This window comes from Triturus cristatus, chromosome 9, assembly GCF_964204655.1.
Source record: "Triturus cristatus chromosome 9, aTriCri1.1, whole genome shotgun sequence".
Classification (NCBI taxonomy): domain Eukaryota; kingdom Metazoa; phylum Chordata; class Amphibia; order Caudata; family Salamandridae; genus Triturus; species Triturus cristatus.
Genome location: NC_140592.1, coordinates 46,200,163 through 46,488,520, shown reverse-complemented (window position 1 = coordinate 46,488,520; position 288,358 = coordinate 46,200,163).

Sequence of the window (288,358 nt, the reverse complement as noted above, 5' to 3'; positions counted from 1 at the left end):
AGGCTAAGAGGCACTCTTACTGATAGTGTATTGTAATGGTATTTTTATAGCTCCTTCCTATCTCCTGTGATGTCAAAAGCGCTAAAAAGAAGGTCCCTTCATGAAATGGTAAAGCCACCCAGGAAATTATGCACCCTTTCCCCTGAATGGAACAAACTTTGAGGCCTATTAGTTTGAAGCTTAAGAAAAACAATAAATTAAAGACAATTGCAACAAATGGGAAAATGGAGGAAACACGAGGAAGTAAAGCGGCGAGGGGAGGTCTTTAAAAGATAAAACATATACATATATACATATGCTATGTGCACGCCGAACGTGGGGAGGAAGCCGAGATCACCTCCTCACATATGAAGGAGCCGCCGCTGCCGCCATTGTTAAACACGAAGCATGTCGCACTGCTTTGAAAACAAGCCCGGGAGTAAGTGAAAGCAGCTGCAGCGTCCCGAATTAAAGACAATTGCAATAAATGGGAAAATGGGCGAAACACGAGGAAGACATTAGCTTTGCTGCAAAGTGCAGGCTGCAAGATGGAAACAAAAATCAAACCTTAGGATCGAATCCCAGCAAGCGCTGCATGCTACGTGGCAGTAAAGCGGGAAGGGGAGGTCTTTAAAAGATAAAACATATACATATATACATATGCTATGTACATGCCGGACGTGGGGAGGGAGCCGCGCTCACCTCCTCACATATGAAGGAGCTGCCGCTGCCGCCATTGTTAAACACGAAGCATGTCGCACTGCTTTGAAAACAAGCCCGGAAGTTGTGCGCGCGGTGGCAAAGGTGAAAGCAGCTGCAGCGTCCTGTGAGTGTAAGGGTGCCCGTGAGCGATGCAAGAGAGGAAAGCCAGATTGCGCCTGTGCGCGTGACCGTGCACGTAACCGCATGCTTTAGGCCACACAAAAAGCGTGTGGTCGGATTTTTGAAGCCCAGTTACTAAAAGTCTTGCCAGTGCATCGCATGCACTGGCTCAGGCGAGACCTAAAAAAAGATAGTTTCCGGTCAAAAAAAGATCGTTTCCGGCCTTTTCCACTCTTGATTCTGCCACCAGGTGGTGCCCTAAAGCTTACCTTACCTTACCTAATGGAAGCATATTAAGAACCCTATACAAAAGGCGTGGCCTATGTCACAAAAGGTGTGGCCTGGGTCATGTGAACTGCTAGAGAAAAATGTAAATGGGCCTTCTATAGCAAAACAATAACTGACAATTAGATGTAACAAGATATTTATTTAACATTTCCATACACCACACGAATTTTGAATAACAAGCATTCTAGGATTTGACAAGATTCCAAGTTTCCCATTTACAACCATGAGTGGCTGATCTAGGCTGGAGGCAGCTTTGCATTCTGGTACTTGTAGTCCTATAAATTCCATTATACATTCAGGATTGCAAGCGCAGAAACCCCACGGAACGAAGAATCCTGGACCTTAGGCAAACTGTGAAGCAGAGATCTGTTGAACTGCCACAACTTGCATCTGCATACTACGTATCAAGTGCAACTAATTATTTTTGTGGACAGGAAGTCTGAATTCCTTGTGATTTGCTTCGGGCAAATTGTCAATGCAACAGAGGAAATGGCAGTTTGCTGTTTCCTATTTTTCCATAACTCTATGTCAGACAATATCCCAACTTTAATGTGTGGCATGAATGGGTTCTATGCATGGTTTTGTGAAAATAAAGCTGGAAGCATAGGGTGACTTACCGCAGCAGGGCCAGCTTTAGGGCAGTGCGACTGGTGCGGCCGCACAGGGCGCTGACCTGGGGAGGGGTCGCTGACCTCGGTGGGAGGCGGGGAGGCGCTGTGTTTAGTAATAACTTACAATTTAAAAGCACCTTTAGCAGAGTTCCTTGCATATCCAGTTTTCATATGGCTGGGTCCAAACTGGAATGGCATGGTGAGCAAAAAAACCAATGAATTTAGGCCCAGATCTCTGTACTGGGGTGAATGTATGACATTGTTCTGCATTTTGTCCATCAATTGTACTTTTTGCATTTGTCACCCCGAGTGGAACGGGTATGCCCAGACGTGAGTCTCATGCTCTCCATGCCACTGGAGTCAAGCTATCCTGGCTGATGAGGGGTGAAACCCTGAAACCGGTCCTAGGATGCTTGTTTCCAGTCCAGGGAGTACCTGGTCTGGCAGTTCGGGTTGGACTCTTCCCATTGGGCGCAGGGTCACAACTGATTTGCAAATGGCTGGGCCCAAAATGGAATGGTATGGTGATAAAAAAAACCGATGAATTTAGGCCCATATCTCTGTACTGGGATGAATGTATGACATTGTTCTGCATTCTGTCCATCAATTTTTCTTTGTGCAGTTTTCAGGCAGGATTAAAAATGGCAAGATAACTCTTGTGGTTAATGTTCCTGCTAGAGAGAGAGATCAGAGTTTTGTCTAGTGGCAGTTTTGACTCGCCATAAAGTAGTGCAGAGGGTTAATATGCCTGCTGCAAAGAACGTGTACAGTGCAGATCACAGATCTGTATTTTATGTGGATAGCTGAGTTGATTACTGCATTTGTCACAGAGATACTTTTATCACCGCAGTTCATAAGATACAACCCTACTATAGAACAATCACTGTTACAAACTGTCATCGACGAGCTGCATGCAAACTGTATAAAATAGGTTAGGACGTTCTGTTTTTTCCCCCTAGTCTTTCGTCATCTATTCCTAACGTTGCTGAAAAGTGTTTGTTTGGTAGATATACTTTCTTATTAGTAAAGCCAGACTTTACCAGTGCTGCAAAACAAATGAAATGTATGTGAAAAGGCTATGGAGAGATAAGGGGCACTTTTGCCTGGTGGTCGTGAGGGAATCTGAGGAGGTGGTCAATTGGGGTGGAGGGGTGCCAAAAATGATTGTCGCATCGGACGCCAACAGCTCTAAAGCCGGCCCTGTACCGCACCTAGTACTGACTCCAAGCACGCTCCTGGCCCCCTCCCACTTTCGTCTCCAGAATGAGATGTAAACAGTTTGGTCATGCACAGTAAACAGTTTACTCAAGCACAGTGGGAGTGGCAGCAGGGCCTGGCCTCTTGTCAATCCCTAATCCCATCCTCCCACAGACACACAATCTTGCTAAACTGCACAGTCACGCATAGTCAGAGACGCTTTAAAACATGGACAACGTGGGCAACTGGCCGGGACCCCCACCTTCCTAGGGGCACCTGTGAAAGTGGACTTTCTCTATCTCACCTCAGTCTATTTCTCTGTCTCCACCTTTAAAGTATTATTCTATCTCATTTGCATCATGGAGCTTGAATTAGAAGAAAATAGGTAATAAAATTAAAAGTTGTTTCCAACAGGGGCCCCTAAAGTATGTCTTGCCGGGGTCCCCAAAATGCTTAAGATGACACTGCACATAGTCGACTCTGGATGCAAGCCATACTCCTGCCCCTGTACCACTGCCTCAACTTTGTATGGCCTTCAGCAGTGTGCAGCGGGCTCTGTGCGCTTCTGTGTCACTGATCCAGCCGTGCATGGCTTCACCCAAGTGCATTGTGGGAGCATGACCCGGTCTGAAGCCAGCCTTGCATTGGCTCACTTACAGCTGAACCAGGACCAGCCCCTCTTGGCTTCCCCAAACCCCACACATTTTCTTGGGGATCAGGTGATCCTTCTCCAGCCCCTTACACATCATCTTTCAATAGATGAGCGATTCTTGGGATCCTTTGATGGCTGCCGCGACATACATCACTTGGCGCCGCCTTCCAAACACATCACCCAGATACTCACATGTTCTGAGATCCCACATTGGACAAAGGGGGAAATAAAGCATTCACATTTGTTTTTAATTCCAATGTATTTTCCTCAGAGGATTCGAAACTCCAAATTTGGAAGTAACCAGACCAATATATCTCAAATATATCCTCCTTAGTCCACCGCCTTTTTATGACACAAATATCTCAAGAAACTTCTGAACAGATTTATAACAAAAAAACGAAAAGTCACCCCTCTGAGTAAAGTTCTAGCCTTATGTCAAGATTAGTGTAATTTGGTTAAGCAAAGTTTCCTCAGGGAGTTAAAATTGAAAACACAGAGGACCTCATTTATGAAAAGCGTCGCATCGCTGGTTGAAAACAGCGATCCAACACTTTTAATTGAGCCCTCCTTGTGACACCTTGGATGCGCCGTATTTACAGAACGGAGCTCCATGTCGCAAGGATTGACCAGATACGTCACGAATCCTGACGTATCTGGTGGTGCAGTAACGACACATTGCTGGAGCGTGTCGCATAACAGACGCAACTCCAGCAGTGTGTCATTGCACATGGGCGAGTCCCATCTAAGAGTGCCCGCATCAGTCTAACGCCTGCTGTGAAGCAAGCATAAGGATCTGACAAGTGACGCCCTAGAAGTGTCGCAGTGAAATCTCACAGAATTCACTGCGTCACTTCTATGTGGCTTTCTTGCGTCGGAATTCCCACCCTGCACACATTATACCTGACGCAGGTATAATGTAGCGCAGGGCTTTACAAAGTGATGCATCTGCCTAGATGTGCCACTTTGTTAATATGGCGCAGTGTTGTGCATTTTTTACGCCGCTGCCGCCGCGTCACAAGAAGTGATGCAACGGCAGCATAAGCCCTTCATACATAAGGCCCACACTTTTTAACTCTTATTTAATCCCCGACACAGATCCACTCAGAACTCCACATAATGAAACTTAGCCAGCTACGCTATTAAACTGTACATTTTTATGCAGATTTGTTAAATGGCACGAGTTATAACAAAATTAAAAAACGTCTATTCAGTCGAAACTGAGACCTCAGCATACCTAAACAGTCGCAATCGCTTACTATGTTATGTATAGTCACTTCACATAAATACACACACTCAGGGCTCTGAGTGGGCGGGGTCCTGCCGGTGCTCAGCACCACCAGCTCGAAAAAGTAGGTGCTGAGATGGGTCACTAACAGGCTCTCCATTTTTGCCCTCACTCACAGGGTGAAAAAAAAATCTCAACTCTGCACCACTACGTCCCTTCACCCTCCTTTGATGTAACTTCAGAGAGTTGTTATAGTTCTTTCACAGTCTCATCATGTCAGAACTGAAGCATTTTCAATATTATATACAACAAAGCTGTAGTTGTTGCTCATTTATCTTATGCAGCTAGCAACCATTAACAAAGCCTGTTGTAGGTGTAATGTTACTTGTTGTAGTATATATCTGGATGCAATGACAGAAGCAGCAAAATACCGATCGGGCGGCACACCATGCGAAGCACAGATTTTTAGCTTACGTGTTTTTAAGCCACGCCCTTAATTACATCGGCCACGCCCCTTGGAGAGACCCCCCCAGTTTTTTCATCCCTCTTAAGGTCCTACACATTTGCGCATGCAATCCTAGTTGCCCCTCTAGTTTTATTTGTGCCTCCCTAAAAATCTGGAAATAAATTCTAGTAATGTTTCGGATACAAATGATGGTTACAATTTCACACAATTCAAACTCCAATTCAAAATAAATCTCTTTATCGGGGCAACGCAGAGAAGACAGTTCAGGGGACAAAGGCATGCCTTAAGTAAGCAGGCAGGATCATTGATGTCACTCTCTGAGAAAGTCCACACGGCAAGCTTATTTCAGTCCTACAACAAGTATTACTTCCTGGTCGCCACTGTCATATCTTCAAAAACATTTTGACACTTGCCTGGGGGAAATTCTTCTCAAAGAGCTGGTTGACAACATCCTTAATGCATTGAATAATGTTTATACGCGTAGACACAATGCATATCTTTAACATTTGACATTCTTCACAGCTACTTTGTCATACAACAGTAATGCTATGTCATGTAGGGATAACAAATTATCTTAAAGCTTGCACACAAACACATATTTAAAAAACGCCTTGGGCCAAAAAGTCAATTTGAATGATTGTCTATCACAATATTTAGGTCAGAATTATCAACCTGCACATACATCGACTATCACGATTTGTCAAGATAATCGTATACAGGGAAGGATAGATTTGCTGTACTTACTTTGATGAAATGTTGGTAGTCAGCATTAAGAGGCGATAAAGTTTTAAAGATCAAAATTAAAACTTTGATGGTATAGTACATGATAGAGACAGAGCTATCAGTTAATTTACCAGTTGTAGGACCGCTTTTGTCCAGTCGAGGGCAACCTGAGCGTATGTGGGCGGTGCTTACAGGAATAAGAGCAAATCAAGGCAACTCCCACGGGACAAAGCACCCAACAACTTCTGTATGCTTTCCCTGACACCCACCTTAGCAAAAACATGGGGCATGGTAGTAGACATTTACTGTCAATTTGAGGATGGACTGCAGATGTTAACTGAGTCCCTGCACCACGCCTGGCAGTTTACGGTGACACACAAGAGGCAGCTCTAGGGCTGGCCGCAGGTGATGAGTCGGCAGCAGTGTGGAACAAATGACAGCCCTGACAACGCCTCACATGGCAGCAGGTGGCAGTGATTTATTACAGAGAAGCACCCAAGTCTTCCCAAAATTGGAAAGAATCCCAGGAGACAAAATTGAAGATGCATATGGCAAAGGCTTATGACACATTGTAATTGTAAGTGTACTTATATAGCACATATTACCCCTAACGAGTCGTTAAATCACTCTTTGGCAAGTAGCACGCTATTCCGGAACCCAAAAATGCTTAGTGGTGGATTAGTATAGGGAAATATGATTTAATTTGAGTGGTGGACATGTGAGTCTGTTATTTGAGTTGAATAGGATGATGGCGGGATAGAAGAGGGAAGGGTCTAGAAAGTGTTATTTAGGAAATTGTGTTTTTATTTGCCTGTGAAACTGCCACATTAAACCCTACAGAATGTTATCAATCTTTTTAACTTTTAATTTCAGAAAATGTATCATTAAATAGATGATTGTATAATAAGTATCATTAATTGCAGGTGTCTGGGAATTCCCTTTATTTTTTGAAGGGGTGATTCACCTCTCGTCATTGATGAGTGCCACTTCACCCTATCACATGCACCCTCAGTTCCTCACTCTTACTGCGAAGGCGTTCCTCCTCATACAGAGCCGCTACATGCCCCTGACAAGGTTGCTGATCAGTGTGGAGGGGGTGCCAGGAGTCAGGACAGGCTTGCACCCCTCATTCTACACAGGCTGTAAGTGTATACATAAGGTGAACCTCACTTAGAAACTAGGGCTCTTGGCCACAAAGGAAAGCCGAGGAAGAATTACAAGTACAGTGCTTAGGCTGAGATTCACAAGTTGTCACGCAGCGCAGCACCCAAAGAGGCTGCGCTGCGTTGCATGACAGGGAGAGAGCAGGAGAGCGCCAAATTCACACAGATATGGCTCCCTCCCTAGCGCAAGCGCTGATTTCAGCAGCTGTGCACCAGTCACACACCCTAATGTCATGGGGCCCGATTCACAGAACAAACTTAAGACAAAATCCTAAACTTAGTACCATTTTGGTATTCACAGAATGCACTTACTACTTCTGGTATTCACAGAATGAACTTACTACTTTTGTGATTCACAGAATAAACTTACTACTTTTGCTATTCACAGAATGGATTTACGACTCCTAACTTTACGTCCGCACTCGGGCCGGAAATTCCGGCCCGGAGGCGGAGCTTCCGGCCCGGAGGCGGGGCTTCCGGCCAGTGGTGGAGATCCGCCACTGGCCGGAATCCCCACCTCCGGGCCGGAAGCTCCGCCTCCGGCCCGGAAGCCCCACCTCCGGCCCCGAAGCCCCGCCTCCGGGCCGGAATTTCCAGCCCGAGTGCGGACGTAAAGTTAGGAGTCGTAAATCCATTCTGTGAATAGCAAAAGTAGTAAGTTTATTCTGTGAATCGCAAAAATAGTAAGTTCATTCTGTGAATACCAGAAGTAGTAAGTGCATTCTGTGAATACCAAAATGGTACTAAGTTTAGGATTTTGTCTTAAGTTTGTTCTGTGAATCGGGCCCATGGTGTGTGCCTGAGTCTATCATAGGTTTTGTACAGGAAGGGTACCAAAATACCATGGCTAGACAAGTGTAAAAGCGTGCACAGTGCAGCATGCATGCAAAGTCGCAAAAGCAAGGAGAAATAAAAAAAAAATCTCCTTTGAATGCCTCCTTTCCAGCAGCATTAATATATGGCACTAAACCCGGTCCACTAATGTTAGTAAGTAGGGTTTTGTGTCAAAAAGCAGGGGTGGTTGCATGAGAAGGCCCATGTACAATCATGTAACGCCCCTCAGATGCAAAGTAATGCAAGCGTGTCGCACTGCTTTGTGTTAGTTTTCCATACAAATCAGCACAAATACTAATTTGTCTTGGTTGTTAATCCCCAAAAAGGTTTAGCATCGCTTTAGCTTAAAAACGTAATGCTAACTCGATGCTAAACCTCTGTGCATTTGGGCCTTAGTTTGAGAAAGAGCACAAGGGCCACACATTGGCCCACACCCACCAGGTATACCTGCGGCCCCAGTTTGTAAAACCTGAGCCCAAATGGATCAGCTCTTGTGTGTCTCTCTGTTCTAATCTAGACTCAGGTTTCTGGACCACCATGGGCTCTCGTTGGGCCAACTAGGATGACTAGTCAGTGGAACGAGGCACTGGCTGGTCACTGGGACTTTTTAGGGGGCTCGCAAAGGATCGAAAGATCGAATCTCCTTGACCAGGATTGGTCACTCATCTTTAGCCACAGAACAGGAGAAGGGTAAGGGAGATTTGAAAGTTTTATGGCCTCTTTGATAGAGTCAAGAGAAGAGCTGTTGTCTGCCAATGCTCTTCTCAGATCCTCATGTGCTCCACAGTCTGAAGTCAGAAGTCACAGCGCGAAGAACCCTATAGTGCAGGCAGACCTACAGGGAACCCCCCGCTTTCTGCCCACAGCTGGTGATGACCTCTGAGACCACTTTTCTTGGTATTTACCCAGGGGGAGGGGCAGGTTTTGCTAGAGTAAGCCCTGAGGAAAGGTCCAATCGGAAGAGAAAGGTGATGTTCCCAACTTTGAATAAGGACATTGGGAGAAAGATCATTCAGGAAAGAGCTTGCTGATGCTTTTTAGTGGTATGAGTGCTGCTTTGTGGCTGCTTTGGGCACCAATCTATCGTTCAGATATGCTGTTGCACTGATTACACAGTAAGAGCGGAATCTTATAGGAATGCGTGTCAAAAAAATAACACAATGCAACTTCAGTGGACTCATTTTTCCCCACTAAATCTTGGGCCCGATTCACAGAACTAACTTAAGACAAAATCCTAAACGTACTACTTTTGGTATTCACAGATGTTAGGATTTTGTCTTAAGATTGTCTCAAGACAGACTTAAGACAGACTTAAGACAGACTTAAGTTAGGATTTTGTCTTAAGTTTGTCTTAAGTCTGTCTTAAGTTTGTCTTAAGTCTGTCTTAAGTCTGTCTTAAGTATGTCTTAAGACAAGCTTAAGACAAAATCCTAACTTCTGTGAATACCAAAAGTAGTACGTTTAGGATTTTGTCTTAAGTCGGTTCTGTGAATCGGCCCCTTTGTTAGCCCCTTCCATGATTCCTAGACGTATGCCAATTTTGCCACCTTTGGGTTTGCTTCTTAATTGGTCCAGCCTCCTCAAGACACCAGATTTAGGGCTACATTTACTAAATCTTTACTATATTTGACTATATCTTGACGCACAGCAGTGCAGCAAGCCTTCCTAGTGCGCCACCGTGCGCCAAAATAAAAGGTCAGGAATGTGCTGTATCTACAAGATATGGCGCATTCCTGTCCTTCTCTCTTGCGCCAGTGCACAAACAGCAGTCGTGTGCCAACACAGACACCCTTGTGCCATGGTACAAGGGTGCCTGCGTTGTAGGGAGGATTGTTGTTGTGCAGGAAGGGCCTCCTTCCTGCACAAAAACGATCATTAATGGTGTTTTCCTCTTTGTATGTGTTATGCATGGAGCACACATAGAAAGAGCAAAGAACGCGGAGAAATAAAAGCATTTCTCCTTGTTGTGCCACCTCTACACTTCCCCTGGTGAGGCGTAGGATTCAAATGCATTCCCAGCTTTACGTCACCTTGTAAATCTGGCAATGTGTCAGGCTCCATGGAGGTTGTGTGGGAACACTCACAGCAACATCCCTGGAACACCTCTTTCACGCAGAGTAATGCATGAAAGGACCCATGTTTGGCCATGGCTAGGCACACAGGGTGGCTTCACATGGCCTTGTAAATATGGGCAGGCACACTGCGCCACTGGTGCGTCTGAAAAAAGTGACGCACCGCCGGCGCAATGGGCTTGTAAATGACCCCTTAGCATCCTACTGCTTCAGTTGGTTTTTCATAGGATGGGTTCATCGGTCAGGTATTTCCTCTGAGGTCACCTTTTGTTGGTTCACCAGTGTTAGTACCGGGGTTTGAGGGCAGGCATGGCCTGAACTCACAATTCTTACTTTACCCCAGCACCCCCATATTGATTTCGTCCACACAGCAGTCTGTAGCCTTTCCACGATATACAGCTCTTCATCACAACATTAATGTTATGTTATATTATATTGATTTGTATAGCGCACTAATCACCCAAGAGGGTATCCAGGCGCTTCGTGCATCCGCAGGTGCTGCGTTTGGGACAGAGAGTGCACTATCAGAGGGTTAGTGCCCAGTCCATTAACCTAGATCACTTGGGAAGGATCTTGAATTTGAATAAAAGATGCTCTGCCTCAGGTTTTCCTGGCTTTAGGTTGACCATCAAATACTGTCTTCCTATTGGTCTTTGTAGCAACAACAGCGAGGAAGAGTAGTTTTTCTTCTGTATCATTTAGGGGTCCTGCCAGGACCCTCATCTATACTGCATGTCCACCATGCATCAGACTCAAGATAGGTTAACAGCACCACGCTGGACACTGACGCGCGACACCAAAGCGCTTCCCATATAGCTCCACCGCTACCACAACCCTCCTACCACTAGGGACTGCTCCCTGGCGCTGCCTTCTACCACCTTGCAAAGGGGTGTTAAGTGCTTCATAAATACAATACATATCATCTATCTGGACCTTCTTCTCCCTTTTCAGCCTGTTTTTAGACGGGTGGTCCCTAGCGCCTTGATGCCTTAGGGTAATTGTTGCGCTCTACAAATTACAAATCAAATCAAAACAATTACACTACAATACAAATACAGTGTCACGGCGCCTGGGGGCATGGCGAACCGAGCCAGACTGGACCCCGGGCTACGCCAGGGCTCTGGCTCGGCTCCGAGAGCCAAAGTTCAAGCCAAGCTATAACAAGATGCAAATCAGGCAACAAAGGTCTTCAACAATACGAAAAATAATCTTTCAAATGGAAATAATATTTTTCAACAATTTTGCATGCCTAAATTAAGTGCATGGAATTATATAAATTAACTAAATGGTATTAGGTAAAGTATTTTTTTTTTAGATCTGAAACATTCAAGATTTCCCTGATGCACTGACAGCATTGCCACGAGTTATCCAAGATATATCAGTTTGTCATGTTGTCTGGTTATATTTGTAATTAAACGTGAAGCAAGATTATTTTATATTAACCATGTAGGTGAGGGTTTTGCATAGCACAGATTCTAAACTGAACTACTTCAATGTGCTCTCCAGTTGGTTGGTTAAGGAAAATGAAACACAGTGAAGTAAATTGATGTGCCGTGCCTCACACAATTTGGTCAAGAGGGAAGCTGGGATTTGAACCTTGGTTTCCAGGTAGTTAAGTGTTCAGTTTAGTCACTGTCTGGTTATATTCTTCACTCTTCCTCGAAGCACCACATTTCAATGCTTTAGGTTCATTTGTTTAAGGAATTAGCATGAGTACACGGAGTTTAAATACAGTTATCACACATTAAAACAAACAGACACCATACATATATATATGGATGTGTATTGGTATATATATATTCACTTAAAAAACCATAGGTTTCAGGTATGTTATAGTTAGGAATTAGCATTTAAAAAACCTTAGAAATTCACTAAAAAAACCATAGGTTTCAGGGGCGTTATAGTTAGCTGGACATTTCCCTCGTACAAAACCCTAGAAATTCCCCCGTTATAGTTAGTTCAGCTAACTATAACTCGCGCCCCCGCAATGCACTGCTGATCACGTCACATATTACATCACTCATGACATGGTCAGTGACATCACTGATGACATCACTGATGACATCACTGATGACATCATCCATGTGATAAATTAGTGCATCTTCTCACACCCTAATATAACCTTTGATACACCGACTCAAAATTTCAGACGGCCATTCTCAAAACCATAGATACTCCAATACCAATAACTACATACCCACTCATTGACTCTTAGGTCTACACACACATCCACTCACTCACCTGTACAGTCACTCATACTTACAGTCACTCAGTACAGGACTATCATATGCATTTATACACCTATATAGACACTCACACACCGCCAATCATCCATAGAGGTACTCACACACCTAGTCAGTCATGCAAATAATTAATCACACTCCCATTTACTCACCTATACAGTTATACACACACAAGTTCACTTACTCATAAAAATTCTACCACATTCTTACGCTCTTGTACAATTACTGATACGAGCACACACTCATCCATACAGCCACTCTCACAATCCCACACTCTCACATATAGCCAGTTCTATACTCTTACACACATATATACTGCCTTTCACATATGTTGTTACTCACACATGTACCACTGAGATATACATTCAATCACTAACACACCCATACATACACTCACCCACCCATGCAGTCCATTACAGATGCACTCTTAAAACCATGCACCCATAGAATCACCCACTCACACATCTATGCACAGTCACACACACCCCACCCACACATACACTCAGGCACCCATACAGATACTCAGACAACCAATCAATAACCCATAGAGACACTCATATAGCTATTCACAAAACCATGCAGCCACTTATACACCAACAGACAGACAGATACAGACATTCACACAGTTTAGTCACTAGTCTGCAGTAAGATACGTTTAATGACTCTCTTATAGAGTCAGTCACGCACCTTCAAAATCATCCATTCACACACTTATACACCCACTCATTCTTCCATAGGCCTTTCCCTATATATATTAAACATATTTAAACTTTACAGAAACACAGACTCACTGGATGACATCCTCAGTGATGTCATGAGTGATGTCACTGACCATGTCATGAGTGATGTAATATGTGATGTCATCAGCAGTGCATTGCGGGGGCGCGAGTTATAGTTAGCTGAACTAACGATAACGGGGGAATTTCTAGGGTTTTGTACGAGTGAAATGTCCAGCTAACTATAGCGCCCCTGAAACCTATGTTTTTTTTAGTGAATTTCTAAGGTTTTTTAAATGCTAATTCCTAACTATAACATACCTGAAACCTATGGTTTTTTAAGTGATTTTCAAAGGTTTTTTAAATGCTAATTCCTATCTATAACTTATCTCTAAATCTATAATGTTTATGCATATCCAACACCCTGACCTCATAATAATGCACTGTGGTGGCAATGACCTAGGCACTTTGACTGGGGTAGGTCTGGAAATGCTAATGAAGGACACCTTTGCAGAATTGATTTCACTTTTTCCCAAAACTGCCTTTGTGTATTCTAACATATGCCAAAGGCAGAAGTGGAACTGGTCCAATCATTTTTGTCCACAGATTGAGAAAGCTAGGAAACATGAGAATAAATCTGTTTCTGCTTTTCTCTGAGACTATAGAATGGGGTCCATTTGCAATAACAATCTGCGCTTTCATATGCAATAGATATATAGGAGAGATGGAGTACACTTTACTGATGAAGGAGACAGAGGGCCCGATTCACAGAACTAACATAAGACAAAATCCTAAACTTACTACTTTTGGTATTCACAGAAGTTAGGATTTTGTCTTAAATCAGACTTAAGACAGACTTAAGACAAACCTAAGACAGACTTAAGACAAACCTAAGACAGACTTAAGACAAACCTAAGACAGACTTAAGACAATCTTAAGACAGACTTAAGACAGACTTAAGTTAGGATTTTGTCTTAAGTTTGTCTTAAGTCTGTCTTAAGTCTGTCTTAAGTTTGTCTTAAGTCTGTCTTAAGTCTGTCTTAAGTTTGTCTTAAGTTTGTCTTAAGCCAAACTTAAGACAAAATCCTAACTTCTGTGAATACCAAAAGTAGTAAGTTTAGGATTTTGTCTTAAGTTAGTTCTGTGAATCGGCCCCAGAGTCTTCCTCAACAACTTTAGACTCTGTATAGGTACTTAGTTATAAGTACCAAAAACTCTCAGTGAACACAACGGCTCTTATTAGATCCACTCAAAACAAAACACTTAAGCTTGATGTTTATCTCCAAAACATTTCAGTTTTTTTTCCTTGGATCCGCGCACCCAACGCGTTAGGAACCGCGCACCCAACGCGAGAGAAACCATGCACCCAACGCGTTAGGATGCGCGACACCTAATTTTACCGTAAAAAAAAAAAATAGCCCCTATAACTAATTTTTATTATCCCCGGGGACCCCATTCCCCGGGGTTTATTAAAAAACGTTGGGGACCGTGGGGGTAGCCCCAACGCCCCCACGGTCCCAGCCGGTTCCCCACGACCTTCGGGAGCCGGCATTGCTTTTCCACATGGGGAGCTGCTAACATGCAGCTCCCCGTGTGGAAAAGCAATATCGTTTGGATTTTGAAAGAGAGAGGAGGTTTCCCTGCTCTCTCTTTCAAAATCCAAACGAAGTTTGCTATGGAAGGGCGGGAGAGTCCCGCCCTCTCATAGCAAACAACAGTGTCCTGAGGGTGGGCACCCCAGGACACTGTAGGAGCCGGCCCTGGGGGGTGGCGGTCCCCAGGGCCCTCAAGGGCTCCAGGAGGGGGGCCACGCAGCCCCCCTCTCCCATTCATTTGTAAAGATTTTACCCCCGGGATTTGGCCCCCCCCGGGGGCTAATTATTAACCAAGCGCGGCCGGATCCGAGCACCCTGCGCGCATTTCGCCGTTTTAAAAAAAAAACAAGGGGGCCCCAGGGGGTCCTTCTGGGACCCCCTAAGCAACACTAGAGGGTCAGAGTATTTATGCCCTGCCCCCTTTACATCTTTCATACACTTATTTCCCTTACTTAATCAGCCTCGCTTCTACAGAGGGACAAAATGGCTGCCAACAGTTCCTGGTATCGAATGTAGACAGACAGTTGACAGCCAATTAGCATTCAGCGCGTGATCGGGAGGGTGCGTGCTCAGTTCGCAGAGGGTGCGCTTAGGGTGCGCATAGGGTTCGCGGATCCTCCGACGCCATAGCTATCTATCTTTTTTACTCTAATTTTCTCAGGAACTACTGAATGGATTTACACCATTAATGCAAAAGGCACGAGTCTGAACTGAGGACTACCTGTTTGCCAAATTTGGTGTAATTTCGTTCAGCAGTTTGGGCTGTAGCTGCGTCAACAGGTCCTATGGGAAATTGCATGGGGAAAATGCGTTTTGGGACCCCCCTTTTTTCTCTGCCCCCGCTTGACGAATCACTACGAAACTTTCAAGATAGGAGCGGACCGGAGCTGGCCAAAAGTTTGGAAAATTGCACGAAGATTCGTCAACCGGCGCCAGACTTGTTGGGAATAGAATGTTGCGGATTTCCTATGGAAAATAGGTCCCAACTATAACTACCTACTGGTGACCGCCAGTAGGTTATATATATGTATAGCACGTCATGTGATCAATATAGCATGTCATGTGATCAAGACCGGGGTGACCCGGTCGAAACGCGTCATGCAGTGGATGTCTCGACTACAATAAAGCACTGAAACTGAGAAGCTATCTGTGGTCCGTACCTGTTCTTTCCGCCCGCCTGGGGATTAGAACTCAGAAGCAGGAGTTGTTTTCTCATATATATATATGTATATGTAGATAAATAAACAAGCACAAAGTGACTCCAAAATGCTAAGCAGGTACCAAGGCCAATAATATTACAAAGAACCCGATTATGATGTCAGGCGCACCTCCTCCGACAGGCCGTCGGTGTCTGTCCGCCCGACATCTAGCGCAGCGGTCCGACCACCGGAATATGATACTGGTGCTCGGAGTTAATTGGGCAGAGGGAAAGACTGCCGCCTCTGACTTGCTCAAGGTAATCCTGCGTGCCGGTGGTCGCAGCCTGATCCCTACAATGGAGGCAGTGCCTGCAGAGGCCCCGCCGTAGGGATTAGGATGTCAGTTTCCGACAGCCTTTTCATGGCGGTCCCACTGCCATGAAAAGACTGTCGGAAAGATACTCATCCCCCTCGGCCTCCACTATGTGGCCTGGAGGACACATGTGGTGTCCCCCAAACATCCATTCACCGTGTGCCCGGCACATGGTGCATGGATGTTTAAAAACCTCCCTTTTTCTATTGCAGCTTGTGCCGCAGCACAAGCCCCAATAGAAAAAGGGAGGTTTCCGACTACCTACACAGCAGTCACATCCTAATCTGGCGACTGGGACCTCCGACTACTTGTCGGGCAGTCCCACTCCCGCTGCGATGGCAGTCGGACGCTCCGACAACCATTCTAATAAGCCCCTAAAAGAGAGCTGTAGAATCATTTAAGCAATATCATCTGTGAATATGGGGATTCATAATTCGTCCAAATAAGAATACAATGAAAATAGTAGACTACTCAATACATTTATTTTCACATGCAGTAATTGTATCAGTATTAAAGCGCTCGAAACAGTGATCACACTGTGAAGAAAAGGCAATTAATATTTAACATAAAAACATTTTTATTAATTGTTTTAGTTAAATACATTTTTTTTGCTTTTCCCTATACTTTACCATAGGGAGGCTCCATGATTGGGATGTTTATTTCCCTATGAAAAAGCATATGAATTTAAATATTCTGAATTAAATAAAAATGACTTTCTTTAAGTTTGAATAAAATAAATTCCATTGAAAGTTAAATAATTATTTTTCAATTATGCATTAATAACTATTAAAAGTGATTTATAGAATTAATTCAAAGTAATTTAATTACCTTTTGATAAAAATAATGTTAAATTAATTTGTGTATACAAACAAGATGTAATTAAATAATAAATACATTTTATTTTAAACATTAAAATATATTTATTCATATATATATATATATATATATATATATATATATATATATATATATATATATATATATATATATATATATATATATGTCCCCACAACAAACCAATAGTGCGCTCTCAGTAACCAAAGAAGGCAAAGTCTGGGATAGTGCAAAAAAGAGGTGTTTATTCCTCACAACGCGTTTCAACTCGTTGCAGAGTCTTGTTCACGTAAGGAAACAACCAAGGGTGAGTGATGGATAAAGTTTTTCCGGGGTAAACAGTAACAAAGGACAATATCGTAAAATACACTGATCAAGTGGTCAGATCGGCAGACATATTGTAATGGCACCAAAGTAAAGGATTGCAATGCTGTTAGATATGAGTACATATAATGTATATACATGAGTAACGTAAAATGCAGGTAAATACCATCCTAGTACGCATTAGACTGTAGATGCATCAGTATGTCAGAACATAATGAATATACGGGCTAATCCCGAAAGAAAATAACGTTGAATAGTGTCTTCAACTGTTGCCCAGTGGCTGCCGATTACGAGCAGCCCAAAGGAAATATGCTCCAAGTTACCCCAAAATTAAACATGCACAGGGCTAGGGTGTGCCAATTATATATATAATGTAACGGACACCTGCTATGTCAAAGTGCCCTTTGGAGTGAGTCTATATCTTGGGGATATTGTGTGAATATCAATCGTCAATGTGTAAGCTCAAGTGAGCAGAAACAACAATACCCCTGACTAAAATTGGCACACATCGGCACAGGGAGCAGATACATGACAGGTCATGGCAAGTGCCAGTGGACGTATGATAAAGAGTCCGTTGGATAACAGTCTCAGATGGTTTAAAATCACATGTGACCATACCACAGCCGGAGTGAGCTTCATCCAAACAAAGTGAAGTGGCGGGGGAAAGGGTAGGAGGCCCGTGATGGTGCTCGTTGGTGAGTGGGCTCCTTCCTTCCCTCCTGTGAAAATAGAAAGAAACAAAACGGATCTTAGTATCTAAAATTGGCAGATATATAAGATATCAACAAACCATACCTTCATTTCTAATCAAATATCTGCATTGAATGGAGGGAGAGAATGAGGATGACAGACTGAAAGTAGAAGTCAACATACATATCTGATACAGGTATTTGCAATTATGATCAACAACTCAATATACCCAAATGAGAGTCAAACTTAATATAAGTAATGACATGCACAGTGATATTGGCAAATACAGTCGGTTGGAACTATGAGCTGCAACATAGGCCGCTACCATTTAACAATTGGCGTCCCAAGCGTGGGGCCCATCAGCGACACGTGGATCCAGTGGGAGAGGTCCCGACGACAGAGTGAACGACTGCAACGATCGGGAGAGCTCCTGCCCGATAGACCCTCGTCTGGCAGCCGATCATCCGAACTTCACTGGTTCCGAGCAGACCTCTCTCGAGTGATCTACGGTCCTGACTGGGAACCATCAGGAGTGCCGCGGCAAATACGGAGAGTAGAGGACGATCGGGCGCTGGAGGCGGAAGACGAGAAACTGTCCATGCGGTCCGGGTAAGGTCGTGAAACACGACAAATTGCGAAACGATTGATTGATTGATTGATTGAAAATACTAGTATTGCTTACTGATTGTTCTCTTTGAGATATTCGCTGTCTACAAACGGGGAGGAGTAGAAATACTCTCTCTCTCCCTTTGCAGATAGTGAAGGGTAGGTAACGCAGACTTTTGTCCCCATTGTAACCCGTCGTGCCTATTTTTATCTCCCCACTGATTGATTGTCCGAATATTGATTGTTTTGAAGGATAGTGCTCTTTGAGATATTCTCTGTTTGCAAATAACGTAGAATAGAAATATTCTGTCTAGTCTTTGCAAATAGTGAAGGGTAGGTAACGCAGACTTTTGTCCCCATTGTAACCCGTCGTGCCTATCTCTTTCTCACCATTGATTGATTGATTGTCCGAACACTAGTTGTTCGATATTGGTTCTTTGGAGGTATTCTCTGCTTACAAATAACGAGGAATAGAGATATTCTATCTAGTCTTTGCAAGCAGTGAAAAGATAGGTAGTGCTGACTTTTGTCCCCGTTGTAACCCGTCATGCCTATCTTCTCCCCACTGATTGGTAGTTGGTTCTGCCCGGACCGCTTATTAGAGGTGGACCACCCGGCTCCACTGGAGGGCACCCCTAATAAGGACATGTTCACTAAATATGGACTAGTCGCCGTAGCTTATAGCAAGCTATGGCATAAATATACAAAGAAGGACCCCGAGAGTCAGTGGCCACTGATGGGATCCTTCGACGACCATAAAATAGAAATGCTAGAAATAGCTCTGCGTAGTAATAAAACGACGCCTACTATGCTTGACAGTATCGGCATGTGGCGCAAAGAAGCAACACAATGGAAAAAGAGGGAGGAAGTAAAAGCAGAAAAGGAATTACGAAAGGCAGCTCACCTTGCCGCTAGAAAGTTAGAAGAAGAAATAAAGGAGAGAAGGGAAGCTAAACATCAGGCCAGTACCCTGTTAGGACCCCCTCTATGCTCTACCCTGAGTTGTCTTCTAAGCAACGAACGAATGACGAATTGCTATTAGGTCCCCCGATCATTTACATGCCCCCTCCATACGCACCCTCCCAGCCGGTAGTGCAACACCCACAACCCCCAAACACAAGCGAAAGCAGTACAGGGTCCTCGGTCCTCACGGCCTCCGCGCCGGTCGAGCCTCTTGTACTGAACACAACATTGGCAATAACGTTGGATGACCCTGAGATGAGAAAGAAAGATTCCACCAGAATGAATCGACTAACAAAGGATGAACGAGCAGGAATCGACAAGATAGTAAGGACACTGGTGGAGCGAAAGGAAAGTGAGGAGTATATAACAGACGTGTATAACTCGTATGCCGACAACCGCAGACTACACTTTGTCGTACGACTTTGTTATCACGCCCTGAATACATATGAGGATAGGTACCACGATAAAGGTCCCGAAGGCTTAGCGGCCCTATATAGGAAGGTAGACATTGGGGAAGAAGGAGAGGGCGATGTGACGGACCTCTTCACTCGTACACTCGAGGTCTACCGGCACCTTAAAGAGCACAGACAGACAACCAAAGCAGAAACCCCCATAGCGACTAGGCCCCAGGCAGGAAGGGCTGATACCATGATGCCCATCAAAGAGGCCGCCCCCTACTGGGTCCCCCCACGAGGTCAGGGAACACATGACGACATCAACCACCAAGATGCGAAGGGAAGGGTTGTATATAATTGGGTCTACCAGCCATGGGACCGACAAGACATTTTGACCTTTAGAAAAACCCTACCCGACTTAAGAAAGAACCCGACTGCCTTCTACACCGAACTAGGTACAGCCTTAGGTTCAACAATAATGACCTTAGCAGATATCGACTTGTTCTTCGGGTTATGTCTGCCGGCTGATGTGTGGAAGCAAATCCGGAAAGTTGACCACGCTGAGCCGTTCGGATATACTTGGGTACAACTTGATACCATAGACAAACAGCGAGAACCGGGACAGAAACCCCCGAAAGCCATATTGGAGCTCCCAGACAAGATTGTACAGAAGTTGAAGACTCTAATCCCAGAAAGAAAGGTAGACTGGTCAATAGTGACGGCTTGTCGCCAGAAACCCCAGGAGGATGTGTCTGAATACTTCTCTCGATTCGAGACCGTGTTTTCCGATTATAGTGGCCAGGACATGACCACCGCAACCGGACATCACCTCTTTGTCCAGAATTATGTGAAGGGTCTGTCACAAGAAGTCTCCCAGAAACTACAGACCAGCGAGAGTAGTTGGGCAGCCTCCAAACCCGCAGCAATCCTCCAGATGGCCCAATACTACGAAAACCAAAAGAATGAGAACGATAGGGCGTCAGAGAGGAAGAAAAAGGAGCTGAAGGAGAGGGTAATGATAGCACAGTTGCAAGGGGTGACCATAGGAAGGGAACCCCCAAAAGGGAATTACCAACCAACCGCCTCTAGAAAGCTACCCCCTAGAGACCATACACCTGCACCCTACAACGGACGGAGAGACTTAGATGGGAACCAATGTGCGTTCTGTAGAGGGTTCGGACACTGGAAATCCCAGTGCCCGGTCCTTCTGGAAATGAACAAAAATAGGGACCCCAGAGACACAGCATATGACCCCAGAAATAGAGGACAGGGACGAGGGTACACGAACGACGCCATCAACGACAGGCCAGGCAGACCAAACACCTTTGATCGCCCCCGACAAAACCAGTGTCAGCAGTCCGACTACGAAAGCACCCATGACTTCGCATAGGACCGCCAGGGGCAAGGGAGGGATCCAGTCGAACTCCGTGTTGACCAGCAAGGTCCTTACGTCACTGCTAAGGTCTTGGGCACAAAGTCTCCATTCCTGGTAGATACTGGGGCGACACGTAGTGCGTTATCTAAACGACTGATTCCTAGGGCACCCTTGTCTGGCTCACACGTAACCTCAATAGGCTTCGATGGAACGCCCTCCACTAACCCCTTATCAGCACCAATCTCTTTGACTTAGAAGATAACGCCACTGACACGACCTTTCTGCTCTCCTCCAACACCCCCGATGCTATTATGGGACTCGATTTGCTAAAACATTTCCGAGCTACCATCAGATGTTCCCCAGACGGAGTTCGAGTCATCCTGCACGATAACCCAGATCTGTTCAGACCTTGTCACACAGGACGTATGCTCTCTATAACTGATGCTAACCTGTCCCTACTCGACACGTTACCCTCACATCTATGGGCTAAAACCGACTCAGATGTAGGGCGCATGGTGATCGACCCAGTACACATAACCGTCCGACCGGACGCAGTGCTACCAAAGCTTCCACAGTATCGAATATCGCCCGAAGGTGAGAAGGCATTGGTGGAAATCATCCAGTCCCTAGTCAATGCAGGAGTAGTAGAAGAAGTAGTCAGTAATGTTTGCAACAGCCATATCCTACCCATTGTAAAGAAGCAAGGCGAGGGAGATGAGAAAGCATACCGCTTCATTGTTGACTTACGAGAAGTTAACAAAGTAGTCATACCTCAGTACCCCGTGGTCTCAGACATCACCACCATCCTCACCCTAATTCCGTCCACTGCCACCACCTTTACTGTTATTGATCTCAAGAACGCATTCTTCTCCATCCCCATCCACCCAGACAGCCGCTACCTGTTCGGCTTCACTTTGAAAGCCCGGTCGTACAGATTCTGTAGGGCACCCCAAGGCTACACTGAGAGTCCCAGCATTTATAGCCAAGCCCTCAAGAGACAACTAGATACAGTCCAATTACCCGATGGAGTGGTGTTAATACAGTACGTCGACGACATTCTTTTGGCGGCCGACACCACCCCACTTGCTGTCACGGCCACCCTTCACCTCCTCCACTTCCTCGCGGAGAACGGTCACAAGGTCTCCAGGAAGAAGTTACAGTTCTGCCAACCCCAAGTGACATACCTAGGCCACCTCCTATCCAAGGATGGGAGGAAACTTACCCCTGACCGAATTCAGACCATCCTAGAAACCCCTGTTCCCAAAACTCAGAAGCAAGTGCGGTCTCTAGTAGGCCTCACCTCCTTTTGTCGACAGTGGTTGCCAAACTTCAGTCTTATTGTAAAACCTCTTCTTTCCCTGTTGGCTAAAGATGTCCCCTTCCCCCTCCCCTGGACACCCGAATGCCAATCCTCCTTCAAAGAATTACGAGACGCCCTCTGCTCGGCCCCAGTCCTAGGAACCCCAGACTACACTAAACCTTTCTCCCTCTACACCCACGAAAGGGAGGGATGCGCGTTGTCTGTCCTAACCCAGTCCATAGGTCCTAAACAACGCCCTTGTGCCTACTTCTCTGCCACTCTTGACCCTGTAGCCAGAGCATTGCCCACCTGCCTTCGAGCAGTAGCCGCCGCTGCTGTCTCTATCCTGCAAAGTGAGGGGATCGTGCTCTCGAACCCCCTCACTGTATTGGTACCCCATGCGGTTGACACCCTCCTGAACCAGACCAAGACTCAACACCTGACTAGCGCACGACTGACTGGCTATGAACTGACTCTGCTTGCACCCCACATCACATTGAAATGATGCACCACTCTGAATACAGCCACTCTACTACCTCTCCCTGACACTGACCCCAATGCGCCCCCCATACATGACTGCGTGACTCTCACCGACGAACAGACCAAGAGTAGGGTTGACCTTCAAGATACTGCCTTCCCGGACCCTGACGGAGAACTATGGGTGGATGGCTCATGCATCAAGCTCCCCGATGGCACCACTTCCGCTGCCTATGCAGTCACCACAGCCCGAAAAGTTGTTGAGACAGCCCGCATCACACAGCGATCCGCACAGGCGGCTGAACTGATTGCTCTCACACGAGCATGCATCCTGGCAGCAGGGACAACCGCAAACATTTACACAGACAGCCAATACGCCTTCGGGGTAGTTCACCACTTTGGGCTCCTTTGGAAGGAGAGGGGATTCTTGACTTCCCATGGCACACCCATCCTGCATGGAGATCTAGTCTCTGCCCTGACCGAAGCAGTCCTCCTCCCCACACGGCTGGCTGTGATCAAATGCCAGGCACACAAGAAAGTGACAGACATTATAGGACAGGGAAATGCACTAGCTGACATTACTGCCCGAACCACAGCTGAGAATAGGTCCACGACCCGTATGTACGTAACCAGGTCACAAACTGAGAAATGGAAGGATGCTAGGGAAATGATTAGGGACATCCAATTAGCCAGCTCACCACACGAATTAACTGAATGGGCACGGGTGGGATTGAAGGACGATGACGGTTGCTGGCGAACTAAAGATTCAAACAAATGGTTGCTACCTGACTCATACTTGATCCCCATGCTGACCATGGCACACTCCCCCGCACACATAGGGTCTGCTCCCATGATCGAACTCATCTCCAAAGTCTGGTACAACGACAAAATCTCAGACTCACCCAAACGTCTGGTCCAACAATGCCTGGTCTGCCTCCAACACAACCCTGGGAAAGGAACTGCTGTACCCCGGGGAGGGTTTGGGGTTCCCAATCACCCCTTTGAAGTCCTACAAATGGACTACGTCCAGTTAGAAAGGTGCCAAGGTTTGAAGTACGTACTTGTCGTTGTGTGCGCCTTCAGCAAGTGGGTGGAAGCCTACCCAACCCGCGACAACACCGCTATGACTACCGCAAAAGTACTACTGAAAGAATTCTTCCCCCGGTACGGCCTTTGTCGAATTTTGTGGAGCGACAACGGCCCCCACTTTGTAGCCGAGGTTATCCAACTCATCTTAAAGGGGCTGGGTGTAAAACAGAAGTTCCATGCGGTCTTCCATCCCCAATCTGCAGGCTTGGTTGAGCGACATAATGCCACATTGAAGCTTAAGATAGCAAAAATAGTTGCCACCACAGGACTGAAATGGCCAGACGCTCTCCCGCTAGCATTGCTATCAATGCGTTCCACCCCCACCAAACACCACTTAACCCCCTACGAGGTCGTCTTCGGGCGGCCCATGAACCTTTGGACTGCACCGAAACCAACATCCATCCACGACGTCCCGGACGTCCTCATGTCTGACTATTTGTACAACCTAACTAAAACGTTGTCTGTTATCCATCAGCAGGTGCTGCAAGCCATTCCCGACGTTTCCAGAGGCCCCGGGCACGACATCCAACCGGGTGACTTTGTCTTAGTGCGTAACTTCCAGCGCACCAAGAGTCTGGAGCCCCGGTGGACGGGCCCTCTGCAAGTCCTGATCACCACCCGAACAGCTCTTCGAGTGGAGGGGAAGCGCAATTGGCTGCATGCACACCACTGCAAGAAGGTATCATCGACCCTGACGACCACGGACAACATCACCGCCCAAGAGGAACTACTGGACAAAGACCGACCATCCCTGAGCCACTGCCCGGATACAGAGACACTTGAATTAACGAAATATCCCGATCCCACTGTGCCATCCAAAGAAGGGTATAACCTACGACGAAAGGAGGGAACTTCGGCTAAGCAGACCACAAACTAAGTTGAAATCTCAAGAGCGGTTGCCTAGCCACCTCAAAGGCCACCAGGAGAGAAACTAAACAAAGTCTGTGGTTCTGCCCGCTACCGAGTCCCTTGAAGGTGATGGAAGCATCCGACATGAAGATGATGGAAGCAACCGGACGCCCAAAGATCCACTACAAAATCCCAAAGACTGACAAAATGCACAGCTCAAAGACTATTGCACTTTTCATTACCCTTCTCTTTTGCCTTCTCCTCATGGTCACCTTCTGGATCATGGAGGAAAGCGCACCCGCCCATAGGACATTGCTGACCACCGTTCCACCTACCACCATGAAAGAACACCATCTGATATCACTTTCACCCCAACTCCGAGAAAGGCGTAAGGAGTTCTGGAATAACTCTTTTGTGCAGTTGCTCCACCAACACAATCTTGCCTCTAATGCCACTAATTGCTGGATCTGTGGATTGCTACCACATGCCACCGGACACTCTATCCCTTTCATCCCTTCACCTTTTTCGGTCCATGGTTCCTGCCTCGCCTGGCTAATCCTCCTGCAGGAAAGCTACAAGGACAATGCCACTTCCGGCAAAACTGTGTCACACTTCTACCATGGGTTCTGGCTGAACAAAACTGGAAAAACTTCTGCCCCCTTCTTTCCTCTGAGATCAAACACTTCCTTTCACATGGACATCCCTACCAAAGAACGAGTTGAAATGCAGGTGTTTAACAACCCAGCCAGACCCACCTTCTCTTACCTCCGGAAACGAACGGCCGCCACCCTAACACTGGCCCTATCCGTCATCAACATCACTGGACTTGTGTGCCTCGAAGGCCTGGGGGCGCAGCTGGTGGGCCACAGCTCCTGCCTCATCACCCGAACATTGGACTCAGTTGATCCACCCTCCTTTGTTGCCTCCCCGAATATGTACTTCGTCTGTGGTACTAAGGCCTACACCTGGCTTCCGAAAGGTTGGGGAGGCACCTGCTACATCGCTTTTGTCCTTCCTCCGACATATGTGGCTCCAGCAAACCATCACCGACAGAAACGTGCCAAAGACATTGCGCAAGCCGACTCCACCGGAGCACAGTTCATGGACGCAGTAAAAGGACTTGTTCCACTCTGGGGTCCAATGGCAAACAGCCGTGCCATCCGCCACTTAACTCAGGCAGTCGAAACGGCGATGAACATTACGGCTGGCATCCTCGCCAACAACACCGCCGAGCTTCAGGCCATCCGCCTGGTGGCTCTTCAGAACCGCCTCGTTCTAGATGTGGTTCTGGCTGATCGTGGAGGAGCATGCCGCATCATTGTGTCCAGCTGTTGTACCTACGTACCGGATAACTCACCCTCAGTCTACAAAGCAATTGAACACCTCCACAGACTTTCCGCAGAGGTTCATCAGGAGCAAGAAGAATGGTCACTGGGAAGTTGGTTTTGGGACACTATTAGAAGTTGGGGATGGAGGCTGTTTTCATTTATCCTAATACCAATTGTGATACTATGTGGATGTTGCTTGGGGATTCAGTGTCTGCCACCTTTATGTTCGCTTTTTATGAACTGCATCTGCCCTAAGACTTTGAACTTTGAAGCGGAGCGAATGAAAGCTTTGTATGAGGTGGAAGTTCTTAGTATTATGGGGATAGATCCGAACTAAACAAGCTGGCGAGATATGTTAAAAGGGAGGACTGTGGAAATTTAGCTTGCGAACTGAACATTATCTGCGCCATCTTGTCTCTCCCCAGCGCGACACACAGGAAAGCGCACGGCAGCCATTTTAGGCACCCTGGTCTCTCCCTGCTCATTGCCGATCGCCAGCGCGTCCCCCTGGCGCTGCGAGCATTCCCCCGCGCGCCGGCCACCCCCGCTCTCTCATACACGGGCCATAAACCCTCTCCTCGACCCTGCCATGGAACCACATCCCACGCCTGACCGACATCCAATAGATGGTCATGCATCTCTTTGATAAACCCCTTCCTCTGCGCCCCATTGTCCGAACCGATCCCAGGCCATCACCTAGCCCTGCGGATGCCGTTTATTGCCCCTACTGTAAGGGAAACACCCCACATCAAAGGGATTACAGTAGATCAAGGCCCCCCACCCCCTGAGACCCGACCGGTCGCACACACCCCCGGGAATTGGCGGAATGTCCAGCTGTGTGATAGCCATCTCCTACTGTGGGTGGGGTGGGGACTTCCACTGTAGATATGTGTGGGAACGAGCTTGAAGTGGGGATTCTGAGGATGTTCTTTCATGTATCAAAGCGATCTCAAAAATGTGCCATGTATGATAAACCTGCAATAAAGTCATAAACCTGTGTATAAGAGGCCAGGCCTCAGAGATGCAGTTAGAGCACCTCGTGACGATACCTCGCTGTCTGATCTGATGTGTTCCACTCCGACGGATTAAAACTTTGTTTCCTGCCTTCCAGTCTCCGGCGCCTGCCTCTTTATTGGTTTAGCATCGAATGGTATAGGAGGCGATTACCGCCGGGCAATACTTGAAAGGTTATCGACTACGACTGCCGCTACCATTTAACAGGACATCCATTGACACCATTGCAGGTCATTTTAGCACTGAAATATATCTTTGAGGTTATAGAAATCCACCTATCCTAAGAGATCAATAACTAGAAAAATCTGATTCGCCAATCTGCTCCCAGAATGCCATTTTTCTAATTGAAATGTCCCAGTGTTTCGGTACAGAAGGACATGCCAACCAGTCTCATTTCTTGATGGGGCAGCTTCTGCGGGTTTGGAATCCCACTAGACAAAGGACTCCTATGCTATAGAATGATGTATAGGATGAGCAAATCTGTGGTATTTGACAATTTTAGGGATCAAAAATTGAGAGTAAACATCTACATGATCATTCATCGGTTAAACTTGTGGATTGCAGACTGTCATTCTTACAGGCCCAACTTGTACTTTTTTAATAAACTTAATCCGCCGTTATTTCGTTCCCTTCCATGAACTTAAACACAAAATATGTTTCCTGCATGAAATGTAGTTGTTATTAGGATTTATTCGATATTATGTTATAGGTTCTTATAAAGCGCATGTGCACACCCAAAGGCTTCTCGGCTGGTAGTCAGCAAAGTCATCAGTCGCCACAAAGGAAACTTCACTTTGGGAAATGCCAAGTCTTAGGAATCAGACACAGTTGAAATGAGACCAACTATCTGCTTAGGAGACCTACATGTGATTGGCGTAGCTGAAGGAAGCCGCTGACATTACGGGAGTGATATCAAGTGTCCTCCGACCCACCCTGATGATATCACAGGGTTACTTCCTTGAAAACACACTTGGCCCTTCAAGAGCCTCCTATTTGTTAATAAGGCCTTGGGAAGGTGCAAGAGATTGAAACTACAGAAATCTTAGAGCACTGTGTACTCTCTGTCCCTGTTAGGGCTGCCTCCTTCGACCCTGCGACGAGGGGTATCAAGGCACGTGATTGGGGAAACAAGTTGCAAGCAAGAGATAGCAGCTACAGCCGAGGCTACTCTGGATGGCAAGTCATGCCGGGGTACGCTCAAGCTTCCACTTTGAGATTCATGGGTTTCCAGCTACTTTCATGGTATTGTGACTCGCCACAACTAATCCACAAAGAAGAATAAAAAACAAAAAATGACTAACCTAGTGCCTTCTTACCTATTACCTTGGGTTCCGGAGCAGAGCACAACTCGCCACAAAAGGTGTCAATGCCTCATCGGGGGGAAATAAGAGCGCTGTTTAAATACAATTTACAATTACAGTTACAATAGGTGACTGCCTACAGATGACCCACATGCCCTTACAACATATAAAATATATCAAAAGCAGGTCAATGTAATTAAAAGGTAATATGTGCTTCATATTTTACTATGCTGCCTGCGTAGGGAAATGTTTTGGAAGCGTGACTTAGGGCATGCCCTCAGTCAGATCAGTCAACAAACAATCTCAGGGTGAAGCCAACCTTAACGGAAGTCCCCACGCATGCAAACTAGGTAATTCTTCTCTGTCACCGTGCCCTGCTACCCTACCCCTCCGCCTGCTCAAGAAGGAATAAAGAGAGCCTGTTTCTGTGAGCGACATCTTGGATTGGTTACAGCTGGTGACGGAGATGTCCCTTAAGCTTTCCTCACCAACCAGTTCAGTCACATAGTGCATTCACCTGTGCAACTCCCAGACCTTGGCTTCTCAGTCACACTCCCAGGGCCCAGGGGCTTGTTTTCGACTCTGTGTGCTTCATTGTGGTGCGACGAGGCGAACGTGGGTCCTCGTGGCCTCCCCGCGCCCGCCAGAACCCGACTAGTGTCTCTATCATTATGTTACAGACACTCACCCATAGAAACAATAAAGTGTGGACACATGCATAGGGTTAGAAGGGCTGCATCCATTTTAATATTCATGTGAGGTTCCTATTTGGATAATTAATACCAAAACAGTTATATTGTGTTAGTAACCATTGCAGGAGGGCAAACCTGTGGATTGCCACCCTCCAAAATATCTCTTGGTGCTTCCAGATGCCTCCAGATGACAGACTTGTACCTCTAATCCTATAAAGAGGACTACGCAGACCTGACTTTTTCAAAGAGCAATAGGTAGATTTTGCCACTTGGTTCCGCCACCGGAATGTTCAGGCCGGTGGAGTCTCCGGATGGTAGGCCTCCTTGCAGCATCAGTGCATCAATGATAATGTCCATGATACAGGCACTCGCACATCACATGTGGGCATGCCGCCATCACAGCCGCCATCTTTAGGTGGGAGACTGGGCAGAGAGGGACAGCCCATTATCTCCTCGTCCAACTTCCTCGTCACAGTCATTACTTCTTGAGCAAACTCTCCTCCCACCAGAATGATCACCAAGCAAAATAAAAAATAATACTTCCCATCTCTCCCAGGAGGCTGGTTGCTGCTTCCTGTCAATTGGTATAAACCTTTGAGCACAGTGACCTCATATTCTATTCTATTGCATCTGTTTCAGGTATGGTCACCAGGCGGGGAAAGTATAGAATTAAGTTTGCATTTATGAAATATTGACTAAATAAAAGAATGTCTGACTGAGCAACCTCATATTTAATAAGGCCACTAGCTGGCCCTTGAAGCTCAAGCCCGGCCAGTGGCCGTTTACCAGTAACTAACAAGGGTGGCGAGTTAAGCCCAGCATCTTGTACCAGGGGTACCCCAAAGATAGAACCACTCAAAGAGAATGGCTTCAACTCTGCCTAATTATTAATGGGGAATTATTGTCACGTTTGATTTAAATTTTGATAAATATTAAAATTGCTTTGCCTCACCTGGGAGCGGGCCATGTGCTTCTTTAAAAGTAAGTAAACTGCAACCATTTGAACTCCAAAAACCTAGGGCGTAGCTTCAGGGTGGGTGTTTGTGGCGTTACACCCCCTAATAAATGTATTATTTATTAAACAGTTGGGTACAGGAGCTTTCAGTCAAGTAAGATTAGGTGCCTGTCGGATTTCACCTGGGATTTTTAAATATTCACTCAGACAAAAAAACACACACACACATACATTCTCATCTCTGTTTTGAGGGTCTTTAAACATGGTAGTTTTATAAAATATTGGGGGCTATTCTCAAGAACATGTGATAACTACCGCAAAAGTAGCATAACGCAACTCCTCATATCACAGTCTTTTGCGGGAAAATAACTCAGTGTTAACGTGGTATTCCCAAGCCGGCGGCACCATGCGATAGTCCCACGACAATGCGTCAAACGAACAAGTTAAAATCAATGCGACGCCGCAAAAATGCGAAACACCAATGCGAAAAAGCGCCGATGATGCCAATCGCGATACAAAAATCAGCAAAAAACAGCCACAGGCCTGCAATCCCCACGGGAAATGCGGGAAAATGCACTACAAAAGTTGAAAAAAAACACAAACAAAAGCCAAACAACAGTGAAGCACAATGGAGTCAGCCGGAGCAAGTGCAGAGGACAACCAGAACCACCACAAGCACCCCGAATGACCAGCCTGGGACTTCAGGGTCAGGGAAGGGCAAGGAGAAGAAGAGTAGGAAGAAAAGGTTCCGTCCGCAGGAAAACAGGATCCTGATAACAGAGGTGATAGAACACCATCAACTACTGTTCATCACCTCCACTGTGTCACTGGCAACTAAAAATGGAATATGGCAGTCCATCGTGGACAAGGTGAATGCAGTCGAAGTGCTGAAGAGGACAATGGACGAGGTCAAGAGGCGCTGGAATGATGTCAAGCGCAAAACCAAGCAGAAGCTCACAAACAACCCGAAGGCAGCACTACAGACTGGAGGTGGCAGTTCTGCACCACAGGAGGAGCTGGACGAGTTGGAGGAAAAGATGTCCACAGTCATCAGTGGGGAGACGGTGGCAGGAGTATTGGGACTGGACACTGCTCAACAGGACCGGACACAACAGCAACAGGGTGAGTAACGACCAGGGACTGGGGGGACGGGGGGAGATGGGCATAATGGCACACATGCACAAGTAAGCATAGGACATCTACAGACAAACCATGCCCTAGACCCCCATCTCCCACCAAGATACTGATGCACCCAAGAATGCAACATCCCAGCACTGTAGAAGCACGGAAGTCAGAGGCACACCGCATGTAAGTGATCAGGGGCAGCCAAATCAGAGCTGCAGGGGCGACTCCCCCAAAATGCGGCACACACATCACATGCAGAGCATATCAACATTGACAACGATGTGGCACAATCAGCAACACGTACACAACGGAACAGGGGACACAACTGGTGCCGCTTGTGTGCAGTAACTGGCCAATCACATATGGCATCGCAGGGAAATGTGTGTTGACAATGTACAAGTACAAACACACAACTGTGATGTGGTCGAAGTTTCAACTGTCCCGCATCATATAGGCAGCTCAACACAAACAGTTACAATGTACTCTGTCATTCAGTCTGCATGTAAACATGTACAATGCGTCAACATGCATGTGAACACAATGTTAAACTGCATCTCCCCTTCACATTGCAGAGGGAAATTCAACACCCACTGCAGAGCAGTCCCAACCTCTCTTCTCTGATGATGAAGAGGATAACCACACCTTCAACTCCGACGCCCTCCAACAGCTTGTGGAGAGCCTCCGCAGCCCACTTCCAGGAGCAGGCCAGCCCAGCTGCTACGAGGAGAACCCACCCCCTGCACAGTACACACAGCAGGCAGCACCCACCACCACGGCTGCCTCCCAGGACCCACACAACCAACACATTGCCTTTTAACTCCTTGTGTTGGGGTGCCAGGAGAAGCTGGCCGAACAGGTGCAGGTGAGGTTTGACCGCATGGCAGCCAAACTAGATGCCATACGTGGGTATCTAAATCCCATCAGAGACCACTCACAGTCCCTAACGGACACCCACAGCCCGCTCCATTTCCTCCAACGAACCATGGCTGACATCGCCAGGGTCCTGACTCAGAGGCAAGAACGGCTGTCGAGTCATAGTGGCTCCAGCGAGCTCGCCCGGGAGTTGGGACTCATGCGGAGGCTTATGGAGGACAGGGAGTGTAAGCGTGTGGAAACAGCAGCTGACACAGATGCACACCAGCGAGAGGTAGCTGGGTTCCTTAGTGCCATAAAGACCATTCTCATGGCATTGCTGCCACACAGCCTGGCGCTGATGCATGCTGCTGCTACCACTCCATCCACAACTCCTGTCCCTGATGTGTCAGTGCCACTCAGTGCAGCGGACATTTTACCTCTGGTCCCTGCGGTGTCACTGCCACACAGTGCTTGAGACAGACCACCACCACCCACATGTGAGGCACCTGAAACAGCAGAGGATGAAGATGCGGATGAATGTGCCCTCGTGGTCATTAGGAAGCAGTAGCATTCCTGTCCGCCATATGGCCTGTAAATGCTTGTTTCTGCCCTCTGCATCATCCCCTTCCACTGTCCCCCGATGCACTCAGCGACACTCACCTTGGACCTCAACATGGACTGCCACATTCTGTTTGGTCACCAATGACACAGATATCAGACTGCAGACGGAACTCCTCCTCTACTGATGTACTTGTCATTCCCTGAAGGACTCTGGCTGGCCCTCCACGGGCCAACGCTGCAAGGTGGGGTTTACATGGCCCTGTACAGCTCCAGCTACAACACTCCATGTGCATTAAACATTTCATTTTGAGGGTCTTTAAACATGGTAGTTTTATAAAATATTGGAGTATATTCTCAAGAACATGTGATAACTACCGCAAAAGTAGCATAACGCAACTCATATCACAGTCCATCGCGGGGAAATATTCAGTGTTAACGTGGTATTCCCAAGCCGGCGGCACCATGCGATAGTTCCACGACAACGCGTCAAACAAATGCGTTAAAATCAATGCGACGCCGCAAAAATGCGAAACACCAACGCAAAAAAAGCGACGATGACGCCAATCGCGATACAAAATCAGCAAAAACCAGCCACAGGCCTGCAATCCCCACGTGAACGATATACAACAATGGGGTAGCCCAGTCTAGTGCAGAACCTGGGAGTTACTAATGTATACAATTTATGTCTCTCTAAAAATAGATGAGAACAATCAATTAATGAGATAACATGACATGATACTATGTGTCATGTCTATGATCTTGCAAGTGTGGGGGTATTGATGCATGTGGGGTCAATAATTTCACCTTACGTCTATGTTGCTCATGTTGTGGGACTTGGGTCACAGGGTGACACATTGCCGATTGCGTGCCGTGTGGCGCCGACACTAGAACGGGGAAACACGCATTTGTTACTTCCTTGTCCAGCCCAGAACTGAAGCACGCCCAGAGCCCCGAGGTCATTGTTCACACCTATACATTAAACTGGCATATGCCAGGCCAGCCCACTCCGCTCATGCTCACAGGGGGGGAGGGAAAGGACGACAACACCACATGTCCCAGGTCTTCCCTTTAGTGATCTGCTGCTCACAGGTCTAGTTGTCCGCATGCCACAGCCACTCCCTCATGGCTGGTTTACACCCACACCACACGCATTCAGCACCGGCGTCACAGGACATGTGACCCTGCCAATAAAAAGGGCCTGGCGCACGTGCTGGCCACCATTTCCACTCTCCAAATGGGTGTTTCCGTGTGGGTGTCCTTTATGCATGAGGGCCTAGGGCCCTGCCACATCACATTGACCAGTGCCGGTGGTGACATGATGGCGTCCACACCATGGGACTCAATAATAAAGGATGACTAGCGGTGCACAGACTTGGTGGCACCGGATGCACTGTGGCAGGCACAGGCACACCGCCAGGGGATGGTGTCTTTCAGTGCACTGAGATAGGGGCACATTAAGTGCTGAGTGGGTGTGCAGCCTGCGATGATGCACCGTCCAGGCGGTCCAGAATGGTGGCATTGGTGTGAGCCCTGCTGGACCGCAATGTAGGCCTGAGCCAGCGGGCAGTGCGGGCCCACCGACGCGTGGCGTCGCCTCGCGGTTCACAGAGTTAGTGGCACCTACTGGGCTGAGCGGATGTGCAGCCGGCGATTATGCCCTGTGCACTGGTTAGAGGGGTTCCTAGAGCTTTGGGCCACGGTGTCACTGCACCAGCGGCACCATTCAAATCATGACCCTAGTGCCTGCAAGGTAACTGCACTTGTGACAGCTTATTTAGTAGTTAAATGTAGCAATATTTGGTTTTTACAGGAGCTCTAACAACTTTTGGCCCCGGTGCCACTGCACCTGTAGTACCATTGAAATCAAGCCCCTTTTAACTGCAATATAACTGCATTTGTGTCTGCCTGGGTAGTAGTAAAATATAGCAATATTAGGTGTTTAGAGGAGTCTGACATCTTTTGGTCAGGTGCCACTGCACCTGCTGCACCATTCAAATCATGACCCTGTTGTCTGCACGGCAACTTGCACTTGTGACTGCCTGTTTAGTTTAAACTTTTAACACGAATCTGGGTTTAGTGGAGTCCCTAGAACTTTTAGCCCCGGTGCCATCGCACATGCTGCACCATTCAAATGAAGTCCCTTTTAACTGCAACGTACCTGCAATTGTGGCTGCCTGTTTAGAAGTCAAATATAGCATTATGTGCTTAGATGAGTTCTGACAACTTTTGGGCCTGGTGCTACTGCACCTGCTGCACCATTCAAATCATGTCCGCGTTGTCTGGAAGGTAACTGCACTTGTGACTGCCTGTTAGTAGCAAAATATAGCATAGCTCTTGTATAGTAACTTTATTTTTAACGTACAATGTTTATTACAAACTTTAGAATTTGATCATAATGACCAAATAGATTAAGTTGAAAAGTCGATCCGATAATGCCTACAAAGTGCAAAGAAAGGTACAGAGACATGAATAGGAAATGCCACAAACGTTCATCTGTTTTACACAACTAAGTAATAAAAAGCAAGCATTCCAGCATACTGTTAGAAGCTGTCAGCCTTTTCCTTGGGAAGAGACCTTATTTCGACAGTGAATGGGGCTTAAATAATGTGAACAGCTTTAGTAGAAGTATCGTAAATACGTGCAGCCAGGGGACATTAACACAAAGAAAAAAGTTCCACACAAGTGCGAATAAACACAGTAATTTGGGATGGGAAGGAACTAAGAGCCCCCTTTTAAGATATATTAAATGCAAGAGTGTTCACAAGCTCAGTGCAACCGCTGTGCAGGTGAACCCTAATCATGGTGCATCCCAATTGACTCAAATTTCCTCTTCTCAAGCTTCTCCACAGAAAACAGGGAGGGCAAAGATGGGGAACACCAAATACTGTGCATGTGCATTGTATCCACACATTCCAGATATCCCTGGGGTCTGGCTTTTGTTCCTTGGTAAGTTCACTTCCAAAACAATGGAACCCAAGATGTCTTCTTGTGGGCAGGTTTTGGGGTGTATGAATTAGGAGTCCAAAGTCAGAAGAGAGAAAACAGTGCAGGGGGGAAACTGGGGTCTATGGTGCAGGCTTTGGTAATGCTCAGGCAGGGATACATATGTGGAAGGAGAAGTTGAGATGGGCTACATTTCCCTTAACGCCACCGCTCTTTTGGGTCCTAGATGGACACAACAAACGATGAATGCACAACACTCAACAATCGAAAGAAGAGACAAAGATCCCATTATGGGAGACTGCCAGCATTTTAACACAGGGGGCGGTATTCTGCTAACCCAGGGGTGCAGGGGACAAAGGCCAGTGCCGTGCAACTGAGCACCAGAAGTGCATTGTCGACACTGCCTTGCAAGGCAGCCGTGGCCTCCCCACAACAGGGGTGAGGATACACTTCAGCGCCTTGACGCCGTTTGGTTTTAGTGAGCTTTATAAAGATCATCCTATCCTATCCTATGTTGCACCCTAACTATGACAATGGGTAACAGGGGTCAAATGTAACTGCACATCCAGACAGGCCTAAGGCAATGTAAATGGGGACAGGAAGAAATACATATAAAAGTTACAAATAAGTGGGTGCTACATCAGGCCTCGCCCTTGCTACCCATAAGGTGCATTGAGAGTGTAGTAAGTGGCTACACTCAACAGATTAGAAAAGATCTGGAGCACATCAAAGTGTAATGTACAAAAATATTATTATTGCGAACCCGAATGCTGTCCACATGAGGCATTGGTTTGGTTTCACGATTTATTCAAAGTTCATATTTGTCGAACAAAAACAATGTCCTTGATAGGTTTAACCATGTATGCAATTAATCCATTGAGCTCAGAGCCAGCAGTGTAATGTAGCCGATGGATTCAAATAAATACTTGTTATTGAATCTGTGTCCATTCTGTGTTCTGTTGTAAGTTCAATCAGTCTTCTTGAATGGGCAATACAGCTGACACGTGTTTCGTCTGAACGACTTTTTCAAGGCTATTAAACATATATGCGTATTGTATAAGAAGGGTTAAAAATGGCCATAGCCAAAAGTTACTAAAAGAAAGTGCACGTGGTCCCTGAGCTTGTGAAGAGTGAAAGTAGGAAAATGGAATTCAATGGGGGAATAATGTTCAATGAAAGGGTGAAAAAGAAACCATCTCCAGATTGAACTACACTGGTGGAGAGGGGGCGTTATTACAAGAGGTTGAGCATTTTAAAGCAGTGTGAAGAGAACCGCGTCTCCAAGATGGAGCCATGCTGAAAAGTGGATTGGAAAGTGGTTTGTAAGGAAAGGACATAAAAGTATGTGAACTAGTATGGCGTTTAATCTCACCACATGTGCGTGAGGGGAATAATCTTAAATAATTTACTCTATTGTCCTTCCCCAAAATAGAAAGGAGAAAGAGTGAATAATGACCTCCTAGCCCATAGGAATGAATGGGAAGGTATTCCTTATTTGAGAATCTCAATTTGTGATAATGAATATGTAGGATTCGCAAAAATGTTAGCAAATCCTACATAAATTGCATTTTGTGATTCTTTAATTGCGATTCGCTAAAAATCGCAATTTGAGAATTGCAAAACTCTTTTTTGATACATATGGCCCATAATCCGTAAAAGAGAGTGTTACTCCCTGCAGGAAGTCTTTACTGGGGTGAGCTTACATTTCCTGTCAAAATTTATTTTCAAGCGAAATGGGGTGGGTTGAAGGTTAAACCACACCAGGTAGAAGGGCGGGCTTGCTGTAATAAGACACAAAGCCTGTTAAAATAAGGTAACAACAAGTACTGTGAAAATATGTCCTGGAGTCTGAAAAAGGGAAAAACGAAAATTAAGGAGACATTTGAAGCTGTGTAGTAGGAGGCGGTGGCTCTCACTTAGCACTCAATAAATCTGCAAAATGTTATTTCTTTGAAGTGCTGAGAGATAGCGGAACAGGATGTGCATTATTATGAAACGGAAGGAACTCACTAATGTGTATTTGATTTGGTAGAAATATTAGAAAGACTAGACCTCCTTAAAGGAATTGAACCTACAGCCAAACCATCAGTAAACACATTGGGGCACATGCATCAAGCCAATTACCGGTCGCAAACGGGCCGATTCGCAGAATCAGCCCCTTTGCGACCAGTAATTAGCCTTTTGGAATGCATCAAGCCCGAAGCCATTTGCAAAATAGGTAATTGCAAAATTTGCGATTACCTATTTTGCAAATGCAGTTAGGGAATCGCAAATTGCGATTCCCTAATTTGCGATTCCCTAAATGCAATGCAAAAAGTATTCTTAGAATGCGACTTTGCATTAAGGAATCGCAAATTACCATCAACTACAAGTTGATGGTAATCTGCAATTCCTTAGAAAAATGCAAAAAAATGCATTTTTCTAAGTGCTATGTGGCACACACACATGCCCTTAGGGCATGTGTGTGCGCCACATGTGCACACATGCCAATTTTGGGGGTGCATCAGGGTGGCCTTTTGGCCCCCTGGCACCCTTAAAATTGCATTCGCAATTTGTGATTACCTATTTGGTAATCTCAAATTGCGAATGGTTTCCCATTCATTCCTATGGGCCTCCAGGCCCATAGGAATGAATGGAAAGGCATTCCCTAATAGCGAATTACAATTTGCGATTCGCTATTAGGAAATGTGTAGGAATCGCAATTTTTTTAGCGAAACCTACATGCATAGGCAATTGCGATTCCTTAATAATCGCTTTTAAGGAATCGCAATTGCTTAGTTTGATGCACGTGGCAGAATGTAACACGAGATTTTGCGAATTCCGAGTCGCTACGGTGGTTTACTGCGAACCCTGTGCCACAATATTCCTTGCTCTGTGTAATTGCTTGTGAATGCGCCAGACTTCGTACCCCCTCTAGGCGCTTTAGAGAAGACTTTGTTTTCAACAGGTGAATGAAAGCTGTGGTGCCAGGCTGTGGTACAGATGCCCTGCCCCCTGATAAGGTAGCATTGATGACTCAGTCTCACATGGCAGCGTTGACTGATGGCCACGCGGGTATTGCCACGGTCCAGTGCGCTCCCGAGCGTACACATATGCTTGGCGCATCACCCACCGGCTGTCAGGACCTCTAGGACAGGTTGTACCTGGCGGGCTGCGCACCTATGACTGTACTTTTCCATAAAATATTAACCTGCACAGATGTGTCCCAAGATGTTAATTAGGCGGGGCGCCAATGCTGAGTGTGCGCGAGGGCACGGATTCTCGCTCCTCATTAGAGAAGCTGTTAATTGACACCCACGGCTCATGCCTGACTCGGTGTAAACAGACGGATTTCAGTCCAGGAAGCAGGTCCAGGGGCATGCTGGGCTCCCGCGCTTCACTTCAGCCGCCATGATTGAGTGTCACCACGTGCAGCTAAATGAAAGCTTGGGACCATTAACAATGCACCTATCTGCGGGTGCCTCTGATGCTGACGCCCTGCATTATTCGGATTGCCTTTTTTGCTTTGTCTTGCCCTATGTTTTTTCATCTTTATACTGCGGGCATTAGAGGTGTAGGTCCGAGGGGGAGGGAGGAGGGGTTAGTTGGGGTGTTACGCCCCCCTAATAAACGCATTTTCTGATAAATAGTTGGGCACTGGTGCTTTCAGTCGGGTATTGTGAGATGCAACTCAGTTTTCACAGCCAATTTTTACATACACACAGACAAAAACACATACATACTCTCTCTCTCTGTCTTAAAAGTCCTAAAAACATTGGTCATCCTAAAACAATATTGTGTTTTGCCTCTCATTACTTCTACCAATCCGCATTCCTCTCCCTGTCCGCTGCCCATTAGGCCCCTTCCATACACCCTGCTTGTCCTATAATGTATTTAAAATTATGGGGCATATTACCAAGGGCCGGTGATACAATTATCGCCGCTTTAGCATCCGTTCTTCGGGCGCAAAGCGGCGACAATTATTTCGCATTATTTACAAGGACACGCTAGCGCGTGTTTCCTTGACGTAGCTCCCGTTTTTCATACGCCTCGCCTCGCAGCGATAATGAGATGCAAAGTAGGCATGGCTGTGAAAACAACATGGGAAAGTATCGCGAAGGCAACTTCACGATATTAACAACAAGGCGTAGCGATAATTTAAATCGCACTAACTCTGCCTTAACGCAGGAATTTACCGTCTGTTAAATTCCAGACTAAGGCATACCTAACATGGTAGGTGGATTGTGGGGCTAAGGCCTTGGGCCTATCATCAAGTTTATCGCCGTTTTCCATGGGGCGATGTTCCATGGAAAACCCCGCTATCGCTGGAATATTTATCGCCATAGCGCTAAGCGTTGATAATACAGCGCTAGCTTGGCAATATATTCCAGCGATAGCCGGCGATAATTAAAAGCGCGCTTAGCGCGCCCAGCGATAATTATCGCTGGGGCTTGATAATATGCCCCTATATGTCAGCCTGATGGTCGGAAAATTTCTCCCCCCCCCAATCTTACTGACCAAGCTGTGGCACTGTTGGGCATAAATTGACGCTGGGAACTAGAAGACAGCTAAATACTTCCCAATGTGTGCTCTAATCCCTAAATACGGAGAATAATTCGCTAACCAGCCTGGTCTCAGTCCCAAGTAAAGGCTCAAAAGAGAGTACATACCCCAACGCAACTCCTAAAGTCCCACAATGTACATTACTCTCCCTTCCGCCATCCATCCAATACCTCATTACACCTGGAATGCCACTAAAACGAACAGGGCAGAAGCGTGGAGGACGGGCTTCTAGCAGCTGGCTTTAGAGACCATAGGGTGGATCCTTTTGGGTCAGGATGTGTTTCACTTCCTGGGAAAACTGACCAGTGTCAGCACAAACAGGAAGTTCACACAGTATATTGTTGCCTGGAAACGCATAGAGAGTTGCACTCAGTATTCCTCTTCGGCATAGTTTGTCACTTGTCCCTGAATTCCTGCACTTTATTGTTTTCTTCCCTCTTAGTTCCCATCCGTTCTAGTTCATTAGTTGGTCATTTTGTCTGTGCTGTTGTACCTTGTTTTGGCGTTCTTGGCTTGCCTCTTGCATTTCAGTTTCTTCAGGCTCAGAGACCTCCTGGGGTCAATTCCTGTATCCTGGTTGGAGTGGAGCTTGACACAGTATGCCACTAAGGTGGAGCACTGCACCGAATGGCAGGATGGCTCCAGTGTGTCTCTCTACACTTTCCCAAAATCTGGACTGGAGTATCCCTGCATCTCTGAATGGGATAAAGGGAAGGCTGAGCTAATGACTATTCCGCTATGTAGTTGTGTGACTGCAACATTACCCCAGTTGGCCTATCCATCTTTACAGAAGCCTACAATACAGTTGCCCGCATTTGGGATGCGGGCCTCATTTCCTGTTCTTCCTTTATATTGTTTAACCAACGTCCTGTTTATCGTGGCCTTGGATGTTGGTGGCACTACACTGCAAAACAATAGACAGATTTAAACCTACAATAGCGTCAATAGTAGCATAAAAGTCAGATGCCAAGGGTGGGCTGCCTCGTGGGTCCGCACAAACCACATGGATTACTTGAACGCCACGGCTTCTCAGTTGCCACTGCAGCCTGAGTTAATGTAAGCCAAAAGCTGCCGCAAGCATGTTGTCAGATTACACTTTTCTCTTGTAAATAAAGGGACCCCCTCAAAGGTAAATGAGGTCTAGGAGTCAGAGGGGAAAATAAACAATATGATACAACTAAAACTCCTCACAGACCTATATTTCTTTTATCGCAGAATGCATCTGTGCATGGGTTGACCAATGCTGCTGGTGCCTAAGTACTTTTTACTTTAATTCATCAATACATACAATTTTTGTTTTTTTGTAAAAATATTCATTTTTATTTTAGTTATACATTCATTTCCAAGAATCAAGCTATAATAACCGTTGTACATCAAATTGCATTATTTACTAATACTGAACAAATCATTTCCTATAACGATAATCATGTGCTTTTCTTTGAACAAGGAAAAAAAGAGGATTATATAAAAAATCTACCCTACTCGGCCAAGACACAAACTACACTCACAACCACACTCATAACACAATTACTCTCACATTTGTACATAACACTAATATTTTGTGGGTATGGGGGATATCGGAGTGATAACAAATCTCCTACAATTGGTAATAGTGACCACAATCTCAAAAGGTCAGGGCGCACGTGGTCTACGCGCGTTTCGGTGGGGTAGTATGTAATCGGACCACCTTCTTCAGGACCTCGCCCAACTAAGATAAAGTGTCATCGGACTTGTACAGAGTAGGGATACCTAAAATGTAACAAAAAAAATATACATTTACTTAATGGTCAACCCATGCCTAAACATTGTCAGTTTTTTTTATAAAGGTGGTGTATCAGTGCATGATAGGTTCAGGATCTCAGGGTGAAAGGAAAACCATGTTAATACGAACAATTCTGACCAAAGTAAGGCGTGTTTATAAAGAGAAGAAGATGAAAACAGACCCCAGAATTGTTCCAAATACACCATCGATATGCCAAGAGAGATGATCACCATGATATAGAGAGAGCATGGAAGAAAAGTGATCTACAATCGAATTTAGCAAAATGCTATCTCTTACTATTAATGATCAGACGAAATATTCATAATCAGAATTTCCAGCTATGACAGCTAGGACAATTTCACGCGTGATGTCTAAGGTGGCGATGGCAGACGTCAATGCTGGAGAGATGAATTTAATCTATTAGTATTACAGGCCATATTTTATAAGGTATGCTGAGAATGGGTTAGCAAAATAAGATAGTAATGATACCTAGTCAGATTTCAGAGCTTGATTACGTAGATGCGATATTGTTTGAAGGAAGACCGGGATTAGTGATCTACGAATATAAAAATAACAATGTTACAGTGCTGTTATGGTTACCTGCTGTCAATCTAGATGCGGTGACTATGCTTCTCTAGGATAATCACATACTTACTCAGGATTAAGCGGTTTTCCATTTTACAGCCGATAGTGGGACCCTTGGTTCAAAGTGATGGTTTAGGCGATGAATACATTTACTGCTGGGATTTCACAAAAGTGGGCCTCCTAGAAACAAAGCCATGTAATAATGAATATTACGAGACATATGAACACTAGGTAAGCATTGGACATCCTGCTCTGTCCATATCGATTGGTGATAGGGGGAAGAACTAAGTCAAAATAGATAACTACCTAGTGTCATTCAGAACGGTCTATTCTATATTAGCCGGAATTCCTTACTGTAGGCAAAGCTGTCCTCTATATTAGAAAATAGGAGTTACGCAATGTGGATGGTCAAAATGCCCTTGATTTAATATGAGCAGTGGGGGTTATATCCGTAAGGAAGGATGAGCTACATGTTCTAACTGCTGAAAGTAGCTGTTGTTGATGGTGAACGCCTCATAATATTAAGGCTCAAATTGCCCTGCAGGGGTGACCGATATGTACTAAGTGGCTGTACTACTACGTTGCATGCTGTTGCAAAAACATTTTTTTGGTATGATGACAGGATAATAATGCATATAACTGTGCAAATTACGTAGAAAGGGCTACAGCCTTATTGAGTGTCTTAATCATAGTACATAATATGAGCTAAAAATGGTGTCAGGTCGAGAGGTGCTACTGATAACGCGTTGCGGTCTACGATCGACATGCATATCTAAGTCCAAATCAATGCTGCTATTCTAAGTAAAGGCCGAGTGAGATTGGGGCTTAACATGGCCTGCTAAACTTTCCATAGCTATACCAAGAAAAATATATATATATATGTACCTGTCCAAGTCGATAAAACCGATAGCCGATCTTAAGGGGATAGCGTGTTAGGAAGTTAAAAGCTGGATGGGAGTAATATACGTCAGCTTAGCAATTTACATGGCACTTATCTCCTCACCTTTCGATCGGGCCGGATAGTGTCTTCTGAACCGGAGCGACGTCTCTCATACCATTTCCGAAGTGTACGTAGATCGTCTTCCTGGAGTTACTGATTTTAAAGACAAGGAAGGAGACGCCACGCATGCGTGTTGGCCTCCTGACCTATGCGTGAGGTCAGAGCGTGCTGGTAGGCATAGAAATGGGACTGCGAAAGTGGGGTAGATTTTCGTGTAGATAGCTTTTACCAAGGAACTTAATAGATATAGAAACAAGACTACACGCTGTTGTATAAACCCATAGATACACCACATATATTATTATGAGTGTAGAAATTTGAAGTGAAGGGTCTACAATTGAAACCCCCAACAAGAAAAATTTCCAAATTTATCTTATGTCAGCACTGTCCCAATTATTGCGGAAGTAAGAAAAAGATATGAAAATATTTTAATAAGGCAAGTCATTCGTCAATTTTTTCCATAATACACATAGGGGCATGATATCGAAACGACCGGGGAAGCCTAAGAATATGTAAAAGCTATAATTAATGTAATAAATTAAATAAAGCTATTGTAGATACCTGATTGGTTGTCACACAATCTAATGACATTTTAGCTAAACCATAATATAAGACTGCCCGGCTAAGTGAAAGATGTATGACATGATATGGGCCTGCTGGTATACAGTCTGTTTTAAGGGCGATCATACAAGAGATAAGACAACGCAGAATGTAATAATGAAGAATGTCATATAGGGATACACGTGCAGTTACCGATCTAACGGTTTGTAATATTCCATATAATTTCTTCGTTTAATCCATTTTTAACACTGTCCAATGTGAAAATCCAAAAGGTTTCTCTATGTTTTCGCACAGCTTCGTTCGGTTGTCCAGGTTTGATTTTGATTTTTTCCAGAATGCACCAACGAAGATCTTGTTCATTGTGGTTTGTCTCCAAACAATGTGTGACCATGGGAGCAGAGATTTTGTGTGTACGTATGGCCGACTTATGCTCACTGTATCTAGTGCGGAAGTCTCTGCTTGTTTCTCCTATATAGGCCAACTCGCATGGGCAAAAAATGATGTATATGATATTGCGGCTTCTGCAATTGCTCATATCTCTCAATTTGAATGTTTTGCCCTTATAGTTAATGGTGTCTGTAACCATAGCAGTGTTACAAGCGTGGCATGAACCACATTTGTGATTCCCCAGAATAGGTGGCAGTCCTGTAAGGGTGGTCTGGAGACATGTTTTGCCGACATTATGCCTGGTATGTACTAGCATGTCGCGTAGGTTTTTATTCCTCCTGTATGCTATAATTGGAGGTGGGAGTACTTCACTGTCATGCACATTCAGAATTTTCCAATTCTTAGTGATGATGTTTTTGATTTTGTAATTCAATTGAGAATGATTTATGACGCATACTGTCTGATCTTTGGGAGGACGACTGTGGCCACTCAAAAGTGCCTCTCGGTTGTAGTACTTGGCTCTTTTGAATGCTGTTCTGAGTAGGCGATGGGGATAACCTCTAGCCAACAGGCGAGTTTTTAGAGCATCACCATGTGTATGAAAATCCTGTATTGATGTGCAATTGCGTCTTATCCTCAGGAATTCTCCAAAAGGTATGGAGTCTTTCTGACAGGAGGGGTGGAAACTTTGATGTTGTAAGATGGTATTTTTTGCTGTGGGTTTACGATAAAAACTCACTGTTAAAGAGCCTTCTGTGCCTCGAATCACTATATCCAGAAATTCTACTTCCACATTGCTGGAGTGTGAAGTAAATTTAAGATTACAATCACTGGCATTGAGCCAACCAATAAATTCTGCAAGCATCTCACTGTCACCTTTCCAAACAAAGAAGATTTTGTCAATGAAACGCTTCCAAAGACTGACATTTTCAAAAAAGGGGGCTGCCTCATTGAACACATGGGTTCGTTCCCATTCTCCCATGTATATATTTGCTATGCTTGGAGCACATGATGCTCCCATACTCGTGCCTTTAATTTGCTGGTATGTGAGATTGTTGAATTCAAAGAAATTGTTCGTGAGAACTATTTCCAGGCACTGTAGTATGAAAGCATCTGGTCTAGTCCCCGGAGTTCTGGTGAGGAGCAAATCTACTGCTTGTAAGGCTTGACGTTGAGGGATATTGGTGTACAATTGCTCGATGTCAAGCGTCACTAAGATTTCCCTGTCTGAATCAAAACGTAATCCTTCAATTTTCTCTATAATATCACCTATGTCTCGTATATAGGAATCATAGTGTCTAGTGAGCGGGCACAAAAAAGTATCGACATATTTAGACAGAGGTTCTGTACTCGATCCAATTGTCGAGATGATAGGTCTTAAAGGTGGATCTGTGACATTTTTATGAGTTTTGGGAACTCCATATAATGCTGGGATGATGGGGCAGGATTTATTCAAAAAATTATATTCCTGCAAACAGATCGAACCTTGTTCATATGCCCTTGTTGTAACCTTCCGAATGGTTTCTTGGAGTTTCCCCAACTCTCTTGGATGAGACTTGCTGTAGTGTTCTGTGACAGATAACATAGCTTGGATTTTATCATTGTATTTCTGCTGATCCATAATCACGATGCCACCTCCCTTGTCGCAAGGCTTAATAATTATGTTTTTATTGTCTTTGATGTTGTTAAGTGCCTTGTGATCAGAGAGTGTCAGGTTATGTTGTTTATACGGGGGGACTTTGGTAACCCGTGATATTTCCTTTAACACAGTTTTTTCAAAGATATCCACCTCCGAGCCCACCATGTCAAGGGTGGGCGTGAAAGTTGATGGTGGTTTACAAGAGGAGAGATTTTGCTCACCCTCTTCTAACGATCTATTCATGAAAAAAAATTTTAGTCTAATTTTCCTGAAGAAGGAAAAAATGTCCTCCTGCAATTTGAACGGCTTGGGACCAGTACTAGGTACAAAAGACAAACCTCTCCCTAACAGATTGATCTCATCTGAGGTAAGTTGTTCTGATGAGAGGTTGAAGATGGGTAGTGTGTCTTCTTTTGGCACATCGATGGTGTATTTGGAACAATTCTGGGGTCTGTTTTCATCTTCTTCTCTTTATAAACACGCCTTACTTTGGTCAGAATTGTTCGTATTAACATGGTTTTCCTTTCACCCTGAGATCCTGAACCTATCATGCACTGATACACCACCTTTATAAAAAAAACTGACAATGTTTAGGCATGGGTTGACCATTAAGTAAATGTATATTTTTTTTGTTACATTTTAGGTATCCCTACTCTGTACAAGTCCGATGACACTTTATCTTAGTTGGGCGAGGTCCTGAAGAAGGTGGTCCTATTACATACTACCCCACCGAAACGCGCGTAGACCACGTGCGCCCTGACCTTTTGAGATTGTGGTCACTATTACCAATTGTAGGAGATTTGTTATCACTCCGATATCCCCCATACCCACAAAATATTAGTGTTATGTACAAATGTGAGAGTAATTGTGTTATGAGTGTGGTTGTGAGTGTAGTTTGTGTCTTGGCCGAGTAGGGTAGATTTTTTATATAATCCTCTTTTTTTCCTTGTTCAAAGAAAAGCACATGATTATCGTTATAGGAAATGATTTGTTCAGTATTAGTAAATAATGCAATTTGATGTATAACGGTTATTATAGCTTGATTCTTGGAAATGAATGTATAAATAAAATAAAAATGAATATTTTTACAAAAAAACAAAAATTGTATGTATTGATGAATTAAAGTAAAAAGTACTTAGGCACCAGCAGCATTAGTCAACCCATGCACAGATGCATTCTGCGATAAAAGAAATATAGGTCTGTGAGGAGTTTTAGTTGTATCATATAGATTACACTTTTCTGACATGTTTAAAAGCCACTTTTAGAAAAGTTAATTTCAACAGGATGAGTTCCTAACAGACTAAAAAGTCATATGTGCAACGTTATACTATGTGGTGAAAATATACTTAATTACTGAACAGACATTTCTAGTATCAATGTCTCAAGTATAATTTGTATTAAGGTGGGATATTTCATTTCCTCCTAACATGTCAGTGACAGGCCCAGGAAGCGGGGTCCCATTATGTTGCTCTCTCTTGGAACGTCCTGGCTTTTTGTGGTCAGGCCGGTGTGGGGTAACGGGTGAATGTCTGTAGGCAATGAACAGGCTACAGAAACTTCAAAACCCTCTGCTGAACTATTCTTCAAACTATGACACACTCTTTCTGCATAATATCCTATGGGAGTTATATTTTGATCGACGGGATAGCCGTCACCATTGTGACGGAGTAACCAGTCCGCTGAGATCCAAATCAGGCCCTTACTGTGAGTGAGTCAAACTAACTGAATTTCAGTCATTGTAAATTCAGTGAAAATGTGAGAGTGCTAGTAATCAGTGTCCACCTTTTAAAACAAGGTCCACTGGTGGGAAGCTGGGGTAAGGGGCTGTCAACGGGTTGCACATGAACACATGAATGTGCACACATGTTCTGGCTGAGCGTTTGAGACTACCGTCTAGATCAGCATGTTATCTTCATACAGATACTTGTCACAGACGGGACCCTTCAGGGATTTGTTCTGACCTGATGTAGGCCTTATAAAGTGAGTGGGCATTCATAGTGTAGGTCTATCATGCTTAACTGAAAACAGAGGGTGCTTTTGGCAAAATGTACACCAAGGTACTGTTTCGCCCTACGGAGGTCTGGAGATTCCAATGAGGTACCAATCCAAGCCCCTTTTGTGGTATCTCCATTCCTTATGGCACTTGAAGATTTGTCATATTTCTGTGACACAGCTCATAATTGGGTTCCTAGCTTTTGTTCTCTCTGTTTCACCAAGTTAATTACTCTGCTGGCCAGCAGGAGGATCAAAGGCCTCCCCACACACAGAGCCACTCAGCAGCGCTTGGACCTGCTCCTGGGAAAGGAAGGGTTGGGGATGGAATCTGCATGTGATAATTACTTTCCACACTGCACATGGCTTGAGAAGAAATAATACACAAATGACCTGATTATATAGAACACTGAGGGCCCGATTCACAGAACTAACTTAAGACAAAATCCTAAACTTACTACCATTTTGGTATTCACAGAAGGCACTTACTCATTTTGGTATTCACAGAAGGCACTTACTCATTTCGGTATTCACAGAAGTTAGGAGTCCTAACTTTAGGACTCCTAAATGCCTTCTGTGAATACCGAAAGTCTTAAAATTAGGATTTTTCTCAATTTAGTAGTCCTAAATTTAGACTTAGGACTCCTAAATTGAGAAAAATCCTAATTTTAAGAATTTCGGTATTCACAGAAGGCATTTAGGGGTCCTAAAGTTAGGAGTCCTAACTATACTACTACTAAACTGAGAAAAATCCTAATTTTAAGGCTTTCGGTAGTCACAGAAGGCATTTAGGAGTTCTAAAGTTAGGAGTCCTAAATTTAGGACTACTAAATTGAGAAAAATCCTAATTTTAAGAATTTCGGTATTCACAGAAGGCATTTAGGAGTCCTAAAGTTAGGAGTCCTAACTATACTTCTACTAAACTGAGAAAAATCCTAATTTTAAGACTTTCGGTATTCACAGAAGGCATTTAGGAGTCCTAAAGTTAGGACTCCTAACTTCTGTGAATACGGAAATGAGTAAGTGCCTTCTGTGAATACCAAAATGAGTAAGTGCCTTCTGTGAATACCAAAATGGTAGTAAGTTTAGGATTTTGTCTTAAGTTAGTTCTGTGAATCGGGCCCTATAAACTTTCAATGTACAGGGGGCAGTTTTTATAACCAGTCTCTACCAGGATAAGATTGAAGCCCAGACGACTTGGAAAGGGGCTGACGATTGGTGGCTGCTTTTTACCTGATGGGCAAGCATGGCTAAAATTAGTCTTTACAAGTGTGTTGCTGGTAGGAGTCCAGTTGGCAACCACTGGATTGTTCTTGAAGCATCAGCAGGGTGGAGATACGTCCCCGAGCCCTGATGAAATTGTCAAAAACTACTAGGCAATGAAACATGTCGGCTGTTCCAATTAAAATGGTCTAAACATGCCGTTTTTTAAAATCTGAATGCGGTCACTGCAAAAAATAAAGTATGTATAACTGCAAGTGAGCCATAACTCATTTTAGCTTGGAAAAGCAGTTTTCCTTTTTTCATGTTTCGGGGTACAGATGGTTGATGGATGATACAAGCATCAACACCACACTTTGATCTTTCTTCGCCTTTTCTCACACAATTAAAAAATGTGGGCATAACAATTTTTCACTTTTTCCCCTCTTCTGTTTCGGTCATGAAAGTTACCAATGACAAAGTGAGCTAACTGGTGAGTACCAACCAGCAGATCCTTGGGTGATGCTTACTTGAGGTACTTTCTGACCTCTCACACCTTTCTTTGTTTCTGTTTATGATGTGAGGCTATGTATGGTGGGTTGACAAACTCTTAAGTGTAGAGTACAGAACACTTAGAGCTGGGCAGGATTGTTCAATTAGTGTAGCCTGCCTGTGGTGGAGACTGGTTATAAAGACTGCCCCTTGTACATTGAAAGTTTACAGTGTTCTATATAATCAGGTCATTTGCGTATGGTTCAGTGAGTGGAGGGTGAGCTGTTTATCACCCCTCTATTGCTCCTCCTTTTTTGATGATTGGGGAGAAACAAACAAAGGGGAAAGGCCAGAACTCTGGAGCCAAACACAGGAGGGGCTCCACTTTGAGGTTTTGGAGGGAAGAGACCAGGCAGCTGTTAGGGGCACATGCCCTCAAAGGTCTTGCAACGGACCACTTTGAGTGACCATCTTGGAATATCTCAGAATGTTGTGCAGGAGGGCTGGGACAGGGTGGAATGATGATGTTTCAGCCCATGACTGGACAGATGTATCTTCCTTCTGGAACTTTTCATCCCCACTTAAACACTTAAAAAACCCCTGCACAAGGGCAAGACTTTTGAGAACTTCCTTGACCGGAGATCTGAAAGGAGAAGCCAACTGACACCATGACAAAGATGGACTTTTAGACTCCAGTTGGCACTCGTGGATTAAGAGTGATTCTCCATGGCCAGTGGTTGTGGACCCCTTGACCCTCTGAGAGTCAGTAAAGGGATGGACTTCCAGGGGAGAACCCTGGTAGGTTCTTCTTGATCTACTGTGGACTGGTCTAGCAGATGAGTGACCTCCATCAGGAGGGGGCCTCTGACTCAGATGCTGACACACAGGTGCCCTAGAAGATGGCCAAAGAAGTAGGGCCTGGAGAGTGCAGCAAGGAAGTTACTCTGCTAAAAGGCTGCGGAGCCCAGACAGAGGAAATTTCAAGCACCAAGAGCAAAAGATCTTGAGTGCAGGCCCTGAGCTCTCCTTCATCAGAGGGGGAGCAGTGGAAAATGAAGCTCCACTGCTTGCCTTCCCTTAGAGGCCAGGATGCCTGACAACAATTTTCTGGTGGCTAGAGCAGGCCTTGTGGAGCATACCACAGAAAGATTGTGTAAATTGGCAAAATATGGCCATAAAAATATACAGTGACATTTGGTCCTCCAGGAGGACTGGGCAGGAAACAGAATGCGGAGTGCTCCACTGCAGTTTTTTATTTACCCCAGGGGAGCACCAAGCCCCTGTCATTGGCGTGGAACAAAGTTACATCCCTCCTGCAACCACTAAAGATACCCCGGGAGGCCTGCATATCCCCGCAGCCTAATGCATGACGATCCTCAGGCCCATAGTGCCTGGGGACCAAAAAGAAGAATTGAGGACCACTACACTCAGCAGAAATCACATGGCTCTCAAGGAGGCCATAACCTGGGAGCACACAACCCAGCGGGGAAGCAGAATAAAAGAGCAGGCTCCTGAGCTGGCTCCAGGCAGGTGTCAGACATTTGTGGCTGGCTGAGGACATGGGGACTGGGGTTTCTGCGATCTCCAATGGAGGGCAGAAGGGGTGCCTGCTTGGGGCCAGGAACAAGGATGCTAACAAAAGGAAGTGGTGAGAGGAACAAAGAAAAAACACAGCCTCTGGTTACAGGAGCGCCCCAGAATCGTCTCGTCAGGGGCACCACCAACTGAGATTTAATGTTTTGGTGGCTGCAGGAAGTGCAGCAGCCCCAAAAGGAGCCCTGCTTAAGTTCTTGGAGGATAATTCACAGTACGTCTTCCAGGTCGATGGATACATGAGCCGGGGAAACTTTTTTGCCATTTTCAATCACTTGTGGGTTTGGATCTGTTGCTGCTTCGTGATCAGAAACTCCTATTGTGGGCCCTAAGATTGCACTCACAGTATGTTGAAAGCAAAATTAGGTCTCCTGCTCACACTGTATTCAAATTGAAATGCTTTATTGACAATGACAACATTGACAACAAAATGTTACTTCTGTTAATCCAGGTCATGCAAAGGCTTTATTGACAGACATTAAGTTAACAGTCAGTAATTACTTATTTTATTTATGCTCATTGAAATGTTTTGAAATGCGTCAAATAACAGGGTTAAATGTGAGTCATGACAGCCTTAACCCCTTCGGTGCTCATGACGGAACGGTTCCGTCATGAGCCACGGTTGAGCTGTGCTCATGACGGAACCGTTCCGTCATGACCACGCCCGCGCAAGATTCCGTCAGCACAGCGGCGGAATCTGCGCAGCATGGAAGGGGTTAATGGTTGTGATTGTAAGATGTACCATCCATAATGGATTAAATGGGGTTGCATTGGTTCATTTTCAAATTTTTCTACTTTTATTATTATGGTAGCCGTCCGACAAAGCCAGTAGACCTGCCTTTTCAATCAATCAATCAATCAATCAATCAATCAATCAATCAATCAATCAATCAATCAATCAATCAATCAATCAATCAACCAATCAATTACTACTTATAGAGCACTGCCGATCCCCCCCTGGGGTATCCAGGCGCTGGTAGGCCTCGTTGGTTGAAGAGCCAGGTCTTAAACTCCTCCCTGAAGGTGGTCAGTGAACGGGCGGTGCGTAGGTGGAAAGGGAGGGCGGTCCAGGATCTGCGGCGAGATGGGAGAAGGAACGTCCTCCGGTGCAGGCTAATCGGATACTTGGGGTGCTTGTGAGTCCGAGGTATGCATTATATTGTGTTTATTACACATGGAGGTATTGTACTTACAGGGTGCAGGGCTAACTACGGGTGTGAAATGTAAGGAGCGAGTCATAATAGGTATTTCCACAAACCTGCTTGTAGATGAATGCATAGAATTTAGTAATAAAATACTTTTCCTTTTTAAAAGTAAATGTACCGAGTGGACCTGAATTGTTGGGTGATGCGTGTTGCGTGCTTGTGGATGTGGTTCTAGCCCACACCCCCTCCACTGAGTAGGCCTTGGACTGCTGTGGATGTGGTACTAGCCCACACCCCCTCCACTGAGTAGGCCTGGACTGCGGTGCTTGTGGATGTGGTACTAGCCCACACCCCCTCCACTGAGTAGGCCTTGGACTGCTGTGGATGTGGTACTAGCCCACACCACCTCCCCTGAGTAGGCCTTGGACTGCTGTGGATGTGGTACTAGCCCACACCCCCTCCACTGAGTAGGCCTGGACTGCGGTGCTTGTGGATGTGGTACTAGCCCACACCCCCTCCCCTGAGTAGGCCTGGACTGCTGTGGATGTGGTACTAGCCCACACCACCTCCCCTGAGTAGGCCTGGACTGCTGTGGTTGTGGTACTAGCCCACACCCCCTCCCCTGAGTAGGCCTGGACTGCGGTGCTTGTGGATGTGGTACTAGCCCACACCACCTCCCCTGAGTAGGCCTGGACTGCGGTGCTTGTGGATGTGGTACTAGCCCACACCACCTCCCCTGAGTAGGCCTTGGACTGCTGTGGATGTGGTACTAGCCCACACCCCCTCCACTGAGTAGGCCTGGACTGCGGTGCTTGTGGATGTGGTACTAGCCCACACCCCCTCCACTGAGTAGGCCTTGGACTGCTGTGGATGTGGTACTAGCCCACACCACCTCCCTGAGTAGGCCTGGACTGCTGTGCTTGTGGTACTAGCCCACACCACCTCCCCTGAGTAGGCCTGGACTGCTGTGGATGTGGTACTAGCCCACACCCCCTCCCCTGAGTAGGCCTGGACTGCTGTGGATGTGGTACTAGCCCACACCCCCTCCCCTGAGTAGGCCTGGACTGCTGTGGATGTGGTACTAGCCCACACCCCCTCCCCTGAGTAGGCCTGGACTGCTGTGGATGTGGTACTAGCCCACACCCCCTCCCCTGAGTAGGCCTGGACTGCGGTGCTTGTGGTACTAGCCCACACCCCCTCCCCTGAGTAGGCCTGGACTGCTGTGGATGTGGTACTAGCCCACACTCCCTCCCCTGAGTAGGCCTGGACTGCGGTGCTTGTGGTACTAGCCCACACCACCTCCCCTGAGTAGGCCTGGACTGCTGTGGATGTGGTACTAGCCCACACCCTCTCCACTGAGTAGGCCTGGACTGCGGTGCTTGTGGATGTGGTACTAGCCCACACCACCTCCCCTGAGTAGGCCTGGACTGCGGTGCTTGTAGATGTGGTGCTAGCCCACACCACCTCCCCTGAGTAGGCCTGGACTGCGGTGCTTGTAGATGTGGTGCTAGCCCACACCACCTCCCCTGAGTAGGCCTGGACTGCGGTGCTTGTAGATGTGGTGCTAGCCCACACCACCTCCCCTGAGTAGGCCTTGGACTGCTGTGCTTGTGGTACTAGCCCACACCACCTCCCCTGAGTAGGCCTGGACTGCTGTGGATGTGGTACTAGCCCACACCACCTCCCCTGAGTAGGCCTGGACTGCGGTGCTTGTGCTTGTGGTACTAGCCCACACCACCTCCCCTGAGTAGGCCTGGACTGTTTTGCTTCACTACCTTGAGAGAGTCAAGCGCGTTAACAGAACACTTGGTTTCCAGAAGACAGAAGGTTGTGGATGTGTTACTTATAAAGGACTTTCATCCTTTTCAACTTATTAACCCACTCACAACTGCTTTCCTGAAGGTGGGTCTCTCCCCAGAATGAAAGGGCTCCGGACCATCACTAGGAGTGAATGCCTTATTTCTAGGTGTGGGATACTCACCAGACGCTGCAATATTTGGGGGGGGGGGGCGGCAGTGGAGACACCCCTCTGCAAGTACCAATAATTTGCATTACTGAGGGGCCTTACCTTCACTGCCTCGGCATAGCGAAGAAACCTGCAGCCCCGTTTCCCAGAATGATGGCTGCACATGCGAGGAAGGCTACTGACTCTGCCCTGGCCCCCATGGCTGTATAGGATCGAGCAGCTTGCTGATGTCTCTTCTTTCTTTAGCGCAGGCCTGACCTCCCATGGCTCCTGCCATGAACAGTCTTCAGGAAATAATTTTTAGAAGAGAGCCCTTTCTTTAAAAAACTCAGTAATATTAATCCGCTAAGCCAAATTTTTTCGTTTTGGGGCAATTTTAGTTATGAAATATGGTTTTCTATTAGAATATCACGATTTTAATATTGACACGGGAGGATTTTTTGTTCAAAATATCGACGAGGACAATATAGTGAAGGTAAGCACATAACAAGAAAGTATAAATGTACCATTTTTAACTCCACATAAAGTAATATATGTGTTCAAGGTGCGTAGATGGGGAGTTAGGAATAGTAAATCGCTATTTACCTATATATACTTACCTATATGATATAGTAGGTAATCGAAATATATTATTTAAAATGGGGGGCATCAGTGGGCAGTCCTTCATAGTCTTTCTAGGACGTGTCCCACATGCCAATTCTGTTAGCCCCTGCTCCGCTAATGGAGCGGGAGAACAGGATTCGGGCTGCGCATATTCACTCCCGTTCAATGGTCAAACATGCCCTTGATATTTATGAGCGTCTCTCTGATGACACTTAGATGTGCTATTTGTAACTGAAACTTGGCTCAATGACTCCTGCGCCCCTGTGGGTGAGTTGGCCATCCACTCTGGCTACAAAATTGCAAGAGTGGATCGCAAAACTGGGAGAGGGGGCGGGATTGCAGTGGTGTTCAGGGACACTTGGGCCTTCTCTAGCGAGGTATCTGCGGGGCTAGTGGACGTGGAGGCTCTTGATTTCACCATTGTCCTGTCGCCGCATTATACACTGGGCGGCACTCTGGTTTACCGTCCCCCTGGCCCTCCCGGAGCATTTCTGAAAGCCCTGGATGATGTTATTATCCCCCGTGCCGTTCGCTTCTCTAATTTCCTCCTTTTGGGCAACTTCAACATCCACTTAGATTGCCTGGAGGCTTCTGACTCCAGGGAATTAATGGATGTGTTTGATCTGGCACAATTGACCCAGTGGATCAAGTCTCCCTCTCACAAAGGAGGACATACGATCGACTTGGTGTGTTCCAATTTTGTCTTGTGCGATTTCGACCCCCTTCAGGTCACTTGGTCAGATCACTATTTGGTCCGGTTTTCCTGGACTATAGGGAAGTCCCCTTCCTCTATAGCCTCCGCCCAAAGCAAGCCGGTAAGGAAGATCGATATCCCGGCCCTATCTAAGGCCCTTCTACTTTCACGCCCGTCGGCAGCCCACGATCTTGAAGGGGCGGTATATAATTTTGCCACCTGGATCAGTCAAGGGGTTGGCTCCGCCTCTAAACTCCTTTCCAATAGGCGATCGAGACTGACTCCACCTCAACCTTGGTACTCGGGCACTCTTAGAGAGCTTAAATTGGGATGTAAAAAACTGGAACGACATTGGCGTCGGAGTATTGGCCCTTGGCCAAAATTGCTCTTCGCAAAGCCCAGAGAGAGTACTATGCAGCCATTAGGGAGGCGAAAAGTTGTTTTTATGCGGAGCAGATTGCCAAGGCCAATAACAATAGTAAGGAGATGTTCTCCATTGTTAAAAGCTTTTTGGCACCCTGCGCTGAACAACCGGCCCTTCCAGTGTCATCGCAATGGTGTGAGGAGCTGTTTTTTATGATAAAATACAGAACATTCAAGATAGCCTGGGGATGGGCTCCCGGGTGCCGAGGGATTCCTCTCCTTTGCCCCTCCCAGCCCCCACCCCATCTGCTTCCTCATTTATGAAGTTTTTGCCCATAGCTGGGTCTGATACATTGGCCATCCTCAAATCACTTAAGTCGGGTTCCCCGACAGACCCATGTCCAGCTAGAGTTCTGGCGGGGGTTGCTGAGGTAGTTTATCCAGAGGTAAACATGATCATCAATCTATCCCTACAGACTGCTACTGTACCTCTGAACTGGAAACAGGCAAAGCTTTTGCCCCTTTTAAAAAAAACCTCTTTAGATCTGTTCAAACTCGCCAGTTATCGTCCCATTTCTCTCCTCCCGGCACTGACTAAGGTGTGTGAAAAGGTGTTTTTTCATCAGCTTGAGGCCTATATTGAAGCATCCAGTGTTCTCCACCCTGCGCAATCCGGTTTCAGGGCGTCATATAGCACCGAGACCGCACTGGTGGAAATGGCCGAGGCGATTAGGGAATGTCTGGACGCGGGCGGCTGGGCGGCCTTGATTTTGCTTGACCTCTCTGCCGCCTTCGATATGGTGCCCCTTCAATTACTTCTCACTCGACTCTCAGACATTGGCATCGTGGGCCCCGCCTGGGATTGGATGAAATCCTTGGAAGAACGCACTCAGCAGGTCTGGATGCCACCTTTTTCATTGGCTGCCAGGAAAATGTCTACTGGAGTCCCACAGGGTTCTATCTTGAGCCCCTTGCTCATTAATATCTATCTGACTCCTCTGATGTTTCTGGCAGAGGAGCTAGGAGCAAAAATAATAGCTTATGCCGATGACACCCAGCTCTTATTTACCTGGAAGGACTCCAACTTGTCGACAGAAATTGCCCAGAAATATCTCTCGTCTGTGTTTCAGTGGCTTGCACATGCCCAACTGAAGTGCAACGAGGACAAGTCGGAGGTCCTTCTGTATGGTCAGTTTCCGCCTGCCTTTAGAGAAACCTTTTGGCCACCAGACTTCCCCCAACCTAATTCAGAGGGCATTCCTGCAAAGAATTTAGTGATCTGGTTTGGAGATGACCTTTGGTTTTCGGTGCAAATCAAGAAACTCACTGGAGTTTGCTTTGGCACTCTTAAATCATTAAGAAGGTTCTTCCCTTTGCTCCCAAGGCCAGCCAAGGAAATAGTCGCCCGCGCTCTCATTCTCTCCCGCATTGATTATGCCAATGCCTTGTACATTGGCATCCTGGGATATCTGATGAAAAAAAAACTGCAGAACATACAGAGTGCCGCGGCTAGACTTCTGTTTAACATCTCAGGAAGATCAAGCGTAAGACAGCATTTACGAGACCTGCATTGGCTTTCTGTTGCCCATAGAGTGCAATTTAAAATTCTCACTTCGGCCCATAGAGCTCTGCACGGTCTTGGGACAATGTATATCAGGAAGCGTTTTGCTTTCTATGTCCCCTGTAGATCATTGCGCTCAGCCACCCAACGACGGATGGCGATCCCCTGATTCTGCAGGATGCGGATGGGCGGTCAGCCCCTCTCTGTTAAAGCTGCTATTGCTTGGAACTCCCTTCCCTTGGAATTACGGTATATTCAGAACTTCAGACTTTTTAAAAGACAACTTAAAACCTTTCTTTTTAATCAGCCGATGTCACTTTTTACTTCATTAGGCCACGGTAACTGCGCGCCAGGACACTCTTGAGTATTTGAGCGCGGTATAAATCCACTATAACATAACATAACATAACATAACATAACATAACATAACATAACATAACATAACATATTTTAGCCCGTGATGTTCTGAAAAACGATTAATGAATATTTCTTATTTTCATGAAATTAGTTAGGCAATGTTCAGAATGTTGAGTGTCACCTGTAATACTGGTTTGGTGCTAATGGAATGTTTTGCATGCATTTCCTAGTAAGGTTTGCTGACTCTTTAGGTTACAAGTACCAGTAGTAATCCACGATTCCTCACTGGATTACTTGGAAAGGCTTTGGGTTATTAGCCTTGCCCCACCCCCGTCCCCCTTTCCCTTACGTAGTTCTTCAGTTAATCACAGGAATAATGTTAGGTTGTTGGAAGAACAATCAACAGAGAGGAATTTTACGACCTGTGGTCCATTGTGCAATATTCATTGGAACGCACTATTGCGAAATCTCAGGGGAGTTTTACGAAACGGCCACCTTTCCAGGAATTGTGGCAACAAGCTCAAACGATACCACTAGTGACGTGGTTAGTGGTGTTCAGCCTTTTAATATCACATTTTATACCAGCATTTCAGCCACTTTTAAGACAATAAAAATTTGTGGTGATTTACAGTGGTGGGTGGCTCCCCAGTGACCCCCCAACAAAGGACACCTACCATATGTTGAGATCTGTCCCTGCCTTGTGGGGGTTCTCTACGCCAAGAGAGCAACTGCCGTTAAGGTGGATGCTTTGGGGGCACCATGGCCTTTTTCACTTCCTTGGTGTATTACATTTGATTTGCAAAAACTCTTAAAGCAGCTGTGTGTGAAAAAAAAAAACTAATAACCCTGGTGGGGTGGAAAATGCCACATTGTCTCGGGTGGAAAATATTTTTGCACTATCACGGATAGAGCTGCTTGCCGCAATAAACCTTCAATTTTGAAATGCCTCTCCTGAATAAAATATTTCTTCATCAAACAAGCGTTGGCAATGCCAATGGGCCTCGCTTATAACTAAAACGGCCTCTTTAATATCTGGTGAGCTAAGATGTTCCATGACTCATCGTAAGTGCACAGTCACTCATCCTCACTCTTAAATATCACTCACTCATTCATCCTCAGTAAAAACACATACAGACTCAACAAGCATATGCAAATTAAAAAATAAAGGTAGAACAATTGCTGGGCATATGCTTCAAAAAATAATTAGGTAGGCAATTGAACATACCAGTGTGTGGCCATCTTGGAATGGGAGGGAGGAGAGTGCACAATGTAAAGATAGGGTAATACGATTCCACCCTTAAGAGCTTTAACATATGCCACGCCCAACAAATATAGCAGCCCTAATGCCTTTTTAGGTCTCGCGCCTGCGTTGCAGTGCGTAACACTGCTCGCGCAGCGCGAGACCTCTTGTACGGGGTTTCGAAAGCTACCCACACGCTCCTGCATGTGGGTTTGCTTTCCCCGTCTGCCATTGGCTTGCGCGTGCTTTTTTTCTAAAAAAATGTCATGCGATTGGGCAAAGGCGGGACAATGTCCCGCCTTTAAAATGCCCATTCCCAATGGTGGCCAGCACGCGCAGCAGCGCGCGTTCGCCTCGCTGCCGCTCTCCCTCCCCCGCTCTGGTTTCGATTCCCGCTCCTCTGTGGTGCGCGCGCACCACTGGTTTCGAGTGCCGCTCCTCTGTGGTGCGCGCGCAACACTGATTTTCTTTTTTGTGCCTCTGCCGCCTTCGTTGGACTTTTCGGCGGCTAAGAGTTTCGACCTTCTGATCCATATACCCTTCACCTTTTACGTGTGCGGTGGTAGCCATTGTTCCCTGGGAGGTTACCGCCAAACTTAAACCTCCGTTCGAAGAGGCTCTTCACAAGATGAAGTGGGATCATTGTGCGGCATCAGAAAAATGAGGCGTTCCTTTACCTAAAGGGCACAGCGGCGCCGAATTAGACTTGTTTACAGTTTACTTTGTAGCGTCCCCATGCATGTTATCACACACCTTTGAGGAGGGAGGCTTCTGGTTTTAAAGCCAAAAATGACTTTAGATCAGCTGTACTGGCAGCCCTTGTTTTGAGTAGGGAGGAGGATTGCTCTGCTTGGTTAATTGTTTCAGTGTTTCCCTAGAATCTCTTCCCACTCCCATACTGTGGAAATACCACTGGAAACAGTGACAGGGTCCCGGGCGGCACAGGGGGTCTGGAGGAGCAGGCTGGGCCTGGAGATGCACCGAGCATTGCTGGCCGGATGAGCTGTGGCCTTCAACGACACAGGCACCGGGTGACATCTGCGTATCTGCAGGTATTGGGCGTTTCTTGAGCTGAGATTGTATAAGGTAGCACATTCCGTACCCCTTGCGAGGCATAGAGCGCGTTATGCAGGGTTGGTTTCGTAACTGGTCTGGGTCTCATTTTGAGGAGGGAACTTTATCACTAACCGAGTTGGAGTTTCAGGGAATGTTCTGATCTGGCTGTTTTATCTCTCCTCGTTTTTCGTCGCTTCAGACTGCTGCACGTCGGGTTTACCCCGCCTCCGCAGTTTACGCCCGCATATTGTCCCCTCACCTGTGTGGCATAATGTCCCTATGAACAACTTAACAGCTCGCTCTGCGCCCCCTCTGTCCCAGCCCACTCCCCCCGCTTGGACTCTGCCAGACCACGCCCCCCGCACCCCTATCTGCTCGTCCCCCGCAGGCTCCCTGCCCTCGCTGCTGAGGGCGTGGAGCCGCAGCCTTCTCTCCACACTCATTCCTGCCTCCCAGAAGAGTTACCATGTGGCTGAGATGTGAGTCATGTTTGGAAGCTTGTGCTATGTTGTTGCCTGGGGGCTGCTCTGGAGTGACTCTCCCCTGTGTTCACGTCTACACCCGGAGCCGCTCTCCTTGCTTCAGCTGATGAGTCCTGGATCTTGTGGGGTCCTCTGTAGGGTAGGCCGCGGCTGTACAGCAGGTGTGCATGGGCCCTATGCATTCAATCAGCATTGCAGCCTTTCGCGAATTCAGTGCATATTAGATTATATGAGCCGTGCAGTGCTCTAGGTCTGTGAGGGTGTCTGTTTCTGATGTTTTCTATCCGTGACACTGTCTGTAACGTGTCTCTGTGAAGCTGTGTACCTGTGAGGTAGGTGCCGGGGTCAGGGACATAACGCATGCCCCGCAGTGCAGACTTTCAGCCCTCCCCCTTAAGCTGTTGCTTACTGAACAAGCATTTGCTATGCAATAGGTCTCGCCTTTGTAAGAGTTTGAGCTCTTGTCATTGTAAATGACAATGCCTTTCATTTATGTGTTTTGAAAACCTGTAAGCGGTCTGTAAACACACAGTTTGTACTAATAGCTGGCAGTAAAAGAGGCGCAGTTACTGCCAGCCTTGTAAGCAACAACTATAAGTACAAAGTGTGTGTTTACGCACCGCTTGCAGGTTTTCAAAACACATAAATAAAAGGCATAGTCATTTATAATGCCAATAGCTCAAACTCTCGCAAATGCGAGACCTATTGCATTGCAAATGCTTGTTTGTAATGTTTTCAATAAACAGATCAGACCTGTGGCATCTGACATAACTTTGACCAATGAACCAATCAGGCCTACCGAGTGTATCATTAGCTTGTGACAAAATACCTGTCTACGGGCGTTGCCACAGTTTCAAAATAATACACCCAAAAAGGTCCATTGACTTTAAAATATGCTTTTCACAAAACACAATCCAGGCCTGTTGCCTTTCGCGCTATTTTTCATAATAAACAGGTCATACTTATGGCATCTGGTATAACTATTCCCGGTGAACCAATTAGACCTAGGGATGTTTGGGCTGACATTTCAGCATAACCAGCTCAGTATTATTGTATTGAGTGGCAACCATCACATAAAAAGTCATAAACAAGAATGATCACAGTGCAAATCTCCAACCTCCAGGGTTTGTCAGCAGTAGTAACCGACACCAAAACTCTTGTGTAAACCAGTTGTCTGTGAGATTCCATATAATGAAATACAGTTCTACAGGTTTTAACTTTGTCTAATAACATTCACCCGTAGAGGCATATTGTCTTTAATATAGGATTTTACACTAAACTAGTAGACCCTCTGCCTTTTTTCCTAACATTTCATAATTAAATATTAGCTTTGATCAGTGGCTTCTCACCATAACCAACTCAGGCCTCCTAAACTGAACATCAGCCATCACACAGGACGAAAAATGCGATACAAGCACAATTTTGACAGTGGAAACATGCATGTTCCCTTGATTCAAAAACTTCTAGAGAGGAAGATCAACATATGGGCGGATCCTACGCCCCTCTTTCAATACTGCTTCTTTAAGCTCCTTTTCAGCTTCTTAAAGCTGATGACATCAGCGCTGTCACGCCAGACCTAAAAATGACTATTCATGTATTCCCTGGTAACCATTATTTTGTGATATCTGTATGGCCCTCAATCATGCCATAATAAACTCCAGAAGGAAATGAAATACAAAAAATGAGGTGCCCACCTTCTTCTTGCTCCGCTGATGTCCTGTATGGGCAATACATCCTCAATTTCACACATAGGAAGACATCACCAGCTGCCTCAAAGTTGGCTGTTTACCTCTTCGCCTTGGTGACAACTTCCAGGTTTTCAATGCTAAAAGTCACTTTACTATTCCCATACAATTTCCCTCCACAATTTACCTGCCATCAAAACATAAAAAAACACCTCATGCTGCCTATGTCCTGCATAAAAACAGTCAGTGGCAGCCGCGGCCCGTGGAGGGAGTTCTGTGGGGCGGTAAGGTGGGGCGGGCGAGGGGCCGGGTGGGGGTTTCTAAAAACCGGAATATGGATAATTGCAGGTAAGTAAACAATTAAATACATAAAATGAATTTCGTAGCGCGCGCTGCATTGCATTTTGTGAGTACAAGTAGACTTTATTTTAACCAATCAGATCACAGTAGCCACTGAGCTTGGTTCAGTCCCTTTGAACATCAAATGCCAGGACCTCTTGTGTCAGGAGAAAAGAACAAGTAAATCTCCTGTTATTTCCAAACATTTTACGAACTTCTGCACTCATCCAACATTCATCCATCTTGTCTGGCCATTGTTCAAGTAACAGGTCACCTGTGCAGACCTGAAATTCTTCAAAGAAAACCATTTCTAAGAAGCGATAAATGTTTACAACTAGTACATTCCACTGAGCAACCCCTGGGCATTGCTTTCTCCACACCTGTGTACCAAGCAGGTGGAAACTATCTGAGTACAGCGGCAGTGGACAGAATGCTCATTTTGTGTCATGTTTTGTTATTTAAATGCTTTGGTGAACTTAGAAGCTCCACCACTTGTCGGTAGACCCTCCCACACTGATCATGAGCAATACAATCATTCACTGATGACTCCTCTGGCCACGATAGGTGGAGTTCAACCAGAATTATCCCTGTCCCTTCGCTCATATGATGCAGAGTGGAGAGATGACTTGTGACTCACATAGAGTTGGGTGAGAGCGGAACTTACATCTAGTAACAGAGGAAGTCCCATACACCCACATCTCCACCCCGCTCAATGGAGAGTGTGGTGGAATGTGGTCTCCCCCCCCCCCAGATCATACTGGGTGGAAACACCCAGTATTTCGGGCACACTTTACTGTGTGTCCATAAAATGTACCATGATTCCTCACTGAATGTACCGCCGGCTTGTGGGTCCATTTTTAGCACCTACATTTGTGGCAGTAAGACCACCATGCCACCCAGGCTGCCAATAGAAAAATATTCAACACTGAGGTAGGATAGCTATATTTACAGGGTGGCATAGGTGTTCCTCTGCCACACTAGTGGCACAGCAGTCCAGCCACCTAACCTTAAATCAGGCCCTAGATACTTGGCACTAAAATTGCTTGACTCCACTCCACTCCACTCCACTTCATTCCACTCCACTTCACTTCACTCCACTCCACTCCACCACTGCCCTGTATTGCGATGCTACCTCTCTCAGGCTGTGCTCTCTGGACCTTGGGGGCTCTTTGTCACATTTCAAAGATACACAGGCTCCAGCAGAGCATGTACCATGCAACACCAGGTGCCTCTTGCACCTTTTGAATATTGTCCACCTCATCTTCAGAGGGGCTCCCTTGAAAGGAAGTGATGGAAAACCCTCAGCCATGTGGATAGTTGTCACTAGCCCCACTAGTGCCATCCACTGCAACCACAGGGCCATATGTATCTCGTTCTAGGGCACAGAGGAACCTCCTCTGATGTGTGTCTTGACTTCAGTAAGTGCCTCACCCAAGATATTCCTCCGAAGCTGGTGTGAACGACTCTAAATACTCCCACACTCCTAAAAAGACAGCCACACTCCCACCCATGGACCACTCACAACAAACGCTGTCATGGATCAGGGATGCTCATGTCCAGGTGTCGGTCCTCATGTTCCTACTAGCCAGTAGTTAGGTTTTTACTTTCTGTCCAGTGTCTTGAAGGCAAGTTTCTCTGGCAGAAGGGTAGGTTTTGACAGCTTTTGTTTGGAATGATGAAAAAGCCACAGGGAGCTCATTGAATGGGCTGTCAAAACTTCAGTGGAATGCCATGCCAAGGTAACAAATTGATCAATCAATCAGGATTTCTTGAGCATGGCTGCAACACCCGTGAGGGTCTCAAGGCGCTGGGAGAGCATGCTGTCTGTTCTCCTATTGATTGAACATCCAGGTCTTGAGGTCCTTAGGTCTTTCCTGAACTGCGGTAGAGATGGTGAGGCTTGGAGGTGCAGGAGGAAGTTGTTCCATGCCTTAGACCCCATATGGGAGAAGGAGTGGCCTCCACTGTTCATCCAGTGGATGCCTCAGGTGGCTGCTGGGTAGAGAGGAGTTTCCTGGTAGGTTGGTGTAAGTTCATTTGGTTGTTGATGTACACCAGTCCTTCGTTGTGTCGTGCCCTGTAAGAGTCGGTGAGCAGCCTGAACTGGCATCTCTTCGCGACTGGTAGCCTGTGGAGTTTCCTGAGGTGAGGGGTGATGTGGGTCCATCTGGGGGGGGGGGGGGTTAACAATGAGTCTGGATGCTGTGTTCTGGATATCCTGGAGTTTCATCATGAGTTGGGCTGTTATTCCTATGTAGAGGGAGTTGGTATAGTCTAGTCTACTGGTGACAAGAGCTTGCAAAAGGAATCCATATTCTGGTGAGGAAGAAAGACGCAGCAAACATCATTTGAATTGGTCAAGTGAAAGTTAGGGGTAATTAACCCTTGTTATTTGTTAAGTAAAATTGAAAAACGTCTAATATTGTATGTGATTGAATGGACTGAGTTGCCTATTGGTTCCTAAATAACAGGTGGTATCAATACCCAGTTCAGTGGTACTTCTTTCAGGTGGAAGAGGTGTGGCACTGCGGCCAGGGCGAATGACTCCGGAATCTGGGGATCATGGTTTGATCCCCGGCGCTGGCGGCAGATTAGCCCAGCACCATGTGACTCTGGGCAATAGCTTGCCTAATCTTCCCGACGACCCCCAGCGCCTAGAGACCCTTACGGGTGATTATTCGCACTTTACAAATGTGGATTATTATTATCGCGTATCATGCCAGTAAAAGTTCAGGCCACCACGCCAGGATTTCACACCAAGACCTGATGGACAAACAGAGACTGAAGCAGGCATTCTAACAAGGGTTCACATGGTCGTGCCACACATTGGCGACCAAGAAAACAACCTGGAATCTGTTCAACTGTGCCAGGAAGAATAAAGGGTGAATTATCAGCAACAATAAGGTCTGAATAACAGCTGCGTTCACTTAAGTAGAGCTGACGGGGTTTCATTTCCGAGGTGGTTAAAGATTTTAAATAATTTACACAGTTTTGAGTCTAATGTAGTACACTTTGTCTAAGCTCCTTTAATGGGCTCTCAAGAGGTGCTTTGGAACAGGAAGTGGTTTTGGTGTTACATGATGTTCTGCAGCTGCTCTCAGCTTTGAAGGAATTATTGTTCCTACTGCTCAGAAGCAGAAGGACGTCAGACATTACGAGCATTAATATATTACGCTGCAGTTTTTTTAAAATAAACAAAACATGAATAATTGGGAGAATTCTTTTGAATCATTTTTCAGTCTATAACACTTAATGCAAGAAAGACTTCATGTCTGATCAGCTGTCCTCCTGTATATGAGATGATCAATTCTGGAAAAAAAAGACTGCATCCAAATGAAAATTTTTTATAGAAATGTTGCGCACCTACAAAGATTTCTTTATTTATTTTGGAGTTTTATAAGCGCTAGCTAGACCCGAAGGTATCAGAGCGCTTCACGTGTTCTGCAAACAAATTTACTCAAGCTACATGTGAGGATTCATGCGAGTCGCGACGGTCGGCCAAAGAATATAGACCAAGACAGCATTAAGGAAGTCAAACAGTCACAGAAGAAGGAAACAAGACAGCATTTAGGTAATGGCGTTAGTGAACGGCGTGTAGACTGCACAAGTCACGCGCCCAAAATGGGCGATCATGTCACGTGGTGTTGGATCTTTGGGAAACGAGGATCAGCTTGTGGGTGGGTTGAAGTGGTTGTTAAGCGGTAAAGATTTGAGCTCCAGTAGCAATAAATGGAGGGGTTGCGGCTGACCGAGGTCCACAAGAAGGGAGTCCCGTTTCAGGAGCCTTTCTTTCCTGAGTCCGAGCCCGCTGGGGTGATTTCTCCGTCAGATCAGGTGGTATGAGAAGAAGTGAGTTGGTGCTTCTCAGTGCCCGGCCTCTTCCTGCTCTCGATAGTTTGTTTTCTAAGTATTTGGGGTTCTTTGTATGGAGGGCTTTGTGGATTAGACATGCAAACTATACATCAAATATCAGCAAAATTAATTTAAAGCAAATTATTAATTGGCCCTGTCCACTTGAACTCTTTCTATTGCAGACCTGCTAACTCATAAGGTGCCACCGCGAGTCACACAATATCTGCTCCCTTCACACGGCCACCTGGTGAAGAGGCCAATATCACCTGGTGGCAGGGAAGGTGAGCTGGAAACCCCGGCACTGGATGGGTTTCCACCTCATTTTTAGACACTTCAAGCAGATCATGTCCATTAAGGCTTCTTAAACCACCCTAGGACATCTGTGGCAGCTTCAGCAAGCTTTTGGCATTTTGGGGGAGTTAGGGGGGTGTTAGTGGGGCAAGCGGGCAGAAGTAGCGCTCAGATATTTCTAGCCATGAAGGCCCGCCCTGCAAGGCCCCGCCCCTTTCTCACACAGTGATTTTTCTTTTTAGCTTGACAGGTGTTCTATTAGCTCTTCACAAGGTACACATTCAGAGCCCCTTTTAGTCATGTATGTTCTCTAACAATGCTCTCTTGTGTGAACTACATTCATCATGTGGACTACAGTTGCCATGTTGATATAAGGAGGCAGTGAAGACATGTACCACTAACAGGGTATTGTACAGTGTCTCCTCGCCTACATGCCAACATTTTGAATCAAATAAGAGATTTTGAAACAAATCAGGGGAATTTAATTTTTCAATTAACAAGCATTGAATTGGAGGATGAATTTGGTGGGAGAAATCTAAACTAAGGACATTATTGCTTCAAACTTCACGAGTTCCTCATCTGAGTGTTGGCATGCATGCCCTTGTTTTTCAAAGTAATAAGAAGAACACATTCACAAGACTGGCAGGCTGACCATATGTTCCAGATCTGTCTGGATTGTCTTGGTTTTCATTGACGTCTGTCCTTGCAGAACGCTTCGATTGTATAAGAGCGATGGCTCAATACTGGGAAACCAGCATCACCGCTACATCTCTGTCCTCGTCCCGGTAACTGCATGACCGGCACAAAGCCGGAGGATCCTAGAATGCTGGCCCCATTCACCCAACCTGGGTGCCCTAAAAGGGTCTGGCACTCCTGGTTCCTCCTGTTTTGTTTTCCTGTGAGTGGGGCAAGGACATGGAAAGTCCATGCTGGGCTTAGGACCTTCTTTGGGGCTGGTTTACCTCCCTTGCTGGGGCTGGGGTTCTGCCAGCCTCCAACACAGGAGCATTGTTCAGGAGAAAGTTCCTTTCCCCTAGTGGTGCCGTCTTGTCTCCTCCAGTTTGAGAACAGGGGTCATTATCATATTGAAATTCCCTTCCGTGGTATGTGGAAAACTCATAGGGAGTTACAGTTATTTGAGCATGTGCATTTGAGCATGAGGGTCTGATTCACACAGGGCCTCTGCACTTCTGCCGGGGACCCGCAGTGGTGGGGGAGTCTCCACACTCATGGCGTAGGCCTCGCAGTCGTGGGGGAGTCTCCGCACTCATGGCATGGGCCCTGCAGTCATGGAGGGGTGTCTCCCCGCTCATGGTGTAGGCCCCGCAGACGTGGGGGAGTCTCCGCACTCATGGCATAGGCCCTGCAGTCGTGGGGGGTGTCTCCGCACTCATGGAGTAAGCCTTGCAGTCGTGGGGGAGTCTCCGCACTCATGGCATAGGACCTGCAGTCGTGGAGGGGTGTCTCCCCACTCAGCGCAGACTCTCTGTAGTGAGAATTCTCATTGCCGAGATTCCTCCCCCAGTGTGAAGACTCCCCACGACTGCGGGGCCACCACCACGAGTGCGGCGACTCCTCAAAACTGCCAGGCCTCCACCACGAGTGCGGAGACCCTTTGTGATCGGGCCCTGTGCCTCTCATGCGCAGTGAGAAGAGGCTTTTTCTGCAAGCTCATCATTTTGTTTTGGACGTCCGAGCCAGTGCGCCTTTTTTCTACATATATTGAAAGTGCAGGTAAATATTTCGTAAATTTGACAAGTGGTTTGGGCAATTTTGTTGTTTTGGCCAACGTTCTTGTCACTGAGTAGGGGCGTGTTAACAATGGGCAAGCATTCTCTAGCGGCTTCTTCCTCATCTTGATCTCTTGATCTCTCGCCTTCTCCTAAACTCGACAGACATGGGAGGGAGGAGGACCAGGAAAGGATTCGAAGGACTGCGTTGCAGACTTTAGATGCATTCAAGGATGATGCTGCTGCTTCTGGCCAAAGTGCCGAGGTGATTTCTGATACTAGAGATTCAGACAGTTATGATATGCTATATAGGTTTATAAAGCGCACTGTTTCCCAAGGGTGTCCTGGCGCTGAGCACTGTCTACATGGTACCCTCCACCCCTGAGCCCAGACTGAGACTAAGCTGAAAACAACCAGGTCTTCAGATCTTTCCTGAACTAAAGGAATTCTGTAGCAGTCCTTAGGTCTAGCGGAAGGTCGTTCCAGGCATTGGTGGCTCTGAGGACAAAGCTCTTTACACCCCATGTAGCCTTTTTCGCTCTAGGAACGATCACCCGCTTTGCTTCCATTGAGCGCAGCGCTCTCCCGGGTACATACCATTGAATGCGCTTTTTTACGTCTTCAGGGCCAGACAGTGTTCATGAGACCCCTCGTTCCTCTGACTTAAAGGAGAAGCACGTAGCACAAGACATGTTGATCGACTTGTTGGCTCATGTCAGAGAGAATATGAACGTTCCTCTTGCGGAAAATCCAGGAACTCAGATGAGTCACTCTGAATACAACTCCAAAAACCTTCGGATGAGGGATTACCTATGCATCAGTTTGTCATGGGTGTGGTAAATTAGGATTGGAAGGATCCTGATACGCTCATGTTGCCGAGGTTCATGAGCAATCTCTGTCCTATTGAGAAGAAGGACTGTACTGTTGCAAGTTACGAGACTCCATGCATGTGGACTCCAGAGTGGCGAGAGTGTTGGGTCATTCCTACATGGCAGAGAGAAATACTTTGTTAAATCCAATGGATAAAAAGGTGACTTCAACTTCGAAAAGTATTTTGGGATTCTAATGTGGCCATGAGACCCCGAAGTTGTGTTATCCATACAGCCCAATCTCTCATCTCAGACTTCAAGGATCTACAGCAGTTCAAATGAGTCAGATTGCCTCCCTCGCTTGGAAAACATGGAGCGCCAGATAGAGTTTCTACCGGATATTTCATTGACATGTCCAGATCAGCAGCTCCTCCTGGAGGAGCTTCTGAAGTTGCCAGAAGGAATCTCTCCATCAAGGACTGGAACACGGACAAGGCTCAAAGGGCGACAGCACTAAAAAAGCTATTTGTGGGTTCAAGATTTATTGGCACCGAACTAGAGGATAAGATCTATATAATTTTTAAGGAACCGAAGCATTCTTCATCTTTTCAATGCCGGTCATTGAGAGGTCTGAGTTATTCAAAGTCTAAGGACCAGATGTAAAACCATTGGCATTGGCGACTCGTAAATTGCGGAAAATTGCGAGTCTCAATTTGCGAGTCGCTAATGTCAATGTACAACAGTGTCAGAGACACAGTTTGTGATTCTCAATGGAGTCGCAAAGTGCATGCCTCGTCAATATTCATGAGGCACTCGCAATTAGCGACCCCATTAAGAATGGCTGGCCCTCCCAGGGATGGTGGCCTGCTGGACTCAGCAGACCTCCATGTCTGGGATTGCTTTTAAATAAAGCAGGTATTTTTTTTAAATGCATCCCGTTTTTCTTAAAGGAAAACTGGATGCATTTAAAAATTTAAATTTTTTAAGGGCAGTTAGAGGTCCCTGGGACCATTGCCTGCCCCTAACAAATATTTCCCCCTGCATTTTCAAAGGGGAAGGGTCCCCTAGGGACCCTTTCACATTTGTGAGTGCTTTACCACCCCCATGAAGAGGGTGGTATACTGCGAGTGTTTTGTGACCTCATTTGCGGTTGCAAAACATTCTTACATGGCTTGTGGGGTCGCAATTAGGAAGGGCACGCCCCTTCCTAATAGCAAGTCACAAAACACTATTTTGCTACTCGCAACTTTTTTACGACTCACAAAATAGTGTTTGTGCATGGCCCACATGAATTTTTCATGCGCAAACGGGTCGCAAACCCATTTCCGCATGCACACTAGGGTTGTACATCTAGCCCGTAATCTTCTTTTCGCCAACTTTCAAGGAGAAAACTGGGCGAGGATCAGCCCTCGAAGTTTGAGGGTAAATTGGCATACTCCAAGTCCTGCAAGGAACAGAAACAGAACGCAGGCACCAAGAATCAGCAATCTTCACTATGCCAAATCTGAGGACTCTCCATTAAAGGGTGGAGGACAAAATTCAACGCTTCCTTTCGCAGTGGGAAGAAGTAACAACAGAACATTGAGTTCTGCAAGTTGTCAGAAAAGATACAAGGATGTCTGTCGACACATGGTACTTTTCTCATAATCGTTCTGCACCTGTCAGTAAATTCTCTAATGTTATGCACTTTTTGTTGGGTGGTTTTCACCTAGATCTTTCTCTCTCAAATCTGAGGTCTCACTGGTTCATACTAAAGACTCTCAGGGGATAGTCTGAACTTTTATCTTTCGTGGATTCTCTGATCTCTAGACTACCTAAGAGCTTTGCGATGGCAAAATCGGTGCCTAATTCTGTCTCTCTGGCATGGGACCTTCCTTCGGTGCTAAAGGTCTTGCAGCCTCACCCGTTTAAGTCTCTAGAAAATGTGGACTTAATTTTTTATATTTCAAAGTTTTCTTGGTGGCCATTACTTTGAGTCATAGGATTGACGAATTGGGGGCTTTGAGATGTTGTCCCCCATTTAATAGGTGTATGTAAGATGAAATCATTCTAAAAGCTGACCCTGCCTTTGTTCATAATGTTGTGTCTTTCATAGATCTTAAGAGATAATTCTTCCTTCCTTCTATCCTTCTTTCTCTAATACAGAGGGAGTGTTGTTGAGCACTTTGGATGTTAAAAACACTCATGATTTATACTGACAGGTCTGAACACTACAGAAAGACTGATCATCTATTTGTGACATTTGGACAATCTGGAAGGGGTAAGAAGGGGATGACAATGCCCCTCTTCAGGTGGATTGAATGGACCATCCTTCTGACATTACAGGACAATTCTGGGGATCTTTCTGTTGAGGGGAGAGGGATGGCCACTTCCTGGGTGGAATTACAGGGAGCATCGACTCAGGAGATTTGTAGGGTGGCTACTAGCCCGTCAGCTCATACTTTTGTAAGCATTATCACCTAAATGCTGTCTCAGATTTACAGTTGAATTTGGGGACAGTGCTTTCAATTCTGAAATATAATTCATGAAAATTGTGCCGTTCAATTGGTCTTTTTCATGCATTAAAAGTTAGTGTGTGCATAATTTAGACTGCATAGCAACTTTTGTTATTTGTTGGTCAAAGGACTTCAGCTTTTGTATACCTTATTTGTAGTGACTGGGACGAGGGACGTGGGGTAATGCCCCGGTTGCTTACCGGTAAGGACTGTGACGAGGACGGGATGGACTAGGGGGAATGAAGATTACCTGTAAGTAACCGGGGCATGATTGTGCCTCTATGGAGGATCAGCTTGCAGCCTGTTGAACAATAAAATGTACACAACACAGGTGATACTGTGGTTAAAAGCTGCATTTAATTTCCATCTTCAGGTCTTGTCATGTGTAGGGCCGGCTTTAGGGCAGTGCGACTGGTGCGGCCGCACTGGGCGTTGACCTGTGGAGGGGGCGCTGACCTCAGGCGGGTCGCTGTGTTTAGTAATAACTTATGATTGGAGAGCTGAGGGGAACTTTTGTCAGGTGGTAGTGAGAGAATCAGAGGGGGCGGTCATGGGATGTGGGGGCGCCAAAAAGGTTTGCCGCACCAGGTGCCATCAGCACTAAAGCCGGCCCTGGTCGTGAGTGCTGACGTTTAACTCTCCTCCCTGGCTGCAATACAGTAGTCCTACCTTTATGTTTGTACTTTGATTTTCAATCATGTGGGTACTGTACAGCAGTCACGTACCAGAGTGTGCACATAAGGACGACCTGCTGTCCCTGTGTTTGCATCCAGCAACCCTCAACTATCAGGCTCTTCACTCACAAAAGCACAACTCCCCACTCAAGTACTCACCTACACATGGCTGCCAAGATTCCCAGGTCCATACGTGATGTGCTACTCCAGTTCAGTTTTTTTTCTTTGAATTGTGAGACTTGTAGTCCTGTTTTATAATGCAATAAGCAAGACTACAAATCCCAGAATTCAAAGAAAATACCCGGACTGGAGCAGCACATCACACAGGGACATAGGAAACATGGCAAGGATCTCTACAGCCCAACTTTGTTTCATCTTGATGGTGTTACTACAGTGGAGGCTCTGTCAGGCGCGACTGGCACAGGTAAGAGCTGTGGGGCGGGGGTGGGGCAGGTTGGGGGGGATGTCGACAGATGACAAAATAAGTAAAATTAAATAACAAAAAAATAAATGAAACCACTTACCTTGCACCGAGTCTGCGATGTGGCAAGCGAAAGGTAAGTGGTTTTATATTTTTTAATTTAATTTGACGTAACTCGTCGTCTGTTGACTTCAACCCGCCCCACCCCACTGCTCTCACCTGTGCCAGCCACACTGGGCTCTCTATGAGGTCTGTTATTGCTCCATTCATCCATCCCAAAGGTGCACCACTAGATGCTGCTGTGGAATAAAAATGGCTTCCTGCAGAACCAAGTCAAGTCATTTGCCAGGCTATCCCGGGACCAAAGCATGCCAGCATGTTGGGCTTGGAGGTATAGATGCCTCTTCTCAGAGAATGAATCACTCCTGGGTATTCAGTCAACAGCGCTTTGCAGAGTCGAGTTTTTCAGTTAATAATATTACACTGCAAGTCCCAGAATGCAAAGCTCTGCAGGCTTACACTAGGACTGACTGGATTTCCTACACTACACGAGGCCGCTTTGCAACTAGGAGCAGGCACACTGACGTCTTGGGGTTCTTCTCTACCTGAATTGTCATTCTGTGAGTTAAAAGAGCATCCGATCAATAGCGGCCAAGTGTGACACTTTCAACCAAGCCTGGCTTTTTAGCCAACAATACATTGCATTATGGGTTGTGTAGTTTTGCTTTTAAATTTGTAAATATGAAGTTAAAACAACATGGCAGCACGTAAACAGCTGTGGACATAAAAATCTGGGCTTGCAGAAGGCATGGAAGTCATTTAGAGGTCGCCAGGGGTTGCATCTGCAACCCCTGGGGTGCCCCTTGCGACACCTGGCACTCCCTTTGCATCCTGCACATGGATGTTGGTTGGGGCTTCACTTTTTTGGTATTAGGTCAATTTTTTACACAAATAGTGACTAATAGCGAATAATATTATTCACTTTGTGTAATAAAAAATGGAGTACAGTTAGCTGAAATATGACACCATCTAACAGTTAAGGTAATTAAACAATATGCTTTTAAATGTATGTTGTGTTCGTACTTGTGGGTGAGAGGGTGTTTATGTGAGAGAGAGTGTGACTGTGTTTGTATGTGTAAGCATGTGTGTGTGAGTGTGTGTGTGTGAGTCAAAATAAAGGTCGAACGGCGTTTGATGTCATTTCCGCTAGCCCTGGCATTCTGGTGAATTGACGCTCATGACAGAAGGCGTCACCTATGACATGGGGCCACTTGACAGCTGTACAGGTGAGGTTCCCTCCCGAGGAGGTGGGTGGGCTCTTCCCCGAGCCCCCTGACGTGTGCCTCTTTTACCTGGAACATGTGTTCTGATTCTCTTTTTCCCTCTCCTCTCCACTGCTCTAGCACTCAAGTAGCCAGTACTGGGGTTTTAATCCCACACCACGTTGCATGCTGGGACTTGTAGGCAGACATGTACACCAGTGGGAACACCAAGACTGCAAGTGGCAGTCCTTGCTAAAAAGCCAGATTTGATGACGGTGGTGGGTGTGGCACCCACTGGGTGCCCTGCATTAGAGCTTCCTGGCACTCTCATGGTAAACAAGGAGAGAGGTGGTGAAAGAGTCGTCAGACAAACCCCTCTGTACACAAGGCTGTGACTGAACTTTCTTGGACAGCGGATGTCACGTCACAGAGTGTCAACAAGCGTGTGTACACTCTGCAAGGTGCCTTTAACCACGTGTTCCGTAAGCACACATCACATACATTGCAGGTTTGTGGTAAATAGCAAATCTAAGCTATGGGCGATGCACCGGCGCGCCCACACATGTCTGCTCAATCTTACACAAGGACAGTCAGTACTTCACTGTTAAGTTTCCTCCCTTTCTTGGATCTGGCTTGACAGCTTAACTGTCGGCAGACCTACTGTTACAATTCCTTTCCATTATACACAGTGTGCTCGAGGTATGCCCAGAGATGTATCTCCCTACCTCCTATGGAATGCTTACATTGCAATATGTGAGGAACTATATTGCATCTTAAAAGCCTTCTGCATCCTTAAACATTAAAAAAAAATTCTCACAGATACATGGAATGCAGAAAGCAACCTTTTGTTTATTTGAAGCATGAGTTTTTAGTGTTTAAAAAGTCCAAAACTGAAAATACAAGTCAGACCAATTAGCTGTCACTTTCCATACTTTAACAATACCACTGTGTGACCTGTGTCTAAGCACACACTGCATCAACTGATACTAGAAAGTGGGGGTTCACTGCAGTGTGCACTCCCACGATCACCTTTGCCTTAGCCCTGGCATCAGTGGCATTATTCTCCTGCACCTTTTGCCTTCTGACCTCCTGTTTTGTTGACTTCATTTTTGCTGGCAATAGGATTCTGAGCACTTTACCACTGCTAACCAGGGCTAAAGTGCATGTGCTCTGTTCTCTAAAAATGGTAGCACTGGCTTATCCCCAATCAACATATTTAATTTACTTATAAGTCCCTAGTAAAGTGCACTATATGTACCCAGGGCCTGTAAATTAACTGCTACTAGTGGGCTGCAGCACTGATTGTGTCACTCACTTCATTAGCCCTTTAAACATGTCTCAGGCTTGCCACTGGAGATCCTGTGAATGCAGTTTTACCCTGCCAATTCGACCTGGAAAGTTACCCTACTTGATAGGCGCAAACCTTCCTTGTTATTACATATAAGTCACCCCTAAGGTTGGCCCTAGACAGCCCTGAGTGCAGTGTGCAGTGTATTTAAAAATCAGGACATATATTTTTAATTTTACATGTCCTGGTAGTGAAATATCAAATCCGTTTTTCACTACCGCAAGGCCTATCCCTCCCATAGGTTAACATTGGAATTATCTTAAAACATATTTTAGGTGCACTTTCTACTTGAGTAAAGATAGACCTTTGGAGTTTGGTGTCTCTGGGTACACAATTTAAAGCTACAACTTATGGTAAAGTTGGATTTTAAGTTGCCAATCTTAAAATGGCACTTTTGGAAATTTTAATCCTGGGGGTTTGGTCCATTCATTCAGCAAGGTTAGACCATTTGAAAAGCTACATACACAAAATACCTTGTCTGAAATTATTTACACAAAAATTGATTCATTGTGACCAAGAAATTTAATAAGCATACCACTTATTCATTGCGTAATATTAATTAAACATTTTTTTGTTCATTTTGTATGACAAAACATAACCATTGGATGGAAAAACCAACAAAAGAAAATGTGAAAAATTAACAAATGTAACAATTTGAAAAACACTTTAAAATGTATCAGTTTGCAACTTTGTTACAATTGGAGTTGCAATTTGTATCCTCAATTAACACTACTTCTCAAAGAAAATTTTAACATCAGGGGTTAAAACACCTTATTATTTTAGCCTATGCAAGACACTGAATCAATCACACAGGTTGCCTTTCAAAAGTTGGCACTTCCTAATGCTTGGTAGTCGACGCGTTTCAATCCCTTGTTCTTTTAAGGTCTACTCAGGTCCGAGAACTGGGTACAACTACAAAAAAGCAAATACATTAATTTCCTATTGATTTGCGTGGGCATATCACATTCAACTAGATTCTCCTTCATCCTTTATTTGTTACCTCTACTTTGGTGTATTCATCTGTATCAGTTTCTTAAAATGAAACTGTAAAAAGACAAACAACACTCCTGGTAGAAGTGCCGTCATAGTCTAACTTCTAATTTTTGGCATATCTTTGTTGAGTAGCCACAAAGTTACTTTGCTAGCGCATATTTTTCTTTTTATTTAGTGCCCAGTAAATGCTTGATCGTTGTCTATTTGGCAAATTCACAATTCCTAATTATGACAACGGAAGAAAGCGTAATCAGTCAGAAGCTCCGTCTCATTAGATCGAGTTTGCTGAGCTGATTAGTGACAATTACTGGGACTGGGCTGGCCTTTCAAACATAACAAAGTTAAAATAGTTGCTTTGATCCATTTTCTTGGCATGCAGTTCCCCAAAGCATTATAGCGGCCCGTTTGATGGTTTAAAGGAAGAGGTCAGAAATTGTTTTATGATAATGTTGACAGAGAATCAAATTTATGTTCAATAGAATTGTTATTATCGGAGGCTCATTTGCTTAATAGTCAGCCGCATTTTGCTGGATTGATCAAGCTCTCTCTATTTACAAAGTCTGCACTTTGCTGTTTGCCACAGTCTAACAATTTTAGATTTCTAAATTGACCAGCGAGAGAAAACCATCATTAAAAAAAAGCTTTTTTGCATTTGTTTAAAGCTTCAAATCTCCAGACCAACACTTACTCAATCTCTGTCAGCTCTCCCGACTGAGACAAGGTTGTGTGTACATTTCTCCAGTACATGATGTTGCCGCTTGCTTTCTCTACTAACTAAGAAAAAAGGTCAAACGTGAACGACAATGATTTCCTACGATTGGATAAGTCGATAGCTTTCATTTTTAGGCGAAGACAGAGCGGCTTCTGTATTAATTAAAATCAAATTTTTGACTTGGTTCACTCGCATTCAATATATATTTTCTCAAATTTTAACGGACTTCCCTCTTAACGGGATTGAAGGAAAACAGCTCTCAGATGAATTCATTCATTAAACTGTTGCTACTGCGAATGATTTAAAGACAGCCTACTTGTAGTTTTAAATTTCAACAGGACATCATTCGTCGATGTGACATGCGCATTGCAGAAGCGTCAGCAAATAACTGCGCGCAGCTGTTTTCTGTTCCATTTATATGTTCCCACACTTGCGTTTGGCGCCCATTAGTGTTCTTCAATTCAAAGGGGCCCAGAAGTAACCTGGCTTTTCTGTTGTTTGGCAAAGGTACCTTGGTTTTGTAGTTCATTCTCAACCGGTCCACTGCCCATACATTTTGATTTAGCACTTTATAATCCTGTTTATTTAAAAAAGCTTCGGGAGCAGTTCATTTATCAGATTAATCTGCTGATTCATGTGTGGACTCATTGGAATGTTAAACTGGTGTAAATAATTTCAGACAAGGTATTTTGTGTATCTAGCTTTTAGAAAGTTGGCATTCTCCTACTTTAACCATTTGGTGAATCTGCCTGCCACTGAATACACGTCTGGGTTGGGTGACAGCTGGGCTTTGTGCATTCCCTCTAGACAGCCACAAACACAGGAAGGTTAGGTGTGTCTGAGCACTCATCTACATTCTGATGGATCTTCCTGGGGAGGAAGGGAGGGAGGGGCTGACACCGGCACCTGAAAAGGAGAGGTCCTGTCCCCCTTTAAAGAGCTGATTACCCCGCTGTAGTGAGTCTGAAGCCAGGGCAGGAAAGGCAGGGACCTTGTATACTTCAAGGGTCTCTTTGAAGTCTCCCCCACTTCACAGGCACAGCTGGGTATAAGTACTGGACCTTTGACACCACTAATTCAGTATTTGTCTGTATCTGAGGAGATTTTGCCAGGACAGACTGCCACTCTACCAAACTGCTTTCCTGTCTTGGTCTGCTGCCTCTTACCTGGTAGTGAGAAGGACCGGACCTGCATCCCTACAACCTAAAACCTCCAAGAACTTTAGTGACTCCAAGGGATTGCTGGCTTGCCTCCTGTTTTCAAGTCTCAGGGCCAACAAAGACTTCCTTCAATTCTACTTCAGCTGCTGGACTCTGCCAAACTGTGAGTCCCGCCTTGCCAAGAGGTGTCAAACCAGACCTGGGCCTTGAAAGTTGGTTCTGCAGCTGTTTTTGCTACAAAAATCGATGCAGTGATGACTTTGCGGCAATCGGAACTGATGCAGTGCCCTTCGATGCCGACATAGCACTTCTTCGAGGGCATCCTTTCTGGCTCAACGACGACATGAGACCCGAGTGCAGGGCTCGACGATGACGCAGTGCCTGCATCGTAAGGGGTCTGAGAACAACGACACAGGACCTGACTGCGAGGTTCAATGACAACACATCTATCCAACTGCATGGATTGGAACCGACGCATCGAGACTTCAACGCTGATGCTTGCTACATCCAAGGTACTTTTTCAGCAGGACCTAAGTGGGTCCTATAGCTGGTCTGTCCTCAATTGCTGTCAGTCTGAGCTTTGGATTCACCACAGTCCAGCGAGACCTCAAGTAACCCCTAAGCGCTATTTGCTTTTAAACACTATATAGCAGTTTATGCTTTAAAAAAACGTATCTCAAGTTCTACTTATTGAATTTTTGTTGTTTTGGTTTTGTTTTACTCATAAAAGTATTCTTTATTTTTCTGAACTGGTGTGGAGTATTTTTTGTAATGTTTTCAAGTTGTTACTATAATTTAAGTGTTGCACAAATACTTTACACATTGCCTCTTAGGTTAAGGGAGACTGCCCTGTGCCAAGCTACCATAGGGCAAGCTCAGGTTAATTTGGGTTGTGCATCTGACTTACCCTGACTAGGATCGTGGTCCCTACTTGGATAGGATGCAATCCTCTGCCAACTAGAGACCTAATTTCTAACACTCTGATTAACCCACTCTTGTTCAACTCCACAGGCTGTGCCACTCTCATTTTATCTTAGGTGGCCGGAACCTTGATTTGGGGTATATTTTGATGGCCCGCTGGGATTGGTTGGGTGCCTGTGTGAACTCACACCCTCACCTCAAGCAGCTTTACCATGCCCAGCCACCTACCAGGCCAATCCTGCATCTACTATGTGCACACTGGCAGATAGGCCTTGCCCACGCAGCCCATCAGTCTGCCCTCTTGCTGCAATGGCCACATTTACAGTATCAGTTCATGCATTATAACAGCAGTATTTTCTGGTGCCTGGGGAATTTGAGGATATAGTATAGATTCTCACTCAAGGAATTTGTTGAGAAGTTTATGGCAGGAAGTGCTTAGAAATAAGCCAGAGTGGTATCATTAATCATGCAACGTCGAAGCCAGCTGTTAAGAAACAAAGTGTCCTTCTGGGGTTAGTGTAGCCCTTGACTACCTTGGCAATAGTGTCTTATGTAACCCTGGGCGCAGTGCTACGCTCCGGCCGCGGAGTGTGCGTAGCTTTGCCTACTTTGCGATCCGCGAAGTAGGCGTAGGGCATGCAAGCTACGCACACCCACGGCGGAGCGAGTTGCCCGCCACCCGCCCGCTTTTAAAATACATTAAGTCTAATGTTAAACTTTAAAAAAACAATGTTTAAGTAAATAAAATAACTTACCTGAGCTGCGGCGTCCCGGGGCTCCCTCTTCCTTCTCTTGTGACGACTTCCTCACAAATGTGCATGCGCGGCCGCCCACGCATGCGCACTTGTCACGATAAATGCGCATGCGCGGGCGGCCGCGCATACGCATTTGTGAGGAAGTCGTCACGAGAGAAGGAAGAGGGAGCCCCGGGACGCCGCAGCTCAGGTAAGTTATTTTATTTACTTAAACATTGTTTTTTTAAAGTTTAACATTAGACTTAATGTATTTTAAAAGCGGGCGGGAGGGAGGCGGGTGGCGCGTAGTGGGGTTACGCGGAGTGTGCGGGTGGGCGTAGATTTGCCCCCACTCAGTAATGCTCCGTGTAGTCCCACTACGCCCATGACGCCCAACCTTAGTCTTATGTTAGGGGAGGAGGAATAAAACTACTCCAATGAGTACGTTTCTGTTATGCGTTTAGTGCATTTATTTATACATATCTCCTTTCTGAATATATTGTTCCATTCACACAGTATAATGTAGTACTTATACAAGGTGCTCCTAAAAAGTTATGGGGCAGTGAGAGTGATATATGTGAATAAAAAGTGCATTTGTGCTATGTACAGCATATATACATGTGGCTGATAGGGACAATAGAATGTTTTGAGGTCTACACCTGTGAAATGAGCGTTAACATCTGCTGGAGCAGAGTTTTCTGTTGAAAATCTATTGGGTTTTTAAAGCTCTGGTTTGTCTATTGTCGAAAGAAATTAAAATTATTAATTCATAATTACTAATTATTTGTTTTGTGTAAGTGTTCTAATTAACCAATAAGAAATAACAAGAGAAAACTACACGTGGGGAAGCATTTGTGTCGTTTATTAATAATGTGCATGTTTTATTAATAAATGTTGCTGAGTGCTGTTTATTTTAAAGCACGAAAACGCTTTTTAAATGTCATGTACTGATGCTTTTCTTGTGTTGCAAAGGCTAGATAATTACATACACATAAGGGTATTAGTGGGGTTAACACTGTTTAATCACTATGCTGTGGTAACGTTGTTTTTGTCTCTTTTAATTAAGATGGTACGTTTTGGCCTAGTATAAAATGGCTGCCGTTTGCAGCCTGGCCTCGAGTGAATGATTTGTGATGAGAAGGCCTTGCTGAACATGGTCGAGAGTTATCTGACCACAGTCTTCGCCTGGTTAAAGTTTTCCGTGAGGACAGCAGTTCTGGGCGAATATCCAAATACAACTGAGCAACCTTGGAGGACAAAGGAGCCATAATGAATGAACTCTGAGATCATAATGCTGGTTCCGAGGAAATGTGAACATGAAAAGATACTTTTTCAAATTCTAGTTCCGTGTTCCGTCTTTTTATTTTTGTGATTTTTCTGAGCGGAGATTTTCCAAATGTAGCGATGCTACATCCTTTCCTGCTCGCTTTGCTCAGCGGTTCAGCGGATATCGAAAACATTTTATGTTGCTTTCTTTTGTTAGAATTATTATAAATATTGTTAGCCTAGAGAGGGTCTTTGCCACTTTGCCACTTCTTCCCAAACCTGCGTTGGTGAGGATCTATGCTGTGAGGACGGCGACTCGGGAGACTTCTACTGAGAGACCTGTCCTGACCCATTCTGACATTTAGCTAGAATAGGTAATTATGAGAATAATGATTTACTTTGATTGATTTTTCCTTTGACTAATTTTAGATAAAGTACCATAATTTTAAATACAGTGTTGGTGGTTATTTCTTGTCAATTATTGAGTACTCTATTTTGATTATTGTTGTATAGATTGTTTAGATCATGACTCAGGACAGTCACAATTAGGTCTTATCGACCTCAGTGTAGATGCAGGGTGTTTAGGAGTTTTTCTTTTCACAGGTTCAGTGTTGGTAGAGTATTTGAGCGTATGTTAGTAAAATGGGCCCAAGTGTATGATGAGTGTATGTGCGTGTAACTGTGAAATTACTCTATCCGTGGAAGTAGGGAGATTTTGTACACCCCAATCTGCACCAATTTCCCGGTAGCAGAATTTGATGGTTATTGATGATTGTCTTGATCTGATTAGATTGATTGTATATTGGCTTTTGATTTATTGATTATTGATTGATGTTGGTATATGTACTAATACTAAATGTTGAAGTCGTCATGTTGAGTTTTATGTAGTGCTTCTGGAATTTGGGAGCTGGTAGCAGTTCCGTAGTAGGGCAGAGGGAAGTATATGCTGCTCTCGGGAAAGACGGGATTGTTGGTCCTGTATGTATGCAGGAGAAAAACGTGTGACAATTGAAGTTGCGCGTCACATTGTCTGTGTTCGGAATTAGTGACATCGTTGTATGTTACTATTAGAAATATTTCTGGTATAAAAGGAGTGTGTATGGTAGCGAAGGTTATCTGCGAAACTCTGGTCTTAAGTCCCAGGGATCCGTAAGGTTCATCGTTAAAGCTTATCGCGGGAGGAGTAATAGGTATTCTCTGAGCTTGTTTGATGGACTGGGCAGAGGTAAGCACTGCTTGGTTAACGTATGTTATAATTCTGTAGTAGGGCAGATTGTTCGCTGTTCTCGGGAAAAGCAGGATTCTGTGTGTATGTACTACATTTTCTTGTATGAATGTGCGTGAATGCTCATATATTTAGTTAATTGTAATACTCTTTGGAGCAGTCCTAGAGGAAACAGTTAATGAATGCATGCTACTGTGTCAACGGGATTCTTGTGAAATAGATTTTCTTTACTATTCTTTGGTTAGCGAAGCAGACAATGGAGATGTTTATATGTTGTAACTAATAGATTTTGTAGAATCTGACACGAAGTCTACTGAGAAGTTTTGTAAAGGAGGGGTAGACGACTGACAGGAGACAGGAGCAGGAGAGACTGCAGCGACTGCTGACGTCAAACAGACCGCGCTCTGATTGGATATTAGATCAGAACAGTGCTCGCGTTGAGATTGGTGCGTTGGTGTGAGCCGCGCAAGGATTGGAAAGAGTCACTTTGTATTCTTGTGACGTAGACGCTCCAGGATTGGTGCGTTAGTGTGAGTTGCGCTGTTATTGGATAAAACATCGTACTATTGAGTTGTATTACGGAAGGGATTAGAAAAGTTTGGTAAAAGCTAAAATGTATTACCTAGAAGAGAAAAAGAAAAAATCTTTGTTCAGAAAGATTGAAAATTGGTTTGACAAGGATAAAGATGTTAAAACGAGAGAAGGTGAATTGTTACCTCCATCGAAAACGCCTGCATCCTTCATGGCTGCGAGATATGGGTATCATACCTGTATATGGTTGGAGAATTGGGTTAGGTATACAAAGGAAGATGGTGTTCTAGCATTTCCAGAACATGGTTCATTTAATCTGGCCGTGTTGAAAAATTTGCGGGAAAAGATGTTATGTCTTGACTCAAGACCAAGGCCGACACAGTTTGAGGCTTTAGTGGAATGGGAAGAGGAAGTACATGAGCGAGAAAAACAGAGGTCTGGGGGAAATTATAGGTACATGTTTGGGAGGAGAAATAATCGTGAAACTCATCATGATCGAATGAAGAGATGGCGAGATGCTAGTATGTCAGAGGGATTATACCCTATGAGAACAATTGAAGAGAAGGGTACAGAAAGGGTTCCTGAGGCAGAAGTGAGAAGATATGGAGTTAATGAATATGAGGATGAAGTCTTGAATGACATGATTTACAAAAGACCACCTCCATATAGACCAGAACCAGAAGAGAGCACACCAGTAGTTTCTCTGATAAGAGATACATTGCGTATCATTGAGACAGAAAATGTGACATCTGAGTTAAGAAGTAGTAATCCTTTCAGGGAAAGAGAGAATAGAAGCGGTGGCGAGAATACGAGAGAATTAGCCAGAACTACATCGGAGTTGACTGAAAAGAATTGAGAAATGGAGCTAGTCCAACTTTAGCTTTAGATGCACCACAGAAGGGTAAGTTGTGCATTACAAGAAAGAAATCCCAATATGATACATACTTTGTTGGGACTAGTGAGTGTCATGATACATACTTCATTGCGACAGGATGGGGTTTTAGAGGAGGAGAGGATCCAGTTTTCCCAGGAGTGTATTATGTTTGTGGGAACAAGGCTTATTACAAGTTGCCTGACCATTGGTATGGCACGTGTTATGTGGGCCTGGTCTTTCCAAAGATTTTTCATATAGATAGAATAGAAGATGTAGAACATATTAATTTACTAACACGTTTTAAGAGAGAAACTTGGTCAGAAATAGTGGGTGACATTTTTGGAGCTTTAATTCCAGCAGTGGGAATTTCTTTGAATGCATATGGAATTCGGAAACTGTCAACAGTGGTGGATCGCTTATCGACAAATACCGCTGGAGGGTTTGTTTTGGTGAATACGGAATTGATTGCCGTACGTGCCATGTCTATGCAAAATCGACTTGCCCTTGATATTTTATTGGCCAAGGAGGGTGGGGTCTGTGGAATATTGAAAGTTCAACATTGTTGCACTTACATTCCTGACAAAAGCAAAGACCTGAAGGTCTATATCAAAAATATTACTGATTTGCATGAAGAATTAGTACCACTGGAAGCTGAGAGTATTTGGACTAAAATAGCTAATAAAATAGTTGCTGTTAAGAATTTTATTGCAAAAATAGGTAGTACTATTATAGGTAAAGATATTGTTTCCTTTGACTTGTATAATTATTGCTTTATTGATACTAAGATTGGTGTGTTTGTGTTGTAAAAACAGGGGAGGGGAAAAGAAATTAATTAAAAGAAATATTGAAAGGAGAAATAAAAGAAAAAGAGATCCACAAGAAATAGAATTAGAAGAATTGAAGGAGAGTGTTTATTTGGAGACAAAGAGGGATGATGAAAGGGAGTCTGGTGTCTAGTGTTGTGAAAAAGAAAAAGATATTTCCAGTTTCTCCTAAAAAGGGGAGGGGAAAAGAAATTAATTAAAAGAAATATTGAAAGGAGAAATAAAAGAAAAAGAGATCCACAAGAAATAGAATTAGAAGAATTGAAGGAGAGTGTTTATTTGGAGACAAAGAGGGATGATGAAAGGGAGTCTGGTGTCTAGTGTTGTGAAAAAGAAAAAGATATTTCCAGTTTCTCCTAAAAAGGGGAGGGGAAAAGAAATTAATTAAAAGAAATATTGAAAGGAGAAATAAAAGAAAAAGAGATCCACAAGAAATAGAATTAGAAGAATTGAAGGAGAGTGTTTATTTGGAGACAAAGAGGGATGATGAAAGGGAGTCTGGTGTCTAGTGTTGTGAAAAAGAAAAAGATATTTCCAGTTTCTCCTAAAAAGGGGAGGGGAAAAGAAATTAATTAAAAGAAATATTGAAAGGAGAAATAAAAGAAAAAGAGATCCACAAGAAATAGAATTAGAAGAATTGAAGGAGAGTGTTTATTTGGAGACAAAGAGGGATGATGAAAGGGAGTCTGGTGTCTAGTGTTGTGAAAAAGAAAAAGACATTTCCAGTTTCTCCTAAAAATTGGGACTTAAATTTTACTAATTTTTTTTTTGGGTTGTTTATTTGGTGATAATATCACCAAAGGGGGGATTGCCGGAGCAGAGTTTTCTGTTGAAAATCTATTGGGTTTTTAAAGCTCTGGTTTGTCTATTGTCGAAAGAAATTACAATTATTAATTCATAATTACTAATTATTTGTTTTGTGTAAGTGTTCTAATTAACCAATAAGAAATAACAAGAGAAAACTACACGTGGGGAAGCATTTGTGTCGTTTAATAATAATGTGCATGTTTTATTAATAAATGTTGCTGAGTGCTGTTTATTTTAAAGCACGAAAACGCTTTTTAAATGTCATGTACTGATGCTTTACTTGTGTTGCAAAGGCTAGATAATTACATACACATAAGGGTATTAGTGGGGTTAACACTGTTTAATCACTATGCTGTGGTAACGTTGTTTTTGTCTCTTTTAATTAAGATGGTACGTTTTGGCCTAGTATAAAATGGCTGCCGTTTGCAGCCTGGCCTCGAGTGAATGATTTGTGATGAGAAGGCCTTGCTGAACATGGTCGAGAGTCATCTGACCACAGTCTTCGCCTGGTTAAAGTTTTCCGTGAGGACAGCAGTTCTGGGCGAATATCCAAATACATCTGAGCAACCTTGGAGGACAAAGGAGCCATAATGAATGAACTCTGAGATCATAATGCTGGTTCCGAGGAAATGTGAACATGAAAAGATACTTTTTCAAATTCTAGTTCCGTGTTCCGTTTTTTTATTTTTGTGATTTTTCTGAGCGGAGATTTTCCAAATGTAGCGATGCTACATCCTTTCCTGCTCGCTTTGCTCAGCGGTTCAGCGGATATCGAAAACATTTTATGTTGCTTTCTTTTGTTAGAATTATTATAAATATTGTTAGCCTAGAGAGGGTTTTTGCCACTTTGCCACTTCTTCCCAAACCTGCGTTGGTGAGGATCTATGCTGTGAGGACGGCGACTCGGGAGACTTCTACTGAGAGACCTGTCCTGACCCATTCTGACATTTAGCTAGAATAGGTAATTATGAGAATAATGATTTACTTTGATTGATTTTTTCTTTGACTAATTTTAGATAAAGTACCATAATTTTAAATACAGTGTTGGTGGTTATTTCTAGTCAATTATTGAGTACTCTCTTTTGATTATTGTTGTATAGATTGTTTAGATCATGACTCAGGACAGTCACAATTAGGTCTTATCGACCTCAGTGTAGATGCAGGGTGTTTAGGAGTTTTTCTTTTCACAGGTTCAGTGTTGGTAGAGTATTTGAGCGTATGTTAGTAAAATGGGCCCAAGTGTATGATGAGTGTATGTGCGTGTAACTGTGAAATTACTCTATCCGTGGAAGTAGGGAGATTTTGTACACCCCAATCTGCACCACATCCACCATCAGAATTCTTACAAATCCAGTCCCACGGGCGCAATTTTCCTCGCTCCCACTCTTCTCTCTGAGGGGCCCTTGGAGGAAGACGCCTTCAGCGTCTCCATACTGCTTGACGTTCTCATTCTCAGAATCCTGTCTCAAGGATTTCTGGAATATATCCTGCCCTTTCCAAGATGCCTACTTTACCATTAATTGACATGAGATGATTCCAAAATCCGTGTGGCTAAGCTCTCTTCATGTGAGGTATATCCTGTTTTTAGGGTATAAAAGCTAGCTGGTCTTTTCATCCTTGCATCACAACACTTCTTGCTTCCTGTTGGCTTGTTTCCTCATGCCTGATCAGCTTTAGGAAGTCCTGGTTCTTCAGCTATGATAATTCCAGCTCCTGGCAATTCATGTAAACCCCAAAGTCTGCTGCTCTTTGGAGCGCCGTCTTCTTTCCATGGGTTTTTACTGCCACTTGGAGTCTTGCTGTCCACTAGGAGGCGTTATCCTCCATCCCTGACGTGGCCGGGCACCCGGAGTGCAACGCTAAGGTGAGGGGCATCCCTGAACACAGAGGGCACCCCTAAAGCGAAAGGGTATCCCTGAGGAGAGGGGGCATCTTTGAGGAGAGAGAGGGCACCACTGAGCCGAGAGAGCATCCACGAGGCGAGAGGGCACAACTGAGTGGAGAGGGCATCCCTGAGGACAGAGAACATCCCTGAGGAGGGAGGGCATCCTTGAGAACAGAGGACACACCTGATGAGCGAGGGCACATCTGAAGCGAGAGAGCATTCCTGAGTATAGTGGGCATCTTTGAGGAGAGAGGGCTCACCTGAGGAGAGAGGGCACACCTGAAGAGAGAGGGCACCCGTCATGAGAGAGGACGTCCCTAATGAGGCCACCCCTGAAGCAAGAGAGCATCCCTGAGGAGAGGGCACACCTGAATTGACAGGGCACCCCTGAGGAGGCAAGGCATCCACAAGGTGAGAGGGCATGCAGCACGTGTGAGGTGAGAGGGCACCGCTCCAGGGAGAAGGAACACCTGAAGTTACAGGGCATTGCTGAGGAGAGAGGACACCCTGAGCAGAGAGGAAACAAACAAGGAGAGAGGCCAGTCTTGAAAAAAAGGGCACCCCTGAGATGGGAGGCCACACTGAGTAGGGGTGGGCAGAACTCTGTATAGCATCCCCAATGTTGTGCAGCATAGCTAAAGAGGAATAAAGAAAGTTGTGGCGTGTCTGGACATGTCAATTTGTAGGTATGCACACCATGCATGCATGTGCCTACAAAATGATCTGGGTCCTTTTTTTATTTACTGAGCCAATTTTGATATGTAAACAAAAAGAAAAAGTGGGTTGGGGGATCAAAACGGGTGGAAGCAACAAGGAGGGCATGAGGAAACAGCACATGGTATGAGGGGTGGAAGTATCAAGGAGGGAACAGGTGGGTGGAAGCAAATGATAAGGAGAGAGAGCAACATGGAGTGTGGGAGAGGAAAGCAAATGGCCTAGAGTGAGAGCAGCTTAAGAGCAGAGAGGAAAAGCATGGATGAGAAAACACCACGGAGGGAGAGGTGCACGAGGGTGGGGGCAGAAAGCAACACAGTGAGCGGTGGAGGGGGGAAGTGAAGTGCACGAGGGAGACAGCAGCAAAACATATGCAGACTTGTGGAGTGCTTAACTAAAAAGAAAAAAGTGGTGCCTGAAAAGTGAGCAAAAGAAGGACAACAGTAAGGCAGCCATGCTCCAGAGGAGGGACAAATACAAGGGGAAGAAAATCCCACACAAGTTAAGTAAGCAAATGAAAATGACAATAAAACCAACCAATGGTAAGTGATGGGCGAGACCTAGGTCTTCTGGAAGTTGCCAATAGGTTTTTTCTTTAAGCGAGAATCTTCTCACTCCTAAAAATGAGAGAAGTCCTTGAAATGAGGTCCAATGGGCTTTGCAGGAGACCCTTAGGTCAGCCTGTCAATCAGCCCCACCAAGAAAACACAGAAGACAAACGAGGAGTAAGATCCCACTTCCCCTGTCCCCACTAATACTTTGAGGTGTTCTTAATAGATGTTTTTTCTCTTTTACATTGATTTGTGTTTGAATTCAATAGTTTTTCATAGAACATAACGCCCAGTTTGAGTTATCATGTGCTGTTTAACTCTAGTGGGAACAGTTTACTGGGAGGATTCAATCAAGGAGGCAGACACCACCAGGCTTCAATCAGTTTGGTCCTGAAGGTGAGGATGTTTTAAAAGGACCCTATCACAGACACAGTCCATGTCTGGACTTCCTTCATGAGCACATCTATCCTCCTACAATTAGATTTTATCACAGGTGGTGAAAAGCCTTTTTTAGTGTTGCCTATATGACTCTAAGGGCTCGCGCCTGTTCCACTCTTTCAGATGGCCGTGCAGCAGGAAACTGGTAGCGGCCCACTCGCTTCTATTTTCGCCCTCCCGCACACTTCATGTTTCATAATTTTGCTTCACTAGTAAAAATTGATCACTGACCATGTTGGAACTATAAAGTAAAATATACAAAATGGCTGTTGGTATTTCATAATGAATTCATAGCATGGCGACCATCTTGAAATGTTTAAAAACCAATCCAAGATGGCCACCACATGCGCAAATGTATTGAGACGCATGAGCATGCATTTGTCATGAAGCGCCACAGCTCATTTTGACAGTTTCACTTTACCATTTCGACAGAGCACACAGACATTTCAGAACAATACAAATAAATAAGCATTGGCAGAGCCAAAGCGGAAATTTGACTTTAGTGGCTTGCTTGTCCTTAAGAATATCCTAGACAGAGGTAGCTTTTAGACCATGTCCCTGCAGAGTACCCTAATGCCAAGTGAAACAAAAGGCAGTTGCCAAAGTATTTTCTGGCCATACTTCCTGAAATTATATCCTTTTCAGACCACGCTTCCCTTTTTCATGTTTCCAGTCCCAGAATAATATTTCAACGATTCTTTGTTTGACGGTAAAATTGCCCGTGTACAGTATCTCATTGATACCCTTCCTGCTTCTCACGCTACGTACGTAGCGCTTTCAAACACTTCCTTCTTTCTCGTGGCGTCACCTGATAGCCAAGTAGCCACATAAGCCTCCAATGATGGCTTACAGGCCCTGCAGCGCTTCAAAGGGTGCGGAGAGAGGCTGGGCTCCAGATGCACAACTGTCTCAAGTGTTGGCATCGTGTTTCAACAACAGGTCGTCGTGTTCCCTCCTCACTGGCTCTGTGATTGTTTGTGGCATGAATGCCTCCTCTGTGCTGCCCCCGGGGCTCTAGCTTTACTGCGTCACTGCTGTTTGTGGGGGAGCCCTGAAACTGAGCATGGCTGCGTCACATGGATGTGGGGGGGTGGTAAAGCAGCAGCTCTTCTGAAAGGGACTTTTTGATCTCTGGCCCGCAAGCCTGTAGATGTTGGAAACATGTCCTTTTGTGCTCACAGAAAGGACCACTTGAGTTGTAAACAATTCTCAAGCAACATGGGCCGAATCAGAGCGGGGGCAGAGTGCCAGGCTGCCTTGAAAGAGAGGAGGGACAAACAACATGGGGCGTGGAGGAGGCAGGGAAGAGAGGAGGCTTCGAGAGACACAGGGAACAACTGAAAGCAATGTGTGTATGGAGCACTAGAAACAAAACTTGAGTGCGGCCACCTGCAAAAGAAGGGCTAGCCCCACCCCCAGGCAGACTTTGAGAGCAAAGGTGAATAAGATGGTGGCTGAAGGACTGCACCCAGAACTAGAAAATAAGCGGGGTTGTTTGTGTTACACGGTTTGTAGTTCATTGTATGAATTTGACTCGATGTAACAGCCAGCGAGGCCGATTGACTTCACAACCTCAGTTTTGTGCTGCAGAGTTTGCATGAACTGTGGTTAATCTCTGGTGCCCCTTCTCTGCTTGGGGATTTATATTTTTATTATTGCCCTAAATTTTGATTCATCGGTACTGAATATTTCCACAGGCACACCGGAGCGCGACAAGCGTATGCGTCCCTTTCTGCTCCGCCAAGCCACTTAGGTTATTATCAGGGCTTTAAGTGGGCAGTTTTCTCGAAACGGGTCCCTTTCGGGCTCTGTGTTGTGCCCTGGCACAGGCGGTCCGTTTTTTCCCGGACTGCAGTGACAGCAGGCACATCGATGTGCGCGTGCTCATAGTATCCCCACTGGCATCCTATCCCACCCCTCCAACATAACATACATGCAAATAAATAAACACACCACACATTTTTTGTTTGGGTATAGTTCCTGCAGGTTTATTACATACACCGTTATGTAATAGGTGGGTTATCTTACGGGCAATCCAAGGGCAGGCAACCAACTGGGCCGCCTGCCCGCCTGATGAGCCAGGCAGCAATGGGGTGAACCCCACCTGTGCTGCCCTTACTGGTGATCCTCTTCCCGGATCACGTGACACATGGTCCCTTAGTACTCACACCCCTTTCAGGGCGGAGCGTAGCATAGCAAACCCCCGGTTGTTCAGGCCCACAACCGCCCGAAGGACTAACGGGGTGCCGACACGGTTTCCCAGGAACCTCCCATGAGGCTCCTAGGATTTGGCTCTAGCACCCCCTATGGTGCCGCGCAGAGGTACCCTTCTGTACCCGTCTACTTCAGATCGACCTGTAACTCCGCCTGCAACGATAAAGAAAACATTACAACATTCTCTGCCTCCTGCCTGCCACAAACCATGCCGGGTAAGCGGTAGAGTGGGAGACGGCATGTCGGGCGCGCAAAGAGGGGGCTAAGATGGTGGGGGAGGCATATATACCCTCCCCAAGTCCTGGCGCCCAGGAAGTGACGCCCCTAGCGCCCTGCGACCAGGCTGGGGAGACTCCACCCAGAGTCCCTGCCCCTGATGGGGGCGGGGGGTGTGGGGTGCCCAGGTGACACTAGAATGCTGACCTCTCTAGTGGCCCCCTGCGGGGGCCTTGGTCAGCCGCACACTGCTCACTTCTCACTAGTGGAGAAGTTACGGCATGACGTCATGCCAGGTGAGCGTTGTAGGGGAAGGGAAATCCTTTAAAGATTATTTTTCTCTCTGGATTTCCCTCCTCTTTTTGAAACTCAGTAGCAGCAGCATTGCTGTGGTGTCACCAGGGCTTTAAGTGGAAGCGTTTTCAATATTATATACAAGGCATAGTTGCTGCTTATTTATCTTATGCAACTAACAACCATTGACAAAGCCAATAGTCCCGACTTGTTTTAGGTATAATGCTACTTGTTGTATCATATATGGATGCAATGACAGAAACAGCAAAATACAATTCGGGTGGCACACTCTGCTAAGCAAATATTTTTAGCTTATGTGTTTTTAAGCCACACCCTTCATTACATTGCCCACACCCCTTTGAAAGACCCCCCCCAGTTTTTTCATCCCACTTAAAGCCCTTGTTATTATAGATTTTGAGCGGCCACTTCTGTAATACAGGTAGCGCTGGTGCTATCCTAATGGGGCATACCCTCATTTTCACGGGGTTGTGGCCCCATGCAAATAAGGGAAACACTTTGCTTCTGTGGTATTATGAACGCCTGTGCAGAGGCCCTATGCACCAGAAAAGTGTGGTGCACTGTCAGTGCGCACACAAAGGTAGTGCACAATCAGTGAGCTCCCTGAGGGCAGTCCTCTGGAAAGGATACGCGGATCTCATTGACCCTGAGACACCCCCCCTGCAGGCGGGTGTTGGCAACATCCTGGAAGGAAATCTCTGTCCGCCTTGAAAGTGCAGGCTGGGTGCCGCTGTCACTGTGAAAGGTGACTAGCCTTTCACTAACGAACTTTCCTTAGAGTAGCTCAAGTTTGCAGTTGCCATGGGAGCAGTAATTTATCAATAACGCCGCACACTGTCCCTATTGGCAAAAACAAGCACAGTGCACCCTTATTGTACCACGGCCCCTGGTGTGTCAGATCAATACCTTTTCCCTCCGATAGTCTGCTGTCGTTTTGCTCAGGCTGCTTACTGCTTCTTTCTGATCCACTGATTTTGCACACTGAGGGACAGATTTGTGCCGGTGCATAGTCCCCAAAAGTGAGGCAAACCAGTGCAAAGTGTTGATTTGTTCTACAGATTCCAGCATTTTCACTGGAAAGTTGCTTAAAAGTAACACAAAGCAGTGCTCTTCAAGCACCAATGCATGCACTTAAACCCCCTCGCCAACGGTGCGGAAAGTGGGCGTTGAAAAGTTCCAAGGTGCCTCAATTGGAAAATGTGGGCCAGTGGTTTTACTACCTCATGCACTGACTGGGGAGCATTCTTATTTTGGTGCTGGACCTATCATGTGGTCCAGTCTAACCCTGCTCTTGTGAGCTTAGAAAAGTCCTCGAAGGTTGTCCAGTTTCCGTAAAGAGCGGGACCCGTTCACATATCTTGCAATGAATCTGTGAAAACCCAGCACCAGTTGAGACTGCTTCCAAAACAGCGGAGAGAACAAGCAGGGGGGAAAATCGCTTGAAGTTTGTAGAAAGAAGAAGGTATCCTTGGCAAGAACTTGGATGCCGACACAGAATCAGATCATGCAGATGCCCAGCCGAAAAGGATGCCTTACGCAGAGGGTTTCTTGCTCCAGTGTTTAATGGAGTCATGGTTTAATGCATTTAGAGGACCCCGCTGGAACCTGAGGGTGTCTGGACGATCTTCATCTAACTGAGGGGTCGGCCACCAGGACTGCAGCCTTCCTAGTACACAACTCAAGGTCCATCATTTCCAATAGCTCGAAGGGATGGGACGAGAGGTGAGTACAAGCAGAAGGTCCCAAGGAGGGTGCATGGTGAGTCAACCCTCTGGTGGCACCAAGCATAGGTGGAAGGAGTGGCTGCATTCTGGCATAATAATCTGAAAGTTTCTGACCAGTAGCTGGAACCAGCAATGTGTTGGGATTGCGACGATAAAGAGGGGCGGAATGGCAGGAAGGTTTGGGTGCTAAGCAGGAGGTTCAGCCAGCAGAAAAAAAGATGTCTTGATAGAGTTTCGTGAATCATTGGTGAGGATTTTGCACTGCCTGGAATATTTGATGATTTTTTTTATATCGAAAACTGTACTGTAAGTTTTGCTGTCAACGCTCAAATGCAGGTTGGGGCTCATGTTGGGAGCTTATTGAGTTTTCTTTTGAACACTTGTCTTAATATATGTTTATGCGGATTTTCTTAATTCAGCACAACTAGAATCACTGTACTGTATCTGATATTATGGTTTTCAACTGATTTTATGTATTTTTTATGGGTATTTCTTTTACCGAATAAAGAAAGAATGAATGAACGAATAGTGAGCCCTTAGCTCAATTAAGAGACACATTCTTGAGGCCACACTCCACTGGGATAAAGGATGAACGGGGCCAATCCAGAGCAGAGATAACATGAAGAAGCAAGGCCGGCCTGATGAACTTCTACCAAGAGATGTGCAGACCCAGCTGGAAATTCCAGTTGATCAATTACAAAGAATTCCTACTGGATCCAGTTGGGCTACGGATGTCCCATGGAAAAAAAAGTTAAGTCTTCTGGTTAACGAAAAATATCATCTGGAACCAAAAGATACTATTAGAAACTTACGAATAGTTGCTGCCATTAGGTGTCAGTTTGAGCTGTCACTGGATTCGTGTCTGCGAAGAAGACACCGGAGGCCACTGATAGGTGTCAGAAGTTTAACCCAAGGTATATACAGGAGCACAATCACAAGTCAGTGCCCTTCAAGCTCACTGTAAGAAATTGGAAAGTATTTGGGGTGAATGACTACCCTTTATTATCAACACAGGAAGGTGCTGGGAATGATCCAGGCACCTAGAGGGTATGAGAAGTAGCAATAACAACAGAGTATATCCTCCCTACAAAATACAATATTCACAAAAAATACTCCAATTGACCACACCGTGGTCGGTGGTGCTAGTAAACTAGCTATACCCGAAGATGGGGGCCAAAGGAAATGAGGGGAAAAAGGAAAAGGGATTCTCTAGTGAAAGGTTGTACCTAAAAACTATTTTTCTTTCAATTACCCTCACACACCCTAGTGGTGTCATGCTTCATCATCGGGTCACCCCAACCCCAAAAAGTCAGGGTGGGCTCAACTACAGTATTGGGAGCTCTTTTGATACACAGGAAACAAGGGGGTTTTAAATAAAATACCTCAGGTAGATCCCCGGTTTCCCTTTAATCTTGGGTCTGTTGTGTCAGAGGATGCTTCTTGCATTAGACCTGCCGGTCGGCTGCCTTTGATAAGGTCGGTCACGGATGCAGGTTGTCCCTGGTACTACTGCAAGGCCAAAGACTGTATCATCTCTTCCTCGGTAGATACTTTTTATTAGAACAATTAATTTAAAAACATTTCATTGAAAAGACAAAATCACTTAAATAATATTTACAGCAAATAAGCGCAATAAGGCAAGAGATAGGACCAGAATCAGGGTTGGGGAAAAAGACAGAATCCGGCTCAGAGTCAAGGTAAGGGTTATGTTAAAGCTAGACTAGACATTGGATTCAGAGTCTTGCTTTAGAGCCTAGGGCCAGGATTAGCAAAAGTTTGGGGACAAACTAAAGGAAGCCTGAAGAATAGAGTTAGGTTGAAAGTTCCGTCAGAGTCGCCATGGTTAAGGTGAGGTTGGATCTGGGAAATGGTCAGGAAGTAAGTTTACATCGTATCATATTGGGATAAAGACACGGGTTAGGGTCTTTATTACTAGTCTTTTAATAGTTTATTGTAGATTTCTATAAGCCACATAAACAGCTATATAAAATGGTTGACTGTTATAACACAGAAATGGGCAAATTATGGACATTCCAATAGTACATGGTACATGCAGCATTCTTTCAATTGAACATGACAAGCGATAGCAACACAGACAGTTTCTATGGCTTTTAGGAGCCTGCGGGTGTTCTAATTCAGAGAGCTACAAACACAGTCGCCCCTCACAAGAACAATAGGAGAGGAGTAAAAAAATATAGGCATTCAATGAAATCTATATTGCGCTGTCCAGCCGGACAGGAATACTTTTAATATTTTAGAATTTGTGACACAACAATAAAGTGGGAACACAACCTTGCATCAAGCAAGGTGCGAACAAACAGTAAGGCTCAGGCAAAGCTTAATGCTTGGAAAGTAATTCATCAATTTGAGAAGCATACCATTGCACATTGAAATGATAAGTATGATTGTGTTAATGTGTCAAAGAGTTGACGACGTTTCGATCCTATACATAGAATTGCGGGATCATCATCAGGACTTTAGGTTACATGCCTGAGTCAATGGTAACTGCAAGGTAGATAAGGCCTGCTGTGGAATGCTACACGGTGAAGCGAACGAGATATCTAGCTCGAGTGGGATCACTCAATCGGGCGATCAGAATTCCAGTAGCGGCGGAGGTGGTCCGGCCTCAGCGTTGTCTGCTAGGTAGCGATGTGTCCATGCGGTAGCTTGCTAGAGGATGAGTTCCAGAGAGCAGCATGTGTAAGTATACTAGTAGTTTCCTCTGGACACACTATTACATATACGTAAGGTACAATCCCTTCTCCTCTAGTGCCTCCTCATTTGCCAATCTTGAAAATATACGTATTTCTCTTTGTGCTGGTCCTGCCTTGATTTGTTTTGACTGTAACATCTGTGTACCGCCCATCAGACCAGAGCTTTAGACACTGCTTAAAAATGGAGCATTGGCATTACTATAGCACTCCACTCGGTGTACGAACAACACAAAAACATTACCCACTGGCATATAATCTGGTGTCCTGTAGTCATTACAAAATTAAAATTACCAGTATAAGAGATTGTGATCACATTGGTAAGTGTTAGGGGTGGGGTGAGACTTCAAGATCTTTTAATAAATATGTTTTACAAAAAAATATTTATTGCTAATAATTGGGTTCATTTCGTTGGAAAAATCAACAGTTTTCAAGATGCCAAGTTTAAGCAAACAGTTTCCAATTAAAAGCCCATTTCATGCACAGCAGAGAAAAATCCAACCTTTTAATTTAAATGGTTATTGATTATTAAGTTTCTACTAAATTGCATTTGAGGCTCCCCTGAATGCACTTCCTCCATCTCCTTCACTTCACAACCTCCAAACACACAACACACCCTCTCACCTGCAAGCACTACATTTTCTTTTACTTTCGCTTTCTCAATGTTTGTCAATTGTGTACCTCTGTCACACACATTTGCACAGAATCACAAGTGTAACTGGAATATAGTGACCATTTCTTTGTTCGCTCTGCAGAGAGGCCAAGGATTGGATGACCATGTATTCTGAACACCATTTCGACCCACTGACAGGCACTGTGAGAAACTCGCGCTGCCCGCAGCCTCAACTCCAGAGCTCCAAGTCCTGGCCAATTACAAACACCGGGAGACGACTCACTTGCAAGTATGCACTAAACGAGTGTAAGATGCACCACGAAAAAATAAAAAAAATACAACATGCTGGAAATAGCTAACACTCTTAGGGAATGGAGCAAATAAATAAAACATGAACTAAATTGCTGACATTTGGCACAGTCTTTGTTCGGAAAACAATCCGCGTTTTGTCAGTAAAGTTAAGGAGATAAATACAGGGCCCGATAAGGATCTGTTTCAGACTCCTGCTTCAAATTACTGCCGGGTTTGAGACCTGGAGGACCCGGCCCACTTAAAGCCCTGGGAATAGGCCTGGGCTTTTTTTCATGCCCTGGATGGTTGGCCAGATCAGGAGTTCAGAAAAATCTCCCGCACATGCAAGGCACACTTTATGGATAGGGGTATTTTCTACAGAACAAAAGCAGATTGCCGAAGAGCCCCGACAATATGGCGCATTCACGAGTCAACCCTGGCGGAAGTGCGTCTGGTGGATGCAGGGCTGGACTGGCCGTAGCGGGCACCTGGCGTTTCCCAGTGGGCTGCCATGGTGAGGGCCGGTTTTGGGACTCTGGGGGGCAATTTTTGTTACCGGGGGTCAGCAATATAGGCCCCCAGTAACAAAAGTCGTCCGAAACCGACCCTAGCAAACAGCTCGGCCGCACCCCTCCCCCCCCCCCCACACACCTCCAGGGGCCCGTCCGAGCAGTTTCCCAAGGCCAGTTTCTGTTCCAAGTCCGGCCCTGGGTGGATGTGCTTTCGGCACACAAATCCCCACAAGGCAGGCATGGATAGCGAGGCACCCCTCTGCGTGGGACGTGGGGCAGAGGGGGGGGTCATATGCGGGCCTCTTGCACAACTTGTCATAAGGCCCTGTGTCTTACAAATCCGTCATGAAAGGACAAGGAGTCAAAGATTTGCATGTTTGCCCAACATTTTTTTCTTATCATAGGAAATCCATGATTTTGCAACATTGTTTTCTATAGGCTATTTTTTAACTCTTACTTTCATGTGTAATAATATACCTCACTGGGTTACTATGTCAGCTGCAAAATCTTAAGCGACCTGCATTTTGGCCGAAAGCCAATGCACACCAATGGGTCTTTTCTGATTCCGAGGGAATAAAAATGAGAACCAGGAAGTTGAATAGCCGTAACACCGGTGGTTACAGCTCACCTGAGGTCATGAAACACTTCACACAGACAAACTGTGGTTATTTCCATGCCACTCCTGAGTACTGGTGCCTGTTTAGGTCTCGCCGGAGACAGCCCATGTGCTCTCCTTTGCAAGATGTATTGTTCTTAAATAAAGCAAAACAATTTTTACAAGAATCGGGAAAGCCAATAGATCTCTCCTATGTGAGAGCTTTTGGCTTTGCCAATGCTTTTTAGCCATGTTGTACACCAGCGTGGCTGCTCAGCGTGGCTAAAAGTCAGTGGAGTAGAGGAGAGCGGAGTGGAGTGGAGTGTCATAGAGTGGAATGGCGATGAGTGGAGTAAAGTGTCATAGATTGGCATAGAGTGTTGTGTTTTGGAGTGGCGCAGAGTGGAGTCACATAGCGTGGCGTACAGTGGAGTGGCGTACAGTGGACTGGTGCAGAGTGCATGGGCGCAGGATGTTGTAACTTTTATTACAGAGGTAAGAGAAATACCTACAATCCACTATTCCAATGAAAAGCTTCAGGAGATCAAAGACAATGCTACAGAAGACGGCCATGTTGCTTTGCCACACATCCCTTTCACCAGAGCATGGAACTCCCACGACTGCAAATTCTGCAACTTTACAAATACTCCATGTCTCCCACAGATGGCCTGTGGCCGCTGGAAGGATGCTCGCTCTAAAGACGACTCAGTGGGCACTCCCTGTTCACCTCTAGGTGAACACCCACAAATAGACAAACCTAACATTCATCCTTCGATTAAAGGCCTAAATTGCAGTGTCCGCTCCTTCCCTAAATACGCTACTGAAATAAAGGACCTGATTACAACTCATCACCCAGATATTTGCTTTTTCACTGAAACGTGGCTTCATTCATCTACTTTAGCCTGTATTCCTATAGCCATTCCTGAAAACTACAACTTGATAAAACTAGAGAGGGAGACAAACAAGCATTTACAATGCAATGGTCTCGGCATTGTCAAAGTTAGAGCTATTGGTATTGCTCTTGACATTGCTTTGACATTGACTTAACAGATGTTAATGCAGTGATACTAATGTGAAACACAAGCTTTCAAGAATTAACCTGGTTTAATCTGAAATACTCTTTAGCATATTTTACGTGACGTTTGCTGCATTATTAACATGACGAATATTTTGATAAACGATGCTTGCTTTGGCTCCTAGACACAAGCCAGACCTGCTCGCCCGATGAACTTCATGGCTCACCTCTAAAAGGTTCACGCTTATTTACTCTTTTATTTTACGCAGATATCGTTACAGTTGGCAAAATAAACCACGCCCTACAAACTACGCAACTAAACACTACGACCATTAAACGTCCCCGAACACACAAAGCTGCATTCGACTTCTGCCGCAAATATTGAAGTGCGAGTGTTATTATTGTGAGGTGAGTTCAGAAATGATCCCGCTGTTTGCTGTCAAGATAAGAGCAGGGCCGAGTCCGCAGTCCGTCCTATGAGCAGCTTAATATTCATGCTTCACATGAGAGAGATCCGTCATCCGCCGACGAGCACCGCGACACGCCCGGAATCACTGCACGGACAGCTGGTAGACCTGATCCTCGCTATATGAGAGTATTTTGCAAACATTGGAGGAATGTGGCGTAAAGGCCAGAGCTGCTGACCTTGGCGCTGGGGAGCCAGGTTCAAGCTACGGCGTGAGCTCAACTTCCTGTGATTCTGGGCAAATCACTAAATCTCCCCGTGCCTTCCAAAAGTGAATGCGTCCTTGTGTAACGGAACGAACTGGAGCTCACGTAAAGCGCTTGAATGCTTTCATGTCGAAAGAAGGCGTCTATGGATTGTTACATCATCCCAGCCATAAATCTGACCTCTCTAATCTGTTAGGACACTGCCCGCGAATACTATGACGGGCTCCGCTCTCTTTTTCCACTGTCTCCGCCCGTCAATAACAGCCTGTCCAACCCTGAACCATGGCAGAGGGCAGCTCTAAGACGCAAGAATGCACACAAAGCGCTACTCACACCGAGGCTGGCCAGCCGCCTCTGGGCGCCAACCCTTGGTTTGCAATGACGCCGTTCGCTGGCAGCGAGCACAGGGCGAGAAGGCTGCTCCCTGCAGGCACCGGGGTGATGTTGTGTCTGCTCCTCGCTGCCTCCTGCCTGTGTGCATACATCCGGCACACCGCATGGACACCCAGGCGATACAACCCTCCCCAAGAGTGCGGCCCCGCCCCCTCCTTGCCAACGGATGAGCAGCAGCAATAAGCAGGAGAGATGGTGCACCTGGTCGCAGTCTGCAGGGACAGCGAGGAGAAGTTCCTGCTGTTCATCGAGGACATCCTGATGGCGAGTGAGAGCGAGGGCAAGAGTGGGTGACCCGTGGTGCAAAGGTAGCTCGCCGACTTTGTAACCAAGAAACAGCGTGTCATTTTCGGATTGGGGGGCGTGTTTTTGTTTCTCTCCTCTTGCCATTGGCTGGAATGTTTACATTCCAGAGGAGAGAAAGAATCGAAAAAACACGCCCCCGAATCCGGAAAAGACGGGGCTTAAACGGACAGATGCCCCTCTCCTCCAATGGCTGGCCTCCGTTTAGGAAGCCAGCCAATGGAGAAAAGGGGCGGGTTCAAGCCCCGTACTGAAATCATTAAATCTCGCGAGCGAGACTGCGAGAGGCATTGGTCCTTTAAAATAGAGGAACATGTATACAGCGTACAGGAGGGTAGCCCATTGGCAAGGTACCTTGAATGCAAAGTGGATCTGGGGATTGAGAAGTACTTTGACTTCAGTCATCCGGAACTGAAACACTTCTTACATATAACACTTAGACTGGTTACCTTTTCCAGCTAGGGAACACATAGTGAGATGTGAAAGGTACCGGCAAGGTAATGATCGCTGTGACTGTACTTTTGGTGTAAAAGACACTGTTAAGCACTTTTTGCTATTTTCCACCAAGTTTGACCAGGTCTGTAAACAATGGTTACTCTCTTTATTCAAGCTTTATGGTGGTACTCAGTCTGTATTAGACGGCCTGACACTCTGTCTAAGGACAGATAAGCAAATACATTTTAGCTGGGTGTCCTGTGTCCTTCTATTTTATGGGTAATATGGCCGAAAATCAAGCGTTTGGAGCGGTTGGCTTAAAGCAGGCGAGGCATGCTACGGGTAGTATTATACTGTTCCAGGATAGATGAATAAGTATTTTTTTTATCCTTGGGCTCTTCTATGCATGTTGGCATGGTTGTAAGCCAAGTATTTGGGGTGGGGTTTGGTAACTTAGACTAGGCCTAGTGTACTATTGGTCGGATAACGTGAGAGAGGTAACCCCGATAATGCATGACATCTAATAGTTTTGTCAGGTGGCTTGCTTTGAAGTAAGAGTTGTTATTCTTGACTCCCATACAGTACAGGTCTCGGCTACTAATATGTGTGCAATAGATGAGGTTCTATATTGTCAGATATTAATTTGATTTGACCGGCATGCCGTGAATTGTATGGGAGTGTTTGTTTCCAACAAAGAAGGGATTTTAGGATGGTTATTAACAAGGAAGTAACGACTCCACTATCATTTTAAGACATTAAATAAGAGTATTGTGTTCTCTCCTACTTTTGTAGAAAACGTCTTTAATTAAGGAATTGGTAACCCAAGTTGTGTCAAGGGGGAAGTTTACAATGCATAACCCCCGGCTGTTACTAACTTGTGGGCTCTGAATCATTTAGCTATCTGAAGTGTACCATTGTACAGCAAATGTCAAAGCAGATAAAGGGCAATTAAAAAAAGAACGAATTGTTACCTTTGATACAGAAAGAGATGATCATGTTTTATTAGTTAGCTGTAAAAGCTTATATTAGTATGTTTGTTTCATTCTTTAGTTCCGTTATGCACATCATATACATTCTTTATAGAAGGGATTGTGTATGGAGGGTTTTTATGTATTGCTTTATATTATTCATTATACAATTAAACGGTAAATTTGATCTGTAAGGCATTTTATATTGTTTTTCTGATGACAAATACATTGCTTGACTGATTGAAAATAACAAGGGGGCTTATATCAGCTCCTTAGATAGATAGGTCTAGCAGCAAGAAAGACAACAGATTATAAAACAACAACGATTCAGAAACAGTTTCAGGAGAGGGTATTGAGGGATGAATTCAGCAAATAAAAGGAACAGAGCAGGCTGTAAGCGGGGCGGGGGGTGCAAGAGGTAAATGGTAGGTGATTGGGGTTCACAGAGTAACTACAGCCATTAGGTTTGTGTAAGTAATGGGGAGACAAGACCGGGTTTTTGGTAATGGTAGAAGATGAGACGGGTACTAGCGTGAGATCAAGAAGGGGAAATATCGAGGGTGACACCTTGAGTTGAGAGGATGCAAGAGTGGAGATAAGTCTCTATAGCGAGCGATGGCTAAGGGACTGGAGGAGACTAGGACAGGAGGAAAAGCGAGTATAGGGTGAACCACGGAACCATGGGGAGGCTAAGGAAGAGTTGAAAGAAAACCAAGGTAAATGGAGAAACAGCAAGGGTCCCTGAAAGATATTAGCTCAGATAGAGTTTAAACGCCTACTTTTTAAAAACTTTGCAGCGTTAGACAGGGCCTTAAGAACATCTGAGGTCACGTCCTACTGACTTCCCATTGGAGAGAACTGACATGCAGGGTCAATTAGATTTTTTAGATTGCACTGCAAAACGGGACAAATGTTCCATTGTGCCAGCAATCTGACAGGCGCGGGTCCTGCACATCTGTAGTTACCCCAGAATTCCTTAAGTGAAACCGGCACGGTTCTTGGCCTTCTACGTGTCTCCAATTCAAGCTAAACCCCTGCGCACGTTCGCAGCCCAGGGCCTTACTGGAGCATATAGCTAGGCAACTTAAAAATGAGATCGTCAGCCCCGAATGCCCAGTTCAGGCCACAATGCCGTAAGTGACTGCTGGTGCTAAGCGATATTTGGAGGGCCTGCTATGTGTGGTAAAAACATTTCACAACTTGGTCTCAAACTATTCCACGCTGATCGAGGCAGGAGCTGAAGTTATGCAAATCTGAGCAGGCGCGCTCCGCTTTCGAACGAGTCGAAGTAAATGCTTCCAACCCTTCGGGGTGACCTTTCAGGTGAAACTGTTGGCCGGAGGGGCGACAGCCCAGCGAAGGAACATTAAGAAAGAGAGGGAGCGAGGGGCACAGAGTACGTATTATCTCCTAATGAGCCACTAGCCAGTAACTAACCGCAGTGATGCTACGGAAAGTTAGATGGAGATATAACAAATGAAAACGCGCAGAAATGACAAAACCTGGTTTTAAAGTTGCAATCCTTTGAGATCTGGTCAGCAACATAAAAAGATCAAATTAAAGACATGGCTCACCTCATCGACTCCTGTGGGTTGGCCTCGTAGCACACAGCACAGACCTGTTTTGACAACACGGCCTCAGGGGCTGAAGAGCCTGATACGCCATCACCGCCTTTCTCCGAGGCGAAGCAGAAATGCCTCGGAGAAAGGCAGCGGCGTTTCCGGATTCGGGGGCGTGTTTTTCTTTTCTCTCCTCTTGCCATTGGCTGGAGGAGATAATCAGAAAAGTTGAAAAAAACACGCCCCGAATCCGAAAAGGACGGGGCCTGTTCGGAGTGATGAAGCTCTTCTCCAATGGCTGGCCAGCATTCAAGAGGCCAGCCAATGGAGAAGAGGGGAGAAGAGGGGCGGGTGCAAGCCCCTCTTCTCCAAAACATTAAGGGCCATATGTAGGTAGCTAAATACCGGTCGGTAACGGCCGAAATTCGGTAAATATCCCGTTACCGACCGGTATTAAGTGAAGTGAGATGTAGGAGGCCAAAAACCAAATTTCGGTAAATATGAAGCGGTAAATACCGATTCATATTTACCGATTTCTAAAATACCGATTAATATTTACCGAATACATATTTTCCGAATCGGTAAATATGAAGTGGTAAATATGAAGTGGTAAAATGGAAAAAGACATGTAGGTAAATTCGGTAATTAAGAAATCCATGAAATTCGGTAATTAAGAGTCGGTAATTAACACAGATTGAAAGCAGGTGGTAAGCATCAACAGTGCATATAAGCAATCCCAAAATGCAACAGCGTGGACAACATGGCCGCTCTGTATGTCATTGCAAGGCGCCTACGTCTACAGGCAGCAGGTCTGAGGATTTGGAGACGGGAGGAACGCATCTACAGACAGCGCATCACACTCTTTCAACAGACTGACGCAGAGATACATGAAAGGTACAGGCTACACCCACAAACCATCATGGACCTGATAAGGGACCTGCACCCACTCCTGGACCAGCCAACAAGAAGGGCGCATGCCATACCACCACATGTGCAGGTGCTCTGCAGCCTACATCTACTCGAATCTGGCAGTTACCAGGGGGTGATAGCTGCGGTGGGCGGTGTATCCCAGAGTTGCCTGTCCCGTTTCTTCAGGAAGTTCCTGGATGCCATGATGCAGAGAATGCACCACTACATCAGCTTCCCAAACACACAGGCTGAACTGCAGAAAACTAAAACTGACTTTTTATCACATGGCACAGTTCCCCCATGTCATTGGCTGTATTGATGGCACACACATCCCAATCTGCCCACCAGCTGCCACTGAGCACATCTACAGGAACAGAAAGTCCACCCACTCCATCAATGTGCAGGTAATCTGCGATGCAGGGAACATCATCACTGATATTGTTGCGAAGTTTCCTGGGAGCACCCACGACTCCTACATCTTCCAGAACAGTGAGATCTACACACGACTGCTTGCCGGAGAATTTGGAGAAGGATACCTGCTAGGTAAGTAACAGTGACACCCCATGATACTTGCAAATCATAGTGTATTGAGGCATGTGACTGATGGTTCCCTTTTACTCACCTAGGCGACAGTGCATATGCCGTGCGGTCATTCATCCTCACTCCTTACCTACACCCATCAACCCAGAGTGAGAGACGATATAACGTGGCACACAAATCTACACGCAACGTGGTGTAGCGCACGTTTGGACTATTGAAAAGCAGGTTCCGCTGCCTCCACAAGAGCGGAGGTGCACGCCAGTACACACCCATCATCTGTTGCAAGATCCTTGCCACTTGTGCAATGCTGCACAACCTTGCCACGAAGAGAGGTACAGAGGTGGAACTAACAGATTTTGAGGACAATGAGGATGAGTCAGGTCAGCCAGAGGCTAACGCGGCTGGAGTGCCAACAGCAACAGATGGGAGAGAGAGACGGGCAGAGATCACATGCAACTATTTCTGAGTAAGTAAGGGGACACAGCCAGTTGTTTGATGTCATGACGTAGTTTAATAATGCGGCACTACGCCACAACACCAAGAAAATGCCATTCTGGCAACATTGCGTAATGACTGCTAGCAAGTCCAGGGTTACGTCACCCAATTGTCTTAGGCTATGCCGTGCAGCATTACTGTTTGCGGCCACGCGCTACAGTGTGGGATGCCACGGATTGTGCCTCCTCACTAGTGGCAGCCCCATGCCGCCTGCTGCTCCTGTGTGTATCTGGGACCGGGGGTGTGATGCTGCTCCTGCTGCTGGTTTCTATACTTTCCACAGCATCCCCAGCACCAGTTGTGGCCGCCTGGCTTGTCAATAGCACTTCCAGTGCACTGGTGACCTGCACCATCCCCCTAGAAACGTCGCTGCTGCAGTGTGTCAGGCCCTCCTGCATGGCCACAGAGCGCCTGCAGAGTAGTGACGTGGCAGTTGCCAGCCGGTTGAGTGCCCTGGTGTGACTGTCTCTCCTCTGCCGTTCCCGGCGCCGTGCAGCTCTGTCTGCATCATATTTGCTGCACAACAGCTTGATGGACTGGGACATGTCCCGAATGCCCGCTGCCATGTCACTCATCCCCACCGCCATAGCGCTGATGCCCCTGTCCATGTTGTCAAAAGTGGCTTTCAGTCCCCGCATTTGCCGCTGAACTGACATCACTGCCTTTGTTTGTAGGCGCTGTATTTTCAGCATGTTGCCCTCGAGCCCCGAGAACACCCCATGGCTGTCAACGTGTGCTGGTGGACTCTGCACCCGCGACCTGCGGCGCCGTCTGGCACCCGTGTGTGCTCCCTCTGAGGTGGAGGGCACAGTGGCATGGCTCCCATCCTGGGTCATGGTGTTTGGATCCGGGCCCCTGCTGTCGTCAGATGAGGTCTCCAACACTCGCAACCTGGCAGCTACGCCTCCTCGACCTCACAATTGCAGGCGGTGATGTGGCCGGTGACTCAAACATGAGTGGTGATGCTGGCGTGGTAGTGGTGATGCTGGCTGTGGTAGTGGTGATGCTGGCTGTGGCAATGATATCTGGGCAGAACTTGTGCTGGCCAGCCCTGTACTGTCTTGCCGGTGTGCCCTCTCTCCTGTTGCAGTCCTGCGCGATGTTACATCTGTGGACAGAAATGCAACATCAGCTCAGTGTACCTGAAGGCATGCATTGCAAGCATCACAATAAATTTCTGAAACACTCTCACATTGTCCTATGCCTGCTTTTGGCTAATGTGTGTAACATGCCTTGTTGTTCTGTGCTATTCAGTTCATGGTTGGGGTTTCCCTGACTACATCTCCCATAATGCATTGCCAGTCTGCACTAACACATGGACTGGAGTGGGATACTCATTTCACAATGGGGGATGTGGGATAGGGGTAGGGGGGGCTACATTGCTGTGCATTCGTCTTACCTTGTTGGGTGGCGGCTCTGGCAGAGCTGTCGGCATCCCCAAGCCCCACGACACTCTCGTGCTCTATTGTGGACTGCACCAGCTCCTCCAGTTCGGTAAGGGCAGGTGCCCTGTTACTCCCACCTCCTGTCCGGCTGGCCTCCTTCTGCAGTTCCCCCATCTTTCTCTTTGTGATGATCCTCAGGTCGTACCAGCGCTTTTTAAGTACCTCAATGTCCCTGGGGGTCACTCCAACAGCATTGGCCTGCGCCTGGATTCCAAGCCATATGGTCCGCTTCTCCGACTCTGGCACTTGCAGGGACTGCCTCCCAAACATCTTCTGGTGCTGCTTCACCACCTCCTCCACTAGTACCTGGAGTTCCTTGGGGCTAAATTTTTGCTTTCTCCTCCTTTCCCCTCCATCTCTCTGTGTCTCCTGGCTGGACATTGTGATTATGAGCTGCACAATCAGGCACTGGCTCCCTGCCTCTCCTCTGCACTCCCAGCCTCTCCAGAGTCTGTTGATTGTTTGCACCTGCCTGGGTGTGGCCACTTCCTGGTTTGGTGGGGTTTGGTTGCACAGGATTGGCTGTTTCATCCAGTCATGTGATTTCGTTTTTCCGATTCGGTAAATACCGAATCGGAATTTACCGAATCGGTAAATACCACCGCGGTATTTACCGATTCGGTAAATTCCGATTCTTGTATACCGAATGTTACCGAATCGGTAATTATTACCGAATGATTACCTACATATAACTTTCCGATTCATACATACCGATTCGGTAAAGTTCGGTATTTAAGAATCGGTAAATTATATTTACCTACATATGGCCCTTAATCTCCGACTTCCGGTTCTGCCTTTGGCAGACCGGACGGTCCTCGACCTAAAAAAGGGGACAAAGTTGACACTGCATTCTGCGACCCGATTAAAGTCACTTCCATAGACACCCTTCATGATGACTCGGTAGAGCTCTGTAATTTTAACTTGGAAACTCTGCCTGGGGATTCCTAACAGGGCTCCTTAGTATATGGCCTCCCCCAGATCAAACAAGCATTTGCAATGCAATAGGTCTCGCATTTATGCAGTTTGAGTTATTGGCATTGTACATGACAATGCCCTTTATTTATGTTTTGGTTTTCAAAACATACATAAAAGGCATTGTCATATACAATGCCAATAGCTTAAACCCGCGTAAATGCGAGACCTATTGCATTGCAAATGCTTAATGCAGTGCTTTTTAAAAGATATTTGAAAAGACTGGAAACCAGTACAGTGCTTTCAGAATAATAAATATTAGCATCAATCATAGCAAAGCAAAACACTCAACTACAGCTTTGACTATTCTCACAAAATTAACTGATTGCCGGATGGCACAGTAAATGTACCAACGCCGGCCTGAGTAAGGCCTGGTGTGCTAATGATGCTCCAATGTAGACAGCCGCATTCTGCTGAGGTGCCGTGCCCCACCGCACAGACTCATCAATGGTGCGTTCCCAGAGCTGCCCAAAGGTGGGGTTGGCCTTTTGGCTGCAATAAGCTGCGGAACATTAGGCTGAATTCGAGCCAGTGAATGTATAAGAGGGGCGGTTTTACCCAGTACGTGCCCCCCTCCCCCCTTAATGCTTTACCCCCACAGTGACATCAGGGTTTTTTAAATGGTAATTTCTGCTTTTCTGCAACATTTCATGCACAATAGACGTCTTGGAAGTCAAGGGAACACTCGTGTCAAGGCAACATGGAGTGTTTGTAAACAGGAGACGGGCAACAAAGATTTAGTGGATGATAATAAGACCACGGGCCCTGGAGTCCTCCTTTCATCCTCGCCATTATGCACGAAGTGCCTTTAGCGAGCGTTGGGTAAAATAAACTAAATCCAGAGGCCATTCAGCCCCCCGGGAGTCCGGGCATCAGCCTGACAAGCCTGCTCCTATTGTTGAAAGCTGCGCTGTGTGAAAATCCGATTAAAACGGCGCAGGAGGAGGCCTGGTTTCTGCTCTTTCACCCCCTCTAAATGTTATGGCTGAGATCAAGTGACAAATCATAACATTGCAATAAAAACCCGCGCGGAAATGAAACAGAACGCCATGCGCCCGAGAAAAACTGACTTACAATTGTCGTGCTCTTCGACATGCGTTAGTCCCACACACAACTAGTAAACAAACAGCGAAGAACGTTGTCTTTGTTGAGGTCGGACCCGAGCTTCGCTGATTGCGTGCTGGAAACAAGTACACTTGCACGAGTGAGGGGAATGGGGGTGCCCCTCCCCCTCTTGCTTTACATAACGCATAAAATGTATAGCATTCTTTTACTAAATCGTATTTTTCTTTAAGCGTTCACCTCATTGACCTAAATAAAAACAAGCATTGGCCGCACGCGCGCCTCGCGCTTAAAGTTTAAAAAAAAAACGAAAAAAAAAAGACAAGCCCGGCGGAGCGTGGCGCCCGCGCGCGAGCTTGGGGGCGGGGGAGCGCATTCCAGGCGGGGGAGCGAACCCTTTGAAGTGCTCTCAAAAAGCGGAGTGCATGGCGGCACCAAGCGCGTGATTGTGCGCGTGCTAACAATGCAATCCGCTTTTTGGGAGCACTTTGAAATGCCCTTTTACAATAGTCTCGCTTTGCGATCGCTTGCGCGATAGCAAGGCGAGACCTAACAAAAATCACTGGACACACACGATCTCTCGCTCATATATCGTTCTCTGGTCAAACAATCCAGTATAGTTATTTATGAAATTATGATCAAAGTGAGTACTCCTACAAAGGTAAATACAACCCAGAAATAAAGTTTAGAGGTGGGCAAAATACTGAGTTCCTGCTGGTGCAAAACAGAAACTGGCACAATATGTAATATATAACAAATATATAAACTGTAAATATGGCAGTATCCAAGACCTGCTGAGGAATGCCTACATTAACAAAACACGGCCTCGTAGAAGAAAGTATTTTCAGTTTAAAAGCGCACAGATTCCGTGCAGCATTAAATCCAAGTGAAAGTATCCACAACAGTGTAGGTGCACAGAAGGTAAACTCTGCGAGCCCGATCTACAAAAAACACGCACAATCATATCAAAGGAATTCCTCCAGAGAAGCAGAGCTGGAGTCCCGATGTGTGATGGAAAAGGGCGTTCAGAGGCATCACACTGTGTCTCGGTAAGGCAGTGACATAGGAGGGTACCTCAAGTGACTGCGTGTTTTTTCAAGAGTCTCTGATCATGGCAGACGGAAGTCGGAAAAGCCAGAATGATGCTGCTTGACGATTAGTTGCCTGACCTTAATGTCAGGACCAGTGTGTACATCATTGATTTGCCAAAAAAGTGTGAGCATTAATGTCGGCTTTGTGCCACAACCGCTCTGAAAATTGCGCTTTGTTAAAGATAAGAATTGAAAAGGCCTCCCTTGTTTGTGGAAAATGTTGATAAATAGAGTTCAGGCTAAAACTATGAATACATAAGGAAGATTACAATATGTTTTAGTGTGGCAGCTGTCAAAAGCGAGTATCAAGGACATGTTATACATAAATGCTTCAATTCACTTGGTTTAAAGTATTAATGTGCTTGTTATATGTCCCTTTTCCGCATCGTTTATCCTGTTTTCCACCGTAAAAGGAGCATGCAATTATGTAATCCTAATTTATTAAACAGCAGCTTTGATTTGGGGTATTGTTTTTATGGTTTAAATGTTTTTATTGATTACAATTCAAAAACAGAACCACGTACATATAGCTTTCGTCATATAAGGCTGCGACGTTACCACAGGTCTAAGTGGCTGTAAAGCGCAATCCCAACAGCGTGTGCTTAGCTGGCAGATAACACGTACTTGGATTAACAGTTAAGTGAAAAAGAAGGAATAAGCCTTAGTGCAACAACACCAACTGTTGCATGGCTAAACACTTATAAGGTCCCCAAGGTAAAACCTATTGGCTACGCCAATGCTTGTTTATTTTATACAGAGTTTTTATAGCACAAACTTGGCCAGAATCGGGTATCAGAGCGCTTTACATAGCACCAGTTGCATTACATGAGGACACATTCATATATGTTAGGTCCTGGGAGATTTAGTGATTTGCCCAGAATCACAGGATGTTCAGCGTCATTGCCGAGTCTCGAACCCAGTTCCCCAGATTCTTGGTGGACCGCCCTAGCCGTTAGGCCAACTCCGCTGCCCGCTAGCGATGTATCTTGCAGTGTGTGCCTTTACATGTAAATATACCAGCAGATTCCCAGCACACCGGGCCTCTTGTATGTCTGTTAAATAAAAAATGTTGATGAACGAAATAAGCTTTGGCGAATGGTTGACAGCCTGTTGGCTTTGCCAATGCTGGTTTTCAGAAGCCTCTTAAAAAAATGAAAAACATAAAGCACTCTTGTTTTGATGTTGCTAATGCGATGAATTCCTTCCTCCTGAAGGACATCCAGAAACGCTGGGTACTTCTACCAAGTGACACTTTCTTTAAAAGAGATAACATATTTTCTGGATAAAAAAGTTAGACCCTGAGTTAGAATGTTTTCTTTTAATAAAAAAAAAAAGTGGCCCTGTATTTCACAAGCTGCAACCAACCACACACTGTATATTCTCCGCAGACATGATTGCGAACTGCCTTGCACACTTACTGAGTTTAAATGACGTGCATTGTTTGGATGAATCTGCAGGCTTGGTCCATCTCTCACAACAAAACCGCTTTATCTGTAGTTCTTGGAAAATCCAGCCTTTGCTTGGCTTTCTAAATGTGGTACTCCACTGCCTGATACTGCCCGCTCTACATATTGTGCATTATGCCGGGCTGTCTGAGAAGGGTTCTGTGTCAGCTATCCTTGGAGCCTACCCCTGCGAGTGATATATCTGCCTGCTGCTATTTGTGAATTTCCCACACGTATCCTTTGGGGGAGGGTTAGTACTGCAGCTGGAAGTCCTGAAAGTGGAAAGGAACTGTGGGGCAGCCTGGGCTGTTATGTGGAGAGAGTTCCTGAATATCACCTATATGCCAGACCCCTGGAATTATGTGACAGGGGAGGACCCAGTTGCGTGACAGTGTTGACTAAATTATGCCTCAAGAAAAGACAGAGTAGTGCAGCATTTTTTGTGATAGTATTACTTCGTTATTTTTTCATATTTACATATGTTAACACTGACTGGGCAAACGTTTCGCCTCATTATTACCAGCTCAGCAAGCAAAATACACTAATTAGCAACAGAAAGTTGACCAGTCAATCTATGCTAAGGGCCTTCCCCTTTCCTGCAACACGTGCAACCACTTCTTTCGAAACACTTGATCTGTGAGTTTTTTTTAAAAAGTCTCCAAATAATGCAACAGCTTATGCGGCAAATGTGGCAAATCCATAATTGTGCGTAAAATGCACGGCCGCAGAATTTCGTAATTGGAGTCGCTCTGCCTACACGTTATTTATTAAGAACTAGTCGTGAACTGTATATCTGGCTCTCTGCAAGGTGGAACGTTGTGCACATATGTTAGTATCTGTATAGGTATAGGAACAGCTCCAGAATCTGCCATGGAATACAGATAGACTCGCGTGGAAGATGTACAGATACAATAAGTAGGACCGACTTTTCGCAGGCTTTACCGTATTGCTGAATTTTGTAGAGCTAGATATTCAGAAGTACAACCCTAGACGGACGGATTCCCCTAATTCAAACATATTACAGGAGAATAAAAATCGAAAAACTTGCGTGAATGATCTCTTCTGCCCCACAGCCTGCAACAATACGACGTGAATTTCATGTCCGCAGGAAATAGGGGTATATGTTATGTGCATGTGCACACGTTAACATATCACGTTAGCCTTCGTCCTTCACGAACATGGCCTGAAACGACTATCGCTAAACCCATTAGTGCGTCGTCATAGTTTACAGTTTTAAAGGAAAGCTGGCTGATATTAAAGTTATAACAAGCGCGCACTGAAGTTGACGAGGAGGGAGTGGGAGGGGGGAGTGGGGGCGGGCACAGTGGTGCGGCCGCAGTTGTAAAAGGCAGGGAGAGGGTGAGATTGAGAAAGGGAAAGATAGGGATCAAAGGAAACAATAACAAGCAGGAAGGGGGTGGCAAATGGTGTGCACTTTGATGTCCTCAGTGGCCGCACGGCTCACTGACGACATCAAAGGGGCCGCGAAAGTGAAAGCAAGCGAGTGCTTTCAGGCCTCCAAATGGTGCGCGCGCCCGGAGGGCACACATGCACTGTATTTGGAGGCCTGAAAAGCCACTGTTTGCACTTCCAAAACTCGCTTACTAAAAGTCTCGCCAGTGCAGCGCTAAAGCGCTGTCTCAGACGAGACCTAAAAAAGACTTCAGCCACACATTAACTGAACGTCTTGCCCCTCTTGTACTTGCTTCCAATGAATTCCTGGTAGTGAGAGATTTCAACTTCCACGTGGAATCAGGTTCAGAGACAGAAACACAACTATCACTCTCTGATTTACAGATGCTAGAACTAAATCAGAAAATAATTGGCCTCACACTTTTCCAAAACAAAAACTATGACTTTAGCAAGACTGGGGAAATTCACGCATCAGATCAATCCATCAATCAATCAGGGGTTTATAAAGCACACTGCTCACCCGTGAGGGTCTCAAGATGCTGGGGGGGGAAGGGTCGCCTTAAAGGCCGCAATTGAACGCAATCAAATTCTGGAGATGGGTACGTCAAACCCTGCGGAAGCAAGCTGACTGGTCCCCGATAAGCACTGAGGAACTTGCCCCCTCTTTTATTAGCCCTATTAAGAATGCGCTTTTTAAAAAGTTTCTAATGATGTGATTTTAGTAGAATGACTTTTACAGAATATTGGGGGCTGCACACTTTTGCGCAAGGGCACATGATTGTTATCACAAGCTCGGGGGCTGGTTAATCGAGAGGGCGCCGTGGGGAGGGAGGCACTTTTACCAAATATAAACACAAGTCTTTCTTTTATATTTGCTATTCTGCTATACAGCATTTGCTTTTACTGTAATGATTTTAATTAATTGAACAGTTAATAAAAAATTCCATTCAATTCAATTGGTCTCACACATATTGCCAGGCACACGTTAGATCTTATTTTTACCAATTCCTCTGACCTCCAGGTGCACTCCCCTTCTCCCGTAATCTGGTTAGACCATTCCTCTAGGAGCTTCCAGATCCCTATCACAGGGAAACAGCTCAGTAGGAAGAAAGCTTTTCTTAAAAATACAAGGCCCTGGACGAAAATCTCCAATTTTTCATTTTCTTCCATTTTCCCAGCCCATTTTGTCATTAAGTCCTCTAACATAAATAATGCTCTCACAAACTTCCGAGAGTCAATTTCCCAGACCCTAGATATAGTTTCTACCCTCAAACTAAGCCGCTCCAACTCTACTAAGCCTCATTCCCCCTGGTTCTCCAAAGAACTAAAACAGAAGTAAACAGCCAGTAGGAAATTGGAGAGAAGATGGCACACTTCCAAATTCCTCACTGACAAAACCACTTATAAATCAGCATTAAACAGCTATCATAAAAAGCTCAAAGCAGGCCGGCAGTCCCGCATTGTTGGTAGAATTAACAGTGCTGGGAATTCACCCAAAGAACTATTTAAAGTTTTAAATGAGTTCAGGTGGCCCACTGCTGGTACATCTTCCATCCTGGACTCCCAGGAACTATGCGACGTTCTGATCCCTTTGAAGAGAAAATTGCGACTATCTATAAGAACCTCTCTAACCGCCCCTCACTAAACGGAAACGTATCCACCACTCCCCTATTCACCAATTTCTCAATTTCTCTGCAGCATTTCAAAGTCATCACTTTGGAACAAGCTCTGGAAGCGACAAACAAGATCAAATCCGGTTCCCCCTCCGACCCGTCCCCTCTCCACACCATGGTGACACTTGCCACCGCTCTGCTTCCAGTCATCACTGCACTGTTTAACCGTTCTATAAGCACTGTGACGACGTCTAGCTTGGAAAACTGCACAAGGTATGCCCATTCTTTAGAAACCAATGCGGATCCCCTGAAACTGTAAACTACAGTCCCATATCGCATCTCTCCTATCTGAGCACAAACTTGGAAAGCTTAGTAAGTCAACAACTCTCCTGCTACTTGGAAACAAATGCCGTCTTAGACCCCTTTCAATCAGGCTTCAGAGACTCACACCGCACAGAAACCGCATTGACGGTGGTGCTGGATACCATCAGACTCTCCCTTGATGATGTTTTTCCAGCCATGCTGATGTTACTCGTCCTACCAGCAGCCTTCGACACCATCTCACATTCCATCATGGTCCATAGACTTTCAGAGAGCGGAAAAGGTCTAGGTTGGCTTCAGAATATCCTTAGCAATCGTACCAAGGCAATACACTTAGGACCAGTCAAATCTGGGGTACTACACGGCTAATCGTTGAGACCACGCTCTTTAATATATATGTTGCCCCACTAGCTCAAGTTGTAAGATCTTGCAGTCTGGATGTCTTCTCATATGCAGATGAAACGCAATTGATCATCTCCATGGGTCCAAATCTGAATCTACAAAACTCAAATTAGGAGAATAAATGAGGAAAGTCGCATCCAGGATGTCTCTGAATTGCTTGCAGCTGAACATCGACAAAACAGAGATTCAGCTATTTGACAAGGCCCACACATACTACACAGACGACAGGTAGTCGCTCAAACTGGGCATCAACCCACAACCCAAAAATGTGGTAAACATCCTGCCATTTTAATTGAAGATAGCCTCACAATGAGAGAGCAGTTAGGCCCAGCTTGCAGCACCTGCTTTGGAATCATGTGCATGCTTAGAAAACCTTTTCTGTGGCTACCTCTTCACACTAGAAGAACTCTCACCCAGACTCTTGTGGTCAGTCATCAGGACTATGGAAACGCCCTTCTGATTGCAGCAGATGAATCACTGCTATTAAAGCTTCAGGTGGTTCAAAACACTGCTTCACGCCTAGTCTGCAAATCCCTCCCCCTCAATCTCCCTCAGAGCCGACCCCAAAATCTCTTCATTGGTTTCCAGTCAGGAAGTGCGGCATCTTCAACCTCTTGTGCTTGGTGCACAGATCCATATCTGGCAAGGGCCCTGTATGCCTTCAAAACAAACTTCACTCTTATCTCCCTACTAGAAATGTGAGTTACAAAGACCAGCTCTGTGTCCACTGTATTCGCGTAGCCAAATATGGTGGATGATCTTTTTCCTATCTTGGCCCACATCATTGGAATAGACTACCTCTACACATCCATGCTTATCCTGACTTTGTCCACTTTAAAAAGCTTCTCAAAACCTGGCACTTTTAATTTGTCCATCTTTTATTCACTCTGCTTACTTGGATTGCGTTCCAGCGCCGAGATACCCCTTCGGGGGTGATTTATTGCACAATATTAAGTGTACATAACATAACAAAGTGGTGTAGAGTGCAGTGGCATAGAGTGTAGCAGTGTAGATTAAAGTGTTGCATACTAGAGTTTAGTGGGGTTGAGTGCAGTGGTGAAGGGTTGAGTACAGTGGCGTAGAGTGCAGTGGTGCAGAATAGTGTGGCGAAGAGTGCAGTGGCATAGAGTTGGGCAGAGTTGAGTATACTGCCATAGAGTGCAGTGACACAGAGTGGAGTGCTGCAGACAGAGACATTTTTAGGCATGGGCAAAGTGGGCTCTGACCCAGGGCCCCAGTCTTTCAGGGGCCCCCTGATAGAGCCAGCTCTGTTCTGCAGAGAGTCTTGCCTTGATTACCTTGAATAGTTCTTAAACAGATTGTTGTAAATAGCGTTTTTCTATCATTTATTTTGAATGTGTGAGAGTCTATTACAGACATATTGCAGACAAAATGTGTCTATGTTTCATGGAACATCCATCTAAAAAGTTTATTTTAGATCAATACAGGACCTCACATATGAGAAAAGGGGGAGGGGGTGACAGAGATTAGTTGTAGTAATAGTAGTGAGCTGCTGCTGTGTTAGAATACTGTAAACACGCATCACTATCCCTGAATATCAGTTGTACATACATTTATAATTTGACCAAAGAGGGCATGGTAGAGCTGAAAATGGATCATAACATCAAAGCTGTTCCGAACAGGGGCCCCCGAAATACATTTGGCCCAGAGCCCCAAAATCCTTAAAATGTCCCTGGCTGCCGAGTGAACTGGCATAGAGTGGAGTGATGCAGAGAAGAGTGGCATAAAGTGCAGTGGCGTAGATTGCATTGGCATAGAATGGAGTAATGCAAAGTAGAGGGGCGTAGAGTTCAATGGGATAGAGTGCAGGGTAGTAGAGCAGATTGTCATAGAGTGCAGTAGTGTGGAGTGGCCTAGAGTGCATTGGCATAGAGCAGAGTGGTGTAGAGAGGCGTAGAGTGAAGTGGCATAGGGTGGAGTGGCGCAGGGTGCAGTGGCGCAGAGCGCAATGGCATAAAGTGCCATTAGGGTGGAGTGGCGCAAAGTAGAGTGCTAGTAGACTAGTTTAGAGTGCATTGACGTAGAGTGTTGCAGAGCATGGAGGTGTAACGTGCAGCAGCATAGAATTCAGTTGTGTATGATGCAGTGGCATAAAATGCAGTTGCATAGATTAGAGTGGTGCATAGTATAGTGCAGTGGCGTAGAATACAGTGGTTAGGAATGCAGTGGTGCAGCGAAGAGTAGTGTAGAAGAGAGTGGCATAGAGGGCAGTGGTGTCGAGTGGTGCAAAGTGCAGTGGCGTAGAATGCAGTGGCGTAGAGTGCAGTGGCGCAGAGTAGATTAGCGTGTAATGGCATAGAGTGGGTTGCAGTGGAGTGAAGTGGCGTAAAGTAGAGTGGACTGGTGTAGAGTGCAGTGGCATAGAATTCATCAGCATACAATGCAATGCAGTGGTGATACTAGAGTGTAGTGCCATAGAGTGCAGTGGTGCAGAGTGGAGCAGTGCAGAGTAGAGTGGCATAGAGTGCAGTGGAGTAGCATATAGTGGCACAGAGAACAGTGGTGCAGAGTAGAATGGCATGGATAAGAGTGACACAGAGTGCAGTGGAGTAGAGTGGTGCAGAGTAGTAGTGGCATAGAGTGCAGTGGCATAGAGTGGTACAGAGTAGAGTGTAGTGTCGTAGAGTGGAGTGTTGTAGAGTGCAGTGGTGCAGAGTAGATTAGAGTGTAATGGCGTAGAGTGGGTTGCAATGGAGTGGAGTGGCGTAAAGTAGAGTGGACTGGTGTAGAGTGCATTGGCATAGAGTGTTGCAGAGTATAGTGGCGTAGAGTGCAGTGGCATAGAATTCAGTGGCGTACAATGCAGTGTAGTAGAATGCAGTGGTGCATAGTAGAGTGCAGTAGCATAGAGTGCAGTGGAGCAGAGTGGAGCTGTGCAGAGTAGAGTGGCATAGAGTATAGTGGCGTAGCATACAGTGGCGCAGAGAGCAGTGGTGCGGAGTGGACAGGCGTGGTGTAGAGTGGCATAGAGTGCAGTGGCATTGAGTGGTGCAGAGTAGAGAGGCATAGAGTGCAGTGGAGTAGAGTGGTACAGACTAGAGTGGCGTGAAGTGAAGTGGCATAGAGTGGTGCAGAGTAGAGTATTGTAGCATAGAGTGGAGTGTTGTATAATGCAGTGGTGTAGAGTGGGGTGCTGCAGAGTGCAGTGGCATAGACTGTAGTAGTGCAGTGTAGAGTGGCGGACAGTTCAGTGGCGGAGAGCACAGTGTTGCAGAGTAGAGTGCAGGGACATAGAGTGCAGTGGCATGGAGTGCAGTAGCGTAGAGCACAATGGTGCAGGTTAGAGTGAAGTGGCATACAGTGGAGTGGTGCAGGTTAGAGTGAGGTGGCGTAAAGTGGAGTGGTGCAGAGTAAAGTGCAGTCGCATATAATAGAGTGGCGTAGAGTAATGGCATAAAGTGGTGTAAAGTGCAGTGGCATAGAGTGCAGTTGTGTAGAGTAGAGAGGCGTAGAGTAAAGTGGCGTGGAGTGCAGTGGCGTAGAATGGAGTAGTGCAGAGTGGAGTTGAGTGCAGTGGCATAGAGTGCAGTGGCATGGTGTAAAGTGGAGTGGTACAGAGTACAATGCAGTTGCATGGAGTGGTGCAGAATAGAGTGAAGTGGCTTATAGTGGAAAATGCATGGCGTGGTAGCACACTTCCTTTACAGACAACTCATCTTCAATTGAAATCACCATTACATTTATGCAGATATATAGTTTCACTGAAAAAAGTATGCAGCGCACAAATGATAATGTGTCACAATGTCATCACCTACTGTATTGATTTGTTTTGATAGTTTTAAAATATTTGTTTTCACCACACTTCAGAATGACCACAGCCTGTGCTTCATTTGGGTTTTTCTAATTCTCAAATATCTGCACAGTTCATTACAGACATTAGGAAGTTGCTGTGTGCTAGAACAAAATCAAAACACCAAAGGGGCCTACTGGGAGTTCACCACCAAACCCAAGGCGTACTGCTCCCTAGCAATATAAACCACACAAAAATGTGCTTCATCAAAGAGAAGATAGGAGCATGTCTATGTATGTGGAAAAATTCATTTTTCAGGACAAGAACCGTCAACCAGCAAAGATGGCATGCTTCCTTATTGGGTTCCTCCACACACCAGGACCGATAGCACCTGGGACTGGCTGCAACTCTCCAAAGGTGAAGAGTTGAGGTAGTTTCTTTTTAGATGAAAGCCAGGTATGGGAGAGAGGCCGATTGCTGTATATTAAATGTGTGGTAGGTTAAAACTATCTCATGGTAGGCTAAGTATCAGTTTTATGCTGGGGCCCCAAAAGGATAGAGGCAAAAACAGGGAGGGGGAGTTTGAAAATAATATCCCCCTATATGGTCAACATGTTTCTTCCCTATATTTGACCCGATTAAGGGTTCAAGGACATTCTACAAGACCAGTAAGTAGAGTCACTCTGTGATGTGCAGAGATAACAAACATATACAAACTAATATGGCATAGTGGTGGTAAGCCAACTGATACAGAAGGTGTCCCACAATCTCTTGTTTGTGAGGGTCCACCATAGTACTACCTTTTAAGGAAACAAAAGTAGCACAATAGTAACATTCAACCACATGCATGTGGTCAAGGTCTGTAGTTAAAATACCTTCTCGGAGTCTCAGCGTCCTAACACTGTGCGCCCAGCAAGAGGAGAAAACTCAAGTGAGTATGACCGGTTTTAAAAGGATGTGCGTTGGTGCGCAAGGAGGAGCGATAGCTCCATATGGCCGGAGATATGCGTGGGACGCTGGCGATCATGGGTAATCTATTCCCAGTGTCTGCTATGGGGAAATCATGCATTAAGCATGTCCATTATGTACAGAAAGGCACACAAAAGACTGTAGAATAAATGAAATGATATTGCTTCGTATGGTTAAGTGTTGTGACCAGGAAAAACCGACTGTGTACATTGGGGGTTTGTTCAGATCAAAAAAGGGGCTCTCTGGGATAAAAAGTCCCACTTAGCGATCGCCCAACCATTAAAAAAATGGAGTGCACTTGGAACAAAGGGGATTTTGTTCCAATAGCCATCACATTCCATAGGTTCACAGTAAACCTAGGCAAATGTTGATTAAGATGCTTTTATTGGGCCAAATTAGATCAGGTCAGTACAGTCCACGGGACATTGTCATTTAATCCTCGTGAATGACATTTCAGTCTAAAAATCCAACACTTTTCCTTCTGGCAAAGAAAATCATCCAGGCTGCCCATGTGTGTGGTGTAGTAGGGTTTGACAATGACAGTGCATTTAATATCAAACATCGGTGTGTTGTGACGTCAGATAGGGTTTGGTCCGTTTGGTATGGACTTCTTAGATCTCACAGAACCGCAATGTTCCGTCATCCTAGTCTTGATTTAGTAAGTAGCCATACCTACATATTGGAGTTTTCAGGGACAGGTGATTAAGTAGATCACCCCACTGGTGATGCAATTTGTGTCAGTAACCAAGGGGTTTTAAGTCCCAGATCAATCTGAGTCTGTGGTTGCGTGAGGTGGAAAAGAGAGCATGTTCTGCATGGAAAATTACCGTTAATTTGGGGTAGTGGCCATAGAGTCTCCTGACTGTCTCTCTGAGTCCCTGAGGTCTCGTATGGACCACTATATCCTTAATATTCCTGCTTCATTCCAGGAAAAAAATTGGCTTTTCGAAGTGTGTATCACCTGTATTTAAAATGTGTTGGATACTCAGGGCTCGATTCACAGAAGTAATCTGAGACAAAATCCTAAACTTACTACTTTTGGTATTCACAGAAGGTATTTAATAGTAGTAAAGTTAGTTAGGTCTGTCTTAAGTCTGTCTTAAGTCTGTCTTAAGTCTGTCCTAAGTCTGTCCTAAGTCTGTCCTAAGTCTGTCTTAAAGTCTGTCTTAAGTCTGTCTTAAGTCTGTCTTAAATCAAACTTAAGACAAAATCCTAACTTTGCTACTACTAAATGCCTTCTGTGAATACCAAAAGTAGTAAGTTTAGGATTTTGTCTCAGATTAGTTCTGTGAAACGGCCCCGTAACAATCACACAAGTAGAAACACCAGTGGGGTGAAAGACTGAGAGCATGCATGTGATCAGTGCTGGAATTGGAAAACATTTACTCCAGGAGCCCGTATATTTGAAGTCAGGGTGTGGCAGTGGAAAGTGGGCGGAGTCACAAGAGGTGGAGCCATGAAAAGCAGAGTCTAATGGCAACTTACACATTTTATTTTTAATCTGCTGCAAAGAAATTGGGAACAAGGAGAAACGTGACCATACATCTGTTCTAGCTTACTTAATTGGTCACAAAGAGGCTGAGTTTTAAATATCTTACGGGGTTGAAGCACCTGTTGTAGGGACCTCTTTGTGCCTATTAATTTTGAAATGATAATGATATTGGTAAGATAAGTGGTTGTTAATTGAGCTGATGGAGAGATCAGTGTTTTGTCTAGCATCAGTTTTAACTCATAAAATGTCTTAGGGGGTTAATGTGCCTCCTGAAAAGCACACCGTATAGCATGCAGATCACAGATTTTATTTTATGTAGGTAAGTAATTACTCGACTTACTGTTTTTGCCACAGCTCCTCTTGTTACTTACAGTTCATAAATGCAATCATTCTACTGTAGCACAGTGAACTGGCATCAAGGACCTGCATGCAAACTGCAAGGCGTGGGTATAGAACATTGTTGGGTTTTTTCTCAATCTTTCATTATGCTAAGGTTCCTAAAAAGGGTTCCTTTGGGAAGTAATGAAGTCTTATTAGTAGAAACAACCCTAATCACTGCACAAAGTTTTAAATCCTGACTTTGTGTTTATTTCAACCTTGTGCCCTTAACAGATGATGCCTGCCATTCAGGATCATATGTGACTCATACATCTTGTAACATTTCCTACACATTGATTTACACACTTGTATGATATACTGTCTTTGCATGATGTATGCATATGATGTAAAGCAGTCTGACACCCTACACTGGGAGGAGTAGCACTTTAAAAAAATCAATAAAAAATAGTGCTATTTAAATTGCTATTTGGGTAATTATTTAATCATATTTCACATTCTTTCAGTATATGCATATTTCTTAGCTACAGGGGTTGAACATAGCCAGAAACCTGCCTCCAAACCATAGTTTCTCTTAAGTAGTCAATCAATCAATCAACGAATCAGTATTTGTAAAGCGCGGCTAATCACCCGATGGCGAATCCAGACGCTTGCGGGCCTCGGAGACTTGTTCGAACAGCCAGGTCTTGAGGGCCATTTGAACTTCTAGAAGTGAGGTGATGGTCCAGAGCTACGTAGAGGGGGGGACTGGTCTAGGACTTTGCTGCGATGTGGGAGAAGGAGCGTCGCCCACCTCTGCTAGATGCGGGGAGTGTGGGCAAGTGAAAGTGAGACAGAGCGTAGTCTTCTCAATGGTTGATGGAAGTTCAGGCGCTGATTAATGTAGGTAGTCAAAGTGGCAGCAAGCTGTTTGCCTTTGTTTCCATCTATTGCATTGGAATCTAAGTGTTAGGTTCTAGATATCTCCCAGTCAGGATGATACGCAATCAAAATGTAAAAAAGGCGTTTGTTTTGGGTCAAGCTGGAAGTGAAAATAACAAAGTCCCCTCATTACCTGCAGGTTGCCGCTCAGAACGCAAAGCAGACAATGTGCTGATGAATGTGTCCTGGTGTTGGCAAATTACACCAGGACAAATTCAGCATATTTAATTGGGTCAGCCCGATTCCAGATCAGGTCAATAATAACAGCCTGCTGGGCTCTAAGTGGGATGAAAAAAAGTAGGGGTTTATAAAGGGAGCATGGCCTATGTAATTAAGGATGTGGCTTAAACATGCAAACGACATTTCTGAGATTTGCATAGTGTGCCCACTCGACCAGTATTTTGGTTCCTGTCTGAGCTTTCTATTATTGCATCCAGTTGTATCCACACAACAACTGACATGCATCTAAAACCACTAAAAGAAAAGGGGACAGCTCAATAACCCTGGGGCCAGGGCAAGACAATGAATAAAGAAAAAACAATGGTCCCTAAGAGGGAGGTGTGAGCATCAACTTCTTCGGCAACCATATGTAACCATCAACAGATTGGTTTGAACAAGAATCAAATCACATCTATTAAATTCATGAAAAACAGTAAGACTAAAGATACCTTTTTTGAACACATTGTATTGCAATAAAGGTGCTTCAAAAATAAGTAAAAGGAGGGAATTAAAGTGTGTAAGTGCTGTGCAGAAAGCATATGTACACAACTCCTGGCTGATATGTATACAATTGTTGGTAAACACCACTCTATATCAGAGTATCACGTTCCAAATCATATTAAAAATAGTCCACTAGTATCTTTGTCAACATTTCGACCCAATTACATTATTTATACACGGGTCATCATCAGGACGGACAATGATTTTAGGAAGCACCCAACTGTTGTGGTAATGCCTTGTGTAGGCTTATAATGCAATGGCGCAAGGTACTAATCACCACCAACGTCAGTGGCGCGCGCCAGAAAGTAGTAATAATTAAAAACATCCAAATGATGCAGAGTAATTTTGTAACACAACCTCCGTCAAAGGATAGGTGTGCCTGAGGGATGCAACATGAATGAATGCAATCATCGTCTAAACGTAAGGGGACGTACCCAAGCCATCTTCTCGTCATTCTCGTCATTCTGACGTTTAGACGGTGATTGCGCTTATTCTTATTGCATCCCTTAGGCACACTGATCCTTGGACGGTGGTTGCGTTACAAAATGGAGGCCAAAACTTCGACAAGGATACTTGTGGACTGCTTTTAATTTGATTTGGATGTGATACACTGATAGAGAGTGGTGTTTAACAACAATTGTTCCCATATCAACCACGAGATTTGTATATATACACATGGATGCCAAGGAAGTTGAGGAAGTTGAGGCTCACACTTCCCCCTTAGGGACCATTGTTTCTTTCTTAATTCATACATCTAAAACCAGCAAGAACGATTGGCTTTGTCAATGGTTGTTAGCTGCTTAAAATTAGATGTTTAAGGTAAATGAGTAAGAAGAAATGATTTTGTTGTAATTAATATTGAGAATGTATCAGTTCTGAAATTGAGACTGTGAGTTAAACATTACTGAGGCCTGTGGAAGGAGCAGTGCTCCTCAGAGTGTTTCACTCCCTCCTGTTATGTTCACTCCATGATAGACAGGACATCCTTTTTTCCCTGCACATCTCCTCCATCTGCATGTCTCACACCTCATCTCTTTCCTCTTCAGCACCCTTTTTCACTCTCTCCTGAAAGCAGTTCATTGCATCTCTTTCACTTCATCACCCCTTAAACACACAATACATGCACGCACCTCTAAAAATAGCATTTTTGTTTAGTTTCACCTGGTCAATATTTTGACAACTGTTTACATACTTGCAGAGAATCACAATTACAACTGGACTAGGCGGCCATTGCTCTGTGCGCTCAGCAGAGAGGCCAAGGATTGGATGAACATGTATTCTGAGCACCTTTTTGACCCACTGACAAGCACTGTGAGAAACTCGCACAGCCTTCAGCTTCGGCTCCAGACATCACAATTGTGACCCAATATTAACACCAGGAGGTGACTCAGTTCAAAGTATGTACTCTTCAAGAGTAAGAAGCTACAGGAAACAAGTATAGAAACAAAACATCCTGGAAGTAGGTTACTTAACCTTGCATTCCCTGACAGTGTTAAACACCTAAAATATAAACAGGAACTAAATCACTGACATGTTTTTCACACACAGTGAAGGGCATGAATATAGGACATGAAACACCTGCAATGTCTGCTTTTAATTATTACCGGGTCTGAGACCTGGCGGGACCTGCCCCTCTTAAAGCCCGGTTGCCGGCAGCTGGATCCCCTCATTTCCTGCCCTGCTTCAGATGCATTCTGGGTAGGGCGGTGTCTCACGCTGCACTCTAGAAGTGCTGCTCCACATGACGTTGGGTGTGGGGAAGAGACCTGGGCCTGGCGTCCCGTGAGAAAGTGCTAGACATGTACAGCTCAAACAGAACACTCTGTTCCAAGGCATGATTTGACTACGGCGGCCATTTTGTTTTCACAATTAAAATGCATGTAATAAAATAATAAATGAGTTGTGCTGTTTAATCAAGCAAGACTATGTACAAAACAAAATTAATCTGCAGAGAGGAGAAACATAAATAGCCTAAGGCATGACAGAAATTTTCTGACCATGAAATACTTTTTGTTTTAATTTGATTTCTATTTCAGCCTTTTGGGCTCTCCTTTGGTTTTAGCGTCATTTCAGTAAGGTTTGACCTGTTTTTTCTGTGGCTAGTACATGATTGATGATCTAGTGTGTGTTCCATGTTCTAGTCGCTAGCTGTTTTCACAGGTGGGACGCTGACCGGTATTTTAATAATATGGCCTCCTTTCAAGCGCTGTAGATTTGGCGGTTCGTGGTGGTGCATTTCCTCTTACGGCGCAGATACACAGGTGCATTTGCAGATCTGTCCTCAATGAACATTTAGCCTAAGTCACTTTTGGGAAGGGTGGTGTTTGTAGATTGTGGGAGGCCAATATCTTTTTCCAGAGGTTTCTCTCCAGGTGGCCTATGGCTGACTGATTGATTGCAGACCCCAGATTTAATTTTTAAAACAAAAATCACGTTTTGTGATTAGTTTTTTGAAAATAAAAAAAAGCTGAAAGTTTGACATACGTCTCTATCATGTTGATGGAGCCGTCCATCAAACTTTCAAAGTACTTAGAGAACCCGCAGTGACGTGGCACTTTACTCCGTCACCCCGATGGAATAAATTCCCGTCAGCCAAACTCCAAATCAAGCCCTAAGTTGTTCCTAAAGATACATTTTTCCAGAGTTTCCTCTTTTTTGTTTCTGTTCAGAAACCTGTGGGAAATGATTGAGGGTCCCCATCCTCTCCAAGCTTCTTCATAATGACCACTCCCACCTTCCCTTGCAACTAGTTTTACATTGAAGTCGTAACATGGGATAATGAGTCAGCTCTCTGGCTCTCCAGTGTCACGTTTGACATGGAAGAGACAGAGAGATGCAAATGGTTCTAAGGTGAGATAAACACACGTGTTGTGAACATTCAGAACCATAAGATGGAATATAAAATGATTTATGGGTCCCCCATTACTATTAAACAACAGAAAGGTGCTGGATGAAAAAAGATCAAACATTAGGTTAAAGGAGCATGACCTACATATTGGAGGATACCACAATAGGAGTATAACATTCAATGGTTACTTTTAGGACAACATTAGTTTTCAGGGCCATAGCACGATTGACAAACTCTATGTGTCAGACGGCAATAACATATCGTGTACGTATCAGGTTAGGATACTTAAAACGACATTTTATCAATGTGCCGATACTCAGATTCCAATTGTTGATGTTGAAAACTCTACAGAATTTCATTATAAATAAAGTCACATATTCAGTGAAAGGTTAGTAAAATCTCAAGACTTTGAGCATATTACAAGGTTGAAGTTAGGTGCAATACTTGTGACGCATAGGGTTCGAGACATTCTCCTTTATGCAGGAAAAATGTTGTAAAACGTATTATGGAGTAAGTGAAGCGTGACGAGGTTGGGTTATGCTTCGACATCAGGTTACTATATAGACATATGTGGGTAGAATGTCATGACTAAGGATCCCTGTTTTCAGTTTTATGGATTTTTACAGATAAATACAAACAGAAAACAATGTGTTTTTTATCTGCATTAATTCTTAAAAGTGGATAAATACAGAAAATCGTGCTTCTTTTAAGTGACTCTCCGTGCTGTCTTTCATGAACCATAGCCCAACAGCTGAACAGATGGACGGCATGGGAAATTAACAAATAGGATGCCGTTTCTTTAAATAACGGCATGTGTCATTATACATTTGTGGTATAATGCTAGTGTTTGCCAGTGGATGTATTGTTATGTAATATTTGGCAGCTTAAATAGCTAAAGCACGGCAGGCATCAAAGTGTGAGTGCGCGTCTATCAGTTAAATACATATGGAAATGTACAGTTACGCAAGAGTGAGGTTCGTCCAAACTCGGTTACACAAAGATTAGAGATACGTCATGTTATGTTAATTTAACTTATTGAGCGCGCGAATACCTGGAAGCTTCTTGCCTCTGAAGCTAAATGTCAGCCCAAGGGGTTCGGGAACTAATTCTGGAACAGCCAGGTTTTAAGACTCTTTCTAAAGGAAGATAGCGATCTTGCTAACCTAATATGCATTGGGAGCGTGTTCCGTCATTTAGCAGTTCCGTAGAAAAGGCTTCGGGCCCCCCAACAGGAAGTACGAAACCTAGGAACCATCTGAGCCTAGCGACAGTAGAGTGCAACTGTCTACCAGGGTGGTACCAGCTGAAAATGCTTTTTAAGAATGTCGGCTTTCTCTGAATTAAGCTTCAGACAAGTGCTTGCTCATCCGGCTATTCATTTCAAACATGCAGTTTTGGAACCGGTCTGCAGCGGGAGTTTGATCTTTATAAGCAGCTACCACAATCTGTGTGTCGTCGGCAACAAGTCAAGTGCAAATAATACTACAACATGACTCAAAAAAACATAGAAAACTCAATACAAATTGGTAACTGAGTCATGGACTAACGTAAGCAAGGGCAAAACCAAATATTCTCTACCTTTTCAGATGTAAAATATAGGCAGAAAGTCTGTTATAAGAAAGGGAATTGGATCATCAGCGTGTGAGCTGGAAATTAGAGCCTGGAGCTGTAGGTGCCCCCACAGATCTGGGTTAAATCCATCAGGCTAGCCCGGCTGATGAGGGATGATATCCCGAAACTGGTCCCAGAATGCTTGTTTCCGGTCCAGAGAGGACCTGGCTTGGCAGTTCGGGCTGGACTGTTCCCATGGGGAGCAGGGTCAAGATTGTTTTGCATATGGCTGGGTCTAAACTAGGGTGGCATAGTGAGCAAAAGAACAATGGATTTAACCCAAATCTCTTGACTGGGGGTGAATGTTTTGATTTGTTCTGCATTCCGTCCATCAATTGTGTGTCTTTTGCTTTCTCGCCTTAAGTGCGCCAGGTATGCCCAGACATGGTTCCTGGGCTCACTGTGCCACTGGAATCAAGCTATCCTGGCTGAAGAGGGGTGAAACCCCGAAACCGGTCCCAGGATGCTTGTTTCTGGTCCAGGGAGGACCTGGCTTGGCAGTTCGGGCTGGACTGTTCCCATGAGGCACAGTGTCAAGATTGTTTTGCATATGGCTGGGTCTAAACTGGGGTGGCATGGTGAGCAAAAGAACAATGGAGTTAACCCAAATCTCTTGACTGGGGGTGAATGTTTTGATTTGTTCTGCATTCCGTCCATCAATTGTGTGTCTTTTGCTTTCTCGCCCTAAGTGCGCCAGGTATGCCCAGACATGGTTCCTGGGCTCACTGTGCCACTGGAATCAAGCTATCCTGGCTGAAGAGGGGTGAAACCCCGAAACCGGTCCCAGGATGCTTGTTTCTGGTCCAGGGAGGACCTGGCTTGGCAGTTCGGGCTGGACTGTTCCCATGAGGCACAGTGTCAAGATTGATTTGCATATGGTTGGGTCTAAACTGGGGTGGCATGGTGAGCAAAAGAACAAAGGATTTAACCCAAATCTCTTGACTGGGGGTGAATGTTTTGATTTGTTCTGCATTCCATCCATCATTTGTGTGTCTTTTGCTTTTTCGCTGTAGGTGCTATGGTTAGCAAACATAATGTCACTTTCTTATCCTCAATTGGGAGATTTACCAGTTCTCTAGACTTTGATGACGGTATGGGCTGGGAAAGGCAATGAAAGTAGACTTCCTGCAGGGTCTTATACCCATGGGGATCACTCTGGAAGTAATTTTTTTTTTTGCAAGGAAACACATATGTAGTCCAAGATGGCTAAGGTGCCGGGCTGCCAAAAAATCTGTGTCAGGCATTTTCTGCTGCCAATTGGGAATGCCATGAATGAGAACCCAGTTAGTCCCAAGAAAGTAGGGCCTTGTGAAGATGAAAGCAGTGCTGTGTATAGAAACACTGGTCAGACAGTTGGCAGCAATTGGCGGATCCTGTGTGCTGTGCACTGCCGATCTGGTGTACCTACCTCTCAGTTGCAGAATAAAGTGTTATTTCTGCCTGGTCTCCACTGTGTCATTTCAGAGTAAAAACACATTTTCAGGGGAATGTCATCTGTTTTACCCACCCTGAGCCTTCAATTCTAGCATATCTCCTGTTTTCCATGAACAGGAAGGAACTAGCTTATTTCATTCTCTATTCAAAGAGGCATAGGGGCATAGGGGCATAGGGGCATAGGGGCATAGGGGCATAGGGGCGTAGGGGCCAATCCACAAAGACATTTTGTAGTACAAAATGTAGTGCTATTTAGTAGTCTTTTAGGTACCGTTCCATGCCTTTCTGAATTGGCCCAAATACATCTTGAATGGGAATAAAATTATAACATTCAGGGAATATTCATAATATATACAATTAGTACAAATAGAAAGGACTGTGCCCTCTTTGCACTTTTAGTAATAGGGAGTTGGATATTTCAGAGACAATTTACAAAGTCATGTAATAGTAACTAAAGGAGTGCGCCTATTGTACTTTCCACAGTTCATAATGGTTTTGGGGCATATTTACATGGGCTCATTGCCACCAGAATGTCAGTTTTTATGGCGTTTTGGTGGCATAAGCCCTTCACCTTATTTACAAGGCAGCGTTAAGCCACTTAATGTGACTTAAAGCTGCCTTGAAAATAAGGCCCCTTTTCACACAGCACTTAGCATGAAAGGGGCACGCAATGGGTGTCACGGTGGACGTTCCGCTGCAACACCCATTGCTTTTGATGCTGCCCCATATTTACAAGGGTGGCGTAAATATGGGGCGGTGCCAAAAATAAGACCAGGAAACCCCTGGTCTGAACCTGGTAAGCGAGGAGAAATTATTAATTTCTCTTAGTTTTTGCTGTTTCGATTTTGACAATATGATGTGAGAGCACACCGCTGACCTCTCAGGCGAGGTTCGCCCCTGGCATTCTGGGAAATGCAGTTTCTTCCGATGTTTTCGAGTGTTTTGCCAAGGTTGGCGCAGATAGTGCTGATCTCTAGACCCGTGTTTCACGGTTTATTAACCGTCATCAGTAGAGAATGCAGCCAATATTTGGGGTTTGCTGAGTAGGCTGCCAATCATTACATCAGGGAAACCTTACTGCATTCTGCAGCACATATGGAAACAGTAAATCGCCATTAGTGATTGTTTATGTGCAGTAAGGTTTCCCTTCCTGCACATAAACAATCATTTAAAAATGACGAGTTGCACAGAGCAGCACACATAAAAGTTACAAATCGCCATTATGGATTGTTTATGTGCAGGAAGGGACACCTTCCTGCACATGAACAATCATTCCCTGCAATGCAGACACCTTTGCACTATGGTGCAAGGGTGCCTGCGTTGGCACTGGGCAGTTAGATTTAGCGCCAGTGCTAAGGGAAACGCAGGGGTGCGCCACATTCTTCTGAATACGGTGCAATCCCTGCGTTTTTTAATTGATGGAGTGCTGCGTTAGCAATTTTTCTTTATTGTAAATATGTCCCTTTGCGACTCATCTCTTTAGAATTCTAAGTGAGAGCCCTGTCACATCATGAAACGGAGACATGCTTTCTGCCAAGAGTCTATCACAGGCAGATGCAAGCAGCTTCCCTCCTCATTGGGCGTGACTGGATAAGTAAACAAAATATCTCAGTCCTACTGGCACATCATCTTGTTATGTTCTGAACTGCGACAGATTCTGGAGCAGTCAAGAGAATCGCTGGGGGCTGTCCAGGTTTGATTAAAATTAAAACTACATAACCCAGTATTTGATGTGCTTATATGATTTTTTTTTTACAAAATAGAATAAAGATATTTCTACCTACCAACAAAACCCAGTATTTGATTAAAGTCATCAGTGTGCAAGTTGTCTCTTCTGGTACCAGTGCGCAAGTTGTCTCTTCTGGTACCAGTGCGCAAGTTGTCTCTTCTAGTACCAGTGCGCAAGTTGTCTCTTCTAGTACCAGTGCGCAAGTTGTCTCTTCTGGTACCAGTGTGCAAGTTGTCGCTTCTCGTACCAATACGCAAGTTGCCGCTTCTAGTACCAGTGCGCAAGTTGTCTCTTCTGGTACCAGTGCGCAAGTTGTCTCTTCTAGTACCAGTGCGCAAGTTGTCTCTTCTACTACCAGTGCGCAAGTTGTCTCTTCTGGTACCAGTGCGCAAGTAGTCTCTTCTGGTACCAGTGCGCAAGTTGTCTCTTCTAGTACCAGTGTGCAAGTTGTCTCTTCTAGTACCAGTGCGCAAGTTGTCTCTTCTGGTACCAGTGCGCAAGTTGTCGCTTCTAGTACCAGTGCGCAAGTTGTCTCTTCTGGTACCAGTGTGCAAGTTGTCGCTTCTAATACCAGTGTGCAAGTTGTCTCTTCTAGTACCAGTGCGCAAGTTGTCTCTTCTAGTACCAGTGCGCAGGTTGTCTCTTCTAGTACCAGTGCGCAAGTTGTCTCTTCTGGTACCAGTGTGCAAGTTGTCTCTTCTAGTACCAGTGTGCAAGTTGTCTCTTCTAGTACCAGTGCGCAAGTTGTCTCTTCTAGTACGCTTCTAGTACCAGTGCGCAAGTTGTCTCTTCTAGTACCCAAGTTGTCTCTTCTAGTACCAGTGTGCAAGTTGTCGCTTCTAGTACCAGTGCGCAAGTTGTCTCTTCTAGTACCAGTGTGCAAGTTGTCTCTTCTGGTACCAGTGCGCAAGTTGTCTCTTCTAGTACCAGTGCGCAAGTTGTCTCTTCTAGTACCAGTGTGCAAGTTGTCTCTTCTAGTACCAGTGTGCAAGTTGTCTCTTCTGGTACCAGTGTGCAAGTTGTCTCTTCTAGTACCAGTGCGCAAGTTGTCGCTTCTAGTACCAGTGCGCAAGCTGTCTCTTCTAGTACCAGTGTGCAAGTTGTCTCTTCTGGTACCAGTGTGCAAGTTGTCTCTTCTAGTACCAGTGCGCAAGTTGTCGCTTTTAGTACCAGTGCGCAAGTTGTCTCTTCTAGTACCAGTGCGCAAGTTGTCTCTTCTTGTACCAGTGCGCAAGTTGTCTCTTCTAGTACCAGTGTGCAAGTTGTCTCTTCTGGTACCAGTGCGCAAGTTGTCTCTTCTAGTACCAGTGCGCAAGTTGTCTCTTCTAGTACACTTCTAGTACCAGTGCGCAAGTTGTCTCTTCTAGTACCCAAGTTCTCTCTTCTAGTACCAGTGTGCAAGTTGTCTCTTCTAGTACCAGTGCGCATGCTGTCTCTTCTAGTACCAGTGCGCATGCTGTCTCTTCTAGTACCAGTGCGCATGCTGTCTCTTCTGGTACCAGTGCGCAAGTTGTCTCTTCTGGTACCAGTGCGCAAGTTGTCTCTTCTAGTACGCTTCTAGTACCAGTGCGCAAGTTGTCTCTTCTAGTACGCTTCTAGTACCAGTGCGCAAGTTGTCTCTTCTAGTACCCAAGTTCTCTCTTCTAGTACCAGTGCGCAAGTTGTCTCTTCTAGTAGTTGTCTCTTCTAGTACCAGTGCGCAAGTTGTCTCTTCTGGTACCAGTGTGCAAGTTGTCGCTTCTAGTACCAGTGTGCAAGTTGTCGCTTCTAGTACCAGTGCGCAAGTTGTCTCTTCTAGTACCAGTGTGCAAGTTGTCTCTTCTGGTACCAGTGCGCAAGTTGTCTCTTCTAGTACCAGTGCGCAAGTTGTCTCTTCTAGTACCAGTGCGCAAGTTGTCTCTTCTAGTACCAGTGTGCAAGTTGTCTCTTCTGGTACCAGTGTGCAAGCTGTCTCTTCTGGTACCAGTGCCACGTTGTCTCTTCTGGTACCAGTGCGCAAGTTGTCGCTTCTAGTACCAGTGTGCAAGTTGTCGCTTCTAGTACCAGTGCGCAAGTTGTCTCTTCTAGTACCAGTGTGCAAGTTGTCTCTTCTGGTACCAGTGTGCAAGCTGTCTCTTCTGGTACCAGTGCCACGTTGTCTCTTCTGGTACCAGTGCGCATGCTGTCTCTTCTAGTTCCAGTGCGCAAGTTGTGTCTTCTAGTACCAGTGTGCAAGTTGTCTCTTCTAGTACCAGTGCGCAAGTTGTCGCTTCTGGTACCAGTGCGCAAGTTGTCTCTTCTGGTACCAGTGCGCAAGTTGTCTCTTCTGGTACCAGTGCGCAAGTTGTCTCTTCTAGTACCAGTGTGCAAGTTGTCTCTTCTAGTACCAGTGTGCAAGTTGTCTCTTCTGGTACCAGTGCGCAAGTTGTCTCTTCTGGTACCAGTGCGCAAGTTGTCTCTTCTAGTACCAGTGCGCAAGTTGTCTCTTCTGGTACCAGTGCGCAAGTTGTCTCTTCTAGTACCAGTGCGCAAGTTGTCTCTTCTGGTACCAGTGCGCAAGTTGTCTCTTCTGGTAGCAGTGTGCAAGTTGTCTCTTCTAGTACCAGTGTGCAAGTTGTCTCTTCTAGTACCAGTGCGCAAGTTGTCTCTTCTGGTACCAGTGTGCAAGTTGTCTCTTCTAGTACCAGTGTGCAAGTTGTCTCTTCTAGTACCAGTGCGCAAGTTGTCTCTTCTGGTACCAGTGCGCAAGTTGTCTCTTCTAGTACCAGTGCGCATGCTGTCTCTTCTAGTACCAGTGCGCATGCTGTCTCTTCTAGTACCAGTGCGCAAGCATGCTGTCGCTTCTAGTACCAGTGCGCAAGCTGTTTCTTCTAGTACCAGTGCGCATGCTGTCTCTTCTAGTACCAGTGCGCAAGTTGTCTCTTCTGGTACCAGTGTGCAAGCTGTCTCTTCTAGTACCAGTGCGCAAGTTGTCTCTTCTGGTACCAGTGTGCAAGCTGTCTCTTCTAGTACCAGTGCGCAAGTTGTCTCTTCTGGTACCAGTGTGCAAGCTGTCTCTTCTGGTACCAGTGCCACCTTGTCTCTTCTGGTACCAGTGCGCATGCTGTCTCTTCTAGTACCAGTGCGCAAGTTGTCTCTTCTAGTACCAGTGTGCATGCTGAGTGCGCATGCTGTTTCTCACAGGGATGCTTCCTGTGCTATGCAAGACAGTAGTGCGCATAGTAATACGGCCACAGTTCCCTGTAGGAGGGTGGGCAGAAGCATCACAAGCTTCCGCAGGTATCTACAGGATTATTGTTTGGATTAATGATTAATGTGTTCATGATTTATAATTTTTTGTTATGTATTATATTAGTCCACGTTTTAAGAATGGGCTTTTTTATGGCTCTTTGCCTGGTATGTAAATTATTCCTACTGATGCATTTTAAAATATTTAAATATTTGACTGTTTTTATATTAATTGTGCGTGTTTTAAATTGTACATCTCTTTTATGATCATCTGGGAAATGATTGAATAAAGATTATTTGAATTGAATTGATTAAGGTGTTCATGATGTGAATTGTTTTGCTGACTGTGTGCATTTGCTCCTCGTGTTCTGTCACAACAGTTGCTGTATGTATTGGCCTCCATTCATCGTTCTTCAGATGTTCTTATTTTGGTTCAATTGTATTATTCTCTTTTATGCATTCCTTTGTTCAGTTTTGGGTTTTGTTATTGTAACTGTTGTCAATGGGGAAGGTGTGTGCTATGTTCTGACCCTGACTGGTCACATAGATTCCAATTGAATGTTTCAGATCGCGGCAGTTCGATCTGGGCAGCCATGAGAATCGCCGTGCGCTGTCCGTGTTTGATTGAGAATAAAATTACAAACCCCAATATTGGATTCAAGTCTCATGATATTCGTTATAACACATCTCCTCTGACAACTTCACTCTCTACTATGGCTCACAGAGGTTGGACAGGCTTCGTCTGCCTTTTTAGGTCTCGCCTGAGCCAGCGCTTTAGCGCTGCTCTGGCGAGAGCTATAGAAAGCGGGATTTGGAAGTGCAAACGAGTGCATTTCAGGCCGCCAACTACAGTGCATGTGCGCCGGGCGCGCACACCATTTGGCAGCCTGCTGATCACTTTCGCGGCCGCTTTGATGTTCTCAGCGAGCCGCGCGGCCACTGAGAACATCAAAGCAGCCGCGAAAGTGCTCACCATATGCCAGCCTTCCCTGTTTGCTCGATCCTTATTCAATTCATGGTTTCCTCCCTAGAATTCTTTCTTTCCTACCTCATCGTCGTCATCTCTCCCATTGCAGCCCCCCACCTCTTCTTACCTCAGCCTACCACGCCCATACGCACTTCTCTGCATTACCCCTATTATGTTTATTTTCTACTTCTATCTTCCCTCTGTCCTCTCTAAATTTCTTCCCTTCTCCCATCTCTTCCTCCTTTTCTCGCTCCCTATCTCTTTCTTTTGCATCTTTTTATCACCCTCTTTTGCTAAACCCTCGCTCGTTGCCTCTATTTACCTGTCTCTCTGCATCTTCTTACATACATCCGTCTCCTCTCCGTCTCTTTTGCTCTCTACCCTCTTCAAGTATTTACCTCTCTCAATTTCCTTTGCTTTCACCCCACCCTTGCTTAGTCACTTCGATATTTCTTTATGTCTCCGTCCTTCTCCAGACACCCCCCCACACACACACACACTCCGAGCGCTCTCTCTTAACTCTCTATCGCTGGCCCTCCCCTTTCTTCCTCTCTGCCTCGCCTTTATGTCTCAGCACCCTCTCCCCGGGTCGTTTCCCTCTCACTCTCTCTTACACTCTCTCTCTCTCGTTCACCCTCCCCTGTCTCTCGCTTTCTGTCTCCCACTTTCTCCACCGCCCCTCCTCCCATTTCCCCATCCCAGTATATATTGCAGTGAGGGTGTGGTGGGATCTGATTGGCTTGTAGGGTGCCTTTGGGCAGCCCCACTTTTCTCCCCTGCTAGTTGTTCAGCTTCTGCCACTTGTCGTCGTACCTAAGTGTGATTGCGCAGTGACCCTTTAGCTGTACCTGATACAAAGAGCCCCTGCACCCCAGGCACTCTCCGGCAACCCTCTCGCTGTACCCCGATACAAAGAGCCCCTGCACCCCAGGCACTCTCCGGCAACCCTCTCGCTGTACCCCGATACAAAGAGCCCCTGCCCCCGGCAACCCCTCTCTCTCTACCCCGGTACAAAGAGCCCCTCTACCCTGAGCGCTGTCCAGGGCAGCCGCCTGGCTGTACCCAGGTAACAAGCATTGGCATAGCCAATAGGTCTCGCTTTTGGGACCTTATAAGTATTTAGTAATGCAACTGTTGCATGGCTAAACACTTATACGGTCCTAAAAGCGAGACCTATTGGCTATGCCAATGCTTGTTTCAGGGTTGATATCTGTTGCTATTACTGTACACTCTTTGGGGCATATGTACAAGCCCCTATCGCAACCACAATGTCACTTTTTCCGACGTTGTGGTGGTGATAGGAGCTGCGCCTTAGTTACAAGCCAGCGTTTAGCAACTTAACGTGGCTTAACGCTGCCTTGTAAATAAGGCCCCCCTTCACACTATGGTTAGCTTGAAAGGGGTGGGCAGTGGGTGTTGCGGTGGGCGTTCCACCGCAACACCCATTGATTTTGACGCTGCCCTCTATGTACAAGGGCAGCGTACATAGAACTCAGCGCCAACATTAAGACCAGGGAAAAACTGGTCTTAACTTGGCGAAACGAGGAGAAATTTATTATTTCTCCTCGTTTTCGCTTTTTCCATGTGTTCTGCCTTGTGCAGCACACATGGAAGAAGCAAAATGCCATGGATTGTTTATGTACAGTGAAGTCCCCCTTCCTGTACATAAACAATCTCTAAAACAAAATGCCATTTTGTGACTTTCATGTGTGCTGCATTAAGCAGCACACATGAAAGGGACAAAATGACATTTCAGGATTGTTTATGTGCAGGAAGGGACACCTTCCTACATATAAACAATCTTCCCCTGCACGCAGACACTCTTGCCCTATGGTGGAAGGGTGCCTAAGTTGGCGTTAAGCAGCTAAGTGTAGCGCCAGCGCAGGAGAAACGCAGGGCTGCACCGTATCCTTGTAAATATGGTGCAGCCTTGCGTTTCATAAGTGGTGGAGTGAGGCGTTAAGCCATGAGGGCTAACACCTCTCTCCGCCACTTCCTCGTACATATGCCCCTTTGTGTCTTCGCACTTTAACACCTTGGTCGATGTCGCCGTGGAAAGTCTACTTATGTAGTGATGGATGCCATGGGGTCAATGACACTTGAATAGATGGTCAGTAGTCAATCTGCCATGCGCATGATACATCCAATCTGATCTTTTCCTAAACAATGTAATTTTCTGGTTTTCATATTAAAAGGTAATTTTGGAGAGGTGGAAGCAACAACTCCTGGCATCTCGGGAAGCTACACGAGGCTCTGTCTATCTAACTTAGGGCCTAATTTACATCTTGGCGGACGGGTTACTCCATCACAACGGTGCCGATATCCCGTCCAGCGAGATATTAATCCCATATTTTTACATCACATTTCGGCGGACAGGATATCTTCACCGTTGTGACTGATTAACCCGTCTGCCAAGATCTAAATTAGACCCTATGTCCCTTATAGGGAGATGCAGTCAACATGACTCACTGAAGCCTCCTGGTCCAAGCACGGATATTGGCACCACCAACTCACAAAGTGAGAATGTGGTACTCTAGTCAGGCACCAAAGGACGTGTCTTCTCAGTTGCCCATCTTTCGATTTTGTGCACCTCTCTGTAAACTGAGAACAAAAAGCGATGGGTGGGATGTGTGAATGAATCTCAGCCACTGTTAATTACTCAGTGCTTCATTTAAGTCCATCTATTTATCTCAATGTGTGACTACAGACATGGACCTCACCCCAGTAGGGACAGTCAAGTCCAAATTGTTAGGTCATGTCCCGTCTGCCAGGAAACAAGCAATTGATGGATGGTTTGGGCTCTATGGGCCTCATCGGTGAGATGGAGCTTGGCTCTTTGCGTAGCGAGCTATAGAGCCCATGTCTGGATTCAGCTAAGGGTACTCAACTGTGAAAATCGAAGCGTGATGGGTGGGTCGATAGAATTAATCTCAGATACTGAGAATCACTCTGGGCTGCATTCCAGTCCATTGTTTTTATGTTAACTGTGCCATGACAGACCAGACCCAACCACGTGGCAATTAGCCTTGGTCTTTGCATCCTGTGTAGGGTGGTGCCCCCCAGTGGCGTAGCAAGACCTATGCCGCCCAAGGCGGCCCCTGACTTTGCCGCCCGCGGCCACATGTAATAGCTGGGGTGTGAGGGTTCTGGCGACTCTTGTCCTTGTCGCCCCGCGAAGGCTGCAGGTAAGAGCGGGAGAGGGGCGCCGCCCCCAAAGCTTGTGCCCGCCGGGGAGGACTACGCCACTGGTGTCCCCCTTACAAAGCCTGTAAAAAAGTAGCCAATGTACGGTCATTCTTGGCTTCCATTGCGGCTTCATGCATATCTCTGGCCTGTCCCTGACCATGAGCACAGGTTGGAGCCAGTGGAACCAGTCATCTAAGTCCAGCACCAGAGAAGCTGGGTGCCACTGATGCCACTGGGGGAGGGCGCAATTCAGTGAACACAAGTGCAACGCACACCTGCCGATAGGAAGACATGGATTTATTCTACGCGGCAAAGGCTATGTCCTCCTTGGGATCAACGTGGCAAACAACAACCTTTGAGCCTAGTAGGTGGTTCGAATTACCTGCTGCTAAAGGCTTTGGCGATGTTTGTTATTTGTGGATGTTTGTTATTTGCCAATGTTTGTTATTTCTTTGCTGAAATATTTAGGTTGTACGCACAAACATGAATCAGAAAGTTGATGCCACCTCACTGTAGCTGATTCTGAGGTGCAAACATACCAAAGGATAGACAATTATTTAACAAAGACAGAAAGGCATAAAAAACACCGTGCGCAGCAAAGAAAGAACTCTAAAAGGCAACCAGGCATGAAACCAAAGAAGGAAAACAAGAAACCTCAGGCGAAAGAAGGAGTTAATAATTGAGCCACAGACCTTAAGGAGTTCTTCGGTGGTGGGCAGCCTTTGAACGCCAAGTCCATGCATTAGGCGTGGCTGTATTTTGTTCTCTTGGGGTTGTTCCAGGATTTTGGGAATGCAGTGAAAAAGGCAATTTTAGATATTAATGTTTTTTCAGAAGCAGATGTTTCGCACAGCGGTGCAAGGAAACTTCTACGTCCACTCAGCACCCTGAGAGATTCCCATTTTCAATATTGTATTCTTAGTGAAATGAAGCTTGCTGCATTCAGCGGGCACCTGTGCGTGTAAAAATGGCCTTCCAAGGCAGCCAACATGATGTTGGAAAGACATGCCAGTTCCTGCTCCCAGTCACTTGTCATTGGACAACAATCCGAAGGTTTGATGACAGCATTTAGAAGTGTCATCACATGATCTGTGATCACCAATGTTAGCAATGGAACTGGTTAATCAAGGAGCATTGGTCCCTAATCTGAAATCATGTAGAGAAATGATAGTAGACCAAAGTGTGAATAACAATCATATTACAAAGAAATAACATATTAAGAAACTGAAAATTGGTCCAAAACTAAGGGGCTGATTCCGATGGTGGGTGGACTTACATCCGCCCGCCACCGTATACAGAACGGTACCACCTGACAGTCTGTCGGCGGACCCGACATAGGCATTACAATGCGACTGCCGCCACGGCGGCCGCGATGTCTATATTTTGTGCTGTTCGATGCATCACACGCCGCAAGCCAAAAAGGAAACACTGCACATATCCCTACATTACGTGGCAGGCACCATGTGGTGCCTGCCACATGGTGTAGGGATATGTAGGGGGGCACCATAGATGCCACCCAGTGCCCATATCTGGGGTGCAGGGGGGAATGGGGGCCAGCTATGGGCCCCCAAAGTCCTGTTCCGCCTGCCTTTTCATGGCGGGTTACTCGCCATGAAAAAGTCATGCGGAAAGGGACATCAGAATCCCTACGGCGGTGCCTGGTAGGCACCGCCACCATTGTAGGGATATCATTCCCCTCCGACAGTCCGATGGGCTCCTTGAGCCCGTCAGAACCGTGGCGGTCAGTCTTTCCGACCTCCAAAGAACCGCCCGCCATTGTAATATGGTGTGTGTAAAACCTGCTTACGATGGTGGTGAGACCGCCACCGACAGGCTGTCAGTGGCGGTTTCACCACCATCGTAATCAGGCCCTTAGTGTCCATTCTATCCACGTGGGTTGCCAAATGTAGATCAATATGATACACAATTCGATTGATGAAAAAGTGTTAGACATGTACCAGTTATATGCCTATTAATTTAAGTATAAAATGGCGCCTTGAATGACCTGGTAAGGTAAATATTTGTGAATGCCCGCTCTCTGAGGTGTTATCTCTGTATAGGATTGAGGAGACTGGCTAATGAACACTGGTTACCAAATGGTGACCAACCAGAAACAAATTACAATTGTTAGAAAATGGATTATAAAATGAAATGTAAAATTCTTCACTGGTCTGGAATGTTATGCACTGTTGGACCGACACCCTTTGATGTTATTATACATGTGATCTGTTGGAAGGTAAAACGTGTATTGTTGACATTCGGCCTTATGTTCATTATATCCTATGTAGAATGTGATATTCATTGAGCAAATATTTTGTATTGTGTAACCAAATGTAATTAATGGTCTTTTCTTTTGGGTATACATTCTTATAGAAATGTAATAGGTTTGAGCGTTATTAGGGAATGATGTATTTTTGTGGTATGTAAGTACCAAGAGAGAAATAATTCTAATATGCATCTGTATGGTTTTTTTATTTACAGTGCCTTTTAACATATGACCCTCACTAAGTCCTGAATATGGTCCTTTAAAATTCCAGAAGTGGGACCGAAACATGGTAGGGTTTGGTGTTTTTTTATTAATTTTGAGTAAACAGATAATTTTCTGTAGATAAGGAGTGCATAATAACATACATTTGAATACAAATATTGTTCTTTTCGTTTGTTGTCGATGGTCTTTCAGATTAGGGGATTGTTTAACCCACTTAAAACTGATGAGATGCCAGGTAGCATTTTTAAATGTTGTGTGAATATGGATTACTGGATCTTCCCCGATTACCTGCCATTTTTTCTGCACAAGCCCAAGTCAATACTAACTAATGGCTTAATCACGAATCTGGCGGTCTTTGACTGCCATATTCACTGTAACGCAATGGTGGCGGTCCTGCAACCGCCCCATTCTGAGTCGGTCATTTGGACTGTCCACCACTGCGCCGGCTGCGCTGGGGAACCTCCGTTCAAAGCAATTCAATATGGAAGGTTGGACCACCGCAGAACACCAAGCATATTTTGAGTTTCACCACCAGCCTTTTCATGGTGGTGAGTCTGCCATGAAAAGGCTGGTGGTAGGAAACAAAGGGAGCACCACAGGGCCCCGATGCCCAGCTGCCATGGGGATGCATTCAGGGGGCCAAACTTGTGCCCCTCTGTTTGTATTCACCCCCGTTCCAGCATGGCAGGGACTTCACATTCCATACCGTAATGGAACTTCTTTTGAGTTCCCATTGCGGTGCCCATTTTAGGACACCACCGTAGGGCCAAAAAAGCCTGCCAGACACGAGTTGCACTCGTAATCTGGTGTGTGGTCCCTGCAAGGCTTTGGTGCAGCACTGCCAAAGTCAAAATCGGGCTCTAAGAAGGTACTTTGGCACTTGGGGGCCCATCACGATGTTGTGCGGAAAGCCTTCGACCGACAGTCGGATTCTCCAAGACCTTGTTGGAACCCATCCGCCCGACTCGGTCAGAATCCAAACCGTCCAACTGATCACCATGCTCGCGGTCGGAAGGGAAGCCGTTGGTCATTCCGAATTGGTTCTGACTGGCTCTCGGAGAATCTGTGTTGGTCGGAGCCGATTCGTACAGCTCTACGGACAGCGTTTCAAACCAACCGATTACAATGTCGTATTCCAACATCCTTTCCAAGTCGGATTGTCTGACACGAAAAGGCTGTCAGAGACTGACTTCAGGGGTCCCTAGCAGGCTCTCATTCATCCTGAGGCCTCCAGTTTGGTCAAGGGCGTACCCAGAGGACCCCCCTGTAAAATCATGCACTGTGTGGCAGGCACCATGGGGAGCCCACAACAGGGTGCAAGGTTTACCGCAGACACCCATTTTCCCCATAGGAGCCTGTGTTGTTGGACGGAACACGGGCTCCCATAGGAGTCAATGGGAGTCCGACTGAACGGTAATCGGTTGTGCGGAACCGCTTATTCCCGAGTCGGTAGGAACCAAATTCGTCCAGGAGTCAGGCGGAAAGTTACAGCACAACATCATAATCAATCCCTCCCTAGATTGTTACTGTGTAGCACCCAGTAGGTTTTAGTCCACCTGCTCCTCAACTGCACTTTCAGGTAAATGTAAATGTACGCCTCTTTTCCATTTCCTAATTCCTCTGCCTGTCTTTCACACCGACTCACCAAACTTTACAGAGTAGTTGACCCCACTGCTGCAGTCAGCTCGGGGTATAAACAAAAAGCAATGAAAGGCATTAATATTGCCTCAAAAATATTGTCAGACGCAAATATCGTGAAAAAATATAGTTGTGACAAGAATAAATTGGTACAGAGCATTGCAGGTAAGATTATCATTTTTTAAAGTTTGTAATATCATTTTTTTCAATATGACTGTATATAATATAACTTTTGTAATATTTTGTGATGTGTTATGATTTTGTGTGTTTTAAGTTATTAGTGTGTTAATTTTAGATGTTTGAAATTTGTTTAGTAATTTTATAGTATTGGTAATATTTTTTAAGTATTGTTTTTAGTTTATTTTAATTTCCTTTAATTATTGTTAGACTATTGGGTTTGCATGGGAGTAATGTGGAAAGATATTTAAATATATATTTTAATTTGTTTTACACATTTTTTACATTTGTAAAATGTTATTAGCTATTTAGATTAATGGTTATGTAAATTATTAATTTTTAAATTATTTAATTCTATATGTTTTTTAATTATTATTTTGCTATTGTTTCATAGTTTTTTTACAAAGATTAACTTTAAAAAAAAATCTTTGTTGAGGTTCATAGATTTATTTAGTGTCATTTCACTTTTCTGTGGGTAGTTGAGATTGCAGGGGAGTACGGTGGGAAGTGTTTTTATTGTAAAATGGTTCAGTAACTTAGTAGACTTTTTGGTTGTTAATAGAAGCGTTTTTTAAATAAACATTTTACTTTTTTATAGTTTTTTAAGTTTTTTATATTCATTTTCAATGTTGTGGCTTTTTACTACATTTTATACTCATTATTAGATTGCTCATGTTGGTGTATGAATAGGAATTGCGTCTCCTCCAATTTCCATTGCTTTCCCTACTGTTGCCTAGCTTGTAGTTGAAATAGTAAATCTGACCCCTCCAATGACCAACACGTTTGGTATTGCTGCCTAGGTTGGAGTGAGAATAGCAAATTTGAAGACACCCAAAGCCTACATTTTCCCTACTGTTGCTTAGCTTGGAGTATGAATAGTAATTTGCAAACCCCTAAAAAACCAAAGCATTTCTTATTGCTGCTCGGGTTGGAGTGGGAATAGTAAATTTAACCGCTCCAAAGTCCAACACTTTACCTACCGTTACTTAGGTTGGAGTGGGAATTATAAATTTCACCCCTCCAAAGTCCTATTTTATCCTACTGTTGCTTGGGTTGGAGTTGGAATGGTAATTCTGACCCATCCCTTCCCCCACAAAAAAACCCAGTCCTTCCCCGTATGTCGGTCAGGCTGAAGTGGGGAAAGTAAATGTTATCCTTTTCAAGTGCACCATTTTCCCTACTGGGTTAGGTTGTAAAGGGAGAGGTACATCTTAAATGTTACTTTTCAAAAGGTCGAGAAAGGAGACAAGGGAAACCCTACTCACTAGGAACCAGGGTAAATAGTGTATAGACAGAAACAATGGCTCCTGTGGGCTAATACAGTGATAGTGATAATTAGAAGCACAATCGCAATAAAAAGGGTTATGTCGATATCCGAAGGAGAAGTAACCATATAACACACAATGTTTGGTAATAGCAATCGTTGTTTATATATCTAACAATAAAAAACTTGACAAAGAAGTAAATACGTGTATAGTGCAAGGTGTCCCCAGTGAAAAGATGGAACCTACAGAAATAATGACATAAACAAATGGTTTCCAAAATAAAGATAAAGTCGACCATCAACAAATTATACACAATGAGAACAGCCTCCTAATACAATAAATAGGGGCTGTTGAATGGTTTGCTTTAAATTATTGTCGATGGCGTTTCAACCCCTGTAACAGTAATGAGAAGGGATAAGACTGTCAGTGCGATCGCAGTGCACCAAAAATGAAATGATAAGGAAGGAGGTACTCAAACGGGGCTCAGCTGGGCGCCCAGTGAGGAGTTACTGACAGAAGGGGGTTGATGGCCGAAGTCCTTTGATAGGATGATGGAAATGCGTTGCACTGCTGGAGAACCACAACAATGTGTATGGTTCAGTGGGTATCGAATTTGAATGTTGTTGGTGGCGTAGATGTTAACCACTCCGTCATACGGGTGTAGGCAACGAAGTAATGTATGTGGGGCCCAATGCACTTCAATCCGTGTGGGCCGTTAAATGGCTACAATGGGCACTAAATGGTTTGCTGCACATCATTGATTGCTCAACCAATCCGCAGACAGAATGGACAGATACATTTTCATCCCGCAACTTCCTGGATGAATGTCTACTCATCAACCCATCTACTGAGCTACCACGTTGAATCTCTTGTCTATCTCTCCACCATCACTAGTCACCCCATCTCCCCATTATAACTAGTAAACCCCTTGTCTCCCCACCGTCACTAGTCACCCCCGCTGCCCCATTATCACTAGTCACCTCCTTGTCTGTCTACCCACCATCGCTAGTCACTCACACACCCCAATATCACTAGTCACCCCCTTGCCTGTCTCCACACCATCACTACTCACCCCCATGCCCCATTATCACTAGTCACCCCCTTGTCTGTCTCCCCACCATCGCTAGTCACTCACACACCCCAATTTCACTAGTAGACACCCCCTTGCCTGTCTCCCCACCATTGCCACTCACCCCAAGGCCCCATTATCACTAGTCACCCCCTTGTCTGTCTCCCCATCATCACTAGTTAACCCCATCACCCCATTATCACTAAACACCCCCTTGCCTGTCTCCCCACCATCACTAGTCACCCCCTCTGCCCCATTATCACTAGTCACCCCTGGTCTGTCTCCCCACCATCACTAGTCACTCCCATCGCTCCATTATAACTAGTCATCCCCTTGTCTCCCAATCGTCACTAGCCACCCCCGCCGCCCCATTATCACTAGTCACTCCCTTGTCTGTCTCCCCACCATTACTAGTCACTCACACACCCCATTATCACTAGTGACCCCCTTGTCTGTCTCCCCACCATCACTAGTTAACCCCATCGCCCCATTATCACTAAACACCCCTTGTCTGTCTCCCCACCATCACTTATCACCCCCAAGCCCCATTATCACTAGTCACCCCCTTGTCTGTCTCCCCACCATCACTTGTCACCCCAAAGCCCCATTATCACTAGTCATCCCCTTGTCTGTCTCCCCACCATCGCTAGTCACTCACACACCCCATTATCACTAGTCATCCCCTTGTCTGTCTCTCCACCATCGCTAGTCACTCACACACCCCATTATCACTAGTGACCCCCTTGTCTGTCTCGCCACCATCACTATTTAATCCCATCGCCCCATTATCACTAAACACCCCCTTGTCTGTCACTCCACCATCACTTGCCACCCCAGCCCCATTATCTCTAGTCATCCCCTTGTCTGTCTCTCCACCATTGCTAGTCACTCACACACCCCATTATCACTAGTCACCCCCTTGTCTGTCTCCCCCCGTCACTAGCTAACTCCATCGCCCCATTATCACTAGACACCCCCTTTTCTGTCTCCCCACCATCACTAGTCACCCTGCAGATCATATAATGTGACAAAATGTCTGTTGTTGACAAATTGGTCTTCCCGCAGTGTTTAGGACATGTATGACTTAATCTCTCCTAAGTCAGAGGGTACCAAACGTGACATCACACCCTTTCACCCTGATGACATCATAGGAAGTAGCATCACAGGTCCCTTGAGCACCTCCCCCATTTAATCATGTGACATTGCAGTTTTTCTTTAATCAATTTTTATTGAAATCTCAGGTTGGCTGCTAATCAGTAATCAGTGATTTATAACAGGAGCCAAGTAAATACATTAGCAAAATGCAGATGTGCTCTTATGAGATCAATAACCAAATTGATTAAATCACAGGGTTGCAACGAGCAGTACAGGAGTAACACTTTGAACCCTGTTGCAGAAGCAAAACGACAACGCTGGACAGTAGATTCATGTTTTACAATCTGTTTGCTGCAAGATTTTATGACCCAAGATGCATCTACCAACCGCAAGCTGCTTACCTGAGCAGTACACTGGTCCATCGCTTTCCCCGCCTCCCACTGCTTACCTGAGCTGTACTCTGGTCCATCGCTTTCCCCGCCTCCCACTGCTTACCTGAGCTGTACTCTGGTCCATCGCTTGCCCCACCTGCCGCTGCTTACCTGAGCTGTACTCTGGTCCATCACTTGCCCCACCTCCCGCTTCTTACCTGAGCTGTACTCTGGTCCATCACTTGCCCCACCTCCCGCTGCTTACCTGAGCTGTACTCTGGTCCATCCCTTGCCCCGCCTCCCGCTGCTTACCTGAGCTGTACTCTGGTCCATCGCTTGCCCCGCCTCCCGCTGCTTACCTGAGCTGTACTCTGGTCCATCGCTTGCCCCGCCTCCCGCTGCTTACCTGAGCTGTACTCTGGTCCATCGCTTGCCCCGCCTCCCGCTGCTTACCTGAGCTGTACTCTGGTCCATCCCTTGCCCTGCCTCCTGCTGCATACCTGAGCTGTACTCTGGTCCATCGCTTGCCCCGTCTCCCACTGCTTACCTGAGCTGTACTCTGGTCCATCGCTTGCCCCCCCTCCCGCTGCTTACCTGAGCTCTACTCTGGTCCATCGCTTGCCCCGCCCCCCGCTGCTTACCTGAGCTGTACTCTGGTCCACCGCTTGCCCCGTCTCCCGCTGCTTACCTGAGCTGTACTCTGGTCCATCGCTTGCCCCGCCTCCCGCTGCTTACCTTAGCTGTACTCTGGTCCATTGCTTGCCCCGCCTCCCGCTGCTTACCTGAGCTGTACTCTTGTCCATCGCTTGCCCCGCCTCCCGCTGCTTACCTGAGCTGTACTCTTGTCCATCGCTTGCCCCGCCTCCCGCTGCTTACCTGAGCTGTACTCTGGTCCACCACTTGTCCCGCCTCCCGCTGCTTACCTTAGCTGTACTCTGGTCCATCGCTTGCCCCGCCACCCGCTGCTTACCTGAACTGTACTCTGGTACATCGCTTGCCCCGTCTCCCGCTGCTTACCTGAGCTGTACTCTGGTCCATCGCTTGCCCCGCCTTCCACTGCTTACCTGAGCTGTACTCTGGTCCATCGCTTGCCCCGCCTCCCGCTGCTTACCAGAGCTGTACTCTGGTCCATCACTTGTCCCGCCTACCGCTGCTTACCTGAGCTGTACTCAGGTCCATCGCTTGCCCCGCCTCCCGCTGCTTACCTTAGCTGTACTCTGGTCCATCGCTCGCCCCACCTCCCGCTGCTTACCTGAGCTGTACTCTGGTCCATCGCTTGCCCCGCCTCCCGCTGCTTACCTGACCTGTACTCTGGTCCATCGCTTGCCCCGCCTCCAGCTGCTTACCTGAGCTGTACTCTGGTCCATCGCTTGCCCCGCCTCCCGCTGCTTACCTGAGCTGTACTCTGGTCCACCGCTTGTCCCGCCTCCCGCTGCTTACCTGAGCTGTACTCTGGTCCATCGCTTGCCCCGCCTCCCGCTGCTTACCTGAGCTGTACTCTGGTCCATCGCTTGACCCGCTTCCCACTGCTTACCTGAGCTGTACTCTGGTCCATCGCTTGCCCCGCCTCCCACTGCTTACCTGAGCTGTACTCTGGTCCATTGCTTGCCCCGCCTCCCGCTGCTTACCTGAGCTGTACTCTGGTCCATCGCTTGCCCCGCCTCCCGCTGCTTACCTGAGCTGTTCTCTGGTCCACTGCTTGTCCCGCCTCCCGCTGCTTACCTGAGCTGTACTCTGGTCCATCGCTTGCCCCGCCTCCCACTGCTTACCTGAGCTGTACTCTGGTCCATCGCTTGACCCGCTTCCCACTGCTTACCTGAGCTGTACTCTGGTCCATCGCTTGCCCCGCCTCCCGCTGCTTACCTGAGCTGTACGCTTGCCCCGCCTCCCGCTGCTTACCTGAGCTGTACTCTGGTCCATCGCTTGACCCGCTTCCCACTGCTTACCTGAGCTGTACTCTGGTCCATCGCTTGCCCAGCCTCCCACTGCTTACCTGAGCTGTACTCTGGTCCATCGCTTGCCCCGCCTCCCGCTGCTTACCTGAGCTGTACTCTGGTCCATCGCTTGCCCCGCCTCCCACTGCTTACCTGAGCTGTACTCTGGTCCATCGCTTGCCCCGCCTCCCGCTGCTTACCTGAGCTGTTCTCTGGTCCACCGCTTGTCCCGCCTCCCGCTGCTTACCTGAGCTGTACTCTGGTCCATCACTTGCCCCGCCTCCCACTGCTTACCTGAACTATACTCTGGTCCATCGCTTGCCCCACCTCCCACTGCTTACATGAGCTGTACTTCTTAAAACTGAGTTATTTAGTCTTTCTTTCAATTGACCCTTGCACAGAACAGGAGTTGTGATTGAAGAATGTCCCAGCTCATGCAACTGGACTCGGACCTCCATGGCTCCAACATGAATCTGTATTTGGTGCCAAACCTCTCAGTGCTCTGAAGCATTTAAAAGGAGATGACAAAGGGAGCACAGACCATCCCTCGCAGAAGGGGCCTTCTTTAGACTTACAGTTATGAGGCATGAATTCAGACCCTAGAGGACTACCCTTGAGAGGGATTGACCGAGCAGGTGTAGTTAGACACTGTATTAACTGGATGGTAGGGCACTGGTGGCTCTGATCAAACATTATAAATAATTATGGTGGACATATAGAAGGGTCTTGGAAACTAAGAGATGTGGATCGCTGGCAGGCAGGAAAGGGAGGGGGGTAAAGATGGAAGGGTAAGCACTGGAGTGAACTCCTGTGACAACGCTTCTATGTGTTAATGTATGTGTGAAGATATGGCTTTAATCTTTAATGCTGTAATACAGAATGATATGATTGGCGCTTTCGAGCCTGCCTTATTCCATCAGATTGTTAAGTCGCGTCTGTTGAGGCGGACCCTCCTTATGCACACAGATGGAGGCCAGGAGATCTCGCCCGAGAGGTCTTCAGGCTGGTAGGATTTGTCATGGGGGGCGCAGAAGCTCTCATATATGATGGTGATGACGCTGGTTGCACGATACATGTGCTTGAAGTAGGTCTGTGATGGGGAGGAGGGAGGCTCTTGGATACTGGGAGATTTAAACTAGTGATGGCTGGGAATGCATGTATGAGCGTTGAGAATGCATGTATGAGCGTTGGGAATGCATGTATGAGTGCGTTGGGAATGCATGTATGAGTGCGTTGGGAATGCATGTATGAGTGCGTTGGGAATGCATGTATGAGCGTTGAGAATGCATGTATGAGCGTTGGGAATGCATGTCTTAGTGCGTTGCATCATTCTTCAATACTGTTATAGGACATGATTTGTACTTTCGAACCGCCAGGTGTACACCTGGATAGTTAGTTTGAACTGTTAAAGCCTGTCCTGTCGTATTATGAAACCAAGAAAGAACGATTTGAAAAGGCGATGAACAGCAATTCAATACATTACAAATTTTCTTTTTTTTATCAAATTCACAATTCTCACTTTTTTAGGGTCTCTAAAAGGTAAGCAGCTTACAGTATAGATTTAAATTCAGCTTTCCACACTTTTCTGTCAAAAATGGCATGAAAATGAGTTATCTGTTATAAAGACATTTTGGTAAAACCAATGGTAACTTTTAGGATGACAGTCCGAAAATCTCAGTCCTTCCAAGTGGACCCTTCCAGTGCTACAGGTGAGTTCTGAGTCCCTGCACTTCTTTCATTTGAAGGCGAGAGTGCAAACACTTCTCTGCACTGATGCAACACGTTTAATGGGGAGTACCGGCACTTCTCAGTAGCAAACAGGTATTATGGGACAGTGGGTACTGGGACTTCTACATTTCCCTTGTAACAAATAATAAATAAAGGCCTTCGGACCATCAGGCTCCTACCCTGTCGCTGGCACAGCTCTGGGTACCAGACACTTGGTCAGTGGTTGGCGGTTGGTCAGAAACGATTGGACCCAGCGCCGCGGCTCGCGGTGGCTCGCGGTGGCTCGCGGCGGCTCGCGGCTGGACAACCCATAAAGAATGGACTAATCTTGAAATGTGACTTTGCCCGGCCGATTTTTACTGTGTGTTTGGAAAGTGTTCAGGAAGAAGGTGAACGTAAAACCCCCTTAAGAGGTCAATTTCATGACTTGTGAGGAAAGGGAAGCAGGCCTGTTGGAAATTGGAAGGTGTCCCGCCATGTCATAAGTCCAGTCAGCCAACACGTCTGGTGTGTCGCACATGTGAAGTTTATCCGCCTAGGATTGGCCATCCTCTCAGGGCAGCACATTAAGTTAGTTTTCGAATTTCTTTGGAGGCCTGTTTCATGATCTTGAATTCATATCAATGCCATTTTTGGAGGAAGTGACATCACACACTCTATGACCCCATGACATCACAGGCTTGACCCCTTTAGCCATATTGAGCTACTCACCAGCTTCCCATTTGTTGCAGATGTTTAGGGGAAAGACAATGGGTGGAAAGTATACCGATGATATATGTTTTTAGGGCCCTGCTTTCTTTCTGTGCCTTACACTGACTTCACGACCCCTGATACCTGGGATATGAAGGGCAGTGGCCCGGGCGCGAGGCTGGGATCATCTAACTGTTCCAAGCTCCTGATGGCCATCAGATAGAACTGCGGCTTTTACCATAAATCAGAACTCATGCCCCTCCCCACTAAGTCCTCCATAAGCTGTTTATTCCACAAATAACAATGGGGCATATTAACAAGCGGCAGCGATAATTATCGCTTGCCGCTCGTAGCGAGAAAAATGTTATCGCTGGCTATCGCAGGAAATTATCGCCATGCTAGCGTTGTATTAACAACACGTAGCGCAATGGCAATAATTTCTCAGCGATAGCGATGTTGTCCATGGAACATCGCTGGTTTTTCAGCGATGTTCTATGAAAAACGGCGATAACCTTGCTGATACGACCCTGTGGTCGTATCAGCATAATCCACCCCCAATGGTAAGTATAGCTAAGTCTGCATTTTGAAAGACGTTTGTTTTTGGAGAACACAGCTGTTTTCTCCAAAAACTAACGTCTGCTGGGGGCAGCCTTGTTAATATCGCGATGTGTATATCAGCGATATTTACAAGGTTGTACTGCACAGTGACGCCCACTTTGCATCTCATTAGAGATGCCAAGGGTGCTATTATGCGCTAATGCATGTTATCACCCTCTTGAAAATAGGGCGATATTTTTATCTCTGCTTTTTTGGCTTTAAAAGCCAAAAAAGTGGAGATATGGCCCTTGTAAATATGCCCCAATGTTCTCATTTGCACTTTTCGAAAGTTTCAAACGGCAGGTTTTCCTGAGCACCTCCTGGTCATTAGGAACAATCTTGGGCGACCAGGCTGGGAAATTGGCCTTGTTCAGTCTACGTCTTGGCCTGCTATTGTTTCTACGACTGCCACTTGTACGATATGTTCCTTCACACTTCATGGCTCTTCATGATACTGGATACAGCAGCATGTGCCTTCTAGATGGATGAAATATAAGGGAATACAGTTGATGGCATTCCACCTGTGCAAGGGGCCTTCAATCGTTATGAAACATGGGTAGGTGGGTGGTGTTTGTTCTCCTCCTGCCTAGTACTGTATGTACAGTCCTTCCAAGCAGAACAGGAGCCATGTTTACCAGCTCAATGCTCTGGCCCTTGTAAGGTGTGGCTTGATAGTGCTTTCGCCACACCTTATATGGTCAACAAAAAACATTCAGCCTGCTACTGAAAGTGGGGCCAAGGCTCCATCCACATGTTGGTTCCCCTGAGAACTGGGTTTGATTGGGCTGATGGGGCAGACTTTGGGTGTTTCCACTAAAAAGAGTGCTTGTATTACACTTTTTGGCTTTTGGCAAAGCTTATACTGAGTACAGCAGGACTGAGTTGGCTGTGGTGGCAGGAGAATGATCTGGGCTCTAGGCCGGATCTGTTTATTATGAAATGTTACGTAAAAGGCAGTAGGCATGATTTAATAATTGTGAAAGCCTATGTTAAGATCAATCCATTTAAGGATGGATTGTTACTACTCTTCATGAAAGCCTGAGATAAGGATGTTGTCACATGGACTTCACAGATTACTGTAGTAGGTGAGGGTGTTGGTCTCGGTTACCCCTTGTGACAAACCCTGAATATAGAATATTTGCTCTGTGAGCATCGCGGCGGCAGAGGTGTCTGGTGGATGTGCAGGCAGGTGTTCAGGGATTCTGGTCCTGTGTTTTGCAGGGCTTTGTAGGGGTGCTTGAGAGGTTTCAATGGGCTGCGCTTGTGAATGGGGAGCCAGTGAAGCTTCTTGGGGTGTGGTGTGATGCGGTTGCTGCATGGGAGGCCGAATATGATTCTTGCTGCGGCGTTCTGGATGGTCTGGAGTCTGTGTAGGAGTTGTTTTGAGATCTGGTAAAGAGAGTGTTGCCGTAGTCGAGCCTGCTGGTGATGAGCGCTTGTTTGATGGTTCGTCTGGTGTTCTGTAGCAGCAATTTGAAGATCTTTCTCAGTATGCATAGGTCTGATCTGTTTATTGTAAAAAGTTATGTCAAAGGAAGTAGGTTATTTACTAATCAAAATGTATTTTAAGGCACATAGACCTTTAAGATGAATTGTTTTGTACTGTGTTAACTGCTTCGGTGCTCATGACGAGCCCAGCTCGTCATGAGGCACAGTGGAGCTGTGCTCATGACGAGCTGGGCTCGTCATAACCGCTGCGGCCCGCCCACCCGCGATTGATACCCCGCCTGTGCAGGAGAATCAATCAGTGGGCGGGGTCGTGACGAGCTCAGCTCGTCATGAGCACAGCTCCACTGTGCCTCGTGACGAGTTGGGCTCATCACGAGCACAGCGCCACCGCCGCCGCCCCCACGCGCCGTGGGGGAATTACCCCCGCGTGGAAGGGTTTAAAGCATGCAGTCAGGTATTTTGTTACATGAAATCCAACAGAATACCTGTACAGTAAAATATTTTGGTATTGGTTACCATCTTTGACAAACTCTAGGGATAGAAGATTGGTACTGTATTAATTCTTGCAATAATATCTTTAGAAGGCCCGGCACACTTCTCTGTTTGCCAGGATTATGTCATACAAAATCATTTAATAATACTTTCATCCATTTATATAATCATATATCCATGTTGATACACAGCTGGCCTTCGGGTAAGCCCTACTCTGTCACTGATCGGTCGGAGGGTCATTTACACTCTGCTTCCATCCATGACAGCATTGTCCATCGGATAATGGCTTAGTCCACGTCAGTCACTGGCTCTCTGATTCTGTGAATGACAGTATTTTCTAATCACATATGCACATTCACCTCAAAATGAGTGCGCTTCGGTGTCAGTTGTTGTTGGTCAGTCCTTTAGTTTTCATTTTTGTCCTATTATAGTTCTCTTTCATTTCTTTGGTTCTGCTCTTTTTATTTTTATTTTTCTTAAGAGGATACCAAAGCTGCGGTATGTAGCTGGTGATGCATTTTGAAGCACATTGTTGCAAATATTATACTAAAGCAGTGTGTGGCAGTGCCAAGGGGATGCTTGCTTGCCGCGCATTTCATTTGCAATGCATCGCATCGCACATGGCCACTTCCTCTAAGAAGACAACCATTCCACAATGATGTTATCCAAAGGTATCATTCTTTTACCAATCCACGGTGATCAAGATGGTGGTTGAAAGTGTGGCCATGCTGGAACTTTAAAACAACAATAGACTATGTACAAGCGTACACCTTTTTGAGATACTGACAAAGCATTTTTGGACTTCTTGCCACCGTGGAGACAAAGGGTCTAATAAGGAAATGCATTTCCCTGTAGACACATAGGGACTCCTTTATGAAAAGTGGCACATTGCTGGGGAAAAACAGCAATGCGTCACTTTTCATAGCGCCATCCTTATGACACCATGGATTCATCGTATTTACAATTCAGCGCTCCATGGCTCAAGGATTTACAGATACGTCAGGAATCCTGACGTGTCTGGTGGCGCAAAAATGACGCATTGCTGGAGTGTGTTGGATAACTGATGCAACTCCAGCAATGTGTCATTACACATGGGCGAGTCCCATGTGAAAAGCCATGCGTCACTCCTTACGCCTGCTTGTAGCAGGCGTGAGGATTTTGACGCAGTCAAGTCCTAAAAGTGGAGTAGTGAAATCTCATACATTTCACTGCTCCACTTCTACGATGCTTTTTTACAGGGGAACGCCCACCCTGCATACATTATACCTGACGCAGGTATAGTGTAGCGCAGACCTTTACAAAGTGTTGCATCTGCCTAGATGCGTCACTTTGTAAATAGGGCGCAGTGTGGTGCCATTGATTACGCTGCCGCAGCGTCACAAAAAAGTGACATAACAGTGATGCAAGCCCTTCATAAAAAAGGGTCCTAGGGGGTAAATACACTTTATAAATCAGGCTGCTTGTCCTGTCAATACCCCCTCTTACTAAAACTGGAAGGGTTGTAGGGGCAGGGGTTTCTCCGTAGGGAATATTATTTTTCACAAGGATGAAAAAAGAAAAAATGTATCCAGTATGTGTTCTTTTGTTTGCATGCATCCTTATGTGTAATATATGCTTGCATTTGTAAATGGAATTCACAGAACTGACACAGAAAGCTCCTACTTTGTGTTTTTCACTTTTGGGAGCAAAATATGGGACAGGGAACTGCCTGGCTCATAGTTTTAAGGGTTTGGGAATTTATTTTATTTTATTATTTTTAGAGTTTTATATAGAGTGAACTAGACCCGCAGATATCAGGTATCATAGCGCTTTACATGAGCACTTGTTTCGTTACAGATGGACACGGCACGGGGAGATTAAGTGATTTGCCCAGAATCACAGGATGTTGAGTGTCCGTGCGAAGACTCGATCCTGGTTCCCCAGCTTCGAGGTCAACAGCTCAGTAAGGCCATATCTCTATTATATAACAGCAAATAGAAGACTGGACTGCAGATGCTTGCACTGCCCCCTCTGTAATACAGATCACGCCGGTGCACATGTAGCGTCACCACGATCCTAAGGGGATTCATGGGGGTTGTGGCCCTGTATAATTGGGAAAGATGTGGTGCACAGTTAGTTGCACCTCAGGGCATCCCTCTGAAGGAGGGAAATGGGGGTGCCAAGGACCCCACATGAATTCCCGTGAAGGTGGGTGCTCCTACTCACTGCACCCACCTCCAGGGGAATGTATTCCCCCCTTTCAAACGCAGGTCACACTGTCGTCTGCACAGAGACTAATGTGCTGCGCCCAGGCCAGGCACAAGTAGTTCACGGCTGCACTGGGGGAAGCGCGTTCATTGTGATAGTGGGCTCTGGCCTGTGCGCCACCCAGTGCACCAAGTTAAAGATACGCCATGATGCAGACAAAGGCAGGGGCACCCTCTCTGCAATGTGGGCCTAAATGGATACCATTTCCCCTGAGCCTCAGGCTTTTTTTGCTGTTCACCTATTGTTTCTCCTGTGAATACAATCTCCCAGTAGGCTCAGTAATGTTTTTTCAGCACCAGAGGAACACTGGTTTTAGGTACTTGCAAAAACCTTAAAGTGCTGGATTTTTTCAAATGGCTCCCTCTTAGAACTGTTGCTACAGTCTGTTACCTTGTGGCAATATGTTTGAGGAGAGGAGGTTTAAAACAGGTTATCCCCTTGTTTTGAAAGGCTTGTCGGTGACCCAGGGGCTGTTTGCAGCCCCTAGTGTTGTGGTGTGGGGAGTCATTGTTATAAGCACCCTAGCAATAGGATGTCCTCCATGCTGGTGCACCCCAACAAGACTGATTTCAAGTTCCATATCCCACTTGATGGCTGGTAAGGTCCCTCAGAAAGGTAGAGTAAAGCCACACTAAACAACCATTGCTTGATGCATTTTAGATCTCTCTGAGACAGACACTAGGTTAGACTTCCTTACCAGCAACCTAAGTATTCCAGTCCTGGAACTTCCTTTTACGAATCATGCCTTACAGGTGTGCCTGCTCAAAAGGAAAGTTATGCATCTCCCAGAATGAATTGATGTGTTAACTGGGCGCCTTGTTGTGGAACCTCTATGAGGCGCTAATGCTTTTAATATTTATTGACATGGTTTATTTATTTACGCAATTTTATATAGCACGGACATAAACCTAGAGGTGTCAGAGTGCTTTACAATAGAGCAAAGAACATTACATGAGAGATTCAGGGCCTTAATATGACTTTGGCGTCTTGGAGCTGGGCTACCATGCCACCGCACGCTCCAAGACACTCAAAGCCATTAAAAAAAAAACACCCGCCAGAGGATTACTTTTTTGTCTTTGACAGGCGTTTTTTCGGCGGTCCCACTGCGGTGCCTATGAAAAAGGCACTGCAGTTGGAGCATCAAAGGCAATACCTGCAGGGCATGGACTGTCAAGTCCATGTCCTGTAGGAACTGGGGGTGCATGTAGAAGGGGGGCACACAATGCGCCCCCTGCATGCACTCCCTGGCACAGATGCGACAGGGGGCCCTGAGGGGCCCCCTTTGTTTTCTTACCGCCACACTTTTAATGGCGGTCGCAACGCCATGAAAACTGTGGCTGTGAGGAAACTGGTAATAAACTTGGCAGCTTGCAGTGTTTCTGTGGCGGTCTGACCACTAAAGTCAAAATGTGACTGGAGGACCGCCAGTCTGGCGGTGCACAGACCACTACTACGGCAGTCCAATGGACCGATGTAGTCGTAATAAGGCCCTAAGATTAACAGGGTAGTAGGTGGCATTAAGAGGCAATGCGTACGGCTACTACAGTTACCCATTCAAATCAGTCAATCAGGGGGCTTATACAGCATGCTACTCACTCATCAGGGTCTCAAGGCGCTGAGGGGGAGTAGCTCCGGATCAGTCAAAGAGCCAGGTCTTGAGATCCTTCTTGAACGTGTGTAGGGTCGGGAAGCATCTGATGGTCACGGGGCGCTCATTCCAGGTCTTGGCTGCGATGTAGGAGAAAGCTCTCCCGCCAGTTCTGTTTCTGCGGATGCAAGGGACCTCTCCCAGGGCGAGGTCGGTAGACCAGAGGTTCCTCTTGGGTATGTGGAAGGATACTCTATCGTTGAGGTATTTGGGTCCGATGTTGTTGTGGGATTTGTAGGCGTGGGTAAGGAGTTTGAAGGTGACCCTCTTCTCGATGGGGAGTCAGTGGAGGGCTCGAAGGTGTTGGGTCATGTGTTCGTGACGCAGTGTCCCGAGGACAAGTCTGGCTGCGGCGTTCTGGATGGCTTGGAGTTTATGTAGGAGAATTCTGTTGATTCCGGCGTAAAGGGCGTTACCGTAGTCCAGACTGCTGGTTATGAGTGCGTGGGTGACGGTCCTTCTGCAGTCGGGGGGGATCCATTTGAAGGTCTTACAGAGGATGTGCAGGCATTTGAAACTAGTACAAGCGACGGCCTTGACCTGGTGGTTCATGGAGAGCGAGGAGTCAAGGATGATGCCGAGCATCCGAGCTCATGGTGAGAGTTACATAATTACAAATTGCATATTAATTACAGGTTACATATTTAGAAAAGTTAAAGGGATTCAGGTTACACAGATAAATATTACATATTACAGAGTTGAATACAAGTTGACTTAAATTGAGTCTACAGAGTTATAGCTCTCGGAGTGTTATGTAACAGTCAGGGTCATGCCATTAAATGCAATGGACGAGGAGTGTTAGTGATAAAAATAACTTTGGCAGAGAAGAGGTTTGAGGTCCGTTTTGAAGATCCGGAAAGAGGTGGTAATGCAAAGTTTTGGGAGTAGGTAGTTCCAGGTTCTTGTTGTGCTACCTGAGAACAATTGCGCCATAAATCTTTCCGTTTTGAAAGTTGGAGGTTCGAGCAGCAGATTCTCAGCATTTCGTGAGGGTCTAGAGCCATCTGATAACTTGAGTTTGTTTTCTAAGTAGCTAGGGGTGGAGGTGTGAATGGCTTTTTGTGTGATGCAAGCAGTCTTATATATGGTCTTAGCTTTAATAGAAAGCCTGCAAAGAGTTAAAACCAAAAGAATGATATGGTAATTTATTTTGGCCCCGTAGACGAAACGCTCAGCTGAGTGGAAGATGGATATGAAAGGAGATAGGTGGGTCTTGGAGAAGGCCTGCAAGTAGAAAATAACATTAGACCAGACTGGAGAGTTCCAAAGACAAGAGTTTTCAGGTCTTGATCATGAATGAAAAGTAGCATCCCCAGAGCCGTCGCAGTTGGAAGAGTGCATTCTTGGCCATGGTGTCAATTAGTGATTGGAGGTCAAGTATTTTGACCAGGATAAAACCTATGGATTTGGCATTGTCAACTATGGTAGATTTGCTGTTAAGAATATTCTGATTATCCATCCATGAGTGAATAGGAGTCGGAGAGTTTGAGGTAGAGATAAGAAGGAGTTCAGTTTTAGAGGGATTCAATTTTAGGGGATGAGACATCATCCATTCTTGGATGCAGTTATGGGTGGTGGCAGGAAGTGAGGTGTGGTTTGCAGAGGACACCTTGAGGCAGAGTTGGGTGTTGTCAGCACAGATGTGATAGAGGATCCCAGCTTCTTTTAGTAGGACTCCTTGTGGTACAAAGTAAAGATTAAATAGGGTCAGAGCAAGGATAGAGCCGTAAGGAACACCTTGATCTACAGCTCTTGGAGTTGAGAGACAGTTTTCAATTTTAATAATCTGAGATCTCCCCGTGACTTAAGATTCAAACCATTTAAGTACACCTCCTTCAATTCCAATTCTTTGTTTTAGTGTGTTTAGAAGTGTGTGATAGTTCACATTATCAAAAGCTGTTGAAAGGTCAAAAATATCAGATGTCAAGAGCTGCCTGAGTCTATCTTGAAGCCGTACTGCAGCCTTCACTGAAGCCGGATTGAAATTCATCAAGAAGATTGTTGTTGTTGATGTGCTACACATCTTTCAGTGATTTTGGCAAGGAAAGGGAAGTTGGTGATATGGCGAACTTTGTTAAGGTCAACCACATCAATAGAGTGTTTCTTTAGTAGTGGGGTCACCTGACCAGATTTGAGGGCATCCGGAAAGGATCCTCGGCTGTGAAAGAGGTTAATCAGCTTTGTCCAGTAGGGGAGCGTGGGGATATATAGGTCTCTCGCAATGTCGCTAGGGATAGGGTCTAGAGGCTGGTTCGAAGGTTTGGTTTTCAAGATGTTCTTAAGGAGGGCATCTTCAGTGATGACGTTAAAACTGTGCCAGGAGCCTTTGGATTTACCTACCTCATGTGGAGTCGAATGTGTATCATGGTCAAGGAGCGATTGAACTTTAGAATTGTACAAGTTCTTCAGCTTTCTGGGGTGGGTCATCAAATTTGATGGTTGAGGAATGTTGGGGTTGCTGGTGGTTTTGATTAGGTAAAGAATTTCTTGGTCTGTTCTTGGGCGGAGTCGGGTAGGGTTCTAAAGTGATTTGATTTTTCGCTAAAGATAGTTTGTGATGACGTGATCTTGCGTATTGGAGGTATTAAAGTTTAATGACAGAGGGTGAACGTCTCCATCACTTCTCCGGAATTCTTAGATCTTTTCTTCCATATAATGTACAAGGCATTATGTACTTATGACACTCATTTGCCCTTTTTTTATATATCACGGTTATTATCCCTACACGTCACCGGGTGATACTAAAAAATACTTTTTTTTAAAAATTCTAAATTTATCTAACATTGTTTCACACAACATCTTTTTTCAGCCTTGAGAAAGCCCCGGGCCGATATAGAGCCATAAGGGTGAAACACGTGTCGGCTGTTCACTTTCACTTCAAATGTGTTGTTTTGCTTCATTTTGAAAAGTATAATCATGAATGATTGGACCAGCTGAAACAGAAGTTCTTTACTTGAACAAATAAAATAATAATTTGGATTTACAACTCATTTTGATTCTCTTGTCCTTCAAATCCACTTGAGAAGGAGGGAACTGACTTACTACTGAATGCATGTACTTTTCTGAGACCATAGAGGTCCAGTGTCTTGAGTCATCCTCCACAAGGAATAAGTTAAATAAAATTAAGCAATTTTCTCCAGAATTGGGATCCCTGGACCTTGGTATCTCTACAACAGTGGTAAATGGCGCTAATCCTGGTAGGGGAGTTGAGCTGCACATGAAGTTCCAGAGTAAGACATTCAGAAGAAGAGAAGGAGCTACTGGGTAGCTCTCTGCATTGAAGGGAGTTTCCGGAAATGACGGTGACGCCTCCCCGACTCTATATGTCCTATCATTCCTTCTAATGGAATAATTAGAGGGGAACAGAAGATGGAGAACTGGTTCATACCTGCCGTGGAGCACCCCTGACTGCAAGCGGCCCGCTGCAGACAAAACAGACTCAGGGGGGGCCCACCTTCAAATTTCTCGACTGATCTAAACACCTCTTTTTTTCATTTAAAGTTGTCACCTGTTTACATGTCAGTCACAATGAGAGTTTTCAGTTGTGAGGTATTATTTCCCCACCTAGTGTGTGCTGGGATTTGTAGTCGTCACATGACTCCTTTGAGCGTATTGGGTGGGCACAGCTGAGGAGCAGTGATTCGTAAGAACAAACCCAGGACTGGAAACAGGGTGCCCTGAAAACATGGAGCAAAGTGGCACCCCCTCCCTTTCCCAGAGATGGACAGCGCTGTGATTGCCCACCTGACCTCCCTTTCCCAGAGATGCATAGAGCTTTGATTGGCTAACTGCATCCTCCAATCATCTCTCACAGGGAGAAGAAATTATGCAAATGTAAGCACCAATGATGGTGAAAGCACCAATGATGGTGAAAGCTCAGATAAGCTGTTAGTGAAAATGTCAGCGGAAAAGTCGATGACGTACTCATTTGATTAGTATGTGGTGCCCTATGCAGCCATAATTCATTCATAATCCCCGTCCAGGCCTTTCATTTGGCAACCTAAACATTATGGGAGTTGTAGTCTTGGTTCAGCCCATGTAATTGATCTGGCCCAGCACAGCCGAAAACAAAGGTTAGTGAAAGGCAAGGGCACCTCGGGCTCGTGCAGTCCCTGGTGACGTGGAGCAGCAGCTGGTAATCTTAGTAGAGTCTCGTCATCGGAGACTCTGCCCTTTGACCTATTCTGTCATTCCTCCCCACCGCCCCTCCCTCTCCTTATCACTGGAAAGCAGAAGCGAAAGCAATTTTCTTTCCCTTTGTCCGGCACATTGCACTTCCAGCAGTCATTAAGGCAGGCGACCATGCACTATTCATGGCGTGGAGTGAATCAATGCCGCCTCCACCCCCGGGAGTCCACGTTTAGAAGCCAGTGCTGTCCCTCCCCAGCCGGACTCGTCCATTTGTGCGGTCTACACATGATTTGTAATGACATGTTCTTTTCTAAAACCGAGCACAGCTGTAGAGGAGGCCACTTTGGAGTGACGTCACGAGGTTCTCCGGGCACCCATTACTCATTGTTCACCGGTATCTATGTCTGCCTCTCACATGCATTTCAATCATTTATATCAAGTTCTCCCCTTTCCAGGACTGAACCATTTGTATTTCTGTCCTATGGATCCACAAAGTATGTAACCCTTAAAACCAACGGAATATAGAGAGGCCTTGTGTCAAAGGGGCCCCTTGGCCTAAGAACTGGGGAGCCCCTTGTGCCCCCCTGTAGGCAGCACACTCCGCTTCTGTCTTCTGCTGTGCTGAAGGCACCCTGTACTCTCTGTTATTTCAACTCCCAGCCACTCCTTCATCGAGAGCTCTCTAGAATGCAAACTGATTTATAGCAATTGTGTAATTGTGTGTATATGTGATACAACCCCTTTACGTGACAAACGTGACACTGGAGGGCCAGAGAGTTGCCTCAATATTCCATGTTGTGACTTCAATGCAAAGCTGGAAGCCTGGGGAGAGGAGAGTGGCGAATACGAAGAAGTGTAGAGAATGGGGAACCTCAATCGTGTTCACAGGCCTCAGAACAAGACAAAAAAATAAGAAACTCTGGAAAAAAAGCTACCTTGAAGAACAACTCAGGGTCTGAGTTAGAGTTTGGCTGAATCTATTCCATCAGGGCGATGGAGAAAAGTACTGCATTGCCCTGAGGAAGTACCCACCTGTCAACTTTGGGTCCAGCGGCATTCTCTTGCATTTACAGGAACCACTGTCACTGCCCTTACAGAAAGCGCTTTGATAGTTTGACGGACGACTCTGTCACTGCGCTAACTAGGACAGAAGGTGCTGCACAGGGAATTATCTAGTTTACCAAAAGGCATGGCAATGCAGATCGAAGTTATTCAGCCAAACAAAATGTCACATCTTATGGCGCTTAGATCTGGGGGCCTCGATCAGTCAGTCAGCCATAGGCCGCCTGGAGAGAAACCTCTAGAAAAAGATACCTGTCTTCCCACAATCTACAACCACTACCTCTCTCAAAAGCGACTTAGGCTAAATGTTCACCGAGGACAGATCTGCACATACACTTGTGTATCTGCGCCATAAGAGGAACCGCCAAATCTACAGCGCTTGGAAGGAGGCCATGTTATTAAAATACCCGTCAGCGTCCCACATGGACATGGACACACACACTGGATCATCAATCTTGTACCAGCCACAGAGAAAAACAGGCCAAACCTCACTGAAACGCGGCTTAAACCAAAGGAGAGCCCACAAGGCTCAAATGGATATACAATTTAAAAAAAAAGTATTCCTTGGTCAGAAATGTTCTCTGTCGCACCTTAGGCCAGTTATATTTTAAACCACTCCTCCCTGCACATTAATTTTATTTTGTACGCAACCTTGTTTGATTAAACATCACAACTTATTTATTGTTCTCTTACATGTATTTTAATTTGTGTTCACAAAACTACATGGGCCAAAATGTTAATTCAAAATGAATATGAACCGAAAACAAAATGGCCGCCGTAGTCAAATCATGCCCTGGAACACAGTGTACAGTTTGAGCTGTACATGTCCAGCACTTTCTCACGGGACGCCAGGCCCCATGTCGCTTCCCCCCACCCAACCTCATGTGGAGCAAGACTACTAGGTGCAGCATGAGACACCGCCCTACCCAGAATGCATCAGAAGCAGTGAAGGAAATAAGAGGATCCAGACGGATCCAGTAGGTCAGGCTTTAAGAGGGCAGGTCACTCCGTGTCTCAGACCTGGTAATAAATAAAAACAGACATTGAAAGGGGTCCCTATCATGTCCTATGTTCATGTCCTTCACTGTGTGTGAAAAACATGTCAGTGATTTAGTTCTTGTTTATATTTCACATGTTTCACGCTCTTAGGGAATGCAAGATTAAGTAACCTACTTCCAGGATGTTGTGTTTCTGTATTTTTTTCTGTGGCATCCTACTCTGGAAGAGGGCATACTTTGAGTCACCTCCTGGTGTTTAGAACGGGTCAGGATTGTGATCTCTGGAGTTCAGGCTGAAGGTAGTGTAGGTTTCTCACAGTGCTTGTCGGTGGGTCAAAATGTGTTCAGAATACATGGCCATCCAATCCTTGGCCTCTATGCTGAGCGCACAGAACAATGGCCGCCTATTCCAATTGCAACTGTGATTCTGTGCAAGTATGTACACAGTTGTCAAAATATTGACCAGGTGAAAGTAAACAAAAATGCTATTTTTAGAGGTGCGTGCATGTGTTGTGTGTTTAAGAGTTGATGAAGTGAAAGAGGTGCAAGAAACTGTATTCAGGAGAGAGTGAAAAGGGGGTGCTGAAGAGGAAAGAGATGAGGTGTGCGACATGCGGATAGAGGAGATATGCAGAGGAAAAAAGACGTCTAACATAGAGTGAACATAACGGGAGTGACTGAGACACTCTGAGGAGCGCTACTCCTTCCAAAGGCCTCAGTAATGTTTATCTCACAGTCTCAATTTCAGAACTGAAACATTGTCAATGTTAATTACAACAAAATCATTTCTCGTTACTCATTTACCTTAAACTTCTTATTTTAAACAGCTAACAACCATTGACAAAGCCAATAGTTCTTGCTGGTTTTAGATGTATGAATAAAGAAAAAACAATGGTTCCTAAGGGGGAGGTGTGAGACTCATCTTTCTTGGCAACCGTATGTAACCATCACCAGATAGGTTTGAGCCTGAGTCAAATCAAATGTATTCAATTCATTAAAAACAATAAGGCTAAAGATACCTTTTTCGAACACATTGTATTGCAATAAAGGAGCTCCGAAAATACAATGGTGCAGTGAAAGTGAAATGAGTGAATTAAGGTGTGCAAGTGCCATACAGAAAGCATATGTACACAACTCCTGGTCAATATTAATACAATTGCTGTTAAACGCCACTCTCTATCAGAGTATCATGTTCCAAATCATGTTAAGAACAGCCCACTAGTATCTTTGTTGACATTTTGACCCCACTACATTATTTATATACACGTCATCATCATCAGAACGAACTTTACTTGCAGAGTAAATTTGTAACGCAACCACCGTCCAAGGATTGGTGTGCCCAAGGGATGCAATATGAATAAGCGCAAACACCGTCTAAACGACAGGCTGAAGGGAAGATGGCTTGGGCGCTTTCGTTTAGAAGGTGATCCCGCTTTTTCGTATTGCATCCCTTCGGCACACCAATCCTTTGACGGAGGTTGCGTTACAAAATTACTCTGCATCATTTAGATTGTGTTAGTTATTACCACTTTCTAGTGCGCGCCCTTGACGTTGATGGTGATAAGTACCTTGCAAACACAAGGAGATGATGGACGGAGCGCTGAAACTTTTCAGACACTCACCCCTGTCACAGATCTTGGTTGAATCCATCATCATTCTTTAGCTCACTTCGCCACCCCAGTTCAGACCCAGCCATATGCAAATCAGTCTTGACCCTGTGCCTCATGGGAACAGTCCAGCCCGAACAGCCAAGCCAGGTCCTCCCCGGACCGGAAACAAGCATCCTGGGTTTCGGGGTAACGCCCCTCATCAGCCTCGCACCATTGCATTATAAGCCTACACAATGGATTACCACGACATTGGGTGCTTCCAAAAATCATTGTCCGTCCTGATGTGGAGGCGCATAAGGGTTTCACTTTAGCATTCTAATGTTATAATTGACGGGAGGTGAGCATGCGCGTCATCGCACTGGGAAGTGGGTGTGTTGAGGCTTAATGTATTGGATGCCGGAAGAGAGCACGGGTGACTGGACTGCAGGGTGTGTGTGGAGATGTGAGGTTGTGTGGCTCAGGGGTGTATTGGCACTTTGTTCAGAGAAGTTAGAGTCAGTTGTTGGGTACTTGCATGATGGAGTTGGGGTAGGAGAGAGAGTCCGTGTTGTGGGGTGATGTTATAATCTTGGAGTGTTTCAGGTTCATAGAAGACAGTGGCTGTGGACGTTTATATTTGGATGTTGTGATCATGGGTTGGTGTGTTTGAGGGTTTAGATGTGATTGGAGGGAGTGTGGGAACTCACCTGGCCCTGTTTGATCTCCTACATTGCTCCATACTGTTACTCTGCAAACTCCAAGGACAATTCCAAAGTGCCTTTCCAGGAGGGAGTTTCAATGCATAGGCGCAGCCAGACTGGTAGGTGCCACTGTGGCAAGGTGCATCGGGATTCACTCAGGGGAAAAGGATCCAGTTAAAAACACTCTGTACAAAAAAAGAGCCCATACAGTCGAAATATGGAAGCTGCAAGAAAAATAAAATCTGTCATCCAAAAGAGCATTCTATTTTAAAATCTGCTTTGATGTGTCCCTGACAGTGACGCAGTCTTGCTTCTAAACAAAATCCCCCAAGACATAGGTGGGACCAAAATGGTGCAGGGTCATCAACAGAGCTTAACTTGTACCGGTGGTTGCAGGGATGGGCACTGGCACTCAGTTTCGGGGATTTATTTCTCATCATCAGGCCTTGACCCAGAGCAAGAATGAGAAAAACAGAAAATGGAGAAATTAGAAGAAGCAGAAAGATAGGAAAACTGTGACAATGATAGAAACTTGGTCTGAAAAAGAACCAGCAAGAGTGAGACAAAGACACAGGAAGTGTAGCGCGGTTGAAGAAAGACATCAGGTGGAATCAAGACAAGACAGCCTTGGTATTTACAACCCTGGTGCTTGACAGCACAAGGGTGGGCTCCAAAGAGAAACATTGAGCTCTGCATGTTATGTGGAGCTGTCTTTCTCCACGTTGTAATTTTGGCATAATAATGCACACTTTACAGCATTTCTGCACCAATGTGTGTGATCGCGACTAACAGCACCATGCATGCGTGTCTGGTATAGGAAGAGAGGGTTTGCAAAAAAAATGAAGGGGCGACAAACAAATTAGCTGCGTCCTATGTGTGCTCACTGCCCAATCAGGGGCTAGAAAAATCTCACTTCCACCTAATGGAGCCTCTTTCGCCCCAGTGCATCCTGGGAAAATGATGTTTGCCTTTGTTTTTCTCAGTCTGCCCTGTTCTTGGCATAATGCCAGTGACAAGTACTGCGTCGTATTGTGTAATGACGGACGCTCATATAGTATATAATCGAAGCACGTCATCGGGCGGGTTGCACGCTACACTGTAGGCGAATGTTGAGTTTGTTGCTACAAACCTATGTGGGAAAAGTTGTGGTGTCACGCATGAGTAGCAACAGAGGACGCATTGCTTAGCAGCTCGATGGAGAAATTAAGCATGAGAGATAGAGGTGCAACGCTTCATTGTAATTAGTTGGTGGTTATGGTTTAATCTATACGTCCCGAGTTGAGTTGATAGTATCAAAAACTAATTTCCAATTTATATCCTGTGCTGACTACAGCCTGTGGGGTTGATAAATGTAGATACATTTGGGAAAGGTGGAAACGGGCACATACAGAGGGAGGGGAAACAAGAGAGAGAGATAGCTGCCACAATCCGCTGTGTTACACTTGCTCCACATGAGACTATGACATGTCTAGAACTGACAGAGGAAAGGATGGATGGAGTTACAGTCATCTTTCATGAGGCTGTGAGATGTCTAAATTATTTTTATTTTTATTTTATACAATTTATAAAGCGCGCAAATACCCATGGGTGTCTTGGCGCTACGGACAGCGAGCATGAACCAAGATCTATAGACTATTGGCTAAAAAGCCATGTTTTTATCATTTTCCTGAAGGCAAGCAAGGTTGGGCTAGTCTTGATGTGGATAGGGAGAGTATTCCACAATTTGGCGGTGGCGTCGGTGAATCGTCTGTCACCCTATGAAGCTTTCTTAGTGCGGGGGACCCTTAACAGGTTCGCTGTTGACGACCGTAGGGATCTATTGGGGGTGTAAGACTGACTGATGCAAACAGAACAATAGCTGGACGGAATGCTGAACAATGTCATACATTCACCCCAGTACTGAGATCTGGGCCTAAATCCATTGTTATTTTGCTCACCATGCCATTTCATTTTGGACCCCGCCATATGCAAATCCGTCTTGACCCTGCTCCCCATGGGAAGAGTCCAGCCTGATCTTTTTGTGTTGCTATAGGACAGATCGCTGACAATATTACAGTTGGGACTTCCAATGACAGACTGTCTTAGAGTCCTCCAGCGAGCCTGCTATATGCACCAGATTCCCTCACTTACAGGTTGCTCATCCAGATTCTAGTACTGAGTGATTACTTAAGTGGTTGGATACTTTGTAGCGTGCCCCACTGCAGCACAGTAGTGCTGTGTGTGTGTTTTATGAGGGTCCCCGGGCATTACGGGTGTTACATAGCGTGCGCTGAGTACAGTCTGTCATGTACCCTACATCTCTGGTGAGTCCTCTTGCAGACTGCGTGTTTCAGTTCTTCAACTTGCACTGAGTTACAGTCGTTGGTTTGGTTGTGTGCGAGTGATTCCCACCCTGCGTGTATGGTGGTCAGCCAGTAGGAGGCCAGAGTGTGGTTTTACTGGACTTTGGCCGCTGTTGTCAATCGTGGGTAGAATATTTTATACAGCTTCAGACTTATTTTGCTTTGGATTTGGTATTTCAAATTCTCCATGTTCTTTGTCTCATGAACAGCCAGCTTTTGATCTTCTTTGGCGATTGGCCTGGAGTGTGCTGGGTTTGACGGATCTAACTTCTTATTCTTGAAGAGTGTTCTGATGAAAGAGGTCTTCAGATCCAGCGGAAGTGAGCCTTTTTAAAAAACCACTTGTTCACACCATACGTCGCCACGGGTGCAGCGCATTTATCAAGAACAACGCTTTTGCAGGGTTATGATGGGGCGGGGTCTGTTGGGATCCAGTAGGGTTGCTGGGCTTGACTAGACCATTAATTTCCACCCTGACCATCTGTCTGAAGGTGAAAAAGTGTTGATCACTCCATCCCCTTGTTCGGCTGGCTGTATCCTCTGTACATTATGTATTTGCAGTTTTGTTCTTGAGGTGGCCACGTAGTTTCCCTGTTGTGAACGTAATCTCATTGGATATAGGTAGCATCGCAGAAGGCTCGCGAGTGTGGTATGATGGCGGTAATGCAGTTCTGGTTCTTTTGAGGGGCATTCTGCCTGATTGTGCAGGTCAAGTAATGTGGTCACTTCTGGTAAGTTTTACTCAGACATGGTTACACGGGAAGGCAAAATTAAGATTTCATTGTTGAAAAACTCTTCCTGTAACCTAAATACCTCCTCCTTCCAAGACCCTCATTTACGGTAGGCTGCTAAATCTGCGGTAATACTGTTGATGCAGAAATTCTGTCATCACACCTGAGATATGTGCAATCACTATAGATAAAGGGCCTCATTTGCAAAAAATGATGCAGTGCGGCGATGCAAGCCGTTTTGCTGCGCCGAGCTGCGTCATTTTAAAAGCACAGGGATGCGTCGTATTAACAACAATACGACGCATCGCTGTGCTTTCCCCTGCGCTGGCACTCAATGGGCTGCCATGATCCAGCGCAGGCGCCCTTGCGTCATGTTGCAAGGGTGCCTGCATTGTGGGGAGGATTGTTTTTGTGCAGGAAGAGACACCTTCCTGCTCAAAAACAATCATTGATGGCGTTTTTCTCTTTCTATGCGTGCTGCAGAATGCGGTGTGCATAGAAAGAGGAAAAAACGAGGAGAAATACAAGGATTTCTCCTTGTGCCACTCCTATGCCTCCGAGGCATAAGATTCTGATGCATTCCCAGCCTCACAAAACTTTGGAGGCTTTGTGTCAGGTTCCATGGACGTTGCGTGGGAACACCCACGGCAACGCCCATGGAACGCCCCTTTCACGTAGAGCAATGCGTGAAAAGGGCCTATATTTACAAGGACATGAAAACTCACGCAGGATAACTGTATGTGGCGTTGTAAATATGGGCAGGCACACTGCGCCGCCGGTGCGTCGTAAAAAAGTGACGCACCGGCGGCGCAATGCCCTTGTAAATGAGGCCCTTAGCAGTTCCCTCACACAGATTAAAACACCTGCAGAAATACCCTTTTCGTGAGTTTTCCGCATTTATTTGCGCACGTTTACACCAGCAGAAAATTGGTGGAAATGTGCACGTGTATACACGCGGGATGTGGTATTATCGCATATGCAATGAGGTTACACTCTAACTCAGGAATATCTCATTACCACGGACATTATCGCCTGTTTCACCCGCTGTATATGGGCCCTGGATGTTTACATCTCTCTCGGTTGGAAATGGTTTACAAATCCGCCTTTTCAATGTTTCGCTTCCACGGGTTTTGGCAGGCGATGTCCCGCGCTCCGCTGCTGCGCGGTAAACATTAACCTGTTTGTCTGCGCTCAGCAGCTTCACCTGCTCTTAATTCCTTTCAAAGCTCGGATTATGTGAAGAGGGAGCGAGGCTGCTGCGGGCGCAGAGCCCGGAGCCGAAGGCTTCCTCGGTTCGTACCCCCGGGGGTCACGTCTTGTTTTTCAAAGCAGTCCTGGGGTGGGGGTGGGGCGCTGGAGGGACGTAAAGAGGCAATAACAGCCGGTTGTAGCTAGCAATGCTTTTCTGGGGTAATCTCTCATCAGGAGTAGCCTTCACAACAACGCGAGGGTCAGTGCAGTGGACTCCGCACCACTTTCGGACACTTTTCCTTGAAATCATAGATTTATGAGTTTCAAATGATGATGAAATAGATTTATAAAGTGTGGCTGTTACCCTAAAAAAACATCTTTGTAAACGTTAAAAACCTTCCAACAAGATTTCCACAAATTACCACCCTGGAAATAACCTATGACACCTCATTTGCAGTTATTCCCGCACTCATATTACCACCAGATATTCCTGGGTTTATCGACAAGCCCGTTGTGCCACTTTTCCCATGTTAAAAATGACGCAAAAGTGGCGCAAGAGGCTTGTAAATAAGCCCCTCTCTATGTTACGGAGAGTGTGCGGCCTGATTGTGGAATCAGATTTACCGCACACAATTTTTGCACATTTTCTCTCTTTCTAACATCTTTGCTAGTGCAGACTTTGACAGGAATTTACCGGTTGATATTTGCACTTGCCAAAAACGTCGAGGGTGTGCAATTAAGACAACATATCAGAATATTGTCATGTGTTGCGGTGTTAGTTTCACAGCCACTTAGAAGTAGAGCTTATGTGTCGCAGGCTGAAGGTGGCGTGAATGCGTATATCTCAGGCAGACAATTCCTCACCAGCAGAAAGACCTATCTTTTAATGTGCGGAGACTTCACACTGGTAAAGGTACTACTCATAAATCCCTTTGTGAATAGCAAACAATCGTAAACTTACACAAAAGTATTTGCTTACCTTTGTGAATCCGGCCCAATGTCTTTTTCACAAACTTTCCTGCAACCGAAGAGTTATGCTGGTATTAAATTCAGAAATCTGTTTAGTCCATTTCACTGAATCAGGAGTTATTGGATTTTATGACCGTATACTGGATGGGAAATTCTCGTTGCTGAAGGAGCAGGGATGATGGCTTTACGGACGGTTGTTTGAAAGGTAAAGGAATTGAAGAATACGTAGTAATGTGGGGTGTTAGTGAAATTGTTAACCCTTTAGCAGGATGTGTTTGAACATCATAGAGGAGGGGGTATAGCATTGAAATGTAGGAGGGTTAGGATAGTAATTAGGTAGAACGAAGGGTGTTTTTTGTGGGTATTCATTACATAGTAATGTTGGATAATGAGTGTGAGCGGGGAAAACATTGATTTTTGGTAAGCATCACAAAAAATAACTTTGAGTTAAACATGCAGTCTAATGGATGTATTTTGCATTTTTAGAAAACCCCTGACGAAGGGCCGGATAAAAGGCCCGAAATGCATTGGGTTATACAACATCTATGATCGTGGATTAATTTATGTACACAGTTGTGTTGCAGGATAAGGCCTGGATGGGCATTCCTGTAACATTAAGAGTAAAGTGGAAAACATAAACGTCTTTCTTGCGATGGGAAAAACATGAAGACTGTAAAAAAATTTGGATTACGTTGAAAAATTATATAATAAATAATGGAAAGAAATAACTTTGTGGCATTTTTTATAAGCAATTTTAAGCACGCCGCGCACCCGGATTGGGGTGTTAATCCACTCCAGGGCTTTTGTTCATTCATTAAATCGTGGCTTGGGATGACCACGTTTTCGGGTTGCGCGCCTTGGGCAAAAAAAAGCGAGTTGAAGAAAAGAAACAAATGAAGTACTTGAAATTAGGTGTGCACTCTGTCGCTCTTCTCATGAATGGATTAAATTCTCCTTGATGACATAAATGTAAGGATTGATGTTGTAGAAGTACAGGGGTGACTTAGAGTTTTTTTTGTGTGTGTTTTTTTACAGAGTTTTATATAGCACGAACTTGACCCGAACCGGGTATCAGAGCGCTTTACATAGCACTGTTGCGTTACATGAGGACACATTCATTTTGGTTAGGCACGGGAGATTAAGTGATTTGCCCAGAATCACAGGATGTTCAGCATCATTGTCGAGACTTGAAACCAGTTCCCCAGATTCGAGGTCGACTGCCCTAGTTCTTAGGCCAACTCCTCTCCCCAGAGTTGGGTGGTTTCTGTAAATCTTCTGATTTGGGGAGGGGGAAAGTCCTCAATGGAGGGTTCTCCGCTGGTGTCGAATCTGCCAATGGATTTACCACTCCCTTGGGGACCGTACAGAAGAGGTTCAGAAGAACCTCCCATCTTCAGAGGAAGTCGAGGGAAGAACCCTTCTGCCTCTTTATTCCGTGTTTGTGTACTTGAAGGGGTTCTTAACAGAGGACATCATTTTCACTGTTGAATTTTTTTTTTGCTTGTTTCAGTTCAATTTTTCATCATTGATTGTCACAGTCGCACAAACCTTACAGTCGATATCCAACAGGAACAAAGCTAGAAGCAACACTTCTCTGAACCCACTGACGGCCATGCAAGGAATGTCTATGCCAATCACCAGTAGATTGGTGGGGTGGTGGGAAGGGCAATGGGAAAAGAGAGAGACAAACAGAGACACCGGATATCCTCGCGTGTTCTTACTGTCGGACTCAACCTGCACCGCCGAGGCGCTGATATCTACAAAAATGAATCATTACTCTAGTACTACTTAATGGTATTGCAGGTCACTATTTCTACTAGTAGCTCTGAGATACCTTGTGCCAATCTCTGTACAACCCAAGCTGATTGCTGATATGACTTCCTAGAATTGAAAGCTATCAGTAACCTTTGTGGTAAATACATGAAATAACCTGAACTGTAATAAACTTTCTTATATCTGTAACTACCTTCAAAGAGTTAGAAATCGAGTCTGAGATCTCAATGACTCTCTATACACTTAGTTAATAAGCTGTAACATAATCAATACTCATTAGAGTTGTGCGTTCACTCCAGCCGTGTACATTCACTTCCGCGCCACTGGCAGCACCGTAATACCGTACACGATGCAGGTGATATCAACAAACTCTGTACTGTACTACCGAGGACGCACCAGAGTTTGTATTCTAGAAAGGGCGACTGGGGTGCAGAGCTCGCAATCCTTGAAACGGTGGCTTCAGTATTAAACTGCAAAACAAAGTCTAAATCATTGGTTGGTCTTTCTCTGAGAAGGAGGTTCTTGCCAACTGTTGATGAAGGTGCAATGAAGTTCAATCTCCTGTGATCAACAGCCTGGCTGCAGCAACAAAGTACCCCGTTGCATAACAACGAACGCTCTGAACCACGAGGAACGTATACTCAATGAATCTAAGATGGCGAAAACATTGCAACTCTTGAGGAAGCCCTGTGGTGCCTTGAGGATGTAGTTTGTCTTGCTTCCACTTGCGTGTTTCATATAATGCAAGAGTTGTAGGTGCGAAGTCACATACCATGTGGCGGCCATATTCTGGGAGTACCGCTGACCTCCGCTGCACCAATGTCTTCAGCGCCGTTGAGGTTTGGAAGAGCGTGTCTCCATGCCTGCCTGGCATGATGAGCGTGGGCCACCAATTAGGAATTTATTCATGTAAATTCACTACATAGTTGAATATATTTTGCAGAGGTTAAATACTTCCGGAAATCTGTGACCATCAGAGATTTCTAGGAGTACTCCTGAAATTATTTGTCAATCACACAAAAGTTGGAAATGTACTCCTAACTTAAAAGGAAATTTACACTGGATTGCTGACATTACCTACAAGGGCTTTGTGTTTCATACTCCAGTATATAAAATAGTGTATGGAAATATGAACTTATTTAAAATCCATATCCCTATTGGTTAGGAAGGAAGCTATTGATTGGTTCCATCTCACATCTTTGTGTCAACCTCATTTGACCAGATAGAAATAGTTTCTAATAGATCCAGTTGCTGTAAACAGCTTTTTAGTAATTAAGTAAACCATCAAGCAGAGCATTATAGTAGGTTCCCGTTGCATCTTGAAACTATGAATTGTTGCCTAGCGTATGTTATTTTTAGTTATTGCTTTTATCAAAATAGCATTTCCCTTGCTTGTCTCCTCAACATAATATCCAATGTCCACACCAGGAATGAAGCCTTTTGTAAGCAGTTATTTGCAGTTTCCATCAGGACGTTTGATTCAGGCAATGGCATTATGGTGGTGTCACTGCTTGAGGCAGGAACTGAGAGCCTCTCTGCAGTGCCGGCGGTGCTGAGACTATTTAAATTATAAGCACATGTAAGGCGGACTTGCGTGGGCAACTAGCACTATTTGCTAATACAACTCCGCTTTTTTAGTTCAGAATAGTTGGCGCTACATTCGTGCATGATTTAACTCACACTAAACGTTTGTTGCGAGTACCTCAATGCCGAGGCATGGAGAGAGGCAGATGAGTAGACACCATAGGGTGGAACCTCCCTGTTAGTTTTGTGAACACAAACCACAATACAGATATGCATGTGATTAAGATTGAGACAACAAAGTAAAGATTTCTAATTGACTACCAACGCAAAATTAATGTAAATGGAGAAATATATGTTCTTCATTACGAATGCCCTGTTAACAGTGTGAACATTCTGCACCTCAGGGCGGACATTGAGTATGATCAAGTAAACTGCACATTCAGTTACTATATCCACAAAGTCAAGTGTCGCTCCCCCATCTTTGGTTTGTGACTTGCAGTTGTTGTTAAAGGATACAATAGGGGAGCATTCAGAGTAGCCAACAAGCATGTGACCTCCTGCCACGTGTCCAGCAGAGTCTCACCAATACCTACTGTCCTCAATTGACATCAGGTGGTATTAACAGAAATCATTTGCTACAGTGAAAAAAGTATTAATCCTAAAAGATCAAACACCAAACAGGCCATCCCTGCATCACCAATCTAGGGGAATCCAAATGAGAAGTAGGACGAGGCGTGATTTTTACACAAACTTGCTTCAATGAATAACTCATCGAATCAACCACCACATATATCAAACCTCTGCAAACAGGTATCACAGCTAAGGAGAACATCTAAGACAACTCTGATCAAACTTTACAAAGACCAACCTCAGAAATAGTGATCTCGAAGATGTCAGAACTCAAGAGGCTTTCTTCGCTCTATGAACAAAGAATCACTAAACTGGAACACTGAGGAACTGATCTAGAAGAAAGAAACTGAAGAGGGAACATTGGAATATTAGGCTTCAAAGAAGACAGTGAAAAAGATACAGGCTCCTTTGAGGAATCCTTAAAGGCCTGGTTTCTGCAACTCATTGGGAAAGATGTGCGGGACTTTGAAGTATCAGGAACCTGGGATCAGTATTACAGGGGCAGTATCCCGCACATTTACAATGAGGGACTTCTCTGTGCCAAGGAAACTCATTAAATGAGGCTGGGAAAACGGGGCCGTGGGGCAGCCACTGGAACAGAGAATACACTGACACTGACTGAAGGAATATCCTGCAACTGAGACACCCAATACACAGTCTCTGGAGCAGAGAATATAGTACCACTAGGACAGAACATACACTGCCACTGTGACAGAATAAACAGTGCCACTGAGGCAAGGAACACACTATCACAGAAACAGAGAATACACTGCCACAGGGACCAGGAACATACATCCACTGAGAGACGCAACACACAGCCACTGGAGACGCAACACACAGCCACTAGGAGACACAAAACACTGCCACAGGGACCCGGAACATACAGCCACTGAGAGACGCAACACACAGCCACTGGAGACGCAACACACAGCCACTGGGAGACACAAAACACTGCCACAGGGATACAGAACATACAGCCACTGGGAGACTCAACACACATCCACTGGGAGATGCAACACACAGCCACTGGGAGACACAAAAACAGCCACAGGACCCGGAACATTGATCCTCTGGGAGACACAATACACAGCCACTGGGAGACACAAAACACAGCCACAGGGGCCCGGAACATACAGCAACTGGGAGACGCAACCCACAGCCACTGAGAGACGCATTACACAAGCCACTGGGAGACGCAAAACATAGCCACAGGGGCAAAGAGAATATTGCCACTGGGACAGCGAATTCATTGCCACTGGGACAGAGAATGTACTGCCGCTGGGATAGATAAGACACTGACTCTGACTGAGGGAATGTACTGCAGCTGAGACACCTAATACACAGCCACTGGAGCAGAGAAAATACTACCACTAGGACAGAAAATACACTGCCCCTGGGACTGAATAAACACTGCCACTGAGGCAAAGAACCTACTACCGCAGACACAGAGAATGCAGTGCCACAGAGACCCGGAACACACAGCCCATGAGAAACACAACACACAGCCAATGGGAGACACAACACACAGCCACTGGGGCAGAGAGAATACTACCACTAGGATAGAAAATACACTGCTACAGGGACCCAGAACATACAGCCACTGGGAGACACAATACACAGTCACTGGATTAGAGAAAATACTATAGGTGGGACAGGAAATACACTGCAAATGAAGCAAAGAACATACAACCACAGGTGCAGAGGATACACTGCCACAGGGACACAGAAAACATGGCCACTGTCAGATGCTGAACACAGCTACTGAGGCAGAGAGAATACTGCCACTGTGAAAGAGAATACACGGCTACTGGGGCAGAATAAACACTTCCACTGGGACAGTAAATACACTGCCACTGGGACAGACAATGCACCACCAGTGAGATATTGAGTACACTGCCATTGGGACAGTGAATACACTGCCACAAGGAGCCAGAATACAAAGCCACTGGGAGACACAATATACAGTCACTGGAGCAGAGAAAATACTACCACTGGGACAGAAAATACACTGCCACTGGGACAGAATAGACACTGCCAATGAAGCAAAGAACATACTGCCAGAAACACAGAGGACAGACTGCCACGGGGACCCAGACAACATAGCCACTGTGAGATGCTATACACAGCTACTGAGGCAGAGAGAATACTGCCACTGGGATGGAGAATACACGGCTGCTGGGGCAGAATAGACACTGCCACTGGGACAGACAATGCAACACCAGTGAGATAGTGAGTACACTGCCATTGGGACAGTGAATACACTGCCACAAAGAGTCGGAATACAAAGCCACTGGGACCGAGAATACATTGACTGAGGGGATAACCTGCAAGTTAGCCACCATAAACAGTCATGGAGAAGAGAAAATGCTACCACAAGGACAGAAAATGCATTGCCACTGGGACAGAATAACTACTGCCACTGAGGCAAAGAACATACTGCCACAGACACAGAGTATATACTGCCACAAGGACCTGGAACATACAGCCACAGGGACCCGGAACATACAGCCACAGGGACCCGGAACATACAGCCACAGACACAGAGTATATACTGCGACAAGGACCTGGAACATACAGCCACAGGGACCCGGAACATACAGCCACTGGGAGACACAATAAGCAGTGACTGGGAGACACAACACACAGCCACTGGGAGATGCAATGGATAGCGACTGGGAGATGCAAAACACAGCCAATGGGGAAAGCGGATACTACCACTGGGAAAAAATAATAATTGCCACTGGTACAGAGAATGCACTGCCATTGGGACAGAATAATCACTGCCAGTGAGGCAAAGAACACACTACCACAGACACAGAGTGTACACTGCCACAGAGACCCGGAACACACAGCCACTGGGAGATGCAATACACAACCACTGGGGCAGAGAGAATACTGACACTGGGACAGAAAATACACTACCAGTGGGACAGTGAATACACTGCCACTGGGACAGAGAATACACTGCCACCGGGGGAGAGAATATTCTGCCACTGGGACAGAGTAAACACGTCCACTGAGGCAAGGAAAACACTACCACGGACACAGAGTATACACTGCCCCAAGGAACTGGAATACACAGCCACAGAGACAGAGAATGCACTGCCAGTGAGACAGAGAGTGCACTGCAACTGGGACAGAGAATGTACTGCCAGTGAGACAGGGAGTGCACTGTCAGGGAGACAGGGAGTACATTGCCACCAGGACAGAGAATACACTGCCAGTGTGACAGGGAGTGCACTGCCAGTGAGACAGGGAGTACACTGCTACTGGGAACGGAGAATACACTACCACCAGGACAGAGGATTCACTGCCAGTGGGACAGTGAATGCACTGCCAATGGCACAGAGAATACACTGCCACTGGGACAGAATATACACTGCCAGTGTGCCAGTGAATACACTGCCACTGGGACAGAGAATATACTACCACTGGGAGAGAAAATATTCTGCCTCTGGAACAGAATAAACACAGCCACTGAGGCAAAGAATACACTTCTACAGACACAGCCTATACGCTGCCACATGGACCTGGAATACACAGCCACAGGGACAGAGAATACACTGTCAGTGAGACAGGAAGTACACTGCCATGCAGGCAGAAATCACTTTGGGATTGGGATAGGGAACTCTCTGCCACTTGGACAGAAAATACACTGCCACTCGGACAGAGAATACACAGCCACAGGGACAGAGAATGCACTGCCAGTGAGACAGGGAGTACACTTCCACAGAGACAGAAATCACTTTGTGACTGTAATAGGAAACTCACTACCACTGGGACAGAGAATGCACCGCTAGTGAAACAGGGAGTACACAGCCACTGGGACAGAAAATACATTGCCAGTGAGACAGGAAGTACACTGCCATGCAGGCAGAAATCACTTTAGGGATAGGGAACTCTCTACCACTTGGACATAAAATACACTGCCACTCGGACAGAGAATGCACTGCCACCAGGACAGGGAATACACTGCCAGTCAGTCTGACTGTGAATGCACTGCCACAGGGACACAGAATACACTGCCACCGGGATAGAGGATACATTGCCACTGTGACAGTGAATACACTGCTAGTGTGACAGTGAAAACGCAGCCTCTCAGACAGAGAATGCACTGCCACCACAACAGAGTATACACTGCCAGTCAGGCTGACAGTGAATGCACTGCCACAGGGACAGAGGATACATTGCCACTGTGACAGTGAATACACTGCTAGTGTGACAATGAAAACGCGGCCTCTCAGACAGAGAATGCACTGCCACCACAACAGAGTATACTCTGCCAGTCAGGCTGACAGTGAATGCACTGCCACAGGGACACAGAATACACTGCCACCGGGACAGAGGATACATTGCCCCTGTGACAGTGAATACACTGCTAGTGTGACAGTGAAAATGCGGCCTCTCAGTCAGAGAATGCACTGCCACCACAACAGAGTATACACTGCCAGTCAGGCTGACAGTGAATGCACTGCCACAGGGACACAGAATACACTGCCACCGGGACAGAGGATACACTGTCAGCGAGACTATGCCACTACTCATCCCAAAGCAGGGTGTCAGAGGGCTTTACATCACACATACAGATTATACATTGACAATAAATTACATGTGTGTACATCAATATAAAGGATTTGTTACATAAGACAGTGAGGATGTCATGGTGTGGGAGTCATACCTCACTGTGCGACATTAGAACGATTACAATTTATGAACTGTAAGCAACAAAAGAATCTCTGTCTAAAAAGCAGTAACCCACTTACCCATTTACATAAAATAAAAATCTGTCATCTGTGTATCACATAATGTGCTTTGCAGGAGACATATTAACCCTGTATGCTACTTTGATTCAAAACTAGGACTAGGCAAAACACAGATCTCTCCAGCACATACGTTATCCTCCTGAGCTATCTCACCATTATTATTATTCCCAGAGATTTATTGGGCACACAAAGGTCTCTGCAGCAGGTGCCTTAACCACAAAATACAGACATTGCAACCAATTAAGCAGAACAGATTTACTGCCACATTTTCCATTGTTGCCAATTCCTTTGTGGAAGGGTTTAGAAAATATAAATTCATAAACTGAGGCCCAGATTTTGGATCTGGGTTGCATTCATATTTTGGCACAACCCCAATGCAAAATCTAATTTGTTGGATATTTTAATGCGCTCGAATGTAGTCATGATAGACCTGCTAAACATATGTGAGGTCTTAAACATTTGATGTCAATTCCTGTGAGGTCATGGGTTATGATGGCACTTCCTGTGAAGCCATGCGCTGTGATGTCACTTCCTGTGATGCCACACGACGTGATGTTACTTCCTGTGATGCCACATGCTGTGTTGTCACTTCCTGTGATGCCACACGCTGTGATGTCACTTCCTGTGATGCCACATGCCGTGATGTCACTTCCTGTGATGTCACATGCCGCGATGTCACTTCCGGTGATGTCACACGCCGTGATGTCACTTCCGGTGATGTCACACATGTTGATGTCACACCCATTCTGCCTAACTTGGTGAGTCCACCAACTTCTTTTTTTAGGACTTGAACCATGCTGACACGGCTGGTAACTGACGCCATCAGGATTACAATTTGTGCTGGAATACCTGGGTTCTGGTAATTGTAAATTGTAAATGTGGGAATTAATGCACAGGTTGTAATGGGGAGTAATTGTGACCACTGGAGTTTTGGTTGCCCATGGCATCGGTAATCCCGGGTGAAAATACCGGATCGTGTTTCGTCTACCCATAAAAGGACCCCTACCTCTAAGGTTAGGAAGATGAGGCGGTGGTTGTGGTCACGTGATCATCTCCACACAGAAGCACCTTTCAGTACCTTTTCACCAGGGTCCAGGGACCGCAAACAGCGGCAATTAATGTTTTAAACTAAACTTGTAACATAACACAGGATAACATAGCAGACACTGGAAACTGCTACTAAGTGGGATTGAAGCATGTCCTGTGACGTCATCGCAGGTTCTCGTGTGACCATCATTGTATCATTACTTGTGTGTAGTTGTGGAATGTCACCAGGGGTGAGTAACTGTGTTGTTACATAAGTACCCACAATCCTCTGCGTGTTTCATTTACATAACAAACGACTCGGTGGCATAGCAAGTATGACATCACCAGGAATGTCATATAAGTCAAATGACAACATGGCTTGGAAAGGTCAGCAATAAGGCACGCAGCCGCTTATATTCCTGGCATATACATATTCATCATCCTGTATCTCACTCGCTGGGTTACGTCCCTCGCTCCCAAGTGTGGAAGGACTGACGCTAGTGCGCACAGCGCCCTGACACTTCACCCAGCAGGAGGAAGCACTTGTAAACACAATGCCCTGCTTACTATACGTGTGCGCGTGCCAGGGCTGACTCAGCAGCTGAGTGCCAGGATGGGCATGTCCTACATACAGGGCAGCAGCACACGGTGTGACAGGCAGTGTCACTAATCATGTTTATGTCATGTCTAGGGAGTGGCAGCGCTGACTCAGCAGCTCGATGCCAGAAAGGGCATGTCCCATGCAAGGGCAGCAGCACAAGGTGTGGCAGGCAGGGTTACTATACATGTTTATGTCATGTCTAGGGAGTGGCAGCGCTGACTCAGCAGCTGGGTGCCAGGATGGGCATGTCCCACATACAAGGGCGGAGGCGCACGGTGCGACTGGCAGCGCCTCGAAGACCGCAGATTATTATGTAAGTGTGTAACTGCAGGTCAGATGACGTAGACTCAGTGCACTTAAGCCCCTCCTCCTTGTTATTGTTAATTTGCATCTTTACTAGCGAGGATGGCGCCAAGGGGTGTGATGCAGTGGAACCGGAATGCCAGGCACTGACATCCGGCTGGCTGATCCTGCTGTAGCCCGCCAGGTGCCAGGCGTGCCAACCCTCCGGAGGGCCTCAGAGGAGGAGTTAAAGGCGGTAAACTGAGAGGGTGTTATGTTCCATCTACTTACGTTGAATACTTTTCAGATGGCAGAACTGTAAAACAGATTATTTTTGTTTGAGATGGACTCAGGAACTCTGTCCACACCTGGAGTGCTAATAAGCCACAAGTATGGGGGCCTGTGTTTGCCACGCACTGTTCACTGGTTTGCAACCAACAATGTTAAACCACGTGTGCTCATTTTTACATTTATTTACTTATGAGAAAAGTATTTCAACCTTCATGGAAGAATAATACATACATTTGTATTTGGTAACGGAACATAGAACTCAGTAGTTATTCCAAAATTCCGCTTTTCATGCACTTCAACATCGTACATAACATAAACTGTACATTTACAGAAATATACATTCGTGGATGCTCGTATCAATGCCCAATGCATTTCAGAACATACAAGTTCCTTCCTCAGGGGCTAATTCTGAAATAAAAAAATATATAGAACATGATATTATTAAATGTGTGTCCATTCGGAGGCTCGAGAATGAGTATATATTAGCTCAACTCTTTTAATGTGTATCAATTAATCACACCTCAGAGAGCCAGTGTGTGTCCGCATAACCGGTAATCCTAAAATGCCAGATCGCAATAATAATGGTTTTAATATCGTGAAGCAATAGTAAACCGTGAGAGTACCTGATTTGTAAAAGCTTACCTAATTAAAGATTTGCCAGTGTTATTATCTGAAACACAGAGCCAAAAGAGAATTCAGTGTAAAAAAACCATGGGGCATATCAGCAAGGGCGTTATCTCTGCTTTTTTGGCTTTAAAAGCCAAAAAAGCAGAGATAAAACTAGCACCCTATCAACAACAGGGCGCTAACATGCAAATTTGCATGTTAGCACCCTTTTACTCTACGCTTCCCCTTGCATCTCTAATGAGATGCAAAGGGGGCGTTCCAGAGTAAAATAATAGGAGAAATGTCGCTAAGCGACATTTCTCCTATTATCAAGAATTGGGCTAACCCTGTTAGAGACAAAAAAAGCAGCGCTAACCGCGGTTAACGCTTCTTTTTTACATCTGGTATTTTTCTGACTTAGCCATGATATCCTATGGAAGGAGGATATCATGGCTAAGTTTGTCTGTCCCTATCAACAAGGTAACGTGAGATTATCGCTGGGTTTCCAGCGATAATCTCACGTTAGCCACTTAGCGTGAGGATTTTTATCGCTATTGAGATAAGCGTTGCTAATAGCACGCTATCTCAGCGATAAAAATCAACGCTAGCCGGCGATAATTATCCTAGCGCTAAGTGCGCTTAGCGATAATTATCGCCGGTTATTGTTGATATGCCCCCATGTGTTTTAAGGCAATAATGAGACCAAGAAAACACGATTGCTAGAGGCGTATGAACGGCAGGTATACAACGTCAAATGTCTTACCTAAACAGCACCCCTTTCATCAAATATCTAAACGGAAACGGAGAGAAAAAAGACTGCATAAGTCAGAGTTTAGTTTAAACCTATTCCGTTAAATGTTAAAGACGCATTCGATTGAATCTAAAAAACAGAAAACCACGAAAAAAATGCCTCATACCTGGAGTAGATGTGATCGCGATAAACAGAATAACTTCCGTGATGCTAATAGAATGGTGCTATGAGTTCACGTTTAAATCGCGCGGTGGAAGCGCGAAGTGTAAACATAGAAAACGGGCTGACAAACAGAAATAGTGTTTCGAGAGCGTTCTTGCGGGCGCCATATTTAAATATAGACTAAGATATATCCATCAGTATGAGACTGTATACATGGTTTAAAGGAAAATAATGAAGAGCAAGATAATAAAAATCTCATGCTGAAGAAATGAAATTATAAGAGGTAACTAGTTGTATATACCAACTGGATCTCACTAGTTCATAAAACTATGTGCGATATTTATATGAAATTAGGCGTTCCAACTCAGAAACAATGCTCTTAATAAAGTTACATAAAAAGATGTTCGCTGGTCAGACCGAAGTGTAAACATAAAAAACGGGCTGACAAAGAGAAATAGTGTTTCGAGAGCGTTCTTGCGGGCGCCATATTTAAATATAGACTAAGATATATCCATCAGTTTGAGACTGTATACATGGTTTAAAGGAGAATAATGAAGAGCAAGATAACGAAAAACTCATGCTGAAGAAATGAAATTGTAAGAGGCAACTAGTTGTATATACCAACTGGATCTCACTAGTTCATAACATTTTGTGCGACATTTATATGAAATTAGGCGTTCCAACTCAGAAACAATGCTCTTAATAAAGTTACATAAAAAGATGTTCGCTGGTCAGACCACATCTAAATGTAATGTTCTTTATCAGATTGTAGTAATAACATATTTTACCTAATTACATTTTTACGTGAATCACACTATCCATTAGATGAAGGGATAATGTTATATAATAACTGAAATGATGCGAAGGGTCGACGCATGAAACTCTGCTGATAATGTGATGTGACGCCTGGGGATGTGAGGATGTAAAGTCATGCTAGAATAAACTGACTGTGTGGCATGTATTACTAAACGAAAGAAAAAAATGAAAAACATAATCTAACATGAATGATTAGCTGTATATTAAGTACTCTGTGTTTATAGCGCTATGCAAAACATGACATGTCCAATCTATCATTCATGCCTATTGGGACCATGGTGTCCAAGGTCTTGATCCAATAAACCTCACGTTGGAGTAGTTTATTGTTGTTATCTGTTCCTGGTGTAATTTTAACCTTCTCTATGATTTGAAAACGTAATTGGGAGATTGAATGTTTTGCCTCAATCCAATGGGCCGCAAGTGACGAGTTCAAATTTTTTGTTCTTATTGGACTTTTATGTTCTGTCAGTCTAGTCTTAATTTTACGTTCTGTTTTTCCAACGTAAATCTTTCCACAGGGACATTTTATTCCATATATCACATTGCTGGTATTGCAATCACTCGTATGTTTTAATGAGATTGCTTTGCCTGTAGTAGGATGAGTAATGTGATTGCCAAGAATTACGTTATTACAGTGAGAACAGTTGAAACATCTAAGTGTTCCTTTGGATGTGGAAGTAGCGATGTCGGTGCGAGTTTGAGACAGTAATTCTCTTAGGTTTTTGCCCCTTGTGTAAGCATGTAAAGGAGGTTCTTTGAAAATGTCCTTAAAGTCCGCCTCATTGGCCAGTAGTTCCCATCTGTTATTGATGATGTTTTTAATAGCTGGGGAGCTTGTAGTGTATTTAGATACAAGTACTATATTATTGGTGTTTGCTGGTTTGTGTTTGGCAAACAAATCACAACGTTGTTGATTGGTAACTCTCTGTATACACTCTTGCAGAATGGTATCAGGATATCCTCTTTGAATATATCTGTGTCTGTACTCTTCTATTTTTTGTTTGCAAGCTGAGGGATCAGAACATATACGCTTAATCCGTATAAACTGAGAATACGATAAATTCTTTAGAAGACTTCTAGGATGAAAACTTGTGTAGTCTAAAGCGTTATTACGATCCGTGGGTTTGGAGTAAATGCAGGTTTCAAGACTAGCATCAACAGAATTTTCAGTAATGATTACGTCTAAATATTCAATCTTGTTATTATCAATCTTGTAGGTGAACTGAATTCTAGGATCCAAAGAATTAATCGTTAGAATCATATGGTTCAGTGTTTCACTCGTGTCCTTCCAAATAAGAAAAATATTGTCTATAAAGCGACAATATACCACCAGTTTGGGTTGCTCATAATGTGTTGATGTTCAAAAGAAGCCATAAAAATATTTGCATAAGCTGGTGCCCCAGAAAAGCCCATTGATGTACCTGAGAGCTGTGTGTAGTATGTTTCATTCCAATTGAAATAACTGTGGTGTAGACAGTATGTAAAAGTTCTAACAAGAAGACCATGTCCGTTTCAATCTCTTCTAATTGGAGTAGAGCCCACTCTACTGCCTCCATACCTGCTGCATGGGGTATGGAGGTATATAGGGCTACCACATCAATTGTGCACAATAACCATGGTGTTTGTATTTCAGAACGAATATTTTCTAGTTTGGAAAGAAAATCAGTAGTGTCCTTAATATACGATGTCCAGTTCTGCACAAATTTCTGCAAGAAGGAATCCAGGTATCTTCCTATGGGATCAAAAATGGATCCATAGCCGGACACAATTGGTCGGAATGGTGGATCTTCGAGATTTTTGTGTATCTTTGGTATCATATATAATCGAGGTCTTCGAGGGTTAACTGTTGTTAAATATTGTTTCGTGGAACCATCGATCCATTTCATATCTACAGCATGCTGTAGAATCTTATCCAGTAACTCTTGGAGTTCCAGCATTGGGTCTTTGGGTAAATGCAAGTATATTTCAGAATTCAAGACATGTGCATTTACTTTCTGTTGGTAGAATGTAGTATCCATTAACACTATTGCACCACCCTTGTCAGCTGGCTGGATAGTTATTGCTGGATCGTTTGCTATTGTTCTGATGATAGCCTGATCATGTCTGGTAACATTCTGGTAATTCATCTTCTTCAGGTTCAAAGATTTAATGTCTTTTTTGACCATTATTTCAAATGTGTCTACATTTTGTGAGAGGTTGGTGCTTGAAATGTACTTTTGGGTTTAAATCGAACTTGTTCACTCGTTGTTGGATACTCAGTTGTTGCCACGTTGCTGAAGAAATGTCGTAAACGTAAAGAACGCATAAATCTGAATAGTGATACTTCTACTTCCAGTAAGTTGGTGGTGTTAGTAGGCACAAAAGACAAGCCTTTATTAATTATCTTGCTTTGTTGCGTAGTTAAAGTCAGTGAAGAAATATTAACAATTAGACTATGTTCTTCCCGCTGCGGAGCGATTTGCCTACCCTTACCTCTCCTGGTTGGGCCTGTGCTCTGAGGTCCCTGGGTTTATTTCTGGTGGTAATCCTAGGTGTGGGGCCTGTGACAAAAAAGACGATGTGCTAGCTGTTTGATTGCCACTGGTGTCTCTAGATGGTGGTCCTGGTAGGACACATGCCCCAGTTTTATTTTCCGCCGCCCTCACCTCCCTTAGGCCTCACCACCACAGCTGCTGAGTGTGCCAGGAGGTGAGACAGAAAACAAAACAGACATTGCACCTTTCCACACACATTAATATATCAAACTAACATTCACTGCATAGCATCCTTGTTTGCTTAAAATGTTTGCAAATGACTTTGTAGGTACATGTGCATAGGTATACATCTTTATGTATATCTATTTAAATAAACACATGTACAAACACTCTTTAAGAACGACCTCTGTAGGTGGCCTCGTCAGTTTTATCTGTGGGCCTATATGTGACGCCCCCTAAAATTCAGTCCTGGAGATGACACTGTGTGTGGTTTGTCCAGAGTACGGCCCTGGATCAAGTGAAGATCTGTAGAGGCATCAGCAGGTCGCTGAAACCGGACAGGAGGTCTAATTGGTCAGAAAAAGAGGAGACGTAGCAAATGTATTTATTTATTTATTTGTTCTAAAAGCGTACACCACATTTGTAGGTGCTGACGTCATTTCTGAAATGATAGCAGAGACTCTTTCTACCAGATGCGAGTTGGCAGGGTGTTCATCTTTGTATGTATGTGTGTACTTGGTATTTCTGTAGCCCGAACCTAGCCCAAACCCCTCCCAAACCTAGCCCAAACCCCTCCCAAACCTAGGCAAAGGCCAGTGGAGCATTGAACAAGGTCAAAGACAAGCATAAAGTCAACAAGTGATAGGGGAGAGGCTGGTTTATGAACTCTTAATGCATTGTGATGTGGTGTTCTTTAAAGAGGAGGGTGTTCAACTCTTTCTTAAATTGGAGCAGGTTTGGGCCTTCCTGATGGCTACAGGGATGCTGCTCCAGATCCTGGGGGCATAGATGCTGGGGCAGTCCTGATGGCTACAGGGATGCTGCTCCAGATCCTGGGTGCATAGATGCTGGGGCTGTCCTGATGGCTACAGGGATGCTGCTCCAGATCCTGGGTGCATAGAGGCTGGGGCAGTCCTGATGGCTACAGGGATGCTGCTCCAGATCCTGGGGGCATAGATGCTGGGGCAGTCCTGATGGCTACAGGGAAGCCGCTCTAGATCCTGGGTGCATAGATGCTGGGGCAGTCCTGATGGCTGCAGGGAAGCCGCTCCAGATCCTGGGTGCATAGATGCTGGGCCTTCCTGATGGCTACAGGGATGCTGCTCCAGATCCTGCGTGCATAGATGCTGGGGCTGTCCTGATGGCTACAGGGATGCCGCTCCAGATCCTGGGGGCATAGATGCTGGGGCAGTCCTGATGGCTACAGGGAAGCCGCTCCAGATCCTGGGTGCATAGATGCTGGGACTGTCCTGATGGCTACAGGGATGCCGCTCCAGATCCTGGGTGCATGGATGCTGGGGCTGTCCTGATGGCTACAGGGATGCCGCTCCAGATCCTGGGGGCGTAGATGCTGGGGCAGTCCTGATGGCTACAAGGAAGCCGCTCCAGATCCTGGGTGCACTGATGCTGGGGCTGTCCTGATGGCTACAGGGATGCCGCTCCAGATCCTGGGTGCATAGATGCTGGGACAGTCCTGATGACTACAGGGATGCAGCTCCAGATCCTGGGGGCATAGATGCTGGGGAAGTCCTGATGGCTACAGGGATGCAGCTCCAGATCCTGGGGGCATAGATGCTGGGGCAGTCCTGATGACTACAGGGAAGCTGCTCCAGATCCTGGGTGCATTGATACTGGGGCAGTCCTGATGGCTACAGGGAAGTCGCTCCAGATCCTGGGTGCATAGATGCTGGGGCAGTCCTGATGGCTACAGGGAAGCCGCTCCAGATCCTGGTTGCATAGATGCTGGGGCAGTCCTGATGGCTACAGGGAAGCCGCTCCAGATCCTGGGTGCGTAGATGCTGGGGATGTCCTGATGGCTATAGGGATGCCGCTCCAGATCCTGGGTGCGTAGATGCTGGGGCAGTCCTGATGGCTAAAGGGAAGCCGCTCCAGATCCTGGGTGCCTAGATGCTGGGGCTGTCCTGATGGCTACAGGGATGCCGCTCCAGATCCTGGGTGCATAGATGCTGGGGCTGTCCTGATGGCTACAGGGATGCCGCTCCAGATCCTGGGTGCATAGATGCTGGGACAGTCCTGATGGCTACAGGGATGCCGCTCCAGATCCTGGGTGCATAGATGCTGGGGCTGTCCTGATGGCTACAGGGATGCCGCTCCAGATCCTGGGTGCATAGATGCTGGGGCTGTCCTGATGGCTACAGGGATGCCGCTCCAGATCCTGGGGGCGTAGATGCTGGGGCAGTCCTGATGGCTACAGGGAAGCCGCTCCAGATCCTGGGTGCACAGATGCTGGGGCTGTCCTGATGGCTACAGGGATGCCGCTCCAGATCCTGGTTGCATAGATGCTGGGGCAGTCCTGATGGCTACAGGGATGCAGCTTCAGATCCTGGGGGCATAGATGCTGGGGCAGTCCTGATGGCTACAGGGAAGCCGCTCCAGATCCTGGGTGCGTAGATGCTGGGGCTGTCCTGATAGCTACAGGGATGCAGCTCCAGATCCTGGGGGCATAGATGCTGGGGCAGTCCTGATGACTACAGGGAAGCTGCTCCAGATCCTGGGTGCATTGATACTGGGGCAGTCCAGATGGCTACAGGGATGCAGCTCCAGATCCTGGGGGCATAGATGCTGGGGCAGTCCTGATGGCTACAGGGAAGCCGCTCCAGATCCTGGTTGCATAGATGCTGGGGCAGTCCTGATGGCTACAGGGAAGCCGCTCCAGATCCTGGGTGCGTAGATGCTGGGGATGTCCTGATGGCTATAGGGATGCCGCTCCAGATCCTGGGTGCGTAGATGCTGGGGCAGTCCTGATGGCTAAAGGGAAGCCGCTCCAGATCCTGGGTGCCTAGATGCTGGGGCTGTCCTGATGGCTACAGGGATGCCGCTCCAGATCCTGGGTGCATAGATGCTGGGACAGTCCTGATGACTACAGGGATGCCGCTCCAGATCCTGGGTGCATAGATGCTGGGGCTGTCCTGATGGCTACAGGGATGCCACTCCAGATCCTGGGTGCATAGATGCTGGGGCTGTCCTGATGGCTACAGGGATGCCGCTCCAGATCCTGGGTGCATAGATGCTGGGGCAGTCCTGATGGCTACAGGGATGCCGCTTCAGATCCTGGGTGCATAGATGCTGGGGCAGTCCTGATGGCTACAGGGATGCGCGCTCCAGAACCTGGGTGCATAGATGCTGGGGCTGTCCTGATGGCTACAGGGATGCCGCTCCAGATCCTGGGTGCATAGATGCTGGGGCTGTCCTGATGGCTACAGGGATGCCGCGCCTGATCCTGGGTGAATAGATGTTGAGGCTGTCCTGATGGCTACAGGGATGCCGCTCCAGATCCTGGGTGCATAGATGCTGGGGCAGTCCTGATGGCTACAGGGATGCCGCTCCAGATCCTAGGTGCATAGATGCTGGGGCAGTCCTGATGGCTACAGTGAAGCCGCTCTAGATCCTGGGTGTGTAGATGCTGGGGCTGTCATGATGGCTACAGGGATGCCGCTCCAGATCCTGGGTGCGTAGATTCTGGGGCAGTCCTGATGGCTACAGGAAAGCCGCTCCAGATCCTGGGTGCGTAGATGCTGGGGCTGTCCTGATGGCTACAGGGATGCCGCTCCAGATCCTGGGTGCATAGATGCTGGGACAGTCCTGATGACTACAGGGATGCCGCTCCAGATCCTGGGTGCATAGATGCTGGGGCTGTCCTGATGGCTACAGGGATGCTGCTCCAGATCCTGGGTGCATAGATGCTAGGGCAGTCCTGATGGCTACAGGGATGCTGCTCCAGATCCTGGGTGCATAGATGCTGGGGCAGTCCTGATGGCTACAGGGATGCCGCGCCAGATCCTGGGTGCATAGATGCTGGGGCTGTCCTGATGGCTACAGGGATGCCGCTCCAGATCCTGGGTGCATAGATGCTGGGGCTGTCCTGATGGCTACAGGGATGCCGCGACTGATCCTGGGTGCATAGATGCTGGGGCTGTCCTGATGGCTACAGGGATGCCGCTCCAGATCCTGGGTGCGTAGATGCTGGGGCAGTCCTGATGGCTACAGGGATGCCGCTCCAGATCCTAGGTGCATAGATGCTGGGGCAGTCCTGATGGCTACAGGGAAGCCGCTCTAGATCCTGGGTGCGTAGATGCTGGGGCTGTCCTGATGGCTACAGGGATGCCGCTCCAGATCCTGGGTGCGTAGATTCTGGGGCAGTCCTGATGGCTACAGGGAAGCCGCTCCAGATCCTGGGTGCGTAGATGCTGGGGCTGTCCTGATGGCTACAGGGATGCCGCTCCAGATCCTGGGTGCATAGATGCTGGGGCAGTCCTGATGGCTACAGGGATGCCGCTTCAGATCCTGGGTGCATAGATGCTGGGACAGTCCTGATGACTACAGGGATGCCGCTCCAGATCCTGGGTGCATAGATGCTGGGGCTGTCCTGATGGCTGCAGGGATGCCGCTCCAGATCCTGGGTGCATAGATGCTGGGGCAGTCCTGATGGCTACAAGGATGCCGCTTCAGATCCTGGGTGCATAGATGCTGTGGCAGTCCTGATGGCTACAGGGAAGCCGCTCCAGATCCTGGGTGCATAGATGCTGGGGCTGTCCTGATGGCTACAGGGATGCCGCTCCAGACCCTGGGTGCATAGATGCTGGGACAGTCCTGATGGCTACAGGGATGCCGCTCCAGATCCTGGCTGCATAGATGCTGGGGCTGTCCTGATGGCTACAGGGATGCCGCGCCAGATCCTGGGTGCATAGATGCTGGGGCAGTCCTGATGGCTACAGGGATGCTGCTCCAGATCCTGGGTGCATAGATGCTGGGGCAGTCCTGATGGCTACAGGGATGCTGCTCCAGATCCTGGGTGCATAGATGCTGGGGCTGTCCTGATGGCTACAGGGATGCCGCGCCAGATCCTGGGTGCATAGATGCTGGGGCTGTCCTGATGGCTACAGGGATGCCGCACCAGATCCTGGGTGCATAGATGCTGGGGCTGTCCTGATGGCTACAGGGATGCCGCCTCAGATCCTGGGTGCATAGATGCTGGGGCTGTCCTGATGGGTACAGGGATGCCACTCCAGATCCTGGGTGCATAGATGCTGGGGCAGTCCTGATGGCTACAGGGATGCCGCTCCAGATCCTGGGTGCATAGATGCTGGGGCAGTCCTGATGGCTACAGGGATGCCGCTCCAGATCCTGGGTGCATAGATGCTGGGGCAGTCCTGATGGCTACAGGGATGCCAATCCAGATCCTGGCTGCTTTGATGCTGGGGCAGTCCTGATGGCTACAGAGATGCCAATCCAGATCCTGGGTGCATAGATGCTGGGGCAGTCTTGATGGCTACAGAGATGCCAATCCAGATCCTGGGTGCATAGATGGAAAAGCCTGCTTCTCATTTTTTCTTTGGCTAAAAGATCCCATTCCTACTTCCCCCTCCCTTCCCGTACAATCAGTTTGGGGATTGCACAGATAAATGGGTCAGCTGAGAGCAATGGCTGACTAAAGCAATACCAGGAAACTTGTGCGTTAAGTTTGTCAGCTTTATCCACGTAAGCACGAAACCTGTAGTTTTATATAATTGCTTTGTGTTGAACTATCTGTCAAGTCAATCAATCAAACAGGATTTATAGAGCATGGCTCATCACCTGCGAGGGTATCCAGGCGCTTGCTTTGTGTTACAAAGAGTGGGATCAGTCAAAACGCCAGGTCTTGAATCCCTTTCTGAATTCCGGGAGAGAGGATGCGGTTCAGGGGTGAAGGGGAAGGTCGTTCCAGGACTTGACGGTAAGATAGGAGAAGGAGTGTCCTCCACTGTTGCTTCGGTGAATGCGAGGGGTCTGAGTGAATGCGGGGGAGATGGCTTGCAGGTTTGGTGGAAGTTCAGGCGGTGGTTGATGTATGCCGGTCCTTGATCGTGAAGGACTTTGTAGGCGTGTATCAGCATCTTGAATTGGCATCTCCTCTGGACGAGGAGCCAGTGGAGGATCTTGAGGTGGACGGTGATGTGGGTCCATCTAGGGAGGTCGAGGATAACTCTGGAACTGAAATTAAATTAAATTTGGATTTATAACGCGCGCTAATACCCGGAGGTGATTAGGCACGGCGGCTCTTCATGATCTATAAGCCTGCGCAGGGAGTTCGGAAAGTGAGTACGGGCTAGTTGTTAAAAAGCTAAGGTTTTTAAGGCTTTACGAAAAGCCAGGAGATTGTTTTCTATTTTCAATGCTATTGGAAGTGAGTTCCACAGTCTAGCTGTACCTGCGATTAAACTTCTCCCTCCCCAAGAGGTAATTCGGGCCCTGGGAATTACGAGGTTTGCGGATGTTGTAGAGCGAAGCTGCCTCCCTGGAAGATACCACTTGAACTTGTTTGTCAAAAAGCCAGGGCTGAGTCCATGAAGTGCCTTGAAAGCAATGCAGAGGGCCTTAAATTTGATCCTTCTTTTAACAGGTAGCCAATGCAAGGCTGGTAATGCATGAGCCACTGATTGGTGTTTCGGGGTATCAGTCAGCAGACGGGCTGCTGCGTTTTGGAGGACCTGCATTTTGTTGAGGAAGCGTTCTCATATGTTAAGGAACAGCCAGCTGCAATATTCTAGATAATATAAGCGCTCTTACCACCGCTTTCTGGAGCTCAAGGGAAGGATCTTTCTGATAGTTTTGATCATGAAGAAACAGGTGGAGGTAATTGCGTTGATTTGCCCCTCGAAGGATAGCTTGGAATCAAAGTAGACTCCGAGGTTTTTCACCTTTGAGACGGGGTTGAGGATTTCACCCATTTCCTGTGACCACCAGCCTGGTTTCCAAAAAGAGGTGTCAAGACCAAATAGAAGCACCTCAGGTTTCCCTGTGTTTAGTTTGAGGCAGTTTTGGAACATCCAATGTCCGATTTTGCATAGACACTCTTGGAATCTCTGTGCAGTATCCGTAGGGTCTCCAGAGAACAACACCACAATTTGTGTGTCGCCGGCATAAGACACTGTTTTGAATCCAAAGAACTTTATGAGCAAACAGAGAGGGGTGACATACAGGTTGAAAAGTGTTGGGCTCAGTGAAGAGCCCTGCGGGAACCCACAGGACAAGGTGAACTAGGATAAGCTATGCCTGTTAAGCTTCTCCCGTTGTTCTCTGTCAGAGAGAAAGGACTTCAGAAGAGCCAGAGCCTTGCCACTGAGCCCAACCGAACAGAGATGGCTAGCAAGCCGATTGTGGTCAACCGCATCGAAGGCCGCCAAGAGGTCCAGAAGGATCAAAGCTGACTTCCCACCTTTATCCAGAGCCTCTCTAATTTCTTCCGACACATTGATCAGGGCCAGCTCGGTACTATGTTCCCTTCTAAAGCCATATTGCGGGCAGTCTAACATCTTGTTATACTCCATGAACTTGGTAAGTTCTTTGTTCATGGCCTTCTCAATGATCTTAGCGGGAAGGGGCAAACGAGAGATAGGCCTGTAGCTATTCACATCTAAAGTATCCAGGTTTGTTTTTTTCAACAGCGGGAGAATAGATGCCTTCTTCCAGGCGATCGGAAAGTTTGCAACCGAAAGTATCCGGTTGAAAATAACGGTAAGGTAGGGGGCCGTAGGGTGATCCTGATCTTGTCTGACTCAGCATAGTCCTAACCTGCATTTCAGAGATGGTGCTAAAGTTGTCAAGGCAGGGGATGGTGTCTGCTGAAAGACCTTCCTCGCTTGAAACTTCCATCGTAGTGGGGTGGGGGGTCCTTTGGGTTGCTCTCCTACTACTCCCTGAGTGGAAATGAAGGAGTCCGAGACTGCTATGACTTTCGCTTGAAAGGCAAGCGCTAACTGGTCACAAAAGTCTTGGTTTACTCCTGTATTTTTATGGGCGGGGAGTTTACTCAGTTTCTGCACCGTGGCGAAAGGTTATTTGGTGGAGTTAAAGGAGGCACTTATTTTGGTGCAATAATATTTTTTAGTAGTTTGAATTTTTGTTTTATAGCCTGCAATGGCTTTTTTGTACGTGGCCTTGTCCTCGGTTTCATAATGCAAGCGCCACTTCCTTTCCAGCCTTCGGCAGACTTGCTTCTGTTGTCTCAGACTATCATCAAACCATGGCTCGGAGGGAGAAGTCCTTTTAATAATTGTAGATTTAAGGGGCGCTATGGAGTCTAGATTATTGGTGATCCAATTATGGTACGTTTTTGTAGCCCCATCCAAGTCCACTGGCAAACCTGGTCTGGAGTAGTCCAGGTGTTGCGTAAGGATTTCTTGGGTGATTTTGTGCCATTGGCCCTTTACTAGTTTGATTGGGAGAGGGGGCCCCAGCTCCATTGCTGCTACTGGACAGATATTGACCATCACAGCTGAATGATAAGACCAAGTTAGAGGGACGATCGAGGAGATTTTCAGATATGGATTGTCTGAGAAAATGCCGTCTAATGTGTGGCCGGCCGTATGGGTGGGGCTGTCAACCAACTGGACCAATCCCACGCTTCCCAGAAGATCAATAAAGGCGACTGCATCTTTAGATGCTACATTTTCTAGATGAAGGTTAAAGTCCCCTAAGACGGTAAAGTCGGGAAAAGGACTTTGTTGTCCAACAGTTGACTGCTATTGTGTAGTAAGGTGGCACTAGGACCAGGGGGTTCTCTAAAGCAGTACTCCACTAAAGGAATACCGGCTGGTCAAGGGGCGGCTTGAAGGGCCTTACAGGAAACTTTCAGATCCCCCTGGGAGATAATAGCTAAACCTCCGCCCTTTATTTTTGGGAGCAGTCTGGTAGCTGAGTTCTGTATCATCTGGAGTCTCTTCAAGAGTTGGGTGGTGGTTCTTACGTAGAGTGCATTGCCATAATCCAGGCCGCTGGTGACCAGGGTTTGAGTGACAGATTTCCCGTTGTTGACGGTATGCCATATGAAGATTTTACAGAGCAAGCGAAAGGTGAGGAAGCAGGTGGAGGAGACTGCATTGATCTGTCTTTTCATGGTGAGTTTGCAGTCCAGGAAGATTTTTGTTTGTGTAGAGCTTTAAACAGTTGTTCTTCATCCAGTTGGCGACACTCATCATGCGCTTGTGGAAGTTGGTCCTAGTGCTGGGGGGGAATCTTCTGACAGCGATAGGATGAGCTGGGTGTCATCTGCATTGGATATGATGTTGAGGCCAGGTGCTCTAATGATGTTGGCCAAGGACATCATGTAAGTGTTGAACAAGGTGGGGCTGAGGGAGGAGCCTAGAGGGACGCCACAGATGATGCTCTTGGGTTCCGAGGTGAATGGAGATAGTCAGATTCTCTGGGTTCTTCCTGTGAGGATGGAGGCGATACATTTGAGGGTGTCTCTCTGGATCCCGATATGATGAAATCTCTTGATAAGGGTCGTACCAAGAAGAAACCCATGGAAGTCCTATTTTAACAACTCAACAAAGAAATTGTGGATGACGTTCTTCTAGAGGGAATAGGACACGTTACAACGCAAACTTTTACAACGCATGCCTTTACAACGCGTTTTTTACATCGCAACATCCATTGGAACGCATGATTTTACAACGTATGCCATCACAACGCATTTTTAGAAACTGCACTTACAACGCATTCCATTACAATGCATACCATTACAACACATACCATTACAACGCATAATACTTTTAGGGCAACAGTAGTGTAAGTGTTGGATAGAGTAGGGGTAAAAATTACTATTCTCACTCCAGTGAGTGCAACAGTAGGGTAAGTGTTGGATAGTGTTGGGGGTAAAAATTACTATTCCCACTCCAGTGAGTGCAGCAGTAGGGTAAGTGTAGGATAGTGTAGGGGTAAAAATTACTATTTCCCATTACTTACCTTATAATGCGTTGTAATGGCATGCATTGTAATGGCATGCGTTGTAGTGACATGCGTTGTAATCGCTGCATTGTAATGCATGCTATGTAAAGGATGTTGCGTTGTAATGACTGCGTTGTAAAGGTAGTGCATTGTAATGACTGCGTTGTAATGGTTGTTTCCCTTCTAGAGGTAACTTGCCCTAGGTTTAAACAGATGTTGAAGTATAACCTTAATGTTATGCCCTTCAAGAAAGATTGCACAGTTTTGGATTCTAAGACAACAGGATGACAAAGTTGGCATCTTTGGAGGGGGCTGTCACCACAGCCATAATTGACACCTCCCATGTTCAAGCATGCACAGCTGAGATTTCTGTTTTCAGAGCTCATGTGCGTCCCATTAATGTCAATCAGGTATCTTGTCCGAATTCCTGATATTAGATTAGAGTTCGACTACCAAGACTTGTATCAAAATTCACGCCTCTTTGGCCGAAGGGAGCCATCCTCTTTTTGAGCTCGGTATGCCGTTAACTCGGACAGACACCCAAACACTTAACTTTGAAGACCCTATCAAGGTCTGGGGACCTGCCCACTCTTCGGGACAAAGGTAGGTAGTTCCTGCACCCTTTTCCCCACACAAGCTCTCCATAAAAGCACAGTCCTGCAGCATGTGGTGTGCCTGAGAGTTGTAAGCTGAAAGATCACATTTATTTTGAGCGATTTGTGGACTGATGTGGTCGAAACACCAGAATGAACAGCAGTACCTGAAGGACTTGGGCACATATTGATAAATGCACTTGTATCCCCACCATAGAACACGACACAGAGGACTTCGACGACCATAATGCACCAGCACAGATGCTGGAGGAACGACTATGAACTGGAGCAGCATGAAAGAAAACAATTTCCACTGCAGGCCGCCTACTGCCAATGCCTTGAAGAGCGCTGGCTCTGATGGCCACACCCAGTCCTTCCCAAGCAGGGACAGGGACCTCACAGAGGCAAACCTTCATTCATGGGATGGGAAGCAGGCATTAATGGTCCTAAAATTCAGAACCTCAGGTGTTCCTGTGCACCACGGTGGCTGTGCATTGGCGATAGAAGATCAAATGTAGAGCATCTAAGAGTGATTGGGGTCCAGTCTTATGAAGGACTTAATGTGAGATGCACATTGTTACAGTTAGCGCTCTAGCGTTTCCGCTAGAGCGCTGTCAAACGCGCGCAGGTTGCGCTCATGTCAAGGACGTGAGCGCGTACATATAAATATTAAACGGGCGGACAAACGGCAGTTCGCGCCCAACTAGCAGACTGTGTGTGTGGTCCCTCATTGCGCTGCAAGCGAGCGAGGCCTCCCCTGGGCTCCCCAGGCTAGCGAGTGAATCATCCAGGGCATTCCCCTTCCCAGGCAGAGGGCAGGGGTTAAATCACCACACTGGCGACGAGAGGTGACCTCTGAACCCCCTGAAATTCCTGCTGCTAGGTAGAACAGCTACAGAGGTCTCGCCTGACGGCGCAGCGCGCTACACCTGACCACGTGCAGCGACCGACCCACCACGTGAGTGAACGACGACTCCTGGTCACACACCAGGGATTTTGACGCCACGATGGGAGATGATGAGACGCCCGGCCCTGCAGGGACATTGCCCCATCACCCCGCGTCCGTAGTGCTACCTCCGTTTAGCGAGGTCGCAGACCCCACGACCGCCGCGCCGAGATGGCAGACATGGCTGGGGAGGCTGGAAAACTACTTAATCGGGTCCAGGGAGACGGATGGAATGGTGAAACGCTCTCTACTACTCCACTACGCGGGGGAAGAGATCTACCTCCTGTTCAAGCACCTGCCGGACACGGGTCCCCCGTCGGATTACGCAGCAGCGGTTGCAGCCTTGAACGCACACTTTGACCCCCAGGTCAACCCTGATTACGAACACTTCAAGCTTCGCCAAGTGAAACAGCGTGAGGGGGAGTCGGTTGACGCATTCCACGCGAGGCTGAGAGTCCTTGTGGACACGCACCTGGTCGGCGACCGGGCAAAAGAGGAAATCAAAGCGCAGCTGATCCTGGGGATCCGGAGTAAGACGCAATGAGGCATGATACTTCGCAAACCGAACATCACGATGAACGACATCCTCGTCCTGGCCCGGACTCACGACCTGTCAGCAGCACGTGCAGAGGAAATGGATCTAGCCCTAGTGAAAGGAGCGGCCAGCAAGGTGGAGGTCAAAGTGGAGAAAGCGGACGCAGTACGGAAGAAGGAACGACCTCCTAAGCCCCACGACCGGCGGGCTCCCGATCCAGCCAGGTCGTGTGGATACTGCGGATACGATGAACACCCCCTCAAGGCGTGCCCAGCCCGTGGGAAAACATGCACCAACTGTGGCATCGACAACCACTTCGCGTCCGTCTGCCGCAGGAAGATGCAACAGAGCAGCCACAGGCGGGACAAGCCGATGAGGAAGCTAGTACGGCAACTATCACACACATCCTTATCATCGCAGCCACGGCCCAAGAGAGAACCAGTCAGGGAGTACCCAGAATCAGACACTGAGTCCGACGATGAGGGAGAAACGTACCTCATATCGTTTACCAGAGCCCTCAAGAGCACCCGGCGACCTCAGCCGCGCTGCGACATTCTGATTGCCGGATCAGAGGTGAACGCTGTGATAGATACCGGAGCGTCATTGTCAGTTATGGGGGTGCAACAATACAATCGCCTCAAACCACGGCCGGAGCTCCGCCCGTCGAAGGCCAAGATTTTCGCTTACGGAAGCGACACGCCGCTTCCGCTGAAGGGCAAGATGAGGGTCGCAGTGCAGTCAGAAAAGGCGGAAATCGTCATCGACATTCATGTCAATAACCAGGAAGTAGACACACTTCTCAGCGGCCATGCGGCCGAAGATCTAGGACTGATCTCGTTCCTCAGAGTAGTCCAGGACCGACAAGTCGACGACTTGCTGGGAGAATTTCAGGGCTTATTCTCAGGCCTAGGAAAAATCAAGAGGCCACCAGTACGACTCCATATAGACACCGCGGTGCAACCAACAGCCCTCCAGCACCGGCGCATCCCGTTTCACCTACGCCCATTAGTAGAGGAGGAACTCCGACGGCTGGAGGAACAAGGCGTTATAGAAAAGGATACGGGGCCCACACCCTGGGTGTCACCAATGGTCATAGCCGAGAAACCACGACAACCAGGGAAGATCCGGCTATGTATCGACATGCGCCTCCCGAACAAGGCCATCACAAGGGAGAGGCACATCACGCCGACCATGGATGACATTGTCTCTGACCTAAACGGTGCCCGATGGTTCTCGAAACTGGACTTAAATACGGGGTACCACCAACTCACCCTAGCCAAGGACAGCCGGTACATCACCACCTTCAGCACGCATTTGGGTCTACGGCGATACAAGCGCCTTAACTTCGGGATCTCGTCGGCGGCTGAAATCTTTCAGAACACAATTAGAGACATCCTGGTCGGGCTGCCTGGTGTCCTGAACGTGAGTGATGACATCCTCATTTACTCCAAGACAGTCGAGGAGCACTACCGACACGTCAGGGCCACCCTCACGTGCCTCCAAGAGCACGGAGTCACCCTACACCGGGAGAAGTGCCAGCTGTTCCAGCAGAAGATCGAGTTCTTCGGCTACGTTTTTACCAAGGAGGGCATCCAAGTGAACCCTCGAAAGTCGCTAGCCATCAAAACAGCCGCAGCACCCGCGTCAGTGGCGGAGGTACGCAGTTTTCTAGGGATGGCCACATACTGCGGAAGGTTCGTCCCGAATCTGGCCACCCTAGCTGAGCCCCTGAGATGCCTCACCAAGACAGACGTGGCGTGGCAGTGGACGGATGCCGAAGAGCGAGCCTTCGAAGCGATCAAAGAAGCGCTTCTAGACCAGACAACACTGGTCTACTTTGACCCAAACAAGAAAACCGAAAACCTAGTGGATGCCAGCCCCGTAGGGCTAGGGGCAGTCCTGACACAAGAACAGGAACCTGGACAGTGGGCATCTCTGGCGTACGCTAGCAAGGCCCTCACCGACACGGAGAAGCGATACTCCCAGATCGAGCGGGAAGCACTGGCGATCCGGTGGGGCTGCCGCCATTTCCATCTTTATGTGTGCGGGCACCCATTCACAGTGGTGACGGACCACCAGCCGCTCGTGCCGTTGTTCCGGGGAACAGCTCCACACCCGCCCCCACTCATAGAGCGGTGAGCCATCGGTCTGCAACAATATCACATGACTGTAGTGTACCGGCCAGGGGCAAAAAACCCGTCAGACTTCCTGTCCCGTCACCCAGAACACGACAGTGCACCCGAGCACAGGGACACTGAAGACGACGCCGAGGAACACCTCGACATGGTGGCGGCATTGACGTGCCCCAGGGCCATTACGCTTGGAGAACTCCAAGAAGTAGCCGACCAAGACCCCGTGATATTCAAGGTCAAGAATACCATCCTCGAGGGAAACTGGCAATCATTTCTACAAACGGCGAACTCGTGGGCCAGTGGAGACCGGGAGGATCTTCAACAAATGTGGAGGGTACGACACGAGCTGAGCGTGACCAGAGGGGCACTCCTTCTAAGAGGGTCCCGAATCGTCATTCCTGGAGCACTCCGGACAAGAGCGACCCAGTTAGCACACAAGGGGCACCAAGGTACAGAGAAGATGAAGGCCCGGATGAGGGAGAAGGTCTGGTTCCGGGGTATGGACGACTACGTCACCGACACCGTCCGCAGCTGCCAGTCATGCCAGCTAACAGGAGAAGCCCAGCCACCGGCGCCCATCATGACTGAAGAACACGGACACGCCCCCTGGGAGAAGATCAGCGTGGACTTTGGGAGCCTACCTGATGGGGAGTCACCCTCGTCATCATGGACAGCTATTCGAAGTACCCTATTGCGGAAGCCCTACCATCCACCGCGTTTGTCCATGTGAAACCTGCCCTGGAGAAGGTATTTGGGATGTTCGGGTACCCCGAGGAACTGCGGAGTGACAATGGACCCCCGTTCCAAGGGCACGAGTTCGAAGAGCTCTTGAGGACACATGGCGTCAGACACAGGCGCATCACCCCGCAATTTCCCCAAGCCAACGAGGAAGTGGAGCGTTTTATGCGCACCATCAATAAGGTACTACGCATCGCAGTGTCCGAACAACTAGACCCAGAACAAGAGCTACAGTGATTCCTAGGGGAATACCGCAGTACTCCCCACTGGGCGTTGATGTTCCAAGGAGCTCGCAGGGATGGGCTACCAGTAGCCCCAGGCTGGGTGGCACCACCTTTCAGCGAAGAAGAAGCGTTCCGAAGGCGCCAAAGGTGAAACGACAGAGTCAGTGAGGCTCGGAGGGCCGTAACCCGAGAAGTACAAGCAGGTGACACAGTGGTCCTCAAAGAGCGCCGGCCAGGAGGAAAGTTTAAAACTCGATATGAAAAGGGATACTGGAGAGTGGTCGACCGCCGAGGGACCATGGTGACAGCGGAACATATCGTGGTTCAAGGTGGTGAGGAGGCCCGCAGATAACCCTGAGAGAGCCGATCTAGATGTGGGCCACGACGTGGGCGACGACGCAGGGGACACATCCTGCTCCGACCCACGGAGCAACACAGACTCTGAGCCAGGTGGCACCGATGGCACCGGAGGTGGACCAAGGCAAGAAATACCACTGGAAACCTCGGCCCCAGGCGTCCGAAGGGCCACCAGGTTTGAGCTGAGGGAGAACCCCAGGCCCAGCAGTCGGCTGAGAGACTTTGCGTGCCAAGTAAGTGACGCAGCGAAGTAATAAAAGAACTGTCGTCAAGGACTGAGTTGAGAAGGGATGTTACAGTTAGCGCTCTAGCGTTTCCGCTAGAGCGCTGTCAAACGCGCGCAGGTTGCGCTCACATCAAGGACGTCAGTGCATACATATAAATAATAAACGGGCGGACGAACGGCAGTTCGCGCCCAACTAGCAGACTGTGTGTGTGGTCCCTCATTGCGCTGCAAGCGAGCGAGGCCTCCCCTGGGCTTCCCAGACTAGCAAGTGAATCATCCAGGGCATTCCCCTTCCCAGGCAGAGGGCAGGGGTTAAATCACCACACACATGTCCATAGACAGTGTTATTTGAAGGCATTTGTATCTGAGAGAAACGTAAACAAGGCAGGATCTATCCCCGCAGAATGATCCTGCAGGTGATTGTTTCCATGGAGTGTCTTATTTGAAGGTCGCTCTTAATAAATGTGCAGGACGTGATGTCGAAAGACTTTCTGCATTACAGTTTTAATATAACAATAACATTCATACCGTTGTTTCACTAAAGGTTTCTGCAGGGAGAGGCTAGCTTCCATCGTGAAAGGAACTGTATATTTAGCACAAAACCATTCAAAGATGGCTGCCCAATGCAAGGGTTCATTTCCTTGTTATTTTCCTTTTCGAGCCTGGGCCTGGATGCTGCTCACTCTTTCCTGGCTGTCCATAAATCTTTCAGTCACTGCCTTGGGGTACTCACCCAGGATGTGACCTGGGAGCACAAAAGGGCCCCCAACGAAGGTCCCCGGCAGCAGCGAGGATGAAGAGGAGCAAGAACAAGTAAGTGACACTGAAGGTCACAGGGAACAGACCTGCCACGACTCTCCCATCAGCACCCGCCCACAAGCCTCCCTCTCTCCAACCAACCTTCCACGACTCCCATCAGCACCCACCCACATGGCTCTCTATCTCCATCCAACCTTCCACGTCTCTCCCATCAGCACCCACCTACATGGCTCTCTATCTCCATCCGACCTTCCATGACTCTCCTATCAGCACCCGCCCACATGGCTCACTCTCTCCACCCAACCTTCCACGTCTCTCCCATCAGCACCCACCTATATGGCTCCCTCCCTCCAGCCAACCTTCCATGACTCTCCTATCAGTACCCACCCACTTGGCTCCCTCTCTCCACCCAACCTTCCACGACTCTCCCATCAGCACCCACCCCCATGGCTCCCTCTCTACACCCAACCTTCAATGACTCTCCCATCATCCTTCACCCATGTGACTCTGTCTCTCCACCCAACCTTCCATGACTCTCCCATGAGCACCCACCCACATGGCTCCCTCCCTCCACACATACTTCCATGACTCTTCCAAGCGCCCACCCACATGGCTCCCTCTCACCACCCAACCATCCACGACTCTCCCATCAGCACCTACCCACATGGCTTCCTCTCTCCACGCAACCCTTAATGACTCTCCTATCGAAACCCACCCACGTGGCTCCCTTTCTCCACCCAACCTTCTATGACTCTCCCATCAGCACCCACCCGCATGGCTCCCTCTCCCCACCCAACCTTTCACGACTCCCCCTTCAGCACCAACCCACATGGCCCCCTCTCTCCACCCAACCATCCACGACTCTTCCATCAGCAACCGCCCATATAGCTCCCTCTCCCCACCCAAACTTCCATGACTCTCCCATCAGCACCCACCAACATGGCTCCCTCTCTCCACTCAACCTTCCGTGACTCTCCAATCAGCAACCACCCACATGGCTCCCCCTCTCCACCCGACCTTCCACTACTCTCCCATCAGCAGCCACCAACATGGCTCCCTCTCACCACCCAACCTTACACTACTCTCCTATCATCACCCACCTATATAGCTCCCTCTCTCCACCCAACCTTTCACAACTCTCCCATCAGCACCCAGCCACATGGCTCCCTCCCTCCACCCAACCTTCCATGACTCTCCCATCATCACCCACCCACATGGCCCCCTCTCTCCACCTGACCTTCCATGACTCTCCCATCAGCACCCACCCCCATGGCTCCCTCTCTGCACCCGACCTTCCATTACTCTCCCATCAGCACCCACCCACACGGCTCCCTCTCTCCACCCAACCTTCCACTACTCTCCCATCAGCAGCCACCCACATGGCCCCCTCTCTCCACCCAACCTTCCATGACTCTCCCATCAGCACCCACCCACATGGCTCCCTCTCTCCACCCAACCTTCCACTACTCTCCCATCATCACCCACCCACATGGCCCTCTCTCTCCACCCAACCTTCCATGACTCACCAATCAACACCCACCCACATGGCTCCCTCTTGCCACCCAACCTTCCACGACTTTCCCTTCGGCACCCAACCCCATGGCTCCCTCTCTCCACCTAACCATCCACGACTCTCCCATCAGCATCCACCAACATGGCTCCCTCATTCCACCCAACCTTCCATGACTCTCCCATCAGCACCCACCCCCATGGCTCCCTCTCTCCACCCAACCATCCACGACTCTCCCATCAGCACCCACGCACATGGCTTCCTCTCTCCACCCGACCTTCCATGACTCTCCCATCAGCACTCACCCATGTGGCTCCCTCTCTCCACCCAACCTTCTATGACTCTCCCATCAGCACCCACCCACATGGCTCCCTCTCTCCACCCAACTTTTCATGACTCACCCATCAGCACCCACCCCCATGGTTCCCTCTCCCCACCCGACCTTCCATGACTCTCCCATCAGCAGCCACCCCCATGGTTCCCTCTCTCCACCCGACCTTCCATGACTATCCCATCAGCAGCCACCCACATGGCCCCCTCTCTCCACCCAACCTTCCATGACTCTCCCATCAGCACCCACCCACATGGCTCCCTCTCTCGACCCAACCTTCCACTACTCTCCCATCATCACCCACCCACATGGCTCCCTCTCTCGACCCAACCTTCCACTACTCTCCCATCATCACCCACGCACATGGTCCCTCTCTCCACCCAACCTTCCATGACTCTCCCATCAACACCCACCCACATGGCTCCTTCTCACCACCCAACCTTCCACGACTCTCCCATCAGCACCCACCCACATGGCTCCCTCTCTCCATCCAACCTTCCACTACTCTCCCATCATCACCCACCCACATGGCCCTCTCTCTCCACCCACCTTCCATGACTCACCAATCAACACCCACCCACATGGCTCCCTCTTGCCACCCAACCTTCCACAACTTTCCCTTCAGCACCCAACCCCATGGCTCCCTCTCTCCACCTAACCATCCACGACTCTCCCATCAGCATCCACCAACATGGCTCCCTCACTCCACCCAACCTTCCATGACTCTCCCATCAGCACCCACCCCCATGGCTCCCTCTCTCCACCCAACCTTTTATAACTCTCCCATCAGCACCCACCCACATGGCTCCCTCTCTCCACCCAACCTTCCATGACTCACCCATCAGCACCCACCCACATGGCCCCCTCTCTCCACCCAACCTTCCATGACTCACCCATCAGCACCCACCCATATGGCTCACTCCCTCCACCCATTCTTCCACGACTCTTCCATCAGCACCCACCCACATGGCTCACTCTCACCACCCAACCATCCACGACTCTCCCATCAGCACCCACCCACATGGCTTCCTCTCTCCACCCGACCTTCCATGACTCTCCCATCAGCACTCACCCATGTGGCTCCCTCTCTCCACCCAACCTTCTATGACTCTCCCATCAGCACCCACGCACATGGCTCCCTCTCTCCACCCAACTTTTCATGACTCTCCAATCAGCACCCACCCACATGGCCCCCTCCTTCCACCCAACCTTCTATGACTCTCCCATCAACACCCACCCACATGGCTCCCTCTCACCACCCAACCTTCCATGACTCTCCCATAAGCACCCACCCACATGTCCCCCTCTCTCCACCCAACCTTCCATGACTCACCCATCAGCACCCACCCACATGGCTCTCTCTCTCCACTCAACCTTCCACTACTCTTCCATCATCACCCACCCACATTGCCCTCTCTCTCCACCCAACATTCCATGACTCTCCCATCAACATCCACCCACATGGCTCCCTCTCATCACCCAACCTTCCACGACTCTCCCATCGGCACCCACCCCCATTACTCCCTCTCTCCACCCAACCATCCATGACTCTCCCATCAGCAGCCACCCACATGGCTCCCTCACTCCACCCAACCTTCCATGACTCTCCTATCAGCACCCACCCCCATGGCTCCCTCTCTCCACCCAACCTTCTATGACTCTCCCATCAGCACCCACCCACATGGCTCCCTCCCTCCACCCATTCTTCAATGACTCTTCCATCAGCACCCACCCACATGGCTTCCTCTCTCCACCCGACCTTCCATGACTCTCCCATCAGAACCCACCCACGTGGCGCCCTCTCTCCACCCAACCTTCTATGACTCTCCCATCATCACCCACCCACATGGCCCACTCTCTCCACCTGACCTTCCATGACATTCCCATCAGCACCCACCCCCATGGCTCCCTCTCTCCACCCGATCTTCCATGACTCTCCCATCAGCAGCCACCCCCATGGCTCCCTCTCTCCACCCGACCTTCCATTACTCTCCCATCAGCACCCACCCACACGGCTCCCTCTTTCCACCCAACCTTCCACTACTCTCCTATCAGCAGCCACCCACATGGCCCCCTCCCTCCACCCAACCTTCCATGACTCTCCCATCAGCACCCCACATGGCTCCCTCTCTACACCCAACCTTCCACTACTCTTCCATCAACAACCACCCATATAGCTCCCTCTCCCCACCCAAACTTCCATGACTCTCCCATCAGCACCCACCCACATGGCTCCCTCCCTCCACCCAACCTTTCACGACTCTCCCATCAGCACCCACCCACATGGCTCCCTCCCTCCACCCAACCTTCCATGACTCTCCCATTATCACCCACCAACATGGCTCCCTCTCTCCACCCAACCTTCCGTGACTCTCCAATCAGCATCCACCCACATGGCTCCCCCTCTCCACCCAACCTTCCACTACTCTCCCATCAGCAGCCACCAACATGGCTCCCTCTCACCACCCAACCTTACACTACGCTCCCATAATCACCCACCTATATAGCTCCCTCTCTCCACCCAACTTTCACAACTCTCCCATCAGCACCCAGCCACATGGCTCCCTCCCTCCAACCAACCTTCCATGACTCTCCCATCATCACCCGCCCACATGGCCCCCTCTCTCCACCTGACCTTCCATGACATTCCCATCAGCACCCACCCCCATGGCTCCCTCTCTCCACCCGATCTTCCATGACTCTCCCATCAGCAGCCACCCCCATGGCTCCCTCTCTCCACCCGACCTTCCATTACTCTCCCATCAGCACCCACCCACACGGCTCCCTCTTTCCACCCAACCTTCCACTACTCTCCCATCAGCAGCCACCCACATGGCCCCCTCCCTCCACCCAACCTTCCATGACTCTACCATCAGCACCCCACATGGCTCCCTCTCTACACCCAACCTTCCACTACTCTCCCATCATCACCCACCCATATGGCCCCCTCTCTCCACCGAACCTTCCCTGACTCTCCCATCAACACCCAACCACATGGCTCCCTCTCACCACCCAACCTTCCACGTCTCTCCCATCAGCACCCACCTACATGGCTCCCTCCCTCCACCCAACCTTCCATGACTCTCCCATCATCACCCACCCACATGGCCCCCTCTCTCCACCCGACCTTCCATGAATCTCCCATCAGCACCCACCCCCATAGTTCCCTCTCCCCACCCGACCTTCCATGACTATCCCATCAGCAGCCACCCCCATGGTTCCCTCTCTCCACCCGACCTTCCATGACTATCCCATCAGCAGCCACCCACATGGCCCCCTCTCTCCACCCAACCTTCCATGACTCTCCCATCAGCACCCACCCACATGGCTCCCTCTCTCGACCCAACCTTCCACTACTCTCCCATCATCACCCACCCACATGGCTCCCTCTCTCGACCCAACCTTCCACTACTCTCCCATCATCAACCACGCACATGGCCCCTCTCTCCACCCAACCTTCCACTACTCTCCCATCATCACCCACCCACATGGCCCTCTCTCTCCACCCACCTTCCATGACTCACCAATCAACACCCACCCACATGGCTCCCTCTTGCCACCCAACCTTCCACGACTTTCCCTTCAGCACCCAACCCCATGGCTCCCTCTCTCCACCTAACCATCCACGACTCTCCCATCAGCAGCCCCCAACATGGCTTCCTCACTCCACCCAACCTTCCATGACTCTCCCATCACCACCCACCCCCATGGCTCCCTCTCTCCACCCAACCTTCTATGACTCTCCCATCAGCACCCACCCCCATGTCTCCCTCTCTCCACCCGATCTTCCATGACTCTCCCATCAGCAGCCACCCCCATGGCTCCCTCTCTCCACCCGACCTTCCATTACTCTCCCATCAACACCCACCCACATGGCTCCCTCTCTCCACCCAACCTTCCACTACTCTCCCATCAGCAGCCACCCACATGGCCCCCTCCCTCCACCCAACCTTCCATGACTCTCCCATCAGCACCCACCCACATGGCTCCCTCTCTCCACCCAACCTTCCACTACTCTCCCATCATCACCAACCCATATGGCCCCCTCTCTCCACCGAACCTTCCCTGACTCTCCCATCAACACCCAACCACATGGCTCCCTCTCAACACCCAACCTTCCACGTCTCTCCCATCAGCACCCACCTACATGGCTCCCTCCCTCCACCCAACCTTCCATGACTCTCCCAACATCACCCACCCACATGGCCCCCTCTCTCCACCCGACCTTTCATGACTCTCCCATCAGCACCCACCCCCATGGTTCCCTCTCCCCACCCGACCTTCCATGACTCTCCCATCAGCACCCACCCCCATGGTTCCCTCTCTACACCCGACCTTCCATGACTATCCCATCAGCAGCCACCCACATGGCCCCCTCTCTCCACCCAACCTTCCATGACTCTCCCATCAGCACCCACCCACATGGCTCCCTCTCTCCACCCAACCTTCCACTACTCTCCCATCATCACCCACCCACATGGCTCCCTCTCTCGACCCAACCTTCCACTACTCTCCCATCATCACCCACGCACATGGCCCCTCTCTCCACCCAACCTTCCATGACTCTCCCATCAACACCCACCCACATGGCTCCTTCTCGCCACCCAACCTTCCACGACTCTCCCATCAGCACCCACCCACATGGGTCCCTCTCTCCACCCAACCTTCCACTACTCTCCCATCATCACCCACCCACATGGCCCTCTCTCTCCACCCAACCTTCCATGACTCACCAATCAACACCCACCCACATGGCTCCCTCTTGCCACCCAACCTTCCACGACTTTCCCTTCAGCACCCAACCCCATGGCTCCCTCTCTCCACCTAACCATCCACGACTCTCCCATCAGCAGCCACCAACATGGCTTCCTCACTCCACCCAACCTTCCATGACTCTCCCATCACCACCCACCCCCATGGCTCCCTCTCTCCACCCAACCTTCTATGACTCTCCCATCAGCACCAACCCACATGGCTCCCTCCCTCCACCCATTCTTCCACGACTCTTCCATCAGCACCCACCCACATGGCTTACTCTCACCACCCAACCATCCACGACTCTCCCATCAGCACCCACCCACATGGCTTCCTCTCTCCACCCGACCTTCCATGACTCTCCCATCAGCACCCACCCACATGGCTCTCTCTCTCCACCCAACCTTCCACTACTCTCCCATCAGCAGCCACCCACATGGCCCCCTCTCTCCACCCAACCTTCCATTACTCTCCCATCAGCATCCACCCACACGGCTCCCTCTCTCCATCCAACCTTCCACTACTCTCCCATCAGCAGCCACCCACATGGCCCCCTCTCTCCACCCAACCTTCTATGACTCTCACATCAGCACCCACCCACATGGCTCCCTCTGTCCACCGAACCTTCCCTGACTCTCCCATCAACACCCAACCACATGGCTCCCTCTCGCCACCCAACCTTCCACGTCACTCCCATCAGCACCCACCTAGATGGCTCCCTCCCTCCACCCAACCTTCCATGACTCTCCCATCATCACCCACCCACATGTCCCCCTCTCTCCACCCGACCTTCCATGACTCTCCCATCAGCACCCACCCCCATGGTTCCCTCTCCCCACCCGACCTTCCATGACTCTCCCATCAGCACCCACCCCCATGGTTCCCTCTCTCCACCCGACCTTCCATGACTATCCCATAAGCAGCCACCCACATGGCCCCCTCTCTCCACCCAACCGTCCATGACTCTCCCATCAGCACCCACCCACATGGCTCCCTCTCTCGACCCAACCTTCCACTACTCTCCCATCATCACCCATCCACATGGCTCCCTCTCTCGACCCAACCTTCCACTACTCTCCCATCATCACCCATGCACATGGCCCCTCTCTCCACCCAACCTTCCATGACTCTCCCATCAACACCCACCCACATGGCTCCCTCTCGCCACCCAACCTTCCACGACTCTCCCATCAGCACCCACCCACATGGCTCCCTCTCTCCACCCAACCTTCCACTACTCTCCCATCATCACCCACCCACATGGCCCTCTCTCTCCACCCAACCTTCCATGACTCACCAATCAACACCCACCCACATGGCTCCCTCTTGCCACCCAACCTTTCACGACTTTCCCTTCAGCACCCAACCCCATGGCTCCCTCTCTCCACCTAACCATCCACGACTCTCCCATCAGCAGCCACCAACATGGCTTCCTCACTCCACCCAACCTTCCATGGTTCTCCCATCAGCACCCACCCCCATGGCTCCCTCTCTCCACCCAACCTTCTATGACTCTCCCATCAGCACCCACCCACATGGCTCCCTCTCTCCACCCAACTTTTCATGACTCTCCCATCAACACCCAACCACATGGCTCCCTCTCAACACCCAACCTTCCACGTCTCTCCCATCAGCACCCACCTACATGGCTCCCTCCCTCCACCCAACCTTCCATGACTCTCCCAACATCACCCACCCACATGGCCCCCTCTCTCCACCCGACCTTTCATGACTCTCCCATCAGCACCCACCCCCATGGTTCCCTCTCCCCACCCGACCTTCCATGACTCTCCCATCAGCACCCACCCCCATGGTTCCCTCTCTACACCGACCTTCCATGACTATCCCATCAGCAGCCACCCACATGGCCCCCTCTCTCCACCCAACCTTCCATGACTCTCCCATCAGCACCCACCCACATGGCTCCCTCTCTCCACCCAACCTTCCACTACTCTCCCATCATCACCCACCCACATGGCTCCCTCTCTCGACCCAACCTTCCACTACTCTCCCATCATCACCCACGCACATGGCCCCTCTCTCCACCCAACCTTCCATGACTCTCCCATCAACACCCAACCACATGGCTCCCTCTCGCCACCCAACCTTCCACGACTCTCCCATCAGCACCCACCCACATGGGTCCCTCTCTCCACCCAACCTTCCACTACTCTCCCATCATCACCCACCCACATGGCCCTCTCTCTCCACCCAACCTTCCATGACTCACCAATCAACACCCACCCACATGGCTCCCTCTTGCCACCCAACCTTCCACGACTTTCCCTTCAGCACCCAACCCCATGGCTCCCTCTCTCCACCTAACCATCCACGACTCTCCCATCAGCAGCCACCAACATGGCTTCGTCACTCCACCCAACCTTCCATGACTCTCCCATCACCACCCACCCCCATGGCTCCCTCTCTCCACCCAACCTTCTATGACTCTCCCATCAGCACCAACCCACATGGCTCCCTCCCTCCACCCATTCTTCCACGACTCTTCCATCAGCACCCACCCACATGGCTTACTCTCACCACCCAACCATCCACGACTCTCCCATCAGCACCCACCCACATGGCTTCCTCTCTCCACCCGACCTTCCATGACTCTCCCATCAGCACCCACCCACATGGCTCTCTCTCTCCACCCAACCTTCCACTACTCTCCCATAAGCAGCCACCCACATGGCCCCCTCTCTCCACCCAACCTTCCATTACTCTCCCATCAGCATCCACCCACACGGCTCCCTCTCTCCATCCAACCTTCCACTACTCTCCCATCAGCAGCCACCCACATGGCCCCCTCTCTCCACCCAACCTTCTATGACTCTCACATCAGCACCCACCCACATGGCTCCCTCTCTCCACCGAACCTTCCCTGACTCTCCCATCAACACCCAACCACATGGCTCCCTCTCGCCACCCAACCTTCCACGTCACTCCCATCAGCACCCACCTAGATGGCTCCCTCCCTCCACCCAACCTTCCATGACTCTCCCATCATCACCCACCCACATGTCCCCCTCTCTCCACCCGACCTTCCATGACTCTCCCATCAGCACCCACCCCCATGGTTCCCTCTCCCCACCCGACCTTCCATGACTCTCCCATCAGCACCCACCCCCATGGTTCCCTCTCTCCACGCGACCTTCCATGACTATCCCATCAGCAGCCACCCACATGGCCCCCTCTCTCCACCCAACCGTCCATGACTCTCCCATCAGCACCCACCCACATGGCTCCCTCTCTCGACCCAACCTTCCACTACTCTCCCATCATCACCCACCCACATGGCTCCCTCTCTCGACCCAACCTTCCACTACTCTCCCATCATCACCCATGCACATGGCCCCTCTCTCCACCCAACCTTCCATGACTCTCCCATCAACACCCACCCACATGGCTCCCTCTCGCCACCCAACCTTCCACGACTCTCCCATCAGCACCCACCCACATGCCTCCCTCTCTCCACCCAACCTTCCACTACTCTCCCATCATCACCCACCCACATGGCCCTCTCTCTCCACCCAACCTTCCATGACTCACCAATCAACACCCACCTACATGGCTCCCTCTTGCCACCCAACCTTTCACGACTTTCCCTTCAGCACCCAACCCCATGGCTCCCTCTCTCCACCTAACCATCCACGACTCTCCCATCAGCAGCCACCAACATGGCTTCCTCACTCCACCCAACCTTCCATGGTTCTCCCATCAGCACCCACCCCCATGGCTCCCTCTCTCCACCCAACCTTCTATGACTCTCCCATCAGCACCCACCCACATGGCTCCCTCCCTCCACCCATTCTTCCACGACTCTTCCATCAGCACCCACCCACATGGCTCACTCTGACCACCCAACCATCCACGACTCTCCCATCAGCACCCACCTACATGGCTCCCTCCCTCCACCCAACCTTCCATGACTCTCCCATCATCACCCACCCACATGGCCCCCTCTCTCCACCCGACCTTCCATGGCTCTCCCATCAGCACCCACCCCCATGGTTCCCTCTCCCCACCCGACCTTCCATGACTCTCCCATCAGCACCCACCCCCATGGTTCCCTTTCTCCACCCGACCTTCCATGACTATCCCATCAGCAGCCACCCACATGGCCCCCTCACTCCACCCAATCTTCCATGACTCTCCCATCAGCACCCACCCACATGGCTCCCTCTCTCGACCCAACCTTCCACTACTCTCCCATCATCACCCACCCACATGGCTCTCTCTCTCGACCCAACCTTCCACTACTCTCCCATCATCACCCACGCACATGGCCCCTCTCTCCACCCAACCTTCCATGACTCTCCCATCAACACCCACCCACATGGCTCCCTCTCGCCACCCAACCTTCCACGACTCTCCCATCAGCACCCACCCACATGGCTCCCTCTCTCCACCCAACCTTCCACTACTCTCCCATCATCACCCACCCACATGGCCCTCTCTCTCCACCCAACCTTCCATGACTCACCAACCAACACCCACCCACATGGCTCCCTCTTGCCACCCAACCTTCCACGACTTTCCCTTCAGCGCCCAACCCCATGGCTCCCTCTCTCCACCTAACCATCCACGACTCTCCCATCAGCAGCCACCAACATGGCTCCCTCACTCCACCCAACCTTCCACTACTCTCCCATCATCACCCACCCACATGGCTCCCTCTCTCGACCCAACCTTCCATGACTCTCCCATCAACACCCACCCACATGGCTCCCTCTCACCACCCAACCTTCCACGACTCTCCCATCAGCACCCACCCACATGGCTCCCTCTCTCCACCCAACCTTCCACTACTCTCCCATCATCACCCACTCACATGGCTCCATCTCTCCACCCGACCTTCTATGACTCTCTCATCAGCACCCTCCCACATGGCTCCCTCACTCCACCCAACCTTCCATGACTCTCCCATCAGCACCCACCCCCATGGCTCCCTTTCTCCACTCGACCTTCTATGACTGTCCCATCAGCACCCATCCACATGGCTCCCTCTCTCCACCCAACCTTCTATGACTCTCCCATCAGCACCCACCCACATGGCTCCCTCTCTTCACCCGACCTTCCATGGCTCTCTCATCAGCACCCACCCCCATTGCTCCCTCTCTCCACCCAACCATCCGCGACTCTCCCATCAGCACCCACCCACATGGCTCCCTCTCTCCACCCGCCCTTCCATGACTCTCCCATCAGCACCCACCCACGTGTCTCTCTCTCTCCACCCAACCATCCACAACTCTCCCATCAGCACCCACCCACATGGCTCCCTCTCTTCACCCGACCTTCCATGGCTCTCTCATCAGCACCCACCCCCATTGCTCCCTCTCTCCACCCAACCATCCACGACTCTCCCATCAGCACCCACCCACATGGCTCCCTCTCTCCACCCAGCCTCTGCATCACATTGTCTGTTGGCAGCTTCTGAGTCACAGCAAGGTAAGGGGCACCGGTGCCTCGCTGCTGATTTACGCCAGAGCAAACGATGTTCTAAGTAAAAAACTGTTGTATCGTAGATTTGATCCTTTTTAAAATACATTCCTTGCAAGATGCTCAATTACAGTCCCTCGGTTGTTTCTCTAAATCTCCCTGTTGCCTGTCCCCAGCTCTAAGCTTGTTTGTAAGACCATCACCGGGGGAGGGGAGGCGTTAGGCCCTGCCTGATGTCAGAGTTCTACAGTTCCTTTGTGTTCAGTGTGGGTGTTTCATTAAGGCCCGGTGTTCCTCTAAAGTTACTCAGTGTTCACTGTGGGTGTTTCATTAAGGCTCGCAGATTCGTCTAAAGTTACTCAGTGTTCAGTGAGGGTGTTTCATTAAGGCCCCGTGATTCCTCTAAAGTTACTCAGTGTTCACTGTGGGTGTTTCATTAAGGCCCGCTGATTCCTCTAAAGTTACACAGCGTTCAGTGAGGGAGTTTCATTAAGGCCCCGTGATTCCTCTAAAGTTACTCAGCGTTCAGTGAGGGTGTTTCATTAAGGCCCCGTGATTCCTCTAAAGTTCCTTCATGTTCAATGTGGGTGTTTCATTAAGGCCCCGTGATTGCTCTAAAGTTACTCAGTGTTCAGTGTGTCTTTCATTAAGGCCCCGTGATTCCTCTAAAGTTACTCTGTGTTCATTGTGGGTGTTTCATTAAGGCCCCGTGATTCCTCTAAAGTTACTCAGTGTTCAATGTGTCTTTCATTAGGGCCCCGTGATTCCTCTAAAGTTACTCAGTGTTCAGTGTGTCTTTCATTAAGGCCCCGTGATTCCTCTAAAGTTACTCAGTGTTCACTGTGGGTGTTTCATTAAGGCCCCGTGATTCCTCTAAAGTTACTCAGTGTTCAGTGTGTCTTTCATTAAGGCCCCGTGATTCTTCTAAAGTTTCTCAGTGTTCACTGTGGGTGTTTTATTAAGGCCCCGTGATTCCTCTAAAGTTACTCAGTGTTCAGTGTGTCTTTCATTAAGGCCTCGGGATTCCTCTAAAGTTACTCAGTGTTCACTGTGGGTCTTTCATTAAGGCCCCGTGATTCCTCTAAAGTTACTCAGTGTTCCATGTGTCTTTCATTAGGCCCTGTGATTCCTCTAAAGTTACTCAGTGTTCACTGTGGGTGTTTCATTAAGGCCCCGTGATTCCTCTAAAGTTACTCAGTGTTCACTGTGGGTGTTTCATTAAGGCCCCGTGATTCCTCTAAGGTTACTCAGTGTTCACTGTGGGTGTTTCATTAAGGCCCCGTGATTCCTCTAAAGTTACTCAGTGTTCCATGTGTCTTTCATTAAGGCCCTGTGATTCCTCTAAAGTTACTCAGTGTTCACTGTGGGTGTTTCATTAAGGCCCCGTGATTCCTCTAAAATTACTCAGTGTTCAGTGTGTCTTTCATTAAGGCCCCGTGATTCCTCTAAAGTCACTCAGTGTTCACTGTGGGTGTTTCATTAAGGCCCCGTGATTCCTCTAAAGTTACTCAGTGTTCAGTGTGTCTTTCATTAAGGCCCCGTGATTCCTCTAAAGTTACTCAGTGTTCAGTGTGTCTTTCATTAAGGCCCCATGATTCCGCTCTGCCTTCCTGCACTTGCAGGTGTGTTTGCCCTCATTTAAAATGCAGGTCAACAGGTACCAGGATGCAAGGAAGAGACATGTTTACTAAGGTACTTTTTGTTTGTGTACCCTCTGAAGCAAGTGATACTATTCTTGGCTGCAGCCTGCACAACAGCAGTGACTGTTTCGACATGCAGAGGTCATGGATGCATTCTAAGTAGCAGCAGGAAACTCCTGTACAGCGCTTAGAAATCGCAGAAGTGTAAAGCCTTGAGGAGGAGGAGGACGAAGGGTGCCAAAGTTGGCTTTTTTTCAAGGGCATTGCGCCACCAGAGCGTCACTTTTTCCAACGCTCCGGTGGCGCTGTGCCCTGCTTCATATTTACAAGGCAACGCTAAGCCAGTTTGCTTGGCTTAACGCCGCCTTGTAAATGTGGGCCTCGTCGCCGCAGTTTTCTGTGGCAAAGGGGGGTGCAATCGGTGTTGCTGTGGGCGTACCTACACAACACCGACTGCTTTTTGACACTGCCCGGATTTAGAAGGATCTGTAAATCTGAGGCAGCGCCAAAAACGAACACTTTGGAAAATTAGGCATTTGAGTGGCGCAACGAGGAGAAACACTTGTATGTCTCTTCGTTTTTTGCTCTTTCTATGTGTGCACTGCATTCTTCAGCACACATAGAAGGAGTAAAACACCATCAATGGTTGTTTTGTGTAGGAAGGAATCCTTTCTTGCAAAAACACTATCATCCCTACAACGCAGGCACCCCAAGGTGCAAGGGTGCCTGCGCTAGTGCCAGGCAGCTTTTTTAGCGCGGTACAAGGGAAAACACAGGGGTGCACTGTATTCTTGTCAATACGGTGCATCCCTGTGTTTTTTAAATAACGTGGCGCTGCTAAATTGCTTGCAACGCCGTGCTGCGCCAATTAGTTGTTAATATGCCCCTTGGTTTCACCAAGGGTACTCTCTGAAGAAAGGCCAGCACTGCCTGGGGGGCTGTCTCACTGTCATCCTGCAGCACATAAGGTGTAGAGAGCAGATCTCTGTCCCCATGCAGTGACGTCGCGATTGGGGACAGGCGTGTTGCTGCCCTGCTGCCCTGTGGGCTTGGGGCATTTCTCATGCTGCAGACCCAGAAGCCTGGAGGGTTTCTGGAGGGGATCAGAGATCCCTGGAAATGCTGCTTGATGACTCCCACTGTGCAACCTTCTGTCAGGAAGCCACACACTCTGGCTATCCTCTTCCAATGTGCCTCTGCACTGGCTGCCCGGCAGGTCCTTGCAGATCACAAGAAACTCAGAGGGCTTTCTGATTTCCTGCTGCTCACCAAAAACTGCCAAAGGCAACCCCTTATCTAGCTCACGCCTGGGGGGCACCCAGCCTGGGGGGGGCATTCTAGGATCCAAAGTCTGTTAGGCTGTCAATTTCTCACCAAACCTTGGGGCTTATTTTAAAGCCCATTGCACTGCTTGTGCGTCCCTTTTTTTGACGCACTGACAGCGCAGAGTGCCTGCCCATACCTTAATTTCTCCTTGTTTTTCCTTCTTCTATGTGTGCATTTTGCAGCACACATACAAAGAGGGAAACCCTCTTGTGATTGTTTTTGTGTAGGAAGGGATACCTACCCAATCACCCCTACAACCTCGACACCCTTGCACCATGGCACCAGGGTGCCTGCGATGGTGCATGGCAGCCCATTGTGCGCCAGCGCCGAGGAAAGGGTCAGGCATCTGCAATTTTCTCTTGGTGCACGGCAGCGCAGCAGAAGACTTGCCTCGCTGCAATACATCAAAATATTGTAAATAAGGTGCCCTGATACAAACCTTTTTCCCTCTTCTACACTCCACTATCCTTCTCAATCCAAAATAACAGACTAACATATCCACCGCTCAAATTACTTTCATATTTCACTATACTAATCCACAACTAATCCTTTTGGGGTTTCAGAGTACCGTGCTACTTGATGAAAAAGTACGTTGATGCCTCATCCGGGGTAATAAGCGCTATATAAATGCGATTACAATACAATACAATCCCCTATACAGACGTGTCAAAAGGTGTGTGACATCACGTCCTGTCACAGCATCAATCAGTCTGAAAACTCGCGAGATCTGGCTCAGTCACAACACTACATTTTCTTCTCAAGTCAGGTAAGGACAGGGTTGGTCCCACAGAGTTGCTAAACTACAGCTCATTGTCACGAGGGCAGTATTTCCAAAGAGAAGCCCCCCCACCCCCCTACTACCCCCCCCTCCTCCACCCGGCAGCTCAGCAGCAACACGAGTAATAATCAGCTTTTCACACACGCTGCGGTGGGACAGATGCAGGTCGGCAGCACGTACACAGCACCCAAGGTGTCCGTTTCCGGCCTGGCCTGGAGTGACACGGCAGTCCTCGGCTACTCGCCCCTCATACGCACAGGAAATATTACAGATAAGGGTGAGAGCTGATTAGAGAGCAGGGCTAACGGGATCCCTGAAGGAAACTCCTCGATAAGCAGCTTAGAGCGGTCACAGGAACAGCCGTGTACAGTCCGGGATTATAGGACCCAAAATACCAGCGGCCGCCATTTTAGCTCTCGAGAGCAAGGACAGATCTGACCGGAAGGACCTTGAGAACAGGAGCAGATAAAACCCACCTTCATCACTCTCCCAAGCACAAGGACATGTTCATATCTGGTACAAAACAAGCACGAGAGACGCTGGCACGCGCCTTGGTGTCTGGTCCCCATCGCACCATCACACTAGGAACATATCGTGGCCTCTATGCCCAGCCTGTGCTTCCAAGTGCCACCAACACCTAGGGCCGGCTTTAGCACTAGAGACGCCCTGTGCGACAATATTTGTTGGCGCCCCCCCATGACCGCCTCTGCCACAGATGTCCCCACTACCACCATTTGACTATGCCCCTCAAGTCTCCATAACCATTGTCTCTTAGATGATTTTAATTTTATAGAGCCACTCATATCAGTTTAAGGTGTCAGAGCACTTTACATCACACACACATTGCACAGTCATATGTGTGTAAATCAGTGTATAGGAAATGTTACATAAGACAGAGGACTACACGGTGTAGGAGTCACACGTCATCCATACTGGAAGGCAGTGTAGTTTGAGTCCTTGGTCTGGAATTGAAGAAATTCAGAATTTAAAGCGTAACACCATTGTTAGGGGTTCTCTTTAATAATAAAAAATGATTTCTATCTAAAAGAACCCTTTTTCAATATTAGGATAACGAAAGACTGGGGAAAAAGCCACATGGATCTAATGTATTCCTTGCAGTTTCAATGCAGCTCTCCGACGGCAGTTAATAGCGCACTGCTCTATATCAGGGTTTTACCTTATAAACTGCAAGTAACAAAAGGATCTCTCTGACAAAAGCGGTAACCCATTCACCAATTTATATTATATGCACTTTGTGATCTGAATGGGACATGTTCTTTGCAGCAGGCACATTAACCCTCTGCGCTACAATGAGTTAACATTTCTTAGACAAAGCTCCCGTCTCTGTCCAGGAAGAACATTAATCAAATGAGTTATCTTGATATTTTTATTGCTGGGGCAAGGAACGCGGTATCAGGTGCTTTTAAAGCAATGGACATGGTGCCTCCACCCCAAGTCAGCGCCCGGTGCGATGGCACCGATCACACCACCCTAGAGCCGGCCCGGCCGACACCCAGTGATCCATGCCACATAGAACACCCAGGCCACCACCACAGTCTGCACAACAGCCGGCAGCTGCACAGACAGGCACTAGCCGAGACACAGAAAGCACGGGTCGCACACTTGTCTTATGGTATTTGACCAAGAACTTGTTTGCAACTGGTCTCGTCCATGCAACCTTTGAAAATGCAGTGGCACTGCCACTCTTTAAAGAAATATCCATGGCCCAACAGAGTTAGAATACCCCAAGGTGATTTGTTGTCTCCTTTATCCACATGCATGCATCTATTTCATCATCCCCGCCAGCAAGTTTTCAGTGTATCTGACACGGCGAAAGCCATAATGATTCTGCTGGTGAGCTGTTCTTTCATGTCCCGTGGTCTGGTGGAGAGTGTGTAAGACGGTTACGCTCCACGGTGTGTTCATGAGATGGTAAAGTAAAGCGCCTGTCCGTTTCGGCTCAGAGGTCACTAAGTCCAAGGGGCTGGTGTGTGCCACTTCTTTCCTTCTCATAGTAATTAATTTGGTGCACCTCAAGGTACCCCTTCGACAAAGCCGCACACAAAGCAGCCCTCAACAACAACCACCTACGCATCAAAGAAGCCAAGAAAGCAGGCATCGCAGCCCGCATCAGCACGGCGGCCAACCACATGAAGGAAATCTTCAAAACTGTAAAGGAATCCTCCAACCCGGGAGCCACGGAGCACACCATCCACCCCTACCAAGAACTCTGCGACACCCTCTCGGACTACTTACACAGCAAAATTGCCACCATCTACAACAATTTTGCCCCCTAACCCACCGCCTCAACAACCTCAACCACCCAACACACACCAGCCGAAGGATCACCAACTGGTCTCCGCTCACCACTCAGACCAGCGCCGCCATCATGTCCTCAATACACAACCTTGGAAGGATGTATGACGTTACAACGCACACTTTTACAACGCATGCACTTACAACGCATTTTTTACAACGCATAATCCATTACAACGCATGACATTACAACGCATGACACTACAACGCATTTTTAAAAAATACCTTTACAACGCATTTCCATTACAACGCATACTAACTTTACAACGCATACCATTACAACGCATAATATTAAATTACATTTAAGGTAAGTATTAGATAGTATAGGGGTAAAAATTACTTTTCTAACTCCAGGGGGTGCAACAGTAGGGTAAGTGTTGGATAGTATAGGGGTAAAAATTACTATTCTAACTCCAGGGGGTGCAACAGTGGGGCAAGTGTTGGATAGTATAGGGGTAAAAATTACTATTCTAACTCCAGGGGGTGCAACAGTAGGGTAAGTGTTGGATAGTATAGGGGTAAAAATTACTATTCTAACTCCAGGGGGTGCAACAGTAGGGTAAGTGTTGGATAGTATAGGGGTAAAAATTACTATTCTAACTCCAGGGGGTGCAACAGTAGGGTAAGTGTTGGATAGTATAGGGGTAAAAATTACTATTCTAACTCCAGGGGGTGCAACAGTAGGGTAAGTGTTGGATAGAATAGGGGTAAAAATTACTATTCTAACTCCAGGGGGTGCATCAGTAGGGTAAGTGTTGGATAGTATAGGGGTAAAAATTACTATTCTAACTCCAGGGGGTGCATCAGTAGGGTAAGTGTTGGATAGTATAGGGGTAAAAATTACTATTCTAACTCCAGGGGGTACATCAGTAGGGTAAGTGTTGGATAGTATAGGGGTAAAAATTACTATTCTAACTCCAGGGGGTGCATCAGTAGGGTAAGTGTTGGATAGTATAGGGGTAAAAATTACTATTCTAACTCCAGGGGGTGCAACAGTAGGGTAAGTGTTGGATAGTGTAGTGTAATATTATGCGTTGTAATGGTATGCGTTGTAATGGTAGTATGCGTTGTAATGGAATGCGTTGTAAAGGTAGTTTTTAAAAATGCGTTGTAGTGTCATGCGTTGTAATGTCATGCGTTGTAATGGATTATGCGTTGTAAAAAATGCGTTGTAAAGGTAGTGCGTTGTAAAAGTTGCGTTGTAAAGGTTGTTCCCCCCTTGGAACCAACCTTATCAGCACGGAAGTCATCAGCATCATCAATACCTCCTTCTCCACAGCCGCCTTCCCGATCAAATGGAACCACGCAGCGGTCAGACCCCTCCTAAAGAAACCCTTCGCTGACCCCAGAGGTCTAATAAAATAATTTGGCTATGCTCCCTTCTCCCCTACCAGGCCAAAGTACTCACAAAAGCCATCAACTGTGAGCTCACCGATTACCTGGAACAAAACCCTCTTCTCAATGTCTCTAAATCAGGATTCTGTGCCAACCACAGCACTGAGACCGCGCTGATCGTCACCACAGAGAAGAATTCTCCCTGACCACGGAGAAGCTGTTGCCCTGATCCTCCTTGACCTCTCTGCTGCGTTCAACACCGGTTCCCACCACATTCTCTTCAATAGACTCTATAACATCGGCATTCAGCACAACACATCAAGTGGTTCGCCTCTTTCCTCACCGGACACACACAGAGCATCCAGCTGCCTCCCTTCTCTTTTGAACCCCAAGATATCATATGTGGCATACCCCAAGAATCATCCCTCAGCCTCACCATGTTCAACATCTGCATATCCCTCCACGCAGATGTCGTCTGATCCCGTGGCCTCAACATTATCTTCTACACAGATGCCACTCAACTCATCCTCTCGCTCTCTGATGACCCCTCCAACACCAAAACCAACTTCTGCAATGCCATGACCAATGTAGTCAACTGGACGAGGGACAATTGCCTTAAATTCAACCACAACAAGATGGAAGTAATCATCTTCGGAAAGAACACCTCCATATGGGACCACAGCTGGTGGCCAGCTGAAATCAGACCATTAGTAACTCCGACAGACCATACACGCAATCCTGGCATCGTCCTCGGCAACGAACTGACCATGAAGTGACAAGTCAACGCAACCGCCTCCTCCTGCTCTCACACCCTCTGTAGAATCTTCAGATAGATCCTAGTCAGCACCAGAAAGACCGTCACACAAGCCCTCGTCACCAGCCGCCATCGACTACAGCAACACTCTCTACACCAGCATCCCCACACAGCTTCTCAGAAGACTCCAGACCATACAGAATGCTGCCGCCAGACCCATCCTGGACCTGCCCAAGCGCACCCACATCACCCCCACCTCAGATCCCTCTACTGGCTCTCCATCCAGAAAAGATGCTGGTTCAAGATCCTCACGCACGATTACAAAGCTGTACAGAATCAAGGATCATCCTACCTAGACCATCGATCATCGCTCTGCCTCCCTTCTCCTCGCACACACACCCCTACATCCGCTGCAGCAGCAGTGGGGGCCGCCCCTTTTCCATCATCGCCGCCAAGACCCGGATCGAAAGTTTTCGGACATACAGATTTTAGGATGGCAAAACAACAACTACAATTTCAAGAATAACTCCGCCCCAAGAGAGAGAGGAGAAAAACAAGAAGTCTGCTTGTGCGGACCGTAATATTGACATCAGTGAGTGAGTCAGGCAGCTCTTGCAATCATCTGTATTGTTTAATATTGTTTAGTACCTGGACTGTTCCCAGCAACCGTGTTGAAAACGAGGATCACCCCACCAAACGTAAAGGGATCTACACTACTCTGGCTGATGTGGTGTGAAGCTGTGGAGTTCCCGTGCACTCTAGATCAAGTCAGCTGAGATGGATCCTACACTCTCTCAATTTCACTTACCGGGTCAAGGTAATAAAGGCCTTTTCCTCATCATGGTTCCAAACTCTGAACATAGTTTGTCTTGGACTACTAACCTACGCCCACTCTCTTCTCCGAGGGTTCATAATCCGCAATTCTATTGAGCTGAAGGAACTCTGATCAGATCTTTCCTGCTTGCTCCTCACTGGTCACCTCTCCACAAGGGCATCTATATCAAGTCATTATGCATTTGCATGGTGTCTACACCACTGATCTCTCTTTTTAAAACGAAAGAACGGAAATGCTGGCACCCTCTATCTCAAACCGCTCTTACTGTGGCATCAACTCAACCTGGTATACCCTGAACTGGGATAAAACCACCATGGAAAAGGCAGCGTTTGATTGACAAAAAAATGCCAATATTCGTAATGCAGTAGTACAGAGAGGTTCAGCAAAGACAGAAAGAGAGAAAATAATTAAGACTCTGAGGATTTTCAACTGTTTTGAGTAACTTTAGAGTAGCGTCGTGCCAGTGAGGGGCCAGAGTAGTTACGCACGAGGCCTTCTTTAAAGTTTGGTTGCACAGGGGCATTAGCATACATCCAAGGGGTTTCCACTGGCAAAGCATCAGATGGTTCTGCTGGTGGAAACCCTATATCTAGCGGTCCATAAGACCAACAGGTAACAGTGATGGTCGCCCCACCCTCGTTGAGGCTGGGCTACCCTCACTCATTTTTCTCTCCAGGGACCACTCCTGAGAAGTGCATTTTGCACCTGCCATGGTGGGGCATGGAGAAAACTGCCTTTATGTAAGGGGCACACCTACAAAATTACACAGGTGTTTATTTTTCTTTATTCACTGATCCAAGTGTTTTGACAAGGTCGGCCAATGAGAGGAGACAGCTGGATCTTCCGCTTCCTGCTTCCTTCCCGAAGCCCCAGTTCATTTCTGCTTCTTCTTCTTGCCACCCATTGGCCCTACCATCACCGCCGTGGCCTGTTACCTGCCTTACTGAATGTTTGGGTGCATGTGTGTGTGTGTATGAATGGATGTGTACTTGGGCGGATGTGCTGAGAATGGGTGAGTGCTGTGTGCGTTTATGTTCCTGTGAATGGATGGGTGTGTGTATGTGCACAAGTGTGCGCTTATGAATGGATCGCCGTGTATGTGCGCTGTGGCTCGGTCGAAGGGAGGGTGTGTGCCCACCCCACTGTTCCTTCAAGTTATCAGCCGCCACTGAGCCCGCCAATGATAATGTAAGAGTCCACCACTACCGGGGGCTGGGGGAGGGGGTGTCCTGAGCACTTATCTACTCTTCAAAATAATAACTCCCAGGAATGGCAGGTGAAAGCAACTCTCAGAAATAAATACAGGTTGTCTTTTCTTATTTGAATAGTTTCAAACATCAATGAAAATAATTAGTAGGGCATCCCGCAATATACTTAGCATCGTCTTTACTTTTATGAGGCCGAATGGCCCCCAAGACCGGGCTGTTTGAATAAGTCTCCAGGGCCTGCAGGCACCTGGATACCGTGCTTTATAAATCCTGATTGATTGATTGATTTATTGATTGATTGAAAGCTAGCCGAGGAAGGGACCCATGGCATATTGAAATCTTGAAACCAAAAATATGCCTCAGCCTAATGAAGGTACAATAGTTTATAGATCACTTGTTTTTTATGCCTTTCACATGTTTAGCACAGTCTTCCCACCTATGTTTTGAATCAGGTGACATCACGTGACGTTTTCCATGTTTGCGCGGTCTTCAGTGGGCGTGTGAGTGCGTCACTGCAGTGAAAGGGCTAGGTTCAGCCAGAGGGTGAAACCAAGAGCTCCGTGCGTCCAGGGCCTCTTTTATGGGAGCAGCTGTTATCACAGGGCTGCTAATCAGATAGTAATCCCAGGTTCGCAGACAGCCCTTTTATGACACCTGTATTTTGCACTTTGGGTGATGCAGGTACGTCACAGAAGAAAGAACTCTAGGCCTAGCGTACAGTGCACGTTTCCCAAAACACCGGCTTTGTGACCGCAGATGGGCTTTTTATGTGAAGTGTCAATGCCATCCTCGTCGCCAAATGGAAAGAGATGAAATGCAAGTTGGTGAAAACAAGGATTACATTTATTGAAAGCAAGGAGCCCACATCCTGTAGCTCGTCCTCCAGTGAGTTCCAGCAACAACTGACTGTTGTTGGAGCTGGAAGCCAGGGAGCAAGAATGCTGGAGTGGTAGGGCTTCACAGAGATAAACATGCTGCAAAACAAGGGTATATCCCGCTTACAACATAAAAGTAGGACTATTGTATAATACATTGTACAGTATACAAATAATGACACTACATCGCATTGGGCCATATGTATCTTTCCAAATTGCAATCGCAAACGCCGAAATTCGCAGAATTTCGGCGTTTGCAATCGCAATTGGGATTAGTGGTATGTATGAATGAAAAACAGCCTCGCAAAATAAGGAATCGCAAAATTTGCAATTCCCTATTTTGCGATTGCATTTAAGGAATCGCAAATTGCGATTCCTTAACTGCAATGTAAGAAGCACAGAAAAAGTGCAATTTGGCCTTAAGGAATCGCAAATTACCACCAACTTCAAGTTGGTGGTAATTTGTGATTTCTTTGAAAAATGCACTTTTTTGCATTTTTCAAAGTGCCATGTGGCGCGCATACATGCCCTTAGGGCATGTATGTGCGCCACATGTGCACACATACATATTTCAGGGGTGCCAAAGGGTGTCCTCTTGACACCCTGGCACCCTTGAAATTGCATTCTCAATTTGCGATGCTCTAATTGCGAATCGCAATTTGAGAATGTCTTCCCATTCATTCCTATGGGTCTCCTAGCCCATAGGAATGAATGGGAAGGAATTCCTTAATTGCGAATCTCTATTTGCGATTAGCAATTAAGGAATATATAGGATTTGCAAATTATTTTGCAAATCCTACATACATCTAGTTTTGCGATTCTCAAATAGCGTTTCTTTAAAATTCGCTATTTGAGAATCGCAAAACCAAACTTTCATACATATTCCCCATGGTTTTTGATTTGCAATACCATAGGGTTCATAAAACTAACTAACTTTATTTTGTTAAGGGAGAAGGTGATGTAGTGTCATGAAATGTATACCTGTGCCAAGTATTATATACTAGTCCTACCTCTATGTTGTGTGCTGGGACATACCATTGTCTTGCAGGATGGTGTAATCTGGTAATGCCCTACCACTCCAGCATTCTTGCTCCTTGTGTTCCAGATCCAACAACAGTCAGTTGCCATTGGAACCACTGCAGGAAGAGCTGCTGGACATGGACGCCTTGATTCCAATAAACATAATCCTTGTTTTTACCAACTTGCTGCCGCCATTTCGTCTCTTTACATTATGTCCCTTAAAGGGGCTTTTGCGACCCTTTTCAAATCCACAATAGGAAAGAAGCCTCCATCTCCTATGCATGAGTCAGAGAGGTAAGTATCAAAATGCGCTTGCAAACCATTGATCAGTTACCCACAAGCTGGGGTGGTAGCAGATTCGCAAAGGGGGCGCTGTCCCACGGGATTAGAACCCGGGCCAGATTGTGCACACTGAGGTGTTTTTGCCTAAAGGATTTTTGTCAGGTATAGCCTGGGACAAATTGTGTAGGGGAATAGTGCCAGTGCACTTTTTGGGTATCGCTGAATGAGGAATAACTTGTGCTACTAGAGTGTGGGCAGCAAATTGTGCTCCTAGTAAATACTGGAACCTCCACAGTCAACATTTCCTGGGGGCCCAATTTGGACACTGGAGGCGTTGCTATTTGGGGCCCTCTTGGAAGAGGGCTGAAACTAGTGAGAACCTCTAACAAGAGCTACTTCTGATAATGTTGTGCAACTGATACAAACAAATATTTATCACTCTTACAATAGTGACCTCATCAGACGTGATTATAAGAGGATCCGCCCCTTACAGGAGCTCCAGCAGTGACTCCCCAGTGTATCAGCAGAGTTTGGAACAGAAATGTCGGGAAAAGTAGTATCCATGTGATTTGCCTTCATATAGTAATGAAGTAACAGCAGCACCAGAAAGACTCCCCTGGCACCAAGGAAACAACGTCAGCAAGAAGTCTCCCCAGCTCAGCAGAAACTGTCATTCAAATAAAAGCCTTAATTCTATACCGGAAGAACAAAGAGGAATGTTACCATCAACATTCAGTTTGTCAGTTTCTAGAATTGCAAGCATTTTGTTGGCCAATGCTTTTTTCATTTTTTGGTAAACAAACTCAATTTCCCCCCAAAAGGTTGACATTTTCTAAGAAAAACACAATTTTGTGAATCAAAATTTCAGTTTTAATTTCTAGTAAATACACCTTTGGTCTCCAAACACCAGGTTCTTAGTTTCATGAAATATTCCCATGTACAACTGCCTCACGTGGACAGATGATGCCTCCAAGCCTATGAACAACCATCCTACTGTAGGGGTCGCTAATATAAGTCCAACGATGTCCAAAATGTGTAATGAATGGACACCATTATACCAAGACAACTGTTATGCTGGGGTGGACTCCATATGTTACCGATGCTTACATATGCCAATGATTATTACCAATTTTATGCCCGCGCCACCAGTGTGCCAAGGCTGCACGCCCCAATGAAAGCATGGCCACCGTATGCCCGAGCTGTACACCAAGTCAATAACACCCAAAACATGAAGCATGACCATTAGCCGGGTCTGGTGGCTTAGTGGACTAATGCGGTACAAAAGAGGGTGGTGATGGACGGAGCATCAGAACCAATCAAACACTCACACCTAGTCAACAGATCTGGGTTTGATCCATCACCGTTCTTTAGCCCACTCTGCCACCCCAGTTCAGACATGGCCATATTCAAATCAGTCTGCCCCTGTGCCTCATAGGAACAGTCCAGCCCGAACTGCCAAGCTATGCCTTCCCTGGACCGGAAACAAGCTTCCTAGGACCGGTTTCTGGCATTTCAGCCGTCTTCAGCCAGGCTTGCTTGAATCCAGTAGCAAAGTGAGCAAGGGACTCACGTCTGAGCATACCCTGCCAACTTATGGCGAACAAAGCGGTACAAAAGAGGGTGGTGATGGACGGAGCATCAGAACCAATCAAACACTCACACCCAGTCAACAGATCTGGGTTTGATCCATCACCGTTCTTTAGCCCACTCTGCCACCCCAGTTCAGACATGGCCATATGCAAATCAGTCTGACCCTGTGCCTCATGGGAACAGTCCAGCCTGAACTGCCAAGCTATGCCTTCCCTGGACCGGAAACAAGCTTCCTAGGACCGGTTTCTGGCATTTCAGCCGTCTTCAGCCAGGCTTGCTTGAATCCAGTGGCAAAGTGAGCAAGGGACTCACGCCTGAGCATACCCTGCCAACTTATGGCGAACAAAGCGGTACAAAAGAGGGTGGTGATGGACGGAGCATCAGAACCAATCAAACACTCACACCAAGTCAACAGATCTGGGTTTGGTCCATCACCGTTCTTTAGCCCACTCTGCCACCCCAGTTCAGACATGGCCATATGCAAATCAGTCTGACCCTGTGCCTCATAGGAACAGTCCAGCCCGAACTGCCAAGCCATGCCTTCCCTGGACCGGAAACAAGCTTCCTAGGACCGGTTTCTGGCATTTCAGCCGTCTTCAGCCAGGCTTGCTTGAATCCAGTGGCAAAGTGAGCAAGGGACTCACGTCTGAGCATACCCTGCCAACTTATGGCGAACAAAGCGGTACAAAAGAGGGTGGTGATGGGCGGAGCATCAGAACGAATCAAACACTCACACCCAGTCAACAGATCTGGGTTTGATCCATCACCGTTGTTGGACCCGGCCTCGTAGAATGGCCCTCCGTGCCCCCGCACCACCGAAACCTGGTACCTACAGCCCAAGCCCCCGGCCCAGCCGAACCTACCCACCAGGACACACGCACCGACCCGGACATCCCCGTCCCTGGCCTCTCCCCTTTCGGCCACCCCGGGCCCGCGTGCCCACTTCATGCACCAAGATGGCCGCCCGGCCCCAGCGCGACCCGGGCATAGAGGCGCCACTCCGGCTGGAGGACATCACGCTTCCAGGGGATGAGAGAGGGAGGAGCAGTTTCTATCGCACCTCTGAACTCCCCCGGGACGATGGGTTTCGATCGGCCCTCCGGCCTCCCTGAGGGCTGGCTCCACGCCTGCTGGGTGTCTGGGACTCCTCCCGACCCGGCCCTGAAAGGATCAAAAGACTATAGCAGGAAATCCCGACAAGCGACCCCCAGGTGACAAGACCCCTGCCTGCACAGACTCCGGACATCAAAGAGGGGTCGAACTATAACAAGGGGTGCTCTGGGGCTGTCCGGCAGATTCGACGCTGGAACAACGAGAGCCTGCTGACGTGGTCGCGGCTCCTGGAACTGGAACTCACCTGAGCCCTGCTGAGTGACTCGCGGCTCCCTGAAGATCGTAAGACCTCCGAACTTGTACCTGAGCCCTGCTGAGTGACTCGCGGCTCCCTGAGGATCGTAAGACCTCCGAACTTGTACCTGAGCCCTGCTGAGTGACTCGCGGCTCCCTGAAGATCGTAAGACCTCCGAACTTGTACCTGAGCCCTGCTGAGTGACTCGCGGCTCCCTGAAGATCGTAAGACCTCCGAACTTGTACCTGAGCCCTGCTGAGTGACTCGCGGCTCCCTGAAGATCGTAAGACCTCCGAACTTGTACCTGAGCCCTGCTGAGTGACTCGCGGCTCCCCCAGACTCTCACGGTCCCGCCGGACCCCAACTCCGACCACGTATCCCCCAGCTCGAGGATTGTGAGCTGTGCGCCGGGTACGTCCCTGCTTTGAACCGTTACCAGAGACAGTCCCGCTACCCCCTACCTTTCCGAGACTCTTGAGCCCGTGCTCACCTTGTACATATTTGCAGTGATACCTGTTTGATAAAGCTTGTTCTGAGAATACCCAGTGTGGTCCCGCTGTGTCGTGTGGTGCCAGAAGTACGGTCCTAGTTGCGAGAGTCCTCCCCCTGGGGAATCTCCCGCCAGTGCCCGGCTACGATACTTTGAGGGTGGGTCTCAAGGTAGTCAGGACCCCTTTCCGGGCTCCTCTGAGGTCGCCGTCTAACATTGGTGGCAAGCGACGGGATTCGGGCCCATCACCTAGAGATCGTACAGTAAACGACGGACGCACGACCAACAAAGATGGCAGAAGGAAGCGCCACGAGCTCCGCAGAAACCAACGCCAACAGAGTGTTCCAGGTGGAGCATCTGGAAGAATACACACACAAAGAGCTAAAACAATTTTGCAAAGAACTTAAAATCGCTACCACTGGCCTCAACACTAAGGAAGACTTGCAGAAAGCACTGAAAACTTGGGTGGAGACCGGGGCCTCCCGCCCGGAAGGCACGGGGGAGCGCCCCGACGAAGCCGAACCCCCCCAAAGTGAAAGCAGTAGCAATCAGGTGCGAGGCATCGTACCAGACGGGGGCCTATCCCCGGAAGAGCTCGCGGACCGAGAGAGAAGCCGCAGTCATGAACTCGAGTTAGCCAAACTCAAAATCGAGGGCGAATTGAAGTTAGCGGAGAAGAAGCTAGCAGTAGAGCAAATGCGTGTACAAGGCGAACTGGAAGAAAAAAAGCTCCAACGGGAGCACGAAGGAAGAAAGCTCCAACTGGAGCACGAACGGAGCTTAAAGGAACTCGAGCTCAAGGCCCGAAATGAGGACGGGAGGCCCTCGGGGAACCGAGAGACGGCCCCCCCAGCGGAACAGAAGGTCCACATCCCCAAGGATGTGGTCAAAGAATATTATAAAAACGATGACATTCAGCAATGGTTTCGGGCCTACGAGGTCGCCATGACCTCCCATCGGATTCCACAGAAGGACTGGGGGGCGGGGTTGTGGGGACGGTTTCTGAGCGAAGGAAGGGACACCCTGCTCGACCTACCCCTCTCCCTGCAGACCTCCTACAGCCACATGAAAGAGGCTCTCCTCACAAGATACGGCCTCACCCCAGAAATGTACCGCCAACGGTTCCGGGACTGCAGGAAGATCCCGGGCACCACCTGGGTGGAGTATGTAAACTTCTTTAGTCGGGCCTTCGATGGGTGGGTCAAGGGCAGCAAAGTCACCACCCTTGCCGAACTCACGGACCTCATGTTATGGGAACATCTGGCTGCGAACTGCTTCGTAGAGCTACGTCAACATCTGCTGGATAGCAAGCTCACAGATCCCCGGAAGCTGGCCGTGGAGGCCGACCGCTGGACCAACACCCGGGTCTCCCGGGGCATGGTAGGAGAGTACCCCCGAACCAGTCAGGGACCACCCCGCCAGAGAGGGGGAGGGAACCAGGGAGGGCCGAGGGAGTCCCAGCCTAGCCCCCCGAAGACACCACCTCCACCTTTCCCGGCGCCCCCCCCACCAGTAACAGGGCCCCCTGGGAGACGGGGACACCGGGTGACCGTCACATGTTTCCGCTGCCAGAAACCCGGGCACTACGCCAATGACCCAGAGTGCCCCATGGCCACCCAAGTCACCCCTGCGAGACAGATAGCCAACGTAGCCCTAGGGGAGGAGGTTGAGGAAGCCGAGGAGTGGGAACCAGCCGCGATGGCCCTAGTATCCCTGGGAGATAGGGAAATGATCCCTGGTAGCCTCCTACCGTCCAACACACAGAAATATGGGCAGCTCGTCAAGATCAATGGCCACCAGGTAGAGGCCCTGCGGGACACCGGGGCCAGTATCACCGGTGTCCTCAGGCACCTAGTTCCTGAGGAGCAGATCCTCCCCAATGTCTTTTGCCCCGTAATATCTGCAGACAATAGGGAAAGTATGTGTCAGGTGGCCCTGGTGCCATTTGAGTGGGGAGGGGTGATAGGTAAACTCAAGGTGGCCGTAAGAACCTCCCAGCCGGTCGACTGCCTCTTAGGGAACGACCTGGAGAGTTCTCCCTGGAAGCACGTAGAGCGCAAGGCCCACCTAGGAATGATGGGACTCCCCGAGTGGGTGTGTGCCACCACCCGATCTATGACAGCCCGACTCACTCCCCGGAGAGAAATCGAGAGCACCCCGGTCGAAGTAGCCAGCGCCGTCCCCGCCGAGGGTCCTCCCGTTCCCCCATCGGAAGGGTCCGTCGCCAGCGACGAACCCGCACCATCCGACCCCGCCCCGGTCCCCGAGTTGGGGGATCTACCCGAGTTGGCACATTGGCGCCACGAGGGCGGGCCCACCCGAGAAGAATTTTGCCGGGAGCAAGCCACCTGTCCTTCCCTGGTCGGGCTGCGGCACCAGGCCGAGGGCCAAGCCGCAGGTGACCAGACCGGAACGCACCGAATCTATTGGGAGAATAACGTCCTGTATAGTGAGCAGAAATCAGTGGAGCTGGGATCCGGACGGGTACTGGTGGTACCTCTCCGCTTCCGGGATTTCCTCCTGGGCTTAGCCCACGATGTCCCCCTCGCCGGTCACCTGGGTCAGGACAAGACCTACAGCCGTCTCGTGACCCATTTTTATTGGCCTAAGATGAAAGCAGCGGTAGAAGCCCACTGCAAGTCCTGCCCCACGTGCCAAGCCAGTGGGAAGAGTGGGGGGAAGCGCAAGGCTCCCCTCCAACCCTTCCCGGTCGTCAGTACCCCCTTCGAACGAGTCGGGATCCACATCGTGGGGCCACTGGACCCCCCCACCTCCCAAGGTCACCGTTTCATCTTGGTCCTAGTAGACCACGCCACCCGCTACCCAGAGGCTATTCCCCTACGCACCATTACGGCCCCCGTGGTGGGCCGGGCCCTGATGGGGATCTTCTCCAGGGTGGGTTTCCCCCGCGAGGTCGTGAGCGATCGCGGAACTAATTTTATATCCAGGTATATGACGTCCCTGTGGCAACAATGTGGGGTGTCCTATAAGTTCACCACCCCGTACCATCCCCAAGGGAACGGCCTAGTAGAGAGGTTTAATAGGACTTTGAAAGGGATGATCGCTGGCCTAGAAGAGCCCCTCCGGCGTAAGTGGGACGTCCTGCTCCCCTGCCTCTTGTTCGCTTACCGGGAGGTCCAGAAGTCCTTAGGGTTCAGCCCGTTTGAATTACTCTATGGGCACCCCGTCCGAGGTCCCCTCAGTTTAGTTAAGGAAGGGTGGGAGGCAGCACCCCAGACCACCCCCCGAGATGTGTTCCAATATGTCCTGGCCCTCCGGAACCAGACCAGGAGGTTCCGAGAACTGGCCGAGGCCAACCTGGAGGCGAGTCAAGAAGAAATGAGGCGCTGGTACGACCAGAATGCTACTCTGGTCGAGTTCCAGCCAGGCCAGCAGGTGTGGGTCATGGCCCCCGTGAAGCCTGGCGCTCTCCAGGACCGATGGACTGGGCCCTACAAAGTGGTCGAGAAGAAGAGCCAAGTCACCTACTTGGTGGACGTCCAGTCGCCTCGGGATCCCCTCCGGGTCCTGCACGTGAACCGCCTCAAGCCTCACTTCCAGCGGACAGAACTGAGCCTCCTGCTGGCCACCGATGACGGGGCCGAAGATGAGTCGGATCCCCTCCCGGACCTCCTGTGTATCAAGGAGCAGGATGGCTCCGTGGAAGGAGTGAACCTCTCCCCAGCCCTCACTGCCCAGCAACAAGCGGACTGCCGCCAGCTCCTAAGACAATTTTCTGACCTCTTCTCCCTGACACCCCGGGTCACCAACTGGTGTGTTCATGATGTGGACACCGGGGACAGCCCGCCGGTGAGACACCGAGCCTACCGGGTTCCTGACCGGGTCCGGTCCTGCATTCAAGCGGAAGTCTCGAAGATGTTGACCCTGGGGGTGATCGAGCCCTCTGACAGTCCCTGGGCCAGCCCCGTGGTCCTGGTCCCGAAGGCAGCGGCCCCCGGTGTCGCCCCCGAGCTCCGATTCTGCGTGGACTACCGGGGGCTCAATGACGTTACCCGAGCCGATGCCCACCCCATTCCACGAGCCGACGAACTCATTGACCGACTAGGGGCAGCCCGGTTCCTCAGCACATTCGACCTCACCTGCGGATACTGGCAGATTGCGCTCACCGAAGGGGCCAAAGAGCGGTCCGCTTTCTCCACCCCCGATGGGCACTACCGCTTCCGCGTAATGCCCTTCGGGATGAAAAATGCCCCGGCCACTTTCCAGCGACTGGTGAATAGAGTCCTGGCCGGGCTAGAACAGTTCAGCGCGGCATACCTGGACGACATCGCTGTCTTCAGTTCAGAGTGGAGTGAGCACCTCCAGCACCTCCGAAGGGTGCTAATCGCCCTGCGCCAGGCAAGCCTCACAGTAAAAGCCAGCAAGTGCCAGATCGGGCAAGGATCCGTGGTCTACTTGGGGCACCAGGTCGGGAGTGGCCAGGTCGCCCCGCTACAGCCAAAGATCGACGCCATCCTGGCCTGGGAACCACCCATCACCCAGACGGAGGTCCGAGCCTTTCTGGGACTCACGGGCTACTACCGAAGATTCATTCGGGGGTATGGCAGCCTTGTCGGCCCTCTCACGGAACTCACGTCTAAAAAAACAGCCAAAGAAAGTGCAGTGGACGGCTGCCTGCCAGGAAGCTTTCGATGCCCTAAAAAGGGCCATGTGTACTGCCCCCGTCCTCCAGGCTCCCGACTACGCCAAGGAGTTCATAGTCCAAACCGATGCCTCCGAGCATGGCATTGGGGCCGTCCTGTCCCAAGTAAATGACCAAGGCCTAGACCAGCCCGTCGCCTTCCTCAGTCGGCGGCTGTTGCCCCGAGAACAAAGATGGAGCACCATAGAGCGCGAAGCCTTTGCCGTGGTCTGGGCACTCAAAAAGCTACGACCCTACCTGTTTGGCACCCATTTCAGAGTCCAAACTGACCATCGGCCCTTACGTTGGCTCATGCAGATGCGAGGAGAAAACCCCAAGCTACTGCGGTGGTCAATCTCCCTCCAGGGGATGGATTTCACCGTGGAACACCGCCCTGGTACGGACCACGCCAATGCTGACGGCCTCTCCCGGTTCTTCCGCCTCAGCGAAGAGAACCCCCCAAGCTGATGGGCAGTTCTCTCCGGCTTTCAGCTGGGGGGGACGCGTGTTGGACCCGGCCTCGTAGAATGGCCCTCCGTGCCCCCGCACCACCGAAACCTGGTACCTACAGCCCAAGCCCCCGGCCCAGCCGAACCTCCCCACCAGGACACACGCACCGACCCGGACATCCCCGTCCCTGGCCTCTCCCCTTTCGGCCACCCCGGGCCCGCGTGCCCACTTCATGCACCAAGATGGCCGCCCGGCCCCAGCGCGACCCGGGCATAGAGGCGCCACTCCGGCTGGAGGACATCACGCTTCCAGGGGATGAGAGAGGGAGGAGCAGTTTCTATCGCACCTCTGAACTCCCCCGGGACGATGGGTTTCGATCGGCCCTCCGGCCTCCCTGAGGGCTGGCTCCACGCCTGCTGGGTGTCTGGGACTCCTCCCGACCCGGCCCTGAAAGGATCAAAAGACTATAGCAGGAAATCCCGACAAGCGACCCCCAGGTGACAAGACCCCTGCCTGCACAGACTCCGGACATCAAAGAGGGGTCGAACTATAACAAGGGGTGCTCTGGGGCTGTCCGGCAGATTCGACGCTGGAACAACGAGAGCCTGCTGACGTGGTCGCGGCTCCTGGAACTGGAACTCACCTGAGCCCTGCTGAGTGACTCGCGGCTCCCTGAAGATCGTAAGACCTCCGAACTTGTACCTGAGCCCTGCTGAGTGACTCGCGGCTCCCTGAGGATCGTAAGACCTCCGAACTTGTACCTGAGCCCTGCTGAGTGACTCGCGGCTCCCTGAAGATCGTAAGACCTCCGAACTTGTACCTGAGCCCTGCTGAGTGACTCGCGGCTCCCTGAAGATCGTAAGACCTCCGAACTTGTACCTGAGCCCTGCTGAGTGACTCGCGGCTCCCTGAAGATCGTAAGACCTCCGAACTTGTACCTGAGCCCTGCTGAGTGACTCGCGGCTCCCCCAGACTCTCACGGTCCCGCCGGACCCCAACTCCGACCACGTATCCCCCAGCTCGAGGATTGTGAGCTGTGCGCCGGGTACGTCCCTGCTTTGAACCGTTACCAGAGACAGTCCCGCTACCCCCTACCTTTCCGAGACTCTTGAGCCCGTGCTCACCTTGTACATATTTGCAGTGATACCTGTTTGATAAAGCTTGTTCTGAGAATACCCAGTGTGGTCCCGCTGTGTCGTGTGGTGCCAGAAGTACGGTCCTAGTTGCGAGAGTCCTCCCCCTGGGGAATCTCCCGCCAGTGCCCGGCTACGATACTTTGAGGGTGGGTCTCAGGGTAGTCAGGACCCCTTTCCGGGCTCCTCTGAGGTCGCCGTCTAACAACCGTTCTTTAGCCCACTCTGCCACCCCAGTTCAGACATGGCCATATGCAAATCAGTCTGACCCTGTGCCTCATGGGAACAGTCCAGCCCGAACTGCCAAGCCATGCCTTCCCTGGACCGGAAACAAGCTTCCTAGGACCGGTTTCTGGCATTTCAGCCGTCTTCAGCCAGGCTTGCTTGAATCCAGTGGCAAAGTGAGCAAGGGACTCACGTCTGAGCATACCCTGCCAACTTATGGCGAACAAAGCGGTACAAAATAGGGTGGTGATGGACGGAGCATCAGAACCAATCAAACACTCACACCCAGTCAACAGATCTGGGTTTGATCCATCACTGTTCTTTAGCCCACTCTGCCACCCCAGTTCAGACATATGCAAATCAGTCTGACCCTGTGCCTCATGGGAACAGTCCAGCCCGAACTGCCAAGCCATGCCTTCCCTGGACCGGAAACAAGCATCCTGGGAACGGTTTCTGGCATTTCAGCCGTCTTCAGCCAGGCTTGCTTGAATCCAGTGGCAAAGTGAGCAAGGGACTCACGTCTGAGCATACCCTGCCAACTTATGGCGAACAAAGCGGTACAAAATAGGGTGGTGATGGACGGAGCATCAGAACCAATCAAACACTCACACCCAGCCAACAGATGCGTCCACTGTAGGGACCTGTGTTTGACCTCATGGTCACAGGTTCAAATCTTGGTGGGTTTGCTCAGCCTTTCATCATTCAGAGGTTGATAAAATGAGTACCATTGAGTTGGGTAACAATAAACATCTGTTATTGGTGCCAAGATACCCTTGAGTGAACGTGCGCTTTACGAATAAAAGTGTTATTATTATGTGAGCAGTGACATTACAACTGAAATGGCCACAATGAGCCTAGCGCAAGCCAAGCATAGACCCCATTATGCCATGGGTGGCCACGACAGGATAAAAGCAGACGAAAGTATGTGACAAAGGATCACCATTATGCTGCAGACACTGTTATGCCAGGGGAGCCCCACGATAATTCACAGATAGGCAACATCACCAACAAGATGACCCCCTTACACCTGGAGGACCCCTAAGGGCCACTGATAGCACCAAATGCCAGGAACTGCCACCAGGGAGGGGCGCAGTCTGCTTGAGAGGGACACCACACTAGTCTCACACACAGAAACGCACAGACAAAAACCTGCACACACACACCCTCACACATGCACCCAGCCACACGGACGGACACACAGGCGTGCACACACACACACACCTTCACACACGCATGCACACACACATGCACGCGCACATCCTCGCACACCACATACGCGCACTCCCACACATGCACACCCACACTATATGCCATTCCCCTATAGAAGTGCATCCATTTGTTTTATATGCGCCTCCTTGTGAGCCCAATGTCTCCTAAAATATTTCCTGGAGACACTGCTGGAGCAATGTGCAGCATCGCCGGCGAGGAAGGCTCACAAAGGTCTTCTTCTGCTGAAGGTTCAAAACACAAAACAAAGCAGGAAGGTGACAGAGGTACTGATGTGGTACAACCGGTCTCAATCGACGGCGTCAAAATGGCGGCTGGTGGTCCAGATGCGACTCGGGGGGGCTAAGGTGGGCACCCTGGCCCGCTTCCTGTGCCGCGTCACTTATAAAGGCGCTGTAGGGCACCAGGCTGCAGGTGGCTTCCATAAACCTTTCTTTCATCCTCTTGACAGCGCTGAGTAACGCAGCATTCTTGTTGGGTGGGATCATCGCCCAGTCTCCTGCGCCAGGTATTTCTGGACTCTAGGACATTTACTGGAGGTAAACACCTGGGCTGCCCAGATTACATAAACTTCACACTTCTGCAGAAGAGCGCGTCTACTTCTGGCTTTTGTTGCTGCGCGTGTCACAGGTATGGAAGAAGCAGGATTCTATTATGAGTGCTATGTTGCTGTATTTTATTAAAAGTCAGTTATATAAACAGGAACTCAGAGTTTCTGGGAAGGAGAAAAACACCCAGTGAGATTATGAGATGACGAATATTCACGGTCCTGCTTCTCTTCTAAAACACCTCGCTGGAGCCAGGAATTCCTCCTTTCTTGCTGCTGTTTCAGAAATAGACACTATGGGCCTGGTTACGCGCAGTATCATCGCCAGAGTGTCATGGGCCCTGGTGAAAGGAAGGAAAGGGGCCCCTTGGATGCTGTTTGAAATGTGAAATACATCAATAATCAGGATTCAGTGAACCTGATTCATTTTATGTGTCAAGGCTGAGCCAGGTTAGGGTGGGCGGGGCTGGCCAGAGCAGGAGGAGGAGTGGTTTGCACTCCTTATGTGCGCATGACGGTTTGGCCGGCCCTCTTGGGCCGCCAATACCGTCATGCGCACTTTTCATGTTCCCCACCAGGCTGTAATGCGCAGCCTGGTGAGGAACATGCACAGGCGTCCAGTCCCTCTGTGAGCGCCAAACCACGGCCCTCAGATCGATCACAATGCTGCTGTAAAGCAGTGTCGTGATTGGCTGGGAGAGTCTGGGAGCCTGGGTGCTTCCGTTCTTGCAGCACACTGCTGAGAGAAGAGGACGGCGGAGAGGCAGTGTCTGCATTCCCAGGTAACTTTATGTTATTTTATCACCCCCCCGCCCCCACCTGTATTATATATCTGGGTGCAATGACAGAAGCCGCAAATTAACAGTCGGGGTGGCACACTAAGCTAAACACAGATTTGTAGCTTTAAGCCACGCCCTAATTCTATCAGCCACGCCCATTTGAGAGACACCCCCCTCCCAGTTTTTTCATCCCACTTAAAGCCCTGGTCACCCCCCGGCTCTCTCTGCAGCACGTCATGCTCATAAGCTGCTCTCTTCCCCCGCACCATGAGTGGAGGGTTCACTCCCTGGGCTGCCCAAAGTGAGCATCCCCTCGAGTGGACTGGGGGGGGGGGGGGTAAATATTCATCTTTTTGGAATGAGCACTCTGAAATTTCAAGCTTCACAGGATTCAATTACTTAAGCTTCGCTTGGGGTCCACAACAGTTCAGAGAGAATTGAATGAATGCGACGTAAAGCTATGAATTCTATTTGACATGAGTAGGTTGTGTTCAGCTTTTATTACAAAGGGAAGACATGGCGACGCGGGCAGACGCATCACTGGGGCTCGCTTGGAGAATGACGACATTATGTTAGTCGGTCTACGAAATATAAACAGTACATATGTGGCTAAAATCCAAAATCCTACAGCAGTGGGCCAAGTAGGATCCAGTACCGAGGCCATGATTACCCGACCCTTTGTGGGCTGCGTTGGTGGCCAGTAGACAACAGAACCCGCTTCAAGGAGCTATCCTGCTACACGCGGCCATCTGGACCCGTGGTCTGTACGCGGACAACCCTTTCAGGACGGATGGACCAAGATGCATGGTTGGTAAGATCATCTGCTAAAGTCCTTCTGACCGTCCCCACGTTCAAAAGGATCACTCATGGTAGAGTGACAAACTGTGGAATATCTTCCCTTCGATGTGAATATGGAACAAAATATACTATACAAGCAGAAATAAAATACATATGTATTCCCTAATTTTGTAGACTAGTAATATCCCTCTCTAAGGGCAAGCATTTGTATATTCTTACTGCTCTTTCTTAGCTCTAAACAAGTTATAAGAAAAAGTAAAAGGAAGCTTGTTGGCGGCCATGCACCTCCATCAACATTCCACGCGGGGAACCAAGCGCTTGTTTAGGGTGGGTTTGAATGAGAGAGAGAGAAGAGAGAGAAAGAGAGGGAACGAGAGAGAACGAGAGAGATAGAAAGATAATGTGTGTGTTCCACATGTGTTCTCCCGCGTGTGTGTGTGTTGCGCATGTGTTCTCAAGCGTGTGTGTGTCTTTAGTCGGGCCTGGAGGTCTATCTGGAGGATCCAAGTAAGTTCAGCCCATCTCACAAGTGTTACATATGAAGGACATGTCCTGTACCACCCTCTGTGTATTTATTAATTGACCCTCCTGTCTCATCTGAGGTTGAGATACATGACAGTGAGCATCAGCTTGGACAAGGCTCTCTCTCACACCGCCCTCACCTCTTGCATCCCCCGTTGCCGACAGCCAGTAGCACTGTAATGTCCAACCCATCCATCATTCGCCTTCTCCATCTTTGCCTCCCTCTGCCAAGGCTCACTGGTCTGCACTGTCACTCATACTATTCCCCACAACCCTCAATACAACACCTTTTGTTTTGTATTTATTTACTCAATTGTGTTTCTATTTATTACATTTTGTAACGTGCCTCCAAGCCCAAAGGCACCAGGGCGCTATAGAAGCAGTAGGTCAAAACAAAAAAGTACAAAAATAAAACACACATTTTGAAGAGTCGATAATTGACCAGGGCTGCTGGGATAAGGTAAAGAAGAAGAACATAGACGAATAATGAAAACAATCCAAAGGTATAAGGGACTAATCCGGCCAAGAAACAAACGAGGAGGTAAAGTCATGCCTGCCTGAAAAGATGCCCGACGAACCTATGAGTGGCGGGGCAGGTAATAGGCTGTAACGAAGGAGGAGAATAGTATACTTCTTCACCACTGCTGGGTATGCCGGTGATGCCAATCCATTCAAATAGAGGGGTTGGAAACAGGAACCAGATTTAGACTTTCCACTAGGCCCTCAGACGGACACACACATAACTCTAGGTACCATAGGAATATAGGGTGCCACCTTCTCTAATTCCTATTTTTAAATTTCTATTTCACATCACGGTCCTGAAGAAGTGCACCAGGATCCATTAGGGACCAACACTAAGCGCGAAACATGTTGACCTAATTTCACCTTCACTCACACTCACGGATAAGAATGCAGCAGGATAATACTCATCCCTCTACTGCATTTGTTTGAGAGAGGTTCCCCTTATCCTTTGTTTTTTAATCTTACCATCCGGACCCCTGAATAAAACTCTGTTTCTGGGTACCGTGGAGGTAATTTTAACTCACTCACACACTTTTGAGGCCCACACACCCACATGCACAACTCCTAAAAGATCTCTGACAATGAGCCCTCTCGCGGGGCCCGTGGGGGACAGCAGCGCCACCCCCATGATGAGCAAACGCCTGATAATGAAGCATGACACCCGCAAGGGTGTGTGAGGGCAGTATTTCCAAAAGGAGAAATTCCCCCACTTTCATCAAGATCCAACTGTGATTGCAAAACGAGACCGCACTCTCGTATCTTTAGCTACACAACAAGAAAAGGCTGCCTTCTTTCTCATTGGAACAGTTACCCCTTAGTGATTTCTCTGAAAAGATGAAGTCCCAGGGCTTCTTGGAACAGGGAATGAATAAGGGACCATCTGGAGTGCAAGGGTTCCTTATGCAAAGGAGGGCGGCTGAGGGAGCCTGGGCGGTGGGTTTAGCATCAGGGGTGCCCAGGTGCAGTAGATCCTTGTTCATGTTCACTTTAGACCAACCACAGGAGGGCTGTCCAAGTGCAAGAGTCCTGTAGGTCACACAGGAAGGTTTAAGGATGACCCTGTAGTGCAGTGAGGTGAGAAGACAATAATAGTGATGTGAGTAGACTGAGTGCCAGAAATCAGATGGGGGACAAAGGGAATCCCAACTTTTAAGGATATGCCAAGAGCCTGTTGTTGCCTCCGCCAAGCCTGGAGGAGACACACGCTTGAAGAGTGCGCAGGAAGCAAAGGGCTGATTCTCTGTAGACATGGAAGCTTGTAGGGTCAAGCAGAGACCGGGTGACTGATCTGCACTTTGAGGTTCAGGGAAGAGTCAAGGGTGAAGCCCAGAGATTTTACTCAAGGGAAAAGAGCTTGAGTGATATCAAGGGTGACCCGGGGAAGAACAAAGAGGATATATATGGTGCACAGGAAGGAGTATAGTCGCCTAAACCCTTCCCTCAGCCACTCCTCATTTGCTCATAGTGCTGCTCTAAAAATGCCCCAATGAGGCAGCACCCTCTAATTCCATAACCAACCCAACTGAATTATCTACAAGCACTTACCTCCGAAGCAGGAGCAGGCCGTGCAGGTAAGAGCGGTGGGGACTCGACAGACGAGCGGTGGGGCGGGGTGAGTGGTGACTCAACAGACGACGAGGAGAGAAAATTAATTAATTATTTAATTTTCCCTCACAGTTGTCTGTCGAGTCCCCACCCCCCATCCTACCCCACCGCTCTTATCTGCCCGGGCTGCTCCTACTCCGAAGACTACCACTCTGAGTCCATCTCCAGATCTAGCTCGTTCTGCCGTTTGGAAAACGGGAACCATCTGCAATATGACCATATTCATCACCAGCAATTTCAGCTCTCACTCCCGCCCTCCAGCTTCACACTGATCACTGAGGTCAGCCCAGTGGATACTGCTGTCCCTGCTGCCCCTCAGGCCCACCATGACATACTGACAGAGTATCCCTCCACTTCCCAGAAACACGCTGTGCCGTCAGATTCAGGTTTATCTCATTTTAACTCCCATGCATTCTCTCTAGGAGACAACACATTAATGGACCACACCGTGACCACAGTCCCTAGAAGGGATAACATGTGTTGGCTGGACTGGCAATTTGTGTATTAATGTCATAAAGAGGAATAAAGAATAAAGAATACATGGATTTTATAAGTTTCCATACACAATGGCCATTTGGAACTTACTGATGGCCTGAACGTGGGTCACTTTGTGGCCATCACCACATGAACAAATGAAGTTGTAGTTACAGATATCGGATGCAGTGTCTGCTGATTATAAATATACAGGGGCTTATTTACAAGCCCCTTGCGCTGCCGGTGCATCACTTTTAATATGGGATAAAGTGACGCACCGGCGGCGCAAGGAGCTTGTAAATAAGCCCCTTAGAGTACTTCTCTCTCCGTTGTATGGCGCACTCATATCAGTCACACACTCGCTTCCAGGCACTGGTGAGAGAGTGTGTTTCCGAGCTCCAGGCTGTGTTGGATTAAAGGCAACAGGTGGGAAACAGAAAGGGTGGTCTGAAGGTGCTCATTCCTCCGACTACCACCTGCTTTGGTAGCCGGGCTCAAGGCAGTCTCAGGTGTGAGATGCCCACTGGAGTGGGGACCTGCCTTCCACTTGATAATCAAACTAGGACTACCTGGCGTCAGTATTAGACAAAAGACAATCTCTGGCAGGCTCTTGAGGGTCAGCAGTAGGCAGCAAGCTGGATAAAGGTGATATCCAAGACAGGGACAGACAGCCATTCACGGTCCCAAGGAGCACTCGTCCTTCTCAGGCGCAATCTATGGTTCTTGGCAGCAACACCAGAGAGGCCCCAAGCCTACAAAGTCAGCGAAAAGCAGCATGGTCACTCCCTCTAGAAGAATGTTTCGAGAAATCCGTGAACCCCTTCGACTCCACATACCTTCCTACCTCCAGGGTGAGCTCCAAAGTCCACATGTGTCATCCAGTCACAATGGGTAGAGGGCATCTCAACCAATGTTCAAGGAGAGAGGGTCACAACCAATCTTCGTGGGTAGAGGGACCCTCAACCAATCCCAAGGCCACCTAGGACAATCCCTGGGGAGAGAAGGCCACTCAACCAATCCCCTTGGGTAAAGGGACCCCCAGCCAATCCCAATGCCACCTAAGACAATCCCTGGGGAAAGAAGGTCACTCAACCAAAACCCTTGGGTGAAGGGCCACCCAGCCAATCCCAAGGCCACCTAGGACAATCCCTGGGGGGGAGGGAAGATTACTCAACCAATCCCCTTGACTAAAGGGACCCCCAGCCAATTCCAAGGCCACCTAAGACAATCCCTGGGGAAAGAAGGTCACTCAACCAATCCCCTTGGGTAATGGGCCACCCAGCCAATCCCAAGGCCACCCACGCCAATCCCTGGGGGGGGGGAGGTTACTCAACCAATCCCCTTGGGTAAAGGGACCTCCAGCCAATCCCATGGCCACCCACGCCAATCCCTGGGGAGAGAAGGCGACCCAACCAATCCCCATGGGTAGAGGAACCCTCAGCCTATCCCAAAGCCACCCAGGTAATCCCTGGGGAGAGAAGGCGACTCATCCAATCCCCTGGAGCACAGGACCCATCAACCCATCCACCACAACAGAGCGCCCCTCACTCCAGCGGGCACTGAGTTCACCTAAGGCAGAACCTAAACCAGTGAGGAGTATTCGTGTGATGTTAGTTAGGTCAACTGACTACGGGAGCCTATGAGGCACTGATGCCGTGTCCCATTTCCATGTCTACTTGTGAAAATGAGTGGGCACGACTCTGCCTGGCAGGCAGACGGCTCTCTTTCAGCGCAGCAAGAAGAGGTGATGTGTGGTGTCACAGGACTCTCTCATACCCCTCCTTTTCATCATATATAAGTACCCCTGGCAGGTTTGATAAGGAGTGTTGCATTCAAGTTCGACCCCAATGCAGACGTCAGGTGGGTACTTATTCTGCCGTAAAGAGAACTGACGGTGACAGCAGTCACTGCGTGAATGAGTAAAAACGTTCTCAGATTTAACCTGGCAAACAAGAATTTATTGATTCATAAAAACTGCAGAGTGGAGGTGGGAAGGCTCAGCAGACCCCGGGGCTGCAGCCCATCTTCTGAAACAAATGTGTAAACTTCAGGCAGTCCCAGCGCTCCCGAGTCCCAGGGTTCCAGTAATAGTAATTGTATTTTTATAGCGCTTACTACTACACCTGACGAGGCGTTGAAGCGCTAGTAGTTCAGCTATGCCAGGCTTTTCCTTTGTATACTATCACTTGTAGACTACGAGTACCAGAATGCAGAGAAAACAAGCATTTGCAATGTATTAGGTCTCGCATTTACGCGAGTTTGAGCTATTGACATTGCAGATAACAATGCCTATTGGCATTGTCATTTACAATGCCAATAGCTTTAACTTGTGTAACTGCGAGACCTATTGCATTGCAAATGCTTGTTAAACATAAATCGTCTGGAGGAGGGGCGCGCTCCCCAAATTCCCTTGAGGTGTTTGAGGCTCTCGCAAAGCTCACTACAGTTCGGGGCTCCTATTACACTCGTGGTTCTTAATTCGGAGGGAGGTGTGCAGTAGAGATGGAGGGAGAAAGGGTGGTGTGAGATGGAGAAACGGAGCGGTGGAGAGAGCATGGAGTTGGTAGAACACTAGGAAAATTGAGACTTGAAGAGCGGACGAGCCAGTTGAACAGGAGGAGGAAAATAAAAGGTGACATAAAAAAAGCAGAAAGGATTCACAGAAACTAGAGCCAGAGGTCAGCGGCAAGATGCGGAGAAAAGGCGGGGGAGGAGCTATAGGTAAACTAGTTTGGGGGGGGGGGTGAAGAAGATAGGATTAATTTTCAGAGGGTCTTGAGTCATGTCTGAGTTTGGTTAAGGAACACATTGATTGGAAAATACAATTTATTTCAATACTGTTATTTTTCACCTTTTAACGATGTTTAAACTGCAGGAAAGCAATGCTGGGGAAGGGGGGGGGGGGTCGAGGGTTCTTATAACGTTAATGGCTGTGACTCATGGCTCGGAAATCAGCGCGAGGCTGTCAACTGCAATACACGGGCTTATGTGGTCAGTCTGACGGATGGAGCCCGGCCTGCCCTGCGAGGCTGAGCCCCATCCATATCCCGAGTTAACAAGGATGTGATAACAAGCAGGAAGTGGGATAAGGGAGGGGGTGGCAAATGGTGTGCACTTTCGCTGATAGGGTTCAAATGATCAAAGCCAAATAGAGAAATGTCAACAACGCGAGGGGGACGGGGTCCATGCTTTTGGTGTGCACGTGAACGTCTGCTCCTGCGGTGGGGCCCCGCTCTGGAGTTTCTTGTAAAGACGCCTGGGAACATTACACCACATGTTGCAGAGTCTGACCGGAGGGTCAGCCACATATCTGTGTCATCAAAACACATCAATCCCTCTAATGTAAAACGCGATTTCAAAGCGCAAACAAATGAGAAATGGGGGCTATGGGTATAATGGATTCTGGTGGCCCTTCGGGCCAAACATGTGTATGGTTGGGAATTACATTGTACTCTTCCCCTCGACCATTCTTCTTTAATGACGTTCACACCTCTTCAGGTACAGATACGCGCTGACTAGATGTAACACGCTTCTAGGCTCCTACACGGTCCTAATATTGCAAAGGGTACCCACATTTACAGCAATTGATATCCCAATGTGAAGTACGGTGGGCGTGTGATGTATATTGCACGTTGCTATATATATTTGCTGCCTAAATACCCAGGCTATGGGCGCTAACTAAAGCTGACACTGTTTTCCAACTCATTATAAATGCCAATAATTCTTTAAGTATTTCCAGCAAGGATCTCTTTAAATACGGGCTGCACAGCCTGACTACTTGCGCCGACATTAACTACCAACCCATTTCGGGAATGGTAACAAATAAAGGATTTAGACAGTACATTAAGAGGAAAAAAAAATTAAAAAACACAGGCACACATATATACTCGAGAACGAAAAAACTATCAAAAAGCGGATATGTTCCAAGCTTGAGTCACAACGAATCGCAGATGAATGCACATTTTGACCGAATCAGCTATACCAAACAACGAGATGATTTAGGATTTTACAAAGACGCACAACTTGCAATGACAACTGTTAACGTTTTAAGAAATTGTGGACTGCTTCCAGAAATACGCCAGGAAGCAGTTTCTCAGACAGTCCATAAAACACGAGTATGTTGAGGATTCTACTTTACACGAGATTAACAGCAGTGATCTGTGCGTGACGTAATGTTAAAGTACCCGGGGTGTGTGGGGGGAGGGGGGCACGAGGGAGGCCCGCGCCCATCGCGCGTACCACCTTAAAGGTGGCCACTCATGCTAGGCTGAGGACGCGGCCAAGGCGCTCACCCAGCTTATAGCTGCTCGATGAGTACAGCCGCAAACTGCACAGCTTCCGAAGCACCGAGGGCCAAACTTACGTGAACATAACCTACCAAATTGTTATCCTGTGCAAGTGTACATCCTTCCGACTCAATTCATTTTTACAAATTATGTTAATCACATCTGCTGGCCTTGCCAGTTCCGAGAAGCGTAAAAAAGCAATGCCTTGAGTACACAACACGTACAGATGAGACACGAATGACAGCAGGGTGATTGTGTGTACTTTTAATGAGTAAAATAGTTCAGACTTCACAATGCACGATGTTTTTCCGGGAAGTCGTAATGACTTGAAATAACAAGACAAGCCCGGCGGAGCGTGGCGCGCGCGCGCTTGGGGGCGGGGGAGCGCATTCCAGGCGGGGGAGCGGACCCTTTTGAAGTGCTCCCAAAAAGCGGAGTGCATGGCGGCACCATGCCCGTGATTGTGCGTGTGCTAGCAATGCAATCCGCTTTTTGGGAGCACTTTGAAAAGCCCTTTTACAATAGTCTCGCTTTGCGATCGCTTATGCGATAGCAAGGCGAGACCTAAAAATCTAGGTGGAAAACAAAGCAGGGGGCAGAGGGGGTACAGAAGAAGTTGCAAGTGAGAGGGTGGAAGGGACTCAACCATTAAGGTAAGATCCCATCACCTGATCTATGTAACTATCTCATAAGCAGGACCACTGGAATAATGCGGCTGGGGAGGGCCAAATTATATGGCACGGTTGAGCAAATTATGCGGCGAGAAAAGACACATTATGCGGTGTAATGCAGCACATTTTGTGATGGTATTACTTCATTAATTTGACATTTTTCCACTTGTTAACACTGTCTGGGCATTGGTTGCACCTCATCTTAATACCCAGATATAGCAAAAGCAACAGAAAGGTGCCAAGTGCAAAGGGACTTCCACTGCGCAGCAACACAGTTTGCTGCGTATTTAGTCATTTTCGAACCATTTGAGCTTAAAATCTGCAGATTATGCAGCAGGTGAATGATTATGTGGAACATTCAGTAAATCTAAAATTATGCGAAAAACGTGGCAGTGGCACAATCGCATAATTCCAGTTGGCCTGCTCATAAGGGACTCACCCTTAACCCAACATCTGTCCGTTATTGTTGAACACAATTGACAGTTCTCGTCGTTTTGCTGGCAAAATCTCATTTGTTGTGAATTTAATAAATTGAAAATACTTTTACTGAAGTACTTAATAAAGAAATATACAGATGGATAGATAGACATTTAGGACTCTTGGATACTTTGTTGTACAAAAAGCTGCCACAGAAATCTAAAAATTGTGTACAGACGTCTTTATCTTCAGTGTTTACAGAAAGGTATGCAGTTTTCAGAAAGTTTCAGACAAAATGTATATGTGAAGAACTTATATGTATATGTGGAGTTAAGAGTACGTATTGTTCGTGCACACAAAAATGAGAATTAAAGAGCAGAGAAAAGACCAAATAAGGCGGAGACAGGACCTTTTCTCCTGGGGTTTCTGATTGGTGGTGTTGGCCATGCGAGTTTTTGAAAGGAACCTCTTCAGAGCTAGACAGTGGGGTGCCACGCCAGCAGCCTCCACGTGGCTCATTTTGGAGTTAAAGAGGGTGCGTGGTGAGTGACGTCACAACACACCCGGAAACCCCAGCTGACGTCATCAAACATAGAATGCCTCTTGATGATTTTTAAAGATACAGGATTGGGAGGAAATAACTGTTTCCTTCGGCACAATGAGTGGCCCCTTTATATGCCACCTTGAAGGGCCAGCAAAGGGCTCTGTGGTACCCGGTTTGTGACATTAAAGGAGTGTGTCAGGCACACCATTAGACTGGTCTCCCTGTCAATGACGTATCAGAAAAGGCCTGGCACCATGGTTCACACGCGGGAACTGTTGCGGTAAAATTGATTTCCGGAGGTTATGCCCCATTTCACAACGCTTTAGCTGGGATTAATTTACACTGCAGCCGGTATTACCGAGAACTCTTAATGGTAATAACGGATGCGGTATTAACATGTGCGGTAATACCACAGGGGTTTGGCAACGCGACTAATTATCGAAGGATGGACGGAAGCATCCGTGCACCGGTCCATGGATGCGCACACGGGGACGGGCACATGCAGGACCCGAGCGTTCACGCGCACCGGTCCATGGATGCGCACACGGGGACGGGCACATGCGGTAACCGAGCGTTCACGTGCTGACAGGGGAGGGCAGAGGTATGACTGGGACATACCTCACAAATCCCTCCTGCCCGTGTGAGCCTTTGAGAGGGGACAGCTCTAAGCCTCTGTGGAGGGAGCCCCTGACCTTCGCGTGCCGCTGAGCCGCTTACACTTAAATATAGCCCGAGGAAAGGCGCGTGTTTACCCAGCCCATGTAAGGGAAGGGACACCTCTGGCTAACGATGGGTGTGAGGGCCTCCCTCTGGGAGCCGCCCTGAAATCAGGCGCTGGAACCACTGTAGTGTATTCACCGCACGGTATTGAGGTGGGGGTGGGGGTGGGGGCGGGGGCGTTGGCGTTGGCTCTGCTAGTGGGGAGCAATTGAGGACACGGTCTGCACGTCCTTTATTCTGCACTCTATTTCCCCGGATTCACTGCTTTTTAACAACATTTCCTCTAGATTTAACCTGGAAATGGCACATTCAAAAAACACCAGGACAGAGAGAAATGTGCCCAATCCAGTGATTTGAAATTGGGTGCAAAGAAATTTACACGGCGCTCAGAATAAGACCATACACCTCTACCCATGTGATAAGGTTACTTCCTGCCTATCAATAAGGCCACTGTCTCTACTCAGGTGACGAAAGTGCTCTCTTGTCTGTCAATAATGCCACACAATACTCCACCCATGTGAAGACAAGACCTACCGTCTATCAATAAGGCCACGTCTCTACCCATGTGATGAGGTGGCCTCCCCTCAATCAATCAATAAGGCCACGTCTCTACCCATGTGATGAGGTGGCCTCCCCTCAATCAATCAATAAGGCCACGTCTCTACCCATGTGATGAGGTGGCCTCCCCTCAATCAATCAATAAGGCCACGTCTCTACCCATGTGATGAGGTGGCCTCCCCTCAATCAATAAGGCACCGTCTCAACCCATGTGATGAGGTGGCCTCCCCTCAATCAATCAATAAGGCCACCGCCCCTACCCATGTGACAAGCTGACCTCCCGTTCATCAATAACCCCACCGCAAGTCTCTACCCATGTGATGAGGTGTCTTCCCCTCAATCAATAAGGCCCCTGCCTCTACCCATGTGATGAGGTGGCCTCCCCTCAATCAATAAGTCACCGTCTCAACCCATGTGATGAGGTGGCCTCCCCCCAATCAATAAGGCCACCGCCCCTACCCATGTGACAAGCTGACCTCCCATTCATCAATAACCCCACCGCGAGTCTCTACCCATGTGACGAGATGGCCGTCAGCCTATCAATAAGTCCGTCACAAGTCTCTACTCATGTGACAAGATGACCTCACCTCTATCAATAAGGGCACCGTCTCTACCCATATGACGAGATGGCCTTCTGTCTAACAATAAGGTCACCACCTCTACCCATGTGACGGGATGGCCACCCGTCTATCAATAAGGTCACCGCCTCTACCCATGTGACGGGATGGCCACCCGTCTATCAATAAGGTCACCGCCTCTACCCATGTGACGGGATGGCCACCCGTCTATCAATAAGGCCACCATAAGTCTCTACCCATGTGACGAGAAGACCTCCAGTCTGCCAATAAGGCCTCCATAATTCACTCCGCATGTCATGAGATGGTCCCCGTCTATCAATAAAGCCACCATAAGTCTCTGCCCATGTGAGGAGATGGACTCCCATCTATCAATAATGCAACCATAATTCTCTACCCATGTTACAAGACTACTCTCCTGGCCACCTGAGGATTCTACCCATGTGACGAGAAGGCATCCTGTCTACCAATAATGCCACCAGAAGTCTCTACCCATGTGACGAGAGGGCCACCTGTCTACCAATAATGCCACCATAAGTCTCTACCCATGTGATGAGAAGGCATCCTGTCTACCAATAATGCAACATTAAGTCTCTACCCATGTGACGAGAGGGCCACCTGTCTACCAATAACGCCACCATAAGTCTCTACCCATGTTACAAGACTGCTCTCCTGGCCACCTTAGGATTCTACCCATGTGACGAGAAGGCATCCTGTCTACCAATAATGCCACCATAAGTCTCTACCCATGTGACGGGATGGCCACCTGTCTACCAATAACGCCACCATAAGTCTCTACCCATGTGAAGAGAAGACCTCCCGTCTATCCGAAGCCACCCAAGGCAATGCCGAACCCTAGGACGTTGCTGAGGTATTGGACCGGGACTGTTGCTTTTATCTAATTTCTCTTGGGATTCTGAAGCCCTTGGCAGGTGGATGGAACTGTGTGGAACTCTCTCAAAAATATTTACAAATGTGTCACAGCTCAGCTCAGATAGATGTTAAACCATTAGACATCTTTCTGCTTATTCTGCTTCCAAAAGTACGGCTGATACAATTTTTAATTCTAGTAGCCGAGTATTTCAAAGGTCACAAGCTTCATATCAAGACTTCACACACAGCTGAAATTTCCAGCAAAAATAACACAATTATTAGGTCTGGTGTTACCCAGGGTGTTTTGATTTTACTTAAATTATGTATATAGTATACTTACCTTAGGGGCTTTCAGCCAGCCCTCTTCACCCATTGAACTGTTGTGTATTTTTTTTTCACCCGCTGGAACACACAGCGTGGGGCAGTGGTTCAGCCCACTTCAGCCATTGGCTAACGTCACTGTGAGGGACAGCACTCTGCTCTTTCCCAAGGAGCACACCCACACACAAAGTAGTTCCCTTAAGTGAAGGTTCAGCCCACTTCAGCCATTGGCTAACGTCACTGTGAGGGACGGCACTCTGCTGTTTCCCAAGGAGCACACCCACACACAAAGTAGTTTCCTTAAGTGAAGGTTCAGCCCACTTCAGCCGTTGGCTAATGTCACTGTGAGGGGCGGTACTCTGCTGTTTCCCAAGGAGCACATCCACACACAAAGTAGTTCCCTTAAGTGAAGGTTCAGCCCACTTCAGCCATTGGCTAACGTCACTGTGAGGGACGGCACTCTGCTCTTTCCCAAGGAGCACATCCACACACAAAGTAGTTCCCTTAAGTGAAGGTTCAGCCCACTTCAGCCATTGGCTAACGTCACTGTGAGGGACGGCACTCTGCTCTTTCCCAAGGAGCACATCCACACACAAAGTAGTTCCCTTAAGTGAAGGTTCAGCCCACTTCAGCCATTGGCTAATGTCACTGTGAGGGGCGGTACTCTGCTGTTTCCTAAGGAGCACATCCACACAAAGTAGTTCCCTTAAGTGAAGGTTCAGCCCACTTCAGCCACTGGCTACCGTCACTGTGAGGGACAGCACTCTGCTCTTTCCCAAGGAGCGCATTCACACACAAACTAGTTCCCTTAAGTGAAGGTTCAGCCCACTTCAGCCACTGGCTAACGTCACTATATGGGGGAGACGGTACCCTTAAGTGATATGGAATACTATGGCCATGGATGCTTTTTGAGACCAAAAATATTTTTCTTTTTAGCCCATGTTATGATATTATGTTGTTAGATTGATGTTGGAAACTTCCTCAACAATGAAGTTTTGGTTTAAAAAAAATAGCAAAACAAAAGAGCACTGACAAAGCCAAATTACCGCTGCCAGTGCTTGTCTTTGTATGAGAGAATGTTCTTGCAAAAAAAATATTTTGTGAGTTTTGTCTTCTGCAAAGATAGTTTTTGCAGATTTCTGCACCACTTATTTGTTTTTTAAACGTTGTCAGCTTCCTGAAGTCAACATGGCCAGCTCTGCCCATCCCTGTGAAAAGTCATCGTGTGCATCTTTCCTGGTGCGATACCTGAGCTGACGACAACATAAGTACAAAGATGAAACAGCGCACAAAGAGATCACCTCAGAAGAAGGGGCCTCGAGGTCTGATAAGTATATTTTCCTATGCATACACAGGGGCTTGCTGGCTGCCTTCACCAACTGTTCTGTTTCAATGTCCTTCACATTCCGCCTCCGCCCTGTCTTGTATCGTGAGTGACAGCATTGCGCCTGATCACATGTGCACAGCCACCTGAAAAGGAGTGCGCCCCAGTGCCTGAGCTCGTTCGCCTGGATTGCTGGGCTGTTCCGTTATTTTTATGGGTTTTTAAAAAACATTTTTTGTCATTTGTTTTGCACATGGTTGCAAAAAACATAAAAAAGAAAACATTCCAGGCGGCCTGCCAAGGTCCGACATATTTATTGGCTTTGCAAATTCATCTTTATTGCCCATATTTTGTTTCAATATCATTTTTTTTTCATGGATTTGTGAGTGTTGCATAGAGGGAGTAGCCTAAAAATCTAAATCCCCCCCACTTGAGCCACGAAGCACCCCTCTAATCTATAAAGTATGTGAAGTGGGCAAACTTGACCCTCTAAAAGAGCTCCCTTCAAACTTCCATCCATGCCTCCTTTCACACTCCAGTTTCCATCAATTCATTCATCCACCTGTCCTTTCCTTCATCTTCTTACCCACCCATCCAACCATACTTTCTTCCATCCGCCCATCCTGTCACCCTTTCATTTATCCATCCTACATTGTAACCGTCCACTCATGAATGTATTCATTAATGCATCCATCCATTCACTGTCCCTTCATCCATCATTTCACTTCTCTTCCATTCTTTCCATCCATTCGCCCTTTCACCCAGCGATCCTTTCACTCTTCCATCCATCCTTTCACCCTTCCGTCTGTTCTTCATTTAAACTCCCATCTTTTCTCCCTTCCACTTCTCCTTCCTTGCACGCTTCAGGCATACCTTTCTTCTTCTCTTCCATCCATCCTTCCACCCTTCCGTCTGTTCTTCATTTAAACTCCCATCTTTTCTCCCTTCCACTTCTCCTTCCTTGCACGCTTCAGGCATACCTTTCTTCTTCTCTTCCATCCATCCTTTCACCCTTCCGTCTGTTCTTCATTTAAACTCCCATCTTTTCTCCCTTCCACTCATCCATCCTTGCACGCTTCAGGCATACCTTTCTTCTTTTCTTCCTTCTTTCCTTTCACGTTTCCTTTCCTTACTTTCACCCCTCTGAAATCCTGCCCTTCTCCTTTACCTCTAACTACCCATTTTTTCATCAATACTTTTTTCTCTCTTACCTTTTCCTTTCATGCGTGCTGTCTCAGTTTGCTCCCCACTCTGTGTTTTCCCCTATTCTTTTCTTTTTTTGATTCCTTCGCTGTGCAGCAGCTCAAAGGCCACATCACTCTGTCATGGTTCTTCCTAACAGTGACATTTGTGAGAATTGTGTCTGCCCACAAATAGTGAATTACTGTTCTAGTGGGACGCAGTTCACCCGCTTAAGCTGCTAGAGCGGGGGTTCCTACACTACTGTGCTGTAGAGGTGCAGAGCCCCGTGAAAGTTCTTGAGCAGTGGCGCTTGAAACTGGTGGGTTCCACGTGGCACACCCAGTGGCGGCTTGGCGGAGGAGTTATCATTGTATTTGTTCCTGCTGTGCGGCTTTGCGTGGCAGGCGAGTGGGCGGGGCTGCTCTGCTCAGAGGACAGGGCAGGGGAGGAATGCCACTGCAAGCGAGCAGGACTCTTTGGCCGGTGCTCTCGGGCCGGTCCAAGAGTCATGCGCACTTCGCATGTTCTCCATGCAGGTTTCATTACAGCCTGCGTGGAGAACATGCCCAGGCCCCCATTCCCTGGGTGAGCGCCGAACCACAGCACTCAGACCAATCACAATACTCCCGCCTGGCCGGCCACTACTGGGCAGACTGGTCAGACACAGAAGGGGCTCCAGCAGTGCAAGTCCTTGCACGCGCCCTTCTTAGGGTTCGGATTTCATGTAAGGAGTGACACAGATGAGCAGCAGGTGTTCTAACCACTGAAGCGTCTCCATGGTTCTGTGTTTCCTGGAAGAAGCCGTATTTCCAAGCATCTCTTCCCAAGCATAGGGGAGGCATAGAAATATGCCACAATGTTGGAGAACAGGATAATTTACTAATCTAATTCCAGTTGTCTATTATTTAGGAAAAGTGTATATCCAGTTGTTCTCGTCGTAGTCTTGGGTGGTCAGTCCCTATAAGGCTCCATCTTTGGAAGCCCTGCAGGCGTCCCTCCTCCCGCAACCCATCGCAGTCCCAGAGCGGGGTTTGAGCCGTCCGCTTGCTATCCCACCCCAGCAGACATTGCCTAGGTGGTCAGTCCCTATAAGGCTCCATCTTTAGAAGCCCTGCAGGCGTCCCTCCTCGCACAACCCATCGCAGTCCCAGAGCGGGGTCTGAGCCGTCCGCTTGTTAGCCCACCCCAGCAGACATGCCTAGGTGGTCAGTCCCTATAAGGCTCCATCTTTGGAAGCCCTGCAGGCGTCCCTCCTCCCGCAACCCATCGCAGTCCCAGAGCGGGGTCTGAGCCGTCCGCTTGTTAGCCCACCCCAGCAGACATGCCTAGGTGGTCAGTCCCTATAAGGCTCCATCTTTGGAAGCCCTGCAGGCGTCCCTCCTACCGCAACCCATCGCAGTCCCAGAGCGGGCTCTGAGCCGTCCGCTGGCTATCCCACCCCAGCAGTTCCGTGGCCTCCCACCACGCTCGCACTACTATCTGCGTGGGCGGAAGCATTATCAAGGATTTTAACTGAAAACTATACACAAAGTACACAGAAACACATTTTCATCAAATGATTAAATATTTCATTTAATTCATAAACAAATATTTAAAAAATAATGTCATTTTATTAGGAAGGTTGGAGCTTTTCTAAGTTCAGCTTGAGGCCAAGCATCGACCATGCTACATTCTGTGGGGTGCACTTGCACTGCTCCCACAAATCGATCTGAGGATCCTGACTTGAATTTTTAGCCTCCAGTTTCGGATTGCTTCGGATTTAAAGAATTTTCAATTGTGCATTTTGTTTCTTTATCAATGTACACAAAATCTGTTGATATTATTGAATTTTCTAAGCATCCACGGGACCCCCTTTCGCGGACCCACGGGGGTCCTCAAACCACATGTTAAGAACCGCTGCTCTAGATCAAGTTAATAGATTTAAATAGTGCCTAATTTGGGAGGCAAAAACCGACGGGGGCAAGGGGATTTAATCTGCAAATAATAAGGCCTTCTGTTAATTAATCACAGTCTCAGAAGGAACAGCCCTCAGCCCCTCCCTCACCCCACTCAGTGTGGCAAGAGCCCGGCCTTGCACAAGCCGATCTGTGGGTGTATTTCCCAGACAGTTCTTTGGGGCAGAACAATGAGTTGGCAGCGTTGAAATGTCAAGATCTGAAAACAAAGGACCCTTCTGAGGCAAGTCCTGTTGGCACTGTGGCAGCCACAGAACATAACGCTCCCTGAGAAAACCCGTGCGTGGCTGGATGCCAACGTGCTCCGAATCCACGGGCTAAGGATTGGTTTCTACTTCAAAACTACCTAAAACAAGCTTTGGCAAGGCCAAAAGGTCTGGGTCTAATGCACTGGCACATGCCACATTAGCACATTGGAGTGTGACACATGGGAGGAGGCAGCAGGGGCAAGCAGAGAAGGCTGTAGTTGTAAAGTAGTCCTTCATGCAGTTTAATGTAAGCATTCGAGTGGAGGGAAAAGGATACATCCAAACCGCCAATGGCATTAGGTGAGCGATGCATATTCAACTGGGCTAGGCAAAGATGTGATTGACAAAGACGCAATCCAGTGGCTGGAAGAGGCTGGTTAAAATAGAGAATGGTTCAAATGGGCAGCCTTAAAGCCCACACTATGACTATTGTTAGCAATATCTATGTGTGAAACCTGAGCTGTCAAAACCCAGACCTTAAAAGATCTCCTCATACAGGTCAATGTATGTGATTTCATATTTCATAAGTACATTTTAAGCATATACATAAAGTGCTCTTTACAGAATTGTGAGTGGGCCACAGACATTGCACCCCGCTTTAGTGTCATAGGGGTCAGTTTGAGTAATATGGTGGGGGTAGTTTCAATTTTCCTGGCTGGCAGAGATCAGCATCCTTCCATCATCTAATGCTCATCAAGTCAGATCGCAGGTCATATCTGTGCGATGTGAAGGGCCAGCAGGATGTATCCCAAATCATAACGACCAGCCTTAATGTAGAAAGGTGTAATCTTATTTTTCTCTGCAATGTTCCTATCTGGCCCAAGACCATGTAGTTCTTGAATGGACAAGGCAAGCAGAGCCTCTGCTCTCGTGGAGCAGACCACAGCTGCGGGCGCCAGTAGAATCGACCAGCGCGCTCTGCTGGCCGGAGCCAACATTCAGAGGGGGGAATTAGGAGTTGTTCAGGACAAGTAATGATATCTATCGACCACAACTGTTTTAGTTCAAAGGCCTGTCTGTAGCCAGTGGGGTCACGAAAGTTTAAGGGCCCCCCCTGCAATGTACATGCAGGGGCCCCTGCTCCGAATTTAATCCGGAGCGGCCAGGTCCGAGTACTGTGCTGAGTGGGATGCGGAGGCCTGTGTTACGCCCCTGCCTGATTTCATAAAATGTAGCTCATATCTCTCTCTCTCTCTCTCTCTCTCTCTCTCTCTCTCTCTCTCTCTCTCTCTCTCTCTCTCTCTCTCTCTCTCTCTCGGGTTGAGGTAAGATTATGCTACTGTCCTGGCCTAAATAATGGAAGCTGGGAAAGTTTCCTTTCACCATATTTTCTCTTGTTTACCTTGAAATGACATCATTCAATACCAACAATAAAAGGGCAAATGGTTCTGGGAGGAAATTGCAGAAGGCCAGGAGGAGGCCTCATTATGTAAACTACGAAGAACAAGGGCGTCCGGCATCCAACAGAAGTACTGGGTGCCCATGGAGGGGGGATGACCACAGGGTAACAAGACAGGCCAGTTCGATATTGACTGTCACAGCAGCAACCTATTTAGCACATTGTCTCTGGCCCTCCTATGTGCAGGGTGCCCGTCTAGATTAAATCTGAGCTATAACCTAACTAGGGCTTTCCCAGCTGGTGCTCCTCAGCCTTTGAAGAGCCTCTGGGACTTGGGGAATGAACCCCTCCTCAAAATTGTGGCTTCCTTGGGCCAAGAAGGCATAGGTGGAATATGGCCCTTTTAAAGTTTGCATAGTGTCTGCTCAGGGTGCCGGCCTAGACTGCTCTTCCACAACCTTCCTCCTTCATGGGGTGTGTTCAGCACATAGACAGTGTCGCTGCCTTTAAAAATAAATACAATTATATGATGCATAGACCGACTTATGTTACTCAATTTTCCTCATTGCCCCTTTGGTACTCCTTTCCTCACATAGCAGCAACTCTGCCTTGTGCATGTCCCTGTACGCATTACTGGGCCTTCTCTGATTACCCCCGTTGTTGGTGCACAGGCCCACAGCATCCCACTGCCCCTGTGCCTCAGCTGGTTAGTCCAAATTATAATGATAATTTGCATGTCTGTCTCTCACATACCATCATCCATCACACCGCCAGGCACTTTGTCCCATAACTCGGTGGCCATCACACTCTACATGTCAACACTGACCATATAGGCTTAAAACAAAAACACCCTGTCTAACACTCACCATACAGGGTGCAGCTTGCTATCCATGTGGGTAGGCGTGTCATCACTGACATACAGGTAGTAGGGGCTATTCACCGGCTGCAATAGGAGCACCATGGTCCCAGTTAGGAATGTCACCAATCAGCCACACCCTTTATTCCCATGCAGCCGCTGCTAGGTGTGAGTTATATAGCGTACAACCGGCCAATGGTGTGGCCTCGCAGTGCATCGGGTGGTCTAGCAAAGGATTTCCAAACGGTCCCCACGTTTCATTCACAGATTTGGTGGGTTAAGATGTGCAGTCAGTGGAGTGAGTGAGTGAGTGCCTGAGCTGGGAGTTTGAGGGGTGAGGACGCAGTCAGTGGAGTGAGTGAGTGCCTGAGCTGTGAGTTTGAGGGGTGAGGATGCAGTCAGTGGAGTGAGCGCCTGAGCTGTGAGTTTGAGGGGTGAGGGTGCAGTCAGTGGAGTGAGGGCCTGAGCTGTGAGTTTGAGGGGTGAGGACGCAGTCAGTGGAGTGAGTGAGTGCCTGAGCTGTGAGTTTGAGGGGTGAGGGCGCAGTCAGTGGAGTGAGTGCCTGAGCTGTGAGTTTGAGGGGTGAGGACGCAGTCAGTGGAGTGAGTGAGTGCCTGAGCTGTGAGTTTGAGGGGTGAGGGTGCAGTCAGTGGAGTGAGTGAGTGCCTGAGCTGTGCGTTTGAGGGGTGAGGACGCAGTCAGTGGAGTGAGTGCCTGAGCTGTGAGATTGAGGCGTGAGGATGCAGTCAGTGGAGTGAGTGAGTGCCTGAGCTGTGAGTTTGAGGGGTGAGGGCGCAGTCAGTGGAGTGAGTGAGTGCCTGAGCTGTGAGTTTGAAGGGTGAGGACGCAGTCAGTGGAGTGAGTGCCTGAGCTGTGAGTTTGAGGGGTGAGGACGCAGTCAGTGGAGTGAGTGAGTGCCTGAGCTGTGAGTTTGAGGGGTGAGGACGCAGTCAGTGGAGTGAGTGAGTGCCTGAGCTGTGAGTTTGAGGGGTGAGGACGCAGTCAGTGGAGTGAGTGCCTGAGCTGTGAGTTTGAGGGGTGAGGGCGCAGGCAGTGGAGTGAGGGCCTGAGCTGTGAGTTTGAGGGGTGAGGACGCAGTCAGTGGAGTGAATGAGTGCCTGAGCTGTGAGTTTGAGGGGTGAGGGCGCAGTCAGTGGAGTGAGTGAGTGCCTGAGCTGTGCATTTGAGGGGTGAGGAGGATGCAGTCAGTGGAGTGAGTGCCTGAGCTGTGAGATTGAGGGGTGAGGACGCAGTCAGTGGAGTGAGTGAGTGCCTGAGCAGTGAGTTTGAGGGGTGAGGGCGCAGTCAGTGGAGTGAGTGAGTGCCTGAGCTGTGAGTTTGAGGGGTGAGGACGCAGGAGTGAGTGAGTGCCTGAGCTGTGAGTTTGAGGGGTGAGGACGCAATCAGTGGAGTGAAAGAGTGCCTGAGCTGTGAGTTTGAGGGGTAAGGACACAGTCAGTGGAGTGAGTGAGTGCCTGAGCTGTGAGTTTGAGGGGTGAGGACGCAATCAGTGGAGTGAGTGAGTGCCTGAGCTGTGAGTTTGAGGGGTGAGGACGCAGTCAGTGGAGTGGGTGAGTGCCTGAGCTGTGAGTTTGAGGGGTGAGGACGCAGTCAGTGGAGTGAGTGAGTGCCTGAGCTGTGAGTTTGAGGGGTGAGGACGGAGGGCTGTAGCACCCGGGGCCTGGCAGGTGTATATTTGTGTTAGACCGCTAGTGGCATCACGTGCTGTTCTTTTCTCTCCACTCTTTGCCCCCTCATGATTCCCAGTATTGCTCTCTCAATCTCTCTGGTTGCCTTTTTTATCCTTTCGCTCCATCGCTCCACTCACTCCTCTCTCCTCACTCCATCTCATCTCAAGCTATTTGTCACTCACCCCTTGTTATACTCTCTTAAGGCCTATCCTTGTCTCTGTTCATTCTATTATTTAGGCCAAGTTAGTAGAGTTTTGTTGCGTCAATACAAATAAATGATTTTACTTTTGTCACGCACGGCGTGGTTAGACAACAGGGACTTAATTGCCCAGGTTCACACAATTTGACAAAGTCTGCGGGGAAACGCAGATCTTTTAATTCTAAAGTTTCGCCCGTACACCACGCCTTTCCCCGAGCAATCCTTAAAGTTAATACACAGCCTTCCAAATTCAAAGAATCATTCGGGAACACTTTGGAAATGTACAGAGTTGGCTTCAAATGCTAAATCTATATGTTTCTGCTAACTGGTAAGTACTTTCCTGGTGACATTCAAGTTGTTAATTAAACAATTTCATTCCGGAACGGGAGATTAGCAATATTTTCCAAAACAAGCTTCTGTAATTATAAAATAATATGTTGTTTATTTGCATCAAATATATTTTAGCATCAGAGATGTCATTTAAAAAAAAAAAAATTGCTTCCTTCCCATGTGAACATTTAATGCATTTATTTTTTTAATTCAGGAATGTTTTACTTCCTAGTAACCAGAGTGTGTCTTAGTCTGGAGAGCATCGTATCTGCAGGTAGTTTGCATCCTCAATGGAGGACTACTTGAAATCCAAAGTGCTGGCCATTATACAGAGGCGTGGCATTCTGGAAAGAAAATCTGTCAAACCACTTCACTCAATTGTTGTATGAATGATTCTAATTAAGCTTTGAGCGCTCTGACAATATTGCTGGTGGTTTGCAATTGGCTAATAGTGCTTTCAATGAGGCCTGCCTTAAAGTGAAGCCAGGAAGAACCTTCACGCGCACCTATAATTATCACCAGTGTAAGTCTATTCTCATCTCTTGCATACGTTAATCCCTGTAGGGTTGAGCCCATTTAAGAGAACAATACCGGCCATGTGTTCATGTTTTGAGATTTTGTGAGGCCCAGGAGCAGGCACTTGGAAATGATTATGTGAAAAATACTCTTTATTTTTTTTAACACAGTAACTCTGCCTCTAGTTATTTTAAACATCATTTAGGACTAGTTTAGACATCTAACCTACTTTTGAAATTATTGCTTATATTGGCCGTTTTAAGATTGTATTTCAAAGGAGAACAAGCATTTACAATGCAATGGTCTCGGCAATATTATAGGTAGAGCTATTGGTATTGCTCATTATTTTTTTATCATTTTTGTATCCCTAAATAAATGGCATTGTCATTTCTATTGGCATTAGCTTTTTTTTGCATATGTGATACCTATTGCATTAGCAGAGAGAGAATGGGGTAGTGAGATAGAGAGAGAGAGTGAGGTATTGAAATAGAGAGTGAGGTAGTGAGAGAGAGTGAGGTAGATAGAGAGTGAGGTAGTGAGATAGAGAGAGTGAGGTAGTGAAATAGTGAGGTAGTGAGGGAGAGGGATGTTGTGAGGTAGTGATATATAAGCAAAGAGTGATGTTGTGATGTAGTGAGATAGAGAGAGAGGTAGTGAAAGAGAGAGTGAAAGTGAGTTAGTGAGGTAGTGAGATAGAGAGTGATTGAGGTAGTGAGTGAGAGAGAGTGAAGTTGTGAGATTGTGAGCTAGAGAGTGAGGTAGTGATGTTTTGAGAGAGAGAAGTTGTGAGATAGTGAGGTAGTGAGAGAGTGGAGTAGTGATGTATAGAGAGTTATGTAGTGAGAGAGAATGAGGTAGTGAAACAGTGATGTAGTGAGGGAGAGGGATGTTGTGAGGTAGTGAGATGTAAGCAGAGTGGTGTTGTGATGTAGTGAGATAGAGAGAGGTAGTGAAAGAGACAGTGAAAGTGAGTTAGTGAGATAGAAAGAGTGAGGTAGAGAGATAGAGAGTAAGTGATGTAGTGAGTTAGAGAGAGAGTGAAGTTGTGATATAGAGAGTGAGGTAGTGAGAGAGTGAGGTAGTGATCTTTTTAGAGAGAGAAGCAGTGAGATAGTGAGGTAGTGATATAGAGGGGAGTAATGATGTATAGAGTTATGTAGTGAGAGAGAGTGAGGAAGATAGAGAGTGAGGTAGTGAAAGAGTGAGTTAGTGAGTGAGAGGTATTTTCTGACGTAGTGAGATAGAAACAGTGAGTGATGTTGTGAGGTAGTGAGATAGAGAAAGATTGAGGTAGTGAAAGAGAGAGTGAGGTAGTGAGGGATGTTGTGAGGTATTAAGATAGAACCAGAGAGTGATGTAGTGAAGTAGTGAGATAGAGTGAGGTAGTGAAAGAGTGAGTGTAAGTGACAGTGTATTTGAGAGAGAGAGTGAGGTAGTGAGATAGAGAGAGTGAATTAGTGAGTTAGAAAGAGAGAGTAAAGTTGTGAGGTAGTGAGAGAGTGATGTAGTGTGCAGTGATGATGTTTCTTATGAGAGCACCTTGGAATGTGCAGCCTATGAAAACCTCTTGTGCTTCATTTATTACACTATAGTGATGCTGCATGATAATAAGAATCTGGGACTCACGTAGAGTGCAAATGACAAGTGATTTGCCTCATAGTGAACCAGTGGCATTGTCGTCAGGGTGGGGAACATGAATATGTCTAAGTACATGTTTCAAAACTACAACTTTTAGTAAATGCCTATCAATTTATTAATATAATCTGATGTACTATAGTTTATGATATTTTTATACGAAGTTTGTTGCATCATTTACATGCAGGACAGCAGTGACAAAGAGAGAAGTGTTCCAGACAGGATGGAAGGCATAATCCTCTTTCTATGTGTGCTGCAGAATGCAGCAAACATAGAAAGAGGAAGAAACAAGGAGAAATAGAGATATTTCTCCTTGTTACGCCTTCCCTGGAAAGGCAGAAGATTGTGGCACATCCCCAGGTTTACAAGTTCTTGCAAATCTGGGGATGCGTCAAAATCTGTGGGAGTTGTGTGGTAACACCTATGCAACGCCCACTGAACGCCTCCCCAGGGCAGAGTAACGCAAGGCATTGTTACATCACATTACTCCAGATTTATGACGCCACTCAGAGGCACGTAAAGCGGCTTTCTGTGGCTTCATAAATCGGACTTAGCGGTTTGAGTCACGCATGTACCACTTTATGTGGTGCAAACGTGACGCAAACCTCTTGTAAATATTCCCTCCAGTTTCAGTGTGAGCAGAAAACATGTCATGGCGATCAGTTCCTGTTCCTACCCTTTTTCAGTGTTTCGTGCGAGAGTCTGAAAACAAACGGTGGGATGAAATATTGAGACTGTCAGCACAATCCTGTTAAATATTTACTTGTGCTCTTAGCACAGCATTCACTTGTAGTTCTTTCTCGCCAAAAGGCCAAGATAGCATGTACAAGCAATCCATCTTGAAGAAGGTGAAACCCTTCCTCCCAGAAACTGACTTCAGGACAAGAGTCCACGCCTCAGCACCTGTTCATGGTCTCAGGGCCGGACTGGGAACCAAAACAAGCCCTGGCAAAGTGCTCGGCAGCCCCCCTCCCCGGGATTGGGGGTGCCGCCGAGCTCTTTGCCAGGGCCGGTTTTCGGCCGATTTTATTTCAGGGCCGATTTTGCAGCTAATGCTGCAAAAACGGCCCTGTAACAAAAACGACCCCCAGGGGCCCAAAACCGGCCCCCACCCGTCCGGCCCACCGGGGGATTGCCCAGGTGCCCACTACGGCCAGTCCGGCCCTGGATGGTCTCCCGGAGACCACACTGGCTCCCTTGAAAGGCACCCTACAAGCTACAGCTCTTTCCATCAAAGGTCAAAAGAAGTTGGAGTCCTTCCCTCTCACCTGGGTGGAAGCACACTGGCTCCCCCTCCAAGACCACGTCATCTCCAAGACAATCTGCATCACATAGAAGGTCAGCCGAGATAATTCCCCCTCAAAACCTAGCAGGGAAATGGCCTACTTCAGCTGAACAAACCAGCAGACAAGCCTTCTTCACTCATGATTCCAACATCTGGAACAATAGCCCCATCTTTATCAGAACTGCCCCGACCTTTTGCAGTTAAGAAAGGAGCATAACATGCATTTCTTTAGAGAACGCAACATCTCCTCATAATAGTACTTACCACCGACAGACATCCTGCTTCATTGTAAACAATCCTGAATTGTAACACATGGTTCCTGCCTTTGCACCGCACTCTGCTGCTCTCTAGCCTGCTTTACATTCAAGAACTGCCTTTACATACATTTTTGGACAGTTTACAGTTTCTTTGTGGTGCATTTTCAAATCATTGTAGGATTTTGATATTGATGCAAGAATTAGACTTGCAATAAAATTGTGCTCAGTCTCTGGGTTGATGCTAGAGTCGAAAATCCCACCAGCGCTATTGGACGGCTGGCTAACCATGCCCAGGGTGTTGTCAATAGGTTGGCAATCCAGAGGTTGAGGAACACACACAAGCATGCCACCGGTGGACAGCCGGCTGCAATGTGCTGGAGTCCAGCATGCACCGTACACTACAAAGATACCCCCTACCATGGAGTGTATTCGGCTGTAACTTCAGAAGTGCAGTTAGTGGGTGGATGCGTGCCAGCTCACCAGCCAAGGGACACATGAGATGGTTTGTAGCCTGAACAACAGTAACACCTCGTATTGCCTCACACGGAGGAGACGCAACACTGCTGCTCCAAGAAAGCTCTTACAGTAATAGATGATTATGTGTTGTTAACAGTTCTCTGCACTTAGACCTGGGAATTGAGATTTGGGGGTAGGTTGTGTTTTTGTGCCTGTTTGATATTACATGTTGTGCAAGCTTCGCACACTCCTGAGACTTCCCCTGGCTTCCATGGAAGCTTCTGTGCAGATCATAATGTCGGTGCAAATGAATCCGGGGCTCTGGGAGTTCCTGATACGACAGTTGGGAGCAGCATTCAAGGTGGACAGATGCAAATAAATTACTCATACCTCCAGACCTTTTGACTCAACTCCGTTACTCAACACAGATCTTGCGTGAAAAAAAAAAACTAGCTACATTTTCATGGCGAAAAGAGATCAGAAACAGGGAAATCCTGTCATAATTGGGTGTGCAAGCTCCAATTCTGCAGATTATTTTCAGAATGCACTAACAGTGTAGTGTTGATCCAATGGGAGGAACAAATGTTTCGCACTTCTTCGTATGCACAGTCAACCATACACAGTAGCAATATGTTAGTCAATCCTAGACCCAGGAGAAAGGGGCATGGGATAAGAGAGAAAACAGAGACACTGGATATCGCCACTGGGAGGAACAAATGTTTCGCACTTCTTCGTATGCACAGTCAACCATACACAGTAGCAATATGTTAGTCAATCCTAGACGCAGGAGAAAGGGGCATGGGATAAGAGAGAAAACGGAGACACTGGATATCGCCACTGGGAGGAACAAATGTTTCGCACTTCTTCGTATACACAGTCAACCATACACAGAAGCAATATGTTAGTCAATTCTAGACCCAGGAGAAAGTGGCATGGGATAAGAGAGAAAACAGAGACACTGGATATCGCCACTTCGACTTGTTACTCTGCTGAGTACCGATAGCTATGGGTCCTAGTGAACATGTAAAGTCAAGAGAAATATCTTTAGTAGCTGATCATTGTTATGGGTGATCGAACATTTTTATGTTTCAGACTCTCTTTGTTGAAATCAAACACTGGTATTTCTAAGAACTATAACACAAGTACTATCTATGTAATTTTTGTTATGCAACCTTGGTATAAACTCACTTTCTGCCCTTGACAAGGTAACCACTGTATAAATTATAGGTGCACACACACTGATGCTGATATACATTCAAGGTTATCTCTTCATAAACTGTAACATAACAACAAGCGTCAAAATTATAGACCTAACGTTGATACCAATTTCCCTCTTTCTGACACACCCACCACTAAATTATATACCATAAGTGCATTGTGAATATTTCAACAGTCTTTTAAAGTGAAGAGGAGCCTTTTCGTTTGCTTGTGTTGAGTAGGATATACAATTTTGCAACACAAATATAGTTGTGTACTTTTTCAAAGAAATTCACCGTCAATTTATGAACATTTGTTTCCAAAAATGACTTCAATCCTTAGAACACTGCTCTGTGTTTGGCCTCTGTTCCCCAAAAACGCTCTCCAAGGAAAACAAACAATATCCACAGGTTTCTACTGGTTCACAAATCAGGGTCCTGACTGCAGCTACAAGGTACCTCGATTGCCTAGCAAAGACCCTCTGATTTTTGGGCAAACTTATCCCTGACAATTTCAAAATGGCCACCACCATTTCCAAACAATGTGATAGTTCAGCAGATTCATGGGAAATGTAGTTTGCATTCAGGCGCCAATCCATTGTGCGCCCTCCAGAGATGTAAAGCCTTCCGCCAAGCCGCACTAGCCTTCCAGGACCACTGCCTGCCACTTTTGATCCTCAGAATAAATTTTGCATGCATGTGAGTTTGGAGTTTTGTGCTTGTGCGCCTGCCGAGCTTTCGAAGGTAAGCACATATAATGAGAGTTATCCCTCATTCCAGTCTCATTAACTCGGAATAGGAAGCTAACTTCCCACAGAGTACATGCCACACTTTGCAGTATTGGTATTTCTCTGGGGCAAAAGTACTGTGCAGTAAATCTAGCCAGCTTGGAATGACTGCTTAGTGTGAAATCGGATTACTCGGCTTGACTTGACGTGAATTGCGGCAATACCAAGATGGGTCAGGCACTTGAATTGATACCAATAGAATGGGGGTAGAAGAATGGGTGCAGGAAGTGGTGCTGGGCAAGCTCGACATCTACTCCTTCCTACACGATGGAGGGAAAGCCAGACACCTCCCCCATCCTGGAATTGTCCCCATTTCTCCAGGAAAAGGATGCCAGTTGGGTGCAACCTACCTTGCGCATCCTTTAAGTACAATGCTGGCAGCACACAAGTCGATAGATCAGTTAAAGAGGCCAAACTTTGAAGTTTAAGAAGTTTTACTGTATCTCATACATTTTATGGACAGAACACAGACAAGAGGTGGTGGTGACGAGAGATGCTCTGAAAGGAACCTATACCCAGAGACACACTCCCTAATCCTGTCCTACCCCTGGATCCAATTTGGATAATCCGTCTCATACTACGAAATTTGTTGAGGAACAAGAGGCGCTTCGAGGGATCCACATCTCTCCTGCGACTGATAGATCCCAGCAAACCCAACTTCAAACAAAGCAACTCCAAGGCACTTTTACATGAGCCGTCGACCTCTCACTTCTGGTCTCATGGACTTTCAGAGGCTTGAGCCGTGAGCTTTGATGGTCTCTCGTCTGGGATTTTTTAGACTGATCTGATAGGGGGCAATTTATTTATGTACTTTGGGCCTTTTCCCTTGAAACATATTTTGAAGGTGATTCTTTGCTTCTCTGTGGACCTATGAAGGGTCCCCATGGCTTGCGTCACGTGTTGCGGTTTCATTAGGTGCATGCAGACTCTAGCCACTTGATTTTGCAAACTCTGTAACTATTGATGTGTTTCAAGTAACTACATAAATAAAATTGCATCAGTCGAACATGGGTCTGCGATTTCTGTTGCTAGTGACTGGGGGTGAAACTAGAAGTGGTTAAGATCACAATGCAAGTGCAAGACCCGCACACTGCAAGTGCAAGACCCGCACACTGCAAGTGCAAGACCCACACACTGCAAGTGCAAGACCCGCACACTGCAAGTGCAAGACCCGCACACTGCAAGTGCAAGACCCAAACACTGCAAGTGCAAGACCCACACACTGCAAGTGCAAGACCCGCACACTGCAAGTGCAAGACCCGCACACTGCAAGTGCAAGACCCACACACTGCAAGTGGCGCAAACCCATGTAGTTCTGCAGTGAGTTTACCATGCCTTCCGCATGGTGTTTACAGCACTCAGATGTGGCAGAACTGTAGAAGGAAACTGTCTATAAAAACAAATGTTTATTATTAATAATAATTGATTTCTGGGTACTATGGTTGCTCCTGTGTGCCATCTGAGGCCAGCTGTACCATTAGAGACTGCAGTGGCCCTATAGTCAGACTTTGAGACAGCGGGAGCAGTGCACATTATCAGAGACCACGAGGCGTGCAGGAGTCAAGCTAACACACCAAAACCCACACTGGACCGAGTACCCTGGGGGTTACGTGATGCAATTTTGCAGCATCACAGTCCTGGTGGGTAGCATGGTTGGTAATATTATGTTTTCCCAACAAAACCCATAGTGGACCCAAAACAGTATGAGTTCCATGATGAAAGTCTTCAGAATCAGAGGCACTAGTGGACGGCAAAGCTGGCGGTGGTCATACCATCCCATCAGGTCCTCCTTCTTAGGTTGTTGTGGTTGCCAGGGGGTATCTGCTTTTCTTTCCTTCTCAGGATTGGATGCCAGGGCACTTTCTTCTTAGATTGGATTGGTTAGAGTGCTGTGGTTTCCTGGGGACATGAAGCTCTGCTTCTTAGATTGATATGATTTCCAGTAGACATGAGGTCCTCCTACCTAGACTACTGAGATTGCCAGGGGACATGAGGTGCTCTTTCCTAGATTGCTGCAGTTGCCTGGAGACGTGAAGTCATCCTTGCTTCTTAGATTGATGGGATCGCCAATGGACATGAAGTCCTCCTTCTTAGATTGATATGATTGCCGGGGACACGAGGACCTCATTGTTCTATTGCTGTGATTTCCAGTAGACATGAGGTCCTCCTACCTAGACTCCTGAGACTGCCAGGGGACATGAGGTGCTCTTTCCTAGATTGCTGCAGTTGCCTGGAGACGTGAAGTCATCCTTGCTTCTGAGATTGATGGGATCGCCAATGGACATGAAGTCCTCCTTCTTAGATTGGTATGGTTGCTGGAGGACATTAGGTACCCTTGCTCAGACGTGTGTGGTTACTGGGGATGTGAGGTCTTTCTTCCCTAGGTTGAAGTGCTTGCAAGGGGACATGAGGTCCCCATATTAGATTGCAGTGGTTGCTAGATGGTATTTAGTTTTGTTTCCTTCTTAGACTGGATTGGATGCCAGGGGGCAAGAGGTCTTACTTTCTTCTTAGATTGGATTGGTTTCGAGGGGAGACAAGATCCTCATTGTTAGATTGCTGTGGTTTCCTGGGGACAGGAGGCTCTGCTTCTTAGATTGATATGATTGCCGGGGACACGAGGACCTCATTGTTCTATTGCTGTGATTTCCAGTAGACATGAGGTCCTCCTACCTAGACTACTGTGGTTGCCAGGGGACATGAGGTGCTCTTTCCTAGATTGCCGCCGTTGCCTGGAGACGTGAAGTCATCCTTGCTTCTTAGATTGATGGGATCGCCAAAGGACATGAAGTCCTCCATCTAAGATTGGTATGGTTGTCAGGGGGAATAAGGTCCCTCTTAGATTGCAGTGGCTGCCAAAGGACATGAAGTCCTTCATCTTAGATTGGCATGGTTGTCAGGGGGAATGAGGTCCCTCTTAGATTGCAGTGGCTGCCAAAGGACATGAAGTCCTCCATCTTAGATTGGTATGGTTGTCAGGTGGCATAAGGTCCCTCTTAGATTGCAGTGGCTTCCAAAGGACATGAAGTCCTTCATCTTAGATTGGCATGGTTGTCAGGGGGAATGAGGTATACCTTCTTAGATTGCAATGGCTGCCAGAGGACATGAGGCCCACCTTCCGTCTTAGATTGGAATAGTTAACAGGGCACACAAGGTCTTACTTTCTTCTTACACTGGTGTGGCTGTGAGTGGACACTGGCACATTTTGAAGTAAAGCAGGATTCTAAGAACCACAGCATAAACCGTGGAAAAGCTCTGCTCATTGTTGAATGTGCCAACTACCTCCACCATGCCAACATTAAAGGGCGTTAAAATTGCTCCTCAATATGGAAAGCTGGGATCCCCAGCGCAAGGTCTGCGAATGGAAACGTAACCGAGCAATAGGTACGCTGACTGTTCCGGCAGGCGTTGCGCCTGCTATCTGTCTTTCTATTAGATGGGTTTACAATACATATTTTATCATATATTATTAGTGTCAGCCAATCAATACATAGCTTAGATTACGGAGGTAGGCAAATAAAGCACCGATAACTGGCAAACAAACATGGTGTAGGCATCAGAGCTGGCGCGGATATAACAGAGTAATACAATCAAGAGGATCAATAAAGTTGATTAACTGGTGAAGTAGTCAATATATTACGCAAACAAAGAAACTATGCACGAACGATCCCTGACAGAAGGCCATGTCCAACTCAATTGAAAACATTCTTTTTATAATTCAGTGAATCCTCCAAGTGCTGTAACTAGAAGGTGTCACTATTGCCCAGGTCAATGGCTCTCAATTTATCATCCTACAAAGGATGAAACCTCAGTTGACCTTGCTGGGATTCTAAACTTTGGACTTACATGACTCAGCAAATACATTTTTAAATTACCATGAATCCTCCAAGGGCTGTACATAACAAAAATGTCCTCCTTCAGTAGCACTCGGTTTTATCAACCTAAAAAGGCTAGAAAACGTATTCGACCTTGCCAGGATTCGAATCTTTGAATTTACATGATACAAGCAGATCACAACAAGCATTGGCAAAGTCAATAGCTCAAGCCTATGTGAGCGCTATTGGTTTTGCTAATATGTTTTACACCAGTATGGCTACTGTTCAGCATGGCTAAATGTTAGTGATGTAGAAGAGAGTGTCATGGAGTGAAGTGGTGTAGAGTGGGGTGGTGTATAGTGAAGTAGAGTGGCGTAGATTCCAGTAGAATGGAGTGTTGTATAATGGAGTATCATAGACTGTAGTGGTGTACAGTGAAGTAGAGTGTCATAGAGTGGAGAGTTGTAGGGTGGAGTGTCATAGAGTGGAGTGGAGTGGAGTGTCAGTGAGTGGAGTGTTGTAGAGTGGATTGTCTTAGAGTGTGGCATAGTGTGGTGTGGAATGTCGTGCAGTGGAGTGGCAGAGTGGCATAGACTGTTGTAGAGTGGAGTGGTGTAGAATGGAGTAGCGTGGAGGGGCTTAGAGTGGAGAGGCGTAGCGGTGAGTAGAGTGATGTAGACTGGATGGGCTAAGAGTGAAGTGGCACAGAGGGGAGGGGAGTGGCGTAGCGTAGAGTAGAGTGTTGTACACTGGAATGGCGTGGACTGTCATAGAGTAAAGTAGAGCGGAGGGGTGTAGTGTAGACTGGGGTGTAGTAACAAGTCATAGAGTGGAGTAGAGTGACATAGAGTTGAGTGTCGTAGAGTGGAGTGTCATAGAGTTGAGTGGTGTAGAGTGCTGTACAGTGAAGTGGCATATGGTGGAGTAGAGTGGCATACAGTGGAGAAAAGTAGCGTTGAATGGCGTGGTTTGGCGCAGAGTGGAGTGACATACAGTGGAGTTTCATAAAGTGAAGTGTCATGTCATAGAGTGGCATAGAGTAGAGTAGAGCGTTGTAGAGTGGATATAATAGAGTGGTGTGGTGTAGAGTAGAGTGGAGTAGAGTGTTGTAAAGTGGAGTGGAGTTTCTTAAAGTGAAGTGTCGTGTCATAGAGTGGCATAGAGTAGAGCGTCGTAGAGTGGATATAATAGTGGTGTGGTGTAGAGTAGAGTGTCGTAAAGTGGAGTGTTGTAGAGTGGAGTGGTGTGTCATATGGTAAAGTGTAAGTGGAGTGTCAAAGAGGATTTGAGGGGAATAAATTGTCCTAGAGTGGAATCGAGTAGAGTGAAGTAGAATGTCGTCGAGTGGAATGTCATAGAGTGGAGTAAAGTGACCTGGAGTGGCATGGAATAGAGTGTCCTAGAGTGGAGTAGAGTGTCCTAAAGTGGAGTAGAGTCTCATAGAGTGGAATGGCATAGAATGGAGTGGCAGAAAATGGAGTGGTGTGGAGTGGAGGAGAGAGTTGTACAGTAGATCGGCAAAGAGTGGAGTTGTGTAGAGTGGAGAGTACATAGAGTGGAACAAAGTGGCGTGGAGTGGCATAGAGTGGAGTGGAGTGGCGTAGAGTGGAGTGGTGTAGAATGCCATGGGGTGGAGTAGAGTGTCATTGAGTGGAGTGTTGTAGAGAGGAGTGACATAGAGTGGAGTGTCATAAAGTGGCATAGAATAGACTATAGTGTCGCAGAGTAGAGTGGAGTAGATGTCGCAAAGTGGAGTGGTGTAGATGAGGTGGTGTAGAGAGGAGTAAAGAAGCATGAAGTGGCGTAGAGTGGAGTGGCATAGAGTGGAGTAGATGTCATGGAGTGGTATAGATGGGGTTTGGTGTACAGTGGCATAATGTAGCGTGGAATGGTGTAGAGGGGAGTGGCATAGAGTGAAGTAGAGTGTTGTAGAGTGGAGTTGAGCTTCGTAGAGTGGAGTAGTGCAATAGAGTGCAGTAGAGTGACGTACAGTGAAGTGGAATAGAACAAGGGCCACAAAAACAAGACTACTTTTATATTTGTCACACTCTTCGTTTTGAATACCAGCAATCGAAAAACATAAAATTCACAACATATTTTACCTACAGACTCATGTCACTGTGAGATGCCCCGAGGTGGACAGAGCTGCTTTTAGCATCCGCAGCAGTAGTATAAATGTGTCGTCTTAGGTGTAAACGCCATGACAGAAATGTCGCGCAGCATGAATATGGAAGGTGCTTCTGGGAAGTAGCTGCTCTCTTTACTTTCAAATCTATTTTAAAAACTGGTGATTAATGCACACTGCCACTGCAATCAAACTGCTTTCATTACAGCATAGAATTCAAACTATCCATTTGACATTAATACCCATTCACAGTCCTACAGGGCAAAGCACAGATTTGACACTCTGCAAAGGACTGTGTTCACCTAAGACAGCTGACAAGACGTCACTGCCACGTCTTCAATTGATAAGGCAAAGCCATGATGCATCACAAGCCAGCCATGTCGCGGCATCTCCCTGAAATCTTACCCCAGGGAAAAACAGGCCCATTCCATGAACCTGACACAGAGCTGGATAAACATTATAAACTGGGTCAGTAAGATCTACCTACAATTTGTGTCATTTTGACCTGCAGTGTCATCCATGACTTTGTGCTCCGTGTGCATGTCTGTACACAGCGGGGGGTACCAGGCGCCAAGGGTCTGGTGTGTGCCGGCTGCTTCAGCATTTTCTCTATTTCTTACCATCAGTAAACGGTACCAGATTGTAATTTATGCTCAGCTCTGGGCTGCAGTATTTAAATAGCCACACATACCATTTGCACTTATTTTAGCCCTCTCTCCAGGGTCTAAATGACCATGTTAGCGACAGGAATGGCCACGTCCAAGAGGAGCGAGCCCTGTCAATTGCCAAGGAAGATAACAGGTTTGATGTTTTGAAGTACGCCTGTATGTGTGACCGAGAGCAAAACTACATTTTAGCATTTCTTCTCAAGAGTTTCGAAGAGAAACAAGCATTGATAAGTGCATTAGGTTTCCCCTACATAAGTTGTGGCCTACAGAGTGGTTGTACAATATAAGTTACAGAAAGTCTGTTAAAGTGTTATGACTTGTTTATGTAAAAAAGGCAATATATTGTGCTGTTACTAGTGGGATAATGCGGGTAAGTAATAGCAACATTTTGAAAAATGAAACGAAAGAGGGAAATAAAATAATTGATGGAATAGCAATATTAGGTGTTTAGAGGAGTTCTGACAACTTTTGACCCCAGTGCCACCATTCAAACCATGACCTGTTGTCTACAAGGTAACTGCACTTGTGACTGCCTGTTTAGTAGTGAAATATAGCAATTTTAGGTGTTTAGTGGGGTGACTAGAGCTTTTGGTCCTGGTGTCACTGCACCCGCTGCACCTTTGAAATCATGACCCCGTTGTCTGCTAGGTAACTGATCTTGTGACTGCCTGTTTAGTTTGAAATTGTAGCAATAATCTGGGTTTAGTGGAGTCCCTAGAGCTTTTGGCCCTGGTGCCACTGCACCTGCAGCACCATTCAAATCAAGTCCCTTTTAACTGCAAGGTAATTGCAATTGTGACTGCCTGTTTAGTAGTCAAATATAGGAATATAATGTGTTTAGTGGGCTGCCTAGAGCTTTTGGGCCTGGTGCCACTGCACCTGCGGCACCATTCAAACCATGACCCTGTTGTCTGCAAGGTAACTGCACTTGTGACTGCCTGTTGATTAGTGTAATATAGCAATTTTAGGTGTTTAGTGGGGTGCCGAGAGCTTTTGGTCCAGGTGTATCTGCACCTGTTACACCATTTAAATCATGACCCTGTTCTCTACAAGGTAAGTGCACGTGTGACTGCCTGTTTAGTTTTAAATTTTAGCAATAATCTTGGTTTAGTGGGGTTCATAGAGCTTTTAGGCCCGGTGCTACTGCACCTGCTGCACCATTCAAATCATGACCCTGTTGCTCTCAAAGTAACTGCAATTGTGTCTGCCTGTTTAGTAGCATAGCTCTAGTATATTAACATATTTTTAATATGCAATGTTTATTACAACATTTAGAATTTGATGATAATGACCAAATAGATTAAGTTGAAAAATTCATTCTGATAATGCCTACAAAGTGCAAAGAAAGGTATTGAGGTATGCATAGGAATTGTCACAAACGTTCTAAGCCTAAAGCATCTGCTTTATACAGCTCAGTAATAAAAAGCAAGCATTCCAAACATACTGTTAGAAGCTGTCTGCCTTTTCCGTGGGAAGAGATATTATCTTGGCAGCGAATTGGGCTTAAACAGTGTGAACACCTTTAGTAGAAGTATCATAAATGCCTGCAACCAGGGGAAGTAAACAAAAAAATTCCACACAAAAGTGTATGAACACAGTAATGCAGCTATGGGAACTGATAAGAGCCCTCTTTTAAGAAATACTAAATACAAGAGATTTCACAAGCACAGCAGGTGAAACTTAAAACTCAGTTGGGGGTTCCACCAGGAACCAGTGGCAGCCAAACAGAGAATCCTTTCCCTAGACTGCATGTGTTTCCACCTCGGATCACCTGGGTGTGTGCTGGTCATGATATATTCATTTGTCTGCAATTCTGAAACGAATTGTATCAGGTAAATGTATAAAAAAACAACATCAAAACACAAAACTTTTCTCCAGGAACACAGATGACCAAGAATAGGCTGTCTAGACCCCCTGGCACTAAGGACTTTATCAATGTGCCGACCGGGGACAGTAAGCCAACTGTACTGCAACTACCCCGCAGCCCACTGAGCAACATTTAAGAGAGATGTATTTCAGGTAATGATTGATCCCAAGAGATATCACAGGTATGATCAGTGGAACTCAACCCCATTCCCATTATGGAAAGACACTCTAGAAAACCAGGGATACATTTAAAAGATTTATTTTTTTAAATTAAAAGTCTATCCTAGAGCACACAATATGAATAGTAACTACTATGAAGATAAACAATATAGTGGTCACAGAATTCACCAGGAGTGTGAATAGCAAATACTATTGTGTATTTGGCTAACTAAACTGAGTTTGGCACCACAGAAAAGGCTGATGGATCACACAAGGCGCGCAACATCCATTGGGCCCAAAGGGCTTCAACTCCCCCCCCCCCCCGTCATGTGTGGCAGCCCAGGCCGAGACAGCTTCCCGGGCACACACACAGCCACACCCGAGTACTTAAAAGACCATTTGCTTGTTAATGAGACTTTGTTGTTTTTTCACCCATGTTTAGAGCCCCTGCATGTCCACTCTGCCTATTACTGGAAGAATTACCCCCCCTGAAAATGTTTCTTAGCCCCCCCTAATTTGGCTTTAGTTGCGCCTCTGGATCACACCGTGTCTGGACAAAGAAGCTAGTGTTCAGTAAAATAGCAGTGTCTGCTATTCCTGTCTGCTCAGGCAGGCGGGCTGATGAGCCCACCAAGTGAAGCCTCAATGCCTCCTGCAGGCGGGCTGATGAGCCCACCAAGTGAAGCCTCAACGCCTTCTGCAGGCGGGCTGATGAGCCCACCAAGTGAAGCCTCAATGCCTCCTGCAGGCGGGCTGATGAGCCCACCAAGTGAAGCCTCAACGCCTCCTGCAGGCGCGCTGATGAGCCCACCAAGTGAAGCCTCAACGCCTCCTGCAGGCGGGCTGATGAGCCCACCAAGTGAAGCCTCAACGCCTCCTGCAGGCGCGCTGATGAGACCACCAAGTGAAGCCTCAATGCCTCCTGCAGGCGCGCTGATGAGACCACCAAGTGAAGCCTCAACGCCTCCTGCAGGCAGGCTGATGAGCCCACCAGGTGAAGCTTCAATGCCTCCTGCAGGCGGGCTGATGAGACCACCAAGTGAAGCCTCAATGCCTCCTGCAGGCGCGCTGATGAGACCACCAAGTGAAGCCTCAATGCCTTCTGCAGGCAGGCTGATGAGCCCACCAGGTGAAGCCTCAATGCCTCCTGCAGGCGGGCTGATGAGCCCACCAGGTGAAGCCTCAACGCCTCCTGCAGGCGTGCTGATGAGCCCACCAAGTGAAGCCTCAATGCCTCCTGAAGGCGGGCTGATGAACCCGCCAAGTGAAGCCTCAATGCCTCCTGCAGGCGGGCTGATGAGCCCACCAAGTGAAGCCTCAACGCCTCCTGCAGGCGTGCTGATGAGCCCACCAAGTGAAGCCTCAATGCCTCCTGCAGGCGCGCTGATGAGCCCACCAAGTGAAGCCTCAACGCCTCCTGCAGGCGTGCTGATGAGCCCACTAAGTGAAACCTCAACGCCTCCTGCAGGTGCGCTGATGAGCCCACCAAGTGAAGCCTCAACGCCTCCTGGTAGCATCCAGCAAAGGTCGTGGTATGGCTTTGTATGGACTCTGACTCACATCTCTGGTACGAAGTTCCTCTCTATTGTTCACATTCTGCTCTTAGCTTCTATAACATATTTGATCAGCTTTAAACCTTTCAGAATAAACAATTACCAGAAACACCTTGGTACCTGTTCACATATGACATTCTGAGGAACTATAACCTAAGAACAATAAATGTGAAGCAGTATCTGGCATCCTTCCGTATCTAAATATGTCCCAGGTGACCGTCTCGCCTTCTCTGTTCCCCGCGACATCACAGAATGTGATGTGCCGGAGGTTCTGTGATGTGTACCCACAGCAGGTAGACCAGGGTTGAGCTAAGTGTAACACCTGCTCCTGGTCGGGTCGCTGTATTCTTTACTTGTATTACTTCTTGTACCAGCTTAACAAATAAAGCCTCCACGTAACCACAGGTGTGTGTTCCTGCATTCTCCTGACCAGCCTCCACACTTCGTTACACAACGCTATCAGCATCCGAAGAACTTTGTTCATTATTTAAACAAGCACAAGAACAGAGAATTTAATTCATACAAAATAACATGAATATATTCAAGCAGACTTGATTATCACGTTGCAATGAATAATGGCATGAATAAATGTGCATTGTATATTTCAACTTTCATATCTAAATAATTAACATATATGTATAACGCCAGAAGTGGGGTACCTAAAAGGGATAAACATAATTTTTTTAACATAAAACACCCAAGGCAAATTAAAAGGTGAAACAAGAATAAAAGTATTGCATTTGTAAAGCGTTTATGACCACTTCCTTACAGCCCAAAGTGCTTTAAACAGCAGTTCTTTTCATGTCCAACCCTGGTAGCTCCATCCCATCAACCACACAAGCATGAACGTTTGCGTCATTAGCTAAAAGAAGCCACACCCTTGTATTTTACTGAGAAGATATTGCTCAATCAACTGAGCTAATCTATCAATAAATAATTTACAAACTTAGATACGATGCCAAGCCGTACCTGCCACCGATGACTCCATGGATAAATGTGAATTCCCAAAACTAATGCCATAGGCTCTCCCATACAAGGGAGATTGTGTGGAAAGCTGCGTAGATGTCATGAGAGCAACAGTCTTGCATGCATGCGGGCCACTCCAACTTTCAATGCTGTATCAAATCGTTGGTCAACTTCTGACCCCCGCACATGAGAGATCAATTAACATCATGCACAGAGTACAGAATGACCTCTTTTTTGTGTTTGAAAAGCTTTATTGATCAACTTGTTAATACATAAAGATACCAGCAAATACAGGAGATAAATTTAAATAAGGTATTTTAAACAAGGGCTAAGCTGATACCAGGCAGAGAAAGGTAAAAGCAATTTGTGGGGTTTTATAGATGGAGGCGGGGGAGGAAGAAGGAAGGGAAACAGAAGAAGAAATAAAGGGGAGGAGAGGGAATATTAACACTGCAATATAAAGAGGCATGAAGTAAGACATACTAGAAAAATACTGTAAATAAAGCAATACATATTGCTTAGTATAGAAGTTCATATAATATTAGAACCGTGTAAAAAAAGAGAAGTGAAGGACAGAGTTGATAACCTTCAAGGAGGTTTAACATTTTCCAAATTGATATGTGAAGTTCTCTTCAATGCCATCCGGTCCAAGTAGGTGGTAAGAGGTAACCAGAAGAGATCTCTGTAAAGAGTTGGGTTGCAAAGGCAACATCAAGTCTATGAAAATGACAGAGAGTGTTCCACCAACATTGTATGGAGATATTTGTGAGAGTTTTCCAGTTAAAGGAAATGTGTTGAAATGCAAGAGCAAGCATGAGGTCGAATAAACCATGGTAGTGTGGGGGAAGGTTTAAAGAATCAGAACGGCTACCCACAAAAAGGAGAGGTATAGAGTAAGGAGTGGAGATTGTAAATAGGCGAGAGATATATGACCAAACCTTCCCCCAGAATTTCGAAACTGTAGGACAGAGAAAGAAGAGCTGAAGAAGATCAGCATTAGAGAGAGCCACAAGTCCAGCAGTTAGAATCAGGAGAAACAGAGAAACGTGATAAAGAAATCGAAGAAAGATAAAGTTTGTGATGTAAGAAGAACAAAGATTGGGTAAGAGACGCAGAACGAGAGATTTTTAAGGATCTGGACCAAAGTTTATCCCAAAGAGTGACAGACCAATCACATCCCAAATCCGCTTCCCAAGAGAGTTCCAGTTTAGATTTAACGCGATCTGGATTGGGGGATGAGAAGAATTTATAAATAAGAGAAGCTTTAGGAAGGGTAAGAAGTATTTTGAGAAGAGGATTTTGGGTAATAGATGAAGATGAGGAAGGAAGGGAGTTATAAATGTCAAGAATAATTGCCATAAGGGTTGTGAATTTGTGCAAAAAGGATCGGGGGCAATGAAATAAGAGTTCAAATTGGGGAAAGGAGCAAGGTAAAACTCCATCAAAGAGCTGATTAACCCACATGGCACCTTTTAATCTCCAAGTGTTCCAAAAAATGGGTCTATTGTTTAGGAGAATAAGCGAATTATGCCAGATAGGGGCATCTAAGAAAGATTCACGGGTAATAGCAGTGGGGTGGACCAAGGGTTTCAAGAGGGAAGAAGTATCTCTAAATAAGGGGAGGGAAGTATAAGAGGTTTTGGTGGAGAAACGTATAACTTCATTGAAGGAGAAGGGTAACAATAATATTTGTTCGATGGAGAGCCAAAGGAGAGTAAAGGGAGAAGGATTTATGATAGAGACGAAAATCTGGGAAATTTACTCAACCATTAGATTTTGGCTTTCGAAGAGATGCTAAAGCAATTCTAGATTTTTTATTTTTCCAGAGAAATCTTGAAAGACACGAGTCAATACGTTTAAAGTGAATAGCGGGGATGTGAACGGGAAGCATGGAGAAGATGTATATTAGAATAGGGGCTATCATCATCTTGATCGAATCCAACCGCCCCCACCAAGAAAGAAAGAGAGGATTCCAAGTGGAAAATGATTTTTAAATTCAAGATAGGACTGCGGACATATTTAATTTGATTGAAGAGGCAATAGAATCAGAGAACCATATACCTAGATATTTAATTTTTGAACTATTCCAAGCAAACCCAGTAGAGGAGAACAAATGGGGATGACAGAATTTTGTAAGAGGGAGAATTTCAGTCTTGTCTGAACTAATTTTGTAACCAGAAACCTGTGAAAAAGAGTTAAATTCAAGTAATAAAGGAGGAATAGATGTTTCGGGAGAAGAAATGAATAGAAGAATATCATCTGCATACGCAGAGAGTTTCAACTGGCTATCACCATAAGGAAAACCAGAAATGGAATCATTGTTACGAATAGAGGTCAAAAAGGGTTCAAGGGCTATAACAAAGAGAAGTGGAGATAAAGGACAGCCTTGACGAACGCCACGTTGAAGAGGAAAATAAGCGGAAACGTGGCAATTAACTAGGAGCAGAATAAATCAAGGAGATAAGGGATATGAATTTGGGGCCAAAACCATGCCAACGTAATGAAGCAAACAAGAAAGACCAATCAACTCTGTCAAAAGCTTTCTCTGCATCAACAGAGATAGCAGCTAGAGGAATAGAGAGGGATGAGATTTTATTTAAAACATTGAGAAAGAGACGAGAGTTATTGGAGGTAAGTCTACCCTTGACAAAGCCACATTGCTCTTTACCAATAAGATGGGGCATAAGGGGGTCCAAGCGTAAAGCAAGCAATTTAGCAAATAATTTAAAGTCCACATTGACTAAAGAAATCGGACGATAATTTTAACAAAATTTGGGATCACGACCTTCTTTAGGAATGAGGCAAATGGTGGCCTCTTGAAAAGTAGCTTCTGTCTTACCAGATGAATAAAATGATTGGAAAAGCATTAAAAGTCTAGGAAGTAAGAGATCAGAAAAATGCATGTAAAATTCAACAGAAAAACCATCTGGTCCAGGTGATTTTCCTTTAGTGAGGGTGTTCAACGCTTTGAAAAGTTCGTCAAGTGAAAGATCGTTTTCAAGATCAAGAAAATTAAGAAGAGAAGTAGAGGGAGTAGGAAGTTTCTCAATATAGGTCCGAATGAGAGAAGGAGTGGGAGGAGATTCCGGTGTGTAAAGATTTTGATAAAAAAGTTGAAATTGATCAAGTGTTTTCTGATCCTTGTGTAGAGGGGAGGTATCAGAAGAGTAGATAGAGCCTATAAAAGTACGTTCTTTACGCGATTTGAGGTAATTAGCCAAACGTTTCCCTGTTTTATTACGGCCGCCATAATAACGAGCGCTACTACGAAGGAGTATTGACGATGCATTGTCAGTAGTAGTTTTATTGAATTCAAGTTTAGCTCGTATGAGGTCCGGTGAAATGGAATTATTTGAGGAAGTGTAAAATTCATGCTCCAAAAACTTTACATGAACCAATATAGTCTTCAGTTTCTGAAGAAAGTGTTTCGTTTTCTTAGAGACAAAATCAATAATGAACCCTCTTGCAGTTGCATTAAAGGAATCCCAAAGAAGATGGGGGGGAAGTACTGGGGTCGCAATTAAGCAAAAAGAATTAATTAGCAAAGGAGTGAAAAGAAGAAGAGAAAAGAGGGTCAGTAAGAAGGGAGTTATTAAAGCGCCATCGGGAAGACTTGGGATGTGAGGGGAGTAGATCAATATCTGTTACAATTGGGGCATGGTCCGAGATTTATGGGTTCGATAGAAGAGGATAGTAGATTTTGAGATAAAGATTGAGAGAGAAAAATTTAATCAAGTCGAGAAAGAGATGCATGAGGAGGAGAGAAAAAGGAAAAATCAAGAGTTTCAGGATGAGAGAGTCTCCAAGAGTCAATGAGATGTGATTGAGAAATAGTGTCCAGGAATTGTTTGTGGGTCTTATGGGGTATAAAACGGACAATTGACTTGCGATCAAGAAATGGGTCTACAATCTGGTTACAATCATCACCTAGAATAAACAGGTCATCTCGATATTGAATACATTTTTTCGTGATTAAAGGCCAAAAAGAACAATCAGGTTGTGTAAGACCATAGACATTAAAGACAGTTAAAGGCACAGAATTAATTAATAGCTTAGTTAATACCCATCTAACTTCAGTATCATTTTCTTGTGACATAACTTTACATTTTAATTTCTTGTGACATAAGATGGCAACACCATTTTTTTATTGGTAGATGGAGAGAATAAAACCGTACCCACCCAGCTTCGTTTTAATTTAAGTGATTCGGATTCTGTAAAATGAGTCTCTTGTAAAAGAACTATGTCGGGATTATATGAAGCCAGGTGGGAAAGGATTCTCTGTCGTTTAATAAGGTTAATAAAACCTTCTACATTCCAGGAGATAACTTTGAATGTAAAAACTGCAGAAATTTAAAGGAAACAAAAGTTACAGTGATAAAGATAGAAAAGAGAATGCCAATAAGTAAAAGAAAAAGAGGATGAGAAAAAAGGGGAAGCTTAGAGAAGGAGCTGAAGAAGCACAAGGAAGAAGAAATTAAGACTGCAAATGTAGAAAAGGAGGGAATAGGTATAGACAGAAGAATAAAGATTATAACCAGTAGGCAAGAGGGAAAGAGAAGGAAAAGAGGGAAAGGAAAAGAAAGGAGAAATATAAGAAGAGACAGTACATATCCAAAAAGGATGACTGAGAGTAACATACCTGAGGGGGACAAAAAAGGAAGGACAATGGGGCAATGGCGACACTCAACAAGACGAGCCTCTAGAAATTGGGAGTCCGGACCGCACCAGGACGGAAGGATATAGGAAGGGAGCCATATGGGTTGAAGGGATAGAAACTAATCTATATGAACAAACAAAAAAGGCGATTAACAACAGAAAAATACATAAGGGTAAATACAACCAGCTAACATGCAACGAGAAAATTTAATCAGCCTTAAGAACGTATGTTGTCTAAGAAGAGAAGATACAAAAGGAAGAGGTAAACATTAAAAGGAACCGTACTAAAACTATTTAAGGAACATCAAAAGGCAAAACTGCATTATAACAGATAAAACGAAGTGCGGAGACAGTAACATAAATCCTGTAAGGAAAAAAGAAAGGTTAAATGATCAACCACTAGGAGAAGTGGTAGTATCCATGCCACTGGTAGATTGAATATGAATAAAGTTTTTAAGTTCTGCAGGGTCTTGAAATGTCCATGTTTGGTTTTGGTATGTGACTTTGAAGATACATGGATGAAATAAACCATATCTAGCACCAAGAGTTCGAAGAGGGGCACGAAGATTCAGGAATTCTTTTCTTCTAGACGCAGTAGCATTGGAGACATCTTGAGAAAGAAACACCTTCTGACCCAACCAGGAAACTTGACGTTTAGATCTAGCTGCAGAGAGGACTGAAAGAACATCCGTAAATTTCAACAAGAGAATGATGACACCTCGTGGTTTAGCTGAACAGATGAGCGAGGACCGAGCCTGTGAGCTCTTTGGATGCTGAGAGAAGTAGTAGATGGCATATCTAGAAGTTTCGGAAGAAAGGAAGTGAAGAATGATACAGGATCATCACCTTCCAAAGATTTCAGTAAACCATATATGCGTAGATTATTCCTCCTGTTTCTGTTTTCTAAGTCTTCAGTATGTTGTTGACGGGCGAGAACCGATTTTTCCAAAGAAGAAATTAGTTGAGAATTTACTTGTATCTCTGAAACTTGCTGCTCCATCGACGTCACTCTGTTATCCATAGTAGATCATTTCTCCTCGAGAAATAGCATTTTGTTATTGGTTTCCTCAACAAACGGACACAAAGAGCGTATCTCCTCTAAAAGTAGCTCCATAGAAATGGGAGATGGTGCTTTGTCAGGAGATGGAGGATCATGTTTCAGGCGTTTAGATGATGTGGTAAGTGGAGAGGATTTGCTTGGAGTAGGTTGCGTTGAGGAAGAGCGGTTAGAGGCAACTCCAGCCATTTGACCCGTGTTAGAAGAGGAGTCTGCTGCTGAGGAAAGTGAAGATGTTGCCAAAGAAGCATGTTTCGAAGGAATAAAAACAAACTTCGGATTGCGCAACTTTCCCATAAATATCTAATCTTCAGAGCATAGAGTGAACGATGCACAATTGTAATGAAGGCTGATAAGACAAAAATACTCCTAGGGAACTAAGTTAAGTTGGTTGATGAAGAGCTGTTTTTGCGTATACGAGGATGTCAGTGAAAAGGGTTAATCCAGAAGCCAAGTGGACTTTGAAAGAAGGCAAATTCAGGCAAGTAAGGGAGTGCACCACTCACAGACAGTGATAGACATCCTTTGTAGGATATATAAATGAGGATTGTAATCAAGTGTCACGGAACATATGGCCAAAGTATCCACACTTATAGAAAATAGAGCACACAGCGATAATGGCATTAAATCCCATGAGATTATCGAAGGGGTAAACGCATAGGCAGCAAACTTGTCAGCATACTGAAATTCTGAGTAGACTCGCACCTAAAAAGGCGGGCGTCTTGAGGAAACAAATGCGACAATGAAGATACAAATAAGTGTGACGCGCTTAAAACCAAAAGTTCTCTTCCTTAGTTATAGGATATATAGCCTATAACGATAAGCCAGTGAAGATTCATGGAATTATCGAGGGAGCCAGCATGTAGGAAACATTCTTGTGAGAGCGCTGAAATCCTGATTGATGAGACGCGCGCGTCTAAAATGGCGGGCGTCTTGAGGGAATGGGTGCAGCAATGAAAATATCATTAAGCGCAACGCGCCTAAGTTCAAGAATGGTCTCACCGGAGGCTCCAAACATTCCGGTTCATGATGCGGGTAGCTGTCATTGAAGAGCTGAGTGAAAAATGCATCGGCAGGTCCAAAATGTGTCCCGAGTGGCTCCCTTAGGCGGCCATCTTGTTCGGCTCTTTAGCTACGCCCCCACAGAATGACCTCTTTAATAATAAAATGAAAGAAAATCTTATCTGAGGACCCCAGTCTCAGCACTTGCCATCCTTGGAAGAGAGCCAACCAACCGTCAGAGCAAGCCCGTGTTATTCATCATTGGTAGAGAGCTAACCAGTCATCACAGCAGGCCGGTACTGTCCCTCATGAGTAGGGAACCAACAACCAGCCATCAGAGCAGGCCTGTATTATTCATCATCGGTAGAGAGTCAACCAGTCATCACAGCAGGCCGGTACTGTCCCTCATAAGTAGGGAACCAACCAGCCATCAGAGCATGCCTGTGTTATTCATCATCGGTAGAGAGTCAACCAGTCATCACAGCAGGTCTGTACTGTCCATCATGAGTAGAGAACCATCCAGCCATCAGAGCATGCCGTGTTATTCATCATCGGGGGAGTCAACCAGTCATCACAGCAGGTCTGTACTGTCCATCATGAGTAGTGAACCAACCAGCCATCAGAGCAAGCCCGTGTTATTCATCATCGGTAGAGAGTCAACCAGTCATCACAGCAGGTCTGTACTGTCCATCATGTGTAGAAAACCAACCAGCCATCAGAGCAAGCCCGTGTTATTCATCATCGGTAGAGACAACCAGCCATCAGAGCAGATGTGCAGTATCCATCATCAGTAGTGAGCCAATCATCCGTCAGAGCGAGCTCATACTATCTACCATCAGTAGAGCCAACCAGTCATCACAGCAGGCTCGTACTAGCCGTCATGAGTAGAGAACCAACCAGCCATCAGAGCAAGCCCGTGTTATTCATCATCGGTAGAGAGTCAACCAGTCATCACAGCAGGTCTGTACTGTCCATCATGAGTAGAGAACCATCCAGCCATCAGAGCAAGCCTGTGTTATTCATCATCGGTAGAGAGTCAACCAGTCATCACAGCAGGTCTGTACTGTCCATCATGAGTAGAGAACCAACCAGCCATCAGAGCAAGCCCGTGTTATTAATCATCGGTAAAGAGCCAACCAGGAATCACAGCAGGCCCGTACTAGCCGTCATGAGTAGAGAACCAACCAGCCATCAGAGCAAGCCCGTACTATCTACCATCGGTAGAGCCAACCAGTCATCACAGCAGGCCTGTACTATCCATCATGAGTAGAGAACCAACCAGCCATCAGAGCAAGCTCGTACTATCTACCATCGGTAGAGCCAACCAGTCATCACAGCAGGCCCGTACTATCCATCATGAGTAGAGCGCTAACCAGCCATCAGAGCAGATGTGCAGTATCCATCATCAGTACTGAACCAGCCATCCTTCAGGTGTGAATCTTTGTGCTTTCAGGGCCTCTACTGACTAATCCGATTGCCCAAGGGTACCACTCTGATCACTTGCTCTTCCGGACTGATTCTGACCCACAGGCACACTTAGGCATTACTGCTGTCATGCAATTCACTTGTAGGACACATGAGCCACAGGCATGCAATTATCCTGCTTTCTTTTAGCCTCTCGTGGGCCACTCGGCACACAATTCTAGTTGCCTTGGTAGCTCCAATAGGAATAACTGACGAAGACTGCAGAGCCCTGTCCGGCACTAGTACAATTCTATCTGCACCCTTGTTACGAGCCTCTATCAAACAGAGCCAAGACTGTGTCAACTATGGCATTCCCTTCCATGATTATCTGCTCCTACAGGGT